This window comes from Athene noctua, chromosome 2 (genome assembly GCF_965140245.1).
Source record: "Athene noctua chromosome 2, bAthNoc1.hap1.1, whole genome shotgun sequence".
Lineage (NCBI taxonomy): Eukaryota > Metazoa > Chordata > Aves > Strigiformes > Strigidae > Athene > Athene noctua.
In genome coordinates this window covers 36,456,485-36,744,842 of record NC_134038.1, presented here as the reverse complement: position 1 = coordinate 36,744,842, position 288,358 = coordinate 36,456,485, and the positions used below count along the sequence as shown (strand labels likewise).

The window sequence follows — 288,358 nt, the reverse complement described above, 5'->3', positions numbered from 1 at the left end:
ATCTGTGTAACTGTAGAAAATTTCACAGGATCACAGAATCATCTAGGTTGGAAAAGACCTTGAAGATCATCTAGTCCAACCATTAACCTAGCACTGACAGTTCCCAACTACACCATATCCCTAAGTGAGAGCACTCCATTTCTAGCATTCTAGAAATGCTAGTATTCCAACAGAAAACATCCCTTCGCAACGCTCTTTCACTGCAGTGTCTTTACAAGGCTGATTGGGTTGTCCAAAGGTAATATCCTACATGCTGATAGGAAAGCCCAACACAAGAAAAAGGAGCTCGTAAGTAGTCTGCATTGACAGAGTGGCAATCCTCCTTGATGTCCAGGAGTATTTTACCTCTTTAAGTTGAAGTACTTAACTAGTAAATTTAAATTAGGATCCTGTTTGCCTAACCCTTGCTACATAACCATTGGTGTAAGATTTCCAGTGTCTACCCTCCATTCACTCTGTGGGCAACCTAATACTTTAGATGTTTAATTTTAGGGTACTTAAACCTATCAGTAATATCTGGTAATTCTTGAATCATTATTTTTTTCTTAAGAACAGAGAAAGCAGAAGTATGGGCAAATATTAATCTCAGGCTCTAAACACAATCATCTTGAGTATCATGAACGGTGATTCTGGAACAGAGCTGGTTTACCAAAAGAGAGTCTTACATATCTGGGTCAAAGTGGGAGCTTCTCAACTTTGTATAGTTTTTGCAGAGAGCAAAAAGTTAGCTCACCTGTCATGCCAAGTTTGCTTTTCTGGGTGCGATATCCTGTCCAGCGCACTACTGGTTAACCAATGCGCTCAGCATTGCTGGGATGTCTGACACTGACATTCCACCACTTGATTTGTAATTACACCAGCAGAATTAAAGGATGGGAGTTGCCAGGGGGCATACTTTTGATCCAGACTCAAGACTAAAACGTTTTGGCTATGCAGGCACAGTTTGTGGCTACACAGGCACAGTTATATTTGGAGGTTGCCATCCTTACTAAATTATCCAACAACCACAAGCACACATGAATCAAGTTCTTCTGTTTGCATATATATGGTTTAATGTAATTTATGGTATTGAAGTATTTGACTTGTCAAACTAACTTAATGAAAAATTAACAGGGCTTCCAGCTCTTGCTGTGGCTCTGCCTCTACAGTATGAACAACTTGGTGCAAACCACGGCAAACAACCACTAGTCACTTCTTATTATAGAGAGCAGACATTTAAATTGCAGAAATCCTAACTCTCATGGTACTGTCTGGAGAGCAGAGACCATGATTTGTGGGACAATCCTGACAAAAACTGAAGATTATGGGATCTACCACTGTGCATATTATTTGAGAGTTAGTTCAGGAGAAGAATGAAAAACTGAGAAGATTACAGTCCTCCAACCCTTAAGTCTGGCTCTTCTCTGTCATATACCTTAAAGGAAAAAAAACCCAAGAAAAGAGAGAATATGAAGAAACAACTTGCCTGGCAGCTCTGTCTTGGCTTTTGCCATGTTGTATTTTGAATTTTAGATTGGGTTCTGTGCTAAAAGACTCCATCTGTTATTTATATTCTAATGAATATTTTTGTTCCTTCCTAAGCATATGTTTTAGCATCCGCATTTCTCTCCCATTTATATGCATACTTTTTATCAGTTTTAAAGCAGAAACAATTATTAAAACTACTGAAATGAAATACGATGTATAGATAGATAATTGATTTCTGTTTGCCTTCTTTGTGATATGCAAAGGAGGTCTGAAGATTTTGTCAGAAATACTTTTTCCTCCATTATTTTATACATCAGTAGTTTAGATCCAGTCCTATTTTTCCTGAAAGCTGTCAAGATATCTGACAGGCATTTTGACATCTTTAAACAGACTTGGATAATGGGATTAACTGAAACCACAGGATATTTTTGTTAAGGTGATACAAACTAAATTCCAAGTTTTGAAGTAATGACTAGAATGAGAGAAAACAAAAAAGAAATGCTTGCAAGAAAAAACCTTTTATAAAGAAATTCCTTACTCTCTCAATTCAGTACTGAAAAGATTAGCCAGAATAGTAATAAGCACATTTCAGTGAATTAGAAATTAATTTTGAATCACAGCACTTGAATGTCTTTTTCTACTCACTTTTCATATTCACTCCTGTAACCACTTTAGTTCACACTAAAGTTCATGAAAAATTAATTTTCAGTCCATGCCATAGTTAGTGAAGTAAATTTAGTACAACAATCTCTGGAGTAGCAGAATTTGTGTCCAAATTTCTCATTAGTGTTAATATGCGTATCAGCCAATTCTGGCAATTGAAGGCATGACCAAGATACTGTAGGTCACTGTTCCTTGAATTGTCTTCAGCCCAGCAGCACTTTTTTAATAGACCTTTTTCCTGTTGCCTTTTTTTTTTGTTGTTGTTTGTTTTGGTTTTTTTTTTTTTGTTTTTTCATTGTGTGGTCTGATGTCTAGAGACTCAGCGTGCAAGATCCTACAGAGGTCTGACTCTGCTTGCCCACAAAGACGATGCACATTCATATATACTACAATAACAATTTCTCTTTCACAATGTATCCTGCTGAAGGACAAATGAAAACAAAAAGAAAAGTTAAAACCAAGATCCCATATAATAATCATGAGAATGAATCACCACAGGAATTAGAAACAGACATATTTCACAGAATCAGCCTAGATATTGGAAATTTGAAAAGGTGACTGCAAAATTCACATGAAGAGTAGAGAAGGTGAGCTCCAGTGCAGCCAGACTTTGAGAGCTGGAATGAGGTAATCCAGAGCTGTTCCTGGCAATCTTGAATATGCAACAAATCTTTGTAGCCAGTTGCACTGGTGGATCAACAGCTGGTGATGGATTAATGGAATATTTTCTCAGTGGTTATTTCAAGTCATTTCTATTCCTTCTGTGCAGACTGAAAACTAAAACATTCAGATAATTCAAATACTGAACTCCTTCACATACAGACATATTGGCTCTTCCCTCTATGGTGAAAAACACACTCTGTGTTCTATATATTAGGCAAAAACACTAGCAAAAAGCCAGATAAATGTGCTGGCAATTTCAAATAGTAACATAAGTGCATGTAGGATGAAAGTAAATCTACCTTTGAAGGAAATGTAGTTCCTCAGTAATTTCCTCACTCACTACTCGATTTACTATTTTGAAAAAATGACATATCCCTGATCTAGAAGTATAGCTTTATTTCTCTGTGTTGAGACTTGCTGTTATTTTAGGGCTACCCTGGCAGCAACCTGCTTCATGCCGGAGTAGCTTCTTTAAGCAATATTAGGAACTGTCTCAATTTTCTGCCATTAAGGCGGAAAATCTCATCCTGGAGATGATTGTTTGTCTCCTTTTTGAGCGAAGTGGCACTTCAGGGACAAGTGGAGCTGCTGGGTAGTCTTCTTCCTTTACATCTACCTAGAGAAGAACAGAAATGTCGGTTCTAGATGTACAGTGGTGGGTATGTGGGCTGGGAAAGATGATGGGGGAAGGGTTTTTTCTAACCACATCTAAGCCAGCTATGCCAAAATTAAATTGAGAAGGAAAAAAGCATCTGGAAAATTGCAGCAATTTAAAGCACAGAATTTTAGTGCAAGTCCAGGGGGATAGCAGGAATGTAGTGACATTTATCAATAGCTACAACATAGAGTTCCAACAAAAAGAAAAGGAACAATCTGCTCTCTGCCCTTGGCATGATAATTTGCCTTTTACCTTCTGCATTTTCATATATTAGTTTGAAAAGCAGAGGACAAAAACAATCAGCAACAGATGTTCCATACAATCAACGTGGTACATGAATTCAGTTAGCATGCAAATTGTCATCCCTGGGCTATTTATGTGGACTGCTGGGAAAACAGACAGCCTGCTTTGCAAAAATAGATAGAAGGGGTATGATTAAAATGCCTGGATTCAATCATATGTTTAATCACCATCCCCTTTTTTATCTCAGCTACAATGACTGGTAGCTATTATGACAAAAATTTGAAAATGTGCATGACACACAGTGGCACCCAGGAGCCTGATAGGTGGTCTGCGCTTGATCAAAGTGATCAAAGCTTTGTCCTATGTTTCCCTCTGTTCCACCTCACCGCAACAACTTTAAATGCACAAAATATGATTTATAGGGAGGGTGTGTTATACTTTTGTTCTTAGACTAGAGTGTTATAGACTACATCTCAGTTTTTTGGTGATACCAATAAATTATGTTTCTCCCTCCTTAAAAGTAGCAACAGATGACTGTGTTGTCTACTCAGAAATGGGTTCTCAGGGATGATACAGGGGATCAGACACTTCTAACCTGTCTACACACAAGTGGTGGGTGAATCCTAAGAAAAGTTTTTGTGCGTCCCAAAAAAAGCTTATTCTGAAATTTAAGGGTCAGATAACAGTCATCCTTGTGCTATTTTGGCATTTTCTTTCTAGTTGTGGATGGGTGCCAGAAGGGCAGGGAAAAGTAGTAGGAAAAATTATAATCTCATTTCTTTTTTTTAAATCTAAGAAGTGGGTTAGTTAGAATTTTTGGCCAGGATATATATTGTTTATTCAATGAACGAGATGCCAAAAAAAAAAAGAGCAGCCCCTGAGGGACAGACTGTGGAAATTTTACTCACTCTGATAAGTGCTTGCTCATGTGAAGAGTTCTGCTGGTTTCAAAGGGACTATTTTTGTGAGTTGTATAATATAGCTCAAAATTAACCCAAATTGGCTTGAAAAGGAAAATTGTCAAATGGACTGAAGACTGTTTACAGGACACTATAAATTAGGGATCACCCTAAATGGCAAAATATCAAGTAAGAGGAAATTCTCTAATGGGGTAATCTGAGGATTGAATACAGTACAGTAATGACAAAGAAATAAAAGCAAGACTCAGTTTAAGGGAAATACCGGGGCACCACCAAACTGAGATTATGTACAAGTATGAGCAAGATAATCAGAATTTCTGTAAGAGTAGAGAAATTAGCAACCTGACTCAAAAGGATAAAATAGGATCTGACTTGGGAATATTCATGCTTTGAAAGCAGAGGACAAGACTAATCTGAAAAACACAATTATCAGCAGAAACCTAGGTAGCAAAAATGCCAAGGAACAGAACTGAAGTGAAAGGAGGTGGTTCCACATCTGCTGAAGCCTGCACAAGTGAACACGAGGTCTTGACACTGGTTATGCCCAGTCCATGTTTAGAAATTTGCAAAAATGGGAAGATTAGCAAGGATTCATAGTTTTGATAAATTAATAGTGTCTGAGACTATCATCCTTCATCGGGGTTGTGTGCTGGCCTTGATTAGCTCTGACCTTTACTGAAACTCCCTTTCATAGGCAAAGAGGTAGGAGAGGTACACTGAATTTAACTTTCAGAGGATAAAACTGGGTAGATGGTTCATGAGAATTAAGCCTTCTCAAATAATAGAACATCCAATAATTCCTGTGTCCTTTCAATGTGCCACGAGCTGCAACAACCCAGCCTCTCCCTAGAGTACCAAAACAATACCCATGTGTCTTCCATTACAGAACATAAGTGACAGAAAATTTCAAATACAAGATAAAGAAGAGAGATGGAATAAATAAATGAAAAATTGTGATACTGCCCGCTAGAAGTGCTATTACACAGCTCATATGCTATAAAGACAGCATTCACTCTGGTCTTGTAACAGCTCTGTTGGCAATGAGAAGCTCATGTTGTTACTTAGAAAGGAAAGGCTGTAGCTGAGCCATTTAGATTAAGGAGAAAGACTGAGTGCCATAACTAAAAAGGTAGCATATGCCAGTGGATCAGATGCAATTTGTATATTTTAACATTGAAACATTCTGTCCTGATTAAAGCTTAATTGGCCAAAACACTGACTCCGCAGACTTCTTGGCTACAATGAACACAAATATTTAAAATGCACAGTTCTTGATTAAAACAGTGACTGTGTACCACGACTAACAGCACTAATATTTAAACAAAAAAGAAAGGAATGAAAATATAAAATCTTCCCAGGTTACTCAAATAGAACTACAGTGGTAATGAATCTGAGGTTGGTACTTTAAGGTTTGTTTTATTTTTTCAAACAGAAATGAAGAACTCATTATTTTTGGTTTTAAATTGGTTGGTCAGTCGGCCTTGCTGCTTTTGAAAACCTCCTCTAAACTTATTTTTCATTCTTTTTATTTATCAGGCAATTTCTATAATTGCCTGTGTCCTTCAATATTGGAGGACACTTTGCTGGAGAAAAAAACTGAGGAAGGAAACCTCAGTTAGCTTCTGGCAAAATGGTCTGCAGAAGAATTTTCAATAAATGGCTTTTACTTCCTCCAAACATAGCTTTTAAAAGTTTTTTATTGTTCATTTACCCACATGAGCAGCCTTTTACTAGTCCTGCCTTTGGTACAGGGCATTTTGGACAATACGGTGGAAGATGGAGTCAGAAGGCTAACAGAGAAGCCAACAGCTGTTACTCACAAAAGCTAATCCATTTTTGAGTCTTTCCATCCATTTCCATCAAGGAGTGTTAGCAGCCTTTTTTCCCCAAGTTGCACAGCAGGACTTAGCAGTTCCTTCCACAGGCCCAGAAAATGATGCAATTTACATCCTAATTTGAGGCTTATTTGCAAGAATGAGTCGTGGTATTAATTTCAGATGACGTGTGAAATTTCCCATCCTCCTTTTTCCAGAATAATTGCTCATTTTGCAGGAGAAGGTCTTGTGTTCTGGCAGGTCCCCGAAGCGCAGAGCTATATGGTTGTTGTCCAGAAGTGTAGATGCCACTGGGCTAGCTGTCTTAGAACTGGAATTAAAATATGAGCCTGCCTAGTCACATCTTTTAATACATGAAAGACAAAAGTTGTTGGCTAGCTATTTAATGAAAAAGACCTAGCAGTGGAGAAGCGTTGCACCCTACCAAGCATTGCAGCACAGCTAGTGAAAGGCAGTATGTCTTCATTACAGTTGTTAATCTTCTGATTTTTTTGCACCTGAATTGTAGGCAGAACCCAAGACATACAATAACAATCAAGCTACATGAATAGACAATAATTTTTCTCTCTGCTTGGTCAAGAAATCTTGCTGCCAGTTTCACAACATGCACTGGATGACGATACAGTATTGTAAGCAGTGTTTTCTAGTTTGGGTAGAAGAAAAGAAGGAAGCAAATATTAATTTACACAAAAGGAAGTTTAGAAAGTAGGAAAAACACCTAGGGATTTGCAAATGCATTTTAAGATACTTTTATTCTGCCATTTTCATTGTTAAGAAGAATTTAAAATAAAAAGATGTTAACACATACCCCATTGTTACATTAAAATGGCAACAATCCATTTTCAGAGCAGTAAGTTTCTAACAGGACCCCATAGCTTGTAAAGCTTTTAGAGTAACCATTTCATCTACAAAAATACAACCCCCCAGAAACCAAACCTTTGTAGACAAGAACTTTCTGTAAAAGTCATATTTGACAACTACTGTACAAAAATGCTTTGCCATGAGACACTACCATCTGTTTACTATATTAAATATATAGTTCTCTGTGTTTTTATTAGAAGATTTTTCCTTTAACAAGGCAGGCGGAGGACCTTACGTACACAGCAAACCCTTTTACTGCAAAAATGTGTACAAGATGCAGTGTGGTAATAACATGATCTTTGGAGAAGATTTCATATTCTCTCTCTGTGTGCTGCTCAGAGACAAGCAATATGGTTGTATTTGCTTCACTGTTGTGACAGTGGATGTAAAACTCCCTTGTCAGAGAGGACAAGAGATTTTCATGTCAGCTCCGATACTTTTACTCTACTAGTAGACCCTACCAATTTGAGAAATTTAAAAGAATGTCTCCCAGGAATAATTTTGGACTAACTGGTAATAGACTATATTGAATGTGGATTTAAGGCCAAATTCTCTGTTGAAGGAAATGGACGAAACTTCATTGATGCCACTAGAGCATTAATAACTTCAGTCAGCAGATGATGTGTGACATGGATTGTTAAAGGGAAGTAAAATTTTTAGAGGGCAGCCATTTTAACTCATGTCCTCCTACTGTTTAAGAACTTGTAAAAGACATCCCATGGAGAAATAGGACTGACTATTACTACGTCCTTATTTAATATTGAATGTCAAAGAGCTGTTTGAGGGAAGATATGAGCATTCATTGTGATTTATTTAGTAGAAGACATATATTTCCACTATGACTTTTGCAAAGACCCTCCTGCCAATGGATCTGTACACTGTTCAGAGGCTCTTAGGATGTTGTATTATGTTTCAGAATCATCTCACATCCCCTTCTCTTTTCTTGCCACCTAACAAATCCTAACTAGTGAGGGGTGTTTTACTGGAGAAGAATAATGATGTTAGAATTGAGGCATGGCACTGAGCCCAAGCTAATGTGCTTTGCTGTGTTTATTAGTATGGACTCTGCTCCAACACAGCTGGGTGGTTACAGTGGGAGGGATGTGGAAGCAGAGAATGGAAACAAAATGGCATTGGCTATGGTGTGGGAATGGAGCAAGAAAAGAGGTGTATGGTTCCCTGGATGCAGGGCAATCCAAACAGGTGAGTAGATCCCAGTTTCAATGACATAGTGGGGTCAACAGGACAGCCTTGAATAAGGGGACAGAGCAGGTTGGAGTGTTATTGTGCAAAGAGATATTGTTCCTATAAGAGCAATTGTGAAGCAACTCTGAAAACTAAGATGCTCTTCCCCTTACAAAGTATACAGTTATCTAGTCATTTAAAGAGTCAAGAAAGTGAAGCAATGCAATACCACTTTGAAATTCCTCCCAGTACACAAACATATCCTTTTAAAAATTAGAGCAGATTACTGTTCTTTGGCAAAAACCTGTATCATGACCACAAATCATTATGACAGGTCTGAACTGCCGTGCTTCTGGCCTTGAAGTCATGGCAGGTAAAAAACCATAGTGGAGTACCTAACATACCTGTTAAAATAATACACTATTTCCAGATACAAGATGGAAAGTCATAAAGAATGTAGAAAACTAATAAAGTAACAGACACATTGAAGAAACATATCTGAAAGAGGGGAAACCAAAGCAGAAGGCTGGCTTGTGTCACTAGAAGTGGCAAAGAGTCAGTAATGGTCATGGAAGTGATGTGGATCCTACCTGCAGGGCCTTGTGATGCCAGCAGAAGGGTCTTGTTCCTAGGGGTTGCCTGTGCTTGCCTGGAGTAAGCTGTTACACTTCTGTCATGGCAGGGACACATCTGTCCCACCATAGCAGATTGTTCAGCAGTCCAGAGCCAGCAGAATAGATGTCTACAAACTGTACTGGGCTTTTCCTCCACAGTCTTAACTCCCTTTGTGCTGTTGGTACGTGGTGGAAATTACAGCAGATCAGAATCTCTGCTGAGGGAAAGGGCTGGCACACATCTCAAATAGAAAGACTACAAAAGGTATTGCTGAAGCCCTTTTAAAGTGCAATTTTCAGCCGCAGATGCTGACTTGGGCCTTGGCTTTTATTGTTGCCTATTCTGCAGTTACTCTTGCATCCAACAGCTGGAGCAGCCATAAGCAAACACACAGCATGGGGGCAGAGCTCATGTCAGCTAACAAAAACCATTGCTGGGAATCAGCTCAACTGACAGCATCAGCCCTACTCTTCTCAGCAGTTGCTTGCTCACCACTTGCCGGTGCAAGCATGCTGTATCCTCAAAGACACAGAGTGGCTCTTTACTCTCCACCACAATGTACAAGGACTGCTATAGTCAATTCAGTACAAACCACATTATTTTATATGTTTGCTTAGTAGTAGAAAGGGAAAGGAAAATTCACATTTCCCTTTCCTTGTGCTGCCCAGCAGAATCACTAGAGATTCACTGCACTTAATAAGTCAAAGATCAGAGGCTTTTACTTTCACCTGCTGTCATAGTATCAAAGATTATATTTGCACATCTGATTTACTGCTTGCCGTATCTCTCAAGCATGTCTCATTAGTATCATGCCTGCTGCATTGCTCTTGTAATGCATCATGCATATGTCATCTTCCTCTTTTGCTTCCTCCCTGATGTGAAGAGACTTGGGCAGGCTTGTTTCAGCACCAGTTATATGTTAACAACACAGAAATGCTGTTTGGAAACAGAGTTCCCTTCAAGATACGTATCTATTATACCGAATCCAGAAAACTGCATGTAGTTAGCACTCTTCCTGGTTTTGCTCATCCTCCTGGCTTGACTCTCCCATACATTATATCTGGACCAAACCCCACCTTCTATTACCAATTTTAAATCCTAAGTGCATATGAGAGCTTTGATCAACATATATCTCAGGTAACATGAAGACCTCTGAACCCAGCACAAGTTTCTTCAAGATCCACTGAAAAATGTTACCATTACCAAACCAGACTAGCTTAGTGGCTGCTGTTTTAGACTGGCTATTTCTGTTTTAGAAGTATTTATAAGAAAGTTATCAATGCCAAAGTGTTGGAAAAGCCTGGCTTCCTTCAGAGTCAAATGGATTTCATGGCAAAAGTTCAAAATTTATGTTACAAAATCCCAAGAGATTTATAAATAAATAACTTAAGATTTTTTCATCTATTTGTTCCTGATCTTTTAGAGGTATGCTTGGAGTGCGTCTCTGAGACAGTCTTCAAAACCAGAATGCTTTAAAAGTCACTGTTTCTTTTAAATGGAGGTTGACAGTCTCAAGTAATCATCTGACCTAGAAGCAGGGCACTGTAAAGAGGGACACAGGCTGTCACGAAGCAGAAAAAAAAAAAAAAAAAAAGAAGCAAAATTTGGCAATTGCATAGAAATTTAAAACTTTAGCTTTTGAATGAGCAAGAAGTTGATTGATCTGGTTATCAGTTTTCACTCATTAGTAATTGATTATTTATGCACTTAGAGTATGCTTACATTAAGTAACAGTAGTTTAAATAATATTAAGTACTATTCATGTACTTAATTTAGTCCCAGGGAACTGTGACTAAATGTTTCTTCCAGTACACAGAGCCTGCATTTTCTAATTTTTCTAGTATGAGGGAGATCTTTCCTCCTTTGTGACTCACTGAAACATATGTTAAAAACTTGTATCATTCATTTTCAATTTTCTACAGAATAGGTACTTTCAATTACAGATCTTCAAAAACTGCAAAGAAAAAAATCATTTATTGGTGTTGACTATTTGTATTTCAATTAAATAATAAAACACTGTTCAAGGGAACAATATGATACCATTTCCTCTGGTTGCTTATTGTGTTTCTGTAGTTGGCCATTTCTTTCTTCACATTTTACCTCGTTTACTTATCTTGTTTACGGTCCAGTCAGAACTACACTGCTTCTTTTTTAATGTTTTAAATGTGCAATGATATGCTCCAAACAGGGTTTTAGGTGGAAAACATTCACTAATTGACTTGTTACAAGCTTCCTCCTCAGCTTCCCTTAGTCTGGAGACTGAAGGGCAGAGTGCATATTAGAGATGTATTTTTATGGTGTGCTAAATCAGCATTTGGCAAATGGTGCTCTTGTACCTGCAATATGGAAAGATCCCTGTACAGCTCTGCAGCTGATTTACATCATGACTCTGTGCACAGCAACAGCTTCTTAGCACAAAGCAGGAATGTGATCTCTGCTTGACATTCGTCTGTCTCATCTAGAAGTCCATGGGGTGTCAGTCAGTCTCACTTTAGCTTGTCCTTCTAAACATTTATTTGCACAGTTTGTGAATGTGGCAGAAAGAGAGTTTACAGTAAAGTTGATCTGCTAGTAAGATTAGGCCAGTGAGAAAATACAGAAAGACGGATTCACATGGATACATGCTTTTCAGAAGATCCTTTCAGTTCATCATGGCTTGCCAGGGACAGCCAGAGAGACCTATGGGGAAATGGCTAAGCACATGCACACACCTTTCCATCAAATAAACAATTTATCTGAATAATGACCAGAGGACACCAGTTGTACCAGAACACACAATGTGTTAGAAATGGAAACAGACTCATAAGGGCCTGTGCAGGACTAAAGTAGCTGTAGTTGATGGACCGTTTTTAAAGTGCAGAGACGTTTGCTTAGTGATGCTAGGCCACCCCTATGCACTTCTTCCCCAGCAGCCTGCCCTCCGCACTACTGCATATGACCATGGCTTGGACAGAAGAGATAATGGTGGCCTACAAAACCTTCAGCATCTTAGGTTTTGTCTCTGCTAGAAAGGTCTTGCTGATATCCATACTGGTATCGCATTTGAGTGCATACATGGTTATATGGAATAAATGCAAGTATACAGCTATAACTCTTTGCTACCTGAAGAATGTATCACTAGACCAGATCACACTCCTAATCAAACAGTCATCAAAAATTTGAACTGTGCAGGCAACCTTATCATTGTGCTACTTTTAAAATAATCTTCAAAAGGCTGCATGTCACTGACCTTGTTCTTTTGTGTGACCAAGTTAAACGTAGTAAGTCTGGATTAAGCCAAAATTAAAGTGTCCTGTGTAGCTTCTTACACCTGATTAATAGCATCTTTTTAAAATAATAACTTATGCTCAACTGTTATGATTATTTTTATGTATAGAAGTTCTGTTTTAGCTGTTACAGGTGCTGGGACAGAGAAGATAGCTCCTCAGAACTCCAAAGGTTGGCTTTTAATTTATTTCCTACTTCACACTGGTTACTTGGTTTGCATAGAGGCTTCTTTTGTCAACCTTTATTGGAAGCAAGTAATTTTCATTCTGATCATACTTAGGTAAACATATTCTGAGTACAAGGAAAATCTCTGCTCAGATCCAAGCTTTCTAAATTTGAGAGTGCTCAGATCTAAGGATTTGATTTTGTGCCCACTTCTAGGGCACACAATGGTATGTATCCCCTAAAGGTTTTGCCAAACTTCTGTCCAGTATTTTATCCATAAAGCCAAGGTTCTGTGATTTAAAAGCAATGTCTTCAAGTTTTTTTTTTGTTTGTTTTTTTTTTTTTTTGTTTAATCTGGAAGATGTAAAAGATTGTGACTAAACAAGAAGAAAAGCATCACATAAGGTATATAACAGAGAAAATTACTTTCTTTAGAGAAAGATCTATTGTACATAAGGCTGCTCTGAGAGTCAAAATTTATAATTTCCTGCATAAAATAAGTAGAGTTTCCCCTTTCTTTCTCTATGTTCTGTCATGGTTTCCAGTGCTACTGGAAAGATCTCACTGAGCACTGTGGCTGCTACAGAACATCCTTCTCGTCCTAAAATACATCGCAGATCACTTTGAAGTGCATCATGCAATCAAAAATAGATGTGCTTTACTCTGTGCTTGCATTTTTTCTTCCATTTAAAAGGAAAAATGTTGCTGTATGTATGCATGCTCAAAGTCAAGACACCAAAAAGCCTGGCTCATGTTTTGAGAACTCTGAAGGTAAACAGTTGTTATTTTTAAACAGACCTGGCCTTTATAGAGACTGCTGAATTAAAAAAAAAAAAACAACAAACAACTTATTAAAACCTCTGCTAAAGCTTTTCAATGACCTCTAGCTGCTTCCTGAACCACCTCAGACTCTGCTAACACACAGGGCATTATCTGCCTCTCTAACAGATTTGTAAAAAGCATCACTCGTTTGTTTATTTAGTGCTGATCACAAGATTGAGTATCAAAAATAAGAGACTACTCCAACAGTCATCAACTTTGTGTGCTGATATCTAAACACTTAAAAAGTGAGTTTGACTTTTATATAGCTGCAAACCTTCGAAATCTCTGAGTTATGCCATTTAAAAATGCTATGAGTTGGTTAGGCAGAATTCACTAGCCAAACGTAAAAAATATAACCAGTAAAATTGAAGAGCCATTCCTGTTTCTTCTCTCCACAGATACTGCCCCCTCCGTCCCACAGAATTGTTTCCAATGAGCCAACACAGAAGTCTTTGGTCAAGTTGGTAGCATGGATTTAAGAGACAACATAAAACCTATATTAATAATACTATTTGTTTCAACTTATTTCCTTTGAGGTCAGAAGTTAGTAAAAGATCCAAGGAGCTGGCTTAGACAGCCTTTAACAGTTCCCCAAATTTCTTTAATCGGGTCAACTTCAGTCTGTTTTCAGTCAGAAAGAAACCAAACAAAACCCAAACACCAGAACACGGGGATCACAGAAGACTAATGTAGAGATAATTGTCTGAGGATGACAGAGACATGATTTTCAAAACAGAGATGGTGAAAGACTTCACTTTCTTCTTTTCTTCTTTATTTTTTTATTTATTTATTTTTTTCCCCCTCCAAAGAAACTAAAAGAAGCTACTGGAATAACAAGAGTGAGGTAAATTCCTGGCCAGATTTTAGGTTCAAATTTTCTCATATAGCTAAAGCTTATTAAACCACAAATCTGTCTTTGGGTAATGGGGGACATAAAGTGTACACTGAATGCTGACAAAGCCAGGTGAGTTTTTTTCCACAAAATATTATTTGAAACAGCCCTTTCTTATATGGAAATGTCAGTGAGTACCCTTCCTGCAAGTTTTATCCTTTCTTCCTTTTCTCCTTAAAATGAAAGTATTTTAAGGGTATGACTTCCAAATTCTTTAATATTATCATATTAAAAAAACATGCCAAGAAATTTATATTGTCCAGTATTCTGAATAGAAAACCTGGCAATATTTATCACCTGAAATATTTGTTATTCTGTCCATCTGCTCTTGTACATATAAACTAACCATAAAAATCAAGTAAATTCTCTAAGGTGAATCAAAGATTTTAAAGCTCATACACATTTAAAAAGAAATATTTACTTCCAAAGTTCCAAATATAAAAATCCTACTTAAAATGCAGTCTCCAAAACCACAACTGGCAAGGTGGCAATGACAAGCAGAATGAAGTGGGAATAAAAATTACAATGAGATTAAATATTGCATAAGAAAAAGGAGGGGGGAAAAGTATTTGTTAGTGCCAAAATACCTGCCAAGTAACAGAGTATCCTTCAGCTGTGTTGAATTTGAACAATTTCCCATTGTATCACATCATTCATTTCTAGGCCACCTATAATTTTTGAGTTGGCTTGTTAAGTAAAGCACACAACAACAACCTAGTAAAACTGAGTCTCTGGAAGCATTTTCAGTTCCTTCCCTCTTCCTTTCCCCTCACTGCTATCCTTCAGAAAACAGGGAAAAGAAATAAATTTTGAGCCATACTTTCCAGTAGAATGGTTAGCAATGAATATCAGGTTTTAAAGACCTGTCACCTGTATTTTTTTTTAAGATCATAGAATTATATTTACTGCAGTAGTTGTAATAGTTGCCATTTGAAGCCCAAAAAATCACAGTAGAATCATATTGCAGAGCATTAAACCTGTAGGCTTTTAAAGGTGGCCTGCACAGAGGGCTGAATGCTGAAATATTTAGTAGATACGAAATTTTGCTGCTAATAAAGTATTAATGTTTGATTGTTTATTGTTCAACATTTATAGTGGACAAGAGGATTATTTCTATGGATTGTTCCTACTGTTCCTTTCACCCTTGTTGAGGTCTTTATGTATTATCATAGTGATGACACCAGAGGCTGAACTGCGTCTAACAGCTGTGGACTGTGGATAAGTCACTGAAAGCATTGAAAGAGATTAAATGCTGAGAATCTTGCAAGCGGAAAAAGGAAAAAAAAAAAAAATCACTTAGTTGGGAGCTTGTAATTAGCTCTCCTTTAATAGATGTTCACCCGATTTTTATTCTGTATTGATGCACTGCTTTCTGTGAGGATTGGCACCACTGTTCTAGAAGCTACAGGGAAGTGTTCTTTGGGTCATTCTGGCAAGATTTCAGGCTGGAAAGCAGTGAGTAACAGGATGGCAGGGTGAACCAGGACAGGGAAAATGTGGGAGGGAATGGGCTCTTACACAATTATCACAGTGCAGGGGTCTCCAGCTCCTGAGGGCTGGTCATGTTCTTACCTGGAAGCATAACTGTATGGCAGAGGATCAACTCAGAGCCATAAAAACCTTCACACGTGTTTCTGGTATGTGTTGAAGAGGGAACTGATGTGTGGGGCTGCTGCTGTGATCTGCCAGCTGAACAGCCCTAGTGCATGCCATTCCTAGATAGTTCTCAACCTGCTGGGCTATTATCTGCCTGTAATTTAATACACGTGTTAGTGAGAGATGAGTTTTCAGGAGGGACTTGAAGGAGGGGAAAGGTTACAGGCTGAAAGAGACTTCCCAGGCACAAGCTCTGGCACCGGCCCTCTGGTTCATAGCTCTTCGTACCTGTGGTACATATGGACACAGCCTGGAAGACAGAGATGGAGAGCTTTTTTTTTGTTAGATGAAGCAAATATGTATGTCAGTAAGTCACTGTGGCTGTCTTTTTAACAGCAGTTCCCGGCTACTGTTCCACAATGCTGTACTGAAATTGTCTCTGCACCTCGATGGCATTTCCTGAGCATGAGCATCAACTCAGTGGGCATGAGAATAAACTCAGTGGAGCTAACCTTCAAATATGCATGTGCCAGCAGAGTAGTCCATAAGGGCAAAATAAAGTGGCAACAGGTGGAAAGGGACAATTATCCACTCTAGAGAAGACTAACTTCGGGACTGCCAATCATTTCAAGGTGTTGCAAATTCAGTGGCGCATCTCAGCTTGACTATTGCAATCTCAGCTGGACCAGTGCCTTCAGGGGAGAAAACAAAAATGCAAACAACACCCTCATAACTTTTGCTAGTTGTTTGGGGAAAGAGCAATCCTTATTCATAATGAAGCAATTGGCTGGTTACTTAGTTTTCTCCTTTTATTTTTCAACTAGAAAACTGTTTGCATGGTATGTGGCATGTGTAAGAGTAGGGGGTACCAACCAAGGGGGTAAAGAAAAGGTGGACCTATGCAATTCTCCATAGCACTGAAATGGAAATATCTAAGCACAGGGTTTTTTTGTTAAAGGTGTAACTGTGTTATACATGCTTCATACATACATCATAGCTGTAACTGGTCCAAATGAAGGAACTAAATCATAACCTACTGCTGTCTCTGCCACTACAATTTTAGACGGTTTATTTTAAATAAGCCCATCTCCTTTCTTGTCCCAACATGTGGTGAAGCTTATGAACACATTCAAAGACTGAAAGAACAGAAAAACATCACTCAGAAAGCATAATTTTCCTATTAACAGAAGCAATGTAGTAAGGACACTACATGTTTGGGAGAAGGTGAGTTAAATATCCTACACTCTTATTTCCCTGCTCCAGAAATGAAACTCCCAACATTACACACAAATCATCGACATGAAAAATCACTGGATTTTTGTATGTGTATTACTGTAAAAAACAAACAAGCAAACAAACTTGAATTCCATATTTACTCCAGCTTTTTGTTGATGAGACATTTATATTCTCAAGTGAGATTTTCTGGAATGATGTGTTCAGTTTTCCTTTGTTAACTTGATTAGACCTCTTCGCCTGACCAGGAGAAACTAGAACTTGGGGTTTGTATGGGGAAATGATGATGGTGTCCTTCCATCTTAGGTTGATCCATTTTTAGAAAAAATTCTCCTGCTCTACTTGCTTAAACTGAGAAAGCTCCAAGCTGTTGAAAAGGATTTTTTTCAAATTATCAAAAGATATTTTGCTGTACTGTTTCTCATTTCACAGAAGCACGATATAGTAATTTTGTCAATTAAAGTATTTTTCTTAAACATAGTACTTTTATGAATAATATGAAATTGTTTGGGAAGAAAACTAAGAAAGAAAACTCATGTTTTACTAAAACCATGCAAAATAATCTAGTTTGTGTATTTCATTTAAGCTTACTTTGTGAATTGAAACATTTTGGAATATGTTTATTAATAATACCTTAATTCCTCCTTTCACAACACTAGGATGGAGGTGAGGAGTTTCAATATTCTCCATGTTTGAATACTGCTGTGAGGGTAGAAGGATGAGCTCTTAATACACAGAACTTTATGGAGAAAGGCAGTTTTCCAAAATATGAATATAAATTCCATTTTAACAGCTGGCGACAACAATGCAGTCTGTATTAGTAATATGCAAAACACAGTAATCTGAGAAAAAATGTATTTGACTTTAAATTACCAATTCTTGTCAAGGCACTGTAAGCTTTATACTAAAACAGAAATATCACTCTTGCATTTTAGAAAGTGAGTATCAATACACTTACTTTTACTTGGTTGTGTCTTTCAAAAGTAATATCACTTGCAGAGGTTCAGAATAAGATTAATATCCATGCAGCCATTTGATTTCAAAACTTTACTACAGCCATATAACTATTTAATACTAAATTAAAAGGGATTATTTTGGGAATACAGATTATTGCATGTGGGGTCGGGAGCAAGGGAATGTTAATCTGAACTCTGCTTCTGGAGTTAGAAGTCAGGAAAAAAACAGAATCAGGAGTTTTAATACAAAGCACTAGTGCCTCAATAGTTTTAAAAACTGAAAATGCAATCTTTAATTCTTGGATGGGTTTTGCATGTTGTGTTAAAGCAATTTACCCCCACGCATCATGCTCTATATTGTCACTTGATGCATCCTTATTACTTCTGCAGGTATTAAAGGGGTACGAGATGTTTTCATTTCATTAATCTTCTCTCAGGGGGCAGTGATGAGTTCATCCAAATCTGTACTCTCAAGACTGAAAATTCTTTTCAATTAAAAAATCATCTCCACAGATGGTACTGGCATTAGCAGCAGCCCATTCTGTCTACTACAACAAATATTGAGATATTTCAGGAATTACCCTATAAATCACTGAACATGGAATGATCTGCAGGATTAAAAAAAAAAAAAAAAAAAAAGGCTACCAGAATCTAAGATGATGAGAATCTGGCCCATATGGTTTATTGTGTCTTTGATGTATCAGTTTCATCACTGTGTCTGGACAATTTAATTGCATGTTAAGGTGAAATATAGTGAAAAATTTAACAAAGCTATTAACTGCAAATATGTTATCCAAAACATTAGGATCACAAAGGTGATAATAGAAATGGTTTAAACTCAGGGAAAACTCTCTGTTAAAGGGGATTAAAGAGACCATTTATTGAATAGGATGGATTTCTTCCAACCCCCTATGTGCAGAAAGCATGCAATGCGTGAATAATTCATCCAGAAATTCTATCGTGAAGTTGTATCAGTTTCCACAGTAAAACCTGGCTGTGGAGGAGGAAAATACATCAACATCTGTGACAGGCCCTATGAAGAGACAGTTGCAAAGCCTTTCAGGCACCAGGAGCAAACCAAAATATAATAAATTCACTAAGTGTCAAATTTGTGTCGGCTGAATAATGACACCATATGTCTGGGTTGCCGTGTCACTGCAGGCTGCCCCACAAAAGCATCCCCCACGCCTCCTGTTCTCACCAACCCTCCCCCACCAATTCCCCCCCCCCCCCCCAGCTTTATAAAGTGTGCATCGGCAGGGGAAGTGCTTCAGCTACCGTTTTCCACCCAGAAGATGGATAGAGATCCACTTGATAAATATGACTCTTGGCTGTTCTTTTAAATTGGAGCTCAACCACGTCTTTTTATCCCCATCTCAAGCTAGGTGAAACAGTTACTTCCAGTCCAAAGCGAGCTCTCTAATTTATTGTCCGATGAAACAGAAGCATCCAGCCCCAAAAGAATGGTTAGCATTCCAGAAGAGGCAGGCTTTTCTCAGCCTGAGGGGCATGAAACAAAGCTTAAAACTGCAGTCAGAGCTGGCTGACTGGGCTGGTGGCAAACCATCACTACCCTGCAGGAGAGGCTCTTTCTTGGATGTAGTGATCTTCCCTGTAGCGAATAAAGCCAATAAATTCTGATCCGGCGCTTGTGTCCCAGAAAAAGGTGCTGACTGCACTGTTCCTACTGTCTGATCCCTGCTGGCAACTGCTAGACAAATAAAACAGGGGAAAGGAAAGGCGCGGGGGGTGGAGGGAACAGCAAGTTTTATGTGTTAAATTGGGTTTGCTCTACATTGAAAAACAGGGACAAAGAGAGAGGGCTCAGTATTTCCCTGAACTGTCTGTGCTGACAGGCGAAATCACTCCAGATGACATATTTGACTCAAATCCTTGGAAAAGCACCTGAACTTCTCTCCAAGTTCTGCTTCAAACCTCCTACAAACTGCCTCACAAGTTGCCAACTTGGATTTTGGTTTAGAAACCTCTAGTTTTGTCATCGGCAGTCTCCTCACACTAATGCTGTGACTGCTGTTCCTCTTCCTGCAACCAGCTTACCCTCGCTGGCACTATAAGTTTTTGTTTTTTAAAACTCAATTTAAGAACTGGAAGAAAAGATTTGAGCATCGTGAAGATGATGCAGAGAAAACAGAGAACCCGTTATTGTGGAACAGCTACCATAATACATAGGTTGGTGACACAGACAGTTGTGATCTCTTAAGAGGATATCAACAAGCTATTATCCTCCCTTGCAAAACAGAGGAATATTAAAGAAACAAAATATGAGATCAGTTGTCATCAAACTTTTTAATTTCAGTAAAGTCAAACAAGTGTGAACCTATGCAGAAGCGAAGAAAATGGAATAGGATATTTTACTGCCCAGCAAAATTCTGTATTTTTGACATCTGGTCAGTGAAAATAATCCATAAATCCCTAAATACACTTGTTCTGGAGAAAGGGAAGCAAAGTAAGTAGAAAAAAGCAAAAAAGAAGTACCTACTAGAACAAGCGAACCCCACTGTGGGTTGTTCAGTTACAGACATCTATCTGTCATCATTGCTTTTATGAACATCTGAATCAATGACAAGTCTGTCAATAACAGGAGGGGAAAATGAAACCATGTCTTTAAAATAGAGGGGAAATATATTGTATATGTATATCTGCAATTGTATATCTGCAGGCTGTCAAGCTAACATACACATGGAAAATGAAAACCAGAATGCCCTCTAAGGAGGTTAATGAAATGGGGAGGACAAAGTCATATCAGAATTGTTTTGGCTTGTGCTTTTCACTCATTTAATGAAGAACTAGAGATGTCTGAAAATCCCTTGGTTGCCAAAACCCAAGAAGTTTGATATTTGGTTGAAAATAGACATAATCTGCAACAAATAACATTTTGTACAAAAGTAGCATCTTGATAATTATTGAAGGACTGGCAGATTGCTGTTTGCTTTTGTTGACTGATATTTTTTTTTCTTTTGGTGACTAATCAGAGACTAATAAACTATTTTACTAAGAAAATATTGGACCAATTGTTTTTAATAATTAAATAAATATAATTCCTGTCAAGATCTTCTGGAGTGTCCAGTAGAAACGATAGTAAGTTTATCAGACATGGAGAGGTATGGTCAGCTAATTCTAGCAAGTTAAATATCTTCTGCTCTGCACCCAGCAGGCCATTCCAAGGACATACCTCTTAGAAATGTAAGTAAATGTCAGGCTGAATAGTGAAAAAATAAAAGGGTGTCTTTTACAATCTCATTTTCACAGAGTAGTTGTGTGGGTATGTAAAAAAGAGGTCAGATTTTGTCACACTGATTTGAATTATTCCAGGTGAAGCATCAGGGATCTCTACACACTGGAAGAGTCAATGAATTTGATCTATGTAAACTTTATTACAGGCAGGCCTTACAGATTAGTTTCTCTAAGTCCTTGTGTCTGTAAGACTTGACTATGAAAGGGACATAGTAGCAGTTTTGAATACAAATAATGTTTCAGCTTGAACTAATTCAACGCTTAATAATTTTAGGTTTGACAGCAGAAGTAGTAATTTCTTCTCAGACTCTTCATCTGTCTTCTGCAAGCCTCACTCAGCTCTACCTGGTCCTTTCCTGCCCTCTTGATCTGCTTCTTCCTCTTTATCTCCCTCTTCAGTTTCTACAAGAACTTTCTCATTTCCTCTCCCATCACTGGTCACACTGAGATGACAGAGGTTAGCCAGCTGCTCCCAGACCACCTCACTCTCTTCTGTCTCCTCCTTGGCTTGGTCTCCACAGAAGGTAAAGCCTCAACTGCAAAGACAGATTCAAGGTTCACTCAATGTTTACAACACTGAGGTCCTGAACATGTCAAGCAGCTTTTAGAGTACACACATTTCAAACACATTTCAAATACACACAACACATTTCAATTAAGTAGCAAAAGTTGAAGAAAAAGCAATAATATCATCTATTTATAAAAAATCTGAAAAGAGCCAAATGGACTGAACTTCTCTTCTAAACTATTGCTATTTTTTTTTTTTTTTAATATAGTCATGAAAGTGGAGCTGGTATGAGGGAACCCACTGCTTTCTGGAAGAATAGAAACAGTTAGGAATACATGGGGAAAAGTATCTGTGAAAGTGACCTTTACCGCTGGAGCAGAGTGCTTTCTGATGCATAAATCTCAAGAAGACAAGCAGAAGGGGCTTTAGCTGCTGATTAAACTCTCTTTTTCAGTAATATTGGGACCAGACAGTAAAAAAAGCCTGAGAGATGGTTACTTAAGAGGTACTAAAAAGTCCTGTGCCCCCAGAAAGGCTTAAGAAACCTCAGGTTAATGACTGACAGGCTCACTGTGCTATATTTAGCTGAGAAAAATGGCTAACAGATCCACTACATCTCTGTGTGTGTATATATATATATATATATATATATTATATATTTTAACAGATGTAGTCTGAACTCCCCCCATGACAACAGCAGGCTGATCTGTATCGTTCTCATCTGTGTAGGGTTTTATACAGTTACAGAGTATTCAGGAGAAACCATGGGAATCTTAGTGCTGGGACAAAGTTGTGTGAAAGTGGCTATACATCTCCACAAATATTTCAAAACTCAGAATCTCAGGAGACTCATTTTGCACTAAAAACTGACACGTGAAATTTTGTGAGCCTGAGATTTTAAGCAAAGGCGATCCATTTTCTTCAGTGGGCTGCATAGAAAGAAAAGCCACTGCACACATCCTAGTGGCCCCGCTAGCTGATTATCTAATTTAGGAAGGCGCTTAACTACTGCATCTCCAAGCCTTGTGTAACAAATTAGATGCAGCAGCAGTTTTCTGGGAACTGTATCATTGCCTTTATTCCCTGTCAAATTCCTCACAGACTTTCAAAGCTGATGTAGTCAGTCTTACGCATTTTGTCTGCATTGAGACTTTATTTTTGTGCATGAAAACACATTTGCAAATACAGAGTTAATGGCAGGACTGGGGACCTTGGCATTAGCTTCAGTTCACTACTGTCTTGCCTGAACAGCTGTTGTGAGGTAGAGGTTCTACATAAATACTCAAGAAAACAAATTAAAACACCGGTAAGCTGAACGCCAACATTTTTCTTTGCTTGGCACTAAATAAAACAAGCATGGAAATATGATTGCAATGGAATGTATTATGCAATCATCTCAAGTGAAATACAAGAGTTCCCTGGCTATATAAATCAAGGGAATTAAAGAAGTTAGTAGCCTGAGGAAAAAAAAAAAAAAAAGGCTTAATCCAGCCAGAGAGGCTTTAGACCTTTGATGCCACAGATTACTTTCTCGGTACTATCTTCCACCCTAAAAAATTATGTAGATGGAACGTGAAAATAATGTAAAATGCAACAAAATTTCAAGCTCTGCAATAAGTACCCAGATCAAGTCATTTTAGACCATTTATATCTCCTTTCTAAGAACATGATGCAAAAGGACACATGAAATTCATAATGTAACTCAGACAACTAAGGGAAGACTAAGCACCACAGCACATGACATTAGCAGTATCAGGGACTGAAATATTTCTGGTAGAAACAGACTGAAACTTCACTGGTATTCAGATACAACATACTGAAGCCACTAGTATTTCTCTTTGACTGTAATTCCAAATTTGAAGAACATTTTCTAGAGGAGTAATATGGTTTTGTAGGAACTGTGCAGCTGGAGAAAAGAAAAAAAAGAGAAGAGAAGAGAAGAGAAGAGAAGAGAAGAGAAGAGAAGAGAAGAGAAGAGAAGAGAAGAGAAGAGAAGAGAAGAGAAGAGAAGAGAAGAGAAGAGAAGGGGAAAGATTTTCTATAAACAGAGGTTTTTCTACTATCTTTATCTGTTGCTTTGATGAATGCACTGATTTTTTGTTATGACTGCTGTCCCATATCTGAAAGTCTTTTTAGTACAAGTTCTTTCACAGCTTTATTACAAACCAGATTTCCACTCCCTGAGCAGAGGCAGAGATGTAAAACAGAAAGTTCAAATTGCTATATGGTCATCCAGTCTATTTTGCTGGAGTGCATTGGATTTGTATTATGTTTATATTTAAATAACTTCAATTTCACACTCAGTGTAACAAAAATGAAAAGACAGACCCTACAGTATATATCGCAACACTGTGGCTCACAGCAGTTCCAATGTCTTGCTAGGCTACTATGGTGACAAGTGCAATGGACCAGTCTGAACAGAACAGATTGCTCCTGACAATTTTCCGTAAATCAGATGTTGAGCCCCGAATTAATAAACCATCATAAAACCCCTTGCCTATCAGAAGTTCTCACTGATATTTCGTTAAGAGTATTTCTTGGTTTTGCTTCTTTACGTTTTTCTGAGGGTTGTGTTTCTCACTTTGCAATTCTCTTCATAGAATCAGAATGATTTAGGTTGGAAAAGATCCATAAAGCCACCTTGTTGCTCTTCATATTTATTCCCTTTTTAGTCTCGATTTTTAAATGTCATTGTCCCATCCCCAGATTATTGGACTACTCATAGGAAGTGTCAATGAACAATTACAGAATTTATAATTCGTTGTTCAGACTAAACAATACGAAGTCAGTTTTTAAAATCTGTTTTCCTGTGTAGATCTCATCAGCTCCAAGATTATGTTTACTAGAATATATAACAGTATTGTAACACAAAATAAGCAAACAGAGTATATACATATTGAACTCATGGCTGCCCTGTTAGTGAATCTAAAACATTTAAATAAATATCCAAACCACTATTAAGCTGAACAGCTTCCCCTGCCAAAGTTTTTACTTAGATAGTGTTTGCACTGTCAAGGAAATCCAAATATCTTTCAAGGATTTTCTAAAAATTAGACTTCACTTTTTAGTTTTAAATAGATGATTTAAGTCTTTGATGCAGAGTTGACCTCTGTTTTACCTGTAGCAAGAGCAGAAAACCTGTGTGGACCAGAAATCACCTCTAGGCATCAAATCTGCAGCCTCTAAAACCACTAAAAGAGTTTCTTTTTCTTTCACACATCCCTTCTACACAGCAAAATTTTTAAAGTGATGCCAGAAGCATAAAGAAGGTGAGCTACCTCGTAAACCCTTGGCTACCAATGTTTGCCCTGGAGTCACAAGCCCATTGTTTACCTTTCCTTTTGAAGCCTGGGAAAAAAATATATCAAAGTATTTCAGGCTGCCAGAACTTTGCACACACAGACACTGGCATTGTGACAGGAAACCCAGATGAGAAAAGATGTCTAGGCTTAAATATCACACTCTCCCCTGAGCTCTTCTTGGGAACTTGAAAGCAAGTTTGCTTCAAGGTAATGATTATAAAATCTTGCACAGAAATGGTAGCACTGTACAACAAACCCACTCTTCCTTCCGTGAACCTGCTGGGCCTGACATCATCTGGCATTTCTTCACCCAGACTTCAGTAGAAAAAAGCCTGAAATGGGCTGGTTTGTTTTCCTGCCCGTGTTCGGCTGTTCCATATGATTTGCCGTTGTCCAGCTGAGTAGAGAGCACCAGTTTGCAGCATATACTTTACCCTTTTCTAGAGTCATGAATTGATTTGCCAAATGGACATAGATCCATTCTATATCGAAAGGTGTGGCACAACTCATCATAAACTCCATACCTCTACTAGCCAAAATTCTAGTTATAAAAATGTAATTTTTTTTTTTTCAGGAAGACATTTCCTTTGCCTCTGACCTTCCAATTAATGCTTTTTGCTCCCTACCTATTCTTACCTGTCCCCAGGTTAATATTCCTCTTTACTGGGGGGAATCTTCTGCTTCAAGGCAGTACCTTTTGACTACACAGAGCTTGTGTCTTTCAGATATGGCATCAAATGCCTTCAGGTAGCCCTGGGTATAACAGTTCTGTTGTACTCCAGCCATCCTGCAATTTAATTTAACTAATTATGCAGTTTCTCAGTGTAAATAATAGCCAAGGAAGCCAAAATCCCTGAAACAAAGACACTATATTTCCTGTACCACTTCTATGTATCAGAAATTTTCCCCTAGGTCACAACACTGAGATGTCCAAGACTTTAAATAATAGCAGGACTTGATCCTTTATATGTTCCAAGTATATGTGGCATGTCATCAGGCTGAGTGGAGCAACAGTTCTGGGTTATTAAAAAGACTATTTTACCACAACTTAGAAATACCCTTGTACCAAAGAGGAAGGAAAAAGACATGCCACCAACACACATATTTCTCTTTTCTGAAGTACCAGTCCCTCTTCTCAGCAACATACAGAAACAGGGAAATGGCTGTAGCTTCCTCAGGTCAGCTTCCAATTAAACATTTGCCCTTTGTTTTTAAGGCTAACCCACACAACCCATTTGGTTCTTTCTTATATAGACTATGTGGTGTTTGGGCAACAGAAAGACTGCAGACACATATAAGCACAATAGTAAAAAAAGGATAAGGCATAACAAGGCAATGATAATCTTCCACATTATGCATATCCCATTCATTCACATCCATTCCTGCTATAACATTCCTTTAGGAGACCACCCTGTCACACCATATAATAAGGTGACACCTTCTCCCATCATTCCATGGGATTTCTCTTTACTTAAACAGTATAACATCTTTGAATTCCAGATGTTCCCGCTGAAAAGAATTTCAACATTGTATCAAAGATTGAACTGTTCCAAGATGTTGGCAACTACCAACCAAAATTCCAGTAACACACAATTTTAACATCAAGATCCTCTGTTTGAGCAATCTCTTTGCTCTGGGCTATATTCCAGCAACACCCTTCTCCATTGTCCTAGCAGCAGAAATAGGAATCGTGTATATGCAAAATCTTTGGGGACCAAATTGCTCTGAGAAACCAGTTCCTTGTTCTATGAGGGGACAATGTTTGCAGATGTCGTTCCTACGAGGCCACCTGGTCTGCCTGTGAAGGTGTGACCCTGCCACAAACAAGGATTTTTTTATTGTGAGGAACCCTTGTAAAAACATATGTTTCATTTTGACATGGAAGGACACAGTTAGGGAGTAAAGTCCTGTTTTCCTTTTCCATCCCAAACAATGTAATATTTTTGGTAATCTGGAAATAGACCTTCTGTGCTACTAATGTAGCCCTGAACACTTTAAGTCTGAGTAAGACTGAGGAGTTAACCAGGTCTATACTGCTGACATTTTGTCAGTGGAAATTCCCTCTATGTCGAGCATGTACCTGAGGTTAGGTGACCTCTTTCTGAAAGAGCTCACATTTCTTTGGATCTGGTTTCCAGCTGATGTGCTTAATCTTATCACAACTATCTGTGAGTTCATCAGTTCATTTTGGAAATGGTCAGTGTGCACCAAATTCTCAGCCAGACACATGTGCCAGCAGGAGACATGTCAAGAAATAAATTCTCTGGTAATGTCGTAGAGTTCCTAGGAGAATTACACAAGCTAAACCTTGAACTCTCACCCTGATAACACTTCTGTCCCTCTCTTTTTGATCCACTTCCACCTGCTGAAAGGCATCTTTAAGAACAGGTTTGAAAACCTGTGAGTTAGCTGAAGCTGCTAACTTTCAGCCTAACTCACCCAGGTGACAAAAGGTAGGATCTTTAAGATTTATTATTTAATGAATTATTTTAAAGCCAAACAGTTCTGGTCTTGGTTAGGGTTTTTTTTTTGAATAAGTGGAACTGTGAGTGAGACCCCAGGACTGGTTGAAAGCATAGCTATGCTTATTTAATACTGTAAGAATCTACTTCAAAATGGTAACCATAAAGATGACTATATGATTGTACCTGATCTTGCCTTACCCCACCAAATAAAATCTATATCTCAGTTGTGTTTGGAGAACAGTTTCCTTTTCCTCATGCTTTCAAATATTTTTATTGTGCTTCATTTAGATGTACAGCAATGCTTGAAACTGCTCCAGTGAAAACTCAGAGTCCACAATCTCTCCTTATCCTGTAATGTTTTCCTGGAGCCAGCAATTACTAGAATTACACATCTTGCCACCATGGACCCATTCGTTATCTGCTGCTGTTTTTTAAGAACTATTTAGTCCCTGAGCACAAACTAGATCCTACTACAAGCCCACAGTAGTTCTAGCTGCTAGAAATTCCCTCCACATTTTTTACTTCCAAGCCGTTATTCTGATGCGGTGATAAGGATGACTGAATTCAGCAGAGATCAGAAAGTTCCTGTCCGCAATTCAACTTCAGCAAAGGGGTTATTCCAACCAAGCTGCGTGGTTTTGGTGTTCCCATAATGTTTTTATCAACAGATGTTACAAAATTACATGTGTGATTCTTAAAAGAGTTTTGTAATGAATTTCAGCTTTAAATTACCAGTATGCTTCAACCCTGACTGAATTTTAATGTATGGTTTTGTTATAGCATTGCCAAGATCAACATTTTATTATTTGCATATTTATTTATTCCAGTTATAGTTAGGAAAAACTTTGTTCCAGTTTATCCCAACCCACTACATTTTTTTCCCCTCAGTTGTTCCCGTCTTATCTTAGTATATCTTTAATCTATCTGTTTCCATCATGGAAACAATACGGATTAAGGTTCAAACTACATTATTAGAATTATTATTAGAATTAATATCTGGGTTTTTTTCAATCCAAAAGTATTTAGCAAAACCAACAAAAGAAACTCTGAACAAAAATTGTTAAAGGACTCTTTCCTGGCGCAGGATTTTTTCTGAGATTTCTGATTTAATAGTTCTCAACAATTGAGCTATAACAAAACCACTTCATCCCCAAGACAACAGAAATTGTGAGATAAACTCTGGAAACAAATCAAGGATTTTTGTGGGGTAACTCATGTGGTCCTGTGGAGCAAGAAGACTTGTAGGAAATGTCTTTGAAATCAAAGTTTATGAATCGCTAGTGTCTATAAAAATTGCATGCAGATGTTATAAAGTGCCCTTTCTGTTTTGACTGCCAAGAAGGTAAACTGGAAACACAGTAGTTGTAAAATGAAGGCATGAAAGTCTGATCAGTGTTATATACATAGAGGAGAAGAACTGTTATTTTTATTATTTTTATTATTTGTATCATCTGTTGATATAACTTTTGCAGATTATATCAAAATGCAGATATAATAAGTTACCTCTTGTTTCAGGTTAGCCCTTCTGCATATGTGCTATGCTCTACCATTTGCTCATATATACAATTTGAAAGAGTTCCCATCAGCATCTCTGATCCCTCCCCCAACTGCAATCTGTTTTGTTAGAACAGTGTTCAAACCTCTTCTCAAATCTTTGCAGTGCTTCATGACATTCTCTGATTGTTGGGTTTTTTTTGCCTCGTTACTTTTATTTACTTCTGTATGCTTGGGAAAGGCTGTACCACATCCTTTCAGTCTTCTTTTGCTGGAAACGATAGCCAAGTGGTAAAAATTTCAAAAAGGTATTATAGAAGCCAGGGATCATGCCTGTTTTCCAGACATGCTCCTACCACTTATATAGAGATTCAAGCACACTGGAAAAGTCCTTACGTAGATGTAGTAATACTTAAAAACCCCAAGTTAGCTGGCAGCACTAACCTTGGGAGTGCTGAAGCAGTGCAAAGCATCTGTAACGCACACCAGGATTTCCCTCTGTTGCCACTTATTAGCCCAGATTGCTGTTGTTACTGAGTGCCAGGTACACTGATATTGTCCACAAATGTTATTAAATGTCTTCCTATAATAACTAATTCTGCAGAGCTAGTCTGGCATCCCTGCCTGATTACTTTTATCGAGTCTAAAGATATTTCTTCAGTTGGCTATAGTAGATCTTCACTTTTCTCATTTTTCTAGGTCATAGATGGGAATCATCCTGAGATCTTAATTTTGGTTTAGTTAAGCAAACTTCATGGGAATATATTTCATGACAACAGCATCAAGAACAAAGGTATTTTGGTTTCATAGTTATGAAACTATTTTTTATTATGGTAGAAAGAAGGCAGGGGAAGATTCATGTTTCCTTTGCTTTGTCCCTCACATGGATGGTTGGGTACCTCTGAAAATAAAAGTTGGCTAGGAAATTATTCACTGAGTTTAAGTACATGATGAAACAGCATGATGTATAGACTTAAATTGTTCAGGCATGTGTGCATAATGTTTCAGATATGCAGCAGGACATTAAGAAATCTGGACTTCTTACCAAATAAAAAATATGGTATATATTACTAAACCACTCCCCTGAGCATCTGTATCAAAGATACTGCTTTAAGACTCTCATTATCACTTATGCCACTGAATGTTGTGCTGTACAGAGGGGAAGAAGTTAAGCTCAGCATTTCCTGTCCTCAGTTATTTTTAGAAAATTGAGGTACTGTATACATCTGTGAAACTGCTGCATCTATACAAAGCACTTTGTGCCAGGCTACGTAATATTGTCTTCAGAGGGAGCTGAGGCAAAGGTCAAAGCAGGTGATGTATCAGAGAGCCCTCCATCTGCCATTAAGTGTGAGTGAAGAGGGCACAGGGTGATGGAAGAGATGGTGGTCATGCAGAGCCCAGGAGCACAGACCCTTTTTCTTATTTTTTCTTTTTTTTTTTTTTTTTTTTTTTTTTGTCTTCCATTTCCACTGACTGAAGAGGCAGAGTTGGAACAGACTGGGCTGTTTTCCAAGATTGTTTTAGTGATGTGTTTAAAACAATAACAGTTTCATATTTTCTTTGCTTGCACTGCCTACTTCAGCTTCCCAAAGTTGAAACATCATGCTCAGTTTGGACATAAGAGACAGGGTACGGGGAGAAGTACCACAGCATGAGTTAAATTGGAACAAATTGCATCAGCATTAAAAAAAGGTCACCTGCCATTTAAAGTTCATTATTATTTTAGAAGGAAATAATTTACAGACCTTCAAGTGAGACAAAGGCCTCTGTGGCTTGATGTCTAAAGAAAGAGACGCCTTTCACAGTGAGGGACAGCAGTTCCCCTACAACTGCAGAAATATAGTGTCCTAAAACATACAGGCTGAAGTACACACAGGTTTCATTCTCATCTCACTGAGTGTGCTTCTACCTGTGTTCCCCAAGATCACTATCCCAAACTCCCCATGACCCAAGAGAGCTTTTCCAGATCTGTGACTATGGCTGAGCTTGTGAATCCTCTCACCTGCACCCCACTGCCAAATTGTCATAAACTATCTTAAAGGAAGTTATCCCAATTGGCTGTCATCCATACCCCAAGGTATGATGCTTTTCCCACTCTCAGACAGAGTCAGCTTTTCAGTTTGTGGTGGAAGATGGTGACTGCTAATACAACAAACCTAAAAACGCCTGCACTAAATACCTACTTAAACAACTCATGTTTTACTCTTCAGTTTACAGTTCACCATTTCTTTCCAAAGGGGCTGTCAAAATAGTCCTGTTCTCCTATTCCTTTTGCATAACGAAGTTTTTGTTTCCTTGTTTCACTCATTATGGTTGCTTCTGTTTGTTCAAATCTTCTTGATATGCTCCAAAAACTACATGTGCACTCCTACACATGTGCCCTTTTCTTTCTGAATCCTGATTACATAAGTGGTATCTTTATATTTGCATGAGTGCATGTTGAAAATCAGACTATCTGAAGATGTATATCTTTCTGCTGATTCTTTTGATTTCTTTGTGTTGTGGCCAGAGCCCCAGAGTTAATTTCTGCTATTATCAGGTGTCACCTTCAGCTACAGTTTGAATCCAGAGAAAGGCTCTACAAAATATATCGCAAAGCGATTTTCCTTCCACAGAGGAAAAAGGTAAGTCATTCCTAAACTCCAACCAAGGCTAAATTATCTGATGTTGGCAGTGGTTCAGAGACAATCTACAAACAAAATTATAATCACTATGCCTTCAGTTTCCATAGGTCTGGCCAGAAAGGATTTTTCTCCCAGACCTTATCCCATTTAATCTTGTTTCCTTTGTCTTCATCCTTTCATTCTCTTCTTCATACTTAATTTCTCACGCTCCTCTCTGAATCGTTTTCTCAATCTCCACTTCAATTTCCCATTCCAATTATCATCCATCTGTTAATAACACTAAGTGCAAGAAAATTCCAAATAAATTAGATTTGGCTCAGATTTTAGGATTTTTTTTTTCTATTCTAAATAAAGCTTAGATAGGAATTGAAGTACGAATATTAAAACCTCAGTGACTCAATTTTGGCTCCTACATCTGTATTTTGGCATTTAAATAAAAGTGGTTATTCAATGATTTTGAGTATCTGCAGCTGAAGTGTTAGGTGTTGCATTTAAGCATTGACTTATAAAATGCTTTTAACTGAAAAATTTAAACATTTATGGTGGCTGCAATCTTCTGTAAGTGAACCACTGTTCTTGCCTAGAAATAAATGCTTCATACCAGTAAAGCTTAGTGCCACATTCCAGTCCCAGAAAGGCTTTTATTCCACTCCTTGAGTGGGTCACAGGAGCAAAGAAAAGCAACAGTCTGTTTTCAGTAATATATATTCTATCCTGATCTTTCTTTCCTTTGCAACGATGTAATAAAGAATATTTGAAATAATTCCATTGGCTTTTAGAAATTCCAGTGCTGGTATTTGAGGTTAAAATGAGGCTGTATCTACAGTTAAGAATCAGATACTGTTTGAAGAAACCCCTGTGATAGTGTGAATGAGATTACTGCCTACGTAGACATACTCCAGAGCAAGGCTACCACAGTCTCTTAGGGTGTTGGACCCATCCAAGCTTGGTAATGGTATGGGAGCAAAGGCCTAAGAAAGTCAATCCAAACCAGGGTTCAGAGGAAGGTGACCAGACTCCAAACATGTTTGGGAGTTTGTCTCTTTTCCATACAGATTTAGCTGTCTATTTTATTTAGGTTTGTTTGTTTGTTGTATTTGTGTAATAATGGAGGAAGAAGGGAAAGACCACGGCCGCTTACCAGAGGCCAGAGACACAGTACAAGATGACACCATGAGTTACTAGCAGATTAATACAGATTGCGACCTCCTGACTCGTGACACCATTCTGCTGAAGAGCGGATCTTACTCCCTCTAAATCTCCACCGAGCTTTTACCCCTACAATTCAGTTTGAGAGCATTTGGTCTACAGTGTCAGCTACTTGCCTTTTCCCTCATTCCCAGAATGAGAGGAATTTAAGCAGAAACAATGGAGTTCTAATGATTTATGAGAAAGGTTACAAGAAATACTCAATGACTTTGCATTTTTAACATTTCTTAAGGATTTCAGCATAGGTACACATGTGCAGCAGTGGCCTGAAAAATAATCTCAATAATGCCATGTTTCTCATATTATGTTTATTTAAGGTGTTTCTTAGCCAAGATAATGACATAGAGTTCAAAAGGAGCTGCAAGAGCCTAATTAATAATAATCCTTATTCCAAAGAGTATACAGAAATTTGGGAAATTAGTACGAAGGGAACCATTGGTCTTTCTAATCCCTCCTTTTTCTTTGGACTGCTATTCATTAGTCATGCCCCAAAGTGCTCTCCAATCACTGCTGTTCAAGTCCATGCTGTTTGAATCTTCATCTTTTGTTAGACTTTTCAATATCCTAATTATGTTTTTAAGTGAAAAATCTCTCACTAAACCCCAACTTAAACCTCCTTCTCATTTCTCATTTCAAGTCACAGTGGAAACAAGACAATGGCCATTACAGAGTTAGCCCTTTTTTATAGGACATTTGTTACATTTAAGTTTTCCTGTCAGCACCATTTTTCAGACTACAGACATTCAAGCTCTGCAAAACAAGTAATGGCTGTAATATAGCCAAAGGCAATCACAGCAAGGGAGCTTCAGTAAGCATCTTTTGGGAAACATCTGGAATTTTGTTTAGCTTGATGCTAATTATTTAATTATTAATTACTTTATTTTTTTAGACAAGCTAGAGGAATATGGACAACAAAAACATATCTAGTACCAATGGCTATGTGGGTTTTGTAGTGATGTTTGTAAACACAGAGTTTTGGTTCTTAGATCTAATCTAATCTCTAAACGAGGGGTCAAGATACGAGTGGGGAAAAAGAAAGCAAGTTGCTTTTGTCCCCATTAAAAGTGATGAAGAACTTCCTTATACAATCTAAATGACATGTCCATGGTGGTATGTGAAAGATTGTCTGCCCACAATGCATTTTTCTTTGTAAACATCCTGTCAGTGTGCTTCAATGAGTTCTGAATTGTCTTATCTCTGCCTCAAGGGAAAAAAGTCAGTTGTCTTTATAATCCTGTGTTTTAGGATGTTTTAAAGGGTGATCTAGTCTATGAGGAGGAAGTACTCTGTGGCACGTTCCTTAATCTGGGCCCCAGTGATGGCTGCATTCCCAGTAGAGCACATATTGGAAACTGATGGAGGTCCCTTCTGTACTCAGCACCTGTGAAAAGTAATGCATGGGAAGAAGTTTAGTATCGACTCAGGTCTTCTCTTGAAATGGATTTGCAACATGCAGCCCAAAACATTTAGACCATGGAAATGCTCCTGGGGTCCCCCAAGCAGTCACAATTAAAGCATCACATTCAAAACTTTGAACAGTTGCACGTAAGAATGTTAAACACTTACAAAAATCATGTTGCATTTGAAACAAAGAACTATCTCTTCACAGTCCTACTGGCAAATGACAAAACCTTTAGTACTTTTCTCTTGTGCACATGCCATTAGATGCAAAGTGTACACAAGGGATTAGTTGCTGACAGTCTCAAGAATTTTGAAATCAAGTAGGGAAGGACTAAATTGAATTCCCAAAAGCTGTGAGATGCCAATTTAATCAGTATCATTAGAACATTGCAACATGAAATGCTACAACCAAATCAGTTGTTTATCAGTACTATCAGTATTTTGACAGCTGTAACCCATTTGATTGTCAGGGCTTATTGGGTGCAGGGGTCTGACTGACATGGTCCCTACTCTTAATTAAGTAAATATATTACCATGTGCTGTGAAAAACCTCATCATTCTGCATATTTACATAGACCTCTTGTCCCTGTAGTCACTCTGTGTTAGATTTTGTACACTTTCATAGGTCCTTGACTAGGATTATGGTTATATTGTATTTTTGCTTTTATAAAAACATGGTTTCTGCAACAGTGGATGTAAGCTGACAGGTAAGTTCCCCAGCTGGCATGCCTAGATGAAGTTTCATCTCACAAGTTCATGTTAGGACCAGCTCTAATAACCAGCAGCATAAAAATCCTAAAATATCCTACAAAGCTAGATGACAAATCCTTGGCCTTCTTCCACAAGCTGGTAAAGGGAAAGATACAGCTTTCTAAGCAGTCTTGGATATCTTGCCAGTCTGGACATTCCAGGCTAAAAACATTTGTTCTTTGCTTTGTTCTATCCCTATGACATAAATGTATCATAAGCCTCCTACTAAATCTCAGGAGAGAAACTCTTTCCGTTTCCCAAAACCAGGATAGGAGTCATTCTTTAAAGAGCAGCCAGCAGACAAACCACATGGGACCTGAGAAGGTGACCTTTCATGTGCTTTGGCAAATACAGCCTCCCAGCATCCTTTCTTGTACAGGGCTGAAAGCTCTTAGGATCGTTAACTATCTTAAAAGATATATCTGTGACATTCTCTGTCTTAACAATACTAAGCTTATAAGATAGGAGACTGGTGTAACTAAACCAATAGAAAGTTTTAACAGTTGCCCAAGAAAATGCCATGTGGGTTCAGAAGTCTGGGACAAGTCTTGCTGCGAGACTCAATTCTGACTGACTTAAGATGACTTCCTTTGATGAATGGCATCCCTAGTAACTTGCACCTTTTCTCTTGTGGGTTGTTATTAAAAAGAGTAATAGGAAATAATAATAACAAATATTTGTTGTTTAATACTTAAGTAAGAAATAGTTTTACTGTTTTTTTTTGTCTTTGAAGAATGCAATTTTAAGTGTTCACAGGCAACAAAATCTTTTAAAAAAATGCTCAAATAGATGGGCCCAATATGTCTTCAGTGTTTGAACATATTCAGATCTTCACCGGAAGTACTTCTCTGTCTTCTTGAAAGTCAATACAGAGATCCAAAACCGCATTTTATTTTGGGACACAAAGAGCTGAACTTAACAGTCATTCTCAAAAGTGCTCTTTACACCCTCCCTGGTAGCACAAAACCAACCAAACTGTCAGTGGAGCCCCAGAAAAAAATTTTTGTTGACTCAGCTTGTCATGGGCAAAGACAATGCAACCCTGACATGACCCACAGCCCAAAGTGACCCGGGGACGTAATGGGAGAAGGCAGAAGTGGGACGGCTGCCCTGTACAGCAGACGGCTGCACTTTTCTCACATGGCACAGGTGCAGTTATCCCTGCCACGCTGGGTCACAAGAAACAGGCACACTGCCCCATGTCAGCCCAGGTGCTGGGCTGCAGCCAAAAAGATGTGCATGGTCCTGGGCTCCAGCCGAGCACTGCAGCCGGCCTCCTGCTCCTGAAGCCCACACACCAGATGCAGCTGGTGGAAATAAGGGCCAGATGTGTGAGCTGGATGTCTAAAATGTGTGAGCTGACTTGTCTGCCAAGGTCCCACCCCCATTAATCCCCACTATATAAATCCCTCAGTAAATCTACCCCAACCATGGCAGCCAAAGTCTGTTTCCATCAGGGTTGATTGCCCCTGAGCTCAGACGCCCTGGCAGCACAGGCAAGCCTTTGGGCACCAACCACACTGCACACCTGCATCATCCACTCTGCATGTAAAACAGAAGCAGCTCTCAGGGAGGGAACGGGGAAGAGTATAGCCCACCACATCCTTGGACCACTGGACCTGCTTCTGTATACAGCCCTGGTTGAATTTGTTCTGTGCCTGTGGCTGTAGCTGGCTCACTCTGGTCAAGCAGTCAGAAGACGCATCCATGGTCTTGGAAAACAGGGGTTGCCTATATTTCTTTTGAGGACAGTGTTGTGTTGCATGTCCTTAAAAAAAAACATGAGCATAAATTATGCCCATCTACATCTCTTGATAATAATCCTAAACAAAAATAATATTGTAACAGTAGTCTTGAGTGTTGGCTTAGGAACCAGCAAATCCTGTACTTTTAATGCCACTATCTTATTAATTAGTTATATGACTCTGATACACTATTCATAAAATATAGAAAATATTTTTTTTATTTTCTTAACTAATAAAATCACAAGGGCTATTTCCCAACATTTACAAATTGAATCGAGCATATTATCTACTGGTGATCAAGCACTTATATGTATGCCTCTCTTGCAAGTCAGTTTTGTTGCTAACTCAGGTGAAGGATTAGGCTGCAATGAAACTGTATTGCCTGTATTTAGATTATCACCAGACATACAATAGTGTCTGGTTTTATATGTTTTACTATTTTAAAATATTAAAATATGCAGGTTAGAAAATTATCTTTCTTTAGAAGTCTTCACTATCTCTGTTGTCATAGGTCTCTCTTGCTATTATTTATGTAGCTATAGCTATACTGTCACATAAAATTACACACATAGAATGCACAATATAGATTTTTCTTTCTGTTACTGTATATTATATTCTCTTCATTATAACAAAACATCTCTTCCTCAGTTGACTCTCAAGAGAATGTGAACTCTGTGTTGTGATCTGAAGGGCTTGCATTATACATTTGCCTGGAGCGTTCATTATTAATAGACCCTCCTTGAGCACCTCTTAGCTAACTGACGTTCATTTGAGACTACTGGATTCCTAAACTTCCCTGACCTTGCAGCATTAACTCAAGATTCATAGTCTCAGGTAGAATGGATAAATCAAGTACAATATTTTTATTATGAGGTCTCAGAAGTTGCTAAGTTGACAGCAAAATAGACACAATAAAATTATATTGAAAAATGTTTTTCTAGAACAATATGCTCTTATTCCCCAGTTTAGGATTTTTCCCTATTATTTCAATTAAAGCAAAACAACCTTTTATTCACTTCTAGCATGGTGTTTTAAAGTAAAAATAAGTATTAATTTAATTATATTGTGTTTGTAGTAAAAATTGAATAGAAAGTTTTTAAAGAATTTTTTGCATGAGTATTTGAACAGTCAGACTAATATCATGAGCTTTTTACAGTAGCATTAGTCTTTGCCAGCTATAATATGTCAGTCAGTACAACCGTAATATGAAACCCTGGTAGGGTTAGGTATTGGATTTGTTTTATGTCAAGGCTTCCTTCAGATTTTTCCATAGACTCCCTGCTGAATGTTTTTTCTTTCTGTGTCCTGAACCTATCCTGTGTTTTGAGTCACTTACTCTAAGCACTTTGCTCCTTTGTTGCACTTTGATCTTTTGTTTCCAGCACTAGCAAAAGCAGAACTCAAGAGGAGAGGACACTCGGAAAAATCTCAGCCCCATTGCAGACAACACCAAAACCCCCTTGGTTTTGGGGAGTCCAGAATGTGACCCTCAGCAACGTGCAGCAGGCAGCTGGCAGCAACTGTGGAAATTTGCCCTTTGGTGTTCCTTCCAATACTGAAGTTGCCCTTTGTACCACAAAACATGCTACTAAGGAGGCTATTCCTTGAACACTTGTAAGATATCCAGGTATCTGTAGCACACAGTATGTATCAGAGACCCCGGGGTTCATTCCTCCTAGCACAGCTGAATTTCCAAGTGTCTGAGACTCATTCCCTTGCCTTTATGAGCAGTTTGTCCCTCAGAGTTTCTGCTAATTTGGGAGAGCATAAAGCCCTATGCAGAGCCCTAGGAGCTTTTCACTAGTGAAAGTGCAGTATGTGTGTGGTAAACCAGAACAGCCAACTGTCAGCATAGGTGTCTTTGCCATGGAGTTAAGAGGAGATCTGCAGAAGTAGGTGGGGAGAATGGAGCCTTTAGGCAAACATAGTCCTCTGTCTAGGTGGACATACTGATCACAGGAGCTCTTTTTAAAAGCTGTGCTAGTAGAAGATGCATAAACTCTAGGCCATGTCCCAGCCACATGGTTAGTCCTGAAATCCTCACAGATGTGTCATACTACCCTCTCTGGGGTATGTATTTCTGTTTGAGGGATGTGATGTAGCATGTTTTCAGAAATACAAGTCCATCATTTTATTTTCAATACATTGTTTTTTAATAGATTAGGCAAAGGGTACTGTGGTTAGACATATCAAGGCACTGTAAAAAGAGAGATGATAAACTATGCACAAGGATATTTGTGTACATAAGCTCCCTGAATTTTCCTGTGAAAGCAAATCGCCACCTCAAATGCAAATAAGAAGGTTGCATCTGATGTGCCACCCTAGGAACCTAATTTAAGTGATTTGAATATATGCCTGGAAGTATCTTTTTCCACTGACTACAGAAAACGTCCAGGGTAATTGTCTGGGATAAATTATTCACTAAAGTTAGGTTCCTGAACTTAGACAGTATGACTGTCTCTATTGCCCATCTCTCTTATTTTAGTTAGACTACTAAGGGTGGGCAACCAGCAGGCAGGAATGCAAAGACATAAGCAACCAATCTGGTCAAAAAGTGAAGAAATAAAGCAAAAATATTTACAAAGGTACATGTCCCTATTTTTATTAAAAAAACTTTTGAAAATATTTTGAAGATTTTCCCTACTGGGAACAATTTCTTCACAGTCCCTAAAGAAGGTCATTGGTTCTGGAAATTGTGCCTATTTCAATTTACTCAGGACATGAAAATGGTTTGGGATTAACCCAAGACAAGATGACACCTCAGAAATTTTTGAATGTCTGGAAATGCTTCAAAGGGCAACCAACTTGCAGAGAGTTAGGGTAATATTAAGGCAACAAAGAAATACTGAGTGAAAACAATACTAGCTCCTTCCTAGAGGTGTTTGCGGCAAATTACATGTCTGTGGTGGCCCCTCTCCTACTGAGGGTGAGATGCTGTGGTCTCCAGCTGCTACAGGGGTTCAGGCTAAGGAGTGAAGGTGTAGAGCAAATGTGAGGCAGAAGCAACATTCACAGCCCAGTGCACAAGAAAAACTGGGAAATATCACAGTTCCTGCAAACTGTGGGCCCTGGGACAGACCTGAGGGTACTGACTGGGATGGGATAAAAGGTTCTGCACTGTTCTTGTTCCAGTGGAGAATAAACTACCAGACCTATTTGCCTGCCTTTGGAGAAAAGCCAAGGGTTTATCCTATGGAGAATAAATTATACGCATAAAATATGAGGCATCAGGTAATGTAATTAGCTCAATTTAGATGCACTATTGACATGACACTAGTGCTTATTACTAATGAATACACTGCTAGTGAATCATTAATAATGGCAGTATCTAGCTACCGTGCTTATGAATGCTTTATTGTGGAAAGGTGGAAAGTTCATTTAAGCTGTTGGATTTTGTGGGCCAGTTGTTTGCTTCACTTTTGACCTTTTTGATCAGCTGTTCTGAATTAGGTTTGTGAAAAAAAAGAAAGAATATGAGTTGAGTTTTGAAGGAAATTGGTGTCAAGGGTAATGGGCATATCTTCAATACCTTTACTACATTTTCTTTGCACCACACTTCCAGCTAAATGCCAGGGAAGGTGGGCAGAGGGCACAGAAATCTAGAAATAACTGTAAGAACTGAATCAGCAATGAGTAGACCTAGTAGAGGATATGCTGGAAAAAGAGCATTTAAACAGTCAGAGGAGAAAGAGGCATTTCCAGACGGGATTTGCGGAGGTACAAAGACAGTCACAGCGGTGTGGAAGTGTGAAATATAAAAGTCTCCTTTGCTGCATGGATCATATCCCAAGCCTCATTAAGTTCCTCATCCTATAAACTGGATCTTCTCAGAGAGCTGCACTTGTGGGAACTGGGACTTTGAACAGAGACGCTCCGCAGGTGGTCTGCATGACTTAGGGTGTGAGGAAGGGATCAGGCCTTGTCCAAGTTCATTAAACTTCAGCTGTGTCTTCTGGTACCAGGGGGTTTATAACAATCCCTGGTGTGGCAGACTGGTGGCTTCAGGGCAGCTCTGTTTTTTAAGGAAGATCTCAGGATGGATTGGAAGCCTTTGCAGTGGTGGCTAGTGCTGGGCAGACAAAATAGCTCCGGCTTTTCTCAGGATGGCACCAGCACTGCCAGTAAACCTGATCCACCGTAGCCTGATGTTTCACTGCTCGCAAGAGACCAGGTAGACCCACAGAACTGTATTCAGGGAGTATTTCAGACCTCTCACAGGACTTGGAGCTAGATTCAGGAATAGCTGCTACTTAGTGAAATAAATCAGGGGGCTCCAGGTGCATCAAAACTGCACGGATAGCAAGCTTTGTATTTGAAACGCTAGCTGGAGCCTCACCAAACTCAAAATATTTTACAACTTGGAATCTGAGCAGTAGGATGCAGAGATGTGGTGTCTTGTGACAAGCTGTCTCAGCCTCTGGTTGTGAAGCAATTCAACTGATGAGATTTTTTAAGTCTAGAATCACTTTTGTTATGCCCTTGCTAATTGACTGAAGCTTTTCTAATAACAACATTTTCCCAAGCAAAAAGGAACATCTTTTGAAAAACATGTTTACCATAAGGGAAATAAAGGTTTCAATTAAAAAAGAAAAGTATAATTTCTCTAAATTTTGGGGTATTCAAAGTTAATTTATCAGTCCAGAGCCTGGGCCACTGAACAAGCACTCTTGACAACCTCCACCTCCAGCAGCTATTTTGCATTTTCAAACCAGCCCCAAAATCTATCCTGGATTTCCCAGTTCTATTCTCCTAGGTACTTTCATAGTACTTAAGACAATGTTTCCTGTGAATAGAAATATTTAGACAAAGGTGTTGGGTTTTTAAACAGAGTGGACCAAAAATCCCACAGTATTTATGATTTATGATCTGAAACAGCTCCTCTTGTAGAGATCATTTGCTTTATGAGTAAAACAACTTGTAGAAAGACCATCACCTTGGTCTTCAAAGAAATGGAACTGTAAGTGAACATGTGGTGCATTGTTTTTCACAGATTACATATTAGTTTAGCACAGTTATATGAATTTGTAAAGGAAAATAAACAGACTTCAGGAAGCAAATATTACTTGTAAGATAGATGATTTCTGTGTGTGCTCTCCTGGGTTCTCTCTTACTTGAATTAAAAAATCTTGGAGGTGACTGCAAGTAATTCCTGGTTCAAAAGGCAACTATAGAGGGTGCAATAATTCTTCTGGAAGTTAGAATTTCAGTTTTTTCTGGCATGCTGTACATCAGGCAGAGCATTACAATCTGGACTGCAGCTGATAAAAATACAAGTCTTCCCCTCCTTATAAAATGTACTGCTATTTGGTAGCACTTACTGTGATTTTCCCCAGTGGACTATTCCTGTGTGAACGTGCAATAAAAGGTCCCAAATCTCCAATCAGATATGGGGGTATGGAGCCTGAAACCCAGCAAGGCTCTGCACACATTACAGGCCTATATCCACCCCATGATGGGTCAGATTTCAGGATCAATGTTCTAATTATCCCAAACTTGAAAACTATGCTAAAAAAATGGGTTTTGCCAAATAGAGGAGAAGGAAACGGAAAAGCCATTTCCAGTGTGAACAGACATGTCTATGCCATAAAGACGATTGGGGTTAGTTTCAACAGAGTTGTCAATTGTCACTGTCAACCCTGCGAGTGTTTAATCACTGAAATAGTGATATATCCTTCAGTATGGGAGGTGCTATTAAGGTGTTGTATTTCCTTCTAAAAGCTTCTAACAATCTCCTTTCTTAGAGTGATTGCCTTGGTGTTACACAGTTGGTAGTTAGGAGCAAGCAGAGTATTTACCATCCAGTATTCAGATTTTCAGTGGGTATTTTTTGCTACATGGGTGATGGAAAGGTTTGACACGAGGGCTGTGTGTTTCCAATTTTGCCCTTGCTTTTCTTCCAGACTTCTTGCCTTCCCAGTCTCAGTTCTTGTTTCTCCACATTCTGCTCCTCAAATGCCAAGTATTTCCACTCCATGCCCATAGATGAGCTTTATAACATGTGCACAGTAAATCCAATACTTCTGTGTCACATTAGACCGATTGCACATGTGCACATACTATGTGTATAGTAAATGTGCAGAGGGTCTGATGTTTATTTAAAACAGTATGCTCCTGCATGCAGCACTTTTCAGGCCATGCACATATATTTCTTCATGGCCAATTCTTGACTGCAGTATGCCTTCCTCCTCCCATCCTGCTATCCATGAGATTACAACTTTCAATAAAGGTGTTTCCGTTCTGGACCCCCATGGAGGATGGCGTGTTGTATGTTGAGTTCCTGTGACAGCCTGACTGCAAACACAGTATAGCAGGGCTGTAGGCTCTTTTGAGCTTTTATGAAAACTTGGGTGTCTATATATGAGCTTCAGAAAAAGCTGGGCCCAACAACAGGTCCTGAAGTATTTGAAAACCTGGATCGCAGTGTGTGTTCTTCTGTCTGCTCAGCAATATGCTTTGGACAGAAAATTAAATAACAATATTGGAAAGAAGATTCGTTTCAGGCCACATTTCAGCTCTTCAGCAACACCAGCTGAGCGGGTGGCTGGCACAGCCAAGGTCTCCCTCCTGGTGTGTGTGTGTGTGTGTGAGCCCCCTCTGCCCCGACCCTGCTCTGCTGCAGCTGCTTGGGGCCAGCAGAGCCCAGCGGGGGCTGCATGCCCACCAGCCGCCCCTGGGCAGGTGATGCTGCATAACTGGAGATCCTCCGGCACACCCCACCCTGCCACGGCAAGCGCCTGTCGCACGGCACTGGTGGCTTCGTAGAAAGCTCTACAGTAGCACTTGACTCATCTTTGCAGACCTGCTTATCTCTGCCAATTTAACTGTAACGCCTCAAAACCCTACGTATTTAAATAATTTGTATATATATTATTTACTCTGTTCAGTAACTGTGTAGAGGAGCTGAGAAATATCCACCAAACTGACAAGTGCAATGAACACTAAAGTTCAGTTTAATAAATTTGGAAAAGAATTGACTACAGGGTGATTTCAGAGCTGTGCTCACCATGTTACTTTTCAGTACAAGGCACATAAAGGTACGCACTTCTGCATAAAATTCTTAGGGTTTTGTAATCATGTGCTGAAAGGTGGACCAGGCTACTGACAGCATAGTTTAACTGCAGCCATAAATAGTCCTAAAAGGTTTCCTATAGGAGACTGTTTATTACCCACAACACCTGTGCAAATCACAGACGGGCATATTTTTCAATCATTCCCTGAATATCTCACATACTGCAGAAATCAGTGTCTGTACTGAGGATACTGTAAATTTTAAATTAGTACTTAATAATCTTGCAAAAAGAGAGACTTCTCCCCCTTCCAAATTTTTTTGGGGGGTCGTAGCTGGTTACTGTGGTGGTGATAATTTAAATTCTGTGTATGTATATGAATATGTTCATACATTTTGAGGGACAGCTGCAATTATTCAGTAGCTTTCTCATTTAGATTTGCATTGGTGAATATTATTAATACTAATTTGTGTGTGAAATGTGAGTATTAAGATAAGTCAAGCGTCTTGGAATTTCAATTTCATTTTTGAGAACTTTTATATATTTCTTCATAACTTCAAAAAGCTGGAAAGATTTATGAAGCTTCCATCCTCTCACTGCCCCCCAGATTTGCCAATATCTTGTGCTGTTCATTGCCATCGGAATTCACTTCCAGTGAAGAAGATAGGTTTCTAAGATGATGCCTATGCCATGGTTTTGCAATAGAATAACAGTCTTCCAGTCTTCAGAAAAGCACAGGTGAACTCACACAAAGTGGTGAGCTCTACTTCAGTAGTGGCTGTTCAATAATACAATGGCTCTCCAGCTCATTTTTCTTGTGGTGTAGTTTAGCTCCATTGGAAGCACACTTTTTTGTCAAATGAAGCTGATTTATAGCCCAATTTATTTTTATTCTATTTACTTTTATTTATTTAATATTCACTCTGTTCTTCATTGTCCCTCTCTTCTTTTAATCACTCAGCAACTGAAAAATGGGATAATATTTGTGTTTAAGCTAAACTCTCAAACCCATCATGTTCAAATTGGTTTGAATTTGGAGAAAATGAGTTTGCACATGCCATTAAACATGGCTACCCTGCAGAAGTGCCTGAAATTACCCATGTTAATTGTTTTCATATTAACTCTACTGTAACTCTACAGTGATATATTTACTGCCTGTTCTGGCAGCGATACAGCAGCGCTATGTGGGCAAGTGCATGGCAGACATTCCTATATTTGTAATTATGGTTCCTCGAACATACCAGATGAACTGAAGCATGGCACAAGTGCATGTGTGTTTCTTCAGTCTAAATCCGTACACTTGCTCTAAACTTTCCCTAGTCTGGCAGAAGAATCTCTTATATTCAGACTTTCCTCTTCAGCATATAGAAATTTTTATTAAATTACAAGAGTGATGAAATATTGAGACCGTCTTCTCCACATCTGATACAAATCAGGAGGCCAAATTTTTACTCATATGAGCAGTTCAATTAATTTTCATGAAATCATTTTTATGGGCTTAGGGGAGAAATATTAGCAAAAAATTGAGACTTTAGTTTTTTGTTACATTTGTTATGAGTGAATGTGACATAGCTGCAAAACTGGGAAGTGAACCTAGTGAAATAGCTAAGTACCTCAAAGGGTACTACCAGGGAAATCCTGGTTCCAATGAAATTAATGGGAAACCTGATGTATAGGACAAGCATCAGAAATATGGTGTATAACCACAAGAATTCTCAGGCATATGCTCTTAGTTAAACAGTTTAGAAATTTTACTTCTTACATAAAATCTAATATTAAGAATATTTGTGTTAGTTTAGAAAAATAATTTGAAGAACTCTTCATTTCAACATACCACTTTTCACGTGGTGGGTTTTCTTATTTATGGTAGAAGACTAAAATTTGTTTCCACTGAAGAACATAATTGTGTTCTGTGTGAAGTATTGTAGGTGAAATGGGAGTATGTGATATTTTTTTCTAATTAAAGCCAGGCTTTTGCCTAATTACATCTGAGTAAGGATTTCAAAACTTGGGTCTGACAGATTTTGTGTGTATGGTAATTTTATTGTGCCAAATAAATTAGTTTCAGTCTTATGAAGCTACATTTATTGCAAGATGGGAAAACAGGTCCAGGCCAAGACAACTTCATCTTTACAACAGCTGGAAACTCCTTGTGAAATTTAGTAGTCTCAGGAATATTTTGAAATAGCCTCTGAGTGGCTGTGTCCAGGCTGAGCTGGAAGCTGGAATGGTGGATCAGAGCTGCTCCCAGATTTTTCACCTATATCCCTTATCTTCACTTGGGGCTTCTGCAGAAAAGTCCTGGGGTTTGGGTTTAGGAAAAAAAAAAAGATATTCATATATGTTGGAGCCTATAGAAAAACAGAAGACTGTTATTCTTGTTATATATCAATGCATTCTGAAAAGTATTTGAGTTGTCCTTTCAGTAACCAGCCAGAAAATATTTACAATTATTTTAAATTACCTGTAGTCTAAACAAATGTACTCATTAAAAACAACTGAGTAATAAAACCAAACATACCCAACCATGTAAACCAAATGCAAAAATCTGTCAGTCATTTGTGAAAATGGTTTTGATTTGACTATAGCTAAATTGGTGGGGGTATTATTTTCCCCCAGTACAACTGATGTGGTTTTACATAAAGGACTTAATAAAATATGTGGCATTAATGAAATGCAAAAAAATGTGTCAGGGGTGTTATTTTCACCTAACGATATTGAGAAGAAAAATCAATAGGCGCTGTGGATTTTTTTGAATCAAGTATACTCTGTACAGTCTCTTGTGAGAGGAAATCCAGAGCTACGGTGATAAATGCTCAGTGATAAATACTTAGTTACATACAGAAATAAGTAACACAAATTTAATATTCTACTTTTCCTATAGTTAATACACATGCAGCTGCCTCTGAGTCTGAGCACACTATGGCCAGAATGTTTGGATTTCCAGCAATCTTGATTCTGTAAAGCACAGATTTTATCAGCATAAAATACATCTCCCAGAAGAATCTCTCCAGGAATAAATACCTGGGCTTTTTTTTCTTGCAGCTTTGTTAGTAATTTTATCTGTGTGAATTGCAATATATTTCTTTGATTCATGTCAGAGAAAGCACTTTGTTGTTACAACAGGTTCATTAAATGGTATCTCATTATTTGTTACTGGATCAAAACTAACAGTAGCTGAAGTGTATAATGATATGAAGAGTACCAGGTAAGTTAAGCTCCTGACTGTTTTGTCCACCAAGAAAGTGGACATTTTTGTCACAAGGCTGATACGCTTCCTAAATAAAAATATCAGATCCCAAACTTATATCAAAACCTCATTTTGGGTAACATCAGTTCAAAATATTGCAATTCAAGCCTTTAGTTCAAAACAAAACATATTGTCTTCAATTTGCTCAACAAAAATACCAGTTATTGAATGAGATTCAATATTTCCTAGCAAAGAGTTTTCATTTCAGCAGAACACCCTATTCTCTGGAGCAAATGTATTGGCCATAAACGTCATTTAGCACATTTCCCACAAAACAAAATGCCAGTTTGGGCTTATTCTGTGCCTAATAACTGCATTTCTAAAACTTTGTGGCTGTACTTCATTACACTTTTCCTGCAGAGTATGTTAGTCAAAGTAGAACAATATTTAATTAAATACATTAACAAATATAGAGGGACAACCCTGAATAAATCTGCAACAAGATTCACTGACCTCCAGAGAGTTCATAAGGATTTACACTATTACTAACAGAGAGCAACATTTGGTCCTGTGTCTTTGCTATATCTGCATATATAATTTATAGTTCTCAAATATGGATTATCCCAGCTTCTCCACAAATTGATTCCTCTATCTGATTGCATAACAGTGTTTAAATCTCTTCACTCAGGACAAATGGAGATTTCTGATGCCAGAAGTTCAAAACCCCCTTGGGTTGTGCTTACGCCTGCAACCCTCAGAGGTCAGGAGGAGCGTTACTGCTACTTTGCAGATGGGGTTCAACTGCAACAGGACAGAAAACCAATGTCTGCTCTACTCTGCAGGCTCTTTGCATAACCATCACTGCCTTTGGACAAAACCTTTACCTCCTCTTCACCCCCCATGCCATCCCATTGGGGTGATTGGGCAAGGAGCCAGCAGCCCGCTCAGCAGCTCTCCTCAACCTCTGAGACACACACAGGGCAACAGGGAGGCAGTTACATGTGGATCACAAGGCACTTTGTGTCCTCATTTGTCCATTTTCCAGCATTTTCAGTGCTAAATTATTAACTGCAGATAAGGGACTGCTTTTCTTCCCTGCACCTCCCCTGCACAGAACAATGCAGGGGACCACGTAAGGAACTGGTCGTGGTGACACTGAAACTTTGGCACAACTTCATAGAGATAGAGAAGAGCTGCCAGTCTATTCATGGACTTTTACCCTCCCTGGCCAAACACGTCTGCACCTTCTAGAGTAGCATCTCTCCCAGGGACAGAAGGGCAAGCACCAATGCTCAGGATTTGCTCCTATTCTGCCATCTTGATTCAAATTGAAGTCACAGATGAGGGGATAACTTCTAACTGCTCCCTTTTAGGCTAGAATGGATTTAATTGTGATTATGTTTATGGTGTTTTCAAGAACATTTACATATGATTTTCTACTACAAAAAATTATGTCAGAAAATGTGCAAAATACCTCAGCCTGTGAGAAAAGCAAATGCTTTCTCCTTCAATGGCATCCATGACTTCCAGACAAGTTAATGCCTGGTTGTATATGTCTGCAGTAAATCTTCACCTTCTTCAACACCTCTGCATGATTTGCTGTCTTTAGGTATACTGACACCTTTTCTCATGTGAGAACTTTATGGCTTGATAACCATAAAGGGACAGCTGGCTCAGTGGAGTGGTTACTACTTACTCTCACCTCCTAGTTAGTAGGAATTTAAATATATAGAAATGCATGTACAATTCTCACTTGTAACATGATATACGGGAAATGTTCTTTTATGTATAAACTGTGGGGATACGTGTCTTACATCAGCAGTGGCTTTGTAAGTCCCTTTGTAATAATATAGCTATTAGCAATGGGCTCAGTCTGAACACTCCTGAACTCTGAAAGAGGCTGGATCCAGTTCTCAATCTGAACCAATGGGTCAGACCTATTTCAAGCTTCCACTGCCTCTGTGCATGCTATACAGAAAAATCAAAGGCATTGGTAGGTATTATTTAGAAAAAATACCTAAATTGCCTGTGCTGAAATACTTTTGTGGCTGCTTTTATAAATAAAGATCTTTCACTTTATTTCTCCCTCTTCGTTTCTCAGTGTTGTGCTGATGATGTTTAATTTTGGAGGTGATGCATTAAGAGCCCCGTTTATGTGGGGCTGGGATTCTCTGTGATTTCCTGTCTGCAGGAGCAGCAGACTGTCTCATACTTTACAGACCAGGCAGACCTACAAGGACAGTGACTAATTACCTTAATTTATCATGCTTCCAGGCACCCTTTTTGGTAAACTGATTGAAATCTCCTTGTCAGTGACTTAGGAGTCACCAGTTCACAGTACTACTACAGAAAAGTACTGAGGTTTTGGCATTCATTATTGCTCTGACTGCTAAGGCACTTAATTACTGTAACACAGAGGGAATAAATTGAATGTGTGTCAATGGCTAATAAAACCTAAGACTTAAGTATTGTCTTTAGAAATCCTAAATTCAACAATAATTTTAACTTTATGGTTCCTGTTCCCTCATGCCACTGGGATGGGAAAGAATAGGCAATACAGGAGAATTGTTGTTTCCAGGTGGCCGCGAAAATAAGTGTAAAGGAGAAGCAGGAGCATCACCGTGTCTGACCTGAGCAACTCATTGCTATTGAACTGCTTTCCTTTAGCCCCCTGGCAGTATTAAGCATCCAGTGTATGGTCTTTTCCGTGGGGGAAGAGATGGGGACCAGGCACCACATCTCACCAGTGAGCTGCTGCTGGAGCTTTTTCTCCTCTCATGACACTGAAGAGAGGTCCTGGCCACAAGGAAGATGTTTAGCAGGGCCATAAAAATTGCCCTTCCTCTCCTGTGGTGAGGAAAGGCACATGCACAGGATGGAGACAGTGGCTGAAACTCATCCACCATGGCTTCTTTAGCTGTCACTACCTTTTGGCTGTCTGAACCCTGGTGAATCTTTCTGGAAAAAAAAGAGTTGGAGGTAATCAGATGAAATAGCTAGAAGCAGCAGCTATCATGTTCCTCAGAATTCAGAAAGCCCACCACCTCTCCCAGCAACTGCAAGGGCACCCCACAGTACAATAACAAAAAGCTGTCTTTTGCTTGATGGTTTCTATGATAAAAATTCCTGCAGCTGGACTGCCCTGCTGTTGTTTTGAGGTTTCTTAAAAACTACCTTTTTCTGCCAAATTAGTGGCACCTCTTCTCAAAGCTTGTCTCTTGCCAGCACATTTTCTTTTCAGTTCAACATGTGAAAAATACTCTTCTTTACTTTTACAGATAGCCTTAGTAAATTCTTCCCAATTCATGGGATGTGCCTTGAGTTCTGTAATATGAATTTTGCAATTATTTCATTAAAATTTTAAGCCTCATGCTCCTCCCTTGGTAAGATGATTTACTCAGTCTCTGGGACTCCTTATCAGTTTCTTTTCCCTAGCTGAATGAAATGTTACCTTGCAAACCCAAGCATTTAAGAAATGTGTTTATGTACTTTGTGTTCCTAATTCTTTTGTTGCCTTTTTAAAAATTCACCCAAGACAAGAGTTAATCTTCAGTTAGGGAGAGCTGTATTTTATTGTGCTAATTCTCTATACCATTAATCTGAAAATTTCCCCTTGAAATCCCATGATTTGAGCAACAAAAATCTTATTCATGGAAAGATGTCAGTTTTCAGGCATGAAAATGAAACAGTAAAAAATATTTTTTTCGAATTACAATATTCCACAAGAGAAAAAAATTCAATAAAGTTAATTATTGTTTAGATAGAGATTTTATTTTCCTATTTGCTACATTCTTGGAATGGAAAATGTTGAATTGGTCCATTGAGTTAAGATCCGAAATTTCCTTCATTTAATGTTCTAGAGGTCTGCTAAATATATTTTCAACCAGATGAGTAGCAGTGTAAGTCTATGGTTTTGCTAGTCATATGCTGTATGGTATTGTGTTACCTCAATGATATATTTTGAATCCCACACACATCCATTACTGTACAATGGGTGAGCACTTTCCTTTTGGCTATGCTCTCTCAGATATTTCCTTACACTTGACTGACATCCTCAAATACTTATTCTGTTTGTTAAATGCATATTTATAATTTAATAATGCATTCCAAGAACGATCGCTTGAAGCATCAGGTACTTGGAAATTTTGCAGAGCAAAGCCAGTGCATACTTGTACACATTTCATGACCAATTGCCAACATATACTGTATTTTCCTTGACCCATTCCCTGCTTTTACAGCTTAAAGAAGAGCTTTCCTGAAATAAATGTTTCTTTTACGATCATCTCATAATTTGGAATGTAATCACTTGGACTACAGATAGTGACTCTGTCTTATTCAAGTTCTGCACCTACAATCAGAACCTGAGTCCAGTCAGCCCAGTCCAGTCAAATTCCAGAGCTCATGACTGTCACCCAGACTCTTTGAGTCTCATGCCTTACTGATTTTCCATTCACTGAATGGGTGGGAAGTATTTGTGTCAATACTGTCCTACATTCCCTAGCAATTATTCTAATGCAATACAATTTATATTAAGACTCTATAGTTCCCGAGATTTTATATAGGACAGAAAAATTGCAACATTATTCACACTACTGATATGCCTTGGAGTGCTGACAGGAATATAACATCAACAGAAGCCAGTGAAAAAAATTCCTCTTGCTGGTCAGAGGGAGGGAAAAAGCCTGTGTCATGTAATTATTTCTACAGTTCATTTAGAAAGATATTTTACTATGGTCTGACCTGTTTTCTCTTTGATACAGATCAAACTCCTAAAAAAAACTGAAGTGAGATTACCAGTGGCAAGGAAAAAAAATAAACCAATGTACATCATGAGACTAGTAAAAGTCTTTTCCAAACCTGCATTTTACCTAACATAATGAACTTTTCTTGAATGTCACTGTAATGTCTACAGTCACTGGGCTGTGCATTCATAATAGTTTGCAGTAAGAAACAGAAGGTAGAAGGCTTTTTGTATGATTTTATGGACTAGTCAAAGTTTCACCGATTTTGGAAGACACATCCTGCTATACCCCCTCTGCCATTCCAGAAACTGTCCTGTACAACTGCGTGACATCTCATGCACAGTGTTATGCCAGATGTTCAGTGGGCAAGAGGGCTTTTTGCCATCCGCCTATGCCGGAAATTTCAGTTCTGAAAGGAAAAGGAGCGATGCCTCTTTTGGCCACTTATTCTTATAAATGAAAAAGGTTGCTTGAAATTTCTCAGAGTGGTGCCAGTTGTTAGAAGGAGTTTTAGGAAAGATGGATTGGTGGATAAAACCAAAGTAATAACTGATCCGAAGTACACTTTATCGCTGAGGCAGGTCTACAACTTATCAAAGCAAGTATATGTTTACAGGTAATAACACCTTAAAACTGAAGCCCTTCTTCTTCATGTAGACATGACTCTTAAAGTGAATACGTTTGGCCTGATTCCAGAGTCCTGACAGGCCTAAAGGGAAGTCAAACTCACACCTTTCGCATAAGAAAATGCTCGTAGTAGTGCTACTCAGGGTTTGGGTGGGTGTGAAGGGGGCAGCGTTGGGTTTTTATTTTTGTAACATAAGCCCAGGGTAATTCTCCTGAAGGATGTTAAGTGGTGATGGCTCAACATATCTACTTGCCCAGGAAGGGTAAGAGACACAGGTTGTGCTGTGGGAAGGCGGGAGGCAGCATGTGCTCAGGACTGGGAGGCAGCCTGGGAATCCTGCCCAGGGACTGCCGACTACGTGGCTCCGGCCGGCAGCAAGGTCAAAGATCCTGGAGTCACAGACTGTCACTGACGGTTTGATTTAAATTCACCCGTCTGGATGACTTCTTAGGCAATTAGCTGTGCCTCGTGGGTAATCCACAGATATATCCCTATAACCCAGGGACCTGAGATTAGAAAGTATAAAATGATTACTTCAGGCTGGAAAATAAAAGCCTGAAGCCATGTGAATATCTGCAGAGATAGTGTTTCAGGGCACAGATTATGTCAGTAACCATTAATGTTCTACCTTTAGGTACTGCAAGAAAATTTTCCACTGTAGAGAAGAATGAGTGAGGTCAACTTTTTAGTGCTGGGAAATTATCAAGAAAAAAATAAATCAGTAAATACCTGTAAATACTTATAGTCTACACGTGAGATATCCCCAAACCACCTGTTGGATAAAAAAAGCGCACAACTATGAGAGAGCTGCACTCAAATTACAGTGTGAAAAGTAAAGAATGAGTCTGTGTGTCTCCCTGTACCCTTTTAGCATTGCCAAACAGCCCCAGAAAATTAAATTGATTTGACCTGACTGTATGATTTGTGTTATTTTTCAAACTTCTTTTACTTGCTGAGAACAATTTTTCAGGAGTTTGTTCATCAAATTACAATTATTTTTAATGCTGTGAACCACGAGCCATGACTAGGCTAACCACAGATTTATTACTGTGATAGGCAAATAAAGCAAGTGCACCAGCTTCCAGAGGGTTCTGCTATTCCTGGAACCGGTTTGCAGCTGGGATGCTCCCTTTGCTGCAGTGGGGTAATGCTGGAGTACCTCCTGTTGCTCGGCCTCTATGTCTCTGCAGGTCCCCAGTGATGTAGCAGGGCTCTATGACGGTGGGTCTATCCCAGCGAGTTACTGCTGAAGGAAGGAGATCACCTAGTCCAGCAGGCACAGTCTGAGCAATTTCTTGTGAGCATTTCTTAGCATTGCTTTAGCTTCTTGTAGATTTCTGTTAAAGGTTCACAGAACAGCTGAGGTTGGAAGGGACCTTTGTGGAGATCGCCAAGTCCAACCACCCCTACAAATGGTGTAGTCAGACTCTGATGTCCCTTTTTGTAAAAAATCTGCTTTGAGGTGCTTTGGTTCACCATCTGAACAGCTCACTGACTGTAAACAAGTGACAATTCAATAAACATTTTGAGAACTTGGGATGATCTGAATGACTTGACTTTTGGCTTGTGCAGGCATGAAGAACATATTTACTCAAAAGGGGGAAGACTGGCATCTCTCATGGAAGAAGGACATTGAGGTCTGAGGGAAAGGTACATCAAAGCATGGGCAGGACATCAACTACACAAGAACTGCCACTGACTTCAGTGGGACTGCTCCTGAGCTGAGGGTGAAACCAACAGTTAAATGCTTTTCTCTGTTTGTGCTTTACCTTGTTCAGACTTTTAAGACATGATTTCAGAGATATGGTTCATTTTTTAAAGCATTAAACAATACTTCATGCTGTTGCAGGCTAATGTGACAAGATGGGTTCACTTTATACACTAAATAAAAAAATAAATCTGTCCTCAGTTTTCATCTGAAGTTGACATTTCCCTTGCTCTCTTTGTGTAGAAATTGCAAAGTGGTAGCTTAAGGGAAAGCGTTTGAAGAATTCTGTTTATAAATGGTCTATATTATATTTTATATATGTAGGCAGCAGCTATAGCCTCCACTTTTAGGCCTGAGGGAAAGGCAATAGTTTCCTGCGTCACAGAGCCACAGCTCCTGTCTGTAAGCAGGTACACAAAGCTCCCTTTAACTGGCTCGAAAGGAGCGGTGAGATGAAACATGCCCACTGATGGTTAACAGATCTGTCCCTCAAGACTGCTTTTTGCTGAACATGGCATTTGTTTACACTCAGCTAAAGCTTTTAGCATTTTCGGGCCTATAAGAGGATTTGGCTGGTAGCCCTGCTGTTGATTGTCATATTCCCTAGCTAGAAATGTCAGTTACCACTTCTCTTTCTTCTTCCGTTCATTAAACTTTTTGTATATTTTCTCTATCGTTCCCAGGAATTAGTGATGACATGTGCCATTTGCATATTACTGTAGTTCTTCCAGGGGATGTGAGTGCACACAGAGCTTGCAGCTTTTAACCCACTAGGGATTCAGGGGACCAGGAGCGACACAATAAGATCTGAATATTATTTGGAGCATCTTGTGTATAGAAAACTTAGTGAAAAAATAAGAGCTGTTCAGCTGGAACTGAATATGCATACATACTGCTTTGCTTTCATGACCTACCACTGAGCATTTTCTCTGCAGATGTCAGGAAGATATTTCTGGAAATCTATCACAGTATAACTAACTAGAAGAATCTTGTAGCTTAAATTGTTTAACCCACCCTTTTATTACCATGTGGTGTTGAGTTGTCAGTGTGGCCATATAGCCGATTTCTCAGATTTGCCATTGAAGAACCCTTGTGGGGTTGTTGCTTCATGCTGCCTGCCTGAGAAGCTACCACAGGCTTTCTCTGCTTCTCTACTGTGCTAACATACAGAGAAGAAACACTCTTCCACTTTCCTTAGTAAAGAAGACCTTTGTAATATACAGAATACTCCATGAAGGGCTGAGGTTCAAGCCCACAGAATTAAAGCTTCGGTCATGGTTGGATGATGTAGCCCAGCTGCTGCTGATACATGTTTGGTGGTTTCCACCTCATATCGCTCTGTCCAGTCTTTTTTTTCCCCTGGTTCATTCACAAACTCAGAGTAAAACTCACTAACAACTAGTTACACCAGCAGTACTGATGAGGCTTGGGGAGGAGGGTAGGAGCAAGCAGCTGGGCAAAAGTGGCAGTTGACTTAATTTGCCTATAATCACAGCTATCTTTGGCTTGTTGCAGCAATGGACTGGAGGGTTTTAACTGCATTGGAGTAATTTCATATATGGCTATCTAGCTAAAAGTTATGACCTTGTCCTAGCTCATGAGCTAAAGTCCCTTTGGTGTCTAGAAAAGAGACAAAAACCTCCAGAAGGAAGTTCATCAGTCTTAGGTGCTTTCAGAGCAACTCATGTGACTCTCTCCTGGGTGATGGTGAAAGCACAGATTAGGGTAACCAGGCTATATGGGTTGGTCTGAGACCTCCAGGGATCCAAGAAAGCTTTCAAGCCATTATCTTGTGCAGATTTTATTAACACAAGTGAATACCCTGCAAGGAACTAATATAGGATGTGTCTTCCTCCTTGATATGAGTCTTAGACCCACTTACTCATTTCAAACCTGCAGCAGGACAGAAAGAGACTTTCTGACAATCATGCTCCCTAACATGTTTGCTATTCTCATTATAGCCATTGATCTCATGTTTACAGTCAAGCTGCCCTATCCCAGATGGCTAGGTTAGACTATCTTTCTAACTTCAGATGGTTAAAATCTAGGGAAATTAATTGCATTTTTAAAGGATAAATATGGCCACGCTGGCTTTAAACTAGCTAGTTCAGAGAATGTTAGCAAGTAGCTACAGCAGCAGGGAGCTCAGCTCAGGCTGCAAAACCTACCTTCGTAAAAAAAATTGTCAAATACTCAAGCCAGCACTTCATTCAAGCAGGGCTGCATCCACAGCAGTATCCAGTAGCTAGTCAAAACCTACACCTGCATCACACAGACTACCTATGTAGTAATGAAATGTGCATCATCTTACTCCCTGTCAGTCCCAAATGACACTCCAGATAGTCTTTGGCAACGACCTGATCAAGAAAAGCTGTCGTTTATTAAAAGACCCACAGTAATCCCAGCTCAATTTGTGGCCGGCACTTGGCTTTTATGTATGAATTAGAAAGTGGGATGGTTCCTCCTCACACTACAGGTTTCATTTTACTCTTTTTTTTTTTTTTTTTTTTTTGTGAGAAATTCCTCCCTTCAACCTACAAACCTGGAAAGCATTTCAAAGCCTGTCCTGTTCATGTGATAGTTTGGTAACTTCTCAAGAACTGGTGAATTTTAAAAATGCCACCATTCCCTGCTTTCAGAGCCACTCGGGTTGTTTCCATTTTGTACCACTTCTGGAATTTCAGAGGTATCTTATTGGATCTTAGCTGGTAAAACAACGTAACAACATTTCTAATAATTCAACCCGACCAGCTGAACATCTTCTGTGTCAGCATGAATACTGCAAAGGGAAAATCCTTCTGACAAAATCTTTATTGAAAATGCCCTAAAGGAACTTGCACAAATTGTGAGTAGATGTTTACTTTTTTCAAACACACCTTGTTTATTTCGGGATTTTTTTCAGTGAAGTAGTCCCTTTAAAAAAAATAATTCTATAACTATTTTTTAATTGCAAGCCTTAATGTGCATGCCAGGCTGTACATCCTCCTGTTATCCTCTGGACAGTCCAGTGAAATCTCTGCTAGACACTATGCAACACAGCACAGCTGCTGTCGGATTTGGTTTCATTAGTCACTTCCTGCAGCTCTGTGCTGTTGCTGCGACTCTCAGCTATCCTCCTTCCCTTCTTTCACTTCACTCCCCTCTCATTTATTCTCAATAGAGTCACATACTGTAAGGTACAACAGTTCCAGCGTTTTTTCTGAACAGTTTTCAAAAGAACTGGTACTCTTAAAGCATGCATGAATGAATGAATGTATCCAGTTTCACAAAAGTATACATAAATTGACTGGAAAGAGGGAAGATGGCCTCAGGGCCAGAAGGTAGCAGGCTTCATTTCTAGCTTGCACATTATTTACATGGCCTGGAAGTGCCGTGAGAGCATTGACAGAGAAGGGACTGACATAATTTTGAAGCATGGATGCACTTTCTGTGAAAATTAAAAAATGAGAGCATATGCTGAAACTGGCCACATTCTGCTCTCTGCAATGCTCTGCAAGGATAATAAGTGGTACAGGTTTCACAAAGTGCAGTTTGGCTTGCTGTACATCCTACAGTAAGTTGTTTGAAGGTATTTGCTAACTGCGTAGAAGGATGTTGTACTTAGAGGGTCTTCAGTGCAGATAGGCTTTCTTCATGATCATACAATATTAACCCAACGGAAGTGAGTGGCTTGTCAATGCTATATAAGAACAGTAATGCTACTGATTTAACAGGAGTTTACAGCTGCCTAGGAATTTTCTCCTTTTACATTATTACTATTCTTAAAATTTCACCTTGCAAGCTGGATTAGACTCCCGAAGGAGTGTTTTGTTTTGCAGTTGTTCATTTGTCCTTTTGTTAGTTTACAAAACATGATCTATTAATTTTAAGTACACACACACACACAAAAAGATTTTATAACAACTACTAACATTTTAAAATTTTTTTATAATATCTGTAGCTTTTAAGTATTTCTTGGATAAAGATTTGCATTTGGCACACAAATAGTTCCATGGTCTGAAATCTTGCAGCATGTCAACAGTCTGGTGAAAGTCCGTTTTCTTTTGTCCAGATTATCACAGTTAAGTATATGCAGCTTTTGCAGAAAGCACAAAGTGATTGTTTTCCTAACTATCTGCTCTCAGTTTTCTCCTGCCTCTGTGCATGCTTGTGTAAGTAACCTGAGATGAATGTTCAGTCTCTGAAGCTACAACTATTCTAGTAAATTAAAAAGTGGCAAGGAATGTTCCCAGGCACTGGGATTCAATTGCCTGTACTCCTAAATTTTTAAAAAGGTCCCAGGGATGGTTTTGGCTCATGTCAAATACCGTTTTCCCAGACAATACCCAGGCCTGAAGAGCAAGAAAGGGACAGAAAGTATTCCTAGTGGGCAACCTGAATACAGGGAAGAGGGCAAAAGTGTGACAATGCTTTGGAGGGCAAGAGTGTGACAATGTGAACCCAAGTGCCAGTTGCACTTGCTGCCAGAGAGTGGTTCCAAGCACATTTAGTTTATTAGTTCAGACACGATTTGAGTAGTATTAGGGGACCTCTACCTCTTTGATATTTGAAGGACCTATAAAATACCCCTCTCATTTCAAAGGAAATGTTAATGGACCCACAGAAACTTTGATGTACCAAGACACTTAATCAAGTAAGTAGTTCTGTGACAGACAGCAGCATAACTCATACTCTTGAGGTCAGCTCCATCCTTGTCACATCTCTGGGTTGGAGCCTAAAGTATGTAAGCTTTGAGCTGTCTGGCCTCACTGAATTTGGATCTTCACAGGACAGTCTCTTGTTACATCATGAAAAGTATCTGAGAAGAAAGAAGACAAATTCAGCCCAAATTCAGAAATGAGACCTTTTTTAGTGCAACCACTCTCTTTATCTGTAGTGAAATATTCAATTAGCATCTTCAAAGTTGTACATCTTAGGGAGAAGGCCCACATAGATGAAGGCTAACATGGCTGACTCAAAATTGTCATTCACATGTGTCATTCACATCTTAAATTATAAAACAGAAAAGTTAGTACATTTGTTACTGATGAAAAGAGAGAAAGTTTGTTTCAGTTAATTTTAACCATCTGATAGCTAGATCTCTAATGTAACCTAGCTTAGGTTTCCTTGGAGAAAGAAATTACACTAAAGGTAAATTTTAGTAGTTCAAAGTGTGGTCTTAAAATGAAAGGCTTCTGAACGTCCCTTGAAGTTGTTGTACACTAAGAACCTGACTTTTACATAGCTAGAAGTGAATCCTACTTTAAATCCTTACATGAAGATTTGGATATCTTTCTGAAAAATTGATGCTGTTTCAGTTAGATATAATGAATCTGGAGTTATTCAGTGCAGTTGTGTGGTCTGTGTTCATATTAGAGGAACTTAACTGTATCTGTGGGTTTAAAAGCTACCAGTCAATGAAATTTCTCAGAGATGACGTGCCCTGAATGAAACAAGCAAGACATATGAGTAGGCATACTATACACACAGATGGCTTTGCATGTTTGTGTCTAGCAGAATCCAAAGCCACATGCTCAACATCAGTATTTGACATGGCACCATTTGGTACTGGACAGACTTTGTGCCAAACAGCTAAAATGACAATGTTGTTTTGAATGAGGGTCTTGGCTGCTTTTGTAGCTGCTTCTAAGAAGAGTTAGCAGAAGTTTTATCATAGCACAAAGGGATTGCCAGGTAGGTGACTGAGCTTTGGTGATCATTTATGTACATGAGACTCTGGATGTTGTGACAGCTCTAGCAGAGTCAGGGTAGCCATGCACTCACTGAAATAACTAAGTAATACAGCTCTGACCAAGAAATAAGCATCTTCTGATAGGATGGACTAGAAGGGCATCTGAGAAAGCTGACAGATTAGAAAAGAGAAACATTTTTCTACCACCTTTACCATCATTTATCAAGAATGACAAATCTCTGGAAAGTGAACTGTAAATCTTGAGTCCCCAGAAGCAGAGGAAAGAATTCCAGGGAAATAAAATCTGAATAACCTATGGTGAAGTCTGTTGGTCAGGGCCAAAGGCAAAAGTCTGCTATGAAGGGAGGGCAGGCAGAATACCTATGTCAAGAAAAAGCAGCTAAGAAAAGCAGAGTCTGGCTATTCAGACCAGAGGAAACTCAGAATGTTGTGGGCTAATGTGGCATCCTTGTGAAGACCAGGCTGGTGGACGGCCTCAGCACGATGCAGCTTGTCTGATAGTGTTTTTCCATGGCCTGTGCACGCAACAGCTCCCATAAGACCAGTTACCACAGGAACAGATCAGGTAGAATGCACAGAGGTTGCTGGGAGTACCTATCAGAATAACAGGATAATCAGTCCAGACTGATATAGTAACAAGTAGACAGCAAATAGTCTGGGTGTGAAAGAACAGCCCTGCCAGAGCTGTATAGCTTGATTATAAATAGCTGGGCACATGGACTTCTAGTACTTATTAAAGGCATTTTACCTCTCCTTCTGCTTTGGATTGAAAACCAGAAACTTTTTAGAAAAAAGACCAGCAACTCAGTCAGACGAGGATTTTTCTAAGTCCAGAGAATACAACAGCCTCGAAGTGGGAAACATGAAAGTTAATTGCTGCTTCTGTTCTCCTACCCCTTCCCCTTGAACAGTTTGTCATATCTGATTGAGGCTGTCTGATTTTATAGTGCAGATGACAGGTCTAGGCAGGCAGTGCTGCTTGTACAGTAGGACTAGGAGGGAAGCCCAGGCAAATCTGTGCCAGCTCATGAAGTTAAAACAATTTTGCATATAAAAAGGAAACCATAACTAATTAACACCAGGCAGGTGGTCTAGCTGGAAAACTAAAATCCAATCTAGGTCACAAGGGAATATGGGACTTGGCAGATGAAACTGTAACTGAAATCATCTCCCAAGACCAGCCAAGTGAGAGAAGAGCCAACTACCCTTATGAAAAACTATGCTTGTGCCAGTCATTTCTGGGAAAAACAAGCCAAGGACAAATGACTGCAGCTCTCAAAATGAGCATGATTGCATTTAGTCTTCAGGGCTTTGTTTCTAAAAGAGTTTTTTGTTAAATGCCAATCTTATTTGGTCAGATTCACAGAGAGATCAAAATCAGCCTTCACGGCTTTAAGAAAATCAGCAGGGAAGATGATTGGAGGGGTATGAAATATTAAAACAAAGAGGAGGGTGTGAAAATTTATGTTAAGTTTAGGTGGGTTTTGGAGGAAGCAATAGACCCTGCTGAGTTACAAAAACAAAAGCAGGTACCAGCAAACTACAGAGCTGGCTATATATCAGCTACAGTATTGGGCATTGTTACTAGAACAGGGGGAGGAGGTTTTGTTTGGAGGAAAGAAATGGAGAAAGTGAGATTTGTGAGGTGAAAGGCTCTGCTCTTATACTGAAAATAAGGACTGATCAAATACAAGTACAGCATCTTAAAACTCACTATGGGTAGCGTATGGGCTTTGGGAAACTGAACACCCAGATCAAGTTTTGAATTGGTGGCCCTTAGGGATGGAGAAATTATTGCCTCCCCTCAAATTCCTGAAATGTAATCCTATGACATACCTAAATGAGAGAGCAGACTGATGGGGACTTACCCACAAGTTAGAGAAACAGTTGATAGATTTGGACTTTTAAAAGCTTATGAGAGCTTGCAAACGTGTAATGTAACGGTATGTACAAAGCCCCAGTTATTTCTGCTGTTGGAGGTAGATTATACCACTCACCTCACTATACCCGTGGTTGGAGTCTGCATAGTTCTCCATGTGAAAAACTTCAGCTGTGCATTTAAAGCATACTAAAAATACGGCCTGTAAGGTCAATTGACTGTAGTTTAATGGAGTCCTTTGGCAAGCAATTCAGTGAAGAGCTAATTGTAATCAGTGAGCAGGAAAAGTAGCTCTTTAGCTTTAATCAGCCTCATGGTACCATTTAGACCTACTACTATAAACACTATTATGGTAATTCTATAACAATTCATGTTCATACTTTACTAAGATTTTGATTGTTCTCCTTTACACTGCAATGCTCACACGCAGTCAGTCACTCACGTATGTATAGCGTTATACATATGCCTAAAATACAAAGGGCCAAGCTATTAGCTGGTCAATACTGGTACAACCTACTGATGCCAGGTGGAGCCCATATACCTGCATGAAATCCTCACCTTGCAAATTTTTTTTGGCCCTGTTTAAATATGTACAAGGCAAGGCATAAAATTAAGGGATTTAATTATTAACTAAGGGATCAGGGTTTGCTTGTAAACAAAGTTTGGAGCATGGAATGATGTCTTCTGCCAGATCTTCATTGCCAGCTCACTGGACCTTCTCCCAGCCTTCAGCTCCACATTACACAGGCCACTCAGGGTAAATGCAGCTATGTAGACTTCAGAAATCATCAGTGTGGTTTGAGCTAGTCCATTAACGCTGTGTTGAAGCAGAAACATTTGCCGTGTTTACTGCCGAGGCTGTGTTGGTATAGCAAACATCTGTCAGGGTGAGTAACATCTTCTGGAACCACAAGGTTTGCAAGGTAAATGTGTCATGCATAAGAGAAATGTGCCAAATCATAGCAACTAGTTCTACCCTTAGGGACACAGAAAGGACAAGTATATTTGTCACAAAAGGCATAGGAAACTATTTCATTCAGAAAACAGCAGCATGGAAGGGAAAAAAATCTAAGATTGGGAGGACATGAAAAGGGTAAAGTTAATGCCAGAAGCTGGAGTGGCATCATGAGAATATATTTTATAGCACTTAATGTATGAGAAGAGCTGTCAAGCTTCTGCACCAGGCCGGGAACAGACCATGCAGGAGCTAGCATCCATTTCATCAAGACAAAAGGAGAGTTTAATCTCCCTTACATATCATGTTCTCACTAATTAACTGCTCCCAAGACATTTCCCTGCTAACTTCTTTTCTGTGTCCCTCCAAAAGTCCCAAGTTTGTAAAAAAATAATCTATTAAAAAAAAAAAAAAAAAAGAGCAATCTGACAACTGTGCAGTCAGCATATTTTTCCTTTCCGTGTTCTACTTCAAGCAAAATACTGTCCTTCCAATAGACAAAAATTCTCTCCAAATGGGAGCTAAACCAGCTCAGTACCATTGTTTTACAGCTCACTACCATCACTGACCTGCTGCAGGAAGCTATCTACTCGAATCATTTGGGAGCCTTCTATAGTTTGTGCACAAAAGAATGATGGACTAATTTATACAGTCATCATAATCTCTATAGAAACATTTCTCATTTTCTTGAGGGAAACCTATCTGAATCTGTAAGAACCTTTATTGCTTATATTAAAATTATTCTCTTGGACAATTATCATACCTGTTGACTTGGGCATTCACTTGAAACTGAGCTATTAAAAAACCACCCTGAGGTGATCTTTGTAAAACTTTTAATTATTGAGTTAAATAAAACATCAGTTGTCTTTTAATGAAATATGTCACTGCATTCAGCCTTTCCCTTGGGTTTACCAGGTGTGTTCAAATAAACACTTAGAGACAGTTCTGTTATTATCATTATTACATTTATAGTGCCAGATAAGAGCCTGTTGTATTCTAGAGAGAGACAGATAGTAGTCTAAGTATGCTTGGACTATTTAGCAATGTAAATGAAAATCACAGGAAAAGAGGCTCTAGGAGAATGAAATAGAAGGTCAGTGTTTGGCTCCCATAGAGCAAAGCCTATAGTCTGTATTGAAAACTAACATTGCATGGCTACAGAAAAAGCCAGGCATTTTAATAAGAAAGCTAATTAATGTGTTCAGCAAGGGTGACATAGCCAAATCCTATTCTCTGACCAATTTCATAGAGGCGCCAGACCTGAAATACTCCCAAAGTACAGGAAAGCAGTGCCCAGGGCTGGACTATTCCTCTGCCAGGATACAACTGCTGTTCATATGGCCCTGAGCCCAGGCACACTGAGAATCCCATTATGACTTTGTTGTGCATGAAGTCCAAGGGAAGAGGGTGTCCAAAATGCCCTGGGAATAACATTATGGAACTTCATGAGGTTTGCCCGGAGGCCTTAGATGCTCCCATCCCTGTCAGGACATATGTCGACTGCATGTGTTCACAGCCCTGACCCTTGGCACGGGCAGAGGCAGCACTGGAGACAGCCCCTGCTTTGCAAAGGAGGAGCGGTCCTTGGCAGGATGAAGTGCTTTACTGACATAAAGCATCTCCTCTGTCTTTAACCAGGGACAGGGTAATGTCTTTACTATCGGAGTGCTGCTGTTTTGTAACCACTTAAAGTTAAAACAATGGTTTTAGGGAAGCAATATATGCTTAGATGATACATATTCTATTGCTGGAACTTGACCCAAAGCACACTTTGGGTGAAATCAGAGTCAACCCATTGGTTTCCCTGGGATTTGGATGATGCCAGTTTGGCTTCCTGACCACCAGGCACAGTTTGTGCTGTTCATGCAGATTATATTGTTACCCTTTTCAACATGATTAGCTATGCCAAGAAACTGGAGGCTTAAAGGTTATTCTCTTTAAGAAGATAAATTGTTGATGGAGTCAGGTAGTTTGTATGCAGTTCCCTCTGGCTACAAGCCCTATGTTCTTGAACCCAGGTAACATGAAGCAATGGGAGACAACTTTGGTTTTAGCATCAAAATTTTTAGGGCAGCTTCCCTACAAAAACTTTTTCCTCTTGATGACTCTGCTGGATCAGGCGATTCTTCAACGTCCTTTCTGCTTTTCAGCTTCACGCTACGGCATCTGCACAGCCTTTTCTACAAGGAGCAAAAGCACATGCACACAAATGCATATACACACATCCAACTATAACCCACTTAATGTAGGGCCAAAACCCTTCTGCCAAAATTGTTTACATTTTTTGAGCAGGATCTTATAGCCCTCTGAGTGGAGACACAAACTTGTCTTCTGGTTTGGGAGGCTGCTATCATTTCAGCTACATATTTCCACAGAGGCACTTAATAGTTTTTTCCAGCCTTTTTAAATAAAGGGTGGCAGCTTAGTCCACCTCCTTCTGTGAATTCATGCTCAGTCTCTTTCAAACTGCCTGTTTCACTGTAGCCATTCCTCAGACTGCCTGATTCTGTCTATACATTGCTCTTTCATTCAGTATAGCATTTTCTGCATGTTTTGTGTATTTTATGCACTATGAAAATCAATAAAACAGATTAAACAATGAAATGTTAATGAATAACAACTGAGAGACTGCAGCTGTTTCATCTTAAAATGCTTTTAATCTCCATTAACATAGCCAACAGCATTCTCTTGAACAATAGTCACCAATACAGACTTACTGCCCTCATCACTAACAATAAATTGCTGAAAAACCTGCTCAGCTGCAGCATCCTTCAGTGAAGCTCCTCCACCAAAATCAACGAGTCTCTGTGAAGGATCAGTTTCAAACACCCAGATCCATGGAATTGTTCCATGAAGTGACTAAACCAGCACAGCCCAGGCTCTTTCCATGTCTGCTTATCTGCCTCAGGACACACGGGAAAGTTAAGGCAAACCAGCTCAAGGTGGGAAGTCACTGCACATAAATTACAGCATGCTAATCCCTTCCACAGATGCTCACATTTAGGTGTAAAATGGTTTAAGGTTATTGAAGTTCCATGCCACCTTTGGCAGGATTTATTTACATTTCCTTTAGGAGGCTGTGGTTTGATGTTACAAAATGGTCGCCAGTGATACCAGCTTAAGGGAAATATCCCTAGTTAAAAAAACCCAAAACAAAACATGTTATATATTTTTTTTTTTTTAAAACTGATTTTGCATCCAGATCAGTTCACCAATCTTATTCACAATGAAGTCACAGAAAGAGCATGCTAGAAGATCTCCTTTTTTAGATAGAGTTTGTTCTGGATACATTGAGCTTTTGTCCATGTCTTAAATTAAGCAGTTAAAAGTAGTCCCATTGTAATCAATCTACTTACTAGCAGAGTAATTGCAAAAATAATTTCCAATGAATGTCCTAATTGGCTAGATGTGTACATGCATAGCGAAGGCAGAAACAAAAGAATGTCCATTCACAAGTTTTCCCCATCAGCCTGTACTTCTGCAGACCCATTAAGTACTTGCACAATTGCAGGGAAGCCTAATGCAGAATCAGGGAATAACGTGAAGGCAGTGAAGTCTCCCTGGTTAGTGAGGTTCAGTTCAAGAAGTACAAAGCTCACCTTACTGAGATTGGTGTGTTGGGTCAGTAGGTACCTTGGACTTGTAGTACCTCAGAAAACACCTGGGATCACAAGTGTCTGTAATCAGTCTTCCAGTTCAGAGACCTATGTGCAGATAGGAAAGTTAGGGACAGGAAGAGAAGAGTTGGAACCAGAGTGTGAGTGAGTATGTACGAAGTGGAAGGAAAGTGTGTGAGAGACCAGTTTGGAGTGGTGGTGCTTGAAATCTCTCTAGGAGCTCCAGGAAATGGGCCAAGGTTTGGTAATCTCAGGAATTAGACCTGGAGCTGATCCCTTGACATAAGGATAGACTGGAGCTTCTTCCTGTAGTAGAGAAAACCTCATTAACTCTACAACACAGCAAGAACTACTGAGCTGATGCTGCCTGACCAAACGAGAGGCAATGGCCTTTATTCTGCACTTTCCTGTGGTTGGACACACTGGATAAATACTGAGAAATCTGCTGTTAAGGTACATGGGACAATTCAGGAGTATTAATTTCCACTGCTAAAGAATGAGTTGACACAATTCCAGTGCATTTGAAAATATTTGAAAGTATTAAAAAATTTCCTTTCACTAAACCTATTATCTGTTTAGGATTATTTCAACATTAGTCAGTAACATTCTTTGAATAATAGACTAGTGTCCAGCTGCCTGGCAAAACTCACCTTGATCTGTATTATCATTTAGACTCCACCTGAAAACATCATTAATTTAAATAAGCAATAGAGACTGAAATAAAATTCCATGCATGCTTAACTCTCCAATGTGGTTTTGAAAAACCTTTCTTCTTTAGCCAGTCTTATGTTACATGCTGGATGGTCTTTGCTTTGACCACCTCATAAAAAAAGACTCATAAATACTTTTCATGTGTTACTTAAACTAGCAGTACTCCCTGAGGCACCGTGTTTTTATTTTTAAAAATCCTTTGTGTATTCCTAAAGCATTTCTAAACCAGTAGCAGAGGTAAAAGGGTATTTTAACCCAGGAAAGCCATGTTCTATCAATATCAGACCACAAATTTTCTTACTCCATGCTGATAAGAATAAAACATTTCTAGCAACTTTCACCTGACTTATGTGCTTTCCTTCTAAAAATCATCAATTTCTGAGTATGAGTGAAAATAGCTGACATGATTTTGCTTGATTAGATGCTTTCCAAAACTGAAAACACATTCCTAGTGTGCTACCATAGGCACAAGCCACAGACCAAGAGCTTCTCCCTTTGTTCCTGCTTGGGAATGCTCTGAATGAAGGAGGGATGCATGAAAGCAGCACCTGGGATGGGTAAGAGCTTGCCTGGAGAAGAGTGGGACTAATGCAGGTGTGGTGGGCATTGACTGTAGGCATTTAAAGCAGGTAGAGGGGAATGGAAAATTTCACCTGCTATAAGAGAAGTTTTGTTTTCCCCAGTTGATAAGTATAGACACCGGTACTGCAAGCAGAAGAACCCGGACTCACAAAGTGTAAGAAAAGAATAATATACAGCAATCTTGATGGAATATTACATTTATCCCAATCAAATGTAAAGTAGGATTTAAATCAAAAAGATTAGAAACTACATAGGCAGAATAGGCATTAGACAATTGGATAAACTCAGATGTTCCAGAAAATCTGGAGTTGTTCTTCCACGTTCTAGTTCTGCTCCCCTTTAAAAGGGAAAGAAAACCCCACAAAACTCTTTTAGGCTCACAGCCTGAGCATATTCTTCTTGGCAATTTATAACATGTGAGCTTCATTGTATGGTCATGAATTAGGGCTGGAATTATATTATCCTGGGTGAGATGTGTGTCCTCATCCCAGCCTCCTTGAAAGACCCCAGACCATGGTGCCCATGTGAATCCTTCAGAAGAACCTGCAAAGCACTAGCTCTTGCTGAGATACATCAATAAGACTCACAGCTCTAGAAGTAGTTGACTTCCTAGATACTACGTTTTAGAACAAATGCTACAAAAACCTGTTTATATATTATTTTTAACATTTGTTTAATCAAATGCTCACATTGTCAAGACTTTCTTTCCATTTATCCTCACAGCTGTTAAAAAACTAATACTGAGGGAAACAAAATAATCAACTCCCGCATTCCTTGTCCAACCATTCCAATTACCGGGTAGCCGATCAGACATGAAAAATATGAGGAAGAAAAAGAGATTTATGAAGAGTTGATTATATTTAGTAAGAAAGAGAAAAAAAGTGGTGTCAGAACTGGTCTAATAACACTGGAATTAAAGAAATATTTTCTTTATTTATTTCTTCCTCCCACTCAGATTATTCCCTTCAGACAAAAGCAAACCTTTCACAACACCCTTACAATTTATCTGGCACAGTAGCTCTGGGATTCGATTCCAGTTCAAATTTCATGAAATGTGAAAGGCTACTGAGCTGTAATTATCTGGCACACACCTTGATAGTAGCCAATGTGGGAGCTTTGGCCAGGGGCAAAGGTGAAGTTATGAACTTTTCTTGGAGGATTTCTCATCTGAATATCTTACCAAATTCAACAAGAGATGAGTTTCCTCCCCCCTGTACAGCCACCAGCCTTGAATTTAGAGGGGTGGGAGAGCAGGAAGTGTCATCTTCGTATACCTTTGCTGTGTGGTCACCAAGGATGACCATTTTCTCTATCTTTTTGGACCCAACACAGCACATGGAAAGCCAGAACCAGGCCACAATGGCATCCTCTCAAGAGACACAGAAATTCAGCAAGAGGAGGAGGAGGAAGAGGAGGAGAAGAAGGAGGAGGTGGACTGTCTCACAAACATGAGGACATCTGGTTGATCCCTTGGGATCTGGGGTAAATAATAAAAACAATTGGAATAGAAATAATACTACAATTAAAATGGAAATGTACATACAATAAAGTACTGACATCACTGAAAACATTTGACCTTTTTGTATGTCAGAGAAGCACACAATGCTTCACAACTGTAATCATGCCAGTGTCCCAACAGCTATTTTTTTATGATATTTTCCTTACTAAGAGGTCAGAGACATTTATCAAATTGAGTTGATAAGTCACTTAACATGACATTGGGAATCAGAGGATACAACCCAGCCATCCTGGATACTGGAGCTGCATCAGTCTTTGTTCTCCTTCCAGTACACTATTGCTGACTCACCACAGATACCAGCTTGAACTGGAAAATGTATTTCCATGATGTGCATTTCAGTTGATAAGGATAGGGGCTTTTTGCTGGTGGGCATATTCATGCTTTATTTTCCTATGGGACCTAGAGCAGCGTCCAGGGGATGCACGTGCTATACAACCCTGCACAGTGTTCAGTATTTTAGCTCTAGAGTCAGTTGTCCCTGCAAGAGCAGATCCCTAATTCAAGAGAGGGTCATACATGGCCACACTGCAGTCGGATAAGCCTGGCTGCTCCTGCTGTGAAGCGCTGCCTGCTCTCCTTCCCACTCTGGAGAGAGGTGGGTTAAGCCTCGGCCAATCTATTACAAGATATTTCAGCTAACATGGATTCTAAAATTAACCACAGGTGCTGGCATGGCATGCAACATGCTTTCTAAGCCAAATAATTTCTCCTAGCCTGGCTGATCCTTTCTCCCAGACTGCTGCCTGTCTTAGTTTATGGGAGATAAGTAATGATTGCTGTCTTTCCATCAGTTAAGTTATTCAACCAAAACCATTTATTTATTTTGCTGGTTTTAAACCTATCCTATTCTATGCTATCCTTTTATTTTTAAAGATCCAGAATCATTGTTACCCTCCAAGAATCCTCAACAAGTCTTAAATGAAGGAATAGTAGAATATTTGCAGACTGATGCAGTCAGCATCTGGCAAGCTGAAATGTTGTGGCAAAGTTGCAGAGACCACAAGCTAGGTTTGTGGGCAGAGGCTTTTACCATTATCCTATTTGGTTTTTTGGGTCTTTGGTCTTTTTCAGCAGCTGTGCCAATTAGTGTTACTAAAACGTGGTTCTTTAGGATTTACTGTCTGTGCTACAGAGCTGAGGATTTGGAGAGTTCTGGCAGAACAAAACATCAGTGCTAATGAATAAATAAAATGACACAGTTGCATGGGTTCAACTTTTGGCTGAGTAATTTCAAATCATAGTAGTGCCTTTCAATTTATATTTGTTTGCCTTCCTCTTTGCAGCAAAGAAAACTACAAACCACTGTAGGTTTACAAGAATATATAAGGATGTCAGAGTTGGTTATTCACTGGGGCTCCATAGTTGGTTGGTTGGGTTTTTTGTTTTGTTTTGTTTTGTTTTTTAATGGGCTCTATCACTAACAGCATGCTTTATCTGTGTTTTGGAGAACGAATGATTAATTTTATTTATACACTTAATGCAATTGTTTCTTTCCTGGCATTGTTTAGACAAGCTTAAATTTTGCACACTGTTGTTAAGGAGTATTGTAATGGGTTTGAAACAAAAGTCTTTCTTCTAGCCATGAATACATGGTATTTTGTTTGTTTTACCCAGGCCACCTTTGGAAAACAATGAACATGAAGATGCAACAGAAAATTCTCTTTCAAGTGAAGATATAAAATGAATGAGACATGAGGACCTGACATGTGACTCAGTGACTTGAATTTAATAAACAGGAATCCAACTTGTGCATAGAAGAGCCAATATCCCATGACAACAGGCTCTGCCATTTCACGGTTTGCTTTCTTGCAGAATTACTATACTGACTGTGAACATAGGGAATTAATATTATGTAATACAAAAAGGCCAAGACCAATGGAACTGAGAAATTTACTCTGCAGATGTATGAAATAGGGCTGTGTATGGAATAGCTTGAACCCAGTCATGGTGGAGTATTCCCCGTACATACAGTGTTGACGGTGTTAATGAGTAAGATGGACACAGTTGCCTCTGCTTCCTGACTCATCATGACACACAAATGATATAACAGAAGAAGATGATGATTGGTGGCTAAAATACTGATATCTGCATAAATTCAGATTCACAGCAGAGTCTATCTGAAGATGGGTGGAAAGGACACACAGTAGCCCTGGGTACATTTGTGAACTCCTCCTAACCACATTGATACTGTGCAACCGATGCTGGGAGTGAAACCCGAGTAATTAAGAATGGAAATACATGGATTAGAGGTGTACTGCATATATGTTACGTATGTTTAAGCACCTTCACGTAGCAGTTCAGCTGCAAACATACTGCATCTTAGCTTTTCTCACTTAGTTGCCCTCTTGTAGATTAAAAACTATAGCATTTGGTTATTTAGGCGGATTAGTAAATAAAAGGGCCAAAATCCAAATCACAGTCTCTCTACTGAATTGTGGTAATAATTGGGTTTAACCTTAGATTGCAGCTGTATCTCATTTTTGATTGAAAGTATGATTGAAGGGGGTATACTTTCCATTTCTAATTAGAAAGGAGTGGATTAAATTATTTTTTCCATCTATGAGCACCAACATCTTCCTATGCTTTATGCCTTGAAATGAACAGAATGAATGAATAGAAACCTCTGAATCTCACCTACAGGTCTAATAAAGTGTAATTAACAAACTGATTTGAAAGCAGCATTCATAGCTCATCTTCAGACTTATGTTACACAATGAAGCATTTACAATAGTCTATTCTTTCACATAACAATTAGGTCATTATTTCAAATAAGATTCTTGTTTCTACAAAATTATTGGCAATTAGTTAGTCATCTGGATAGTAAAACCATCTGTCCAGAACTATTCCCACCAGGAAACTGAGGGTTTAGAAATCCCATGTACTTCCACACTTTAGAACGATACCACAAATATTCAGCAGAAAGCCACTGTCTAAGAATTGAACCGGTGTCTTGTGGAACAGACTCCTTTTGCCAGCATGTTTTCAAAATTACTAGAATGGTTTTAGAAACCTGACCAGAGACAACATAACCATTCAAAGTCTTGCCAGAGACCTACACAAGGTTTGAACATCAGTCTATATTTGGTACAGATGAAAGAGTAATTAGATGCCTGTGGAAAATATTAGTATCTGAACTGTAACTTTTTCTCCACATTTCAGGTACGTATTCTCCATCTCAGAACAGAAGGAAATGTATCATATACTATTATGGAAGTATTAAATAGCTTCTGTCTCAGATGTCAATGTTTAAAACATTGAGGTATCATTGAATATGGAGGACATTACACCCAGTAGGAAGAAGTTGAAATGGCAAGAACAGAATCATAGAAGACCGGCTCTTGACAAACAAATGTGGGACAAAAGGTGGTCAAAAAAAAAAAAAAAAGAAGCATGAGGTCAGTATCTTCTCTCATCACCCAGCCGCCCAGCTCAAGACTTGGACTGCTCAGCAGGAAGGAGGAAATAACATCAAACCACATTCCCAAGCAAAACAAAGCTCAAGAACCAAATGAAAGTCTTCAGAAAAAGCTCTGGCTCAGGGTTGCCATAGCAATCATCAGGTTTGTCTCATTTCTATTCCTAGTGGAAAAAAAGAACAAATATTAAGCAAAAATGCCAATAAGCTTTCAGGATCTGCTACAGTTACAGCTCTGCACAGATGCCCATAACTTTTATAGAAACCAATCATTGTCCCAAAGTCTGGGATTTGTAATTTTCAGTTAATGTTCAGATTTTGATGGAAATTTAGTCTTTGACTTCAATGGAAGTAAATTTATATAGCCACCATAAATTACTTCCAATTCTGCTTATCTGTAAGAAAGAAAATTACAAAAAATAGTTCAGAAACCAAATTCCTATCTGTTATTTAACATGCAAATATATTAGCCTGTTTCCTATGTTAAGCAAGAACAGCCAAAGGTAATAAGAGCACCTTCGCTCCCAAGAAGATAATAACATTGGCTCTGTTACCTGCTCTGTGCACCCATCTCCTGGTTTGGGTCTTCTGCAGGGAAATGCCCAAAGACCCTCAGCAAAAGCCTGAGACCTGCTGGTTCACACATCAGCTAGAGCAGAAACAGGCAGCATAGGAGCAAGTATTTGAGAAACGCTGGGCCAAACAGTTATAGAAGGATGGATTTCAGCTGGATTGTAAGAGCTCAAAAAAGGATTGCTGACATTCAGAAGAACTTATTTTTTTGCATGCGACTGTTATTTAAAAGGGATATTGCAACCTTGATTACTTCTGGGTTTGTTTTATTTTGCTGAGCTTTCCCTGTCTTCTAGAGAACTAAGTATATAGTTATTTCAATTCCTGTTCAAATACTTCTGTCTTCAAACAAAAAAAGTTCCATGATGGCTATTACTGGGGATAAATCTGGGCCTTTTAAATTTAATTTAAAACTCTCTTTTTATAAGAAGATAGCAGGAGAAGCCCTAGAGGATATACCTGCCATGTAGTGGAGATACCACTGGAGTAATCTCCTGTGACCTCTAATTAATGACAAGTACTAAATGGCATGTCACTGGACCTCTGATATCTATGACAAAGATGCTCTACTGAATGTTTAGTGAGTCAAATATAAATAATGACTGCATAAATAGATTTAGGAGCTGGAACATCAATTTAATGCAGGGTTAATAATCCCTTCTGGAATTATAGCATTTATTGAGGTAAAAGAGCATGTCATGATTTTGTTTCTATTCAGTCGTTCTTTGTATGACTTTTGTGATAAAAAACCCACACACTTTGTTTACTCTGGAGAGGAGGGAAGATAGGTATTGCTACTCCCTCCTGCTGAATCTGTTTCAGTCCACCCAATGGATTTTGCTGAGGACAGCAAAGGGCATGACTAATTCAGCAGTGTGAGTGCATGCCTCAGAGACAGGAGCCCTATAGTTAAGTGCCACCTCCCAGGACCTTCTGGTTTTTTCATTAAGCAGCTGTACAGAGGCAAAGCATTCTTGCTCTGCAAACATCATCCTTGCGTGCTTCTCTGAGAGCCTGCATGCTTGCTTGATCCCTCTCTCCTGTCTTCTTCTGCTCCCACAGAAATCCTAATCACTAATCATTAAGCTTCTGCAGAGAGGGTGAACAGCAGGACTCACATAGGCCATGGGCAGTCTCCACTCCTGCAGGGGGAAAGGGCTTCCAGCTGTCAGTCAAGGGGTGAGATGTGGTGCCCAGGCTCCTGGGGAAGGCAGGATTTTGTGCACAGCTCCAGTGCCTGTAGCTGCCTTCAGCAGCTCCTCACTAAGGCTCCCAGCTCTCTTAATGGAGGGCACGCATGCATGACCAGCTGAAATTCTGGATGCACTGTTGGTCGCCAAGCCACAGCAACACTTGGCTTTGCTAAGCCTTTTTTGGGCCAGAGCCCTAAAAACATGCTTGGGTCATTCTGTGGTAGAGCCAAGAAATGAAATTTACTTTCCTAAATGTAAAGCTAATTCACTCCATGCTGGACAACACATCATTCTTCCCCACTCCTTGCTTTGGATTATTTTCCTCCAGATTTATTATTCCACGGTTTTCAAATCAAATTACATTTTGTCTTTCTCTTTCTAACCACTCGCCACCTCCTCTGCATTAGATGTCCTGTCTCTGCAGTCCCAGCTATTCTGTTTAATGAAATCTCTAGATCTCACCTCACTTCCATGTCAAATCTGACATGAGTTGGCAATGAAGAAAATGAAGCAGACTGGCGTTTCCTTTGCAAATGCTTCAACTCCCACCTTGGAAAATTCTGCATCTATACATAAGAAAATAGCATAGTGTCAAAGACCAGCCCTTCAGGGAACAGTAGACAGCAGTGCACACAAAGTATTTCAAAGAGCAGGTGAGAAACAAAACCCAAGCCACAAATACCTCTTCCCAGCAAATGGTGAAGCAATGGAAAGGGCAGATTGCTAATAACATACTTGTGCCTTGGGCTGACTTCTACAAGGTGTTAGCTGGCAACATCATGTTGCTTCCATGAGAGCTGGCAGAGCTGTATTTTCCTTTGGATAAATCCAGATCTTTTGTTTTCCTTACACTGTTATTCTAACACCATTAGCAGGAACTAATAGCCACTTGAAAACCAGAAATGGCAATGTAGAATACTAGTACAAAATGAAAAATATATTTTTCCTCAGCATATCAGAATGTGAGAGTTTATTTGCACTCAGGCAAAATGAAATTCCAAGAGTTACAAAGATGGATGATTTGAGTAGTCAAGTCTAAGAGTTTTACTTATTTCTCCTAGCTCTGTTGGAAAATGAGAGGATGGAGCATTTTCTGTTGTAAACCCTTTGCTTTAAAGTCAGTTAGGCAACAGGCTCAATGACAGATCATTTTAATTCTGCTGTCATAACCAAGAGTGGAAAAAAAATTAAATATGTGTATATGTGTGCGTATTACAGAGAGGTTTACACATTTAATAGGCTGTGGAGCGACTCCAGGACATGTATCACACAGATTTCCATCTTCTGCTGTGGCCTTCCTGGCACATGGAGAGAGGCTGAGCCCCAGATGTGCAGGGGTAATGGGGACAGGGCGAAAGGTTCAGGAGGAGCCAGAAGAAGGACTGCAACCAGCCTCCTCTTGATTTACCCCATCCGCACTTGAGACCCATATTGAGTTGCAGCAGGCTGTTGTCCTCCTTGTTGTGGCCAAGCTGGCCACCCACATGATGAAGCTAATGGGATAGGGTAGCCAAGAGACTGTGGGGCCTCTCACTAGTCCCTTGTCCCATCACATCCCTGGAGAGAGCACTGGGCAGCTGCTGGGAGGCTGCCCGAAGTGCTGGGTGCTCCGCTCAGTGACACCCCCTAGGTATCTACAGACGTTTGCTGGGGCCTTGCAACCCTCACACCTCTCTCTTTTATTTTCAGCATGGGAGCTGACTGCTTTCCCCTGATTCTTCCCTCTTTCTTCTAGCCCTTTGCCAGCACAAGAGAGCTGGACAGTTTTGATAGAGCCAGTCCCTGGCTGAAAGAAGAATGACAAAAGTGGCAGCAGTGCAGCCCTGCCATTGACAAAGAACAGAGGAAGATTGGTGCAGGACTGTACCTCCACATTAGCATATGACACAAAGCAACATACCTCTTGACACCCATCCTCTACTCATGTTGCAGGGCAGAATTCAAGAATCACAACACTGAGAGAAGCAGAAATTTGAAGTAAAAGGCAAAAGAAGATTTCTAACAATATTTTATTGGCTTCCATTGCAAGCATTTCTGAGGCAAAGACAACACTCAGCAAGCATGCTTTCCAGTCATGAAAGACATTAATAATAATAATCATAATAATAATAATAATATTATTTTCACTTTCCTGGCACTACCTCAAAGGTACATAGCTCTAATGATTTTGATGCTTTTTATTCTTAGAACTAAAGCTATTATAGCTGAACATTGTTATCAGTGAGCATTTAAAAAATGGAAACTTCAGGCATTACTGACATGTTCCAAAAAGCAGACTTCAAGCTTATGAGCTACCTACATTATAACATGATGCCCTTCACTCTCAAAAAGATTTGATTTAAGTAGGGTCTACATACGAAGTTCCTTAAAAAAAAATAAAATTAAAAAATTCTGAGCATTGAGAGGCTAAGAAAAGGAAGCCACTGACTTCAGAGGGGATTTGGGTACCTACTGCAGTGGATTAGTGGCATTGATGTTGTGCTGAAAACATATAGATATAACTGCGAGCATCCAGCTTCCATGGCAGTGCCAAATGCATAGAATCAGTTCCTTGGTTGGTCTCGGTTTTGCTTTCATTTGTTAGGTTGTCAGCTTTAAAAGAAAGGGATGGAAATATAAACAAAAAGCTCAATTTCATCTTCACATTATAAGTAAAAGCTTGTAAAGCTGTAATTGTGATTTGCCACTGTAAACTCAGTGCTCTAATGGGTTACAGGAGAATAATATATTGCATCTGGCTTCTTTTGCCTCAAAAACATCAACAGTACTGTACAAATAATCATTTTAAGATGCAAAAGTTTAAAATAAATGAGGGACCTGAGGCAAAATTTTTTAATATGAGTATGTGTATTCATGTATCAAAGGAGCTGATTTGCAGTGTAGAATATGTAGGCTACATAGCCTTCATTGGTAATGTCAGTGTTTAGCTACAGGCCTTCATGGGTTCTGGAAGCAAATGTTTGGAGCTAAGCAACACTTGAAATTTCATGTTCTTGGTTTAAGACTAATCTGAGATCAGAAGCAATGATGAAAGAGGATGTCTTTAAAACATTGTGATCATCCACCAGCCTAAATGAGTTCAATAGAAATAGTTCAAATAGAACTGCATTTTCACGGGCAGTTCAGGAGCACACCTGAGCACTGCACTCAGTGTATCAAGGGGAGAAGACAGCTTTAGAAATGACTTTTTAAAGCGTGTCCAGTCGGCAAAGGGATTTCAGTCTCCAAAAGATTTCTATCCCAGTAATCACAAGAAACAGCAAACCTCACAGGCTTTGTATATCGTTTGCAGAAAGAAAATTGCAAAACCTCATGGAATTACAACCGTTATACTTGTTCCAGAGTTCTACTGTTTGGAAGAATTTGTTCAACTTTCCTCTAACAGAGAAAACTCCACTTTGAGCTGTCTGAGGGTCTAGCCACCACTCAAGTCTCTCACTCATGGGCAAAGGAGCAAAGAGGGCTCTTCACCAGCCACTGAAAAAAAACCACACATGGTTGATGGACACAGTTTATCCTCCTGGCTGATCCTGCTTTTCCTGTCAGTGCAGCCATACTCACTCTTTTGTTCACTGACTTCTTTTCTGCAGTCTCTGGCTCAACTAATCTCTTTGTGCAAGGTGGCACATCAGTCCCAGGATAAGTGGAGGATGTTTCTTGGGCAGATTAGTCTAAAAGTCATTAATTAGGATAAGCTTGTGGAAGGCGAAATGTGGGTTTGGCATGCCCCTCCCCCTCCTTAGAAGAGAGAATCAAACCCACACCCTGGACCAATACTTCATGGGTCTACAATAAAGTATCTGCTATCAAATGGTGGCCACTGCCACTCTTCCCCTGATTTAAAGGGCAGACATGCTCTGTGCTTGCAAAAGATAAATACCAATCCTGAATTCCCAGAGATGTTCAGGTCTGTAGATCTTCAGAGGACAGGAGACTTGCTGTAGCCCTGAGTGAGATGTCTGAATGATGGACTCATCCATTCACCACATGTACTACTTTGCATGACATTCAGAGACACTGCGGCACCTAACGTTCAGGCATTTACTTCTATGAGTCACTTACGCCTGTCACATTTCCAGGACACTATATACCAAGTCCCTATTCTGCACTGACCTTGTCTAGCTCCTACTGACAAGTAAAACAACTGCTGCCCATCTAACTTAGCCTTTTGTAAACTAGATGCAAATATTTTTTATCCTATTTAACATCTGAGCTGGGCACAAGCAGGTGAACAACTTCTGCCTCGGAACAGCAAAGAGATGAGAGATATCTCCTCATTCCTGACCTAGAGGGCAGAAATATCATAGACTTGCATACAAGACAATTGTTTAATACGTTCACAAATCAATTTTATTAATTTAAAACAAAATTAATGAAGAAAAATTCTGTACACAATTGTGGACACAACACACTTTTTGTACAATAAGGCCCAGATAAACTGTTTGGTTTTTTTCAGTCCAAGAGTGACTAAAAATTGAAAAGAGCCAAAAAAAAAAAAAAAATAAAAAAAAAAAAGACAACCAACCCCCCCATCACTGTCTACTTTGCTTGAGGAAAATAAAGGCTAATTACAGTCTCAATTCTAAAAACTACCACAATGTGCTTTATGTACGTATGTAAGCACTCTGTGAATTCCAGCACTCATACTGGGTGAAGTAAAGCACATGTGCAAGTCTTGGTAGGATAAAAACCTCTCTGTTGGTAATAAAGCAATCCACAAACATTGAATTCTAGCAGCAATATGATTCCTCCAATAGAGAAGGGTGTTGTTTTGTAGCTACATTGGAGCTTTGTAGCTTTGCAGGTAGCTGTTTCAAGGCTGGTGTTTTTAGCAAAAGAAAACAAGAAGAAAAGCTGGAGAATGAACCAACAAAGCTGAGGCTTCTTTCTAATGAAGAGATTTAAACTGGGCAAAGGGAATTGGTACAATTCAAGCCAAAAGTCAGACTAACAGTTTATCTGACAGAGTAGCTCATGGCCTTCAAGATTGGAAAAGTCACAAGTCACAGACAGAGACAGTCTAGGTTTGTCCTGTAAATGAGTATAGACAAAAGCAAATTTTAACTCCTTGGCAATAACTATTTCAGTATTTCCATTGCCGGCAATGGATGTTATAACTTAGGAAAATCTGACTCCTGGTGGAAGAGGATTAAAAAACTTAGATGTATATGAGTATTCTTGTTCAATTTCTTCAAAATATTCTCATTTCTAATTTCTAAAAATAATGATGAAGGTAGTTTCCTTCAGTATTGGACGAGACAAAAACTACTCAGTACCAAGATTCCAGTTTAAGTCACATCTTAAAATATATTTGTGTTCTTTCTCTATTTCTTTATGGAATGAATCTCCTAATTATGTTTTCAATACTCTAAAAAAGGGTTAGTATGTTAACTTGAAAAGAGGAAACAGAAGACAGAAAAGGACTCCTCTTCAGTTGCATTTTATCTGTATTTCCTTTGGGGGGGAGGAAGAAATCAATCTTTTCATAATCAGATTAGATGAGAGAAGAAAAAGGTAGAGAAACAGCTGAGAAGAACAAAACCCCATTCCTATTGACACTTGACATCCATGCTTTTGGTCTTGACAAATTTATCTAAAAAAAATCCATTATCTACATATTTATATCCAACGCATTGATAAGGCACTGCACAACAGTTTGTGCACACGTGGCCTCATTCTTCACCAACAAGGCATTACTATCTTTCAATAGCATTTACCTTAACAATATGTAAAAGAATCATTCATTATTACAAATTTACACAAAAAATTCTTCCTGTACATGATTGTCTCAGTGATGTACCTATTAGTTTAAATTAGACATATTTTAAACTACTCTGTAATGTGCTAAAATCAAAAGTAGTTGCTGTACCATAAGGCAAAGGCTTATAATAGCCTTTAATCCTATTATACATATCCTCAGTTATATGATGTCAAAATATAGTCTGTTCATAAATAAGTAAAGATGTACAGAGTACCCTGGGTATGAGAAACCAAAAAGTAAACCTTCTTTACAAGAAAATTACTCCACTGGTATTTTGAAAAATCTCAAGTCTTCATTGTGCAATCAAGTTTGCTGTGTTGAAGAAACGGTGTGTATCACATTGAAGAGTCTAAAAACTACAAAGCATCTGCAGGTCCTTTTTTTTTCTTCACAGGTATGAACCTTTTCTTTTCTTTTTTTTTTTTTTTTTTCTCTATTTCTTTTTGGTAGCAAATACGGTAAAGATGAGTTGTTCAAACATTCGCATGGCTTATTATCACTGGACTCGCAGTACCAGAGTCAACAGCTGTTCTGACGAAAAAGACATGCTCCTCCATTTACTGAAAGGGCAGGGGTTAAGACCAATTGCAGCTGTACGTCAACATGTTGAAATCACAAAGTTCTGTAGTCCAATGCTGACACAAGACACAGGCATCCCGTCCATGGGCAGAAGGAGGCTCTGAGGTTTCAAAGTGCTGCTGAGCTGCTACAAGTACTCCAGTTCCAAGGCATGGTGAAGGGCCATAAGGTCAGAGTGGCTCGAGATCCTCCAAAATGGCATAGCATGCTGTGAACAGCACAGACAACATGTAAAAATAACCCCAAGCATTCTGGTATTTAGACCCACCCATTGTCTTTTGCAAGGATCAGGGAACACTGTGAAGAGAGAAGAGCTCTTAAAACCTTGAGCCCTTCACATTTATCTCTGGTTTCTCTGACCCACCCCCTTCAGCATAAATTCTCAATAACAGCAAATCTATTTACCAACAGGAACAGCAGTAAATGTGTCAGGAGATCATAAGGCAGGGAGGTGTTTCTAATCTCTTTATAAGAAAAACAGATTTCATCAAGTTGCAAAAGAAAATGTTATTTCTAGAACAAAATTGTGAAAAATAACCTGTACATCAAGTATGTGTGTAGTTCGAGGAAGGGAACAGAACTTGATTAAAAAACAAAAAATAAAAGAAGTGCAAGTTTATTTACTGTCAAAACGTGTTTGTTCCTTGTGGAACTATCCCTGGCAGGTGAGTTAAGAACATAGGATGATTCAGAATCGCTCACTCTGAAAGGAATTTTATCCCAGTGGTTTGTATAACATTGGTCATTATTTGCACCAGTCTTAAAACATCTTTTCCATACGGGACAATTTTAAAATAAATACATATTTTTTTCCTATTAGCTGCAATAAAATCCATCTGGAGCACAAATACATTTGCAAAGAACCTGAATAAACTAAAACCACAAATATTAGGAAAAAGCACACATTACCTCATCCATGAAGGGTAAAAATCTGATTAAGAACTATATACTCTAAACCAAGGATTATAGTGTCAGCAAGAACTTTTGTATAAAAAGAAAAAAAGATAACCATCAGCTTTCATCAGGAAAATATTCTATAAATCCCACGGGAAAATAGTTTCAGTTCAACAATTATCATCTTCACCTTTTCACTGGTCAGCTTGTGTCCTGTTACCTTTAGGAGGCAAACCACAAGTCATTTATTATCACAACAGCGTCTGAGTTCCCCAGCATTTTATCTACCTCTATCTCAGAAAGGCTTTCTTCATCTTCCTTCAGCACATCCTGAGTAAATTCCTAAATCTACTGAAATCAGTGGCAAAACTCCATCTCTTCTGATTATCTCTTCTATGCTGATGTCTTTTTTTCATTCAGGTCTTCCCCTCAAATTTTAAGTTAGAGAACAATTTTGAAAACAATGTGAAACTCTTTCCAGCTGCTTGTTTACTGTAAGCCCTGTAATTTTGCCTTATACATACCCTGGAAGACAAACACCTTAGCACAGACCCTATCATATATTTTTCTTTAGATGCTCAGGTGTCTGTCTGTCAGTGTATAAATAATTATTATTTTTAGAAGAATGCTGTTTCAACCCAGACAATGATGTGATGATGAATTTTGTTGAATTTATAGAATAAAGCAAAGATTTTTAAAAGAAACATAACCATGTGAGTAGCAGCAAGTCTCTCTGAAGACAAACGGCAACTGTTAAGGAATAATGAACTCTTGCTCTTGTGAGAGTCTGAGAAGACAATACTGAATTAATTAATATTAATAAGCAAGACTGAAGAGTCATACATGATCAGCAAGGAAGCACTGTAAGGAATCTGGAAAATGCACACCCAGTGAAGGACAAGTATTATCAAGCAGAGTTGCACAATTAGAGAGACACTAGAGTGGAGGAGGCAGCACTGAGCACCCAGTGCCAGTGTTTCAGGATTTTTATTTCAGATAGCTCTAGTCTGCCATCCTGTAAAAAGTGCCCATTAGCAGCTGGAGAGCATTTGGTGGGCACCTGGGCAATGTATTGTTCTTTAGTTCTATCCAAAAGAAATCTTGTTGGGTTTGTTTGTTTGTTTGTTTGTTTGTTTTTGTGTTTTGTTTTGTTTGTTGGTTTTGTTTTTTTTTTTTTCCCTAAAACCAGTCCAGGATGTTAATCAAAGCATAGTGAGGGGGATTGATTGTAAGGTCTGCTTCAATATGACACTCCCGATCTGAATTAAAATGTAATATAGATACATCAGTGGATGCCCACATTCTGAGTATGCCTAGCTTTTAGAGCAAAAAAATTTCTTCAGGAAGAAAATAAAATGGCCCACAAGGAACCACTATTGGAAGTTTCTGTTCTGCTTCACTTGACTCTAGATTGTTACAAAGCCTTGAGAAACAGCTGACTAAATCTCAGCTTGACGATAAAGGCGTGAGCAATAGCTGCTTATGAAGAGAACAAAACACACAAACAAAATAATTCAGGGACAGCTGAGATGTTGGGAAAAATGCTTATGGTATTTTCAAAACACTTTTAAAGATTAATCCTTTCCTTAAGAAGGAAGTGTTAAAACACTGACAATGACACCTACTATTTCTACAACTTCAATCTCAACTTTCATTGTATTGCCTCTATGCTCCACCAGTAACAGAAACTAGATGCAATTAGCTCACTCAGATACGAGTCCACATCCCAGGGTCTTCCCTGTTACATTACACAGATAGTCTATCTTCTGTGTTCTGTCAGGCCTGACACTGCTGCTTTCCACCTCAAATCTTTCCTAAAGATTAAATTCTTGCACTATGTTGAGGAAATGAGCCAGCAAAAGCAAAACAAACAAACAAACAAATAAAAACTAATCATGCTGTTCTCTGGACTCCCCAAAAGCTTCTATACACCTATCTCATATTTAGGCTGTGAGATCTTCTTGGCAGAATTTATAACATCTGATAGGGAGGGGTAATACACCAAGGACAAATGGGCACAGGTTTGAGCTTGCAGCAGGTCTGTGAAGTGTTTGTCAGCTGACTGCTCTTGCCTGGCGGTGCTCAGCAGTGCTGCCTCCCTTTCACACGCAGCTGTAGTTTTTCTCTTCTCTCAGAAGCCCCCTGCCAGGTAGGACCTACCCACCTCCCTGCCAGCCGGCCACAGCTCCCTGCTTCTCCTGGTCAGCTTGGCACCAGCTCTGCCTCAACCACCAGGTCAGGGAGGTGTAAATAGCATACCTAAGATGTGGCGTGGTGAAGAGTTTGGTGGACACCTGCCTTTGTGTAGTGTCTCTGCAGAAGCCAAGAGTCAATGACATGGATGCCCTCCAAGGTCATACAGCAAACTAATGAATAGGGAGAATTGTAGTAATACATTCTTGGCTTTCAACTCCCACTTCATGCAGCTCCAGTATTATACTGCTTCCCTAGTAACAACCTCAGCATCACAGAGCGTACAAATACCAGGCAGCTAGGGCAGTTAAAGACCCTGATTGATTTAACAGAAGGTTTAACTTCTGCTAAATCAAATCACAGCGGTTCTTGCTAGATGCCCATATGCAATATCGAGTTTTGGATTACCCTCAGCTGTTTATGGTCAGATTTTAACCAAAACTTTAAGTGGTCATTATTCTGGGTATATCCTTCTATTAAAATTCACTTAAGTATCCTCTGCTTTATCTATGTCTGTCCGTGAAAGGAGTATAACTCCATTTACCCCATGTAGTCACAGGAGTGAGGTGTGGAATGATTCTGGAGAGTCCCATGAAAACAAAGAGGTTATAAACCTGAGGATTATAATTATTTTCAGTTCTCCTGTCTACAGGTCAAAAGACATGCAGTACACTCCCAAGAAATAAAGCACACCGGGAATGTGGTGGCTGCACAGGTCTGGAATCGGCACTGGTGCTCTCTGCACGGCCGAATGCAGCTGATTCAGATCTCTATCACGGCACAGCCTTCATAGCTAAGAGGAGGGGAAACAAACCTGATACAGATCTATATATATCTATCTATATGTATATGTTTGTGTGTCCATATACACGCATGTGTGTTCACAGGGCATATACGGTAATTTTCACCTTATCTAAGATAACAGATGATTGTACAAAACTAGAACATTTAAAGTAACAAAATTATCGTACAAAACCTCATACATTATTCCCGTATTAACATGCCCCGTTTATCCACAACTATTCAGCCCTGTCAAAAGTGGCAACACACCCATGAGACAGAGTACATTTTTTCTTATTGAACAACTGGGCAAGAGTTTCTTTGTACATATATTTACTAAATATTGCCTTTAGAAAGCCATCCCTGCCAACACTTAGCACACATGTCATGTACAACACGTGTCTTCTATTCTGAGCACACTGAAAAATGCTAATATCTTACTTGCTGCTGTGGGAGAAGGGATGAAAAATGCTAACCGCTAATAAACAGGTGGTGTAACTGGATGCATTAGTACATAATGAAACTATAATAAAGCTTTTCTTGTTGCATATTGGAGGAATATGCATCTAGACTGGTAGTAAAACACTGATTTTGTGTACTATTTCGATTTCTTCCAAGTAAATATGAAGCTTTTGTCTTTTTTAAAAAAATGAACTGTTTTTAGATGATATTGATAATAAATACATTTATAAACTTTTTAATTTTTATGACATTTTGAAATGAAATACAGTGGAAAAAGTTTTAATTTGTTTTTGGTGTAAAAAGCATGAAAAATGAAATTATTAATTTAGTAAGTCTAATCATTATAATATTTTAAAATAACCTAAAATATTAATGTGTTTTATTTCTGAAATAGAAGCAGTATTATTTTTCAGCATGTATTTACTAAAAGAACAAAACTTCAACTATTTTATTCAACAAAATAAAGTGTTTCTATGAATACACATGCAAAACAAAGCCATTTTTTGACGGCAACACCGAAAAGTGCAGACTATCCTCCTTCCCTTAAATGGATACATATTTATAAAAAAACCTTACTCCTGAGATTTGTGATGGATTTGAATAGAAAACTCATCAGTTTCTGTCATCTTTCATGGTATTTTTGTTGTGTGCCTGCCAGATTTGCTAAGCGGTCGTCTTTACTTCCTACCCCAAACCTGACCAGCACAGTGTGACTGTGAGCTTAAAAGCAGTGGCATATTGGATACCCATTTATATTCTATTTATTGCTCCACAAAGATTTATGATTTTTCCTCCTAATTTTCCTCCGAGGCAGCATGACCATTTTGGAGACAAAGGGAGAAGCCGATTTGCCCAGGCTCTCCTGAATCACCTGATGTAAAATCCAGCTCCTCAGTGCAGAGAGCCTCCTCCTTTGTCTCCTCTCACAAATTAGAAATCCTTTGGAGGATTCTCCTAAGTAGAAAAACTCAGGAGTTGTTTTTTTAGTGCCTTACAAGTATTTCCCGACGGTGTCTCCAAAGGCAAAGGCAAAAGACGAGCTCAAACAAAACAAAGCAAAATGAAACAAAACACAAACCAAAACCACAAAACAAAACAAAATGCCAAGACAATGGAGTCTCTAGCAGAAAACCCCAGAAACTTATTCTGCGATTAGCTGTGGCACCCAGGCGCGGCAGCTCTGACCCGCGTGGCACCCGCACCAGCGCCAGCAGCTGTCCCGAGCACCCCTCCGTGCTCACACCCGTTCCTCTCCTCCCCTCCTCTCCCTCTTTTCCCAGGGAAGCTGATCCGACGGTAGCAACCTCTGCATGAACCCTGATATTACAGCAAGTTGGCTGGTTGCTGAACTGATCCAGGAGGGTACAATTATTCCTCAGTCCGCAGCGCAAATGTCCCAAGAATTTTAATTGTCTTATAAAATATTTTGCTGGAAGTGACAGCTAAACAAAGGTGTTGATACCATGCCTTGTCCTGTGCTACAAGGAATGTAAGAGCGTGCAATTTCCTTGTATTTATTTTCATCAATCAAAAGAGGCATTTTATGAAAAATGTCTATGCTAAAATGTTTCTCAAAAGAGTAATGAACTTTTAAACAGTATTAAAAAATTTCTATTATTGAATTTTTATAATAATGACAATAATAAAAAGATCTTAAATGTGTTCTTTATTTTTCCTATTTTGTATGGACTCAGGATTTTCCATGAATGAAGGACATAAGTTAAAATCTTGTTTTATGATGAAGCAGTTGACAAATTATTGGTAAATTATTGTTAGTAACAAACCTTAACTTTCTTAGCTCCTGAGCTGGAAGTTCAGCTCTTTTCACTAAACAAACACAGAATAAAAATTCTCTCAAATTAAACAAGTTTGAATTTATATGCTTACTTAAATATACTCATTATAGTTTACATGTAATCAGTGAAGTATTTTTTAAAGCAGGGTGTACTGTTTACACTCTAAGTAGTGTAAAGAAATGTACATATACTAAGGGCTTCAGCACAGGCCAAACCTCTTCAGCAAAGTGCTGTGCAAAGGGGTAACACAAAAGCTGTCCCTGCCCTGAGAATGCCACAAAACCTGATGTGCTGATGGCAAAGAAGGTAGGAAGGAACCAGCTAACAAGTTTTAGGGGATAAACAAAGCGATGGGGTACTTCATGGGATAGTTATGCCACTTTGGATGGATGGGTGGTTTTGTGGGGGTAAATCTTCTCCTGTTTTGTTTGCACACTCTCCAGAGAAGGTCTAGGCTTTTACTGTTTTCTAATACAGCAATACTATTTATTCCCTACACAGGTCATAAATGGTTAAACTGAAGCACAGTATAGACTAGGGTGTGTTCCCCTGCTCGCTCCTCTGAATAACCCTAAAAATCATCTGAGGACTAGACAACCGAAAAGTCATCATCTGAGCTGGGAGAAGCTCCTTGTACTGCAAGGCACTGTGTGGTTCTTGATCTTGCAGGATAGGAGGGACAAAATTTAGGCAAATCCTGCTTTCACAGTGTGAAATGGTGACTTATTTTTCAGTGGAGTAAGAAGCAGGACAAGAATCACAGAAGCATTTTCCTTAATCAAATTAATAGTTTCTGCAGAAAGACAGGGCTGCTGGTGTACTTATTGACTCCTCTGGCATTGCTGCAGCAGATAATTTAATCCAGAGCATCTAACATGCTTTGAATCTGAAAATTCCTTCCACCAAGAAAGAATACACAGAAGTAATGGCACAGAGGAACTTTCTATACTTCTACTGCTCTTAGTGACTGGAAAGGCTTTTTCTTATGCTTTTCTGAATCATGTTTCCTGTTGAAAAAAGCATCGAACTAGATAATGTTACCGAAAGGACTACTCCTGCCATTATCATATGCAACACTATTTCACCGAGCAACAGAAAAGGAACAAAGAGAAGAATTTTTTTCCCCCTGATCTTAAATGCAGCTTTTAAAATGTAATCATTTACAGCGGGAAAACATTTCTCCACAAAGATGAAAGGCATTTCCGAAGGAGAAAGGAGCAAACTGTTCCCGTCAGTCCACCAAAGGGATATATGAAACTAACTCTGCAAAGTGTCGAGACGAGCCGGGAACCAACTCGCAATGCTTCAGGGGCACACACCCCTGATTTCATGAAGCAAAACCAGTCAATGGTTGTTAAAACACCGTGCGGACTATTTAGTTTAACTTCTCCAGTTTAGAAAGTTACGGTGGAAACAGAAATAGATGTGCCACGGGGAGCTTTGTGGTACAACAGCAGCTGTGTAAAAGCAATTTACCTGTAAAAGGAAGCAAGAACAGAAATGCCCATTTTCCTACTCTTTCTCCCATTGTTCAAATAGCCAGTATTATGCTTTATTTCTCCAAGTGAAGACTGTATCTGCTGTGAAGACTCTGTATCTGCCGTACTTGGGTAGAATAGCAAGCCTAGGAATACTATTATATGTCAGTGGGAAGTATTGCTTTTTATGGAGCTTGCTCCACACTGGGAAAAAATAAAGTGAATTTTTCCCTTCCCAGAGGAAAGCAAAAAATAATAAAGACATAGTGAAACAGCATCCTCTGCTCAGTTAACTGTGGTTATGAATGCAGAACAAGCCACAAGTAGTTACCTGAATGCAGAATCCAAACTATGGACACATAAGAAAACGGAAATTTATGTATGCCTACTCCAGTTCTACATACCTTTTCAAGGCGTGACATATATGTATTTTATATAGTCAAATAGCACACTGCCTTTCATCAGCAAGAATTGATATTTTTTGCTTATATTCATAACATCCTATGTGGTATTTTGGGATGCCAATGAAAACAGAACTATTAGTTCTTGGCACAAAAGCTGGGGTCCATTTTCTGGCTCCTTTTTGAAACACATCAAACACACATAGCTAGCCTAATGTGTCTTTTGGAGAACAGCAGGGCACGTTATTATCTACAGTTTTATGCAGCTTTCTACTAGATATGGTCAAAACATATTTCATAAAGCAAAGATACAAACCCCAAATGTCAATGCATGCTGTCCCATATAGAAGAAAAGACAATTTTGCTTTCAGACTCCTGAAATCAACGCGTACTGAAGGAGGGCCGTTACCTTTTTTGCGCCTTGTTCTTCCTCGACACCATCCCCTATAACAACATACACTACTTTTCTTCCAAATCTTTGAATTATTCGCTCAAAACAACTTTCCTTTCCTGAAAGAAAAAGATAAGACTATTCAGGATAGGTGGTGATGGGATGATGTCAAACAAATCACTTTTTAGCCAGATCTCCCCAACACTTTGAATACACAATTAGAGCTATTAGGAGAGAAGAGCCTCTCCTGTGGGAAGGCGTATCAAGGCCGACTGCAGCTCTGCTCTCACCACAGCAGCCGACAGGCAACCTTAAAATCTGCTCTGTGAGGTCCTTTAGTGCACACACTATGGTAGACATAGTGGACTAGAGGTCTGCAGTATCACCTTTCTTGTCTTTTTCCCTAATCTGAGACAGGCTGGGGGGGGAATTTCCCTACCAGAATTCTTTACCAGCTGTTTACGACCAGTATCCTGAACTGAGCAAATTGATTGAATATGAGTTGAAATTCTAGCTTTTTCTCTACAACCTGTGACAAGATTAATCACAGGTCCTCAAACAGTAGTATCCTGACTTAGAAGGTCACCCAAAAGATTTAGATTTAAATGCCTGTAATCCAGTACATGGGCAAGGTCCTTGATCCTGCATTGGCATCCATTAATGTGACTCATTGCTTTACTGCATAGACCCAGGGACAAGATCCCAGTGCTCCAATCCTACACATAGGTACCGATACTGGGAAGCTTGAGGTGCTGGTACTGGGAAGCCAGAAAGAATGCTTGCAGATGAATTTTTTCAAATGTCCCCATTCTGAAAGATCACTTCAGTCTGGTCATGGTACATACTGTGTCTACAGCAATCGATGGGAAAAATCACATTTTTCAAAATAGTTATTTCAGCTACAGAATAACACCAGTGTAAGAACAAATTGGCTGGAAATTAAAAAGAGGCTTCTAGTCAGCAGAGAATCCAAACTACTCAGTGACACCCTTTAACAGTAGCACCAGGGATAAGAAAACTCCAACACTAATTAGGTTGAAATGGTGCTTGAAAATTATGAATCGTGTCATGTTACAAAAATCTCATGATTTCCTGTGACAGCTTGTGACTGAATGCATTTTCCAAAACTACCCTTCTGTCTTGCGCATGTGAAATCACAAGTGAATATTTATTAAAATATGTTTTAAAATGTGTATTTATAGTATCATCATTCAAAATTTTAATTTACTTTAAAGTTTTGACACAGTACCATAACACTTCTACCCAGAAACAGTTTAAAATTTTCTACAGTAATGCTTTCAAATTTCTACCTAAAATCTCAACCAATTTTTTTTTTATAAAAACAAAACCAAACAAAAATAACCCACTATTTTTTCTCAGCCATTTGAGCTTCACGCATCATAGATACTTAAGAACACATGAAAAATGTTTTCATGTAGCCCACAATTTTGAGGGAATCTGAGACAGAACAGATAGGTCATAATCACATTAAAAACTACAAGCACCATTGCCATCTGGTCCCATGTATTTCTACATACTCAGAATAACATCTTTTATATTGAACCAGAAAACAGAAATAAACATTTGCCCGGCTGAAGCTTATTACACTTAGTTTGAATGAACTTGAATAATTACATTCTGGAGCAAAACTTTCTTGCTTCTGGTAAATTGTTTACCAAAATGTGCTCCAGAGCCCATGAAAACAAGCCTGCTTTACAGAAAAACAAGTCCATGAAAACAAAGTTTACCTCTACAGAATTTCTTCTGCTAATCTGGGGACACTTCAATGTTCTATAGTTACAGACTACTAAAAAGCCTTCTCAACCGTTACATAGCCTCACAGTTTTGAGAAATGATGACAAAAAAGCGATTATAGTTCCTAACAGAGGCTGCATCAGTGTTAATAGAGCTATATGAAGCTTTCTGTGCTGGATCATGACAAACATTTGAAAAGCACTTTTAGGATGTTTAGCATGAGAAGTGTTTCATGAGATCAGGTATTACTGATCTCTATATTTGCTATAGTGAGTGCATGTAAGCAATAAATATAGACTATAATATCTTTTCATTTATAATTACAACTTCAAATGTATCACAACGTTATAAAAATAGCTCACCTATTTTAGTTGCACTGTAAATATTCTCTATGGGAAATACAACCCCTAGTCCATACAACAAGACTTTTGCCAGAGCTGGAATTAACTGAGTAGTTGTTACGAGAATGTTCACACAGTTTGTCCTATGGAAGAGAAAACAAAAACATCCAATTTTAACAAAGAAAGCAGAACAAAACAAAACAAAAGAAGGAAAATCTTACCCCTCCCATCCCAACCCCTCACTATTATTATTGCCACTTACAAAGAAAGTTATGTTTTTCCACCTTACAGGAGAGCAAGGTAGAGTGGCATGGTCAGACCAGAACAAGGAATGAGAAGAAGGTACTCCAGGTTCAGCATTTTGCCCCCCAGACGAGGCAGTCTCATCAGACATCCTAGAGTTTCCTAACTGTCCCGTACTCTTCGTACTCACCTTGAATGAATAAGGGTGAGTGCTTTCAGTGCAAGTGTTAACCAAGAATCCGTCAAAGCTTCAATTTCTGCTCTTAGCTGTAACCAAGCCTCTCTTTTTGCTGGACCAAGAAGACCTGTGGAGTAGATAAGGGCATGTCTGCACCGAAATTAAGTAACATTCTGTCATTTTCCTTTGCTTTCATTAGCTCAGAGACAATTTTCCACACACTGCAAACTAAACAGCTCACTAAACACTACCATGTTAAAAAAGGAACAGAAACCAAAAGTTCTTCCCTTATACTACTTCTAATCTGTATTTGTTAGATACTCCAGAGTCACTTGCCTCCGACATTATTTTTGTAGGTATTATATATTTCTTTTACTCGTCTGTAGCGGAAAGCCAATTTTCGCATCCAGTCCACTCCTCCGCGCACCCCCGTCGCGAGGCACAAATTCGCACTGGTGGCAGCCGCAGGAAAGCCATCTGTTCCGAAGTTATAGGTGCTAGTCAGAGATAAGAAAAGCCCCAGGTTAACAAAAGGCAACAGGCTACATTCAACCACCAGCTACTCACTTTGCTGGGTTGCAAAGGCTAAGACAGCTAAAAAGAGAGCGGGCTACTGTAGACGTTACAGCAGTTCATCGCATTCCCATGAAGGAACTTGCAAAGCAATGTTTTATCTTGTTCAGTTCTCTTGTACCTTAAATCTTGACCGTTGTCATCTGAAGACACGTCATCAATGTGAACCTGGTCGCATTCCTAAGGCAACAGAAAGACTTTATAATTTTCTTGATCTTGCAAATCTTGAAAATAAAGCTATGAAAAACTATGAAAAATCTACTTGTCAGGAATATTTTTAATTGTGGAAATCAGTAGATGGCAGTCTTGTTAAAACAACTATTTTACCTATTCCTTGTGTTCATTTCTTAGAATAAATGCACACCATCATTAGCTACTACTGTTAAACGGCTTTCCAAAAACACATTTTTGTGTTTAGAAAGGAAAGTGGTTAAAAACAATTAGCATATGTGTTCTATAAACGTCTTTGTAGCCTTTCAGGTACCTTAAAACATCATGCTGCTCAAAGCTGATGCAGTCAGTGCATAAGTGTAACTGAAACCAGACATTTTGGTAAATGTAACATATTAGAAAAATTAAACCTGATGCTAACCGCCAATGAAATTATGACCTCTGATTGCTGTTGAGCCACACACTAACACAGCCTGAGGCCAGAGTTTCAGAGGAGTGCAGACGAAAAATCTGTTCCTAGTTTGCCATTCATCTGAGAGTTGTGAGTTTCCTTCTCTCTCTTTGGTCTTAGTGCATGAAAGCAGCATGCAAAGATGAAGAAAATCTGAACAGAAATAGCCAAATCAAACCATCTTTCTTCAGTGACTTGTATGCAAACTAACATGACACATTCATAATTAGCTTTGTCCATCACTAATTTAAAAATCATAATGCATATTGTTTATCCACCAAAAACCCATTAGAACATTACTATAAACAATTTAACTTTTGGCAGGAAAACAAATAAACCTCTGGCACTCTAGATCAATCTCAATTCAATGCTTGAAACAATAATGGATTTCAATTATTTTAATAATTTCCTCTTCTCTCTCTTAATGTAAAGTCCTATAACAAACATGATCTATTTTAAACATGAAAATATTGCAATCCTTTATTTTTGTGTTACTGCTTTCCTCTGAACAAATTTTTCTCTCTCCACGGATTTGTGAGGAAGGGAGGGAAGATAGAAGTGGAAAGAAACTCAAACCAGCTGTTCCCTAACAGAATTAAAATCATGACCCTCAACCCTTTTTCTAAAACATCTATTTTCCAGCCAACCCTCTCCCAGCAAGCAGCAAGCTCCAAGGAGGAAAAGACTTTGACCCTGTAACCTTCTCCTCCTCTCCTGAGGTCAACAACCTCAGATAAGAAAAAAGCTGAAGAAGTCTATTTGGCCTCACATGATGGCTGTGGATTCTAGATTTTTAAAAACATAGGTCTACAAAAAATACCTCAGAAACTTTTCAAACACTTTGAAAAACAAGGTGTGGTCTTCTGCACTTGTACATGTACTGATTCTTACTGTAATCATACTCTTTTGTACTTTACGAATAGGTAGCTTGTGCTAGAGAGAGAGGTAAGAACAACAACCAGCACAGAAAAGACAATACTACATTTGCTCATATTTAACCACCATACAGTGAATTTCCTCCTCAGGCAGACAAAATGTATTAGATGTGCAGACACAGCTGAAACTACAAGTGTGAACATATGTTGCCAGCCTTTGAAAATCAACTTGGCTAAAGAAAAAGCCAGAAGCTTCTTCAGCAAATTATCAAATTCACAGAAATTAAAGGGGTTTTGTTCCAAACTGAAAGGAACGGTCCATACAAATGCCTACAAAGTTAATGATTAAAATATGAACTGAGTGTAAGCTAATGAAGGGACATCCTCCTGAATCTGAGTTTGAAGTTGTAACTCTACCACTGCTCAGTGACTTCTCAAAGTCTCATAGGATAAAAAAAATTAGGCTTGAGTTGTCAATGTAGCAGTGAAAATTATCAAGTCAATAGCCTCCTCCCCCAGCTTGGAAACTATGAATGACAACAAGTTGCTGGAGAAGAGGATTCAAAATAGAAATATGAGGCAAAGAAAAAAATTTTTTTTTTGTAACCACAAAAGTGAAGGAAGAAGTAGAAGATCAGATTCTCACAGGAGCAGCTGAAAGAAGGGATAACTCAGCAGACTTCCAAATACACCGTTCTCAGGCAAAAGACAGAGGCAAGAAAGATGACAGCACTACATCTTAGATCCCACAGTTCAAGAAGACCTGAGACCTTGGAATTTTAATTTATGCTTCAAGGCCTGGGACCATCACAAGACCTGGGACCATCACAGACATTCTCCCCTCTCGTCTAACTATCTGCTTGGTAGGTAGAAAGTGAGAATTGAAATGATACATTAGAAGTAGAAATCATGATATTGAAAGAAATAGGGCTTTTGGAGAGAAAAGCCCAGAAAAGAAATCAGAGACTAAAAAAATGGGGGGTAAAGGTATAGAAACTGTCAAGAAAGTAAAAAAGTGAAGAAAAAGTCACAAACCACAAATTTTAGGTGAAATACTGAATACAATGGAGAGCTATAGTGTCCTCTTTTGTCAGGAATATAAGAAGAAAAAAGTAAAGTCAGGAAGGGAATGAAGCAAAATTAAAGTGCAAGAGATACATGTTATAATTTGGAAAGGATTAAAGACCAATGTGATTGACACTACATTACAAGTAAAGGAAGGTCACAAACAGTGCATGACTACTTAGTTCCTATTGAGTGGCAGGACACAGCTTTGAGGCTAAATGTGAGCTTTGAGTGCCAGGTATTTTTTCACGCTGTCTAGCTGACTCAGACTTTGGGTTAATGAGTGATGGGTGCATTTTTCAATCCCTGAACATGGGAAGGAAATACACTCATTTATCAATTGTTCTTTTTGTAGTAAATTTATTTAGGCAAACCTCTTCAAAGAAGCCTGCCCACCATTAATTGATCTGGTCCAACCTTCCTTCAGAATGTCTTGTATTTGTTTTCACCTGATTGCTTTGTGTGGAACTTTTTGTTTGTGAGCAAAGACTACCTGGGTCACTGTTCAGTCCTCTGATTAGTTATAAGCAAGCATCCACACATTCAACATTTTGAAATAGCAGTTCACTCTATATACACCATAATCAGGGACATGCTAAAATGAAGTTTGACACTGACCAACAAATAAAGTATGCACCTCCAACCAGTACATTTTTGCAAATATATAGTTTAATAAAAATACAAAGATTCATAAAATCCTCAAGTTCTTCCCCAAAAAACAACTGTATGGGAACCAACTTGGAGCTAAACAGCCATAGCAAAAAAAAAAAAAAAAAAAGTTTGCTTGCAGGCTTACCATTTCAAACTTTTACAGATATATCCAACACTTTTGCAGAATTTTCATAGGAAATACAGCACTAGTATTGTCCCTCTAATTTCTCTGGCAAAGTAATATCTGAAATTAATATTGAAAGTCCCTGTAGAAACACTATAAATACATGTTATTTATGCAGATGTATTTTATTACCGTAGAATCAGTTTAGTAGTCAGCTCCAAAGCAGAACATTAAAATTGTTAGATTCTCTTTTAAAATAGGCTGAACTGGCAAGTAAGGAGCAAAGTATCCTGTGGCTTATGTATAAAGATTAAGCAGCAAGCTGTGTTTTGCTCCTAAAGGTGTTGACCTTGAAACTTCAGTGTATCCAGTTTGAAATCTTCATGAGGGAATACAAGTGATGACATGTTTGCACTGAAGGTTTGGATTTCAGACAGGCTGAGATGCAGCTCTGCACTTTGGGGATCAATCCCTGGAAAGCAAAATGCACTTGGTATAGTTCAGGGATAATACTTTCAGAAGGGCAAAGCATCTTAGGCATCTAAACCCTGTTCTCACTTAGGTCTTCTAAACTGCATTGATTTTAATGGAACTCCTGCCAAAGTACTTAAGTTCACATTTGAAAATAAGATTTGGACTAGCTAAACATACAGAAAATTTAGAAGATTTTATTCATGGTGCTGCATGCATGTTCTGTATATGAGGGGCCCACACAGGATAGGACAGGTATTCACAAAGGGTAATCTAGTCTAGTGAAGTGACACTGCTGTGATTCAGATCTCTACTGCAGTTCCCTTGCAGCCATGGCCAGCAATCACAGGGCAAGTTGGTTAGGAATCCGGAGTGGCTGTTTTTCCCGTGGTTGGTTTTCTGTGCGATCAGCACGATAGCTTGACAGCCACCGTAGGAAATGGCTGGAGAGTGGGGCTGGGTGGTGGGAGCGGGACTGGCCCTCCGGCAGCAGCCTGGCAGCTGCCCAAGGCAGCACCCCCAGAGCTACATCAACTGAGTGCCGCCTGGGAGCTGGGAAGGTTTGTTCAAGAGGCTTCATGGAGAATTACAATTTAAGAAAGAAATCGAGGCAGAAATAAAATTCATCTTCTGCAAAGGGAGAGAGAAAGTCTTTTCAGTCCAGGAACAGCAGGACAGACAGGAAGCTGTGAAATGCAGGAGGATTTAAAATCCTGCAGGAGGGAGACCCCAGCAAAAGCTATTGTTAAGGGAGAGAAAGGTGTAATTTCCTATAAACCTTTAAAGTGCAAGTTTGGATCAGGGAGGACACTAGATAGGTGATACAAAACATTAGCAACATGCTCAAAGCATGCTCAGAGCTTCGACCTTAGTGGTGATATTGGGGATTGTCTGTGGATTTACCAATTAGCCTAAGGGAAAATGAGAGTGTCAGCATGTGTAATTTAGCAAATCTGCCTATAGTAGTATAAGAAGTTACTGTCCGTGCTGTCTTCTGATGTTCTCTTGCACAGCTGGCTTTCATGGATCCATGTGTTTGCATCTCTCAGACCTTTCAGTGCCACGATTCATAGTTTAGCTTGAAACAAATCTTGTGCAGCAGCTCAATTAAACCAGCAGATGTTGCACAGAGTAACTAAGACTTGTTTCTATGTTCCCTTCTGTTAGCTCTGCTTTGGGGCTTGAAGAAACAGTAGGTATGTGCTTGCAGAAGCTCCTTAAAACTGCTGCAGTCATTTGCTAAGTGAAAACATGTCTCCAGTGAAATGCAGTAAGCCAAAGAAAAACAACAATTGAAAATAAATGACTAGATGAGTCTAGCCTAAGACTTGTACATGGAAAGGTTGTGTCTTCTCCTCCTCCATTCCCAAAGCATTTGCTAACTCCTTCCTGCTAACTTTTCCTCCCTCTCTTTTCTGTTGGTTTTTTTTTTTTTTTTTTTTTTTTTTTTTTTATGATGAGCCAAAAACTCCCAAAGATGCTCCACAGTCATCATTCACAGCTCTTAAAATGCCTGGACCTACGTAGTCTTCTGGAATCATTCCTTTAAGCTAACTTAAGATCTTTATAAAGATTCATATGCAAAGCATTAAGTTATGGCAGAAATGTTCTGCAAATATTTATATTACTTTGCTTCTTCATTACCACCCGTCAAGTTGTGCACTTCTGCCATAATTATGTAAAATATGCCTCACTACTCAATTTACCATAGGAAAATTATTATTATTATTAATAATAATAATAATAATAAATTAAGGCTGTTACAAGAGCTCCTCTTATCTGTGCCAATACTAGTGGAGTGACGTAACGGCTAGCATGCTGATCCTCTACATTTCTGTGTTACAAAACTAACAAAAATAAATCTAATAATTCTGCTATCTTTGAATAAATACTGACTTTAAGATAACTCCGGAGAAGTTTGCACATTATGAGAAGGAATAACGTGAATAATATTCTGACCATAACCCCAGAGGATGCTGAAGCATTACAGTCACAAATCTGCTGATTGTAGCTAAAATACATTTCCACATTTGGTTAATCTTCTTAATTTACCGTGAGAAAACTAACACCAGGCTGTCAACTAATTGTTTCAATACCTTAGTCTGCAAAGCCAAATGAGAGAGGGAACCCCCCCCCTCCCAACAAGCACCCTTCAGAACAAGCTATTTTCATTTTGCCTTTACATCAGCGTGCCCATTGAGACAGCCTGGAAGCTGTCCAACTCGCAGGAAATGATTGCTGGGATTCTCTGTTCCTCTCATATCTGTCATTACACAATTATATCCACTGCTTCATTTTCCCTACTGAACAGTAGAGAAATTTGGTCATATACATGTGAGAACAGATCTGGCAAAACAAGTTAAAGCTGCAATCCTTTATAAATGTGATGTATCTGAAAAAACCTTAATTAAAAAAAAAAAAAGTCCTCTGGTGTACACTGCTGTGGTTTTTATGCAGCTTTTTACGACAGCAGTATCTCTGCTTATGTCTTTTCCAGAAATAAGATATATACCCTTTAAGATATATACTCTTTCAGATTATTATCTGCTCCACAAATACTCATCACTTCTATAATCCATCGTAATGTGCTTCTTTGGGAAACATAGGCTTACGGATTGTCAGGGAAAGTTTTCCAAGCAACCATTGCATATTCTAAAGCTAGTTTGTGAGCGACCATTTTTATTAAAAATCTGTTTCTACATCTTTTTACTTATAGCTGTGATTATCTTCCTTCAAAATAAAAAGTAGACTGTTCCAACTAGTCTCTATTCTAATTTTAGAAAAATAACATGCAAGGTTCCCAACATTGTTTAAGAGTAGTCATTAAACCTGACAAGTAAATCTCTGTTTTTAACTTGACTAGAAGGCTAGCAAAATCTTCAGTATGTTTACAGGTTAAAAAATCGGCATTACATAGAACAACATACCTGTGTCCCATATATATATATATATCTGTGTACAGCCTGTGTCAAATGCTCCTCTACTGTACTAGCTAAATATACAACAAAACCTCTGCACTTCCTTTCAAGCCGAGGCCATAAAGGCTGAAGTGCTGAACTTCCTAACCCATCATCACGGAGTGCCTGTTAACATACAGCGCAAATCCATGTGAAAAAGCAGAAACTACGGTTCGCAGGTTCTCAACACTGGCACTCAATTGGCAGGACCTGTCATCTCTGTCTAGCCTGCACTTTGTGACCCTAACATTTTCTCTTCTTTCCCACCACAATTATTCAGTGCTGAAGAAAAAAGGTGCAGATTACCTGTGGGTCAGGCACAGGATATGAAGAACAAAGAGAGTTCTTGAAATCCACTTCACTCTGTCTGACAATTTGTGGATGAACAGTCAAGGAATTAAATCAGGCTGTGAAGGCTTTCAAAACACTCCCATTTTAAACTTAAGACTATAAAGAGAAGCTTATAGTGTAAAGAAAAAAACGCCCAAAACACAACAAAAACCCAACCCCCACCTTTTACTGTAAAAATAGCACATCAAAACAAAACAAGTAAGTCTATTAGATATATAAACTATTAGGTATTATAAACACTGAAGACTAAGAACTAAAATGATTTAATCAACTCATTTTCATAGCCAATGACTTAAGAGTGCTCCCCCACACTGAACATGTAACCCTTATAAAATGCAGAATGGATGCCATTCTTTTCCAACAGAAAAAGTGATTAAAATCCTATTTCACTTGCTCACACGAACAAGTTCATTTGGATTAAATATGATACTCCTAAAGTAAACAGTCATTGTTCCAAAATAAATACAAGATCCTATTCTGCAACTTGTGTTTACTGAAGTAGCTACACTAAAATCAAGGTTTATATTTTCATTTCAGCTGCACCTTGTAACTGGAAGAATCCAATCTAAAATAAAACATGACCTAGAGAAGCATCTATATAGCAACTGTAACATGACAGTTACATTCCCACAGCAAAAGAAAACTCTATTTTGCTAGTTGTCTTCACCTCATAAGTTTCATGAAGTACATATTTCAAGAACTGATGGTGTCTTGGTATACATTACTTGATACACTGTAATCTTTCTATTGAAAAGGAAGAACAAAATGTAAAATCCTATCTTTAGGACAGGGTCAGCAGAGCTCAAGACAATCACAGTTAAGTGCAGTCCTCCAAACCTTGGAGCTTTTTTGCTTGCTTTAGGGTGTAGATTTGTTGCTCAGGTTTCAGTTCAGAGATACTCCCTTTCATTCCGAATATGCTCATTACATTCCAGTTGTTCAGACAAGATAAAACATAAAACAATTCTATTTCTGTAATGTATGACCTTACTCAGGGAAGTGTTTTGGAGTGCCTCTCTAACGATCATTTCTTGCTACAACTGACAAAATAATTTATTGTTCTATTTCTGTATATTTTGCAGGAGAAGAGAAGGGAAGAGGAGGGTGTCAGAGAAAGAATTTTACCCATAGATAGAAAAGGCTAAAAAGAACTCGAGTTTTTCTGTTTAAAGAGTCTGTGTCACTCCTGGAGAGTACAGTGTTAAGTTGAAAACGTCACATTCACTTAATTTTAAAAGTTCAGCACTTCACATTGTAAATACCTTCTTTACGACATGATTCGTGTTATCTACAAATATATACTTTTGTAAAAAGAAAAAAATTCTATGCCTAAAGAAAGCCAGTGAAAATAAAACATGAACGTGTTTAAAGAAGTATCAAAAGCCATGAACTTGGTCAGTATGTCATGAATTATTCCCAAACTTGAAAGTATACTATTAAGAACACAAACTTTTAATTGAAACTACATACTGAAGTTTGTTCAAATGTATTTAAATTTTGAAAAATTTCAAAATTAACCTTACGAAGAGAATGATTTTTCCATAAAATCCTGAAAACAAGTTCACATGGAAATTTTCACAAGAAGATGTAAACTCTCTCAGTCCCACCCAACGGCTGTGCCTCTGTGCGGCTGAGTATCTCCTAAATGCATTTGTTTAAATGAAAGCTACAATGCTTTAGGCTAGCAAGTCTCCCATCCTTGTAATTACCTGCTAATGGGACAAAGACTGGGATTAAAATTCTCTCAGCTAATTTTGCCAGTACAGACAGCTAAAACTTTTGCTCCTGTGGGCAGCCTGAAGACTTGTGCACAACACTTTTCATTTTTCTCTTTCCTTTTCTTTCCTGCCTTGATGTTGTGGGGCAGATGTTGGTCCCTATGCTGCTGCTCAGTGGTAAAAGTAGGGAGTGAGCTGAGGCAGAGGTACCTCGCCCAGCTGGAGCAGACGACTATCTGCTTCACCAGAGCTCTGGGAATGCCAGATGGATAGGCAAGAGTTTTTGTGCCACCTTACAGCCATACATTTAGAGAAAGAGAGAAGCAACAGGAAGGTAAATAAAGCAATAAAGTGATGTTATGAACTTGGTAGGCTCCTGTGTATTTCAGCTGAGCTGCATGTGTGCAAAGACCACTCCATCTGATTTTCTTGAAAAAGGAAATCATATAGGGTCTATTTTCAGTGGCACCGAGTATAAAGGTGCTCATCACTGGCCACATGAAAGGATAGTTATGTAGTTAATAAGTTGCATAAGCCTATAGGAATGATCTTCTCAAGTAAGCTAAGGAGGTAATTGTTATTCTTCGCAACTCTAACACTCATAGACCCCAGCAGCACATTCCGCAACAGCCAGGCATCATGCATTTCGGATGCGTTGAAGCTTTTAGCTAGGTTTTGCACGCACCAGCAAAGTCACAGTTCTGCCTCTGAATAAAGACTTTGTTTTGCATTTCTGTTCTGTTACCACATGTGTGGTGCAATTTAGTCCCATGTTCATAAAGTGGAAATTCAGGAGCTTTCTGCAAGTCAACTATGGTTGTAGTATCATGTAGATGAAAAACTATTCCCTCATATACACATTAGGAAAAACTCCTTACCATGATTTGTATTTCCTTTCTTTCCTTCTTTCCTGCAACGAAACTGAGATGTTCTTGGATTGCTACTGTGGAAAACTAAATGCTAATAGATGGGCTCTATGATTCAGCCTGAACGTGCTAAGATAACTGCTGTGATGCCTGCTGGAAGGGAGTCCACAATCGACATGTTTGTTAGAAAGTGAACTCTCTTTATAGGAGTACCTTTAAAATTAGGTTTGCAACAAATAAATGTAGTGCTGTAAAAAAAAAAAAAAAAAAAAAAAAAAAAAAAAAAAAGAGCTCTACTGAAGCTTTTGGAATAATCACATTTGGCTTTCCCAGAACTGTCTGCTGCTGAAGGTGAACTATCAGAAGTTGAATCTTGGGCTCCTCATGAAGCATACCTTGCCAGTCTGGTTGGGAGATTCCCATTGCACACATACAAACATCAGGAGGAGGTATACTCTTATTTCAGACAAATGAGAAAAATAATTTCTAAATAAATATTCCCTTGCAGGGATATCCCTTGGATAACTCCGGATGACCAGGGATTAGTTCAGCTGCCATCCTTACAGTATTTGAGAGTGGGAGGGAGATAATTCAGCCAGCTCTACCTGAAGTTTTCCTCTCCCTGCAACCGTCCCTTGTACCTCACTAAGGCTTATTCAACAGCCTTTCCTGTAAATTTTTTTGAGTTTGATGGCCTAGAAATCTATTTTCAGTATGCTCTACAGTCCTTTCTACATGTTTTTGTAACAAGTGACTACAAGTTGTTTCTTATTCAAGATCCAACCAGTTAGGAAGTAAAGGGCCAAAGGTCCACTAAGACTTCCCAGGATCCATTTTCCAATCACAGCCAAATTAGACTAACTCTGCCAAAATCAGATAGGTGCCTCAAGGAGAACAGCTATTTCCCCTGTAGAACCAGACCTAGTGGTCTGAACATGAACTTCTGTCCACTGTTCGTAGCTAAATGAAGGTCATCTGGCAAAACCCATCACTTTATGACTTATATTCTCAATTTTTATATTTCCAGCAATAATGTTCATATGACCAACATGAATGATTACCTCCAACACTCACCAAGAGCTGATTCTGCTTTCAGCTGCATCTTTATCTATCATGCTCTTTTGAAAAATATTTTCAAACAAAAAAAAATATTTTTCATAGAAAGTTTTAAAAATATTTTAATGAAGACAATTGGAATATTCAAGAATGCACATGCTATTTTTCTTGCTTGAGAGAATGTGAAATGTAATGTTCTCAAGAAATGTATTTTCTTTGGCATCCTATTAGTCTATATTTACTTTTGGGTCAGTAAACCCGCCTGTTTACCTCAAGAGAGGTTAACTGCCACCATCAACAACAGTGTTGCTTCCTACTGGATACTTTTTTTCCCTGACACTGACACAACTAGGTTGATTTTCTTCCTTGCTGGTACATCATTGCTGATCTCAGCACAACAATGGAAATTTATGCCATAATGTTACAACAAGATCTTGCAATGCTCTGAGACAAGTTCACAAATGAAATGTTTTAAATACTACTGGGGTAATTGCACTTGAGAGAAACAAATAGCAGGAAGCACTCAAAGCTGCTCTGTTTACCTCTTAAACAGCTGCTACCTATTGCTTAAAAAAAAATCCCAACCAAAATAGTAGCACACACCCCCACCCCCACACCTCCTGACATCCTCTAAAATCTTTATGAACAACTGGACAATTAAAAACCATAAAGTTGCTGTATGTTTTGTGAAGAATCATTAAATTCTATGCTACTTTCCACCTCATCTCAAATGGAAGATAACACCAGCTCTAATGGTGGTGCGCAGATTTAATCAATGGCTTAACCTTTAAGCATTCTGAAAGCTTATTACAAACCAAACCTAAATGCAGTAACTGTTAATACTAACTTCATTAATATACTAATGCATTCTTCATCACACTTTCCTTCTAATAATATTATTTTTAAAAACCAAAAAGAAGTTAAAAAATAGACAAGTGATACAAAGAAATAATAAAATTTATAAATATAATTTAACCAAGAATTATAAAATAATATTAAAATCTAATCAAAGGAGAAAATATTTCCTCTTTCTCTTGAATTTTTTAATTAATACATACCAATATTTTACGTTCTCTCAAGGACAATGGTATAACTTACTGATTTCTTAAGAATTATTTCACACCCCTGCAACTCAAAGCCTAGAAGTCTCACTTGCTTTATGGACAAGATACACACAATCACAAGTAACTTGTTTTGGAACAGTAGTACTTAGAGAAGCAAGACGGATTTACTGTTGTTCTGATTTCTTCTTTTTCAATGGGTTACCCCATCATTTTGTAAACATAATTTGTCACCAACACCAGCCAGAGTTCTCTGTAACTACTTTTTGCCTTTCTTTCAGATCTGTTATCCCTGCTGAGAGAATCTACTAAAGAAGAATTTTTCATACTGACACCAACTGTAGTCTTGCTGTGAATAACCACATTCCCATAAAAATCATTCCATTTATTGCAAAGTTGTTGGCAGACCATAGGAATAATAGTCAACTCAGGAAACCTTTTATCCTGAAATCACACAGCTTAACCCTTTACATGACTATATGAAGTTTATACAAAGCTGCTGATCTAATGCTTTATAAAAGCATTTTTGTTGTTGGCAAGTTTTTTCAATTATTTTTTCATAGTACTTTTTTTTTAACTAAAAAGAAAAGAAAAAAAAGACTGAATTGGAATTGATCAAGCAGTATTCAGGGTTTTTTTTTAATAAAATGCTGTATATAATGCTGTATATAAAATTATAGATTCTCCCAATGCATGAAATAATACATTAGCATAGATGCTTGAGTGTGGTTTTAATTATAAACTAAAAATTTACAGTCATATGAAACTTTTTTCCTCTCTGTTTTTCCTACTTTCTTATGGTAAGGAAAGATGTATGAATTTACAGTATAATGGAACAATTAGGAAAAAAGTGTTTGTTTTATGATTTTTTTTTTGTGGAAGATACTTCTGTTAGTCATTATATTTGCCTTGTTAAACACCAGACTAGTGGAGATTAGATTCAGGAAAGAGACATTAGTTTTGTTAGTCAGTCCTCCTGACAGTTTGGGAGTCAGAGGTTGCTTGTATTCAAATTTCTGTCCAAATTTATTAAAGTGATGGAACAAAAAAAGTTGGTGTATATTTTCACTGTCTTTTTTGTTCTGATCATCAACCATTATTTTTATGTAATTATGGCTTGATTTATGCTTTATTCATTTGACCAAGGCCATAATGGGAGTTTTGGACTTGTAAATGCACCTTTAAGAAAGACATACACATTTTGTTCCAATAAATGAATTGAAATATTTGACTCCTATTTTAAAACTTTTCAGTCACAGAAAACTCTTAAAAAACTCTTACTTGAGTTATAACTGCTGCTACAATTGGCTCTCCCCCTTGCCTACCAACGTTAGGGAAGGAGTTATTCCCCCTGTGTATCCATACTTCACATTTGCAATTCAAGTTACACAAATACGCAGAAAAAAAAAGGAGGAGATCCTTCAACTGATTGAAATGATTTTCCACAGTTCAGAAAGGATCATTTGCTTAGATATAGCTGATCTTTACTGTGGCAATAATATTTCAGCTGAGCTCAGGACTCATGTGAGCCGTCTGTATCCCGCTGTCAATGAACATGTAAGAACTACCGTCTCCCAACTGCATAGTACTGCAGGTAATGTTCAGAAAGTGCCTGGACTGCCCTGTTCCAACTGGACAAGGATCTTGGAAAAAAACAAAAAACCCTAATACTCCATTCCTTCAATACCTCATTGTTTCTTTTGTTAAGCTTTTAATTTTTTAAAATCCTCATGCTTTAACAGTGCACATTAAGATTGCTTTAGTCCACTACAGAATTACCCAGCTTCTTGACCATATCTAAAGACAAATTTCAAAAATACAATTAACAGCGGTAAAGTTTTACTTTAAAACACTGAAAAATAAAAGTGATACTGCAATGAGTAAAGGGAATAATCCCCTCCCCCTTTCTTTAAAGTTTCATTAGACCATTGAACTGGATGAAATTCAGATAGAGGCCTTATTGTAACCACACTGAAACAGTAGAAATCTCCTGAGACCATGAAACTCAAACATTTTGGGAACCAACTTCAAGCACTCCTTTCGTGCTTTTAAAACAAAATGAATGAAAGACACTTCTTAATTTTTCTTCCTGTAGCAACATTTTAATATGATTCCTACAAAAACCCAAGCACAAACAGATGTTTAAAATACATGTGCATGCATATTTTCTTAGAATTTAAACTACAATCGTAGCAGTCACACGTAACCACGCCAGCACAAAATGAAGCCTAGGCTGAAGAGGTTGATAGAAACTACCTACCATGCATACTGCTAAGATGCTTACACTGCTATTTCAAATCTTTGTATTAAATGAGGATTGGCTAATGTCAGGTCTCTTATCCTGCAAAATGGTATGTAAGGATGACATTTAGTTTTCCCTAGATTTCCTAAAATAAAAGGTACGTAATTGTGAGAGACTAATCCACTTAAAACACCAAACTGGATAATGGAGATCTGAGGCTTACAGTTTAAGAGGTTTATAGTTTAAGATGGTACCCAAATCAACAAGAAGAGAATTTTATTAAAGGTGACGATTATATTTTCTTCGATTTATTTTTTGGGTTTTGCATTATAAGAGTCCAGTGAGGAAAAAAAAAGGTTTGCCTCAAAGTGGTGGAATCAGCACAAAATAACTGCATTACATGAACAGAAAGGGTGGGCTGGGAAAGATATTTGAGTGTAAATTAATGTTGATCTTAGCTGGAATAACTTGCACTCTTCAGCACTTGCAGCTGCACCAGGGACTTGACTGGCTGTATGAGATTTTACACATCTGTCAGCTTAATCAGAGACCAAAACAAAAAAATCTACTACTCAGGAATGTTATTTCAATTTGTGAAACTTTTTGGATTTTTAGGTTATAAACTGATAATGGATTACTTAGGAAACTTATGAATCTCTTATGAATGAGTCATAACTACAGTATTGACATCTGTAGTAGTAGATAGGCTTTTGTTCAGTGATATTCATAATATTTAATGAAAATGTAAAAAACATGTTGGTCATATCAGTTCCATGAAATACTAAAAGCCAAAGAGAAGCCTCTCTATGCAAGGATAAATGGAAAGTAATACATTAATTAATAGCAACATTAACTGCTTTTACCATTAGTATCAACTATTTATTCATTCATTTGGCATCCCTGTTCTATTATTTCAGACTTTTGGGATAATTTAAATAACAAAAAGACCCTATTCAAATCTGAAATTACAATTCTGGCACTAAAAGGCCTTCAGAATGAATCACATCATCACCTAGGTTTGGATCTAACATGCTGAACCATCAAGCAGTGCATCACATCTGTGCTTAGGTCCCGATCTGTATTGTCAGAACAGCTCTGTAGCATGTATCAGAGACTTTGCAGCTCCTCAAAAGAAAAAATTCATGAAGAGCAGGTGTTTATATGTGTTAGCAATATAACGTAAACCAGTGTTTTGAAGTCTGCTAATGGACAGCAAATTTTGCTAATGGATAGCAAAAGTATGAAAATAGACTTCAGACTTCTCAGTCTGTTAAATTTCTTGATTTCAATCAAGCCCTAGGTTTTTAGAACTATATTGTTTCACTATTGGTTCTAAGAGAATTTTCAAAGCACTGTCTCAATGTCATTCATTATATAGCAATTTTTATGTTACCCTTCAGTGCCTGCCACTGCAGCACAACTAAATTAAAGTTTCTGTTGCAATCAAAGCTGCCATACCTGGGGTAGATCTGTGATTTCAGTAATAGACCCTGTCTATACACTGCTTTGATGCAGATATTACAATGTTTCAGGTACCTTACTGCTGCCCTTCAATACACTATATCCTCTAATGGCCGATCCTTAAATCTGATATTTCAGGCTCTGCAGAAGCTAGCTGTAATGGGCAGGTACAACTGTTACCATGAAAAGCATGTCAGCATTTGGTATTTTATTTCCTAGGAATGGGACAAGATCTTCTGTCACTGGAAGGAACACCTCTGAATGTGCAATTTGGGAGTATGTAGACAAAATGTGTTGTTATCTGATAGAAATTACTTAAAGGTACCATCTTGGACATGGGTTTAATACAACTAAAAGTTAGCTTGCTGTCTATCACAGATCTTTTTTCACTAGCATGTATGCCACTGACAAATGGGATGTCATCCAGAGAGACCCTGAAAGGCTTGAGGAGTAGGCCAATGTGAACCTCATGAAGTTCACTAAAGCCAAGTGCACGGTCCTGCACTTAGATTGGGACAATCACCTATATTAGTACAGGCTGGGTAAATTGATTGAGAGAGCCCTGCAGAGAAGGACTTGGGGATACTAATGGATAAAAAATTAGACATGATCCAGCAATGTGTGCTCACAGCCCAGAAAAACAATCATATCCTAGGCTGAATAAAAAGCACGGCCAGCAGGTTGAAGGAGGTGGCTCTTCTTCTGTACTCTGCTTCCACGAGACCCTACCTGGAGCACTGTATCCAGCTCTGGGGTCCCCAGCAAAAGAAAGACATGGACCTGTTGGAGCAGGTCCAGAGGAGGGTCACAGAAATGATCAGAGGGATGGAACACCTCTCCTATAAGCACAGGATGAGAGAGTTGGGGTTGCTCAGCCTGAAGAAGAGAAGGGTCTGGGGAAACTTTTTTGTGGCTTTTCATTATATAAAGGGGGCTTATAAGATGAGGACAGACTTTTTACCAAGGCCTGTAGCAATAGGACAATGGGTAAGGAATAATGGTTTTAAACTGAAAGAGGGTAGATTTAGATTAGATACAAGGAAGAAATTCTTTACCATGAGGTGGTGAGACACTGGAATAGGTTGCCTAAAGAAGCTGTGCATGCCTCATTATTGGAAGTGTTCAGAGTCAGGTTGGATGGGATTTTGATTTAGTGAAAGATGTCCCTGCCCATGGCAGGGGGGAGTGTGGACTGAATGATCTTTAAAGGTCCCTTCCAACCCAAGCCATTCTATGATTCTATGAAATACTATATTGGGTGATTTGTGTGTCAGTGTACTTCACAAAGCATGCCCGGCTACTCTTCAGTTCATTTGTACTACAGCAAAATCAAGGCATCTCAAACAGAAGCCCCGGTACCAAACAGTAGGCTACATGGCTCACAAGTACAGACAGCTGAAACACTGCAATGATTCATGATGACTGATGCCCTTCTGCTCTAAATGTTGGGATGCTTTTTTAAACTGTGTTTTAAAAAAAATAACTTTACTTTAAATGCATGAATAACTCAAACTGGAACAGTTACAACTTACCAAAATCATCCAAAATAAAAAACAATAGAAAACAAATTAACAAATATACTGGAAAACTGGAAAGTTTTCTTGGAAGACTATTTGCAATGTTTTTTTGTCAGCAGAGACAGCATTTATGCGAGGATGCTCCTGAGGAGTGAGACATTAAAGAGACAAAGCTGAAGCATTGTTAGAAAGCCAACTACAACTGCACACAATAACAAAAACTACAATTACCTGGCTCGGCTATCTCTTTTCACTCTTGAATACTTTATGACAGAATTGTCATCCTTGTATCTGTAGATACCACCCTTATCACCATCAGCAGCCCTATCTGTAGATGAGGACACTAAGGCACAGTGATCAGGAATCACAAAGTAGTGGCAGCCACAAAAAGCGACCTCGTGTCATTTCACTCTATACAAATATGTATGTAAAAATCATGCACCAGACAACTGATTAATACATAATACCAGCAAAGGCTTATCCTGTAAATGTTCAGAGCTTGGAGCATGGCTTCAGACACAAAATGATCTTTATCTGATATTTCCATTGAAGAGAAGTTGAGCAAGCTTTGTTCTTTAGCGATCCTGCTTTCACAATCCTTCTCCACTTCCTCAGCCCACCTGGCTATGTCTCTGCAGCTCCCCCAACTCCCATCACTGACTGTGGACCTCTGCACAACTTAACTTTAAGTTTAAATCTAGACAACATCATGCCTATCATGCCTGCTCAAAGCCGGCTCTCCAGCATTTCCACACGGCGTGAGAGAATAAATGATGGACTTCCACACTGCTAACGGTGGCCAGTCTGCTCTCCCAGCTTGCTCTGGAGCTTGCTCAAAGCCTGTACTTAAGGGCTGGCTTGCATCCAAGCAGTTCACTTGTTAGATTACTTGACTCTAGGGCCAGATGTGCTAAAATGCTCTCAGAAAGAGAAGCATTTTATCCTACAGCGGTCATGGTTCTTTGAGATGTGCAGTAACCTGCACACAAAAAGTCTGCTGAATGTTATTATTCAATAATGTGTATTATCATAATGCCCACAATCCCAAATCATGCTTCAGAGTGCTACTGTGCTAAAAGTTACCAGCCTGAGTCTGTGGCATATTAAAGTATCAAGGTCTGAGGGGAAATAGTTTCCCTTTCTCCTTCAGATTAAAGAAACAGAACATATGGCCGTATTGCTTCAAAGGCATTCCTACAGGGCACTGCGTGGCACGCTGGGGACATCACTGTGTGCACGGTCACTGAAGGACTAGGGAGGAAAGTCACTTAGCCTCCTGTGGTGTTACTGAGACCTACAAAGGAGAAAATTCTCAGGTTGATGAAAAGAAGAATATATGTCCCTGTCATGAAGAAAAGGTCTCGTTGAGGCCTAGAAGTGATTTATATGGTGCATTTGCTTCCAGCAGCAGGGAGGCAGCATAGTTTCACCTGTAAGAATTGAAGGCAAAGGCCAAAGAGGGACTAACATTGGAGAAGTTTTGCTCTGTGATCAGGCTTCTCGGTTGCTATGCTGGGGTTTTGTTGTTCCCTTTCTTAGGCCTGACCTCTCACTACCATCTCCCTGGAGCACCTCTCCTTGGAGCAATTCTTTTAGTGCCTGGCGTTAGTACAGAAGGTATCACCATCTGCTTTAGTGCCACTGGAGTGTGTGTTGCAATAAGGGCCTTAGAGGTCGTTTGCATTTTTTTAGGGAATGGAAGGGTTCTGAATACTGCTGGGTGTCAGACAATCCAGTCACATTTCAAGTAGTAAAAGCTGCCCTCCACACAGCCTTGAGCTTGAAAAGGAGTATGAGGAAGAAGTGGTTTTGATAAATACTGATAGTCCGATGACTGGGAGCTACAAACAAGGAAAGCAGGCACATCCACATAGTAAATTGTTCAGGAAGCAATCCACAAAGGGCAGTTTTCATAAAAAATACCTAGCGGTTAATTTCTCCCTTTCAACTTCTAGATCTGAGTAAATCCAAGCTAGCAGTTACAGACTTGTAGGAGTCCTGGAAGGATTTATTGCCATATGGGTGGAGGGAAGAGGTTTACAGGGCAAACACAGAGCATGAGAGTGCAGGGATGTAACTGTTGTTTATTCTTTGCTTTAAACTGTGAAAAGATGCATCTATGTAAGGCAATATCTCAAGGCTTCATAAGGGCTTAGTTCCCGTATGTGTAAAGCGTAAGATTTGTAAAATGTTTCTGTATTAATTTATTGAATGAAGTGAAGAGGCAGGAATGTTACAGCAACACGGATGGCTGCGCTTTGCCACTCCTCGGTGTGGGAGGACTGTCTGACCTCGTTGGCGGCAGGCGGGCGGGACAGAAGAGCAAAGGTGCTACCCAGTAGCCGGGGGTGGGAAGCAACGCACTGCGGCCCCCGCTCCAGCCAGCCGTGGTTGCAGAGCTGCAGCTTACGGAAATCACATGCAACTCTAACACAGCCAGCTTTCCAGAGGGCTCTGTGTATAGTAATATGCTAATGCGATGCCTTAAAGGTTCATTAATCTGAAGTAATAACATACTTGTAATCATAAAGCACTTATGGAGCTCTTTTTGACACACAGAAGAGACTATGTTCTAAATTTCCATCAGGAACACATTAATATACATCCAGGTGGATTTTAAGTAAGAATCTGAGGAGAAATTAATCAAGGTCAGTACTCCTAATCATTAGAACATAATTAACTATTTTTCTTTTAATTTTTCCCCCAAAGAACCAAAGTTACTGCTTTATAATAACATCTGACAGCATTCCCTCTTCTTTTATCATTAAGAGAAATACATGAACTAACATAGCTGAAAAACTCATACCATACTGCCATTCATTATAAATTACTCCCATACACATATCATCACTTTGCATATAGAGACTCTACAAACAAAACTGAATTGTGAAGCCAGACATGTGCATTATATATCCTCCACTGATGGCAGAAAAATGAATGCTAATTATCATTACTGTGCCCTTATGCATTATTGCATTTTTAGGAGGTGTCAAAATTAAGTTTTTTGTAGTATCATAATATGATTTACAATTTGATCCCACATCAAAAACCTGAAATGAACAAACTTAAATACAAATAAAATAAAAAAAAAAACCCTCTTCAAATTAATTTAATTTAAATTACTTCAGTAGAATTCAATACATACCAAAAAACCCTAGAAAGTGTCTTATTTACAAAAAAGTGTTAAGTAAGATTTAAAAAGAAAAAAAGGTTTCATAAGTCACATTTTCAGCTTCAGTAAGTATTTCTAAAGAACAGATCTAATGAGATGGTACCATTTCAGAATAGTGTTTACAAAGCACTGAATTAACCTTTTAAAATAAGATGTTCATAATCATTCACTATCAGCAATTATTCCTTTAACATATCTAGCTATAATGTGCACGTGATATGCCAAAGAAATGAACAAACTAATCTTAAGAGGTCAGTATAAATATATAAATAGATACAGTCTTTAAAGATGTGGAAAGGTAGATGTCATGTTTCAGTCCTATCATCAAGTTGCTAATTTCTCTAAAACACTGGAGCATACATCCTAAAATACCTAATATGTGTAATTGCTCCATACATACCATTAAAATATTATACCTTATTATCCCTATCACAACATAATCAGCATGTAAAATCACACATTCTTTCCTGATGAGGTAACTCTAGTTCTCTTGAGAGCAGTGCATCAATGTATTTGTTCCCTCCTACTCTGCTCTATTCTACTGCAGAGCAGAGCATAAGATATATAAATGAAAATTTTCAATACTGAAAACCTAAACTTCCTATTTTGAAGCCCAAATACAGATTTTGGAATCTAAATTTTGAGAACACTTCACTATTTTCTAATTTTTGACCTGACATACTTCTATAATTTCATTATGAATTTACTATTAATGCAAGAAATCATTGCTTATAATGGTACTTAGATCAAATTATACATTAGTACACATCAATATCTTCCTTTCAGTATGTTAAAAAACTTGTCATACCACTTTAACATGCTGTTTAAGAAACGTTCCTTCAAGATCTGAAATTATTTGCTATTATATTGATTTGGAATTAATGACTCCAAATAAATCTGTGCAAAGTGAAGGAAATAAACCACCTCTTCTTCTCAGAGCAATAAACTAAGAACTAGTACAAACTGAAGGTGCAGTAAGTAATTGTGAATCTAAGTGCAGCTCGCTCATTCACAAACAGAATACTGACTTCAGAGCTAGATGGTGAGTTCTGACTGAATTTTGTCATTGAGCTGAAAAATGCCAATTACAAACACTATTACTATTATTATTATTATTGTTATTATTGTTATTGTTGCGATTATTACATAAAGAGCAACATATAGGAAATGAGATGATTCATTTACCTGGCTGCATCCCCTAATAAATTAGGATGGGTAAACTAGTTTGCAGCTGATATACATTGGCATTGACTCACTGTATACAGATTAAAAAATGACTGCTGAAGTTTAGAATTTAACCTAATAACATTAAATAAATCTCTAGGTTGAGCTTTGACAAGCCAGTTATGTCATACACAAATCAAGCAGTGCTTCAGGGATCACTGCTGCAACTCTGCCCTTTGCATTCAAAATGTTAATTCAGTTTTCAGCAGTTTATAAGAAGACAAAATACTTTCCCACTAACTTGGATGACAAGAGAGCTGTTCTGATTATAGCTTTCTGGAATCTGTCAGATGAAAAGAAGATTTTTATTAAAAAACACTAACTTGTGGTATCTGGAAAAATGTGCACCATAGGCCAAAGTTATGACAGATTATTGCCTGCCTGTAAACCCAGACTCTCTATATGCCAGGAAGGGTTCCCTCTCAGCCTGGATGAGCTGGAGAGCATCATCTTTCAGGTTCCTGCTTTGAATTACACCTAGACATAAAGATATGTCTACGTTGTGGGTTAGACATGTTCCAAATCCAGCTTTGCCTGTTTTCATACTATCTCTGGGCAAGGATACCCAAGCTCTGTGGCTTGCTGGCATGTTGTCTACAAACTTCTCGATTCCTAAGAGCCCAGATGCTTATGCACATGAATTGGAAAGCTTAGGCCTGAGCAGGGTCACCACTAGATCTTCCAGACTCCGTCCTTCATCGGCAAGAACAGATGCCTTAACGCTGAGACACAGCCAAGCCAAACTGCCCACAGTTTTCATGGAAGCCTGTCAAGTTGTAGGGCAGCCTGAACTTTCAAGACACCAAGCAACGACTTTCAGTTTCTGAGATGGATGCAAGAAATCTGCCCTGAGGTCGCAGGCCTTGGGAACCAGGCAAGCCCTGCTAATAACGGTGATGCTCACACTGTGCCTCCAGGAGGACACATTCCTTCAAAAACATCACATGTCTGCAACATGTTTCAAAAAAACTGACATTTGTGGTGAACTGAAAGCCTCAGTCTGTGGCCAGGTCTAGTCCTTACATGCTGCTGCCCACAAAGTACAGGCTCTCTTATGCCCCTTCCCTGTGTACTCTGAAGACTTTTCTATGACAATCCACAAGCACAAACAAACCCACTCCTCTGCACACTGAACATGCTCTTCACTCCCTTGGACAGGGCATGATCTTCCAGATCAGAGTTCATGTTCCTCAGAAAGAAGGACTTAAAGCTCATGTACAAGGACATGAACACAACTGCTCACTTCTAAGTGCCTCTGTGTATAAAGAAGAGAGACTAGGGTATAGACAATTACACTTGAGTTCAGAGATGCAAGATGAACTGGTTTGTTATGGGGGAAATGTGAAGAACCAAGCTCATCCAGTGAGCTCCTCTGCTTCTGTGAACCACCTGGATCAGTATTTTTTTCATACATAGCTTTGAAGTTCTTCAGTGAAAAAACTGCTGTGCTGTACCATTAAGGCTGTAATGTGCCAATTAGCAGAAAATAATCTACTATCACTAAGATGCAATTGATTAACTTCCATTAAAGTCAGTGATTCGAACAATCATGCATGAAGAAGTAGCTACAAGTGCACTAAGTATCTGGCTACGCACAGCAAATGAAAACACTGAATTTTATTGAATATGCTGGTAAGATACAGTAGTACTTTCTCTTTCTGCTCTGGATAAAATGAAAGAGATTTGAAAAATAACTAGTATTGTTATACTTTTCTACAAATCTGAAAAGTTGATCCTATACATGCAACTCACTAATGGTGTTTCTTATATCCAAACAATCATATCTTTACATACAGCTACCTTAATGAAACAAAACACTACTTCAAAATTTAAAGAAATCATCTATTTTATTGTAAGTATAAAAAATGAAAACTCCACTAAGGAATGGAAGAAAAATAAAGCACATTTAAATAATTTCATTGCATTCTAGGATGCCAAATCATCTGTGAGTGGTTTCTTTCAGATGAAAAGAAATCAAAATATAGGACAGATGTTGGACAAACCACATTTGAGGTCTATCACACACACTGGCATTTTTCAAATTATTTTGGCTCATCTATTAAATAAGGTGTATTTTGCTTGATTTTGAAAAGGGAAACATCAGGAAATATTTAAAGGCAAATTGCTGCCAATTAACTTTGATCAGCAAAAGTTGCATTTGAATCTTTTAGATTCTTTTGCCTGTCTGGAATAACACTATTCTAAAATCTAGCAAAACAACAACTTGATGATTAATGTGTGTTGGCAGCCCCACCACAAGCTTGCTTAACAGTTGGATTTTAAATAAACAGCTGTCTTCATTATGATGGGAAAGAAATCTGACTGTTTTCATGTTTTTGTGTTATTAAAATATGATCAGAAATTGCTTTTTTCCCTTTCAAGATGAAACAGCCAGGCATTATGGTGACAGCCTCTTTCAGCAGTTTGGATAGTTTTAGAATGATCTCACAAGTGTCGCCAAACCATAGCCTACGTAGGCTGAAAAAGCCCTTGGCACGATGACACCAGCTCCTTGCCTCATGCCACAGGGGAGACTCATGTTCAGCAGAGAAACTCCAGCATGTAAAAAACCTGTACCTGCCCCTGGGGAAGGCAGAGGACCCCCAGTAATAGGCCACTGAGATGGACAGTGTATACAAAATTAATTATTGCCCTTGGTGTTAAGGTAATACTTGCTCACAGTGGGAGGTGAGAAATCTGTACCCAGCCATTAACTGTTTATAGAAGCTGAAGTTCAGTATTTAATGGCCTGTGCAGACTATTGAATTCTAATGTTTATAGATGCTTTTGGTGTATCCACTTCTAAAACTTGTCTACTGTGGTCATACATACTAAGACCTTTGAGGACAAAACTCTAACATTTAAACAGTTGTAACCTTTGAATGCCAGTGCAGACATTTAGTGTAGATATTACTATATATCCTAATGACTAAATTATTCATCTATTTTCTAAACATTTCCATACTAAACTGTGAAACCAAAAATAATTGTCGAGCCATCTAACAATAAATGAAAAGAGACAAATATTAAATCACCTCTCTGTGTTTTAAAAGAACGAACACTTACTTCCAAATCATTAAAGAATAGATGCGTGTCTGCCAAATTGAAGATCATCTCCTCCATTCGGAGTCCAAGGGACACTGAAGTAGGTGGATCCTTAAAGAAGAAATTAAGCAAATACACCATCAATACCGTGTCTAACATACATGCCAGAATACAAATGGGAGGAACTTATTTTCAAGAGAGATTATTTGATGTATTAAATGCAACATCTGCTTCTTCAGTTTAACTTCAGTAATCCTGTACTATAAGACTTACCAGTAACACTCAAATATATGACTTTAACTCAACTGATAACCTAATTCTGCAGCGGGACCTCTGTGGTCATCCTTGCCTGCCATGGGCTCTCGGCCCTCCATGCAGAAAAGGAAAATGCATTTCACCTAAAACTTCTCCAGATTTTATAGCTGTTTACAAGTTTTATGATCAACCAAGGGCATGATAATCCTATTGTCTCTCAAAACAAACTCTCACTGGTCACAAGAATTCAGTCCTGGGAATACCTAGTGACTTTAAAGCAAATCACTGTTAATGTTTTATTTGCAAATAGCAATTATATTTAAAACCGCCCCTTGATTCTCCACAAAACCATGCTTTAATTACGCTTTCAGTTTGGCCCACCCATGCAGGGTGAACAAATCTATTGTTTGTTATTAATACGTAACACACTTTAACTTTTCTACAGAAATTACCATAACAACTTATTCCTTACTGAGCTAATAAACTCAAAAAGCATGTTCAGCATTGTGGTTACCAAATGCATTACAGATGTTTGTCTTGTTTTCATTTTTTTCATGTTTTATATATTTTCAATCTGAAAAATCGAAAAGAAAGCCTAATATATACATTTGATATAGAGTTTCTAATTTATAATGCCAAGTATATCCAAGCATACAGAAGCATGAGTTTGAAAGAACGTTATATTATCTCACGACACCCTCTATTAACAATGTTAGTTTGTTAGGAATTATATTTTAAATAGAACTGCAGAAGTGACAACCCATATTTTACTTAAAATAAGTTAATATTCTAAACCTGATGACAACTCAAAGTTAAAAACCAAGAGATGCAGTCCCTAGTTTCTTTTTCCACCTCTCAATCAAATTAATAGGTGTTTCAACGTGATCTCTGAACTTTCAAACATTTTTCTGTAACTACTGGTTAAAAGGCAAAATGTGTCAGTAGCAAAGAGCTGGAAAAGAATGGTGATTTGGCAGCCTGTTTACCTTCTGGAGATGCCAAAACCCAAGTAAAACTAACCAGAAAAATATTTTGGAAAGAAGCATTTAGAAACAAAGCTACATAGAACAAACAGAACATCTATTCATGAACTCAGATACATTGAGAATAAGTAAGTTTTCTAGTATCAAAAAAAAAAACTCTTATAAATGGGAAATACTGCATCATGCTATTTTGATGAACTTTGCCCTTAAAAATAAGCCTCCTATTTAAACTGGCACAGCCAATAAAAGAATATTTGGCGTCTTAATTCAAATGGAAATACTTTAAAATATGAACAAAAGTATTCTGTCTCTCTGTTTCAATATTGCTCTCTTTGTAGATCTTCATCTACCTTTATTTTACTTTTGTAGGCATGAGAGGTGGAAAGCAGGTGATATTTTGTCTCCAGCTAGGCCTGAGGCTACTCCTCCCTCTGTCATTCCTGCTTATCTTTGTGCCCAGTTACTACCCCACCATCCTTCATAGCTCATCAGCGTGGTTTTTTTTTTAAACCAGACAAGGATTTCTGTTGTGCCTGAGCACTAACAGAAGTCACTCCACAGAAGTCTCTGCTCTACTGATTAAAAGGAGTTAGATGGACTAAGGGTCACCAGCTACATTTTGATTATCAACTGTTAACATAACAGTGTAGAACTAATCCCATTCTGAGCTTCCATCCATAAATAGGAATATAATTTCGAAAAGCAGAATAAATGGGCACACAGAGCTTGATATCAGTTATGAATGCATATGGTTCATTTTAAACAAATGACTGTGAATATATACATTTCAATCTACACATGACTTAAACATTTTTATTAAACTTTTTATCACACTTCTGAGTCTGAAAAAAATGACTTTTTGTAAATCTTTCTGTGAACTATTTCACTCCAAGGTATTTTTTAAATGGCAGAAAAAACAGAATGGGGATTTTTCTAAAGTAATACTAAAATAATGCCATTTATTAGGTTAATTTAATTAGGAGAAAAACAAATAAGAAAATCATTGTCACCTACTGAAAATGTCAGATTAAATACCATAAAAGCTAAGAGAAGAAACAAAACAGGTTGCTTTTCAAAGAAACCTTAATTCATTGATTAAGCACAATCTTTTTCTACAGAAAGTTCCACTTAGTAGAAAAACTGTGTTAGGCTAAAGCTCTGGATACCCACATTATTTTAACAGAAGCAAAAGCCTCGTGCATTAGGGTTCTAAATATCTGTGTAGTCACAATCTTCCAACTGCTCTAGTAAAAAGCACAAGAGCCTTGATTTAAGGCACTGCAGTAGATTAAACTCTGATGTCAGACATTACAGTGGGGGCTGAAAACTTGAAAAAAGGCTAGAATAAGGGTTTAAAAAAAAAATCCCATACCAAATGTTCTTTTGCAATTTTAAGCCACTAATTGCTAACTAATTATTGTGAGGTGTCACACAATGAGGAGGAAGGCTAACAATCTCTTCTTGTTGATTGGGATTTGCAGGTTCAGTTGGAGTGTCTTTTCAGGTATGGTCAAAATCAGGTACAAATCTCTGAGGGAGGTACAGTTTAGCTAAAGAAAAGAAATACCAATGTCAAACTGCTTAAGTAGGCCTCTTGTTTTGAATACTGGTATTGGAGCCAAAACATTGTCTGTATGTCATTTCTAAATTCTACCCACTTGATTTCTTTGTTTTGTCGAGAAACAAGAAGCTGAAAAACAGGAAAGTTCACTTTGGGTACAAGGCTTATTTTCCACTTAAGCCTACAGGTCACAAATGAAGGGTTAAGTGAAACCAGGCTTTGTTTTTCTCAATCTCTAAAATATATTAAACCACATTAAAATAGCTTATAATTTAAAGGAAAATTCCTTTAAAGCCTCTGAATATAAATGTTTTCACAGGGAATGGAAATGTATGCAAAGACCACAGCATTCTAGTGCCAATAGTGAGACGTATTTCCACCTGCTCCGAGATTCTAAAAAGGGCTCTAACTTTTTCCAAATTCCAAAACTTAATCAGTTGACATCTGGCTCAAATCATAAGTTTTGAGGTGTTAGAAGCCTTAATGTCAATTAAAGTAACCGATAACTTTATATTTGATCAATAGATATCTCACTGTACATACTAAAAAAAAAAAAAATCCAAAAGAAATGGAAAGGTTTTGGTTTGTTTCTTTTTCTTCTCTTCTGGAAGGACAAATCATATTCCTATATTATTTTCGTACATTCCCATGAAATTCACAAAATTCAAGTCATCCTTAAAAATGTAGCAGTTTATACGATGATTACGCAAACAGAAAAGCAAAGGTTTTACTTTGTTCCAACAAAGCTGAAGGACAAAAACAGGGAGAAAACAAAGCACAATAGCAGCAAAAGCAGAGCAGGTAATAAAAACAGATGAAAAAGTAAGAATATACAGAAAAGAGTGGCACAAGCATGAAGTTATAAGGAACAAGGCAGGGAATAAGGAAAAGAAAATCAATCCCTTCAGCAGCAGGGCTGCTCATCATTCATAGTCATTCACCATGAAACTCACTCAGGCATTATGAAAAGACCTGAATGCCAAGTTGCCAAATCCCCTATTATTTGATTAGGATATTTTTGTTTGTTTGAAGATTCAGCTTTTGTATTTTAATGATTATGTGAGCAGCTTAGATTTAATTTTTAAAAGGGCAATTCTAGCCTTCACCAGAATGCAGGAACATATGAGAGCATGATGTTAGATCACTCAAAAAGCATAATACAGATGAAAATAACAAAAATTCCCCTCAACAATTTTTTCTTTTTTTCAGACTGACTTATAATCTGAATTTCTGATTTTAAAGGCCAGAAATCATTAGGAAACACTCTTTTAAAAAACGTGCACCTTCCCCCATAGCTGCGAATAAACCCTCCAGTTCTCATATTAGCATGTTTGCTTTGAACACTTGACACTATCTTCCTCTAATGTCTATGGAAATTGCTAACTGCTATCTGAAGCTGTCAATAAAGCAAGAGAAACTGTGATATGAATGAAACTTTAAGAAAATAAACCAGGAATGGCACACTTTCATGACTGCATCTGAGAGCCAAGGACATGCATGTTGCTACCCCTCACCAAAAAAATCTAGTATTTATCCTCAGCATAAGCACTAATGCCATCATCCCTCTTACCATCAATAGTCGGTTGTTGTTTAGCAATGCAGAAATATGCTGCCCCAAGCCATGCAACCAGAGCCAGCCAGGCAAAAGCCGCATCTCAAGTAAACAGTGCCAACAGTGATGGAGCTGCCACCAGGAGTCTCCTACCTCCTTGCGGCATACTTACTTATATCTCTTCACAGCTGAATACTAGCCACCTTCCTCAGCCTCAAGCATTCAGCAAGAAAGGTGTTTATGTTCAGGGCCCAATTAATGAAACCACTATAGGGAACTAGTAACAAATGGAAAAAATATGCTTGCACAAGTACTTCTACAGCAATGACTAATTAGGCTTTTCCAGCACTGCTCTGCTGCCCAAAAGCAAATGGTGAGATTCTGTTGGTACTGAGGCTTTTTTGTGAACACTGGGATTTCTCCTCATTCGGAACTGAACTGCCATAGATTTGGTGATTTTGGGGTGCCATGCAAAATATGGTTTTGGCCTGAGAAATGGAAAATAACTTTTCGTAAATGTTTAATACTTTATAAAGCTGTTGTCTATATGTATCCATACAGTAACTGTTGAAACATTTAAACTTCTAGTGTCTTTTTACAACCTAAATATAAACTAGTAACACCTAGGAGACCAAGACTGCTGAATTTACTTGCTTTCCTGACACATAATGAAAAAAAAAAATTATATTCCTCTATCATATTCCTGCTATTACAGAAAACACTTCTGAAAATACACTGCACCTGAACAATCAAGAAAGGTTGCAAAGCAGTACTGCTTTAGATTTTTGTAATGTAAAAAGCTATTAGGACAAATTCAGAACCTGATCCAGGCACAGACTGAATCAATGATAGCTTTGCTCTTCACTCAAGCGGCTGTAGCGTAAAACCTTTTAGTGATAAACACAAGCTTTACAAGAAGACAGAGTGATTACGTGAGGCGAGATCTAGTATCTATTTGTTCTAGTCGTTCTTTATATGTAGAATTTTATAAGGTTACCAAAAATCATGTTCTAGTTGTAACTCGCATAAGGTGAACATAAAATGGCATAACAGATTTTAACACAAGCTGAGACATTAGCTTTAAAACACAATCCTGGAAAAACGAAGTTTGATCTCACAAGGGCATTCCATTCATAAACTGTTCTTATTCACCTAAGACCACATTTCTTTTCTGAAAATTATCGAGGAAACTCAGAGTCTGCAGACATATTCATCAGTTCAGTTATGATTTATAGTCTGGGCATAACAGAAAGATTTGATTCCTGAGCAGACTTTCAAAAACATCAGTCAATATGTAGATTAAAAAAAGTTAAGGTAAAACATTTTAGACTGATCTGTCTGTGTCCAAAAGTATTCTTTCTCTTGCCTCCTCAGTACAGAGCACAGTCCACTGCCGATCTCTCAGAACTCAAACGTTATTTTAGCAGTCACTCCTGGAAGTTCCTCACTCTCTGAGGGGAGGTAAACCTTTGCAGATTTTGACGATATCAACAGGTTTCAGACACTCTGCATCTACAAACCAAACCTCAGGTGGTCAAAGTATTACTCCTAACGCTATTTAATTATTTACTGAAAATAAGAGCTGAGTAAGTGCAAAGAATGGGGATGTGAAGCAGCTTTACTCCTTGTTTTTTTTTATGTCTTGAAACATCAGTACTGGTTTGCCTCCAGAAAATCAACTAATGTTCTGGTCTTCCTTGTGTACTAACCATAAACCAGCAAATATTAATGAAAATTTCCATCAGTTTCTTGACACTTACCCTTCCATATCTGTTAGCATACGACCCTGTAAGCAAGGAATGGAAAATGATGATTGTCTCATCCAAATCCCAAATGAATACTCTCTGTAAAAAGAGAATCAAATCAACGTGTTCCTCTGTGAAGCTGATACTTGAAATGGAAAGTTAAAATTTGAATCAGAAAGCACATAAATTAGAAAATTGTATTGAAATGGTTACATATTAAAACCATAGTTTCCTTGCCATTTATTTTCAGAACTAACAAGTTTTTTCCAGAATATGGTAATACAATCTGTTAGCTTTTTACTACAATTGCTATTATATCAAATTATTATATTAGAATAGAATTATAGTTATTGTCAAATACACACAGAAAACGAGATTGTACAATGTAATATTTTAAAGCCAGATGTGAGATAGAAACTGAAATAAATGAAAAGAAACCTCTGAAAATTAAATCTTCAGGGTTTGAATTCTGTATTTCTGCAGCCCTTACAAAACAAAGTTCATATAACTGCTCTTGAAAATTACCTCTAAATAGAAAATAAAGCAAATTCCTGCTTAGCACTTAAATCCCCTTAATCTATGTTCATTTTTAATGGATTTTATGCACCTGAAGAACGAAAATTATGAACTCAGATGCTGCATGTGTAAGAATTTATGGCATCAGTAAATAATTCTTTCGCTTACAGCCAATGGAAAATATGTGTTTTAAATTTGTCCTCTGACCACACACAAAATGATATTTTAATGAAAAATAAAGTGTTCAAATACAAGTATTTTAAATCCTGGTGAGATTGTATTTCCCATGATGACAAATGGGCTAAGCTTTTGGAAAGGAAAAGTAATGCAGTGTGGACACTCATAGCTGTGGTGTGTCATTGGAGATCTGTTCTCAACATAAAGCATGGGCCACTGGGAGGAATGTGAACACAGCATGAGAGAACAAAAACCACTATTGTGCTAGAAGTGTCTCCTGTCCAAACGCAAACCTTTCTTTGATTTGGGAAAAGTTAGCTTTTTTTTTTTTTTTTTTTTTTTTTAAATATCAAAAAGAGAAAGAAACGCCCAGTGTTTTTCAGAGAAAGTCAGTGCTCTTCAAGAAGAAGGTTCTTTAGAAAAATTCTATCTTCTACAGAAATACTGTTAGCAAAACAAAGAAAGGGAGCTCCAATGCCACTTTATTTTTGATGTGTAAATAATACTTCTCTGTGCAAAATAATAATAAAAACAGTCTGACAGTCAGAGACATCAAATATAATGTACCTCTAGATCAGAGTCAGGTGGTGGTGAAGGATTATTGTTTCTTCTGCCACGTCCACGTGATTTCCCGTCTGAACTACGACGCAATCTATCTGAATCTGAATCTTTAATGGGCGTTGAGGGACTGTGGATTGTACTGTATTCTGTTGTAGTAAAGAAATGACATTTTTACCTTTCAATTTAAACTTTAAAATGTTCATTTACATGTGCCACTAAAACCAGGATGTTCACTGAAGGTCCTAACTAAAATAATTAAATCTGCAATGATAAATGGCAATACTGAAACATAAATTAATTCAATCAAGTTTGAGTTATATGTAAAAACAGAGATATATTATTTCAGTAAACAAATAAAAAATAAGTAAAAATCATCTTAATTACTTCAAATCATAGAGAAGATCATATCACTTCATAGGCAAGATTAAACTCTAAATAAACAATTTAAAGGGCTACCATCTTTTTTTTAAAGAACACTGATTTAATTCTAAATTTTCAAGCGTGCTTTAAGATAACCATTATGGTGATCAGTAAGAAAAAAACCATCCAGGTGTAAAAAAAAGTAACATATAAATTGAAAACTCTTCCAAATTGCCTGGTTGTAGACACTTTATTTTTAGATTGCTACATTTGAGTCAGATTAATAGAATTCCTTCTAAATATGGCATAAAATAGAGTCCTTATTTTCCCAGGGTAAGTTCAATTAATATGTTTAAAATATGCATCAACTATGAAGATTAAAGTTATAGTATTCTTCAAATGCCTACTCAACACTAAACACTTCCAACTAGTATCTTCAAGACAGGATACAATTCTTTATAAACTGTATTGTATGCTAACTATTAGGCTTTAGGAAAAAATTATTTACAAAAGTATTTGCTGTCGTTGAACAGGCAAAAAAGAATGATGATATAAGAACAACAAAGTTTTCCTGAAAACATGCTATTTGGAAGATGTTTTGCTATTCTTAACTGTTACTGAGTTTATGGATGTTAAGTGCTTGAATATTAACAAAGCAAACACCCAGCATAAATTATCCTTCCTAACTCATTTAGCTAGAAGTACCATAATCCTCAGAATTTCACCAACACATTTTTAAATCTCTTAAGACTTCCTTTCTTAAGTTCACAGAGAGAAGACTTTTATTTTGATGGCTATTCTTTAAATTTTTTTCCTAAAACCACTTATTTTTGTGAAGGCAGCTGGAATTTTCAGCATATGATGTATTTATCAATTTCACTTCTCACTTAGCATTAATGACTGTGTAGAATTCAGTAGATGTGGATATTTGTATCAATATTAATTTTCTTTTTAATCAGCCTAGACCATGGCATTCTCATTTGAACAGACAGGTATACTTCTCACACAAGTGATTCTTTCTCCTAAAAAAAACATCCTGTTGAGGTCAAAGGTTAGATTAAGGAGGAGGCTCTGAACATCTGTGTAACACCACATATTCAAAATTACTCAAAATAATAATGGTTGCTTATGCTGAAAAGGTCTTGAAATTCTCATGTTCAGCCTTCAAATCTATACTTAGTGGAAATTAGTATATATTATATATTTTACATTATACTTTTACCTCAGTATCTCAGGCTACATTAAACAAAGCAGAATAACAAGTTAAGATGTAACTTCAGGTAAAAGAAAGAATCTTCAAAATAGACTTGTCTTATACCTAAAAGAGTGATTCTGTGTATGTGCCAAACAATAAAAATCATCCAGCCACATCAGCCTGCATAACTAAAGCTAGAGGTTTAAATATTGAAGATCATGTACATTCCAATAATATGTATTTTTTCCTATGACAATATACACTTCAGAATATTTAAACTATTTAAACTTTGAATGTTGATTGCTCTTTCACCTACTGTACTTAAATAAGAAATCATAAATCAACTAGTACAAATTTTCCCAACCTTTTAAACTTAAATGAGTTTATCTGCTATACATTGTTTTTATTATTAAAATACTTAATGAAAAATAAAATAAAGAAAACAATGCAAAAAAGTCTCAAAATAAATTATAACCTAGTAAAATAAACAGACCAGAATTTCTTCAACAGGTATATTGGCCAATGATGTTCTAAATAAGTGCTCTAAAATTCAGATGTAATGAAAAATTGCATTTCCTACTGACTAATTTAAATTAGCATTGCTCTTGGTCTCTGACAATATATTAAGGAGTTTAGCTTTGGATCCCAGTTTTTTAAATTCTTCTCACAGACATGATTTGCCTAAAAATGTAAAGTATTAAACTTGAGGTAGTAACAATAATATTAAATAAAATAGGGGACAGAGAGCGTGGAAAAAGCATAAACAAAACTTCATGACAAATACAACCAAGTAAACCTAAAAGAGTGAGCACACAGAACAGAGCATGGTGAGGGCAGGGAATAAAGTCTGTTTGTAAGAGCATCCAGCTTTACATTTTTGCAAACACTGCACTCAAAATTTCAAACACAGGGCTGCAAGTTTGGGTGAAGGCTCACTTCCCTCTCCCCTTCACAGGTGCAAGTCATCTGTCTGGATGGGCCAGACCCTCACCTGACAGAAAGACTCCCAACTCTGCCTTGGATCCCCAAGGATGGCTGGGCACACCTTAGACCACCCTTCTTGGGACCACTGTACCCGCATCATTCCCAAGAGAGCTATGTCTGTCTTGCTCTTACAGATCTCTCCAGGAAATCTGCTCCTCTGCTTTAGCACTTGTGCCATTAGAAACAGAACACACCACTTCATTACAGCAATATCAGTTCAATGTGTGGAAGTGGGGGAAAAAATTATTCCCTTCATTGTATCTGCATGCATTTGAAGACTGCTCTCAGATCCCCTTTGTTGTTAGGTTAACTCTTCATTGACAATCCTCTTTTCTAGGTTCTGATTAGCATTCTCTGTAGTGTCTCCAAACTGGACACAATAATCCAAAACAAAAGTTGAGCAAAGCTTTACTTCCCATGTCCCGCAGGCTACCCTCCCTTGGACACCACTTGGCAGAAGACAATTTGCATTTTCTGCAATTTTTTCAATAAATGCTAGTTTCAGGATCCCTCGATCATCTTCTGAGGAGGAAGCAACACCTAACTGGTCACTTCCCAAAGACCTGGCCAAATATTGCACATGAATTGAACACACAATATTGCTAATACCTGGAACTTCTAAGCCTGCCCAGGAGATAGCCACAGCAACCAGTCTGTTATGAATGGTGTGACAGATGGCAGTAATGAATGGGGGGGGAAATGTGACATCGTGTGCAAGAAACTTATTCCATGTATGTAAAGGGAAACCATAGCATGTACTCTTTGGATTAAGGCTGCTCGACAGGGCAGCCTCCGTGTGCATGGCTGAGTTACCAGCTCACTGTCCAATGGTCGCTCTCAGGTCCTCATAAGGAAACCCAATTAAAGAATCCAGTATCCAGCTGAGCCCTGAGCCTTGACAAGCCCAGGCCCTGACAAATTCTGGAGCAAGAAAAACAACAGCGGCTGAGGGTACTCGGTGTGCCACTAATATCTGGAGTACTGAGAGCGGTCTGCAGGGAAAGGTAGAGCCTGGAAGGAGCTGCCAACATTCCCCATCCCACATTTGTGCAGTTCATCATTCCTGCCTAAATGTATACCTCACACCTGCTGCTATTCAGATCACATCTCCATTTTTTGAGTTCTCATCCTGTCTCCAAAGAACTCGCAGCCCCTCTCAGCGTGGTGTCATCTACATATTTAATAGGCAAACACATTCTGTTCCGTCATCTAAATGATTAATGAAAATGCGGTCTGGTGCTAGGCCCAAGGCAGACACTGAGGAATGCTGCTGTGGCCATCCTTCTATTTTAACAGCAAGCTCTCACTGACTTCTCTCTGGACATGATTTCCTAAACAGCTTTATATCATTCTGCTGTAGTTTCTGGTAGACTGCTTTAGCCTAGTTTGCTTATAAGATTGTTAAGTGAAAAGATTTAACTGCCAGGGCAGTAAAAGCCTTTCTGAAGTCAAGATACATAGCCACAAAACACGTTATCATTGTACCCATTATCCTACATTCACTGATAGGAGGAGGTTAATTTGTTCAACCTCAGCTGACTTCATAGTACCAGACATATTGTAATATTAGCCAAGGGAAATTATTATGTTTCTAAAGCACTGAATTTAATTTTATCCTGTTGAGCATCACAAACACAGGAAAGTGCAGGAGAAAACCCAGCTCTCCACAAAATCATGAGCAGAAAAGGGGGTGAGTATCAGGTCTCCACTGCCTGTCTGAATACTAAAGCAAGACCACCAAAGTAAGCTGGCAGCAGCCAGATTAAACACAAGGAGAGATTCAGATAAAAGCTGGGAGATTTGTGGCACAAAAAATGCCAGGCTCCCAAAATTACAAGGTTTCAAGAGGAGCCTGAAGACAGCCCTGGAAGAGAAACATTCAGGGGTGCTACAGCCATGCTGCATTAGCAGGTTGGGTCTGTGGGACCAAGCAAGTGGTGGCAATTACCCACGGCTTCACTGCCTGTTTCTGGGAGGTCATTTCATGTAGCTCCAGCCTGATCTAGTCTCCTGTGCATCCTCAGTAGGAGCTGAAGGAATTAGGAGCTGTCCTGGAGGACACCTTCCAGGTTAGCTTTGCCCAGAAGGACTCCAGCCGCATGCCCTAGGACTGCTCTGTTGAGCCAAAGCTCCCCATCAGAACAGACTGCTGCTTCAAATTAAAATGCTAATGTAGGCACACCCCCTAAACATACAAACAACAGCAGCTTTGGAAATCCCCTGAGATCAAAATATCTGGAAGCTGGAAAAGTGTTTAGGGCAAGTCTTATACAAGCTTAGCCTGTCCTCGCTGCTCCTGGGGTGTCTGTTGATGACAAGCAGGGTACAGGGCCAGTTGATCCGTCTGTCTGGACCACTACAGCCATTTCTGTGTGTTGCATATGCCTTCACAAAATTAGATTAGTCAAACAGCAACAATTACTCTTCTGCATCCATTAACAGACACATACTTTTAGATCTCTCTGCACTCTGCCCCAGGGACAACACTAAACGTTACAGCTTGTTTCTGCTTCACACACTCAAGAGTTTCCTCTTCCAAACCTTGACCAAGCGTAATAGACCCAATCTTGACTTCTCTAGCCAGTCAGAAAAACACTTTAAACTCAGATTCTATAAATGTACGCCTCCTTTTACAGGTGTGACTGGTACCCCCTGCTCCTGACCACAGGCCATAACCCCTGTAGTGTATGATGACATCAAGCCAGACAAAAGGTACAGATAACTGTGAGGAATAAAATATGTTTACATTCTGATTTACCAAAAATTCATGAACCATACTGTAGCAGACCTTCCCCTATGATTTAAGGTACCATATTATTGCAACTTGATATAATATTTTATAAACATATACTACCCTGTTATATATCACTGTGGGCAGTTTTGATGGTTTTGTCACACAGGACAATATTTTATCATCTCATAAATAAGAATACTTTGATTACTTATGAATAGACAATACAGAGATACCATTTGCAACACCATATTCTGTAATTCCTTTCTGCTTGCTATGGAAATCCCCCCTAAGTAACTGCTCTATTTTCTTACTATTGATTTCAATCATAGTATCAAATGACAAATCTGGGGAAAACTAGCTATTCCAGAAATCCCCAAATCAAGTCTATCTCTAGGTAAATCCAACTGGCAAATGTGTGGGTAGAGCTCTTGCTGTTGACAAGGCATTGCAAATTTCACCAGACTTCTTCCCTACTACACTGAAAAAGTATGCAAAAAAGAGTAAACCGACTTTATCAAAATAATCACATCTCATGTCACAGTGTAAATCACATGGATGAGATGGGACTAGGATAGCTAGTATAGTCAAATGTCTCTGCAAGTAGGTATGTACAAGTATTTTCCATTTAACTTGTGCCCAGATGAATGATTTTCCCTCAGATCTTATACTTAATTTTGAACAAAGCCCTTACATCCTCAGGTCAGTGTTATTTCAACTCCTGTATACCAAAATAAAAATATAAGATACAAGTAGTTTGAATATGTCAGTCTCCTTCTATGATTTTCTTACTTTTGCATAAATAAAGTTTACTTTTGCATAAAGCTAAACAAAAATTTAATGAGTACTGTACAAACTTCTTTTAATGTTTATATAAAACTGGACCAGGATTAAACAGTGCAGCAGAACCACATCGATATTTGAGGATTTAATTTTTTTTACATCTCTAAAAAATATGACTGCTGCATTAGCAGCAAGTAAGTAAAAGTACTAAGTACTGCAAGAAGTACATTAATACCTGATGACAGGATCATAGAGGATGTCTTTAGTGCTTTTTTGACCAAATGTCAAAATCTTCACCTGAAAAAATGAATCTAATGTTTTTCCATTGAGGAGTATGACCATACTATTATAAACTTGACAGAAACCCTCAATAATCTGTTAAAAATATTGGCAAAAATGCCTATTTATTTCAAGGCTTGGGTGACATTTTGATTTAGGATTGTATATTCAAAATAAAGGCAAAATATCATATTAACAGTATATATTATATGTAACAGTATACATTAACTATGTATGATAACAACTATATTAACTAGTCCTGTAGTGGTCCAGATTTTTTCCTCCAACTTTCAACGCTGAAGCAAAAAAAAGATGAAGCAATCCCATAGGGGGCAGGTAGTACCTCTCTCCATTGTAGGCATTTCTTCTTTACTAATTGTCTATGCTTTCAAACAATTTGAAATTTTTGTTACTTTTAATCCTACTAAAACCAATGACGAACATCCTATTTATCTATTTTAAAAAGTCTAGTAAAAAGTGCATCAAGTTCTTAGCCCCAGCAAATCTTGTGACAGTGAGTCAGGCTATATATTGTTGAATGCAATACAAAAGAGATAAAAGCTGTCCATTGTTAGCATAAAAACAGGAGAACAACGATTATCAGAAAAGCAAAACCAGTGCTGTACTTTGCCATTTATTATTGCATCCAATCTCATTTCTGTTTTTACAGAATTTTCATTGAGTTTCCTTCCTATATAAATATATGCTCTAGATTCACTCTTCATTTATATTTATGAAAAAAACCAAACAGAACACCAGCAATGTACTGCAAATACAGCAGTATTTGCTTCCATACAGTACAGGTGTTAGTGAAAAGTTGTCTGTATAGCCTATTTGCTCGGTTTCGCTTTCCTGTCTCTAATTTATTGTTATGAAATATGGTAAGGAGAAACTGCAAAGTGCAATACTAAATGTGATATAGCGTTCAAGGAAAAAGAAGTTTAGTCTTTAATAGCAAAATGGTGACCCATGGCTGAGAACAATTTTTGTTGGCTAGCACAATCCTTGTGGGGTTTTTAATCTGCATTGTGAAGTATGCAAGTAATATGAAAAAAACCCTTCCAGTAATATTTTAAACATACTTATTGCAGAAACCAAGAAAACTGAAAGAGACCAGATCTCAAGAACAATGCAAGTCTCTTGCGAGAAACACGGTTTAATGAAGTATAAATACAACATTATATGAAAGAGAGAGATAAATTCCACTTTGTTGACTGAATTTCTAAACAAAAATTTGCATAAATCAAGATTTTTTTGTTACCAGCTGTGCTGATGGAGTTGAAATATTGCAAGAGAAAATTATTAAAGCTTTAGAAAAAGTAGTCATTTTCTACATTAACTCTTAGAAATACATGTTATGAATATTCCCCTAACTATTTTAGAACATCAGGGCAAACATAGTGAATTGGGGAAACACTCCATCCATCCAGGATAAATTTCAACACTGGTCAAGAGCAGGTGACTAGGTAAGGAGCATAAAAAGGACAGACATACACACACTGCTAATTCATTCACCGTCTTGAGTGATTTTTTGTGATAAAGGTTTCAGTAGTTGACATTGGTGTCTGTGTAAATAAAGTCTTTGAGTTTGTCTGAGCAATGCTTGAACTGGCATAAATTTTTGCATCCACAACATCCTGCACCAAAGAGCTGCAGAGCTTACCTATATGCAACAGAAAGAAATCCTTTCTTTTGTTTTGCTCACTAGTTTACTTTTGTTATTTTTTATCATTTTAGTTATTATTACATACTACTCTTACATACTACAGCTCACACAAAAAATCACCAACTTGCTGTTCATACCTGGGATAAGTTACTCATGTATGGACTGAAAGCTCATCCTAGAAGGAAACTAATATGCTAGTGTTATTCTGATGAAAAATATTTTATCTGTAAAGCAAAAGTTAGAATTCTACATGTGGAAAAAAATTTTGAAGATTCTTACTTTTGAACTGAAATGAAATTTCCAAGGAAATCTGAAGCAAAGACACATTAAAAGTTTGAAATGACCCATTAAGATTAATTATTTTGCTTAATAATTTTCTGATTATGTCACTAGGAAAAATACAGCCTTCTGATCACAAGAAAATAATGTGTGTGTCTGATTTATGGAGACAGGGTCTATCAATCTCTGTGCAATCAAAAGGTTTTGTCACGACTGAGGTACAAAAAATTTTTCAGATCGACAAAGGGAAGAGAAAGAAGAAACACTGAGCAGGGAAAATGTCAAGTTCTACTGGACGTCCTGGATTGTATGGCAAAAAGTTGCATATTTAACTAGGAACTGTGGGAAATCATAAAAGGATTATTTTATATTTGGACAAGGAATTAAACATATTTTAAGTGAAATTGTATGAGCTTTCTGACTCTGCAAAATACTACTAAAAATGTCACAAGAGTATATAACTACTTTCTCTCTTCTCACATGTTTCTTACCAGACTCTTCTGTTTCATTACTGGCCCAAATTCATAGGAACCACCTATGTCTGTCAAATTATTCTGGTGCCTCTGTAAAGTCTGAAAGCTGTTCTGTGCTTGTCCTGGCATAGTTCATAACCGCACAGATTACATGGGGTTTTTAAATATAGAAGTTGTCTAGGGATATCAACATCTAGTAAGAACAGCTGCAATTCAGCAGCTGGAGCCCATCCTACTAAAGGGGTACAGCAGCCTAATGTGATGGTTCTGCACTCCCCACCACCCCTCATGTGCAGTGTTCCAGTTGTGGTAGAGAATCAACAGCCTAACTTGACCAGATGTGGCAAAACATCCTACAGAAATTTGACTAATTGCAATTAAAATTTGATTTGTTTATTCCTTTGTTCTGTGGTTTTGACCCAACTATGAATTTCCTTCTCTCTAATATGCCTTTCACTTATCCCCACTTCTCCAGAATTCCCTTCCTTCATGCTGATCCCTCTTTCTTTGACCCCAACCTTCCTTTGTCTTCTAAGCATACTGTGTGTGAGCTCAGCTGAGGCTTTGCAGTAAGCCTCAGCAAGAAGAAAGTAAAAAAAAGTAAAAAAATATTATACTGTCCAAGGGGAAATGGCAGGCACAGCACTGGATTCACTGACTGGTCCTTGCTTCCCTTCTACCAGGGTTGAAGGTTTGTGAGGCAGCGAAAGGTTCTAACCTAATTTTAACCTAGGAACCCAACAGTGGTATGTCAGCAATCTTAAACTGCTCTCATACCAGTGGAGAGACTTTGGCACCTGAGGATTAAAGCTATAGTTTAAACTGAACTCTAGAGGTACTCATCTCTCTCCACTCAATACAGAAGGGCCTAAATGGGCTTGATCCTAACTTAAATACATAAAGACAAATCTGTAAAAATAAATGTAGAAACCTGGATCTAGCCCTATACCTTCAGCTGACTGACCATGTAGGTGAAGGAGAACGGAATGGCTTCCATTGGCTCCTCCTAATAGGGAGTGGCCCACAGACAGTACTTTCCTAAACATGTCCCTCCCTATGGCACAGGCAGCCAGCCCAAGATAATGCCATAGCTACATTAAGAGATGTTATTTGCAAACTGCTTGAAGGAACTTTTCCAGAATTGTTAAATCAGTAACATAAATATCTCAGGGAAAGAGGTGGCAGTGCCAGCAATGCCAGAGGTGTGCACATGTCCAAGGAATGGCAATGGCTAAGCAAGCAGTGGTAGGGCATCCATGGATGTAGAGCTTTCAAGACATGAAAGCATAAACTAGAAGAGGGCTTAGGTGCAGGACCCATCCATGAGACAGCCCACCAAATTCTTTCAAATTTTTAGACAAAACTTTCTTAACAAGATTGTGGAAGATTTGAGGGAGAAAAGAAAGACTTCTTAAAAAGGAACTGATATAAAAGTTCTGTCCAGGCTTACAGCGCACAGAAAACTATTTTTTAAGACAGCTTTTAAGCCACTAAGTTTGAACTTGGGAAAAATATACCTCCTCTCTCTGTGTAAGTGTTTACTGTTGCTTTTAGGAAGTATCAACTACTTTTCAAAAAAATGTGCAAATATTTTGCAAAAAAATCAAGACCCAGATGATACAATAATTCAGTTTTAGTATCCTGATAAAAGCTAAAACTTGATCACATTTGTTTTTGGGGGTAAGAAGAACTTACTGCCTCCAACTTAAGAAGAAAGGCAAACCCACAAGAAAACAAAACCAAAAAATTAAAACTGAAGTAAACAGAATAATTATGTAGACTCCAACATATATCCATATATTCTAAACGCCGCAGACTCCCATATGCATTCATATATTTAGAAAAATTCCTTTCTCAAATACACTCCACACGCATGTCATCTCGTGTATATAAACACGCACACCAGCTGTATTTTCTTTGCTAGTTACTTTCAGCAAATTTATCAAGAGACAACACTGCATACATTTTCTTCAGGTACACAGTCATGCAGAAAAGCAAGAGTCCTAGCAAATTATATTAAAGCTCACACTGTACACGTAAGATCAGTTCTATCCAGTACTTCAAGAAAACTAAAACCAACCTTCCCCAACGAAACTCCAAAACAAACCCTCCTGATAACATCGCCAAATCATAGGTGTTACTACGTTACTGAGAATCACATCCACAACCTTGGTCTTTGTCGCGGACAGACTGCAAACTTCTGCCATCTACTAACCACTGACATGCTTGAACTGTTAAAAAATGCATTTTTTTTTTTTTTTAAATAATGGGAAAAGTATTTTTCACCCCTCATTTCCAAAAACAGCTGGAGCAGTTTGGCATAAATGTTCAAAAAATATCTCAACTAGTACAGGACTGCCAAATTCCAGCAACAAAGGTAAAATGACTGGGAAGGAGGACAAGCCACTGAAAATCTTTTCTTAAAATGGAAACACTTGTGCAATTTCATCTCCCTATTACAAGTATTATTATGTCTTCTGAAAGTGAAAAACACAAAAGCTCTCTTTCAAGTGGACAGTTGGGCTATGGTCTGAAGGCCTCTCAATTTCAGTCTTAGGAAAAATCAAAGGAGTTTATCTTAATGAAGATAGAGGTTAAAAGCACCAGGTTCTGGTTTAGTGTAAAAGACTTTCCCGTATCCTGCAATTTTTAATACAAGTATTTTATAAATAAATACAAACAACTTGTATTCGGCACAAGCTTTAAAACTTTTACTGATCCTGTTTTTTTCTTTAGCCTATTTTCTGTTAGAATCTGTGCAAGACGTGCCACAGGCTCAGGATTAAGAAATAATAAAATAAAAAAAATCAACGACTACAGCAAACAAAAAAAAATCCAATTCAACCTCCTTTCAACTTACAAAAACGTGCCTCATAGGGACCATAAAATCCATGTAATTACCTGCTGCAGGATCTGTAACTGCTTGACTGGTGATGCCAGATGGTGGTTCTTGAAGCTGGTATGTTGCATTTGTGGAGGGTGTCGTTGGGCTGGTGTTGCTGTTTGTCATGTAATGGGAAGGATATGGTGAGCTATTATAATACTGTGCATATTGACCCTGGCCAAAACTGGGATAAGAGGGATATTCCTGCAAGACAAAAAAGCAACTGAATAGTTCATCAAAGTTTTGCTACTTTTTAGTATAAATTCCAAAATATAACTACAAACACATGTCAGACTTTCAGCACGTATGCTTCCTGGACTGGATGCTGTAGGACCTAAAACTGCGAGGCAGTAAAATGAAATCTAAATTACACATCATTTAGTATGTATTCTCACACAAATAGTTTAAAAGACACACTGCTGAAGATGTGTGCATAAGAACATCAACCCCAGACAATTATTTCTACTATTGGAAGATGACAAACTGAAGAAAAACATTTATAAACATTAGTTTAACTTGAAAGGATGCTAATTTCTTTCAAAAAGCTATTTTAGGGCTACATTTTTTCAGTGGATGAGAATTCTAAGTTTGCCAAAATTTCCTCAACTCGTATTTACAAATTTACCTGCTGTGAACTATTAAATCCAGTAGAATTTGTGAGTGAATTATTTCCTGCATATATTCCCGACGATGTTGTAAAACTGCTGCCTGAAATGAAATGAAAAATTATGTGAATTACTTAAACACAGTATCGGAAAATAACTTCCATCATGCGATTATATCATAAGGATATAGCATATTTGTAATATTTCCCATATGTTGACCAATTTGGTTGTCATCAACTCTATAACATGTTAATATATGGAAAGTGATAATTCATTGTTCCTACACCCCGTGTTTCGTTATTTCAATAAAAAGAAAAACTCAAAATTTAGATAGGAATTTGAAGCTACCTCAGGTCTGATTAAATATTAGGCTATCTCATCCTTCCGAATAATACCCAACGTGGAAGTAATGAGGGTTTCTTTATTTTCAGTTTTTGTTGAACAATAACTGCAAGCCTTGTCTTGAGAGACGCCATCCCCCCTCACTGAAGCACGCTGGCTCCATTTCTCCTGCCTCACCCCTCCCTGAGCCTCAGTTCCTTGCAGGAACAGCAAAAGCCGTAACTCCCTGCTCCAAACAGCTCAGCCCAACTGCGTAGCCATTAGGATTCGCTAATCGATCATAGACAGCCTTGGGCCACAAACCTTTTTCTTTTTTCATAGAGTCTACTAGGCATGACACAAGGGAAAAAAGTACCTCTCTGGGAAGGGAGACCCAAGATTGAATTTTGCCCAGAGACTGAATTACTGCCTTCACCTCCCTCCTCCCCCTTTCATGAGCCACCAAAAATAGACAGATGGGTCTCTTGTTTAATACCTAACCTGAGAAGCTGTTCCACTAAAAGGGCAGCAACCCCCTTTCAGCTGTTTTGCCCTCACTGGTTATAACCCGGGAGTGACACAGGCACCAGCTGAGACATATGGATGCACAGGGTGAAGCTACATAAGCCACCAGAAAGTCTGTAATGAGACAATCTATTGAACTCATCCAGTGGGAGAGCACCAGCCAGTGAGGAGCTTGCATTAAAGCGCGCAGGTTGTTTACAGCCTCCCTCACCACCAAAGCCTGCTTTAGTGCAAAGAAATACAGAGACCTTGGGAGCAAAAGCTTGCAGGTGAGCAGAGGAGGCCAGCAGGGACAGAAATCAAGAGGGAGCCAGGCATACAGATGCACCGATCCCCTGATGTACCCAACACAACTCAATTAACAACCAAATCCATTGCAGCAGTTACTCATTGAGAAAAGCGACATTTCTTGCAACTCCAAACAGTGAGGAATGCAGGCAGGGCTGCATGCTTAGTACAACGAGCTATTTACTTTTTTAAATTAAAAAAAAAAAAACAAACCAAACCCGAACAACAATAGGTATCCTACCTATAAGAAGCCATGAGGAAAAATACTTAAATGCTTTGATTGCAAAAGTCACTAAAAACGCACACAAGTTAAGCCTCAAAGTAGATGCGAAATATTAATATGTCCAACAGCAGTTGGAGTAAAAGATGAAGCTTAAACTTAACGTGTGATAATGACTGTAAACACTTCTCCTGTATTTGCTATTAGTGCAAAAGCTCTGTGGTTGTTGATAGATGCTACTAATCCTGTGAACTAAAATCAGATTACTTCAGCAGAACAGTTGACATCCAAGTTTAGCAGATAGTACAGATAAACAGTACTAATGAGAAAAACATGTTGTTTTAAATTTAATTTAAAATTGGAAAACAGATGTTATTTTTTATTATAACAAACCCCAGAGCCAAAATACAGCTGAAAAATATTTTAAATTGCAAAACTTTGAAATGCTATTTTATTTCTAAGAGTGCTTGGCTGGAAGAATGTAAGCCACTGTGTCTCTTTTTATTTCTGTAGTTATTTCTGAGTGATGCAGTAATACATTCAAACACAGGTTTTATAGGTGCATAGTTTGAGCCTTTCTAAAAAGATATAAAAGGCCTCTCATAAGAAGAAGAAGAAAAAAAAACCCAGAGAACTTTTTTTGAGGAATACATTATCTTTCCACAGAAAGTTTGGCAAATAATTTGCAAGAGCAAATGAGAAAAATAATTACATGCCAGCCAGCATCTCTCCCTCTCAGACAAAGACACACACATACAAACATGCAGATCTCTCTCTTTCATCTCATGGTCAGCGCTGGCTCCTATGGAGGAGGGGTAGGGGTCTCCTAGACCGTAACAAACATGAAGCAGGTTTCTCAGAAACAGCTCTGTGGGCCACCCAGAACTACTGGCCTAAAGTTGTTTTTAAAATACTCCAATTTTGCCATTTGTTTTTTAAATAATCAGCCGTGGCACAGAATAGAGCTGCTGTTCCTGCCTTAGCTGAACAAACACAAAAATAAGAATCCCTATGAAACGCATGAGATTTACTGCCCCAAGTTGGCCAGCTACCTAGCTTTAAAATGTGATAAAAGCTGTAAATTGCAGGTCAAAGGTCTATTTTGCAAAAAGCGTGGACCCACATTAAAGCTGGGAATCCCAGTCAGCGTCAGAAGATGGCTGGACCCTGCTGGGACCAGGGCACAGGCTCCAGGCGCGGGGCTCGCCCCCGTGCCGCCACGATGCACAGGATGCAGTCCTCCCCTGGGTATTTGCCGGAGAAGTCCATTTGCTTTCCTAGCTCAGTCTCCTTGCCATGGGCTATGTCTATTGTCAGGGTACAGTGTATGTGGCAGAAGTTTAGTGCAGTTCTCTCAGGAAAGCCTAAGACGGCCAGATGGGCTATTTAAACTCAAGGTTTCTTCCGTTTGCTTACAGTGTTTAAAAATCCTTGGCAAACTCCCCCTTGTTGTCCTAGTAACTGCTTAGCTATCCAGCACAATATTTTTATACTGTATAATAATAATGGAATACCTTAACGTTTACTTTTTTATGGATGAATTCCCAAACCAATTGGTTAGTATATTCTCAAACATCACAGTCTTGGTAACTAAAACAATGCTGGGCTCATCCCAGGTCTAGCACCCTTCCAGAGGTAGGATACTCAGGTGCAGGGTAAAAGCCACACTTTTATCACAAAGGATATTCAAGATGACAGTTGCAAATGGAGCTCTTTCCTTGGCATGTCCCCCAGCCGTTCTCCACTCCATTTATCCTCACTGAGCAATCCTTATAACTCTGCCAATATAGGAACAACGGCCCATTCCCACAGACATTAGTCATGTAAGTGGTCTTTCAACATCTATGAAGCAACTTATATGAAAAACAGCTTAAGGAACATACTCATTAAAGTAAGAGCCGGGAAGAAGTAGGGAGATGGGTGGCAGAACCACCTGGGTCCTTTTCCCACCCTCTGCCCTCTGCACTCATCGTTACAGGGGTGACAAATTTGTAACAAACAAAACTCCAATTAGCAGAATAACCTTAGCAAGGAGTCGCAGGCAGTGCTTTTCCTCATCATTTTCAAAAGTTGGCAGTCTCCCCCTCTGCTATTGTTCAGTGACTAATCATGCTGTAATTTTAGCAGGGTCAGGAAAAGCACTGGGTTTAATTGGCTGCACACGCACTGCAAGGCAGTGCCTTTACCTTGCAGGGAGACATTTGCCTCAGGGAGAGGAACCAGAATAACTCCAAAGCCTTCGAGCGCAAGGTAACCCCAACCAGGGAGCACAAGCACAGCAACTGCAAGGCTGCTAGGAAATCCCCTTTACTGCAGGCAAGAATGTCAGCAGGGCCCTGAGTATGCTGTCATGTAACGCTTGGTTGTGAAGTAGGTTGTAGGATCCATTATCTCCATTTAGCAGCTCAGCAGCCGCACACAGGAGATGAAAAACGGCTACTGCAGACTATGACAAGGCTGAAGCTGCAGCCTGCCCATATACTGCTAGAGGGAAAAGGGAGAATAAACTTATTTCCCTCTCCGGAGGTTTCTGCACAAACAACTGAACAGCAGCAACACTACCCTCGTCTTCTGTCAAGAGAATCAATTTTGTCCTTAAATAAAAGTGGAAACTATGAATAGGTTCTCCTTCCAAAATTAAATGAGGAAAGGGAAACAAATGTTCCTGTTTATTTTTAACATCTGTTCAATCAAAAGGAAGAATTAAGTCAATTTAAAGTTGCTTCAAATTCAAAAGTTAGCCTAATAAAAATATTAAAAAGACATATATTCTCATGTATACTACCGATATATACTGTCAACATTTAACTGCAAGAAAGACCCGTTTAATAATATGACTGGTTTCTACTTAGCTTCTAACAACTCTACCAGTATTTTAATTTGAAATGTTCTGCTTATCTCCATTCTTACGTTCTGTAAGGTTTCTGTAGGAGACCAGTCTTTCCACCATTCACAAACTATGCTATTCACAAGCACAACAGAAATTACATACATATCATGTGGACCCCTAGACTTTCCCACTCTGACCTATGGTTCTTCCACCCAAGCCAGACTCTCAACAATCCACTGCCTTCCATGGGCACACAGCTTTTAGCCCAAGCAGAGCATGGCTGGAGCAGAACCCAGGCTCAGACCCCCTCCTCCCTCAGCCCTTCGGACAATTCTGTCATGAAATCAAGACCTCTGACCATTCTCTCATTAGAGCTTCACAACTGGGTCATCTTTAACACATTTCTTTTGCAGAGTATTTTTAGATCCTTGCCTTTCAATGTGTACAACTGAAATGCTTTCCAAGATCTTACTGTTCCATCTCTTGACAACCTCCACCCTTTTATGACCTTGACAATTCTGATCTTATCTGTATTTTGCATATCTCTGCAACAAAGCAATGCCCTTTATGACAGACCTCTATGCAGTCCATTGACTGAATCCTAGCTTTGCTCTCCTAATGCCAGAATTCACTGCTTACTCTTAAAATTTTCCAACAAGCACTCTCTGATGTTATCCCATGCTGCTCCCCCCTTCCTCTCTCCATCAAATGAGTTTCCCATAGATATCTGCAAAACTACTTCATTGTCCTCCCTAAAATCCCTTTTTATTGACATCCCTCTGCTCTGCATCTTACAAAAAAACCCCACCTTTAAAGCTGTTAGATAACCAATATGGAGTGACAAACTGTTTATTATGCCTAAACAGTGTCAGCTTTATTGTTATATTAGGCCTTCCTAGCCTGTGTTTTGTTTTAGACTCCAACTTCTATGGGGACTATATTTCATTTGGCTGTATAAGTTAGCACAACAGGATACCTATACATGACTGTGGCATGAAGGTACTACTGCAATAGAAAGTATAGGCAAACACAGATTCTTCAATAATTCTATTCTTTTTCCTAGACACCATGAATTATCAGTTCTTTAAAAGCTGGAATGTCATCCAGGAATTCCTCATAGCTGCTTCTGGCAAGCATTTTGAGCTCTCTCCTGCAGAGAAGCGGGTTTTTTTTCTGGGGAAGGTGGTGAGGATGTATGTATATTTGGGTTTTTTAGTGTGGCTATCTGCAAAAAGCAAAACCAATAACCTACTTATGACTGTATTTACTCTGATGAGTAAATTTATGTGATGATCATGACTATTCAGTATGCAGATGAAAGTTTGTATACTACTCATACTATTTTTCTCTTGTCAGAGAACAATACAAGTAAGCAATACTTTAGATGTCAGATGGTCATTTCTGCCCTACAGAGCTACTCAACACACAGTTCAAAAGGGTATTTAAAAAAAGCAAAAAAACATCTCTCTTGTGTCTGAGTGAAGGACTGGATCAATATACCCTTAAAGTGGAACAAAAGCAAAACCTCATTCACTTGGTCTCTGAAAGCACTTCTGGTTCAAGAAATTTAATGGAGCATTTACATGAAGGCACACAGTTTAAATGGAACATGATAATAATAGAGGTGCTAAAATTTTTAAAAACGTGGTCCAATTCTGTGAATGATCACCTTTTTCAACACTTCTAAAATCTGCAACACACCTGATTTCAGCTGTCAAATTCAGGGGTGAAAGGTCCTGCAGCAGACATCTAAAATTATCTATTTGTAGTAAACAAAGATTTTTTAAAAATATCCCTTAAAATGGTAAAAAAACAGAACCAGACACACCCAGCAACTTCCTGATACAGAGGGGAAAAAGGAACTGGGAGAACAAGGTGGAAAGAGATATTAAGTAAACTAAGCAGGCAAGTAAGGCTACAAAATATAATTGATAATAATAGCCCACACATACAAAGACTTACAGCTTTTAAATAGACTTCAAAGAAACAGACTTCAATCATTACTTAGCTACCTCCACAGCTGCAGTAGGTATTTTTATCTTCTTCTCCCTCCGCAAACACACTCAGGTGTCAAATTATATTTGGCATTTCCTAAATTCATAATCCTGACACGTTTTCCAGGACTAGCTTTGTCACACTCACTATTTGTTAAACTATATCTATTGGGATATACATTTTTATTGTAATAACACTGCAACGCTTCACTATTTAAAAATTAATGAAGTCACTAAGCAAGGGATTGTCCAAACTGCTGAGAGGTGACCCATTGCTGCTCTCAGTAAAGGCAATCATCATTTCAGCTCCAACTGCAATAACATCAGATGTAAGTGCTCGAGCAAACATTCATTTTTATCCTAGGAATGTAAAGAAAGAAGGGGGAAAAAAACCGCATAGCATTAACTATATGTAATTAATGGTGATATCTGTTTATACAGACCTTGCATCTGGTAGCTATAGGGAGCCTGTCCAGGTTGAGGTGTGCTAAAGCTGGCACCGTAGCTTAGAAATCCTGTCTGTCCAGGTGACTGTGACTGTGCCAATCCACCTTCTGTCTTGATGCCTGCCCACAATGCACCTAAATCAGTTAGTGACAGCAAATCTATTTGTTCATATTCAAATAGGGATGGAAAATAAAATCACATCATTAACAGCATTTTTAACATATACCTACTATTGCATGCATGAAAGAATGAATACCGAGAGCAGGCACAAATGAACGGGGTAAGGGCAGTCTAAAAGCACACATAAAACTGAAGTTCACCAGGGAGAGGTTAAATTCAAAACTGTGTTTCCAATAACTGCAAAAGAAATTTATACATGAACAGGAAGTTGCATTATTCCTTTTTTCCTTTCCTGCCAGAGGCTAACTTTTCCATATATTCATGACATTTCACAGAGGTAGATTAACAACTTTATATGATTTTAATGAAGCATAGCATAGCCAAGCTCTCCTGCCATCCACCCATTAATGACATAACTGAGATTTGCATTGTATAACATTCCTACATGAAAATTTACATGGCTCTGAGTGCAATGGCTTTCTAAGGAATCAGAAGTGGATGAAGAGAACTAGCAGCATTAAGTGTAATGATGATTTTCAAAGCTAATTAAACACTATAGGAGGCAGTCTTTTAACAAATAAACACCTAACAGACAGGAACTATTCCTGAAGCAATCTCCCGAACTGGGAACAACATAGCAGAGAGTCATTAATCTGCACTGACAGGGAAATCCATTACACATCACATTACCCTCTCATTTCCAAATTCAGTAATAAAAGAATCCAAGGTCCAATTAAATGAATGACCTGCCTCCCGACTTCAGTGATTCTTCCCCCAATTTGTAAGACAACAAGTAAATATCAGCAAATGAAACACTGAGGAAATGCACACAATTCAGCCTCTGTCTCTTAGTTTTAATTATAAGATTGTCCCAACATGAACTACTATTTAAGAATAATTATAGCCAAAGCAATGGAAAAGTAATACAATACTCTTAGGTTTCACTGTGGCATCCAGTTCAGAAACCACCATTATTTGAACTGAATTAACTAAGTGTGAATTAGTAACATTCCTTTGAAAATTACTGTTAATCTAAATCCATTTCCTGGTTGTTTTTGTTTTTTTTTTAAACAATATTCAACAACATTCAAAGGTAGGAGAGGGCTGAGAAGTTAGTGTGTCTGCAAAACTTCAATATCTCCCTATATACAAATGGCAACATATTTTATTCTGTCATTTAAATAATTAATTTTCAACTGCTGTCATTAATTACCCTTAATTCCTTCTGCCAGACCTGCTAACTGCCAGACTAACCCTGTTTGCTTGTTTTTCCCTGATGCTTACTTGCTTCTTCTATTTCATGTTACAATTAAACAATCCCAAAGACAAATCTGACACCTTGTTTCCATGGGTAAACTCCTGCTATAGATGTTTTGGTATCAAAAGTCTTTATTTGTCATCTTCTTAAGGTCTTCTGAAATGCTGATTAAATATTGCTAAAAGAAAGCTTAACTAAATCAAGCATTACATTTCTAGTCCAGCTTTAGCAGCATGATTCAACTCTCCATCTCAGATGAAGCAGAAGACAACCAAATGCAGCAGCAGGAGGATGCCTCTTGAGTAAAGACAACTTGGCACTGACATGCCCTGTTGCAAATCTCCATGCTATGAAGAGCCTTTCATCTCCTGGGACTTATTCTTCCTGGGACAAATTCCTTCTGGATGAGACACCTGGGACATGAGCAGGTGTCTCATCCAGAAGGCTCATCAAACTTTGATGCTCCCCTTCCCTTTTCCCAAGTCTAATGTATGCAAGGAAGTGGGAAGGGACAGTGAGAAAACGTAAGGGGACTGCCAGGATCTGGAAAGAAAAGAAGTTGGTAAGCAAAGCCTTTGCTAGATGGTACCAGAGCAAGCAGGAGGAGGGAGCTTCAGGAAATTCTCCAGCCTCCTCAGGGGCTTTGCAGATGAACCAGAGCCAGGAGCCCCTGGGAGGCAGCTGTCAGTGGCATTCCCCTCCACCCCCCTTCCTGCCTTCACAGCTGCACCGCAGTGGAGGTGGGGGAGTAGAAAAATGAAGAGGCTAGAGGTGCACTCAAGAGAGCACCTTCCCAAACCCTGCCCTAGAGAGAAAACTTGAGGGAGGCTGATGTGGGAATTCATGAATACTTTTTCTTCCAGTAAGTCCCAAAGTAAAGAAACAAAAAGAAAGAAGCCCCGCACTCCAACTCAGAGTTTTTCCTTTCACATACATCATAAGTCTCCTCTCTTGATACCTGCTGGAAGCTTTCTGCCTGGATGAAAGACAAGGCAGACGGTACATGTGTCTAAGACACAGACCCAAGAGGAGAATTTTGGCTCTAAACAAGGCTTTAGTTCTTGCCTGTTGCAAATGAGTGTTCTAGTGTTCACCATGTAATTTATTTTGGGAACATGGATCACATGAAGTGCCTTAAATATGCAGAAATATATATGGTGTTAGGTCCCAAAACTTTTTCATAGTTATTTGTTTTTACATATTGCTCCTATAAAGTACAAAACCGAGGAGTACCTTAGCCCCAGCCACGAGGCAATGTCTGAAAAGAACAAAATGCATTAAAATCCACTTGGCTCAGGAGCTGGGGGTTTCAGTGGTCAAAAGCAGCTCTGCAATGTGAAATGCTAGGCAAAATTATCTGAAATCCTAGGCATGGGGGATGGACTCGGCAAAAAAACAAAACAAAAGAGCAGGCAGACATGTTAACCCCCAGCGAACAGTTGCCAAGTAAAGCAACTCTCAATTATAGCTCCAACGACAGCGAGACAGCTAAACTCAAGTAGTGAAATCAAGGCCTTGCTGAAGTCAGTGGGACTTTTATAGCCGACTTCAGTGAGGTCAGGATTTCATCCAGAGGAACCAAGCAAAAAACAAAAAAGTCACTGTTTGGGTTGCCCAAGCCACCGCAGCCAGCCAAGTATGAACGTGAGGTGTCCACAGGAGAAATGGGTCAAGAAAAGCATTGTGGGGAAAGGGATTGTCTGTTATCACACCACCTGATCCAGCTAGAAATAACTCTCATAAGTAACATGAGCTTGGGGGCGGGGGGGGGGAAACCCCCATCTCTGTAGTCTTGAAAATGTAGCTTAAATATCCTTAAAGTATTTTGTTTGTGTACATTTAAAATATATGGAATGGAACTGAAACTGAAACATCCAATTCATGTTTATAACCATATTTTTGGCAGTAAGTAATCAAGGCTGGGGCCAGAGGAAGAATGCTTCCTTGGATCATAATTATTGATGATATATTAATTAAACACATTTTTTAAAGTAAGGGGAAATAATAGTCTATTTCTTGTATTTACTGTTCGCAATAATCTGCCGTAGGTTATACTTGAGACCCAGTGGATTTCAGCTTGCAGATTTCAGGATGAAAGATTCACCAGTTTTGCACTTGAAAGTTTTAACAATTCTACGGGGCACAGTTGTACTGTGAGTTCTGTCTTTTTGGTATAAAACTTACATTACCTGAATGTATCCTTACAAAATATACTGCTAAAAGCATGTGGATTGTATATTTTTAATATATTCCCCCAGAGGAATATAAGACTTATTTTCTAATAATGCATCCTCGCTGCTGAACTGCTATGTGGTCTGCCAGCAGACAGTCTGGCAGCAAAATGGTCTCACCCACAGCAGCTTGTTTTTAAATTAAATTTTTTTGGAAATATTTGCTACTTAGTACTATCTCCTTCATCAGGCAGACAGAGCTTTAGTGGCAATTTGCCTCAATTTTCACCTCCAGGGAGTTTTAAAACATTGAAAGTGAGATTTTTTTGGTGGGGGTCTTTTTGAATCAGTTTTTCACCTGCTGAAAATCAGCACAGCTTCACTGATTCATATAGGTTCCAGTAATCTGGACAAGCAGAAATTCAGACCTTTATGTACTGACGTACCCTACTGCATTGTTGGAGAGCAGACCTCCTCGGCACGTCACCAGGAGCTGTGCCTGTGTAATGGAAGTCCCTAGATCTCTTTTCCCATTTCAGTGCTATTTTTTTTAATATCACCAATGAAAAGCTAATGAATCTCTCTCCTTCCCAAAACAGAATCATCCTCTTGAGTAGCTTCTTAGCTTTTTAATACATAAATTAAGCATCACTCACTCACACACAATGGGGAAATTACGAGTCTTCCACAAGAAATGCTCAAGAGCACAGCTGTCCCACTAAGTACTAACACAAGGGTCATGTAATTTTGATCTAAAAAACATCTACCTCAGGAACAAAATAGCACGGATGTGATTTCTTACCATATGAAGGGATTCCATAGGGTTGGCCGGGCTGGGGGTAAGCAGCATAAGCTGTAGCTTGTTGCATCCCCGTTGTAAATTGTGTCTGTCCATACGCAGCCATCGTTTGTGAAGAGGGTGTAGGAAGAATATGTGGGTATGGTCTGCTATTGATTACAAATGACAGAAAATAGGACAGTCACTGCATTAGACAGACATGCGTGTACTTATTTTTAGCCTTATTATAATCCTGCTACTTCATTAACACATAATTATAGGCTGTGCTAGACAACAGAAACTGAAGACAAAGACAAAGAAATCAATAATAAAAGAATAAGTAAAATAAGGACTTTCCAAATATTTTTCAAATACATTCTTAGCATTTAAAAAAAATAATATTTTTTTTCCCTAGAAGCTGCTGCGGTTTAAATTATGACTTAACAGATGGACCCAATTATTATTTTAAATGAGGTTAAAATCTGCCTATTTCAGTTATTATTATTACTACTACTACTATTATTATTTTTAAAAGATATCATACTTGGAAGGGTAAATCTGTGGTGGGGAGAACTGGTGTGTTTGTCTTGGGCTGAAACCACTGCTTCCAATTGCTGCACCAAGGAGAAAAGAAAGCACACAGAAGTGTAAATACACACACCAAAGATAAATATTATTTTTCCTAATAGAATTTCAGAGTATTAACAAGATTTTAATTAAATTCAAATATCACTGATACCTTAGATAGAAAATAATATTTTAGCAGGAACTATACAAGAATGCTTAACATTAAAAACTTGATTACAAATCTCAAATACTAAATTGCGCCTTTGTACGACTCCTGAGCAATAGTTTATTCTTTGCTCCCACACAGACAACATTTTCAATGCAAACAACCTATTTCCTAATGGAAACATTTCCCTTCATATTTTCAAAGGATTATTGATATCTCAAGTGCAACATTTTATTAACTTTTAGAATTTTTAAGACCTACATTTTATGAAGGAGCTTTATGCGTGCCTCGATTGAAAACATATGGCCAGCTTCAGAGCACGTGCCTCTTTTTTTAAAGAAAATTATTCCATAATACAGACGATGTATTACCTTATTACATTTCCTTCTCTTTCCCCCCATCTTCTTTCTAAAATGCTTTCAGACCTTCAAAACAGCCAGTATCACATAAAGATGTCCAATGTGCAAATGTTCTCAGTGGAACACTTAAGCCTAGGAGGCTAAATAGTGAGCTTCTGCCCCAGCAGCCCAGCCACTGCTGACACAGAGCTTTACACCAACCCACCCCAATTTTTTTTGGTATTTTTGGGTGCTGCCGAGAGCGTGGCAGATGTGCTGGCATGTTCTGATCTGGGTGTTACTTTGGGGAGCCCTTCCCTCTCTGTTTACTGTTTGGGTGCCATTTCTTCTCTAGGTCCCAAGGTGGGTTTTGAAGCCTTTGCCAGGAATGGGTCAGCAGCAGGTTATGAGACTACTGTAAAATCAGACAGCCAGAGAAACAACAGGCCCTATTGCTAAGTACTTGGAAATAAACAAGGCACGGATAATTACCCTTCACCAGCTACCCCTTTCCTGGCCAACTACAGGGAAAATCCATCATCTTTACCCTTCAGGAGCACTCACAAAGCATAGAGGAAAGCAGGGAATCTCCTTCCATGCCTTCCACACCTGACAGTTTTTCTTTTCTGTGGCCTGTAAGGCTGCAGATACACCAAATGTTACGGTCCGATCTTTAGTCCGATCACCACAGATGTACGTAGCTACTATTAAACACACCACCTTTTCTTCTTTCAGAGATTTAAAATACTCTAGAAACCTTTTTTTGGCTTTCAAGTTTGATATGTTCATACTCAACAGCATACACAGAAAATAGAGGCTGCGACAAGACTGGAAAAGGGTTGGCTACTTGCAGCCTGGCTGGTTGCAAAATGTCCAATTATGCTAATCTGGAAATGTAATCCCATGACATACTAATAGACTTTTTAAAATTTAATTTGCACCACAAAAATGATGTGCTAGAAATATCACAGTTAATCCATAGGTATGCAAAACTGTGCAAACATCTTAGGCTTTTCTCACAGTGTTTGTCTCCTGTATGTTATTACAGAAGATAAGATGTATGTGGCTTCCAGGAAGAAAAAAGCCTGACAAAAGAACGAATACCTTGATAATAATAAATTACAATAAATGAGGAAGACCTACCCCTCAAGTACAACACTAATCACAGAGGCAGGTATGTTTACTCACAGAAAACAAAAGAGTAATTACTCTGGGCCAGAATACTCCCTAGTGCGACTCCCACAGAAGACACCAATGGACATTAATAAGCCTGATGCTGTAATGCTCCTTACTCAGGGAAAACTCCTATTGACTTACACTGTCTGAGTAAAATGAACAGAAATAGGCATAAACTGCAAAGTGCACAAGGTATTTTAACAGTTGTGCACAAGTTTAGACCACATGGGATAAGAAAATAGTAAATGAAAAAATGCTGAGCTTAAAACCTTTGTTTATTCCTTACCTGATCCTGAGAAATTGTCTAAAGACCCGTCTGCGGTAGTAGTAGTAGCAATCTCACTGCTGCTCATTGGTTCTGTTTTAACTATAGAAATATAAATAAAATATATTCTATATGCACCTAATATTCTTGCACACGCATGCACACACACTCACTACAGCCACAAATTCAATAAAACAAAGATCTGCCATGAATGTTTTAAATCATGGCTATCAATAGTTTGCATTTTATGTATTTGTGTATACAAACAATGCAAAGTACTGGCAGCTATGATTTACACATACATATAAAATGATCAAGAGGGTTATTTCTGTCCCCAAGGAATAAGAGACACTGCAACAAACCAGAAGTCCCCATGCAACTCTCTGCACCTGTCCTGATTCCTCTTAATCCTGCAGACCCAACAATACGGGTCCACGTTTAGATCATGTCACACAAGACATTTACAGGCTTGAGAGACAGCAATTTCAATAAGACAAAAAAGGAAATAATTTCTAAATGAGTTTTCCTGAGGGCTGTTCAATTTTTTTTCCATCCAAATAACTTTTCAGAGGAAAAATGAGAATTTGTGATGAAATAAAACACTTTCCTCATGGTGGATTTCTTCTCTCAAAATGAAAACCAACTTTAAACTTGGCAACCCTGCATAACAAAGGCGACACGGTCCTCACCAGATAGTTCAGAGAATGCTTTTACATTTTATTCCCTCTGCGCCTGCAACCCAACATGGCTTTCGGAGAGTAAAAAAGATTGAGAGTAAGAGATATTGTATCCTGTCTTATGCTGCTTTGTAATTAATGAATAATTAATGCTTTTAATAAAGCCTCAGGTAAATAAACAAACTTCCCTTTCTGTTACTCCAGCTCAATCCCAGTAACAACAGTATTCTGATCCATGGAGCAAGGATGGGGATAACCTGGCAATGGACACTAACAGGCACAATACCTGCTGCCAGGGAGTTATCAGATCAGCACGACAATCTCTCAAATCCATTTTTACATACCTAGCTTTTGGAGTTACAGCACACCAAAAGCAACTGAGGATGATGTTTTAGAAAACGATGGCGCTGATCTTATTATCAACATCCCACCACTTTTGCTCTTGTTGACACACAGAGTCACCGCTTGCCACACACCAGCACTGGTGCGTACCTGACCAGCAAGGCAGTTCATTAACACTGCAGAACGTGAATCTGAGAAAACCAAGGTAAACTGCACCCCATTTGACATGTAACACCGTAGTGGCATCTTGACATCGGTGTGCATGTTTGCATGCATGTTTGCTATACATATGTGTTCAGTAATTGCAACTGTTGCTAGCAGAAACCCTTTTGGTGCCAGATTTGGAAAGAGGGAGGAAGAGGTGCTTTCCCCCTTTGACAAAGGACCTCTCCTTTCCTTGCCAATCCAAATTCTTACTTCCACATGCCTAAATATTTCCTTCACTCCACCTCATCCATGGGATTTATACGCAATCTCTCAAGATTTTACTAATCACCCACTACTTTCTTTTGATTCGCACACAGGATGTTTTGTCTGCACATGCTAACCTGGGAGATCAATACTAGTCCCATACAAAACTCTGCTATGTCTGCATTAACAAGCAGTGCAGCTCAGTAAGAAAAGTTCCATGGAGCGAAATGGTTGGTGCAGAGGGTCCAGTATCCAGTTTAGGCATTTTTGATGGGTTATTCATGCTAGATTTAGTCTTGTCCCATGGAGTGAGCACTCAGCATCAGCTGCAGAACATTAGCTGCACTTCTGCAGAGCACCTTTTCTGAAAGAAGTGAAGTCCAAGAGACCCCACAAGGTGAACTAACATGTGGTAAAAAAGGGTGGCCAAGAGGTTCAATTCAAGACTGCACTCATGATCTGAACTACAACTCTAATACAAATGTATTTCTTAAAAACACAGCATATAACATATCCAATATCCATTTCATAACTAAATGCTGAAAATCTAACACAGAGATGCAGCGAAGTATTTGTTGCAAAGTGTCTATCCCAAGTAATTTTCCAGAAACCACCTGATTTTTACAGCAAGTTCTACACAGTTTGTTAATCTAGATACCAAGAACTATCGTTACATTTTACAGTCGGACTAATACTTCACTCATAGAATACTCCACCTTTCCCAAAAATTTGCAAGTGTTCTGAACCTGATTTCTATAATGCAGTTATACTTTTTGAAATAACAATGAAATGCTTTTCTCTACAGCTGACAGCTGTGAGGGAGGAAAAAAGAGGAATATAAGACAGATCAACCTAACTTGGGATAAAGGGTGGAAGATTTTAGTATATGCTTTCCCCAAAATCCTCTCCTCTACTCGAGAAACAATTCTTCTGTATTCCGTATGAAATAAAATACCATTGTTTGGATCACTGCAAACTAGCAGTCCAAGGAATACGCTGAGCTACCTCACACTATATAGAGAGCTATAGCATCATTTGTTCTAGATAAAGATTTTTAAGGAAAATTTCTTTCTAAGTGGATGTAAATGCCTCTCTTGCCAACGGTTTAAATGCCTGCTTCTCATGCCTTTGCACCTCTCTTGATCTCAGATCCTTGCTCAAGATGCTGTTTGGGAAAAACCTCATCAAAATGGAATTTCTGTTTCTATGACTCATGACCAATACCTCCAACAATGTTTATAACTGAATGCTGATTACTAGACATACTACTTTTGAAGATACAGGATAACATATATGAAATACAAAGCAGTGCCTTCTTCATGGAAATGAATTCTAGTTGCTGACTGAGGTGCTCACAAATTTTTCATAACAACTGTTCCTTATGTCTCCTTTCTCAGCTGTTTTACTTCCTAAATATAAAAAAGCAGGATAAGAAAGGCTGTTCACATTATTCCTGATCCATATACCCATTAGTAGGGTGATAATAAATAAGCCCTATCATGCCATCTTTAGGAACAACCATGACCTTAGTGGACCTTTGCGCCACAAATAGTTGGGAATTTAATACAGATGAATAGGAACTGAAAATCCCTCTGTTCCACAAGCATTTTAATCAAAATACCAGAAAATGACTGCATATTTCCTTCTATCTAAGCCTAAACATATTTCAAGAGGATTAAAGCTTGCTATACAAAGAAATACAGAGAAGAACAGCCATGATTTTACCCGTTGGAAATATTTACCATGTGTATTCTCACTGCAAAGGAAGGTCTCTTATTTGCCCAAGGGAAAAACTGACCTGCAATGAAGCACATTTTACCCCAGAATCATGAGGAAAGATAGCTGTGATTTCCTAAGGTTACAAGTCCGCCAGTGTGTCACTGTAGCACATCAGTACTTGATGTCTATCATGAGAGACTTACGGAGCTGTCCAAGGAAGCAAGGCTTTGGACAGGCACAGATCTGGCCCTTCCCTGTGCTCCTTAAGAACAGTCTGGATTTCAGCTCCCCACATTTTCCATGACAATTAACATTTCTGCAGCATGTCCTAAGCTTTCACAGGATGACACAGGGCAACGAGTGGGAATATTGCCACATCTACACAGAACACGTTGCAAGCTTGCCAGTAACTGCCAACAGCATGCTCAGTTGGACAGAGACTGCAGAAAGTGAAACAGGAGAGTTCCCATTTCTGCTGCTCCTTTATCAAAACAGACCTTTACAGGGGTGCAGAATTATCAGACTTGCATTATAGAGAGAGACTCTGATTGAGCAATGTGCAATGAAGTTTTAGTGCTGTCAAAATCACTCCTGTAATAAAAGAGATTACCAATAAAAAGTACAAGAAGAAATCTAACATATTCCTAATATGCTGCAAAAATTCAACACTTATTTAGAATTACTGATAGAGATTTGGTTTATATACCATGGAGCTTAAGAAGCTATGTCAACAGAGAGACATTTTTCCTTCTTATTTTCCTTTTCTAGTCATTTATGAGATTCTAAAGACAAGATTTAAAAAGAAACTGTGTAAGAAAACAACACAGCAGAATAATAGAAAAATATGAGTAGCAGATAATAACACACGTGCTAGCTCTGAGAAAAAAAGTACAAAAATTCCAAGATAGCATAATTGCTGATCTAATGTTATATTGACTGTCAAGATATTTTTTCTCGAGACACTCAGAGATTGCAAGCGCAATGTGCCCTGTTTTGTCAGCCATGTTGCAAAAATTACTTACATGGCAGTTTCTAAACTCCACCAAGAGAGAGAACTTCAGAACTGAACCCGAAGTTTCATGTGGTTCATTGACCAAGTAACAACCTTCTGAGTTCACAGCTTGCCATGCAGTCACTGGTGTATATAGCAATAAAGAGGGCTATGAGAAATGAGATGCTGGCTGTTTTAAATATGGATATAGAGACCTAATATTTGGCCATTGCTAACACAGAAGTCATATGAATACATCATGAAGATTGCACCTTCAAGCATGCAAAAAGTAAGGTTTTTTAAATATCTTTTTAAAATTAACTTTTATTATCTAAAATACATATAAGGCTTGCTCTACTGAACCGGTCTTTGTTAACAGCTATGCCACATACATTAAATCAGAACAGAAATGTTGTAAACATGGCTGACTTACTAAATCACTTTTAATTTTGCAGTTTTCAGGCTGAATTAATACTGTGTTACATTCTTTGTAGTATAGGAATAAGTGGACAAAGTGAAATCATTCCTGACAGCTCTCAGTGTTCATGGGGCACAAACAGTCTCAACATAAGTAAGTAAGGCTCTTAGTTTCTTTATAGACAGACATATAAATACAATCTCTAGCCCTATTTTTGTCTCAAGGGGACATCTTCAAACAATGTTAGCAGCTAAACACCAGGTAGATATATTGATAAAACATTTTATGCATCCATTACTATTCATACACTGATTTGCTCGATACCACTGTCTTTCTCTCCCCATTAGAAGCCCAAAGCTTACCTGAAAGCTCAGAGATAATTGTCACTAAGAACAGAACAGAAATTGTACCTTGAATCACTAGGCTGATGATATTTTCCATTATTTTATTCAAACTCTCCTCCGTACTAAATAATATTGCAATTATAAACAGGTTACAGGTTACTTTTAAACAAGTTACTCAATTATACTAATTGCTATCCAGGACATTATTCTCTCTTTTTATCACAGATTATCAAATCATCAGCTCCTGACCATGAAGACCAATAAACTTGCTCCTGCTTCTCAAAGCAGAGGACTCTCCCAGAATCTCATTGTTTGGAAATTACCAGAAGGTATTTACTACAAGGTAATTTCCAGCCTAAATTTATGTTCATTTTTCAAAGAAAGTCCCTGCTTAAAGCAGCACATTCTAGTTCAAGCCCAGACTGTTCCCTGCTCTCCCTTCCTCTGATGTGAGGAGGCTTCAAAACTCCTGCAGTATTTGGGCTGCAGCTTTCACTGCATGCATGGTTCCCCCACGACCCTTATCTTCCTCTTACATTATGCATTACAACTGAAAGAGCTTTAACGTCATTGTACCTGCTCATCTAGCAGTAAAAATCTTAAATTTACAAAGAACTGGTGTCACTGCTACAGTGCAAAATCAGAAAGAAAATTTGAAACCATCTGGGTAGAGACAAGTTTTGTCAGCATTTGTAGCTGCTAATCAATAATTAACCTGGATATTAATCTGACAAGTCAGTCATGGGTTAAAATAGTCTCATTCATTGCAGTAAGGAAATGAGAATATCTGAGTCAGACTAATGTTCTTACCCCTTCACATTCACCTGCCAATTTATACCAAATGATTGTATCTCCTATCCAAACGGAGGCAGCATATACACAGAAACAATGAGGTGTTTTAGAGGTGTTATGGCCTGCATCCCTTTTTTATTTTTAATCACTTCTTAAATACTCAATTGGGAATCCGACCAGGCAGCTCCCCTACATGTGTAACATTTTGCACAGCATCCATGTAAAATATCCATACTCTTTAACCAAAGCCAGACAGAAAGACCCCACAACGTCACAGCCCCAGCCATTAATGGCAAAGGAGGCTGCCTTCAGCTACCTTCTGGGAATGCAGAGGGCTTCAAGTGCACAGAGAGCATCATGGAAGAATCAAGCCCACTCTGCCATTTAGGTGTACAAGACACCAGACATGAAGACAGAAGCAGAATGACAAAGTGAGTGGGACCTTTCATAAGTGGGAAATAATATCTTCTAGTTTTGGCCAGGGTCTGAACTCCAGGAGTTAAACCCAAATTCACCTGGACAAAGAGGAATAGCACCAGCTTGCATTCCCCTCCACCAGCAGCAGCAAACTCCCCAGCTTGTCTCACCAGGCGGCACAGGTACTTCACTCACTGACCAGGGTGAGATGACACAGCTAATTCTGAAGTGTAACCAAGTTACACTTTTTTATCTATCTGTGATAACCAAAACCCCTCAGAAGATTACAAGGTGAAAATGCTAGTGCTAACTCATCAAGTCACAAGTCTGTGAAGCTGCTAAGGCTTTTCAAATATCACCCTATTGTCTATTAAGGTGTGATCTTAGACTAAGATGTTCTACTCCTGTTCCCTGGAGCTTCTGCTGGTGCACAGTGACATCTGGGGCTGGATTTCCTTCTCATTTGTATTACTGGCCAGGCATATGATATTTCTATCTTACACTGTGCAATCATGCTATTGCACATGTGCAGACTGTGCATAACAGGCTGGTCCCACTGAAGAAATGTCACACCTAGCAGTTGTGCTACAGTTACAGTTTTTGGTGAAGTCGTGAATATCTTCACAGGTTCTTGACATCCCTGCAGCCTGTGCAAAGCCATTGTGACAGTGAGGCTCTGGGAACCTCAGACACGCTCAGAGGGTGCTCCCACACCACCACACTCCATCCACAGTCTGAAATGGTATGTGCTGCAAACACGTTTATGAGAAACTTTCAAAAATAAATTGTATTAAAATAATAGTGCTTTCAAGATATTCCATTCTTTTTTCTTTTTTTAAAAGTCATTTGTCATTTGGAGTATTTTCTTTCCCTCAAATGTCTGTGGGAACCAGTATTGTTATTAACTTTTCACTTAAAGTCCCTTCTTTCAGGAAAATGTTATGGGGGAAAATAAAATGGTGACGCTTTTACAAACAGATGCACATACATACAGAAAAGACAATAAATACATAAATATTTATTAGCCAGTCTCCTCCTCAAGACCTTGCAACAGGAGTTGCTGGACTGAGCCAACAGAGGAGTAGACAAGTTACTTCACTGGCCAAAAACTACGAAAGAGGAATAATAGCGCATTATGCTACATGTGCTCAGAACAGACGGAAGGACTCTTGGGGAAGCAGGAGAATAAAAGCACAGGTAAGACAAAGAGTCTGGAAGGAAGCCAATGTAATACAGCAAGAATAAAAATGTAAAGAGGGGGGAAGAAAACAGTCCAAGTCAGCCCCTTGCCTTCACATAAACAGGCAGTGATGTGTATTGGACTTTTATCCTCCGGAGTGGCAGCAGGTTGAAGATTATTACTAGCCCCTACAGACCCCCAGGTTGCTTTTGCCAGCCTGGGGCCTGGGACCACTGCTGTCTTTGCCTTGGCCACACTCTTGTGCTTTTCTGGGACTGAGTAAAGTAGTATCAGTAGTTCTTTATATTAACACCCTACTGAAATGTAAATATTAGATTTACCTTTAATGTGCTATTATTTCAGGATGTCTACATATGGAAGTATCTCTGCATCAGTTACAAGTTTCATACCATCAAGTTCTTCATCACAAACACAAGTCTAGAAATTTCAGCATACATAATTGGCAGAAACTCCAGAAATGAGTAATTAAAAGGTACCAGAACCCAAGTATCTCCCGAAGGAGGATCATTTTGTCAGACTGCCATCACCTACCACTACATCGCACCCCAAAATACACAAAATTCTGAATAATTTATACAAAATTAAAAATCATTCACTGCCAGAGTACAGGCTCGACTGCAATACTGAAAGACTATTTTGAGTGCTACAAAGTATTGTTAGAATTACAATGAATGCTCAGCATATCATTTACTTACATAAATCTACATCTTGTGCCGTAACAATGGCCAGCTCACAGCCTCTCTATGGATTTCAACATCTTACTCCATTACTTCAGAAAATACTAAAACCAACTTTTTCTCCACTCTTATAATATTGAAATTCAACAGAAACATACTACACAGCGCTGTCTTTTGAAACCCTGAAGATGGATTTATTTTCACCAGACTTAAAACAACCTTCCTAATGGCCACCCATCAGATAGTCATGTAGTGGGGAGCTCTGACTGCCTTTGTGTGGGATCTGATTCTCATGTTGCAGCAGGTACTTAAAGAGCAAAAACCTGTTTTTTTTTCCCAAAAGAATTTTGATGTCCAACTCCCTTTGAAGCCTCCCTTCCTATGTATCTTTGAAAATCTGATCTTCAATTTGTTACCCATTTTCTCTTCCCACTTGATATGAAAATGGCTTCTCCTCTTCCTTCTAAACACTCAAAAACAAGGGCAGAAGCAGCTCCATACTCCTCAGGTGAATGAAGTGTAGTTGCTTGGGAAACCACAGCTCCTTCTCCCAATCTTCATCTATTCTTTTCCATTTCTGTTGCATAAAACATCACTATGATGGGCCACAGGCTTCTGTTTCTCACTCCTCCATGTCATCTGTCAGAACTGATTTACATTCTTTAGATAAAAGTAAAGATCACTGTAGGCAAAAACTGGATGCAGTTGTCCACTATGGAAAACAGCTTTGCTACTCCTTTCAAATTTATTGATTACTCACAGCCTTTCCCCTCTAAAATATATCTACCAAAGTGGGCACTGTTGTTGAAATAGCCACTAGCTGTCTGATAAAACTTAACGAATGGCAATTTTATTAGCTTCTGTTGTTACTGTTTCTTTAACTCCTTCAGTATCAACCCACAGCAATTTGCTGACAAAGGAAGATTAGAGATAAGGCACAACTATGAACATTTTGAACACTACTTCAATTCTATTTATTTTTTTTTTAAACAGATTTTATTAGGCAAGTCATACAGGGCCAAATTTCTACTGGTGTCCATTGTCTGCTGTTCCCTACAACAGAGTATATTCTGTGGAAAAACACTTAAAGAGATCATGGAAAACTCAAATAGTGCAGTATTTATATCAACAACATCTTGGCATGCCAGGACTGATTTTTCTGAGTGTCTTTAGCCAGACATTTTAGTGTTACTCCTCTGTATTTGATCCTGGGAAATTTCTGACTGATCAGGGTCTATAATTTCCTTGTTACTTCCCCATCACTGGTTTGAAGACCATGCTTCCTGGCCCAGAGAAGAGGAAGGAAAAAACCCGAACACCAGCAAAGTAATTACTTCTTATTAGCTGTGGGTTGTTGTTTTTTTTTGGTTTTTTTTTTTTTTTATCAAGATGTTAAGGAAATGCTACTTTTCCTCTCACCACACATACATCCAGAGCTATGAAGACTGTCTCATGATCTGCTACCAACTTAAAAGGACAATGTTTGTTCTACAGAAATCACTATGGTCTAAATGTATCCCATAGAAGAATCGCTATCTGAGACAAGTAGTAGTAAATCTGACTTGTTTAAAAATGTTTAGGTAGAAGGAAATAAATAACCGTCACCCCAAACCTCCTGAATTTCTTCAGCTGCAGTCCTTGGCCGGCACTACCTGGTCAATTTTGCACTACAATAATTTTGCTCTACCGAAGTGAAATGAAGCACACAAAGAGTTATTATATCAAAGCTGCACGCAGAGATTAAACTCAGACTCAATCAGACAACTAAATCCCCCTTCAGTGCTTTGAAAACTTACCACTAAGTGTGAAGCTAAAAATATTAGCTAATAACAGTGAGCTATCTTCCAACCACATCCTCTTGTAGAACAACATCAATAAGAGACAAGTCTGAAAATGTGCCTTAGAGGAATTAAGGAACATATCTGTTTGAAACAGGGCCATTTCACTTTGGGACGGGGTATTTTTATTTTTTTTTTCCCCTCCTCCTCATCTAGTGAACATATCCTGCACTTCAGGGTATGGAAACTTGCCTAAATCACACCCATAGTAAAATCAAATTTAACATATCTTTACAAGATATTTATGACATGCAAATACCTGGAGGCCCTGTTTCTTATTCACATGAAGGTCCCTTACACCAGAAAAGGAGGGCTCTTTCATGTTAGTGAGAATAAGTGCACAGTAGATTAGACACTGTTTTCACATATTATATTTAACATGTGAAGGTTCGGCAACCCACATCTCCATTCTACGTGCAACAAGCGAGCAAACCACACTGCAACATTTTAAGAAAGGTGTTTGGCAAGCCCTTACGACTGCATCATTACAATCTGCCACTTGTGTCTCAGCAGGATTCTGCTTCAAGAATCTCAGAAAAAATGATTTTACTTCACCCTTCATTAAAAAAAACTGAAACCCTTGCTACATTCACTCAATTTTTTTCTTAAGCCTGTTTAGCAGCTCAAGAAACCCCAACCGAACATTTCCTCAAGATAAAACAGTTTAACAGCAAAAATTCCACCCTCAGGTTCTTAAGCATCTGCTTCGCTCACAAATTTTGTCTCTTGGCACACATCTAATTTAGAAATAAATGGTTTGATTACATTTCTTTCAAAAACCTTTCCTTATTTGTCACTTAAGAGCAATCAGAGACAGGAATTTTCAATTTAGAAAGTTTAGACCAGAATCGCCAAGCTATTTCTCGGGACGCTTTCTGGACAACATCTGAAAACACATGCTGAGCACCCATGCCTGCTGCGCCCACCGCAGCCACCCAAACCTGTGGGGGTCTGTGTGCTAGGGCTTAGCAACCAGTCTGCAGTGCTGAGGAGGGTCATGTCACCTGAGGGAAAATTGCAAACAAAAGAAAACCATTTGGCTTTGTCTCAGAAGGTAAACATATATTGCAAGTTATAGCTTTCTGTGTAGAATTCACCCCAAATTAATAAGCCTGAGCTTTAAACTTACGGTGTCAGATAAATAAGTTATGTACTTTCTTCAATAAACTATGATACCTACCTAGAAGTTGGGATTTTATTTCAAAAATTATTTGCTAGCTGAGGTCAGTGCATAAATAGGTACAATATATAGCTCATTTTCAGACAAAGTAATATTAAGCACTCCATTTTTCAGTGTATGCCTGCACACAACAACTACTTAGAACAAAAAGTCAAGCCAGAGGGTGAGTGTCTTTCAGTGTTTCAAGGAACACTCCCTATTTTTGTGCTACTAAAGAACCTTCAAGTTACATGGAAGGTACAAGAGCTGGTGAAGTTTACAGCAAAGGCTTTTGTGAGCTAGCAGGATTTTAATTTGAAAGGGTTGAGCACTTTTATCCTGTACCACAACTGGTATATATCTGACAATATGATATAAAAATATAATAATACACTTGGGTATTTAAAAGGAAGAAGACTCATCTGTGGACATGAAACATTTTTCTGCTTAAACTACATTAATAGATTCAGGACTTTATCCCTTTAAAAATGACCTTTATTTTTTTTTTTTTGTCAAACGGCTTAAAAATTGATTGCAGCAATACATTTTCAGCAATAGCAAAAAGTAAATTATACACAACTCTGGCACAAATGCCTGTTAATCTGATAACCCAAAAACCCTCCCCACTACAGAGGACTCCAATTAGAATGAATAACTGAGATGTTTGGGGAATTGAGGGGGGACGACATCTGTTTGATTGACATGTGCCTTTCCTGAAAGAATGCAATGTATGCCCATAATCCTAAACAGCCTGACAGCACTAATATGACCCAGTTCTTAGGAAAAAAAAAAGGCATATCTTTGCTACAAGAGTTGTTTAACTATACATTTATATTGAATAGTAATACTGAAGCTGCGTGACTCTCTTTTCTAGTAATGCGTTAAAATCTCTGTTCGCATAGCTAGCCAAATGTCATGGACTATCTTTCCTACTATTGCCACAGAACTGTTACAGGAAAGGGCAATTTTTGTTGCTTATTACATAAACCCTTCTGTGTTTCATTATATGTATTATTATATGTATTATATATGTATTATATTACCGGCAAAGCTGTTAGGTTGTTCTGCTGTTAGTATTCTACTGAGAACAAACATAACTTATCAACTGTCCGACTGCTTCTTGAAAAATAGGTATCAGTTTACCCCATTGAATTACTACACCTGTTTGAATTTTGGCCACTCCATCAGAGCAGCAAGCTAGCCTGAGGAAATTTCAACACTCTGTTTTATTAGCCTACTTGACAAAACATTCATAGCCTTAGGTAACTGCAAAAAGTGAGAACATAAAGAAATACCAAAATAGTGAAAAAGACTGAAAGATTGCATTTTGTAGTACAACAATTGTAAACCTCCTTTTTTTTCTCATCGCTAAACTGCCCTTTCAGGTTTGGTTGTTTGGTTTTTTTTTTTAAAGTTCTGCACATACTCCCTGCTCAGTCCATTCAAACTCCATGAAAGGAACATAAACCTGGAATGAAAGCTATTGCTGAAACTTGATAATAGTAACTACTGATAAACATTGAACATCGGCTCTACACACCATATTACATAAACATGGAACACCTAAAACAGTAAAACATTTTCTCTATACTGACTGCACAACACCAATGTAGCAAGGAGAAAAAACAAACTATGAAACACAAAAAAAATGGTGGCTCACCTTCTGTGCCATTGGGTGTCATGGAATTATTATTTATATGGGAGTTATCGAGTTTTGGACCACTGGGGGATTCACTACTACCACTTAGTCGGCTATGTGGACTGGCTAGATCCTGCATTTCCATAGACCTGAAAACAAGATGCAACTAATTTTAGTGACATATTCAACATGGATTACAGAGGAATTACCTCTGAGACGCAGCCTGCTATTAATCAACATCCTGAAAACACAGTAAAAAATAAATAGCTTCTCCCAACTTGATCTTATCCAGAGTTAAACTCACTTTGTAGTCCCACACACGACTGACCAGCTACCGTAATTATTTTTGCAGCTTCTAAGAGAATAGAAGTTAGATACGAAGTACTATGCTTTAAACATTCATGTCGCCTTGTATTTTTAAGATACATACAGACTCACCAATATAGGAAGACATATATTCTCTTAACATCAAATTAACACTCTGCTTTTTCAAGATTTACCACTCAGTGGCAATATAATGGCCTCCAAACCAAATAAAACACTTGAAGCAATTGTGGAACCCTATCATCTACTGACAGGGAATGAGATATTCCTGATGTATGTGTTTACTCTGGCAAACTACTTAATTGTTCCTCTGTTTCCGTTGAAACAAATGCAGCATTAAAACATTATTTTGTCTGCTCACTTGTTTGCTTTGTGGATTACATAAAGCGTGCCCAATTGAAAAGGGATATGACCAACATACAGTGAATCCATATAGGCGTTAGTATGCCTTAGCACTCTGCTGTACCTCAGCAGCTGTCGCTTAATCAAAATAAGAAGAGAGCAATTCCGATTCAAAGCAAAAATTAAACGTTTATACAGCACACAGGCAGCTGAGTATTTCTGATTTGGGTTTTTAATAGTCTTATCTAAAAAGGCCAACAGTCATCACCACTATAACATATCCCTTGGTTGATGCTGGGGAAGCTTATGATTGAAATGCCCCATCCTTCCGTTTCTTTATACCTAAAACTTTTGATAATGTTATTTGATGTACTCAGTCTAAGTAATTGCTCCCAGTAGAAATTTCATAGATTACTGTGCCTCTGAGGCATTTGAACCAGTAATTTTCAGTTTAAAAGAAATGCTTAGGCTCTTTTAAAGACTATTAAAATTATATAAAAAATTCCTCCCACAGTAATGGTATAAATACCTTTAAGCCTAAGTGTCATTTCAGCTGTTAAGTTTTCACATTTTAACAGAGAATTAATCACAAGTTCTAAACACAAATCCTTCATTTTACATTTCATTACCTAAACCAATCTACACATAAAGAAGGATGATAGCGCAAGGAGTTTGAAAAGTCAGTATCTAATATAGTCAAACAATTTGGTGAAAAAATGTACGTGCCCATGGTTTATAGACTTGGTTGCATGCATGTAAAAGCGACGCTCCAGCACTTATCTGCTTTAATGCAGAAAACAAGAATAAATATTTATTTATCACCTGAAGTTAAAAAACAACAGAATAAAAGACTTGCAGAAAAATAGCGATTTTCAATCAAACCCTTACCTGCAGCTTGAGGAAACAGCAACATCTGAACTGGTTTGGGACTTCTGCACCTGTAAACCAGGGAAACAAACAGAAGCCTCTATTACTCCGCTTTACTACAAGGCCTTAATTTAAAGAAAGGGTATCACCACGGATGACAATTCTGTCCTTTAAACCCAAAAGGAGAGGAGGAGGGTGCAGTGCCCGTGAAAGGCATATTGTCTTTAAATTGAAGGCTCAACTGTTGTTTCCCCGGCAGGTCTCTCTCCCTCCTCCCCGCGCCGGGGGACGGCGGCCAAGTGACGGGATAGTGATTCATCAGGGGCCCGTGACAGCTGCAGAGGGGCTCACTCCTCCCACGGCACGGCACGGCACAGCACGGCTGCCGTGCACCCCCACGAAGGTAACCCCGCTGCACCGCCCCACCAAGGGCAGCGGGAGCTGCTCCAGCCCCAAGCCCCCAGCATCCTCCACCCCTCTCGCCTCTTGTTGTCGCCGGCTGAGCTATCTCCTCCTCCCATCCCCTTCATTCTTGACAGCTTCTTGCCCTCATCACGCTGGCTTTCCTCTTCCTCCACTCTTCACCATCCTTCCTCCAAGCCTGGCAATGGGGAACCCGCAAGTAAGCTCACCCCAAAGGCAAGGGGCGAAGCACGGTTGAGAGGCTGACACTATTTTGGGGGGGAGGGGGGCCAACATGGGGCATGTCTACCTATGGTAAAGATCTTCAATATATGACCAACAGTATTACACAGCCATCTCCAAAACAAGCCCATCTCCAACCGGGGCAAATTAAAATAAAACCCCCATACATTGTTGCACAAAGTCTTACTCGTAAAAATTCCGGTCACTAATGAGAATTCTGATAAAATGACTTAAAAGAACACTTCTGGCTAAATACATAGGAGGAAACTGTAGCATTTAGCTCTGAGGTCACTCATTAAGGAAAGGAATCGGGTTGCGCTAGGAAGCCAAGCAATAATTTTCCAGTTTGATAAAACAACTCTTTTTATAACTCAGGTGAGTAATAGATTTTCATACCCTATTAGAAAAAACACCGTTGCTTTGCTAACAGACTCTCCTCTGTAGCCAGTAATGATTGTCAGCAGGTGACAAAATTCAGGTGAAGATACACTGCTAGACACTGTTAGCTTTAAAAGCACACAAAAGCTTCTCCGGGCAAGGTATATGTCCTCTTAATGCCTGCACTGAGAATCCTTCATGTGCGTTTCCATTCAACCTGAACTGACATCTCTTAAATGATCACAGAGCAAAGACAAGAGAGATGAGGCATTTTAAGTGCCATAAAAATCATCCAAGCAAATCCTACTCATGTGTCTGTAGGTTTTTTTTTTGTTATTTTTAATCACAGACAGAATTACTACTAGCAAGAGTAAACAACTGCTAAGGGCAGCCAGGCAATGCAGAACATTACAAATGATGTCAAGAAGCATGCAATAATGCATGCTGAAAAACATCAATCTTTTTATAACCGTGTACTTAAAGTACCTCATAACGTGCTTTTCAATACACTGTCACATGCCAAATCAAACTAGATGGGCAGATACATTCAAAACTGCGCATTTTGTTTTAAAGATTTTTTTTGTATCGGTTCTTTACTCCAGAAACTGCAGCAGAGTGCCTTAGGATATGTTTCTGCTGTTACTTCTAAACACCTGGAAAAAATTATAGGTGAGAACTAAGTTTGCTTGCAGAGCTATCTTCACTCCCTCTTGCACAGGATTCTTTAAAACATGTATTTTATTATAGAAAAAAACTTCCATTTTCAAATAGATGCTTTAATTAACTGATAATTTCCAAAGTGCCCTACAGTATTATTCATACTTCACTAAACTCTAAAATACATTTAATCCTCACTATTTATTTTACCCAAATTTAAAAAAAAAGAAACCACAAGAACTCTTCTGTACACTTACAAATATATCTATATACACACACACACATGCACGTGTGTGTACAGTGAAAGAGTTTTCATTTATGGATTCATGGGAGAGGGTAAAAAAAAATAATACAGCTCATTCAAAGTGAATTAAATATATACCTTATATGTCCTCCAACACTCTATGATTTGTGAAAGTTCATATCCACAATCTTCATTTTCATTAGACATACTTTAGATATATTCCTTTGTGTCTCAAGGATTATTTAAACCATGTGTTGCACGTTACCATATTTAAAAATGACTCTTTAATCAAAATAACTTTAAAACAACTAATCCTCACTTAGGCTGGTCAGCTGAATCCACAGAGTGGTCCAGGAAAAATAAATCTACTCTCAAGAATGCGAATGCAGACAACAATTAGACACAGATGTGAGTGAAATTAGTTACAGTTTACAAAATGCTACACTTCACATGCTTTCAGTTTTTTATGTGTAGTACAAAATTACAACGTAGTAAGGAACCGCACTTATGACGACCAGTTCATAGAATAAAAACATTTCTGGGTGGCGTGTGCTTGCTCTCATACATTCTCCCATTTTGCCAACAGATTTCTGGATAATTGAAGTTCTGCAACATAACTCACATATCAAACAAAAAGTGAAAAAACAAAAAAAATTGCAACAGCCTTACCCAGCCAGCCAAAGGGGCACATTAAAAAAAAAAAAAAAAAAAATCAGAGGGAGAAAAAAGGAGCTGTCACTCACTCTTCATACTCTGCGCTCTGCTTAAACTAAAAATGCCTTATATGCTAAATGACATACACACTCTCCATAATACCTCAAAAATATTACTGTGTATAATTTGATTGTTGTAAGTAAGGTTTACATCTTTCTCCTTAATATGGACTGCCGATCTGGGCACTACATAGTACATGGTGAGAAAAGAAGGACAACAATAGCAAAGCTACCTAAAATTCATCCATTTAAGAATCTTAAATCAGTAACATCAAATTCTGATTAGTTAATGAGGTCTTTTAAGTTTGCCTTTTTTCTAATTAAATTTATAATTCTTCACAGATGTAGGTTTTGTTGATGTTCAATTTGTCTCTCTCATTTTGTTAAACCTCACATAGTACTCCACCAATCCATTGAATAGCCACATTAAATCTGTTAATACCATGCTCTTCAACCCCAGAAATTATTTCCAGAAGGCAAACTTGCTTTGAGAGATCATCAAACAAGACTTAAGGTACACATTTTATCACATTTTCCCTACCACAGAGCTCAGGATGCGGAGGAAAATTCATGACTTTTGCACTGTTTATTATACTTTGCTAAATTACAAATCAAAAGCATCTGACAGAAGATCATGTATGAAGCCAAAAAGTTAATAATGTTCTGTGAAAAGTAAACTGTAAATGGGAAGGGATTCTAAATTTCAGCAGCACAGAGCAAATAAAATGTAGGTACTTGTCTAAATTACAGGTTTTCCACAGTATTTTTGCTTGCTAGGAGCATTTTTTTTTTTAATGGCTATAATTTAAAACATTGTTCCAGCTGAAAATAAATTTTCTAAGGGAAAATAAGAAGTTAACCCAGAAAACTATAGCCAGCACATGCACTTTTTCTTAAAACACAGTTCTACTTTAAAGAAGCAAATTTCAAAGACAACAGCAGTTTTCAAATCAGAGTGTCCCTCCTTAGGAAAAAAAAAAAAAATCTGTCACTTTTAACAAGGGGTGGAGGCAGGGAGAGATGAGGACTTTTCCCCCAACAGCACTCTTAGCCTCCTTAAAAGCGCTACGCTATCAGTAACTACAGACCTAATGGCTTCAACAGTCAAAACGTTACAAAACTAAAATGTAAATTGGCTACAAAAAGGCACCTTGCTGGCAACACATGAAACTTGGTAATACTTTCACTCTTCCAATAATCATATTGCACTGCTGGGCTCTAAGTGAAGAGGTAGGGCTTCTTCACTAGATACATCAAAGACAAATTGCACTTATTAAATCAGAAGCAGGTAATTACAGCTATTTCATTTTTAATTACTAGTTTAAATTCTTCTAAGAGTGCTATCCTGCGTGCTCACTTCATAAGCTTATGAATGAAACGTTTTGAAACCCTGACACTTTCTTCCCTTTAAGAAAAAAGTACTACAATGTGACAATGCTCCTATTATGACCAGCCATTTAAGAATGTCTTTCTGCTTTTCCAAGATTTTTTTGGCTCCCAAGAAATATTTCATACTTATTGCAATTCAAACAGAATGATTACTCATTCTTTTTTTCTCTTCTCTCCAAAGGCAAAGCGTGACTCAAGCCGTCTGTCACTGCGCAGAACTGCTGAGAGGGGATGGCTGCTCATTTCCAGACCCTACCAGGCCTAGGGAAAACTCCGACAGCAGTGAGGTGCTGGGATAAATACTGCACGTCACGCCTTTGTGAGCAACACGTAAAACGCTGTGTGCATACGTGTTTATATACCTAAAAGTATATAATGTGTATACACACGTATATATATTTACGGATACATATCCATGTTATTAATTTATTTTACACCCCAAACCAGCAGCCTGTTCTGGCAGATGCTTTGCGAACCGTCGCAGTATGGGATGGCAAAGAAAAGATTCTTTATACATGGTATCTGACATTAAAAACTTCCAATGATACACTACACAACATTTCCACTTCTTATCCCAAATTCCCCTCTGTGATCATTTTTGAATTTAAACAAACTACATGAAATAAACTACTCTCCTTTTCTTTCCTGAAAGCTTTTATCTCTTCTGCTTGCCTCGTTTTTTAATGTTTATTTACCAAAGAAACCCCACCAAAACCCAACCACCTTCTAAAAACCACCTTTAAATGCACTGTCACCTTTATTTCTCCAGAATAAACCTTTCACTGCAAAGGGCAGTCGCTCCTGTTGTCGGTGTTTGTCAGAAACACCGAGAGAAATCCCTCTTCGGGAATGTTTTGTGAGTCTCGGTTGCTCAAAAGCAAGATGTAAATTTAATGAGTCTTCAGAAGGTCTTTAACTTCCTCGTTCTAAGATCATCGTTCTAAATAAGCCACCTAAAATGTCAATAAACGTCAAATATTTCAGTTGTGTAGATGTTTATTCTGTCATCTTGAAAAGTTCTCCTGTGGGGACCTGTGTGTTTTCCTTGGTGTTTGGAAAATTTAAACACATTAAGCAAAAGGATTTCCTGCTTCAGAAAGCGCTGTCAAAATCTCTGTCAGGCATTCTTCCTCCCAATTTTTTTATCGTTTTTCTCACGCTCTCATGTCTCTTTCAGAAAGGTCTACGGGTGTCCCACACTGCGTGCTTATATCCCCCCCCCCCCCCCCCCCCCCCCCATCTCCCATCACGTTATTCCTATCTGCCGAAGCGGCAGCGCTCCAGGAAATCAAACAGGAGAATCCCCAAACCGGGCTGATCACAATAAACAGAACCGCCTAACATTTGCTTTGTGGGAAGCCTGCAAACCCCAGCCTGAAACACGGCCAAAATTAACTGCTGCACCTAGCGATTTATAATCGAGCGGTGCTCTTCTCCGGGACGGCGGAAAGTGCCCCCGCGGCTCCGCGCCCGCTTAATCCCCGCCGCTGCCGAGCTGCCGCGCAGCCAGGCTGCTGCCCTCGCCCTCTGGTTTTCTGGTCTTTTCCTTCCCCCTCCGGCTGCTCCCGCTGCCCCGCGCTGCCCGCCGCCGCTGTCAGCGCCCGCGCCGCCCGCCTGGTACTCACGGTGCCGGGGCGCGCCGTCTCCGCGGCGCGCAACCTCCGCGCTGGCGGGCTCAGAGCGCGGCGGCGGCGCCTCCCATGGCGCGGCGGGGCCGGGGCCGGAGCGGGGCGGCGGCGGGCAGACAAAGCCGCGGCGGAGGGAGGCTGCCTCCAGCCCCGCCGCCTCTTTGCTCAGCCGTGTGGGTCTGCCCAGGCAGTGCCTGGGGGCACGCTGCCGCTCCCGCGCCCTCTCTCCTCCTCACTCCCCTTTTTCTTTTTTTTTTTTTTTTTTTTGTCCCCCCCCCCTTTTTTTTTTTTTTTTTCTCTCTTTGGGTTTTGTTTTTGTTTTTGTAATGCAAACCGCAGCTACTCTCTTGTCCCAACCTTATTGGTTTAAAAGCAACAACTGCAATGAAGCTTGCGCGGTCTGAAGTCAACCTTCCTGCTTGGGCGAAACACAGCCGGGGCTGCCGCGCTCCGCCGGCGCGGAACCGGCGCGGGAGCTGCGCGCCCCTGGCTGCCGGCCGCCCGGCCGCCCCCAGCCGGCACGCCAGAGCCCCCTTTTTGCACCTTCTTCAGCCTCACCCCAGAACAGTTAATGAATCCCTCGGGTCCCTCCCCATTTAAAAAGTTTAATTGTGTGTAGATGCATCCCCTCTAGTAAACTGTGTTTAAACAAAAGCCGTACTAATAGAATACTGGAATTAAACCAACATTATATCAATGAGAGAAGCTAAATAAAGATACTCACAGAGGCTTTTAAGCATACAACCAGCATGCACGTCCGGACATGCCGTTTTGATTGGATATGTAACAGATTTGTTCTCAAATATCTGAGATTCTTGCAACCTTGTAAAGAAAGGGTCTGCTAAAACTATTTCAGCCAGCTTTCTCCAATTTAGAGGTATTTACTAAATAAAGTATCTGAAACTTTTAAAATGGTTTAACCCATGCAGATATGTGAAATATCTGTACCCCTAAAACCAACTGCAAATATAGTCAAAATTGTATTTAAAACTACCAAAGTTCTAAAAATTCAAAACTGTGTAAAGGCCCTTTTCATAGACCTTACAAATATTTCCAAAGAAGAGAGAGACGGTTGCATAGAGTTAAATTTGTGCATTAAGTAATAGTAACTCTTTAAAGCTTAGCTTTTACCAATCAATAAGTAATTAAGTTATTTAATTAGTAAGCCATTAAACTGAAATGGGTTTATGATATGTTTCTATTACAGCACTTTTAGTTGCTCATAATTCAAAAAAACTCTCTTAAAAATATATACATTATGTTAAAAAACATTATAATGTACACAACAACTAAATTTGACCAGGGAGCATTTTCACTTTGTAGACAGTATCTTTCAATTTATGTAACAGTTATTTTTCTACACTTTTTCAGTACACGTATCCAAATATGATGAGGAAAACAACGTAATGATTTGCAGTACCAAAAAAAGAAGTCTTAATACTATGCCAGGTCTACGGTACTAAATAAAAAAATATTTTTATACTGTATAAATAGATTGAAACATAACTTTTTTTTCTTTACAAAAATCTGTGGTTATTCACTGCTAATATATCCTTACCTTCAATTCACTAATCTGTGAATGAAAGCAATACTTCTACAGGAGAAATGTCTTCTGGCTACTACATCCCAGTAAACGAGACATTATTTTGTAGCAAGTACATTGGGAATACTTCAGGAAAGCAGATCGGTTTGCAAAGCTACAAGTCAACTTCAAGCTGAAAAGGCACCTAGGATTTCATTTTGTTTAGCGGAGAAAAGGGATCTCGGGACAGTCACACACCATATATGGGAACCCAGGTCAAAATAAGCAGCTTTCGATTGGGCCCGTCTGCAGAGCCAGCACAAACACAATCCCTTCACTTTATAGTCACAAACCAGATCTTGCGCCAAGAAAACTATTTGTGATGTTCTATATTAAACTGTGAAAGAAATACAAATTACTTATTACGAAGTCATTTGTCAGGTAAAATTCACTGAAATCCTGAAATACGAGGCTATGCAATCATTCTGAACTATGTGCTTTTTGGAACAGCCATGATCCTCTGGAAAATTCTTATCACTGAAGTCTTTACCGGTGTTAATAAGATCATTTTTAAAAAACCCTACACAATCCTATATAAAGACACACGTCCTGCTTCACTAGGAGCTCCATCTATTTTATCAAAAAGATCAGGCACACACTTTCAGGAAGCAGAAACTCTTTTTTTTTTTTCTTTTCGGGGAAAAAAACTCAGAAAATGTCGTATTGTTGTTGTGAGGTACCATCTGACACTGTAAAACGTAACTCAAAACCCTCTCTCAAAAATAGCGATACTTAAATGATGCTATGGAAATCAAAAAATGATTTTTTTAAAAAAATGAGTGTGACTTTCAGTGATACATGTGAATTTTTGCATAATCTATTTCATTCCATGTTAAAAAAACCCAGCACAAATATATGAATAAATTTTACTGTTTTAAATGTAAACCTTACTGAAACAGGTTTACTGTTGGTTAGATTTTGTAGTCCCTATGGGAGTTTTGTCTAAGTAATAACTTTAGGAGTGTGCCCAGCCTCTGCATTTAATTAAAGTGTGAGACAGATCCCCACACACACATACAGAGCCTGGTGATGTGATGATAAACATGGGATAAATTACACAGAGGCTAAGATGATGAGAAAAAGTGTGTTGATGATGCACTGCAAGAAAAGAACTGGCTTTGAATATTTAATCTCTTCTGTAGCATGGCATGTAGGCAGTATGGGAACTGAAGCCATATAAATGATCTAGATGGGGGATATAAGATAAAGCAGGGTCCTCTGTGTTTATACAGCCATTAAACAGTGACTTAAAGTTCTTTATCTGATGTCTGAAGATTGGACTTCAGATTAGTGTGTATCATTACCCCATGGTATGGTCTAACCTATGAACTTACCCTACAGCTGATACCATGGACCAGATCCTCATTTGTTTTAAGTGAGTGCAGTTTTTTTATTTCAATAACTAATCTAATTATGCCAGCTGAGCACCACACCTATTTGAAACCTATTTGAAACGGCTCTGTTTACTTGGCTTTTTGGTTTTGTTCTTCCAACTGCATACCAAATCAGTGCAGGCTGCGTTGTTGATCACTGGCACCCAACATCAATTTTAAACCACAATTGCACTAACACTGGGTTTGGAACAGAGATTTCAGTGGGATTTGTGTATGTTTACATCATGCCTGAATTTGCCCTGATTCTGCATTCCTGCTGATGCAGCTGGCACCTCAAGATTTGTAAGAAGCAAAGGACCAGGCCTATGACATAATATCAAATGCACAACAAACTATTGGGTATATTTTTACAACTGTTGCTCATGCAATATGGTTTTAACTCCATGTGCAGTGTCACACACTTGTTCTAGCACAAGTAAAGCCAGTCCATCCTGAACACAGTATTTACTGGGGCTTAGGTTCCACAGTGACAGATGCACTGATAACTAAGAAAAATTAGATATAAGATGGATATGGAACAGTGGGACTTTTGCATGTTTGTCTCTAAGTAGGAAGAGGTACTGAAATATTTAACATTAGAATTAGGCCCAGGAAGACCACACTTCACTAAAGCAAAAGATGCATCCCACCACTCCCGAAAGCTGCCGCCTGTCTCTTCCCTTAACAACTGCAATGCAACGTCAGAACCCTCTGAAGCAGGCAATATTCCTCCTATGTCTCCATACAAGTTTTATCTTACACATAGCAGCTGTTGCCTAGAGACGTCCCTGGCTGGAGCAGAAGTTTGCAGCATTTGACAGGAGCCCTTATTGTCTTGTGCTACTCACGTGAGCAAAAGTAGAAAGGCCTTGGTAAATACAAACAAAAAAAAGTGACAGAAGTCAACCATTTTAACTGTTCTGTCCACAAACTATCAGTGTGATTGATAAAGAAAATTTCATTATATTCTTTCAAGATAAACTGGATAAAATTAATAATGAATTAAGGTCTATGCGCAACATGGTATAAGAAAAGGTGTGTGCTGCTAACCATAGTCCTTCCCCAAAACCTGTATGAACTACTGGCCCCAGTGACATCTTTGCTAGTTTGCATGCAATTGTACTTGCTTTTAATTAGCAACTTCAGTATGAAGTACATGATCGTTTTGTGTAATTTAAAACAGGAAATAGTCTTTATTAAGTAGATATTGTTTTAGCTTTTTGAATTAATGTGTGACTTTATATGGTTCTGAAATAGTTCTTGACAACTATGATATAAATGAAGAGATTTTCCACAGGAGAAGCAGTCAAAGGGTAATTTCATTGCAAATACCTTAGTGTTTCTCAGTTTATCACTTTCCAAAATCAAGATATACATGCTTTCTCAATAGATTCATTGCATCTTAAAAGCATTTTGTAACAGGGGAAATAATATACAGCGTATATCAGTATTTATAGACACAAACAGTGTAAAAAATAAATCTGCTTAGTACTCTAACTGAAAAACAAGTAAGTAATTTGGCAGGATGAAGGGAATTTCCTACATGAAGGTAAGTTTTAAATATATCTAATACTGTCATCTCTCTTTCGGTATTTTGTAACACCCAACTGAAAACTTCCTACATCACTTTTCTCTTCTAGATATCTCATGAAGATAATTATACTTATGATCATCACACAAAAATATTGATACTGATTAGTGTCCAGATAATCTGAAGTAGATGCTCTACCCAAAAGTGATGGCATCACTTTTCCCGAAAGACTGAGACACCAGGTCTGTGACATGCTGAGGGCAGGGCTCTGATATCTACTCCTGATTTAATAGTAATGTTGTAGCTTTTCTAACTACAGCAGCCTTCATTTAAGCATTGTCTTATCTATTAAATTGAACTACTGAAAATTACTTTCCATTTTCTAGTGAAGTTCAATAGTTCTACAGGGGGATTTTTAATACTATCTATGGTACCTAAGAAGCAGTGAGAATGTCACCTTTTTTTTTGGCACAAAATCCTCAGCTCAAAAAATACATAAACATGTTAGTAACTGTTTATAAAGGTAGTCCTTCTGAAGGCAACATAATGCGCAAAGTGATTTCGAGAATTAGCTCTTTGCAAGATAGGGAGCAAAATGAAAGGAGTGAATTGCAACCTGTGAGCATCCTTGAGAAAGCTAATTTTTCTAATTTACATTCAAGCTTTTACTCCAGCTCAGCATGGAAATGTAACTGCCTAAAAATCAAAAATAATCATTCTTTGTGATGTGTGAATAATAATTTGCTTACAAAAATGAACAAGTCAAATCAAATGCATCAGTGATGATGAGGAGCTGCTTGCTAGCACTCTAACAGGCAATAAAAGCTATACTCGGTAGTTCCTCAAAAGACTAAGCTGCACGAAAAACGCAGTACAAATGAGAGATTACCAGTGAGCTGACAAAATAATCAAGTCCCATTGTTCCGTAAGGACTATAAAACACATTTCACACACATGCCATTTTTCCATAGTTCATCCTCCCACAACTATTTAAGCCTTCCTCATCTTTCAGTTAGTGCTACTAGAAAAAAAGTTAGAATTTACAAACCATTGCAAATTTTTTTCACAGCAATAACTTACGTTTTTGCCAGGGATATAAATACAGTGCACTGTATAACATGAGTCAGCTCAGTAATGCTAGACTGTCTTTTTTTCAACTATTTTCCATTATCATGAACAAAACCAGTTTTGTCAGCACCTCTTATAAGGTGAAAAGGGAGATGGAAAGTTCCTGTTTGTTTTTGAGCTCTGAATTAAAGTTGTACTCAGAATTCTTAATTCTGCAAGAAAAATATGTTTGTTCACTAACCACAGAAACAATAGGTTTATTTGTTGCAAATTCCACTTTGTTATTATTTCCTAAATGCGTTCCGTATTTTTTTCCTGAAGCATTATTCATGTCACTGTTCAACGGTAGATGGAGCAGTGGATCATCACTGTATTTTAGTTATTTGTGTCAATTATTGCATAATTTTTCAGCTGCTGACATATAAGACTGGACAAGCAAATAAAAAAAATGATATAGAGAAAATGATTGTTAATTAAAGCATTTAGAATTATGAAGAAAATTGAAAGAACAGCAATCCAAGATCACTTTGACAAGTTAGTAAGACAATCCTGCGTTTATGACTAATAATGATTCATAAACACACATTCAAATCACAAACCTTGCAGCAGTTGAATACAGTAAATATGTACGTCCTTAACCTTGAAACATTCAGTCACACATATTTTTCTTACGACGGCCAGGAAAGGTGAAGTATCTTCTAAAAGTGAAGTTCAAAAATATTCCACATTTTGGGCCTTGTAATGAAAAGGAAAAAGTGGAAGTCTAAGTTAAAATAATCATTACAAGGGTAATTTATTTTACACTTGCATCAATTGCTTTCCCTGTAAATTGTTTTTAAGAAATTTACCGCAGTAAATTCTTTTGAACCTTACAGTAATTATACCATGACCCTCATTTGTTCAGCAGGGGTTAGATTCTCACCTAACTGTAACCATCTAAAATGAAGCATTTAGTTTAAGATGATCATGCCAACCCTCATCTTCAGCAGAGAGAGACAGACACTTCCAGTCAATGCATCTAGGCGAGGACTCAGTTTTGAGGATTCCCCTCCCCACAGACACAGATGATGGGCTTAAGCTAGCTCTTAGGTTCTGATGACTACAACTCCCCCAAGAATCCAGACTTTGTTGAACCCAACAGTGTAATTTCCCTTAAAATCAGTTGGGTCTCAATAGTAATTGTATTCACAGAAATTTCAATTGCCGCATGCTCTATTTTGAAACTTTGTATAATTACTCAGAGTCAGGCTGCCAATATTTGTTGTTACAAATCAAGGCCAGAGGAAAACTTCTCAGATGGCTTCAAAGTCCCAATTCTCATCTCCAAGCCCAGCTCCCTCCCCCGCTTCCTTCCAGCAGCATTAACTTTTTCTCTGCAATCTCACAAATCGGAAAAAGAGTAACCTCTAAAGCTGTTTTAGACTGAAGGTCAGAATTCAAAGGATTGGTAACTTTATCCACAGAGCCTTGCAATCACATTGCTATTGGAAACACACCCAGAAGCACCAGCACTTGAGATGTTTTTATTAAGCAATGTCAATAGGTACAAAATTTGAAGGTTGGCGCTTTTTTTCCCCCCCCCCCCCCCATACTGTAAGGTTTATCAAAGACTTATATTTGCAAGAGATCAAATTGCTTTCTGTCACCGAATTTTAGTTTAATGTTCTCCGAGGTAAGGAAACTGGGCTCTGTGTTACATGGTAATGAAAACAGCAGCTTTGGTTTGTTTATCTAAATACTTAAAGAGAGGCACCTCTTACAGCCAAAATGTAAACAAAGCTTAAACTTTTTTTACTGCCTTGCATACTTCCAGGCTACCAATATGGATTTTTTTTTAAATTAAGTGCATTATACAGATTTTCTACATATATTTCCTTCTTGACAATCTACCTTTCCAAAGAAATATTTAATTCCTAAACCAATTACTCACAATTACATCTATATTTTCAGCCCATGAACACAGGATGACAGATTCCTTTCAAACCTAGGCTCAAGGGAAAAAAAATCATAGAGGGCATTCATACTTTTGTCCTTGCAAACCTGTCATTTAGAGGGAAATAGGTTAAAATAAGGATTTCAATAGGGTTTCACAAGAATTAAGAACAAGCAAAAGTTTGATTTCAATATCTAAAATCTAAATCATGTACCTTTCCCCTCTGTCTTGTACATTTTCATGCACAAAAGACTGAGGCATTCACATCCACCCGAGTGATTCACCCAATGAAGTTCTGAAAGCATGTCTTTAAGAATGCTTTGCCTTTTCTAATACAAGAATCTCTATACACAACAAGATCCATTAAATAATGTTGCTAAACTAGACACAGACAAATTAAAACACCTTGCACTGGATGTCAATTTATGTGCCGAAAGACATAGCCTGGCTACTGCGTACCAAGCAGAGGCACCATGCTGCTCGTGCAGTGATACCAGAAGAATGCAATAACATAAGGAGAAGAGGACACAAAGATACACACAACAGAACACAATTGTATGAAGAACTCAGAACAAAGGTGGATGAGCCAAGATAAATAATTATAATTTAACTCATAATTTGATTTTTAAAAAATTGTATTTTGGCAGCTATCAGTGTAAGGAATGTGTTGAATGCAACTCAAAAAGCCTTACTTCTATTCAGTGCATGTGATGTCACTTTCCTTGTATTCATACAGGGTACGTTTGTGTATCTAGGCTGATTTTTAATAGCTCTTCTGGAAAGCAGCAAATCATAAATTAGAGATACCTGGGAAAATTTAGTAGATTTAGTAGCCTAAAAATGCACTAATTTGAAATATACCCCACCAATGTACTCCACTGCATATGACTGCTTATTGAAACAAAGTCAAAATTATACTGCTGGAAACTGAATGCTTCAAGTTGTGTCTTATTGTGCCTGGGACACAAACAAGTGCTCCATTGCCCTGGCTGAAGATACCAGAGGTGCTTCTGCCTGCTCCACCAAGCCCCAAAGGGCTGTGGCTATGCAAGAAAGCATCCTCGGCCCCTGCAGCCACAGATGAATTGCTTCTCCACCCCTTACTGCAAATGAAAAGAAGCATCCAGAATGAAGGCTCCCTCTCCCAAACCTTAATCCATGTCTAGAAAGGGGTTTGAATTCAGAAAGAGTCTCAGGAACTGTGTGGTGCCTACAGTAGGGAAGGGGGAAATCCAAGGGATGGAAAGTGGCTGCCCCTCAACTGGGTACAGCTTGGGCATCAAAAGGCTTTTGTTCCTCTGTGAGACCCAAAAAAGCCTCCACAAACCAGAAATGATGCCCCTACAATGCATTTCTCTTCCCTCCTGTCTCTCCCCTCTCATAAAGTCCTTACTATTTTTAGTTCTAATCCTTTTTTGTAAAATAAGAAAACACTATTAATATTTTCACCTCCAAAATACCATAAAATATTGTGTATGCATCTGAAGCTTGACTTGAAATAGGATCAAATTTATGTTGAGTTTCTTTTTATGGAATTGGTCTCAGACATATGTGGTATACCAAGCACAGCAGGAGCTTTATATAAATCTTTATTAGTTGATGAATACCAGGATTTGGCTCTTGTTTTTCTGGTCAGTAAGTAAATAATAGTAAATAGTTATGCAGTACATCATAAAGTAACAACTGGTAGGTCAACTATTTTTTATGGCAATCTAATATGGGGTTGCCTAAAATTGTTTTTACCATCTGTATGTGCAGGATGAAACACATTTCATCAGGTCCTACGCTACGAGGTTCCTGTCAGGCAGTGCTGGGGTCTGCCTCAGCCCACGCCACCATTCTGCAGTCTGATCCAAAGGTGGACTGTGGTACCCATTAATAGTCCCTCTGACCTCAAATGGGCTGTGTACTGGTGCTGGAGTCTACCCTCACAGCCCAGGTTGCAGAATCCAGGACTAGTTATTTCTTCATGTTTGGATGCACTGAAGTCTGCCAAGACACCAGTTTCTCAAAATATGAATGGGTACCATAAAACGATTTCAAGTGAATGGCAATGAAAAAATAGCTGAAAGTTAATGCGCAGTAAAAATGTTTCCTATTAATTTAGTAAGAGAAGTGGACTTTAGAGACCCTGAATAAGAGGTTTGAAGACTGCTGTTTACATTTGGCTTAGAAATTCATGACTATGAATAAAAAAATAATAAATCACAGTGATTTAAGAGATTGGTTGGAGACACTGATTTGCTAAATCTTTACACTCACCTAAGCTTGCTTGTAACTTTGCAAGACATAAGTTTCTTTGTTTTAATAAAACTGCACTGCACAGCTTAAAGATACTTGCCAAATTTCCAACTTTAGCTTGCATAAGCATATATACATGGCTTTTTTGTTGCTAGAAAGATCCATATATAATACCAACAAATCTTCCCGCAAATAGCGGAGAACTAATAGTAATGCAAACTATTAGCAATCAGAAAGGAGTGATGTCATTTAACAAACACGAAAGTACATGTGCCTGCACATGTGGAAATGTGATAATCTAATAAATAATAAAAATAGTGATATCCAGACTTTATAAAATTTCCACATATCAACATGCCATAAGCACATAGGTGTCATTTGCTCAAGGGAATGACTAATTCATTTAATATCTCCTTTAGCATATGAAAATGTGTTTCTTTCCTCCCATCCTAGAAGAATTAATAAGCCACAGCATCCTTCCCTGCCTAACATCAATGCAATGATGTCTAAATTAACATCTCTGTAGGGTGGATTCTACTGAAAGAAGAAGTAAATTAAGTAGATTTTGTTCACTCAAATGGATCTTGGATTAGCTCCATGATTTGAAATTCCCAAAGAATTTAGTCTTTACTCTGCTTGCCTTCTGAAATGTGAAAATGGATTCACAAAGTAGAATCAAAAACCAATGAATTCTGAAACATCCTTTATGAAAGCTTAACAGAAACAAGTATGCTTTGAAATCTTCAAACTGATGTTCAACCTTTAAAACTGATTTATAATACTGGAACTCTGATATTCCAGTCACAGATGGAATACCAAGTAAAGGTCTGCATTTTATTAATGACTGTTGGTTAATGGTTACAATGAAAAATAAAATTTATGACAAGGTATTAATATTATGAGTAATTATACTGAATTGTTATGAATTGGATCAACAAAGTGAAGGGAATATATTTTCTTGTTTATCAGAAAAAACCCAAATATTCTCAAACTGCTCCCACCTCTATGAATTGGCCTTAGCTTTCAACCTAACTTACAATGTAACCCAAATAACTGTATTGGACATCATCTAAGAAAAATGAAGTAATTAACAACATCAGATAGGAAGTGGTGCTTAAATTGTGTTACTGAGCATACTAAGTGCCATTTCTCCCCTTGCAGAGCTGAGCACTGTGCTTAGGCTACTGTTCTCTGCTGCCTAAAGCCTGCTGGGATTCAGAAAATATCACAACACCCACATCCTCATGCAAATGCAATTTGTTAGGGCCAGACTGCATCTCTTGCAGCACAGTAGAGTAGCTTGGCCTGACGGTGAAAACAAAACTTTTTAGGGAACTCTTTGACCCCCGAAAGAGCTATTCCTAAAAAGAGTGTTTTCAAAATTTCCTTTTTTTTTTTTTTTTTTCCAAACATTTGGGCTAAAACAAATGAAACCCTGAGTTCTTCCAAGTCTAGAAAACATAAATACTGATTTACCATTTAAAATTTGTTCAGTTTCCTCACTTGCCTGAAATCACAACTTTGACCTCGCTAGCTGAAATCTGCTAAATGCATCCCAATCATCTTTCCATAACTGCACCCTGAAAGAGTGTTTAATTTCTTCAGTCTTGATCACCTTACCTGATTATTTCTCTATTCACATAATTCCTTGTTAGCTCTGCAAAATACTTTTCAGAAAATGTTTATAAGAGAACTCAACACATCGTCCAACATGCGCTTTCCAAGGAGTCTGTTCTCCCACACAGGGGTGACTGCCTTATTGCGTGCCAGAAGCTTATCTGCCTTCTCTTGACTTCGAAGATGAGAGAAGGGAGTGGATGTATTTATTAGATATCTTTTGTGTTCACTCTATCAGCTCTCTTGATCTGAACCACTGAAGTAGGAATCACAGATATTCTGAATTATAGTCAGCAGGGACAGTCCTACGGCAATAGAAGCTGGCTGGTGGTTTTTCATAGCAAGTTCTGCTACCCAGCTGTTCATTGAGATGTTGTCAACAGCTGAGGGTGCCCACATTCACCTAGCACGATTTTCCAGCCCTCTCTCAATTTACCCTTTGGTTAACTGATTTACACAAGCCAGTTAAACTCTCCTTCTCTTGGGGAAGGACCACACGTATTTCCCAGGGAAAATCTATCCTCTTAGATTTTCCATAGGATAGAGAGGGTGCTTTTATTTTTGCTTGTGACATGTAAGGGGTGACTCTCTGATAGTGATCAATTTGTTATATATTTCTCCTCACCCTTTAACCATTCCTACACCAAGTCTCACTAGGAAGGGTGTGAGTGGCTTGGTCGTACTGGAGATGTGACTGTTTCCTTTTTCAGTATGGGGTCCTGTGGAGGAATGTCACTGCTTCACAGCTTCAGAGGAGGAGGATGTTTGGGTTCAAGGCAGTGTTATACAGGGAGAAAGCATAACATTTCTTTTCTCTTGATCTTTGTTTGTTATCCAGTACTCAGTCCATAGGGCAGAGAAGTTAAGATAAACTGACAAAGCCTATGACAGACTAATTGGTGATGGAATTATTTGGTGGAAGATTGCTGCTCAGCTTGACAAGACTTCAAAATGTAGAAACGACTTGGCAGACAGGGAAGCACAGAGAAAGCTGCAGAACATCTACTTTTCCTGGCAGGTTTTTTAAAGGTTATATTGATTCAGAATTGTTCTTGTTTGCAGTCATTGCCATTCTTTGACCTGCCGCATCCATCTTAAGAAAGCAAAGGTGGTATAATAATACTAATAGCTGAAATTAGTTCTGGGGGTCTTGAGTCTTGGATGGGGTGCAGACACTGTATGATAAATATTTTTTTCAGACATAACTGATTCATCTTTTATTCTTTCCCTGAACTATGATCGGGAACCATGAACCTTGCTAGCTACCTTGCCTTGGATTTATGCCGTTGAATAAAAGATGAGTGGATAATAAAATTAACACCATTCATGACTTAATTAAAGATAAGCTCCCTATGTCTTTTAGTAAGCCAGTAGTAACTGGTCAGAGGACACTGTAAATAGGTGAGTTCTTAAGCAAATGTGTACCTCTTTCCTTTTACCTCCTACACCTTTCTAATTACAACCTTCACAGAAGACTGTTCGATATCTGGTGATCTCACTGACATAAACCCCTCCTCTTGAGTGATGAAATCATCTGTCTTTTTTTTTTAAAAAAAAAAAACAAACACAAAAATCCAACATACTGGACTATAGATTTTAAATATCTTTGTTAAAAGTGCAAGCAGGTTTACTGACTTCTTTAGAGACTCAATCAGAAAAGTATTTCCTCTTAAGTAATTGCTGAAACCGTTTTCTTTTGTGCTTAACTACTTTCTTCATTCATAGGCATTTTTTATTACTGGACAAAAGTGGAGTTTATGTCAATAATTAAAAACATGTAAATTATGTGATCACTTTGTATTTACACTGGCTTTTGCTTCATTGTCTGCATTTTATTTCTGATTGCATAAATATTCATAGAGAAACACCCAGGGAAATTTTCAAAGTGGTGCATAGAGACTACACTATGCATTTCCTATTAATTTTAATAAGAGTCACATGGTTATGTTCTCACACTCTAAGTTGAAAATTTCCCTCCTGCTTTCCACCATCTAAAACAAGTGTCTAATTCCAAGCATGTACTGTCTGCATCTCCCACTCTACAATCTATAAATACACAAGGGACATGCAGTCTTTTCATATAGATACTTCAGGATGCTCCAGTGGCATTTTATACCCAAAGGAAAAAGTGCCCAGACTAATCAGAGTTACTAAACTCCTCATGCTGCTCCTAATCCTCATCTCTAAAGACGTTTCCATTAATTCCTTTGCTGAAATGCCTATTTAGATGCACAGAAAATTAATATCCTGGGAACCTTTGACATAATTAAAAGTACAATTACCAAAAAAGTAGCATCAAAAGAACCACTAAAACCAGAATAAGACATAAATCAACCTGGTCCATCAAACAGTCCCAGAAACTGTGCTTTGACATTCCTCCCCCAGAAGCTAATGACAGCAAGATTTTTGTCATTTGACTATATCTGAACTTTCCCCACAGTGTGCCAGGAAGGTCAGCCAGGGTATTTTAGAGCAAGGCTGCGAGTAGAGAGAATTGCAGGCTTAGAGTTACTTGCAGTGTCTTGCCAGAGATTCCCTCTGTTTTATAGCTCACAGGCTTCACTTTTCACAGTTGCTCCTTCTAACCAGCTTTTTTACATCTCCTGGAAACCAAGAGTGGGGGAAGGGAGGACTTTTCTCCTCCACCCAGACAACTGCAAGAGATTCAGTGGCCACGGAGACAGGGGCAGGAACATGGACAGCCACAGCCGGCTGCACCTTAACACAGGCTGAAATCTGGTGGTGAAGCAGCTGCAATGGGTTTGAAGGCTCCGTGTTGGGGAACTGGAAGAGAAGATTGTGGGGTGGCTTAAGTGGAGGGAATCACAAGACAGGGAAGAAGGGGAAGTTCGTTGATGAGAATGGTGCAGCTCCTAAGAGGAAAGAGTCCAGCTTCTGGGATGCAAGCTGCTTAGAAATGCAATCTCCGGGCTTGGGAGCACTGAGGGCCTATGGCTTAGGGGTGACACAGACCAACTCTACTACACACCTCTTACAAATCCCCAGTCTGGGGAGAGGGACACACAATGAGATGCACTTACCAGCATCACCCCCTGGGTCAAAAGGCAGCTAGCCTGTACTAAGACCCGCATGCCTCCAACCTTGCCATTGCCAGTCCAGGACAGCCCTGTCTCACTGATTCACATTTGTCTACTGAAAGGTCTTTAGCCTTTTATCAGCCAAAGATGTCTACACGCGTTCTCCACAACCCATCTGCCTGTTCTCATAAAACTTGAAGGAGTGTGATATTTTTGAGTCTGCTAGCTCTCCGTCAGACTGGAATGAGATTTCCCAACAAATTGGAAAGTTATTGTTAGGAGACATATAGCTAGACAGACATGTACAAAGAATGTGGTTGCAAAAGACTTTTTTCTTTAGGAAACTGGGTGACAACAAGAGACTGCCTGATCTCCATTTACAGTTCTGTTCAGTTATTTTAATGAACTTTTTCATTTTGCTGATATTCATTCTGCTGACAGAGCAACTTCATTTTATGTAGAAAGACAGTTCCCCAGAGGGTAGGATCTGTCAGTTGTCACAGGAAATCCTTTCAGTTCCTACCTATACGAGCAAAGCTGTACCTCAAAAAATCAGGTTCATCCTATAAGAGCTGCTAAAGGTGGGAAAACAGTACTACACAAAAACCTTCCTCAGTTTGGTTGTGCATTCCCTGCTACCAGGGCTCAGCTATAGCTGTAATCAAGAAGTCACTTCTTCCATATTACAGATCATTTGACTTTTTTTTTTTTTTTCACCAGCATCTCAGACCTGATGCTGTACGCAGCTGGACCGTCCTGTATCATATGTGGGCCAGATTGACTTTCTCTTCCTCACCACATAGCAGCAGGTCATGAGTAAGAGTGATATAAGTGAAGAGGATCTTACTTTTCACCCATTCTTTCATTCTACTTTGAAGAATACCTGAAAAAAAAATCAAAGGCAGCATAGGAATGTAATGAGGGATGAGACCCCTAGAAAAGAAGTAAAAGCCACAAGAACAGACACCATGTATGAGCTCATGATGAACCTGATTTTACATCAAGTAAGTCTTGATAGAGCTTTGTAAAACAGCCTGCTGGAAAGCCTTAGGATACCAGCTTGTTTCAGAGAAAATGGGAAGAGTGTTGGCAACCTGAGGGCCTAAATAGATGGGAAAACACTTTGCATCAGGGATTGGGGAAGCAAGAGTCTTTCTCCCTGGCTTAATGACCTGGTGCCTTGATGAATTCCAGCTATGGTTATCTGTATTGGGAAAATTATCGATGTTCTGTTGAAAAGGAATCTTTTCCTGAACAAGCAGATCTCAAATCAGAAGTCTTTTCAACCAAGCTAAACAAAGTCTCGGTTGTCTAAAAATACTTTAAAAGGTGTAAGAATAAAAAAGAGCTGAAAGGTCTTTGCATTTAGTGTCCTAAAAATTTTACTGCATCCTGCAATTTTCTGAAAACCCACATTTCCCTCTGTTTTTAACAAGTTTTTCCTTTTTAACATAATTTCCCTGATATAACATTATTTTTACTCCTACCTTAACTCCTTTGCAGAAACCTGTTTCTAGTTAAACAGTTATGGAAAAGGAAAGCAATAAACAAGCAACAAAGGTGGCAACTCCTCTAAGTAATATTATTACTAAACTTGATATCTTTCTTTTAAAACATTTTAAAATTATATTAATTCAGAACCATACTAATAAAGACGTGAGACCAAAGATTATAACAAGCTAGATTGGGCCACATCCTGTGGCTTCACCATCAGTGTTAAAAATAAAGCTCAAAAAGGTATGCAGCTGAATTTAGTAGCTTTTTAACATACTGATACCTATGCAGTATCCTATTAATTGTTGTATTTATTAAATACAAAAGCAAAAGGATATTAATGAAAGTTAACAAGCTGTTATCAAGCTGTAAATGAAAAGCCTACCTACAAGTTTTTGACAGCAATGATTAAATCATTGCTGCCGTTCTATTTTTCCTCATAGAGAATGGCTCTGCTCAGGTGAAACTATAAAAACTTGTATCCAAACTATTGAAAAACTATATCCAAAAAACCTGCTCCACAATATAAGCTGGATATACATATTCCTTAATGGTTTGGCATGTGAAGCTCTTAGAAGGCTCACCTTTCCTGTACCACTTTAAAAAAAAAAATCACATATAAAAGGAAGAGAGGAGTATATGGAGAATTGCAACTTCGGCCAATTTGCAAACATTGAAATCTACATGCAATAGAGGTGTAAAAATTGAGTACACCTACCAATGCATCTACCCTGACTGGATAGCTATAATTTAAGTAGGTGGCTGACAGATGTCATGTCTCAAGCATGCTTTTTCATGTTCATTTTCATTTTAATCTTTTTCCTGTCTCAAGTATGCATTTAAAATTATTTTTTAATATATTGTAGTGTGTAACCTACATGATCCTTAAAGGAGATTTCAAAGTAGAGTTCAAAGCTGCCAACTGATTATACAATGAGAAAAATGAGAATAACCGCTGACAATTTACCAGCCCCCAACACAGACTAAGATGGGTTGTTCCACAGCCAACTGCAGCACCAAGGTTTCAAAATGCAAAACACAGCAATCGTCACATCTTTGCCAAAGTTAAAATGAAGTTTTTGCTGTAACTTACTGAAAAATATATTAAAATGCTGCTTTTAGGCTGAGAAGATGTCAAATGTAACTCACCCTTTCCCCATTCAAGAATGTGCAGATGGTAATCTCATTGCGGTGTAATGTTGCGAAGGTTTTGGTTTAGATACTGTATTTTAGCTTCACTCAAAGGTTTGATTCTGCAAAGGAAGTGTCAGAGACTAAAATTACTAGTTATGGTACCACCACTTGCTTCATATATGATCTTGGTACTTCAACAGATGAACATACTTGTGTGTGACAATGTACCGATCTCACATATGAGTGTATCTATCCAAGTGGAAGATGGTTGGCTAGTCTGGAAAATGAGAGCTAGATCCTTGGCTGGCAAAAGCAGCATACCAAAAAGTAAACTTCAGTTCTGAATATTGTCTGGAGAGCTGTCCTAATGAATGTAATCTCCCTCACAGGAATAAAACCATCTTATCAAGCCCACTAGGGTACACTGAGATTTAATTAACAGTCCTGACTTTCAGGAAGAAAGTACCAAATAATAACAACCAGTGACATTGATAAAGTCATAAGTACAAGATATGACTGTTTTGCCAAATACAGGCAGTACTCCTTTGTTTTCATTAACAGCATCATGTCTCATTCCTTCAAGATGAGGTTTGAAATGCTCTATAGTAATTTAAGTGAACTTTACTTAAATCCTCTAAAATATGCAGTCTATTTGGCCAGTGAATTTAAAAGTTAATGAAGCAAACATCCTCTTACATGCATAAGTGAGGAAAAAAAGGACATAAATCTTTCTGTCTGATCCCCATTCACATCTGAACATGAAATATGAGCACTTTTCAAGCAAGGCAGAATTTTGTAACGTATTAAAAGCATCTGCTAAAGCCTACTGCTACTAAAAAGCCTACTGCTCCTCACTTTATCACTGCGCTACGTATGCCACCTCGCAGGTGTCAATAAGCTTTTATACACATGCTATTTCTAAATGTGAAAAAGAGGAAAGGAAAAAAGTAAAAGTAATCTTATGATGACTTTGCAATTTAGAAAAGAAAGCTCTTTGAAATGCTGCCCTGAGCCACACAGAACTCCAGCTGAATAATTAATTACATATTGACAAGGTCTTATAAAAGAGAAGCTCAGAGCTGTATTGACATTTATATCTTCTTCTTAACATTCATCAGAAAATGTCATTCTGCTTGAAACAATTATTGGGAGCTTATATGTTTTTGCCTTCATATCCAAATTCTTATCAAGAAGATATGTGACTGATGATTTTTTATACATTGACAATTTGACTAAAATTTAATTTTTGTGATCATCTAATTTATATTAAGAGAATATTAGTATCTTCTATAAATTAATAAGAAATACTTGTATGTACATTGCTACAAGCCACAGTGGACTAGAATTATTTCTTTGAACTACTCTAATTAGGCATTACATCTGAATTTTTGTGCAACTAGAAACCACTGACACACAAAATACAACCAAAAATCATGAATTAAAATGACTGTCCATGAACTTTACTAGGTAGGATGTAAAAAGGAGATGCACCAAATAATTGCAAAATGTACAATACTGTCAGTGTGCTGTATTTCAAAAGGACAGAGGATAAATTTTCATATTTCTGTTTTCCTATTACATTTGCAATTAATTGAACTAGGATGGCATGCGCATTTCTGCTAGAGTTCTTCTGTTACAGTACTTCAATTGCACTTAATAAATTGCACCTTCCATGAAAAGAAAAGGTGATGGATTGAAAAATGTTTAGCACAACCATGCATAATTGATAGGTTCCCTAGTGCAAATAAGTGTCTAATAAATAATTAAATTTAATCTCATTATAAGAGTTTTCATAATGGGATAATTTAATTAAATGAAAGCCAAAGGGTTTCTAGGGGTTGAAAGATGCTGCTGTTGCTATATTTGGCTAATGGTCTGGGGATAGTATAGTGAAGAAGGGTAATTCACATGGGTGCATGCATTATTTAATGAATCCCTCTGAGATGGAGGAAAGGACAGATCAATGATAACTTGTCATTTTATCATTGCTTACAATGCACATTTAAACAACCTGGGAAATGTTAAAAACAGAGAGAGAATCTTGCAACCCTTTGCCATGCATTGGGCCTCTCTCTGCCAGACACACAGTAAGCATTGTCTTTTGCAATACACAGTTTCACTCTCATCTAACATTGCTAATTTTTTCCTTCTTTCAGACCAAAAACCTTACAAGCTCCTGTACAGTTAGGGCAAGCCTGCCCCTAAGTGAAAGTTATAATGGATACAGCATGTATATCTGATACTAAAAAATTGATAGCTGTGTCATGTGGGACCCATTAACAAGCTTTTTGAGTGGGCTGAGTTTTGAGCTTTAAGTCTCCAGAAGCACTTAGCTAGGCTAGGATACTAAAACCATACAAGTCTAAGTAGTTAGCTCATTTGCAGGTGATCAGTTATGAATTAATATGAATAGCAAAGGTTATATCTTTTCAGATAAGACACAAGTGTCATCTTGCACACAGTAAATGTGCAAGACCCAAAAGCTAAATGGAGTGGGTTTGCAATCTGAACTTCCACCTTCTAACGACCTGTACACGCACAAGCATTTTGTTGTTTAGAAACTTTTATCTTTACTGGTGAAGTCTGAACACAATGACTGCTCTACTGCTGCAGCCTTGTGTTTGTCCCTTCCAGAGGGTCTCACCCATCTGATGGTACCAGACATTTTTATCAGAGAGACGTCGATCACTCTTCCAGAACAGCAGAGGGATACAATTGCCCATGCTTTTCCCTTCTGAAGCATAAGGGTTACATAACATTAAAAAAAAAAATAAATCTTTTTATGATTGCCTGTTATCTGTATTATCCTTGTTAACATCCTTTTAAATGTTTCTGAACTTTGAAAGGCATTTTTCTTCCACAGGTTACACAGGCTTATGACTTGCACAAAAAACATTTCCTAGTATCAATGAAACCATTTTAATTTTTGGTCGATGCCATGCTGTGAGCAGAAGTGGCAATGAGCTACACAAAAGGATGCTCGAATCTCTCTAGGAACTCTGGCTACAGCAGCTCACACAGTCCTTCCAAATAGTTTGCATCACATTTGCCAGTTATATCAGATCCCACAGGAGTTCTTCAGACCCTCTTAATCTTCTGCATCTAAGTTATCTTGTTTGCCATCTCTCCACTTATCCTAGTTTTAGTTGCTTAATAAGTGTCTTTATCAAAGGACTTGCAGTATAGATGCTGAAGGTTTTGCACGATGAATATCAGTCTCCTATTTCTATTTGGTCTTTATTCTGCCAGCCACTTTTCAATCCACACAGAAGCTTAGCAGTAACATGTTTCTTGAATTACTTATTGTGAGAATCTAAAGCTTTTTTTCAAAATCCAAATATACCATATCTGTCTGTTTTTTGTTCACCTTCTCAGTGACCCACATGAAGAACGCAGAAGCCTCCTTGTGTCTCACCTCCACACTCAGTGGTTACCTCATACAAAAATATGTCTCAGTGCTTTTCAGTATTTTTACTCATTTTTTTTAACCATCCCCTTCTTATGCTGAACAAATGCAATGCCAGGCTTTCTTGCTGCTGTTCCATTATTTTGTTTAGCACCACCTTCAGCATTGTAAACACAAATCATTCATCAACACTGTGTAAAAAGTAGGTGTTTAATTTTAGACTAACATAAATGAATCACTCATAAGTCATTATAGAGATGTAATGCCTCTTTCCTTCTCAATTATTATATTTAGTTTCTTACAGTTTAATAGCCTGGCTGATTAATGCTTTGGCTTTTACAAAATGAATAACTGGATGTCTAGTGGGGATTAGCAAAAAGATCCTAAGAAAAATTATCACAAAATATTTTTCTGTTATTTATCAAATAACCTCTTCCATCTATTTCTCCACAAACAAACAAAAATAGGCATGTCTTGGGAAAATATAAGGGCCTATATTTTCTTGGCATCTTGGATGCCCAGAATTCAGTAGCCTGATTTCTATGAGTTAAATATTCTCAGTGCTTATGGAATGAATTTCAGAGACAGTGGATTGAAATTAAGATGTTATTTTCTATAATTCAACTTCCTCAGGCACAGTTATCTACTTAAATCTCTGTGAGGATTTGTGTACATTTTATTACAGCTTATTTAATTCAAACAGCTAGGAGGTAAGATCTCTGCTGATTATTCATTAATCTGTTCTGTCCTTCAAGAACTAATGAAGTTCTCCATCCACTTCTCTGCTTCTCTAAGGAGACGTCCAGTAAACCAAGCTAAAATATACATGAGGCATAATAAAAGGAAGACTTTCCCTGCTCTATATAAAATACAGGACAAACATAAAAGACAATTCTTCTTTTTTCAGGTTGCATTTCCACAATGGCTTGGTGGAGTATAGCTTTAATTCTGAATTACTTTGAATGGTGTCCAAATTTTAAGGGGTTAGGGGCAGGGGGATTTTGTTTGTTTAAGAGTAGGACTTCCATTTATTTTTCCTATTAAGTTACAAACTCCATTTCCCCCCCCAGGAACTAGTGTTCTTACACCAAAACCTCAGCAGACCGCTACATCCAAGGTTGCAATAGCGATCATACCATAGATTTAAATTATAATCTGTGATTTTTACTCCCTGTTACAATGCTTTCCCAGACTGTAAGACAAAATTCCAATAAGTCATAAAAGTGAAAAAAAAAAAGACTCAAATGAGAAAATAACATGGAGATATTTTGGTGGGAATCGAAAGTTTATCTAAGTAGTATAATCCCCTTTTCCATTATTATTTTTTTTCTTCTGTATGAAAATTCCTGTCAGCCACCTTAAACTCCAAACATTGGCAGTCGAAGTTTTCATGCATTACTCCAGTATATGCAAAGTTTAACACTGCCGTTGTGGCAGAATGGTGACTCCATGTATTCTAAAACAGTAAAATCACCCCAGTACAGTATGGAAAAATGGTAAATTTTTTTCTAACTAGTGATTCTACACGTCAACATCTCTAGTAAAGAGTTGGTATGTGACACTAATGAGTACACCAGTTAATGCCTTCGTAAAGCTCTGCTTATTGCATGCATGCATTACTGAATCTCAATGTGCAGAAACTAGGAGGAAACAGAAGAAATACGTGTAATATTTGCCCTGTTAAATGTATCCCAAAACTAATTTTTAAAACTGCATTTGCACCTAAGTTATTGTGCATTTGGGGTTTATTTGGTTTATCTAATATTTCTTTTGAAATCTACTTCTGTAAATATAACTGTTGAACTACTGTCACTTAAAGTAGGAGTGAATCTATTTTATGATGACACTGGGATAAATTTTGCAAGACCGATTCAAAATATATAAATTAAACCCGAGAATGACTTCCCAAATAAGTATATATTTTACTATTTCCACAAATCATATGTATCAGTATTCCAGCCTGACTTTTGCAACAACAAGCAATAGGACATGAAATTATAGTTTTAATTGCTAAAGTTTGAAATACAGAAATGATACCAAATATTTTTTTTCTCAGTGTACCAATTCATATCTCATAAGTTTGCTCACTTAAACCTAAATTTAATAGGCCTCAATAACCAAATGAAAAAACCACAGTTTTACTGCCATTTCTGGACTCCTTCCTGCTGCTGTGAAGTCCTTCCCCAGCCGATTTCCATGACCTCAGTTCTCCATGAGACATACTAGTTGGCATAATGAACAACAAAACTTCAGTTACACTGGAGAAAAAGTCTACTTAAAATAGAAAGAAACCAAAACACTAATATTTTTCCTGCTTGCAGCATGGGAGGGATGCTGTGATAGAACTGGTCAAAATCCATAGAACTTGGACTGGGTAGATGTCACTAACTGAAGCCTTCCAAAAGGAACTGCAGGGATGCTATCAAACAAAAGTCAGCAAACCTGCTCAAAGACCAAACTGTCCATCTCTCCATACATAGAGACTGTTCATCAGTAGCTATCACCAAATCTAAATGATCACAATTTCTGATATTCAGAAGGACCTGGCGATCTGCTCCCCTCCCTTCTCATGCTTTTCTATCTATCCGTCTAGTACATCTCTCTACAGTCTCATACAGCACTAAACCTCCTACAAGTCTTCCAAGGATGAGAACAAAATCTAAACTACCACTCATTTCCATCAATGCATATATAAAAAAGAAAAGCTTTCCACCTTTACATCTAGCCAAAGTAAACTGAGTCTTTACAGTAGAAATACTACATATTGTGGAAAAAACATCTCCAAACACCAAGTATAAAACTATCAGAGAATCTCAAGGAATTCCTCACGTTTCCTGCCAACAGTTTGAGCTCAAAATGATCTGTTGGATATACTTCACTAAGGCTTTATGAAAACTTCAGCTTCACACAACCCAGCTACAAGTCCGCAGCTCCCCTATAAGCACAGAAACACTGGAGCCAAACATGAAGTTGTGACAGATGAGCAAGGCTCTCAAAATATCTATGAATCTGGTCTTTCCAACATCTTACAGGCAGTCATTCCTGGTGTTCTGTAACTGCTGTATGTGAACTCATTAATACAGCTGCACAAGTCAGTTCTGTATTCTTAAACTACTGGCAAGTAAGTAACAGATTTTCACTTTTATCCCTAGGCATACACAGAATCTCTTCTTTCAAATGGAAAATGTGAAAAAGAGGATTGATATAAACAATGCTTATTTTTTGTCAATTTTGACATTTTACTTTGAAACAACTACAAAATACACCCTTGAATTCCCTTTGAGAATGTATTGGAATGTCCCCACCTACTCCCTCCAGCTCAGTCTCAATCCAGCCACAGGAACAACACGATTTTGAATTCAAAGTGATGAAGATAGCTAATGGCAACTTTGAAACACATTCTCAGGAAGCTGAGATTCAGTCATTTGTAAAAGAGAAAATGTTCATAAAAACAGATGAACCACTTTTCATAGTATGAACATTTTCAGACATCTTGTGTTGACAATGAAATGTGATAAAGAAATGCAGAGCAAACCAGATAACAGTCAAAGAAAAGGAGTGAATGTCCTAAGAGTTTTATGAAATGCTAAGTAGCAGTATAAATGGTATAATCTGGTGAAGATGAAGTAAACAGTTCTCTGAAGATGAACTGGTGTTCCTAGCAGTTTTGTGGATCTGATTTTGATTTTAGAGTTTAAAATCCCCACAGAAGGGCAGAAAGCAAGAAGGATGAAAACAAGGTATGTCCTCATGAACGGATTAAGTGGAAACATCACAAGAAAGGAGAGATCCACTGACCTTTGGAGGAGCCTTGCACAACAAATGTAAATAACAGATTACTCCTCTTATATGAAGAGGCACTTGAAACCAAAATCCTTCTGCAGCTGACATAGAACACTGAGAGTCCACAACCCAAATATCCCCCCAACATTTTAGCTCTACCCCTTCTGAACCTCTGAGCACAACACTCATAACCATTCACTGATGTCAGATCAACACCCATACAGAGCAGAGAGGCATGGTACTAACAAAGAAAAGGGCAAAAAGTCTGAAGGACCTAAACATGGGAGATGTTGGGAATTGTTTAAAGGTTAACACCTGGCCTTTATTCCTCAAAATAACATGCAGCTTGGCCAGTGAATTAAATCAGGCAAACTCTATCAAGTTTAGCAGGCTTAAGGGAAGCCTAATAGCAGCCTTCCAGTACCTGCAAGGAGGTCATTGAGACAAGAGCTGGACTCTTTAAGTGATGCATGGTGGGGAGATGAAGAACAACAGGCATAAGATGAAATACAAAAGTTTCAGAGATTATGATAGGAAAACCTTTTTCACCCTGAGGTGAAAAACTTGGAAGTTTTTCAGGACTGCACTAGATAAAGGTCTGACCTTATAGGTGATCCTGCTTAGAGCACAAGGTTGGACTAGGGACCTCCTGGGTTGCCTTCCAAACTGAATTTTCCTATAATCCTAACATCCTAAGTTATTAACTATCTACCAGATAAATGGCTAAATAATTAAATATTAATTACAGAAGAATCAATGCACAAAGAATAATTTGTAGCTGTAGTATATTGCTTAGCATTAGACACTGCATGCTAGCCTTGCAGATCTTCTACATCAGTTGTCCTAGAACAAGTGCCTTGATAAACCTTTATGAAGCATATATTAAAAGTTCAGAAGAAAATTATCACAAATTTTAGTCAATAAGCCATAAATTAAATTGTCTCCAAGTAGATCTTGGCATGATAAATTACATTTCCATTCAGCAGGCCTTGACATGGCAGATTATAATGATTCATGTTACATGAGTAATTAATTAAATAATACAATATACATAATCCTAAAACTATGCTCATACACAGCAGAAAGGGACAGCCACAAGAATCTGGTTATTTCTCCCGATTCCTCACCTCCAGCTAAAACAACCAGGATCCCACCTGTACTTCCACTAACACTGTCAACAAGTGATGAAGCACAGAGCAGTTAGTTCTGCCATGACCTGTCTCTGCCTCCAGTTCCACTTCTAATGTGAAAGGGGACAGATGGTACATGAAAATTATTTGTATCCTTTCTGGGGCAGAGAGGATTCTCACTATCTACCAAGGATTCAGCTGTCCGCGTACCATGTGCTGCAGAACAACCTGATGACCTGGAGAAATCCGTGCTAAACCTATAAAATGTTATATGTTTCCAGAATTAGTTCTGAACATATCTGATTAAACCCTTTCCTTAAAGTCTAAAGAGACAATTTTCTGTTGTCCATGAAGTTGTACTTGCAGTAGGACTGTAGGTCTACAGGGGTAACTGGAGCACCTAATACCTGGCTTAACTGCTGTAGGTGTTCTACAAGCCCGTATGTTTTTAAGGTGTAGAGTTTCTGTATGATGCTATATATCCCTGAATGTCTAGGTATATATTGATATAGATACACACATGCACATAAATACTGCAACTAATTCTCCCAGGAATTTTTAGTTTCCTGTCAGCGCTTGATTTGCCAGACCTAGGCAGTCCCACTAGAACTTGGAGAACGGATAGCTTAAAAATGGTATTTACGATCTATTAAATCAAAACTATGCTGAAAATCAAACTTTTATTTACAGCATCACTTTATTTGCAGTATTCCTTCTGGTGCAGTGAAATGGTAAGGAAATAGTTATTTTTTGTAGTTTTTTGGTAGTTATTTTGCAGAAATATTTTCCATTTGCTAAGCAAATTGCGTTACAGGGCTTTCTTCAATAAAGAACTGTACTGTTCAAATCATAAAATTACGGCGCCACGGGTTGTTATTTATATCAGTGATGTTAAATACACCATAAATGTTCAGAAAGGTACAGAAACATACCTCTGCAGTATTATCTATTAAATATATAAAAAATATGCGTTGTTGTTGGAAAGAGCTCTCCTTGTTCTCTGTCCTTGATGAAGGTACAGTTTCCTCAATCGGAACAGAAGGCTTACTGCTGAAGTTAACAGAGAACATCTGGTTTTAATTTGAGGTGCATTCAAGTGTTCATTAAAGTGTCCTTGCTGGTCATTTTCAGCCTTTTTTTTCTCTGCTTCACAATGGTTTGTGTCCTAACACTGTGGCAATTACAGCATGTTGCTAAAAACGGTTGCTGTCATTGTACCATTTCCTTTCAAAAATCACAAGAGAAACATGAAAGAGAACCAAGTGTGGATCTCATCTGATTTCAGTGCAAGAGCAGCTTCTATAGTTCACCTTGTTCATACTTCCTAGGGGTGTTTATTTTCTGCAATTATTCATCTAGGCTTCACTGAACTTGAATACTAATAAATTTTAAGAAGTGAAACAAGAAGCCTTCATACTGTCTTCAGGGAGGCCTCAGAAAACTGCATTAGATTGTGAATTATTAGTATTAGCACCCTTGGTGCTAATACTTTGTTGCTTGCTACAGAAATTCAGATCAGGTAAAAAACACCCGAAAAAAGAAAATAAAAATTTTGTACATTTCCTCTGAATATGTGATAATCCTTACATGACCAATTTAAGATGAAGGGGTTCATTATAATCTGTAAATATTTTCTTTAGATTTGCGTTGGGGTGCTCTATGAAATTATTAGAGGCATTTTATAGAAATCTGAACTTTAAAAGAATGTAAATATTAATTTTAATAGTTTATAACTGCATTTGGGGAAAAATATTAATTATTTAATTACACAAAAGTGTATGTATTATTATAGTCACATTTTGAATTTAAGGAAACTAATTCTGAACTTTAAGTTTCTGTCTCAGTGCTTGAGGTCAAGAAAATTCAGCAGTGTGCTGTAACTGCATCCTAAGTAAATTAACATTGGTACGGATAACAAAACTATAAGCCTTCATGACACTTGACAGGCAAGTATAAAGACAAGACTGCCTTTAAGCACTCAGAACTCATCTGGACAAACCTCTCTGAAATGTGCAGTAAAAATTCAGAGGATATAAATGTGGACTTTAAACACACATAGGATGCACATTCCTACTGTTTTCTCTGAAACTGAAAGTATTTTAATATTGCATAGGTTAAACAGAGGTGGTTCTGATAGTAGATGTAATGTAAGCATTCTCTGAGTGACTGGGACTATAAAAACACTTACAAGCCTTGCAGCCTGGCAGCGAAAGGGTAGCAAGGCAGTTGCAGAAGAAACGGCTTTTCAACATACTTTCCAGCTTGCCTGGCAGAGGCCTAGAAAACTTAAATGTAAATGGGCTTTAAATACTAGAGGAATAAGTTCCACGGTGAATTTACAGCTTCCCCAAGATCAAGCTGACTGATATGAAATGTTGATCAAAATCATTCAACCATTTCTGACCATGATAAAAATGAAAACAATTCCACCCACATTCAAATTAATGAATTATTTTCTTTAAAGATGGACTATACATCAGAAACATGAAACTTATTTTAGGGCAATAATTATTAACTTCCTTATGAATTTGGTAAAAAATGATTAGTCTTGGAAAACTGCAGCTCATGGCAGAGACTTCACAACAAATTACATTTTAGCAAGTCAATCCTATGAAGTAGTCTGTCCATACTTGGCAGACTTTGGGGAATTCTGAGTGCTCTGTCTTATAAAATTAGGGTAGGAAATGGGGTTTTATCTTTTTTTTAAATTATCTTTTCCTTCCCTTCATTCTCTGCTTTGTGTCCAGAAAGGACAGAGAAAGAAGTTGATGCAAATGCAGAGAAAGAAGAGCAGATGAGAGAGAAAATGAGCTCTGGGGCTGAGAAAAGCATGAAGAATAGGCAGAGAGGTGAGCAGAGGGAGGAAGAAGAAAGCTAGGACTGGTGAGAAAGGAGATGGGGATGCAGGGATGTAAGGGGCAGTGCAGGACCTGGGGTTGGAGGATGGAAAGAACAAGAGGTGGAAATTTCACAGGAATGAACACTAGAACTGATCATGAGAAAGAAAAGTGACAAGGAGGAACTACAAGGGAAGAAGCACCAGTATCAGTGGAAGGACAGCGCTGAGACTGCTTGTTAGAGTATGAGACATAGGGGGTGCCCAGGGGAAGAGATTGAGGGTGAACCACAGCCTTCCCAAATGAAGATGCCAGAAGATGGCCTATATGCAGTCACAGTCAAGTGTTTCCCTGGCCAGCCTAATGATACATTTATATATGATAAGGCCAGGCAGGGAGCAACTCTGGTAAGGTTTTACTAAAGCAGATACAGATAGCCCAACAGTCAAGGAAGAAAAGCAAACAAATGCATAAGGAAGGTACAGGAAATTATATGGGTATGCATGTGATCACTAAAGTCAGGATAACATGTATTTATTTAAGGTGGAACCACCTTCAAGAAAAAAATGGCTTTTGCATGAACACAAGCCAATTTTATCAATAATTTTGCTGAGAGCAAAAGGTGGTTCATTCCAAGCAAAATTTTCGCAAATAGTTCACATTCATGCCACCTCCAGTCATCTTTTTGCCTTCTTACGGTCCACTTGAATTAACATCACCCTTAATATCCAAAAAATACTACCCATCTGGGACAATGCAGCAATCTCCATTCTTCTCAAGTCTTTGACAGCCCTTACCTACAACAATATCCCTGTTTGTTAAATGTACCACTTACTTAGGGTCTCTTTATGCAGCAGATATTAGCATATAATAATTTAGTATTGTTCACTGCAATTACTTTAAGTCAAGTATCCAAGAAAATGTCATTATTAAAGGAGACCCCAAACAAGCTGAGTTTTCTATTCCCCTAACAATGAAAGCCACGATAGCTGTGGACATTAAACACACCAAACGACCAAGCTTGTGATTAAACAAACATCTCTAAATACCATCGTTCATATTTCTATGTGATTTTTTATTTTAATAAATGAAATTTACATATACTTTTAAATTAGCTTTTAGTTCTTACAAATTCTACGTAATCCAAATATTTCATTCTTATCTTATATGTGAGTCATGTTACATGCCACAGTACTGTCTGCCTAAACACTCCCATTTACTACAAACAGAAGAATAATTTGTTTAGCTATATAATCAGCAGAGAGGCAGCACACAATAAAAGAAAGCATTCTGGCTTTAAAATGAATAAAAATTGATTGTGTCCCTATAAAAACTAAATTGGCAGAGTGTTAATTGCATTTCACATAAACATCTGTAGCAGTCGGTGACTCGTTACTGTGCTGTAATGCAATACAGGACACTTAGGAATAAATGCATCCTCTAGATGAGTTCATAGAGATTTTCTAAAAGCGCCTGATGAGATTGTAAAAATCTGATTAGTCAGACCTGCTAATGACACTTAAAACAAAGGGAAATCTTTAAATAAAATTATTTTCCTTTTCTTTTCTCTTGATAAATTATATGCAAATTACTGTTGATTGAAAAACGCCTGCCTTGAAGGGAAATTCATACTAATGAAGAAAAGGTCATGAGACAAAAAAAAGTATTTGCTAAAGAAATCTGCAGGCACTTGAAAATTTAGAAGAACCTAGATTTCTTTGTGTATAGAGTATGCTGGAATAAGAAAATATACCCATTCTTCATATTATTTGTTGTTATTATAATGCATGAGACATCCTCCAGGGAGGAAAGTGAGTTGTTTCCCTGAAGACCTCGAAGTAAAGACTCAGTACTCAAAAGATGTAAACACATGTTTAAATGTATGCCCTGCAAGCAGTCCCCTCAACTTTCACCATATTAGTTACATGCAAATTCATGTCTGCAAGAACATGGTCTAGGAAAGAAGTGCTACGGGTCATAATCAAAACCAACAGTTTACGCCTGAGCATCTAAAAAAAAAAAATTAATTTACAGAAGTTACCAATAAAAATAGACGTCCTTCCAAGTCTTCCACTAAATATTCAGGAAAGAGGGACTGATAAAATTATAGTTACAGGACCCTGACAATAAAAAATATACATTAGTTTTAACCATTTAAAATGCAGATTTCACTCTCATTGTGGTATAGCTCTACTTTAATGTGTACTGAACATTTATTTCAAGAACAGTGAGGATAAAATATAACGCTCAGTGAAATAAAAACATAAGTTGGAATTAAAGATGCTCACTGACAGGTCAGAAAAATGAGCCTGGATTTTTAATTTCTTTTAATTATTACAAGCTAAAATTATACTTAATATGTAAAACAATTACAACATCTAAACAGGCAGCTGCACAGATACGAGAAAGCAACTACTGGACAAGTAGCAGGTCTGGAGAAATTGTTCTGGAGCAGATAACAAATCGAATCTAAAGAAATCTAAGTGAAAAAAAAGTGTTCATCCTGTTGCAACAGATAAACTGCAATGTCAAATGCAGGATGTGCAAAGTAACCTTCTCACACGTCTCTATGCCGATACAGTTGTGGCTTCTTTTAGGTAACACACCCCAGTAAAAATGTGAAGCAGCAGATGAACCTTGCAAGGAACAACAGAGATAATCATGAGGAAACATGAGTCATCAGGAATCACTTAAAGAACTAAGCCTGGTGGACCTAGAGTTGGTGGATCTAGAAAGGAGATAATTGAGAATAGGTATGATAAATCACTACTGATTCCTTAAAGTCTTTAACAAAGAGGGCAGTGAATTACACTCTGTGAACTGGGAGTGGAGCAAACTCCACCATCGTTAGATAAGTGTCCGCTGGTACAATGGTAATTAAGGTGTTTGATCCTGATTCACACATGGTGATAGATGAAACAATCTGTTAAAGTTCTCTCTCATTTATACTTCTATTACTATTGCTCAATATACAGAATATTTAAAGTATTATGGTAATGTGTAACACAGTAAAGATGTCATTAAGAAAAAGTCCATTAAAAGTTTAAAAAGGCTGATCTTACTCTTAACCATAGATTAATAAAAATTAATCTGAAATGGGCCTCAAATACATTTATGTATAAGAAATGTCCTTTATAGATAAATGTTAAATCTACAATTGACAACGAGAGTAGGAGTTGTCTTCTATAATTTCTAGTATTACCACTTAGACTTCTGTATCATACAGCCAAGAATGGACTTTATCCTCCTTGGATTTCTGCAAAACAGAGTAGTCCCATTCCTGATAAATGTCTCTGAAAAACACTCTTCTATAACTCTGGAAATAGTGATTCCCAGCTTCAGGCATTGGTTTTAATAGAATAAACTCAGAAATTTAGCAAAAGAAATAAGCTGTGATCCTGGAATTGACCATACAGGAGTTTCAAATGAAATAAACATGTTTTCACTTCACCACTATATGGACTGTATCTTTTCAAATAAACAAGGCTTGTGTCTAACCTCACTACTTACTGTATATTCCTATCTCAAATAAATTATAATAATGTGCTGTAAAGCACCTTGGTCTGAACTGTGGCTGGTGCAGTACCTTTCAATAAATGAAAAATGAGTGGACATATGGAACCACTAGAATCCACGCTATTCATCTATTAATGGAGGGTCCTAAATCATGAACCATAAGTTCAGCCTGTTGGTAGCTGCACTGATTATAATGAGACCATTTACTCCTGAGGTTAATGCTTAAATTTATCCTGATTCTTTAAGCAATCAGATAAGGCTGGCCAAAATGTGGTGCTAGACAGAAGTGGATATTCAAAGGGATTTCCCTACAGTGAAGCTAAATACAAAGGCCAGCAGTAAGGTTTTAGTTGGGCTGCCAGGTAATCTGTATTGCCAGTACTTGCTGAAGACAAAATCCCTCAGCTGCTTCGGGACTCAGAAAAAAAGACATATCAGCCCTATCGAGTAAAGGGACTCTTCTGTCACTTCTTATTGGGAAATCACACTCCTTCTATTCTTAATTCTCCTAAGTATGTAACAGACTCCATGCAGCAATTTATCCATAGGGATTTTAGGATGGGGATCTTATAGTGAAGAGGTCTGTCCACCTCCGGTTTAAGATTTGAAGCCCTGTTGAATGAAATTAACTTCAGTATTCACTGTTCACCCACTTCCAAGTCCTCACCAGCCTAAGTACAGGAATGCAACTCAGTTGCTTCCTCAAAGACATCAGGGAGTACAGGAAACACTGAATTTATGCTGTCTTCCCTCACTGAAATTGCTCCAGCTGCTGTGGCATACAGCCGAGAAAAGACAGAGCAACCACTAAAGCATTCTCACATAGTAAAGTTCTTCCCTGAAATCTCAGCACAGTATCTCTGATTTTATTTAAATCACTGATTAGAAAGCATGCCAGGAAATACAATGGAGTCCTTCCAAATAATATTGTTGTTTTCTGTGTATTTCTCCTAAATAAGTAAATTTAGTTAAAATAATTTCTGTAACAAAAGTTTTATGTTATAAAATTACCAATTGTGTGTATCTTGATGAGGGAATTCACTCTTTTTCCAGGATGTGTGAGCAGACAGTGCCTTGAACATGTAAGTTCTAGGTGCAACAACAAAATATTAATGTTTTTAGGGTATTAATATAGGGGATTGCCTATATGTTTATGCTTCTTTCACTGATGAAGTAAAAGCTGATACTTTCATAGCAGCTACAAAAGGAAGATCACAACAAAAAAGCTCTGGCAAGTAACTTTTTGTAAAAGGAACAAAAAAAAAAAAAGGACAGAGCTGGTTCACCAAGCACTAACTACACTAATTTGGTCTTATACATGGCAAAGTATTTTTCAAACACTGTTCTTTAAAACCCTGTAAATGTACACTTCTGACAGATCAGAAATGTTTCTATATTTACTGATAACAGATAATTTTTGTTCTTTAAAATCTATTATACAGACAACCTGTAAAATACCCTTCTGAAAGTGTGTGTTGTAGCAGTCTGGTATGGCTACTTACTGAAAGACTTTCAGTACATCATAAAATTGAATTATGTGTTCCAGCTCGTTGGCTCCTAATTTAGATAAAACAGTAAGATCTGAATTCATGAGGCTGGTTGATCTGTAAGGGGCCCCCTGTAAGGGTCTGTATATTAGGCTATTAAGACTTCAATTTTAGCTGGGCTGTAGTTATGTCATGCACTTGAACTGAAAATATAATTGAACATTTTGAGAAAAAATGGTCAATGGGGTGCTTATATGAGCATTTATGGGAAAAGCATTTAGACCTGGTGTTTATGCAGTCTGTAAACAATTTCTAATTACATCCACAATGTATTTTCTATGAATAGATCATGCTTTCTTCCATTTATAGATGAGCATTTAGATAAGAGGGACAGAATTGTTTGGGGGTTAAACATAATTTCAAATAAGCATCAGATTTAAACTGAAAGATACAGTTAATTGCTTCTCCCTTGTATGTAACTGAATCATCATCTTCTCCTCTGGAAGGAATAAATCTGAACATATCTCTTCCATGGCAGCAATTTTCCATTTTGTACAACCATTCACTCCTCTCTGTTACATTTTAAATAAGTTCAGTGAGTGAAGAGTCTACCACAGAGAGTTCATTTTTACAGAGTGTTAGTTCAGCTGCAACTTCTCCTGAATGATTTAATACATATAGCTATTATGTAACTCAGATTGTCTTCCCATGTTTTAATTTATTCAGTCATTTCCTTTTTAAAACATGTGCTATAGGGTACAGCATACCTCCTGGTTGTGATTTTGAAAGCTTTCAATTTATTAGTTACATTTCTGACACTAAAATATTTAGTTATAAAAATGTAAAGATTTAGAACAGTTGGAAACCATTGTTTTCATATTTTACTTCTGTCTTTTATTAAGGGCTTTTGTCCCAAGGTGAACATGGTAACGAAGTAGATGTGATTTGGATAAGCCCTAGATAAGGTACTTTTTCCCAGAAACACACAGTAAGAAGTTTGTTGGGAGAAAAAGTTACAAGAATAAGAGCGACCCACCAAGGATTAAAGGAAGGAAATTTGGAGCTACCTCTCTTATGGTGTTCAAGTATGAAGTTGTCCAACACATTAGTTATCTTATTCAACCTTGACATTCATTTATATGGAGGACAAGGCTACAAATGACTTTAGCAGGCATGCAGAGTCTCTTCCTGAAAGGAATATAGTTAGGAGGAAAACACAGTAGTCATTTTACAGTAACTTGCAAGAGGAATGTGTGGTCTATGTTAGGAGCTTATCTCAAGACATGAACTATTTGTTTCCCCTAATAAACATCCTATTACCCTGGCTAGTATGTTTAGGCTCAGGACTGACAAGGAGGTCTTGCATAGCAAAGATTTAGCTACTGTCTCATGGTGCTGCAGACCAGATGCTGAAAAAACTTGTCTCACACAGAGTTGTTTTAATATTTGTGTAGCAGCCAGGCAGGCGAGTTTCCTGTATAAAAAGAACATTTGAACTTTAGGCGTCAACACTAGAAGAATTCATGTTATTTAATTAGGTCACTGATCCCTCTAAATTTCTATTTCTTGACTAGACATAGAAACTTTTTCTGGTCCTCAAGACAGTCAGCCTGTCCACTCTGGTTCATTTGAAATAGGATGGTTAAAACTATCTTCCAGGCCCATTCATCTCAGTCCCCTGGACCTTGCATTGCCATTTACATACATACAGAGTGTTTATACAGAAATATCAAATCCTAACAAAGAAAATCAATCACGTTGTATACTTCTTTTCAGGGATGTATGTGATGAAACATGGCAGCTAGCAAGTGAGAACATGGCCCACAAATACCTGGATAAGGTGTGATCAGTTTTAATTATCTGAGAGTTATAGATAGTTGCAGATGACTTTTAATTCTGTCGGTTCATTAGCACTGTTCAGGATAACAAAAATGGAAATAAATATTAAAAGATATATCAAAAGTTTTACAGTTCTGTACCATTTTTGTCAGGAATTGTTTGGGTTGTGTTTTTTTAAAAATTATGAATGATCCTGCTTTTAGTCACTTTTCAGCCAGTAAATGTAGACATTTCATCTACTATTAAAGATATTAAAGGGACCAGTATTGTTCAGTATCTTCATCAGTGACATAGACAGTGCACCCTCAGCAAGTTTGCAGGTGACACCAAGTTGAATGGTGCAGCTGACTCTCCTGAGGGACGGGATGCCATCCAGCAGGACCTGGACAAGCTCCAGAAGTGGGCCCATGTGAACATCATGAGGTTCAACAAGGCCAAGCGCAAGGTCCTGCACTTGGGTCAGAGTAACCCCTAGTATCAATACAGGGAGGGGGATGAAGGGATTGAGATAAGCCCTGTGGAGAAAGACTTGGGGGTATTGGTGGATGAAAAGCTGGACATGAGCTGGCAATATGCACTCACAGCCCAGAAGGCCAGCTGTACCCTGGGCTGCATCAAAAGAAATGTGGCCAGCAGGTCAAGGGACATGATTCTCTCCCTCTACTCTGCTCTGGGAGACCCCACTTGGAGTACTGTGTCCAGCTCTGGAGTCATCCAAGAAAGACATGGACCTGTTGGACTGGGTCCAGAGAAGGGCCACAAAAATGTTCAGAGGGATGGAACACCTCTCCTATGAAGAAAGACTGAGAGAGTTGGGGTTGTTCAGCCTGGAGAAGAGAAGGCTCTGGGGAGACCTTACTGGGGTCTTCCAGTACTTAAAGGGTCTTATAAGAAAGATGTCAACAGACTTTTTAGTAGGGCCTATAGTGATAGGACAATGGGTAATGGTTTTGAACTAAAAGAGAGTAGATTCAGACTAGGTATAAGGAAGAAATTTTTTACAATGAGGGTGGTGAGATACTGGAACAGGTTGCCCAGAGAGTTGGTAGATGTCCCCTCCCTGGAAACATTCAAGGTCAGGTTGGATGGGGCTTTGAGCAACCTCATCTAGTTGAAGATGTCCATGTTCATTGCAGTGAGGGGGGGTGTGTGGCATGTAGGGGGGTGGGTGGAGTGGATGACGTTTAAAGGCACCTTCCAACCCAAACTATTCTATGATTACATAGGTAATTCACTTCCCAGGAATGGTGTGGTACCTGTAAGAGAACTACATGAGTTGCTATTAAAACATGTAGGACACAGAAGTCAAAGAGTAGAGGTTACACATTCCTTTTAAGCTTCCCCACACTTCCCATCTCACTTCTTCCAGGATCTTAAATAACTACCAATTGCTTCCCTGAGATGTGTTACCCAGGCTATCAATTTTATCATCAAATTGTGTAAAAGATGTGAAATCTTATATTAACATGTGTTCTGACTTTTTAAAAGATCCTGTAGAGTGCTACTTGGCATCTAATGTCATTTACTATAAAGCATATTTTCAACACAGGATGAAGCTTAGGGATTTACCTTGCACAATGACATACCTGTTACTTGTATTCAGTATTTACATGGGAGAGAGGTGAAAATATGTTTAAAACTTTTTATTTTTTTCATTTTGCATATTTTTTTTTAATTACACAGCAACCAAAAAGTCAATTTCATGTCAAAATTAAAAACGCCAAGTATTTTACTGTCAGTATTTTACTGCAGGTCGTGTGTCTCTCATTCTTTGCTCAGTAACATTTGAACCTGGCAGAGAGGGAACAGCTTCTATAGTGCTAAGGGACAGAGGAGCCTAACTAGAAGAGAGATCCTGACTAGCTCTTCTCCATAAAGGGAAAGGCTGCCTCATAACCTCAGTCAGATCTTAGATAACAGACAATCCACAGAGGAGACAGCTACTGAAAACTGAGCTTCATAAATTTCACCAAAGGTCTACTTTTAATCTGATATAATTTAAAATAATAGTCTTTGAAATGCATGATAGACTAATAGACTAATCCACTACAGACTAATTATCAACTGGTAGAAACTGGCATTATAAAAAGGGAGGAATTTGGGCCATGGAATTATCTCAAGTAAGAAAAAATGACATTTGCAAAAAAATTGGGAGGCTAGTCCCTCTGAAATCACTGATAATCCTCTTGCTGACTTCAACATGGTAGCAGTTTCTCTCTTGATCTTTGCATTACAACCAATCATTAAAAATAATCATGTATTTCATCATTCACCTAGAAACACATAGTCTGTGATTAGGCCCCTAGACACTACAGTGAGCTATTTATATGTTGTTTGTATTATGACAAACTAATAATAGTTCATAAAAATAGAAACAGAAGGTCTGCAAAAGCACTGTTTGTCGGTAGGCCTAAGTATAGTAATGCTGAAATGTTCCACATAGATGTGGTTTATACTCAAGATCTTCCCTGTAAACTTGAAAGCTCACAATCAAAAAGCAACCTAGAATGGAAAATCAAACAGCATAACAAATGACCTGATTAACCATCACCTTGGCCACTGTTCAGAAATGTCAGTCACCTTAAAAATGAGTCTTGGCACTATCAGAGTTTCTCGATAATTTTCTTTCAATCAGATACCTAGAAAACTTAAGTATAAAATTCTGTTTTACAAGTCCCCTTCTGGGAGATGTGATCTACTAAATCAAGAGTTCAAAATTTTTAGTGATTGTAATACTCTGCTTCTGCAAAGATGGAAAGATAAATACAGAGGGAATGAAAGCAAGGTATTCAGTATAAACATTTTGAAAATTCAATTAGCATTTAGAACAAAATTTACTTTTATAGATCAGTTTTCATGGATGTAAACGAGATCCATTTACAACAGTTATACTTGCAGTACCTCTGAGAAGCTTTCTACACATCTTCCCAGTTCACTTGACACATATATGACATACATATATATGTATTTATATAATATGATTATATATGTATTTGAACAATATGTATGTTTTACTCAGGTGTGTTCTACAGAAAAAGACATGCCACTGGCATGAAAAGTTTAAAATTAACCACATCATCACAGATACTACTGGACCACCAGCTGAAAACAACTGCACTAATATTCAACTATGTGCCCCATTTTCCCGTTTGTGAATACTTGTATAATAAGGGATGCAAAAAAGGTTTCGGCATAAAAAATATTTAGCTAAAAAATTCTCAGTAAAACCCTTTTGTGTCTTAAGTAGTCTTTTAAGCTCTGCTCATTATTTAAGGTCTTTTGAGGTGCCTGATGGAGTTTCAACCATGATTATTCCAGAAACCACTGAGGAAGTCTAACTTCTACCACTAAAGGATCAAGAAAGATGAAACTTCAGACCATTATTATTATTATTATTAATAATAATAATAATAATAATAATAATTTTTGTGTACATTTTAGAAAAAAGAAAAAATTGTCTTGATACTTAACATCTAGGTTCAACAAATATGGGACTCCCAGTTTAGTCCCTAGATAGCGCAAGCTACATTATAAAACTAAGATTTCATAATTCAGTACAAATAGCATTTTGTGTTGAGGATATCCCCAGGCTTAAGGTCAGCAGGGCAGCACTTTACTTGCCGGAAACCTGACTGCAAGTCGGAAGAGACTACAGAATTTAAACTAGTTTTTCATAATTGTTCTTGAAGTCTCCTTAGTGGTTTCAAAATTAACTCTGTTGCCTTTAGCATTCTGTAACATAAACTGGCTAAAGGTGGAAAAGGCAGAGGAACCGCTAACATTTTAGCATCTATATGTATATAACTCAATCTCTTCAACATTCAGCCTCTTCATGTCTCAATCATGAACTCAACATCATACCCCATCTCACAATACATGCTTACAAAGTCCACTGACAGTGACTGAAGAGTTACTGCTTTTTGTCAACTTATCAGTAAATTTACTCATTTAGTGATTATTGCCCTTCTCTTCAGGCAGGGCCAACAAATGGAGTACAGAAAAAATCTTCAAAAAAAAAGCCAGAGAACTGTAAGCATCCCAGGAAGTAGAGAAAAGTATCATTTTAATGTTGTGGGTATTGAATTTGTTACATTACATAATGGGAAAATATTTGTGCCCTGGCATTTAGCTGCATTAAATAGTTTTTGTGGTTATCAAATTTTGTAGCCTAGCTTTGGCTTTTAAAAGTTGCCACAAAAGCGGTTTTCTGTTTTGTACACTGTACGGGCATAAACATTATCAATTAGATAAACTGACATAAAATTGCTAGTCATTCAAAAGCGAGAACTTCCCCCAGGAATTGATAAAATTCTATCAGGCTCTCAGAAGTCAAGGTCTGCATTTATGCCATAAGCATTACACAGAAACAATAGTCATTCAAAACATAATAATTACTTCACATTCTTCTGTAAGGGAAAAAAAAAAAAAAAAAAAAAAAAAAGCACACTTAAATCAATTTCCTCTTTCAGCCTAACCAGCCATGGTTTACATCCACAATCTGTGCTCATATTCTACTATTTGATTTTTTTTTTAATTTAAATGGGCATTCATCCAGCTTTAAATATTGCTAATTTCTAGGCAAATGCCCACTTATTTAAAGCTATTTCATTTGAAGTTTACAGATAAAAATGGTCTTAAAAAATTGTTCTCATTTTGAGAGAAAAGGGTATGTCTCAAGTCTATTAGTGGGGCAGGAATAAGGCTGTGGTAGGGAGCATTCTTCTGGTTCAAATGCAGTGCAGCCTTGGCAGAGTTAGCAATGGGAAATGCACAGTTATGGAATCAATAAAAAATATAGCAAAGATGCATAGCTGCATAGATGATCTATGCCTCACTGCTTTGATTCCAACTTCTCAGGGAACACCAGACCCCTCCAAATTGTAGTGCCACCGATCTGCTCCCTCTCAGTCATACCTCCCTGGCCAGTGAGTGCAGGCTGCTCTCTGGAGTGGCTCCCATCTGTTTTGTCACCTCAAACATCATCCTAATTACTTTATTTTCTAATAAAATCTTTTGGGTTCCAATAAATCCGCATTTATCCTAACACTGAGAAGGTCTGATTGCTTATTACAGATATTCCTTGCAGATTGCCTTTTTCTTCCTCAGCTAGTGATGCAAGGACTTCAGGCTACTGAATGAAGAGCTGCTTAGATAGCTGCACATTCAGAAGTACTAATGAATAAAGCCTTATACATGTGGTCAACCAGCAAATTAGGGAGTGTGCAAAAACTGAACAAGGAGATTTTTCTCAATGCTTAATATTATAGTCAAAACATAAATAGTATATGTAATTATTTTTTCTTTTTTCTTTCTGATTTAATAATTCAGCAGAAACTAAAACACAGACTCCACTGTTTCCTCTTGTCATCTAGTCTCTTGTGCAATGCTTTTCTAGCGAGTTTGCACTCAAATAAACTGATTTTTATGAAATACTGAGAAACAAATCTATTACTTTCTAAGGCTTAGAATGTCTCCTGACTCGAGCAGTAAATTAAAACTAATGTTAGGTCCCGTTTCTTTGCAAGACCAAGAGCTTTCCATTCTACCTTGACTTTATGGAAAACGAGCACATGCATTTGGATTCAGCATCATGTGTAAAGTGAGAAAAAATCATACATGTATTGTTCAACAAAAAACGATAGAACAAGCATAATAGCATCTACACACTCTTCTGTTGGTTTTGTTGGGGTTTTTTTAAGGGTCATTGTAAAGTCAATGAAGGATTGGTGCATTAGAAATACTAATTGATATTGGGGTCTAGTATGACATCATTGTGTAAGGAAATTAACAGTGATAACTTAGGCTATTGTTATATAATATGTAATTACCTCTTACTTATATAGAGTTTAATAACAACCCTATACATTCATGTATTGGTAGTGTATTACAAAGTGTTATTCTGAAGAAGACAGACAAGGGGGGGGGGGGGAAACATTTTTGTTGATCTTTATTATCTTTTTTAGATTTGATCTACAAACCTGTAGATTTCAGTGCTAAAGGACTTTTCCAAAACACTACAAATCCCGTGTGCCCTTTATAGCAACCATCTTCTCCATGTTTGCATTGTCTAAACCACAGCTTTAAAATTCATCTTGCTAACACTGTTAGCTACTATCAGCAGCAGCTCTGTTCTGCCTGGACAGAATAATCCCATGCCACAGTGCACGCTGTGGGCCGAGTGGGTAGAAAGCAGATTTACAGAAAACGATGGGGGTACCTGGTGGAGCATTTTGAACATGAGCTTACAGAAGTGAAGAAGGCCAAGGCATACGGGGCCGTATTAGGAAAAGTGCAAGCAGCAAATCAGAGGAAGTTATTTTTCCCCTCTATTTGGCATTTGAGAGACTGCATCTGGAGTATTGTGTCTACTTTTAGACTTTTCAATATAACGGAGACATGGCTGTACTGGAATGAACCCAACAGAAGGCTATCAAGAAGATTAGGGACCACATGCCATATGAGAAGAGGCTGATGGAACTGGGTCTGATGAGCCTGAAGAAGAGATGGCTAATAGGAAATCTTATTGCTCTTTGCATCTTCCCAGTGGGAAGACAGGGAGAAGATGAAGCTTGATTCTTCTTGGAGATGTGCAGTGACAGGGTAAGAGACAACAAACACCAGGTTCAACATGCGAAATTACACACAAGGGGAAAAAATTTTCACCAAGAGAATAGTGCTGCACCACTTTTCAGTATGCTAATCATAACATAGAATGAAGAAACCAACCCCATAAAACCTGAGGTTTAAGATGTTAATGCAAGTAGTAATCTATGGTCAGAGGAAAGCACTGGAAAGCTGGAAACCCTATTAGGACAAGGTGGAATTTATCCGAATCTCAGAGCGTGTGTAAGATACTTCTGCTGACTGTCACACTGTTCTTTTGACAAACTGAACACAATTTATCAGGGATACAAATGAATTTGTCAATTCCAACTTTTTTCTTTGTGGCAAATTTGAAATTCTTTATTGCTTCACACTGGAATTCGCTGTGACTGAATGGTAACTGCTCTCAGGAGCACCTGATATATACAGCAAGACTGGCATAGCAAACATTGGTCTCATCCTATAAATGTTTTTGCATGCATGAAGATCACTGTTCCAACAAAATGTCTCTTTCCTCATAGCTTAATTACTGAACATAAATTATACAGTAAAAGAAATAACTTTCAATAGGAACATCAAAACATGACAACTGGCTACACAACCAGACATGTTTCTATTCAACACATCTGATGTAAGGAAGCTATTAATTTTCTAAATGCATGGCCAAACTTCTTCGTAACACCTGACACAGCATTTTGCTAGGGTAATAAAAGAAATCCTGACAGCTGCAATTTTCTAGAAATATGGATTAAGTCTTTCACTATGCTCTTGGGAAAGTTTTCTCTTCTATAAGCTTCTGTAATTTGTTTTAAAATGGCTTACTTCTGATCATTCAGACCCAGAGTTCCCCTGTATCTGCTCCAGCTACAGCTTATTTTAAGGCATGCACATATCAAAGCATTGAAAAATAAACATATATTCTTCTACGTAGTCTCTCTGACACTGCTTTTAAATTATTTTGTTTAAAACATGTCTTTCAGGTACTCCTAACACTGAAGATTACAGTAAAAATCACGCTGATAGACTTGACTAACGCTTCTTCTAAAAAACCCATGAATTATATTCACTGAAGGGGAACACTACAGTGAAAGTAGCTGGCTTCCCCCTCTGAGAACGAGACGCACTGGTGCCTTGTGCTGTCTGGTGACAGGAACTAAATATATTATCTGCATTCTCTATGACATTCCACTTTGAACTTAACATGCCAGTAGTCATGCTACAAGTGAATGGACAGCTGCCATGAGGAAGGCATTTAATGTTTGAAACAAAGATTAATAAAGGAACCATAGCTATATATAAATTAAATATAAGAAATACATGTGGCAACTACCTTAATATTTATAATATAAAAATATTTGTTCTAAAATTTGCATTGTTTAAAAACCCATCAAGTTACAAGATAATGATTCTTGCTACTATTAAAATTGCATCACGTAGCACTCTGCTCATGTATCATTTGTGCACAGCAGCAACAGCAGATGTCTAAAAGTAAGTCTACTAACTTTGTCCTATTTTAAAAAGAGGTAAAGAACAAGTTTAAAATTTGCTTTATTTATCCTGGCATTTCCTTCATTTGCCTCTCAGTACCACTTTGCATGAATTAATTAAACTACACAATGGACTAAAATACTACTAAACATTTTCTACAGACTGGATTATTACAAAATATTCCCACACTATATTCTGACCAGATGAGAACAAAAAAATGTGAAAGCATTGAACGGTGTCATTTAAATATGTGCTCAGTATTTTAAAATGTCAGTCTGCTATAGAAAATCATTGCTCTAGAATTTAAATAGGTCAAAAGCATACAGTTTTTCATAGACTGTATAACAGCTTTACGATAAAATGTTTGTGCATTCACAAAGAGGAAGAAACCATACACAACAATATGTTTTAAGACAAATCACTGCATTTACAGAGTATAGGAGAAAATTCCAGATAAAATTCACAGCTTTAGCTGTACGCACATAACTCCCACTCCCTCCACAGGGACAGATTATACAGTGTTCAAATCTAGACTTCAGATCTTTATCACTGCAAAAGCATAGGGGTCAGTCCCCGTGTGTTTTGGATTTGCCCACTGGAATATAGTTGCTATGAGCACTTACACGGGGATGTTCATAAGAATTTTTGAGTGTCATCATTTTCATTACTGAAAACAAAATCTTAGCGTAGTTCATCTTTCACGTCTGGCACTCTCTCACTCAACTTTCAAAATGAAACACAAATTCAGTACTCAGGACTTCAAGACACAGTGCTTAGTGCAACTTCTACACATAACACAGTTTTATTACAACTAGCTCAAATTAATTAATATGAAAGCATTACTATCCCATTTTGCAGACAAAGAACAGGCAGAGACAGACCACACGGCATCACTACAGTCATGCAAGAAGTTTGCAGGACAACCATGGAGAGGATTCATATATTCCAGTGTCAGGTCAGTGTCTTAATGACAAAACCCTCCTTGTCACCTAAATTTTACATCCAATTAGAAAAGGACATCTCAAAGTAGAGAAATTTAATTTCTTCATCATTGAAGTCTTAGGTATTTTAAAAGTGTCAGCAGAGCAATCATGAAACCTTTAGTGACAGTTTGGTCACACTGGGCTAACAAAAACCTTTTCAGATTAAACACGTTGGCTGTTACAGCTGGTTAACCTAGTCCTTCAGTTTTGACAGATTCAGGACTGTTAAAAATAACAAACTCCATTATGAACATTAAAATGAAAAGCTGTGCTGCATGAAGGTAATCTCTGGTTCAAAGCCCAACAGCTTCACTACCCATGGCCAGCCTGTTTGTGATACCAATGGTACTTGTTAGGCATTCCTCCATGAGCTGCCACAACTCTGCTACCACCACCATCACACACTTCATCACAGCCATGTTAGCAGACTTACACAGGTCCTCTGTAACACTTCTTAGCACTTAATTCACTTGTATGTTACTTTTATAAATACAGATGACTCACAGAAAACAAATGTTAAGGTACAAAATACATTGGGTTTGTTACCACCACTCATTTCCAACAATTCTTTTTGATTTATAATTCACAATTTCTCCGCAGGGTGCAAGACTTACAGGCAATAACACCTTTTAAACTATTATCTCGCAAGGATTTGAGAGTAAAGATACTTAAGCGTGAAACATTTGCCAAGTAAACACGTAAAAAGAAAAAATGCTAAGACAAGAACTCTGTGACAGTAAATACAGTAAAATCTGTAATGAAAAGCATGGCAAAAGTTTGTAATCCTCTCCAGGTAACAGCTACAACAACTACATAAAGTCTCCCTCCAAGTTCATTTGACATGAACTATCCACAACTGCTCACCAAAATCAAGAAGGACGCAACTTCTATTTCTAGCAGCTGCCTCTAATGCTGAACACTCTGTGCACACTTTGGAGGGAATAGTATTTTCCTACTTAGCCATTGACAATGAGAAGCTAGAATGGCACAAAACATCAGTGGTTGAATAAGATGAGTGCAGAAAAAAAAACAACCCAAAAGAGCACTGGTCTTTTGATAAAAATTGCTGAGATCCACAGATTATTATTAGCACAAGCTGACAGTGAATGGGAAGAAAGCCAAAGGTGTACCAGTGCTTAAGGAAAGGATGACTCAAAAAGCATCAGTGTAAATCTGGCGTTAGTGTGAAGTAAGCAAATAGGCACAATGTTAATCATCAGAAGATAAGTATGTAATTGATACCTCTCAAAGTCATTCTGGGAAAATGTTTAACATGCATTTTTAATTTTATGGCAGGTCATATAAGACTTGAGAGCTCAGAGGCACAAGTAACTTTTCAGGCATGAGCTGCTATGATCCTTGGTCACGTGTTAACCTCAACTGAAAAAAAAATTACTCTTCTGTGCCAGTAAATGTGAAATAAAGATGAGAAGTCAAAATCTAGGAAAGGCAGGTAAGTGGAGTAGCACTTTCACCTGGAGGTAAAAAGAGGGAGCAAATCACTTGTCCTTCTTTCTTCAAACATACTTACCTCTCTTACAGTTCAGAGTCACCTTCCACAGCATTTTACTACCCACTCATGCATCACATCACACAGTGCAGTTCCCACCTTCCTCCTCACCTTTCACAACAGCCTCCTCCTGCACAACACATTGAATGCCATAACATGCAGGTAACAGCTGTGAAACATAGGAGAATGGACATGATCTAAAAGGCCCAGGGAGTGAAAGGTGTTAGCACGACCCTTCTCAATACACAGTGACAAGCAGTCAAAACATCTTGGCACTGCAAGTACAGAGAAGCCATTGCACCCCCCCCATGACAATGATCCCCACACACATTGTCTAAACATTTAATAAAGAAGAACAGTTAATGCTTTCAAAATATTAAGGTATTATATATTGCTTTCCTTTTGCTAACACTTCTTACTCTCTTCCCACTTATATGTCGAAACATTTCATGGAGAGGTCAAGGGAGGGAAAAAATTTTTTTGTGCTGCCATTATGATCCAACTGCTATTGGATTAACTTTTCGCTGGAAGAAGTCTAGGAGGGGGCAGAAAAAGGATTTGTAGGTGCCATATTGCTGGTGTCCAGTCCTCCATTCTTGAACATAAAACAAAGAAAATACTCACAAAAGGAGAGAGAAGCACAATTAAAATAAAAACAAATTCTGTGTCTCCTGCACACTTTTAATTTTAGTTTGTTGACCAAGTTGAGCTCATGATCTTATCAGACATTCTCAGACCTATCAATCCACGCTAGCACCTGAGCATAGTGTACGGCTTAGTTCTTAGCAGCTTCGCTGGTTGAGGGTTCACAACTGAGTTGCTAAAGGAATCATGCTGGTTGCTTAGGACACGCTTTTCTTGAACAGAAAGCCACGGAGATGGGAAAGATGAAGAATAAAGTGGAGGAAGGAAAGTAGTGCATGAGGTAAGAGTAGAAACCCATATCTTGCACTCCAAGTGACTTGCTTGGGATTTAGCCACAGGAGTGGTGATTTAGCCATAGGAGTGATGATGCAGACTCTCTTGTCTCAGGATCTAGGATTTACCCAGCAGCACTGGAGCAGGCACTGGCTCCAAGTGCACACTGAAGCCAGGGTGGCTGAACTACCAGAGGCCTGAGGGTCAATATATCTCACTGGCTACTGATTTTTAATAACAGGAATAAAGCCCTGTATTAGAGCCAGTCCTGAATTAGTGCATCTGTTCAACTAGAAGAAAAGAAAAAATAGTCACTGGCTTACTTATTAAGGGTATTGATTATATTTATTTTTCATTAAAAAAATTAATATAATCTTTTTTCAAAAAATTAAATTAATTCAGCCCACAGAAGCTGCTTTTAGAGCAGATGGACTTACAGCTCTAACGTTTACTCTTCCATCATATCTTGCTACAAACTAAATTTGCAATTTCTTTAAGTGACAGCTTGCTTTTCTCTTTCTTCTCTCTGTGCCATCTACCAGAATGGGTCTTTGATCTTCCACTAGATATAAAGGTTAATAATATATATATTTTTAAAAATCACAGAGCTACTAATTTACCTTCAAACAATATTACATAAATAATAAAATATTTTCAAACATTGTCTTTTCTTGGTCAGTGAGATACAGGTTCCAAAAAGAATGGGAAATATACAGCCATTAATTCGGAGTTTTGCTGGAAGGCTATGTCGCTGCTAGCAAGGGGACAAGAAAGGTTTGGAGAAAGAGCTTTTAACAAAAAAATTAGGTGACAAAAGAAAGGGGGGGGGGGGGGGCAGGTGGCTGGAGCAGGTGTTTCTTACCACCCTGACTATCCTGCAACGCAAAGAATGAAAAATAGAGCTTTAAACCCCACTTCTGCCTGATTAGAGCTGGAATTCAAAATGCTTGCCTGGAAAACATCTTCTCTCTTGCTGTTCTGGAACAACTTTCTCTCAAACTCTCCCTTGGAATATCTGTGGTCAAGTGAGTAGGACACTTGCTTGCAAGGACAAGGTGTTCATTCACTTCTCTACTCCGACCCAAGCTATCGCTCATGACTACATCTCCCAAAGCATCGTCACCAGAGAACGGTGTGAAGAGGGGGTGAAATCACATCTTTCCAACTTGCAACTGATGCCAGCATGCCTATTTTCTGTTTGTTTTGGTCAAAACTATCAAACCCAATTTAACACAAATTCATAGATTCCGTTTCAAAGCTATTCTTATTCTAAACTGAATACTTTCAGTGAGAAAGGTTCTGAATGTTTGTCCACCTAAAATGGCTTTTATTTTTCCCACGTCTTATTCCATCATTTTGATCTTATAAAAAGACACATTTTTTTCTTGCAAATCTCATTTGCTTCTTTAGTTCGTCACAGCTACATCAACATTCTACTGCTCACTGTAATGAGCTCTGCTATTCAGCTCATGCATCAAATGTGTTGCATACCATATGAAAAGTAAAATTTTGTCACCTCAGTTCTCAGCTGGAGAAGGGACCTCTTTTTTGTGACAGTCTGTTCAGCTTAAACAGCTCTTTCTAACAACAACAAAAAGCTTTACTCAGACCTCACCCTAGTGTTGTACTGTCACATCTGCACAGTTTATTAAACCTCCCACTACAAAAGCTACCACAGGATAGTAAGTCCTGTTCTCAGACACTGGCACATCATACAAAAGTTTTACACATCATCACAGGGAGTTCTGGTCTCATGCGGAATGCTTTTGAGAAACAGCCCCAAACTGAAAAATGTCACACAGATAAAGGAGATTCATAAAGAGAACCCGTTGCTTCAAATAATAACAGAAAGTATACTCTGTGTGTTTTGAAGCTTCGTTTCTGCAGTTATTTATGCTGTAAGAAAATGCCTTAAAAATGCTGTCTGCATACCAGAGTTCTGTGACCTAATTCTCCCTGATGTAATTTGGAGAGTTCACCTTCAACAAAACAAGCAGAAGGATAAAATTCAATTGTTTAAAAACGCTTCAGGGATGCTGAAACATCCAGTTGATGTTGTTGTTTTTTAGTTTTAACAGAAAGAAAAGTCCCATTGCTTGTGTGGCTCATTCTGAAGAGACAGCTCTATTCAGCACTGAGAAGGCAGTAGCAGGGCATCTGTCTGGGCAGGAGACACCACTACCCTCTCTGCCCTAGAAGTGAACAAGACTAAAGCTGCCCACCTACAGGAACCAAGTCTCCAAAATCTTTCAAGAGCATGTTAGACAAACTAAAGAGGTTTCTAGGCTTCTATCCAAATTTTTTGCAAGACTGTGTGGGAGATGACTTTCTGAAACATACAATTAAACAATAAAAAATAATTAGACCAATACTCACTTTAGGAGGGTTTTGAATACCAGGACTCCTGTAGCATATAAACCAGGAAAAGTTACCAACCAACTATTATATTCTAACATCAGGAATATTTTTTCATTCCCTAAAAAACAGAAGACGTTCCAAAGGTGAAAGCATACATTCAGTCATGCTACTGGACATGCACACAATACTAACAAGTTGGCATGGTAGGTATGCTTCAAATACATAATTTCTTGGAAGTTATGAAGCTTGTACTTTATAACGGTATTACCTGGAAGTCAACATGCAATTCATCCCCCTGATGCAATTCACCCCCCTGATGCAATTCATCTCCCTGATCAGCACTTTCTGATTTTATATTTTTATACATAATACATGTTGTCCATAGATCCCACTAAACCCAGGATTTATATACACAAAATAGCGAACAACACTTGTAAGAGGGGAATGATCAGCAGCAGTACATTCACTCTGTACTCTTCAGGGATAACAAGTACAAAAAAATTACTAAACGGGAGGATACAAGACTAATAAAATAAAAAGACACTTCAATCAATTCTGATGCTCAAACAAGGCCTCTAGTGCTATTTTAGGTGTCCTAGACACCGGCACAGGACCTGTGCAGAGCTGCAGAAGACTCAGGCTTCACTGGGGCAGATGCTGCGGGTCCAAAGACATTACACAGGCTGAGTGCCATACATTACAGCTAAATACCTGAACCTGGAAAAGGGCTTATGTTCTGCAGATTCAAATGCAAACCCAGGGGAATGCAGAACAAAAAAATCCCCAAAGAACCATTTGCAATTGGCTCAGATTCATGTAAAAACTTCATGGAAATTGTGCAAAAAGCCAACATTTTCCTGTGGTAATAAAGGAATGATCAGTCAGGAGAGGACCATTGCAGAGAAGCTAAATTAATTATTTGCACAATACTCAGTATATGCAAGAAGATAAGACCTTGATGGCTGTAAACCAAAGTACTGGCAAAGGAAGCTTTGGGATTACAAAATTAACAAAATGAATTACAAGATTAACAAAATGAAGAGGCACAAAACACCCAGACATAAGAGTTCACACAAGAGCTCTAAAACAATGGAAGCATGATCAAATCCGCTGCTATAATAAACAAGAGAATTGGTGGGCACATGGGAATATGATGTAATGTGGAGGAGAAAGCATGGCTTTGTAAAGAGAAGTCATAACTTCAAGATTACTAGTGTTTCTGTAAGGAGTTAATGATTATTTGGATAAGGAAGATTTGGTTAATGTAGTATATTTAGATTTCTGAAAAGCTCTCACAAGCCAAAATCTCTTAGACAATTTGTCACAAGGTAAAATAAAAGGTCTGTCATTAATTACTATTTAAAGGGTAGAACAGAGTAAGTGGGCAGTTTTCACAGTGTTACCAGTGGAATTCCAAACCAACCTCCTCTATTAAACATATATGCCCTGGAAAAGATGCCAAGCAGCAAGGTTATAAATTTGCTAAACTACTCAGGCCGGCTCAAAGTAAAGCTGCCTACAGAAAACTGCCATCATGGTGACTACATACAACAAGCGCTGGTGAAATTCTGCACTGATAAATCCAAAGTAAAAAACAACATCCTCAAACTAAGGATGTGTAAGGATAAGTGCTAAATTAACTACTGTTCCCAAATAAGAGATCTTGGAGTTGTTGCCAATCATTTTCTGAAAACAACAGTTCAGTGGTCAATGGCAGTTAAAAGGGTGAATATAGTGTTAAAAATTTTTAGGAAGGAAACACCAAGTAAAACAGAAAACATCATAAAGCCAGAGTGGTCGCATCTTGAATCTCTCACACAAAGCTCATGAGAAGCATCAGGAAAAAAAGAGGCTCTTCAGCTTGGAAGAGACACCTCAGTATCATGAAGTCTACAGAATCAGGAATGCATGAAGTGAACAGAGATTGGCAATTCATTATTTCTCATGTCAGGAAAACTTAACACCCCCATGGTTTTGCTGCAGTTATTAGGCAGCAAGCATAAAACAACAAAAAGTGTTTCTTAGAAAATGCAAATTAACTCGTGGAACTCACCGCTACAGAGGCTCAAAGCATAAACATGTCCAGATAAAAGCAAGTTCATGAAGGACAGCATTAAACACAATAGTTTGGGTGTATCTTCCACACTATCAAAAGCAGGATTTGCTCTATTTCTCCTACTGTCTTTAAACATCTGCTACCAGTCTCTATTAGACACAGAACACCAAGTTATGTTGTAACCCAGTTTAGTGGCACTTACATACCTCTTGCTCTTCTTTGCCAGTCCAAATCTGAGTGTTCTTCAAGCTGTCATACACAGCTGCTGTTTTTCCACCCAGACCAAAAAGTGTTTGCTTCTGAGTAGCTATTGTCTTTAATACTCCTTAGTCAAACCAAAATACTGTCAAATTAATTAATTATACTCATCAGAGACAATTAATTTATTTAAAATTGCAGATGGAGAAGAAATTGAGAAGATGGAGAGTCCAGCTACTAAGAAGTGCAAGATACTCTTTGCTCCTGATGATCAAAAGCGGATGCGATACTGGCAGATAAGACACTCTGAACAACAATAAACAAGACAAGCTAAGAACAGAAAGAGCTGGTGTCCAGTGCTGCAAAGAATTGGCAGTATGTTTGTCTTCTGTTTATAGAAAGCATAATGGCAGCATACAGCCTGTCCAGGGACTGAGCAGAGGATTTATGCAGTGTCTGCACTATATAAACCTGCTTGATGTGCCAATTAGCTTTTACAATAATTTACTAAAACCAGAGAAAAATAAAACATAGATCTTACACCTTCTCCCTTTCCAAAATATTGTTGCAAATGACACAAATCTGATGTACCTATCAGCCCATCACTAAATATACCTTGTTCCCAAAAACCCCAATGCTTCAAACTAGAGTAGAAAAACAGAAGTCAGACAGGCCATCCCTAAATTTAGATTCCTTTTTCATGTACAAATAACTGAAGGTGAAAGCAAGGCATATAAGCATTTAACTAGTTGATTCTGAACACAGAGATACTTTTAGATCTTTTAAATTATTTATGGGCCTAAAAGGGTGGTCAAACATGAAAAATATGTCCAATTATTAAGAATAAAAATAAAATAAAAAATAGATCATACTTACTTTCCTAAAAATATCTACAGTACTAAACACACATTCAGCAAGAGCAAATGCCTGAATCTACAAGCACCCGAAGCAGTGCTTACTCTAAAAGCTAGTTCTTTTTTAATCCCCATTCTTTTTGCCCAAATGTAACACTTAGATTATATTTTAAAATCACTTCACTGCATGAAGACAGTGTGAAAGTGTGCCTGAAACGACTTAGTCTCCTACTTGCTTCTTTTAAAACAGATTGAGAAAAAATCAAGCCATTTTTTTATCTTCAAGCAATTTAATTCATTGACTCATGATCATTAACAACATTTTTAGCTCTGTAATCTATAATCAGGATAATCAAATCCTGTCTTTCAGGGTGTGAGCTGATCACCATAGGAGCTGAGAAGAAATTTTCTCCCATCTGCTGCACTGCACAGTTGTATAGGTGCATTGTTGGTACAATGGAAAGTTCACCCTATGTGAATGCTGGTGGCAGAATATAGGGCTTTGAATGCCAAAAATGTCAGAATGACAAATTCTATGTGATTGATGAGAAATCCCTGCGAAGCCTCCCCACTCACTGCCAGGCTCTGCTGCTATGCTATGCACATGGACCACCAGACTTCCAGGACAGTCTAGACAACACAGCTAAAGCAAGGCAGACAGAAATAGAGAAGCATCTCTTTCCGACAAACTCTGAATTTTAATTTCTCCTGTTGTAAACAGGTCTTTGACTGACTAATCTTACCCCCAGCAAATATAATTTGATTTTACTGTGGCCATATATGTAAACATAATATGAGAAAATCATGGCATTAACATTATTAACTACTAACAAAATTATATTCCTCAAGTAAAAGCTGGAACATAACTTAATTTAATCTAATACATTCCATGCACACAGACACACATATATACACTCACACCAAAATAACATTAATTTAAACATCATGTTACTGAAATCCACTAATCTGAGGTCAGTATATATAAGATTGAAAACTGCACTTAAACAGGATTTCTCTGTCATTCTATCATATTTTTCTGTTAGCATATGCCAGCACTAAGCACAAATATTTCAGGGAAATCTGAAATCAGGATGAACTTATACTTCAATATTGCATGTAAAATACCAGACTAGGAGTTTGCCGTGTATATAGGAGCAATACCAGCAATAGCTATAGCCCAACCAGGTACCATAGAGCTTTAAGTGCTAACTTTAAATTACCAGTTTAAAATTGCTATCCATAAAGTTATCAGGACACGTGTGAGCCCCACAGCAATGCTCTGCAGCCCTCTCAGCCTGTAACCTCTGTGAGTGCACAGGAGATAGTATTTACCCTCTCCCTTAACTGTGAGCATTGTGTCTGTACAGGTCCCAAGAACAACTGAAGATATCTGAAGAAAAAGGGTGAGTTGGTGTCCAAAATCCTTGCCAAAATACTGGTTTAATGAAACATACTTCTGTTAAGCATGGGTAGAGAAGCTTCACTACTGGCTTTGTGATTCCTCCCTACAGACAACACCCTTACTGCTAGGAAGCTCCAGCTTATCTGTGAGTCAATGTCATGAGGATGAAGCTGAGAGCTGGTCAGTCTGTGTCATTAGTGTTGCTAAGTACAGGGTTGGACCTACCACATAAATCTGCATGGTAAATTTGAGACAAAATTTACAAAAGCATGTCTCTAAAAAGTTGATGAAATCCATGAGATTGCTCCATACTGTTGTTAAGATACACATTCAAGCAGCTGAACATGAAGTATCTGATCTGTAATGGTTTAGTTTTGTTCCTAAATACTCACATTCTCTCCCTAGAAGTGTTCACAGAAAATTGTGGACTTATGTATGCATCAAAATACTTCCCCTTTGTGATCGCAAGAATACTTTAGACTAGAAAACTCATTAAAAAAATATATTAATCTGAACATTTATTCAAATGGCATCAGGACAGGGGGTGTAAGAAAACAGATACCGCATGGAAGTCTTGGCATCTGAGTGTGTACCCCAGCTTCTGAAGCAGCAACAGAAACACGTCCTTATAATTAAAAATGATTGTATGTACTTAAGAACAGTGTTTCAGGTAGTTCACTTAATATTGCATATATATACTTTGTACTAAAGTTTTGTTATAAAAGTGAAAAAAAAAACCAAAACCAAAAACCACGTTTAGGTATGTGCATGTATAAGTAAAGCAGTTCATGTATGTGTAGGTGTGTAAACACTATATACCCAGATGCAAACCCTCAATGCATTGAGTAAACTTCAGCTCTGTACCTTAGTACTCAATTCTGAGTCTAGTTACCTTCCGGATTGCTAAGTCTTTCTAAATTAGAACAAGCAATTTCTCTTTGTTTTACCTAATATTTGAAAATGGCAAAAAAGTCCCATGGGTCACTGAAAATTATCCCTTCATTCCTGCCGCCTGTTTCAAGTCAGTCAAAACATTCCAGACTTCAAAAGGGGGCTTTGCCTGCTTAGGCCATTTTGGTGTCCTTCTATGGTTGGCCTATGAGGGATTGGTTATTTGGATAAATTAGTTTGTGGAGCCTGCTGGCCTTCTAGAAGACCTCAGTGTCTGACTGCAAATTAGTTCTACTGAACATGTAGAAATCCCTGAGCAGACGAGAAGAAATAAATGGTGATAAAATCTAATACTACGATGTTTGTAATGCGATTTTATTCTGCTCTGTAGCTTGTAAGCAAAGCTAATGTTGAATTAAAAATTTTAAAATATAAAAATGTCCATGAAAGCAGAAAATCAGATCAGTATCCGAGTCACAGCAGAGAAGGCTGGATGCCAACTTTAAAGTTAAGCTTCCAGCAGGAATCTTTTACAAGAACAAACAGAAAACCTCCTGGTTTTCCACAAAATCAAGTAGGTATTTACATTACGGATGCACCCCCGCTTAAGCCAGGAAGTCACACAGTTGAATTCTGCTGGAGCTTGGGCTGTGAATAAACTGCTATGCAGTCTTTTAGTGCATAGTTGTACAACTGCCTAAGGAGAGTTTATCCTTAAGGAAGAAAAGTCAGAGAGCCAAAACTAACAAACATGGCTCCTCGAGCGGAACAATGGTCCAGAAAACCTAGTAAAAAAGAAAATAAACTTCGCTGTCAGTTTGCTTTTTACTGTTAAGGGCTAAGCTACAACTTCATCAAGACTTTCAAGAAGAGACTTCATGCAGAACACTATGCATACAGTGCACATATACAGTGGTTGGAAAGAGTCAGATGAACTGTGTGTTTTTTATATACCCATTATATACTTATTTTTATAAGGTGATCTAAAAATGCCTCACACCATAATAAAGACAAAGATCCACCTCTCTGAGAAGAAGAGGGTTTGTAGCTAATATCAGTGGTTGTATCTGTAGACAGACACCAACAAAATCCCTGCAAGGTCTCTGTCCTGCTCTTAAAGCTGGGACCATAAGGTCAGCACTGATATGTGTGTGTGCAGAAAATGTACTGAGTTATGCTGGCTGTGGGATTAGTTTCTAGTATCATTGGCAGAAAATTACAAACACACATTAAAAATAAGAGCTACGATGAATGCTGTGTTTAGGTTCTGGTTCTGCAAAGATTAATATGCCCAACACTACGAGTTGTGGGTAGAAGTACTTCTGTCAATGCTGCAAGCATCGTTGCCTACAGTACTGCAGGGTGGAAAAGCACATTTTAAGTGACAGGAATTCGTCTATGGTGTTATTGAAAACTCAGCTGAATATAGTGAATAGTTTATAGTGAATAAGGTATGCTCTTCAAACTATCCACAAACAGCTTACAATTTTCAGGAGCATTTTCACTAAAATGTTTTTAAGAAAAAATTCTACTAATAGTTACTGATTGAGCAGTTACCATAGACCGCCTAGCAGCAGCTCCTTTCAATTTAGGAGCTTAAATACATCAGCTAGTTCCGGCTGTTCATTATTTTTGACACTTACCGCGTGTTATAAGTGGGCTTTGTGGCTTATGTTTCCAATATCCTACCCATTGCAGATATAGAGGGGAAGGGGAGTGGGAAGCGTGAGGGCGATTACATTTTATAAGCTCAGTTACAGATTGCAACTGCATGGTGCTTGTTGGTTATTGCCTTGCAGAGCTTTCCAAAAAGGAAGTGCGTTACACATTTCTTCAGAATAGCAAGGGAATGTAGAGGGGATACAGTGCTGTGCCAGTCTTTGAGAGAAACTCAGATAGCACCAATATATATGATTTTCAGAGGTGACAATTCTATGAGTTTTCACTGGGAGGTAAAATACTTGTATTTTCACCCATTTTCCTCATAGACCTTGTTCTCAAATGTGACAAACAGGTAATGGACAGCACGACAAACATGCTATCAATGACGCTGTTCAAACCCAGAGGTCATGTCTGGCTGTCACCAGCCGTGCCCACAAGCACAGCCTTCCCACCACTGTGGCAGTGGCCTCTGAAACTGCTGCTGGGCTGGAGAGCTGCGACACCGAATCCCAGCTCACCTCGAAACAAAATGAACTTTCTAGCCCTTGGGTAGCAAAGATAACCTTGAAAACGTGAAGAGAGTGTAATCTGATGCTTCAGTGAGACTGCAAGGAGCTTGAAACAAAGACGGAGGGATGTGAACTGCCCCAGCCATCTCTCTCTCTGGGCCCCATGGACTCAGCATTTCTGTGGTCGTGGAGTCTGGCGTTTTTCCAAGATTCCACAGAATCTCGCATGTTTGCTGCAAAATTCATTATTTTGCTGCAGCCAGGTGCTGGATGTTTTTTGGTTTGGGTTTCTCCCCCCTCTTTCTTGCTGAAACCAGCTACTCGCTCTGCATCTTTCCATCAGAGGAGGTATGAGGTGAATATTCGGTGCAAGCGCTGCTCTCCAGTACATGGCATGGAGTAAGCAGGAGAGGAGTGTCCAGCAAGCAGCAGGGAAGAGCAAGAAGTTGGAAGTATGCAGCCAGGCTGCCCAGAGCGCCGACCAAAAGCTGAGGTTTGGGGGCTGCATGGGGAATCAGAGAAGATTAACTGCTGAAGCAGACTAGAAGCACCTCCTTTCTTGGCTCATTGGGTACACACTGTTTGGATCTAACTTGACTGCCGAGGGCCTCAGAGTCTTCACTCTGTTTTCCAGATGGGCAAAGTCCACCATCAAAAATACTCAATGCTGAAAATACTTCTTGGTGTACAATTTTGCAACGAGAATTTTCAACTATGAGCCTGGACAGGGTAGGAATGAAAAGCATTTTATGCTATATAATAACCTAACATCACTACCAAAGAGACACTGATGGGGAAGAAATACCCTCCAAAATACTCCCAGAGGGTATTGCTGAAATCATGCTAATATATACTTGTGCGGAATCTTGAAAATAAATAAAAAACCATGCATTTTTCAAAAATCAATAGGCAAATCAAATAAAATACCTGCTTACCTCTACAATGCCCTTTTGGAGGTTTTTAAAAAGTTGACATCAGGGTACCTGTAACCCAGGTGTATATTTGCATCAAGCATATCACACCAAAATCTTCCTATTATCAGTGTTTGTCATGTTTCCAGGGCTTCTAGAGAGGGCACATTCTAGGCAATGCATTCATGCCAATGCCAAGTTTGGGACTGGTAGAAATTTAGACTATCAGAAATGTTAAGTCACATAATTTTACACCAATTTTTTGAAATCAATTTGATATAAGATGTACTGTTACCCATTCTCAGTTTCTGTACAATCAGAATTTCTTTAACATCCAAACTGACATTTTAATCTCAAACTTATTTAAAACAAGTGGGTTTTTTTCTTCCCAGGTATGTATGAGCAGTGTGACTCATTGAGAATGACTGGCAGGCAGAAAACTGCCCTCGGGATGGTGAAGAACAGGGCTTATAAACTCAAACAGAGATTGGAGCACCAGTATATCAAATCTGGCATGAGATGCAACTCTGTGTATGGCACTTCATAGTCTAAATATATTGGCTATGTATCAGACTTGAAGATTTCACTAGCAAGCCAAATAATACTACTTTGCTGGTGTTTGCTCCAAAGTCAATCCAGTGAAGAAGTATATCCACAGACAGATCAGTGAGGTGAGCAGCACGGCTTTTTCCAGCCTTTGAGAAGAAACAGCCCAGTCATTGAGGCAGCCCAGTTGTAGGAATTTATAACATCTTGGTTATCACTGAGATCTCTGCCTCACTGACAAATTGGGTTGATATCAACAACCAATTTATTAATAGAGAAATACAAATTAAAAAAAACCAAAACCAAACCAAAACAAACAAAAAAACCCCAAACAAACAAAAAAACCCACAAACCAAAACCAAAACAAAAACCACCACTTGTTTTGGCTTGATAAAACACAAGTGGACCATCTTTAATAGGTGCATAAACCATTAGCAAATAAGCTTCAAAGCCTTTTTTGGACTTGGAAAGATAGAAAGAAACTGAACATCAGTGCCTTTTTCAGGCAGGATAATACACTGATATTCCCTGTCTAACCACCTCAGATCTGTGTTGTGCTTCTTTCTCAGGCACCTAGTAAAAGAAAGGCAGGGGCAGATGTAGTGTTCAAGTTTGCAAGCTCAAGTTTGCAAGTCAGTTCCTACAGAATGTGAACCAAACACATGACAGCACCTTTAGGACCGTTCCTCTAGGTGCTGGAAATGTTGCTTAGAGGCTAAAATCCCCGCTCAGCTGTATGAATCTAACAGAGAGCAGAAGTTAACCTACTGAGCTTATTATGGCATCCTCTTGTACACGTTAACACCAATGGCCTGCATTCCCATGTGAAACATCATCCTCTTTCTCAACAGAGAAATCTTGGCCAAAGACACTGGTTAAGTACTTACTCATCTACTTTCTCATAGTGTTGGCTGATAAACTTCTTTTCACTTTCCTTTCCTATATTCTCCTGGTACTTGCCCTGCTGCCCATCTAGCTCTATTTTCCTAAAACATTACACACCTTCAATTCTCAGTTGTTGAGTAAAGTTCCTCCCTTACCCACATGTACCTGAAATTGCTTCCACAACACAGTTTGCATTGGCCAGTTCCAAAATTAAAGTACCTTTCAACTGGCACTTGTAGAAGTTTTCCTTTTTTTCCTATGGACTACCACAGGTTTTAGGAGTAGCTACAAGTGTTTGAGAACTTAAATTCTAAACAGCTTTTAGTTTCTGTGTTGTAATTGCAGAGTGTTAATGTATTCCTCACCCTCTCTTTATTTCTTGTACGCACACACGCAGAGCAGAATAAACAAAAACAATGTTCTCACCACCTTCTTTATTTTCACTGAAACTATTTTGCCTTCCAAGTACTGCTTTTAAGAAATTTCCATGTTGGTCAACTGACTTGCAAACGTAGCCTGTCCAATTATGAATTAATAAAAGTAAGGCGTAATTGCAGGACTTGATTCACAAGTTTGATACCCCAATTTTAAACCTATCCAATGACACAGCAATCAGAAAAGTCACACCTCACAGTGGTACTTCTGCCCTCTATCGTATACCATTGGGCTGTCCAGTCCTCACTGTTACAGAAGCCCAAGTGCTTGTCAATGCAGCGAGTCTATTCAGCAGTTACTGGTTTAGATTTTGATAATCCTGATAGCATCCATGACTACCACCCACTTGGGTAATATGAAGGGAAATTCTGAGCAGATGAAGTGTTTTACAGGCTCTCTGGACTAAGTGGTGAAAAGAAGGAATGGAATGAATAACCCCAACAGGAGTACTGATGGTGCCAAACCATGAACAAATATTTCCATTAATACTCATGTTAAGTGACAGTTATATTTGTCATTACATACAGCTCCAGCATATGATTACCCGACCCAAGCCCACCACAACACACAAAGCCCAGGCTATGCTGGGCATACAGAGAGACGGTATTGCAGTGGAAGCCACAGAATATCCCAACAGCTTCAGGAAAAGGCTTTCCGTGCATAGAGGAAAGCCTGAACCCGAACAGAACAAGGGCTTAGCTTGGGTGGTGCTGAAAGCTCTGGGACTGCAACTGCAAAGAGGACCATCCTTGTTTAGCAGCAGTCAGTAACCATGGCCACCACTTTCTCTAGGACTGAATTGGTCCTTTTCACACATCGCTGGAGCCCGATGGATAAATACCCAAACGTACGCATAGAGACAGACTGTGGAACAGATGAACATTGGAAAATAATCAAAGCCGTATTGCTTCAGACAGTAAAAATGACACTAGACAAGAAATGTAACAAAAACATGCAACACAACAGGTTTATTATTAGGTGGCTTAGGTCTTTCTACTTTGTTGCTATGTGAAAAACTAACAAAACATCTGGGTGTGCATGAAGAAGAATGAGAGATGATGCAAAGTACTGTCAAATGTAGAAAATAAACCAGAAAAAATACAGGAAATTAATCTAATTAAATTTACTAAATAGCAGGTTTTGCAGTTATTTTATAACTGGTAAAAATGAGGCAATTTCAGTGTGCACCGTTTCTGTTAAAACAATCCAGAATACAAATTTATACGTAGCATTTTGATGTTCACTGAGTGCCAAGAATGGTATCACAAACTAAACTGACAAATCCATAGCATGCACTGATTATTTGACTGTGCATGAAATATAATTTTAAAACATTATTAACTGTGTCTGATAGTTTGCAACATTTCTTACTTCTGTGACTTTTTAAACAGGCATTTACAAGAAACAACAATGCTGCTTTTTTTTTTTTTTTTAAGAAATGCAAATTTTGCCACTGTTCATAAAACTTTGCAGCTAGGAGCTGCAACCACTTCTCCCAGAAGCAATGTTTGCATACATTCAAATAATTTCAAATAATGGGATTAAAACTCTCTACCAGATCAAAATGTTAACAATATAAATGCAGCAAGCCAAATATTTCTTAGAGAAACAACCACAATTTTGTAATATGAATTATTGAAGACAAATATTTTTAAATCTATACTTATTTTCTGCAGCTTTAGCATAAGCCTCCACCTCTCAATGAATTTCATCATTCACGGCTTCCAATCCTTAAAAGTGCACATAGTTTTCTAAAACTTTCGAGACACCGCGTTGCAACAAAAATAATTGCCACTTTAAAAGCCGTAAGTTTTTTTCTCAGGACTGCCAAGTTGTTTACTTACAGACTTCCCGTTTATTCCCTGGGGGTCTTCCATTGAAGATTTCTTCCAAATTATATACGGGCTATTAGTTACAGTGAGGTTCAGACAGTCCTAGTACACACACACACACACACCTGTGGAAAAGACAGTACCACATTGCTGTATTAATTTGTTAGCATAACATTAAGAGCTGATCTTCACATCTGTAATTTTCCATTAACTAACAAGTATTCACAAATTGGAAGCAGTTATCTTCGATAAATTGAATTAATCTTTAAAATATAGTAGAGCTGTTTATCGCAAATCCAAAAACAGGCAGCAAGAGCTCCGTTGTGCTGGCTGTCAGCAGACGAGTAAAAGGCAGCCAGGAACTCTTCTACCGCTGCTATTTCTGTGCCAACAACACATCTTTTCTTTTTTTTTTTTCTTTTTTTTTATTGTGTGTGTGTGAAGCTCAGCCTATTCCTGATATCTATCAATGTCAATTGTACTTTAATGCTAAGAGGAAATAATAACAAAGAAATATGATTGTAGATTGAGCCAGGATTTAAAAAAAAAAAAAAATCCACAAAGTTTTCAAAACGTTGCCCTCAAGCTAAGGATATTTTTATACAAAATCTCTTCAGTTTACATTAGGTCACAGTCCTAGCCCTTATAAATTATAAATATGGGATGCTTTGTGTTCTCTCACCTTTGGAAACAGTGTTCTTTGATGTTAAAAATAACAGTGAAGCACTGAGATGAATTAAAAAAGGCTTACCCCCTAGACAGACACCAGTTCAAAATATGGTTTCCTTACAGAGCCAATTTTCTTTGGAATAAAATACTGTGACCTTCTTAAAATTTAGACTTAATCATTCAAATAATTCAAACACACAAATAAAAACCTTGTCAGAAAAAAAGTGGGTCTTTTTTTTAAAAAAAAAGACGTGGGGCAAATTAAGTCTGCTAAAGAATAATAAAAATCTAAATCTGTTTTTTTGTATGTGTGTATATATATATATATTCACAGAAATGTGAATAGCAATTTGCTTATTTATGACAGGAGAAGATCTGATGGTCTAATATTCAATTTGTCCTAAAACCACTCTGTATATGAAACATATATTTTAGGATCAGGATCAAAAAATCTATTATATATCCTTCTACCTGAATGGCATTCTTACAAGAAACAAGAAGTCCCCTCAAGCTCAGTTGTTCTGTGCACAATAAATCTATACTGGAAAATACTCATTGCACACATTTGACTACTTCTGTAAAATCTAAACATTAAGAAAGTGTTAACAGGTCCACTCCACACCCTAAGGAAGATGCTAATATGAACCATGCTTCTGTAATGCATCCACTCCCTACTTTCTGGTTTACAATTGAGAGATCAAATCCAGTCCCACTCCTGCTGAGAACAATGGCCAATCTGAAATATTTCTGTGAAATCAGGGTTTGGTGCTCATATTTGTTCTGACACCAGATTATAGGTTAGAAAACGATTCAAGGCTTTAAAAATGTCAATTAAAGTTAGGGAGGGGAAGGAGAAGAATTTCTCCTAACTTGAAAAAAAATAAATAGCAAAGACCAGAAGAAAACAGTTCTCTAACAATGCCCCACTCCTAAGCAATGACTGACATCTGTTTCAAAAACTCTTTCATTGCAAAATTCAATAAATGGAAAAACCGCACAAGCTGAACGTCTGCCACTTCAGCGAGGGAATAAAATGAAGCCTTTTCTAATGGAAAAATATTCAAAAGTCAATTGATGTAATGCTGGTACGTGGACGACCTGACAGCTTTTCAGATCAGCAGTGCTCTCTTTACTAATGGAAAGAAAACTTTACCAAGACTGGTAATCATCTACACTTAAAAAGCATTTTCTGCTAAAGCCCATAAGGAAAAAGCATATATGTTTTAGCATATATCGTAGTTCAACCGTCATTAGGCAACCTAACTTGCAGAAGCTGCTGTAGCGAACATTTTCTCTCTCTGGGAGAGGTTCCTATAACACACCAGCGTCAAAAGAGCCCACTATTGCATGTTCTGCTTTGACATATTCTGCCCTCCCAGTCACTGCAAAAGAGATTTAAGAAAAGCTCCTATATATACCCACACACTGTTAGGGGCAAAAACTTGTCTTTCTCAGCAGACACCAGAGACCTCTGGCAGCAGAATCTAGTTAGCAGTAACATGAGGGCTTAGATGTTAATACAGAACAGCTGATTTACAATGTAATTAAGTCATTTTAATTTTGAAAAATTCAACTTTTAAACAAGAGCAACTTAGTTATCCTTATTATAATTGTCATCTTAAGTTATTTTTAACTTTTAGTAAAGCTTTATGAAAACTAATTAAATTCCCTTGAGTTGTTAATGTATCAAAAATTACATCTAAATTACATAGAGTATCTGTTACAGAGAAGTTGTTATATGCAAAACATGCCATTGAATATGAGGGAAAATACCTCAAATTATTGAAAAAGACAAGATCTAAATTGAAGGGAAGTCATGAAAGTACATATCCCCTTTTATTTTTCTCTACTATTTTGGAAGTAATTTGCTTGGTTAAATATTATTATTATTATTATTAAATACATGATGGTAGCAGTTAGAGTCCCACCAGCTAAAGAAGTACTATTGTACCAAGCATGATAACTGGCAGCCCCCTTTTCCAAACAGCTATTACCATTGTAAAGGGAATAAAAAACCCACAAAGAGCAGAGAAGTCGAGAAAGTGGTTTACGGGGGATTTTATTCCCTTCTTTCTGAAACATTAGCCAACACCGTGCAGTTTTCCCCGCACACATGGATCTGAACGTGTGCCTTTGCAGCCAGGCGCAGGGCAGTTGCCAGCCGCTCCCTGGCCAAGCTGCAGAGGTGGCCAGGAGCCTCAGTAAGCTCCTTGTCATGCAAGGGCACCCACCTGAAAAGCCTGACAAAAGCCAGTGGCCGATTACACAGGAAGCAGATGCTAAACGCCATCAAGGACACTGTGAAATAACCTCTTAGGGCTGGAAGGTACTGGCGAAGGGTGATCTCTTGCACAGACGGCACCGAACACAAGGGTGACTAAAAATTAACTGGCCATGGCTGACTCCCAGCACTTACAGGCACTGACATTTAAGGACAAGGAACCTTATTTCTTATGCTTACCGAGCTGTTCTCTATAAAAGCTTTGCATCTCCCATGCAAGCCCTACTTTGCCACTAAAACCCGCATCTCAGAGCCGGCCCAGGGCTGCTGTAACACACATTCAACTGTAGTGAGTCCCTGCCAAAGCTCACTGCTATCACAAACAGCACGAGCACAATTCCTGGGACTACCTTACCCTTTCCATCACCAAGGAGAAGGGATTAAATTTTTTTTCCTGTTCCTGTGCCACCAGCAAAACCACTTCTGTTTTAGAACCTCTGAGCTGATTACACCACTGCCATTACAAAGTTCCAAGGAGAGGTCACTTTTAGTGTCATCAGTGGATAATGCTTTGCTCTTTTTTTTTTTTAAAAAAAAAGAAGTTTGCCAAGACCGATCATGCTTTCTCAGGAACTGGTAGGATTTTCTTATAACACTTAGACAAAACTGTATCTCCCCAAACCATGCTAATTCATTAGAAGAAAAAAAAACAAATAGAAAAGCCAAACATGCTTTGTCATTTGGTAGAGGAAGAAAGAAAGAGGCCATGACGCTGGGCAAAATGGTCTCTTTTGACCATGTAGATGATAGCATGTGGTATTTTGCAGCTAATGTTAGGGAACTTGAATGGTTTTGATTTTAGGTGCTGTATTTGGGAAGTTTCCTTTTTAGCACTTGCTAAAACTTGCTCACTACACTCACTCCATTCCCAGGTAGGTCTCTTGTCCCCCACCCCCACTTCCTTTTAAGGTGTTAAATTTGGCAGATAACCCGGGTAGCATTTAGAAAACAATTATTTCCAAATGCTAGGAAAGAAACTTGCCAAGTGTAACAGCTAAAAACCAAAAAGAAAAAAAAAAAAAAAAAAAAAGAGGAAGGAAATAAAACGGAAGAGGGAAAGATATTTCTAAAAAATTGAATTTAGTAGGAACCTTTCAGCAGCTTTATAAACAATTAACTCCAGTGCTACGACTGAAGACCACCTCTGATTCAGCCTGGAATGCCTGCAGATGCAATACAGCATCCCGCCTTCCAGAGGGCCTCAGGGACTCCAGTAAAACAGATAGGTGCCCAGATGTGCAGGACCTAACATGCACATCTGCTGGAAGACATCCCACACCAACTGCAGTGCTAACACTGACGTAAACACAGACTCTGAGGCAGCCCCAGACCTCTCTGTGGGTACCCAGCCTGCAGGTGACACACTGCCCACAACAGCACGGGAGGTAGGTCACCGCTTTTGATCCCTATAAACCTTCATGTCCATCTCAATGGACCTTTTTTTCCAATACCACTGAGCAGAAATGTATGGAGTGTCAGAACTTGTGGCTGGAGTAAACTTGCAGCGGAGAGGGCTGGAAAACTTCAGTTTTATTAGTTTATTGGTAAGCTTTCCTTTATATATAAATATAGAACAAGCACTCCGATGTCCTGGACAAATGTGTAAAACTAATGGCGCTTACACTCCCTATGATGTCTAGGTCAGCACCGAAGTAATCTCAATCTTTTAAAGTTAGCAATATAAATTAAATATCTAGATTTTTTTTGCTATCTAGGTGATCAGTTTTAACTTTAAAATATAGATTAAAAAAACAATTACAACCTAAAATGATGGTGTTTCCTTAATGTTTATAGTTTCTCTGGTAAGGAAACACGAGGTCTCATCTACCTACATATAAATCTCACTGGGTGCTGGACCACAGAGCAAAAGAGCCCAAGGAAGAAAGAGAAGGACAGAAGCACTACAAACACAAAGAATATACCAAATATACCACAGCCAAATGACATTAGTGACAGTCTGGGAAATATATCTGTACTACTTTTTGAATCCTGATTATATTTATAAAATTGCTACAACACTGTAAGCCTAAGTATGTCTTGAAACCATCTGACAATAGAGTCGGTGTCACACTTCTCCCATATACAATTAAATCTAACAAGAAGAAGGGGGTGTTGAGAACACAAGAACCACGATACTGGTTCAGACCAACAAACCTTCTGGTGCTGTCTCCAACAACAGCCATAACTGGATACAGAAGAGCAAGAACAGAGCAAGCATATGTGATTTCCCCAGTCTTTTCCCCGTTTCCTGCTATTTCAGTTCAGAGGATTTCCTGAGTCTGATGGAGCTCATCTGTCTAGCAACCTTCAATACAGCTCTCTGAAGTACTTGTCCATCCTCCTCCTGAATGCATGTAAACTTTCTGGATTCCTAACAATCTTGAACATTCATTTTTTGTGGGCATTACTGAGCACTGAACAAATTGTCTTGCAATTATATTTGATGATGAGGTCTCATTTCTGAATGATGAGAGTCAGCTCAGTGTCCATCACTTTCCACATACAGCTACAACTACTTTGCCCAGGGCCTTGCAGTTTACATTTATCTCTGCAGAATCCCATTTGTCATTTTATTGTCTGGTGACTTGTCTCATAAGGTCCTGGTGCAGTTCTTCATAGTCTTCTCTCATTGCTATTCACCTCATTCTCCAAGTCATCTATGAACAATTTGCTAATTTAAATTGCTAAGATGGAATATCTTCCTTTTCAAGTGGAAGCAACCTAGAAAAGCCATAGTGCTTGATTAGCACAATTATTCAGACTGAGCTATTTGAAGAAAGTGGAGTGAGAATAACAGAAAACTACCACCTGAAGAAATAAACAAAAGCAAAAAATGTTGGCATGTTTATCAAGGAATGGGAATCTGGTAGGTGCTAATTTCAGCAAGCTCAGAAGAACTCTCCAGTCCTCTGATGTTGGAAAAGACTTGGTCAAATACAAAGAAACCTCTTCTGAGGTGGAGAAAGAAACCTGACAACATAGTGACCAAAACTCCCACAGCACCTGGGAAGGGCAAAGGTTTAAGACTGGAGACCTGCAAAAATTAGGTTAATAATTTGCCATGGCTTTTACAAGTTCTAAAACTGAAATACAACTGGTTCAGAAACTGTCTTGATAAAGTCTTGGTGTTTCTTCCTTCACCTACCATGGTCAGGAAGGGTTTAAAATGTAAACAGGAATGAGGCCGTGGTGACTATGTTAATCAGGTACCAAATCTGGTGCCAGTGATGGCCGGATTGACAAGTGCATCTCCCTGGCAGAGGTGCCCACAGGACACCTCTGTGAGGAAGCTCTGCAAAAGGCCAAAGTAGGAGACACACATACATATATATTTTTAAACCAATAATATTATTCAAAAAGCAGAGCTCTCCAAACATAGCAAAATATCATCTTTCTTCTTTGAATACTAAATACACATGACAGTCAAACTGTAAAACAAAGTTAAAACTATAGTGGCAACTTGCTTGCCAGATTTTTGTTTTAAATTACTTACAAAATTAATATGATGTTTAAACTACCCAGTGGGATCAACTTTATTTGTATCTGAAATGTAAGTTGAATCTGTTCAGCAAAGAAATATGCTAACAGTTTAGGACAGAAAATAATGAATATTTTTAAGAGAAACTTATGTTTTTTAAAAATTAATAAAATTACCATTTACAATACGAATTCTGTGCCTCAAACAGGATTAAACAGCTTTGCTCTTAGCATTCCATGGGATCTTTATTACCAAAGAGTGACAGAAATCCCTACTTTCTCTGGGTTTATTTATGTATCACTAACAAAGAGAATAAAAAAGGGAACGCAACAGCTAATTCCTTCCTTGTGAGTTTTTTGAGCAATACTTCCGTTTTCTGCTTTTTATGTGTCAAACACAGTGCAAAAGGCGAGGGGGTCCAGAGATTAACACTAGCTATTAGACTAAGTGTCATGGCTAATAAAGAACATGAAATACATACATACAAGAAAAATGTTGAGCTTAGAATCATAACGTCCAACTGGAATACTTAGCTAGCTCCGGAAAGAACTGTAAGATGCTTTACAAACAAAGCTTACTTTCAACCCATGAAGTTCTGTACAACATTTCTAATGAGTAATAATTATATACATGGCTAGGAAGCCTTTCTACACCTATTATAAGTTTATATTAAAGGTAAGGCATTGCTTATTCTTTTACATGGGCTTTTAAAGTAGTTTGTAAAATATATGCAGTCTATAAAAGTCTGTGGTCTAACAACAAACAACTGTACTGCTTCTGCACAATTCAGTGCAAACAAGTAAAGGTTTGCTAATCATAATTAATACAAAGCTTCAAGATTTAGAGAGAGAAATTAAAAGTAATTTTCGTCTGGATTAAATCATGTTTTCTTTTAATCAGCTTTTAAACTTGTATTAATTTTCTTTAATAAATCAGATACATTTGAGTCCGAAATTGTAACAACCTTCATTAAAGCCCAGGCTTCCCCCAAGCTAGTAAAAGCATTCAAGTAAGAAGCACTGTCGGCAGTATTTTCAGCAGTGGAAGCCACAGTATCCCAGAGAGCAAAAAAAACCATACTCAGATAGGATGGGTTAGAGAGAGCATGGTTGTAAGAGAGTCATCCTGGCTATGGAAAGCTAATGCTCAGCTGGGAAACTCACAGGCTGAAAAGTCTTGGCATCTCCCAGTGCAGGGGGACCTGAGAGTGAGGTTACAGTCTGCTGAGGTCCCACGCTCTGTGACAACCACCACACTGCCTCTGGGCTCACCCTGCCCCTGGGAGCAGCGTAGCTGCGCTCCTGTGGCACAGGGCCACAGCTCTGGTGCCTCTGCGACAGCAGCACTCCAAGTATTCACAATGGATCAACCACCAACTGAATGAGCGTTCCAGTGACCTTCCTCACATCTCCATCAGTAAGGCTAAGGATGCTGCTTTCCTGTTTGCCTACCATAAAATGACAAAACTTCCCTGTCCCTTGAGGTCAACCGGAGTTTTCTTTGGTAAGTCACAACATTCACATATTGCAAGAAGCAACTTATTTTCAATCTTTACAACAGATCAAATGCTGTAATTCATATTTTCTATCTACAAATACTCCTGCTTCTCATCATGCAGTAAAGGTACCTGCTTGCAGCGGGTGCAAGTTTCACTAGTAGGTGCAAGTAGTCTTATTTTCTTCATCCAAACTCATCTATGAGAATGGAAAAAGGAATATAGTTTTTTTCTTTTTTTCTCTTTCAATCTCTGTTAAAGTCCAAGTGAAAAGGAATGAATGGTCCTAAACCTGAGAAAACCAGGAGACTGTATCACTGAGCTGTCAAAGCCGTCAATGTGAGATTGAATGGGATATTTAAAGGCACCTCATCAGGTTAAGCCATTTACATTTATTTGCTTGTTTGTTTATACTGCAAGCACCCTTATAAGTGACAGTAAGCACCCAGCTGCACCTTTAGTCACCTAAATACCTCTGGAAGCCTGATCTGTGGTGACCAGAAATACCAACAATTCACTATCTGAAAGCTGATTTTAAAACATAAGTGATACTGTATTTACCTAACAAGTTTTATTTCACGTTTCTGTGCTACAGCTTGAGCTCTTGCCTGTCGGGGTAATCCCAGGGACAGTACTGCCCGGCTCCCTGTGGGGCTGTCCCGGCTCCAAGTGGGACAAGGGCGGAGGCACTGGCTAGGACCTCTCTTCTGCAGCCAGCAGCCACTTCTTCTGAAGTTAAAACCCCACCAACAACTCCTTGCCAGATTTGGACAATTGGTGTAAATATTACAGGGGGGGAGAAGGAAATGATCATAAGAGCATTCGTAGGGCTCTCAGTTCCTTGGAAAACAATGCTACAAAGCATTTTTAAATGCTGCTTTGTTCAATTTTGTCATATCTCTTGCTTGACAGATGACATTCTTCTGATTTCTGTCAGACTGTTTTAAGGAAAATGAACTCAGTAACTCATAATTTTTAACATAATAAAAGCAAAACTTAAGGATTGGGTGCCTTGATAAATAGGTTCTCCTTACACAACTACACAAAGATGCATTATGTATTCTTTGTCAGCAAAAAATGCACCAAGTTTAGTCAAACAGCAGTATTTGGTTTCAGTACTCCTTGTCTCTGACCCATATCCACCAATGAGAATGAATTTTGTATACATTTATGAAAAACCAAAACACACAAGGGCAAAACACAATGGAAATCGCTAAATCAAGCTGTTCTCTAGCAAAGTCTACACTTCTTCCAAGTTTGCGTATCCTAATACTCTCACAATCTTTTTCACCATCAAGATAAAACTATAATTACTGTTATCTATTACTGGCTACAGTAATATATTAAGTGTGAGAAACATAACAGACAATAGCTGTCATCCATGTAACATTATTTTTACAATTTGTTATGAAAGATTAGTTATTGTTTCATTTATCATATTATAACTCAGTTTTAATAAATAATATTTCCTAATAAAGGAGAAAATAAAGAATGGACTACACATATTCTGATTCACTTTCCTTTGAGAACCGTATAACATAAAAACTAAAAAAGAAAACTTTATTCACACAAAACCATGCAATCCCCTTCAGTATTCAGATGATAAAGACCTCAAGATACTGAGCTGAGAAATTAAAATTCAGAAATTTCAGGATTTAGGCCAATTGCCTAAAGTGGCAATAGGTGTGACTTGCTGTGGAAACAGCATAGGAAGGACAGAAAACAACTTCGAGTTGGAAAGGCTTTTAAAAGCATATGAAGTACCCAGCTGTGGCCTCCTTGATTTTAAGGACTTTACCCACAGTTTCCGTTCTTATAAATAAAAAGGGCTTTCTCCTAGCTCACTTCATTATAAAGGGAGTTGCAAAAATGCAGACCCACCTCACAGGGTGGGAGTTCACCTCCGTGATCTTTCTGGGCAGCCCAGCACAGCGGGGGCCCTGGGCAGGCTGGGGCAGGGGCTTTTGCTGCCTGCGTTGCCCACGCACCCACCTGCTGCCTGGGGCCTGCCCTGGGTAGGGACGGCAGCTGCCCCCCAGGCTCCCCCAAGAACTGCCCCTGTGGGTGCCTGTCCCAGGCATCCACAGCTCAGGGTCACACCATCAAATCTGGGCAAATCTTTCTTGGTCCAGCCACTAAAGCCTTTTCGTGGTAGCTTGACCTGTATCATAGAGTTCAATGATAAATTCACAATTTGCTTTCTATGGCCATGCAGGGGATCAGCACTCTTAAAAAGAGTGACAAGAGATGCTGTGCTACAAAGAAGTTAAAAAAAAAAAAAAGGTAAAAGATCATTAGAAGTGTCCAGACATTTGAGAAATCATTATCTTATGACGTCTGATATATTAGATTAAACAGTTAAGGATAAAAAGAGTAAAAATGAAAGGAAGGAAAAAACTCAAGCCTCTTAATTTAATTGAATCTCTTAATTTTGTATCATTCTCCCTCTCTCTAAATCTAGAAGGAAAGGTTATTCTGAGCAATAATATTTATGGATTCTATAATTAAGTAATTGAGTGAAAGAAACGAAGAAAATAACCTAAAATTCTCTAAGTGCACAGGATGCGAAAGGCCCCAGTGTCCAGCTGACTTGGGGAAACTGTTTAAATGACCTTTGCAGATTTAAAAATTCCCCTGCCAGAGTCCATCCCTCACCTTGCCCACAACAACAGGATTTGCAGCTCAAGGAGGACAGAGTCATGAACAAGAAAAGGAGTGACTTGCTTCTTTCTTTTTCCTCCTACCGTTTTATGATTCAGTTAACATGGGGAAATGCAGTTAATGAAGAAAATTAGGAATGAAACATCAAGCCTGAAATAAATAACACAGCTGTCAGGAACCAGTGACTGAATTTCTATTTATATGGGTTGTAAACATTTTTATCAGTGCTATTACAAATTCTACAATTCTGAAGGTTGCTGAACCATTCATAAAGACTAATTCATAAACTTTAAAGGTTTGTTCAAGGATGCAGATACTTGCAGTTTACCTTACACTGAAATCTACAGTAGAATAAGATCTTTGCAAGCTAGGACAGAAGTCTGGGGGGAGCAAATCCAGACTAGCCTTCAGAAGATAAGCCAGCTCCCTCCATGAGCTGCAGTTCTCAATTAGGGACATTTCCATACATATTGCCCTTCTGTCTGTTATTTTCTGGTGCAGCCAGACTACCTGCTCCATGACTACTCTGTGATCCTACAACTACCCTCATTGTGGTTCATGCTTACACAGCTTTTGGCAGAGAACAAACAGCTCTAATCTGGAAATTGTTTCATAGGGACTTTCCACACACCACATTCTCTTTTTAAAGAACCTCTCACAGCACTGAATGGCTGACTTCTCTTCTTATAACCATATTTTTATTTTAAAGGACTATGGAAAGTGTGAGTCTTCAAACATAGCGACTGTCCGGTGCTGCTCCTCATACTGCTTTTTGCTAGAGCATATATAACCATGAAAGTGTTTTTCAACGAAAAGTCAATGTGAACTACTCTTTGCAATTTAAACGCAACACTATGTTCCTTAGCGCCTAAAAAAAAAAAAAAAAAAAAAAAAAAAGCCTAATGTTACATTTTAATAATTGAAGAAAACTCTGATCTTTGGCTTTGTGATAGAAAAACTGCCTATTTAATTACAGATTTGAAGAACGGAGTATTTCCAGCAAAAAATACGCCTTGCTTGCAAGACCAGTTCCACAGACAAAAATGATCTCGTAACTAGCCATATCCAGCAATCCTTTCGAAGAGCTTAGGTGCCGGCGGGCAAAATGAAAACCCCAGGCGGCGAGCTGAGGTGAGGGACACCTGCGGGTACCCCTTCCCTGCGCCGATGCTCGGCACTCTCCTCCTCCCGAACAAGGCGCTTGGATGTGAGGAGAGGAGCGGGGAGGGGAGAGGAGGAGAAGAGAGCACCCCTTCTCCCCTCCTGCCTTCCCCCGACCCCCCGGGGGCAGGCAGCCGGCGGGCTCCCGGCGAGGCCGTGCCCGGGGCACCGGGCAGCGCGGCGTGGGGCGCGGTGACACCGCCGCGGGTGCCCCGGCATCGGCCGCCTTCGCCCGTCGGCCGGAGGAGGAGCTGCCCGCGCCTTGCGGGGGGCCCGGACACCTCCCCCAGCGCTCGCCGTGCTCACAGCCCGCAGGCCCGGGGAGGGCGGGAAGGCCGGCACGCTCCTCACAGCGGAGCGCCCGCACATTTTTACCCTTTGCCGCAAAAACACTCGTTCGGCGGAGTCGACGCGCCGAGGCCCCCGCGGAAGCGCCGCAGCGCCCGGCGGCTCCCGACCGGCACCGGGGGCTTCCGCGACGCCGGGCGAGCCGAGCTCCGCCGCCCCTTCTGCTCCCACCCCCCGGGGCTCCCGCAGACTCGCCCCTCCCTCCCCGCCACCAGCCCCGCGGCGCTGCGCGCCCGCGGAACCACCCTCGGCGGCGCAACGCCCGGGGCTGAGCCGGCGCGTCCCGCCCGTCCCCCGCCGCACCCACGTGTCCGGCACCCCACGCCGCGCCCGCTCCGGGGGGCGGGCAGCGACGGCCCCGCCGCCCCGGCCCCGGCTCCGCACGGCTCCGCACGGCGCGCACTTACTCCGCGGGGCCTCCGGGGCGGCGGCGCGGGCCCGGCGGCTCCCAGGAGCGGCGCCCGGCGGTAAGTTGCGAGGAGCCGCGCTGGGCGGGGAGGGGTTTCGGGGAGGCGGCGGCGGTGGCGGCGGCGGCGGCGAGGAAACTTCCCCGGAGCGGCTCGACCGCCCGCCCGCCCGCCTCCTCCTTCGCCTCCTCCTCCTCCTCCTCCTCCTGCCGCCGCCGCCTCGCCCGGCAGCAGCACCGCGCCTGCCCGGCCGCGCCGCCCGCTGCCGCTTTCGGCTCGTCGGGGCACACCGAGAGCCCTGCTGGCCTTCCACCCCGCTACCCCCACCCCTCCCCCGCCTTTTTTTTTTTTTTTTTTAATTATTTTTAAGAAGGAAGGTATCTGTTAGGGAGGGGAAGGATGGGCCCTGAGGGCTGCCTGCTTCCTGCAGCGCTGCGGGGTCGCAGGGGATGGCTGCAGTTAGCACCCCCAAACCTCGATGGCAGCTCCGCCGCTTTCTTGGCAGAGCGGGGGCTGCAGGGCGGGCAGTCGGGAGGTGCCTGCAGCATCCCCGGGTCGCAGGGGACTAGCTGGCACCACTCCCTACCGCCCTGGGAAATCCATCGCTGCCCTTGACGGAGAAGGCAAAGAACGAGTCAAGGCATCAAGGAGAGCATGGGAACGCTGCTCTGGGAGAAGCTGTGCTGCATAGGGGGCACCTGACCCCACGGACCGAGCTCGGACTATCCCTAAAATCAGAGCCCGTGTACATCATCCCCTCCTATTACCTATGAAGAGAGAAAGCATGGGTCTGGTTCATTGTGTCTTGCACTTCAGGTACGCAATCAGTGCAGAACAGTGGTAGAACATTCTTTGCTTGCCCATCCTGGAGGTATGAACTTAGACCCTGCATGAAGCATGAAGCACGGGCACCTAACATATTTACACTATGCTCGGTGCCCTCCTCAATTTGGCAAGCTGCTCTACACATAGAAGCAGCACGGCCACTGATGTTTTTCTTTTACCTGTACTGTAAAGACGAACAATGCAGTCCAGGCCTCCTCCTCCCTTTCTTCTTTCCTAAAGCAGAACGCAAAACAAACAAACAAACAAAGCCATTGCTTCCAGCTCTTCTATTTATTTCAGACACATCTGTGTCTTCAGTACATACTTTTCTGCGGTTTTCCCCTTCCAGCTCCTCACGGTCTGCTTGTATGCCAATTTCAGAAAGTACAAAGCATATCTCTACCTTTAAAGAAATAGAAATGATGTTCCCAGAAGCATTTATGGTCTTCCTGAACCGTAGATACACCAACAATGACATTTAAATCACTAGAATATCTAAATCTTTGGCCTAAAGAATCTCGATCACTTGGAATCCATTCTTTTTAACAATTTAAAGGGTTTTTTTCTCACACTTGTTTGTCATCTGGTATAACAGTCCTGTAAATTAAAGGGTGAGAGTTAATTAAAATGTCAAGCATGGGACCATGTACAAACATACTGACAAACTGAGATGGAGTTCACATTCTTCTGAAGTTAAGTTAATCCATTAAGCCATATTTTGACTTACAAAATATGGGATATCTATATGTTTGGGTTTGTTTTGGTTTGTTGGTTTGTTTTTCGTGCCTTTTTTTTTTTTTTTTTTAATTTTCATTAAACTCTTTCAAGTTCAACACAATTTTAAGATCTTAAACAGAGCTTACTCTAATTCCTATTAAATTCAGTAGTCAAACTCACCTTGACCCACGGCAATGGAAAATAATAGATGATACTACCTCAGCTGAGCATTTTTATCCTGCAGGGAAGCAGAATAAATTGCCCTGACATACATGAGGGGAGAATGAGACCTATGGGGTGTAAAAGTTGTGGTCCACAGATTATAAGAAAGACTCAAGAGAGGTAAAGCCACAGGTCCACTTGCTCCCTTCTACTGGAATATGAAATGGAGAAGAGCACATGTGGATTCAGAAAAATCTCTGGAAGCAAGGAGGAAAACAGGATCTCTGCAACATACTTTCTCCTGGACTCATGGAATAGACATGTGCAGCCTAAATTCTACATTGCACAGAGCAGTTTCTTCAGAAGAAAGCAGTTTCTTCAGAGTCTTTGACTGAACAGGTGGTTGACTGTCCACTCTATGACGAAGCCTTTCTTCGGAGTCAGGTGTAGGACTAAGCATATGTCCAAATTCTGTCCTTTTTTCACCTAGATATCTTGCCTGGTAAAAATTCTAGGATTCTTATTTACTAATTTTGAGCAAGTAGTAGGGTATTCAAAAACCATACAGATATCCAACGTATTTAAGGTCTCTGCCAGAGCACATCTAGGACCCCAGGCATGCCCTTAATTTTGTGGAGGATACTTCAGAATAAAATATGAACGTCAGCTGCAGCATGAGGGTAAATGTTGAATAGACGTGTGAGAATGCTGGCAACGCAGCCCCAAGGAGGAGCGAGCCCTGAGCCTACCTATGGAAGTAAAAGGCTGGACCTCTTTCCTATAGGAAGCCCTGGACATCGTGCTAATGAGTGTTTTACATTGGTTTGGGTTTGACTTTGCAGTGTTTCTGTTGGCTTTCCCCTTCTGCAGGGTTTTGAGCTGTTCAAGTTGTAAGAATCAAGTGAAGCCTATGTAATATTTAGGCACCGAGTAAAAAAAATCAATATTATTATCGTTTACAATAGGTGATTGATAGACACGGTTTACAGATTAAAATGTTTAAAATAGCATTCAGTTTGCCATCCTACTTCCTAGAGGCCAGTCTCATGAGTCGTCAAGCATCTGTTGTTGCCACTGGAGTAAAAGTCAGTTGTGAAAGCTCCCTCCCACCCTCAGGGCTGTCAGGTCATCTGCTGCCATTATCCCCTTATCTGCAGTAGGAACCTTAGAAATGTTAAGTGACTTATACAACCTATAGTGTTATCTAAAAACAATTTGGGTCTTCCTCATCTAGCTAATGAATTTCAGTAGGAGTAGTAAGAAAACCTATTAGGACTGACAACTAAGAGCCCTGAAATTTGGAAGAACCAGTGCCTTTGAGAACTGACAGTAGCTCCAAGTTAAACGGTTTCTTTTCTGTTATTCTTTCACTTCCTCAAAACAAGCACCTCTCCAGATCTGAGAACTCCTGGCAGGTATGATGAATGGCAAATCCTAATGAAGGCTATGGCTTGGCCAGAAGTGTTAGGACTTAGCACACCGTACAATTCTCATCTGAAATAGGAGTATCAGGAGCCAATTTCTTGAACATAATTTATTCCAGACACTAGCTGGAATAAACAGCATTCTGTAACCTCCTCAGATATTTTGCCAGTAGGGAGCTGTCTTTACACTTCTTTCAACTAAGTTAGTGATCCAAATACAAAATTCATCACTCAACAATACAATGTGGTTTTACAGACTCGAGGATTCGAGTTCATTACCAGAGACATTGTTGTGCCCTATCTGTATGTTTTTTCCTTCTCTGTCAGATCTACTGTAGCATGCTGCTCGCCTTGCCCTGTCGAGTAAAAAACCAAAACCAACCCAGCACTCAGTCTACGCTGTGGTTTAACTTTCTAGAAGCAACTCAAGCATACATTTAGTTTCTAAAATATTCATTGTTTTACTTAAGTGAAGCTTCATGCTAGAAAGGGAGTATAAAATGGGACCTCCTTAGTCAGTAATCGTCCTCTTGACTGTCTCGGTCTTTTTGCAGCAGACACTTTTAATGCTGTTGCCCCTAGTCCCCTGCACGATGTGTGCAGCTGTGACGCGTGAGCTAGATGTTGCTCTGGCACAGGCATTATGAACAAAAGCACTGCCATGGTTATAAACCTGACTTACCCATGCAAAGAAGGACTAGTAAAACAGAGCTTCACGGTTCCAGAGTTAGATGCAGCCCTCAGCTACACCTCGATGCAATTAAAAGAGAAATTTTGATTACTAGAAAAAAAACCCACAAGATTCAAAAGGACCGTTTCCAGTAACGGTTTCTAATAGAACATGGAAACATTTCTGAGGCAGATGCTACTGGGATCCAGTACGAACTGGCACCTATAATGCCACGCTGGCGAGCCACATGTGACAACAGAGCTTCACTTACTCCTTTGGTAGATCTCACGAAAAGAAAAATAACACATAGTCCACTCAAAAGTAAATCTGTTTAATCTTCTAACTCTTGGTTATGTTTTCTTTGACTCCTCAGGAGAAACCATTTTCATCTGTAGCGCTTGTGTTTTTAATACCTCCAATGTTTGTTGTTATCCTCCACATGAGATGCTGATTTAGAAAATAAAACTTCCAGTATTTCTCCCTCTGCTACACTGCTCATTTCCCCCCCAATACTCAGTTAGCTTGTCAGTATTTTTTTTTTTTTTTTTTTTGACAGGGAGTTGTCTAAAACTGCTGAAGATGGAGGGAGGTGGGAAAAACAGCAATTTAACATTGTGTGGAGCTGATAAAAAGATCGTCTTCCAGTTTCATAATCTGGTAATTGTGTCGCTGCAGATAGAAGCTTCTCACAGCTCCCCAGGTCAGTGGTCAAAGTCCCTCTGACTTTCAGTGAGTTTTGAACACTTTTTCCAGTATCTATAAATTAATCTCTAATGCTTTCTAAGATCTAACACCCTATACACTCATGTTTGTAATTTTAATTAAACTACTCACAGAGCTATTTATGAATACATGGATTTACAGAAATTTCCTGCGTGAAATAACTTGCTAAAACCAGATTATAAAGTAGATTATCAATTAAATCATATTTTATATTTTAAACTCTCTGGTAGTTTTTGTTGTTCGTTATGACCTTCAAACTCAATATGCCATGTGAAACGGGATAATATCCTTAGCTCTGGTCTTTCTACAGTTGTAGATGAGGTTCTTCAGCAGTAAAGGCCTGAAATCAGAACCCTGTGTACATAATACAGGTATTAATGGGAGGCTAAACCCTTCAGAGTGTCAATACACTTCTTTAAGGTGATATTCTGCAAATATGGAATTGTGCATCAGTTTTACATTAGACCATTTGTGGAAGCAGTTAAGTGCAGAGTCGCTATTGCAAATTTGGAACTAAAGTTTACCAGATATAAGAGTTTAATCCAAAGTGTCTTATTTTAGGACCTTGGAAAACTTGTAGATATTTAACGTTCCTCATTTTCCTTAGAACACTCTGGCTCGACTTAACTTGTAGCAGTCCGAGAGGCTGACCCGTGTAATTTAATCATTTTGTTGACAATGCAAGACTTGCTTATCTGTCATTACTATATCCTCATGAAGATCAGTAAAGAAAATTACTTGGTATGTTCGGGAAAACTGTGTTCGTAGCAGGATGTTAGAAGAAAATATTAACTCACAAGGCAAGTATTTATTATAATGATGAGGAAATAAAAGGATACTATTCCTTTAATGAACAGAAAGATATGAAGGCATTGCAACACATTTCTGACAAGTTAATAGGATAAAACCTCATCCTTAGATATATGGGGGAAAAAGCCTGACTTTAAGTTTACTTTCTCCGAGTTTGTTCAGGCCTCTTCTGAGCACACACCTGGAAATATTCCAGAAAGCGAAGTTGTTGTCAAGAAACCTAACGAAACGTCGAATCTAAAATAAATATTATACCACGATCAAATCTGACCGTGCAAACCAGGGGAGAGAGAAGAGCGGTGCCCGCCGGCCGCAGCTGCCCCGGCCCAGCCTCGCTCGCCGCCCGCGCCGCTCCGCAGCCGCGCAGCCGCTTCCGCGGGCCCGAGGCTGCGCGGAGCCGCGATGGGGATGCTGAGCCCTGTGTTTTGAACGCTTCCCTCCTTGGCTGCTTTGACGATACTTCCCAGGCTTGAGGGGGACACGGGCCCGGAGTGATGCTCCGAGGGATGTGGCAGGGACCTACCCCGAGGCTGCGCCGCCAGGTCCCCTCGCAGCGAGTATTTGGGGAAGCAGAGACCGGGGTGCAAAACTAGGTATATGCGTGAAATCATCCCCTTCCACCCACTCTGGGCCGGCCCCGTTGCCTCGCAGAGGGGACCTCCTGTAGCACCTTGGGGGTGCCCCTTCAACACTACATTCAGTCACTCGGGGGGGGCGGGGGGGGGACACCAACCCCAAAACCTATTCGGCTGAAGTTTGAGTCATTACTTCTGTGTAATGAGGTCCTCAACACGGGTAGCTAAGGTCTCTCTGATCCTTTTGGCTGTTTGCACGGCCATTGCTAATAGTCGCGTAAGGGCTTTGAAGTTATGGAAATTGTCTTCGCAGGCATTAGTGGGTGTTTTAAGAGGTCTCATTCTGGCTCGCTTGCTGAAAGATGCAAGCAAGCCAAAAATTCAACACTCTTCTGGGGCATCTAAAACGTTAGGTCCCTCCTCTGAGAGGGATTTCGATGTGAGGCCAAGCGCGAAGATACGAATGAGTGCATATATTCAAAACTACATTTTCGTCAGAAATTCAGATCTACCGGGCCGCGTTTAAATGCCAAGTGAGACAGCAGTGGGGGCGGGGGGCACTCAGTGTTCAGGAAACATCACTGGGAAACCTGGAATGTAACAGCAAGGATCAAAAGTTAATGGCCTATTTGATGTGAAAAGTGAGCTGGGGATGCCGGAGAGCGGGAGCGAAACGAGCCGGCGGGACGCACGCAGGGCGGCCGCACCGCGCCGCGCAGCCGGACCGCCCCAGCCCCGCGCAAGTAGCTAAGACAAAAATACAGCGCAGGTAGGAGCGCTTCGCTGTCGGTTTAGCCCGTAATCCGCTGGATTTAACTTCCTGAGCGGGGCGGCAGGGTGGCTGAGCCGGCTCTGCGGGAGATGCTCTCCGCGGCTTTCCGCGCCTGGCATCGGCTGGCCCCTGCGAACCCGCGAAAAACCCTGGGGAGTCGCTGCGGCGTCCCGCCCTCTCTTTGGCCGCAACACCGGGGACGACGAGGGAGCGCAGGGCGCCGCAGGTCCCCCGGGTGCTGCAAGCGGAGTGCTGCGCGGGGCGGCGCGGGGGTTACTCCTGTCCGCAGAACCCCCGCGCTAGCACCGCCTGCACCGGCCGGTGCTGGGGAAAACGGGGGGGAGTGGTGGTGGTGGTGGTGTTACAGCTGCGCCTGAGGCACACAGGGAAGGGTTCGGGGGGGGGGAACCGTGTGCTCCTCCGCGTTGGCAGGCCACGGTCGGAGCTCGCTAAAGTTACAGACCGTCCTCATACACCGTACCGAGCCATCACGTTGCCGGCAAAGCTGAGAAAAAAAAAATCTGACCCTTTGGTGCAATCAAAATATTTCAGCCATGCCGACTTATTTAGCAATATTTTTCTAAAAATAACTCTCTTCCTTGTACCCCTTAATTTCTCCGGTTTTAGCATACGCTTTGAATTAAAACTGTTGACAAGATTGTAACGAAAATACTGATTGATGTAAACATGGCCTGAAACATATCCACACCTGATTCTGGTTCTCTGACAATGCTGATTAAAGCCAACCCCCGCCTTCCCTCAAGCCCGGCCGGGGTCTCCAGCCTCCAGAGAAACTGTCCGGCGGGGCGTAACGGTGACAGAGAACGAGCGCCCAGGGAGACGCACAGAAATACGGGGTTCGAAGCCCTTAGGGCTCCCCAAGTAGGTTTGAAGAGGCACCGAGACAAGTACCCTGTATGCAGTCTATTTTTTTCTACCTCCTTGGTCTTATCCCAACCCTCAGATATATTCAACTGTTGAGAGAAGTCTGAAGTCAGCCCATTGCCAGCGCTAGAATGAAAAGGCTAAGAGAAGCCAAAAATGCCTGTGGTCTCCGTAAACTACATTGAATCGCGGGGTGGTTATATTTAGGTGGATAATGAAGCGCGTAAAACGGTAGATAAAAATCAGTTGCTATGGACTGTCTAGGATTTCGTGTGTTTTTATTAATTTTCATAGGAGATTTGAAGATTTACGTGATCTCCCCGTTAGAAGCGGAACCCACCCTCCGGACGGAGCGCCCGCACCCGGCAGCGGCGCGGCCCGGCCCAGCGGGAAGCGCCGGAGAGGGCGGCTGCGGCCCCCCCGCCCGCTGCGGCCCCCCCGCCCGCTGCGGCCCCCCCGCCCGCTGCGGCCCCCCTGCAGCTGCTCCGCGCCCGACCTGGGCCGGACCAACCCTGCCCCGGCCCCGCCGCTCCGAGTAAGCGGTTTGAGCTGTGAACGGAGCCCAGGGCAGCCTGAGCCGCGGGGAAGGGGGCGGGGGGGCGGGCTGGGGGTCGCACCAGAGCCCTTGCTCGGGCCCGGGTGTCTTGGCTCTGCAGCGGCTCCAGGCGGGTTTCGGGCTGGAGAGGCGCACTGCAGAGGGGAGGAGTGGAGGATGCTGCCGCCTCCGCGCAGCAGCGCTCTTCTCCGCCTGAGCCGGACAAGTACAGCCCGGGTCCTAACTATAAAGCAGCAGCTCTTGCAGCCTCCCCGTCTCCTAATTCACCGCCGCCACCATCTCCCCCTGTCCTGTCCGTCCGTCCCCGTCCCTCCTTCCCCCTCCCAAGGGCGCCGGCACCAGCGGTAGCACCAGCAGGGCCGCCGGGGCCGGGTAGAGGGGGGAGTCCTGCTGGATCCCAGGCGGATCTCCCCGACCCAGCGGGGAGGAGCGGCCGAGGCGGGAGCGCGGCGCGGAGCGGGAGGGGGCCGCTCTCCCCCGCCCTGCCCTGCGCGGGGCGCGGAAGCGGCGGGGACCTCCGCGGCCGGGGCCGTCCCCCTCCTGCGAGGGGAGCGGGAGATCCCGCAGCATGCGGGCTTCCCACCGGGATTTGTGTTCCATCTTTCTAGTACGGACAGTTGGCGCGTTTTGAAGATTTTCAGCGAAGTTCCTGCCCCTGGCAGTACGCGGCGGCAGAGCGGGGCAAGGGGCTGAAGAGCCGTGCTCTCGCGGGCGGCGCATCCCCACGACGGCGTTAGCCTCCGCCACCAACCAAAGCTTAAAATCCCCCAGCGACCGCATCGCTGACACCTGCCAGCCGCGCCCCCCATCCCTCTCTCCCCCGAGCCACCGCAGGGCTCCCCCGCGGCTCGTCAGCGCCGCAGGGGCACAGGCAACCTGTGTGCACGCAGGGGCTCCGCTGCAAGCCGCGCCCGGCGGGGCTGCGCGGGGCTGCGCGGAGGCGGCTGCGCAAGGGGGGGTCCAGCGGGGCGAGCAGGTGCTGCCGGCTCGCAGGCGCTGCCGTGCCGACATGACTCCTCAGGCTTCACCGACCGTGTTTATTCTCTCTCTCTCTTTTTTTTTTTTTTTTTTTTTTCCCTTCCCCGTTTTTGGCTTGGTTTAACAGATTTCCGTGCGGCGCAGACAGCGGTGCTGCGCCTCACGCTTTGCCTCACGTCCAGACTTCAGCTACGTGCCTGTCGCAGCCTGAGCTACTTTCTGTGACGATTTCTTCCTTATATTCCTCCCCCAGGGAATATAGACAAATAGATGTACAGGGTTATTTCCAGGTGGCCAATGACTAGCACTTCAAACCGGTTAGCCTCCTTTGTTTGGCGAAGCGGCATCATTAGCTGCCCATTAGCTGGGTTAGCGTCACGGCGTACGTCATCATCCCAAATCACAGCATTCTCACTGTCCTCGGTGCCCTGCGCTTCTCATCGCCGTGCTCTCGGCCGTCAGCCGCCAGGGAGGTATCCCGCCAGCGAGGGAAGTGACAGCACACCCAAGTGTTTCATACCGTGTAGAGATATTCAGTGTCACGTCGCTGGCTGGTGGCGGAGATAGATACCTGCCAGATTAACAAATCGAGGTTGGGATCCAAACCTGCCCTGTTAAAATGACGCGGTACAAGCAGCCCAGGTGGCTTCTGGGCTGCCACTCACCTCTACGGCTTTATAGCAACTAATAGTAGTACGAATTTTAATAGCAGCCCCGCGTTCTTCCCTCCGTACGTTAGTTTCTGTTGTACGCTGCTGCGGACAAAGGAGGGGTAGAAAAGACGCTTTCTGTACCAGAGTGTAAGAGCGGTATCAAGTTATCATTTGGGGCAGGGACAAGGTCTAAGTTCAAGAATGGGAGTTTTGCTTGCCAGGCACTCGGAAGTGTGCAACCCACCCCCCTCCCCCCCAAACAACAGCAACAGTAAACCCTAGATGCTAATAAACCTTAAAAAAAAAAAAAAAAAAAAAAAAAGCGCGCAATACTGTTTAAGATCTATCTGGAACACAGAAGCACAGTTGCTGCACAATGAAAGCAGAACTATCCTTGTCTCCGAGCCACAGACAAACGTTTCTCATCGTACAATAGCGGGGAGAGAGAATCGTGCCCAAAATGCGCTCGTCTGGTACCCTCGGTCACTTCTATGGCTGTCGCACTCCTCAGGTCCCGGCTGCTCCGGGGAACAAATATCCACCTCGAAGGGGCCAGGCGACACTCTCTAGTATCCCCGCGATGCAGGTGAAAGTGTAGAGCATGTAATGGCCGTAGCTGATTCCCAGGTTAGTACCACGGCAGAGGGGATATTCTCTCACAACCCGAAGCCGCAAAGCGGCAGATTTCTCCCTTCCCCACTCCGGTCTGACAGCCACGAGTGACCTGAGTGTGTGCGTGCGTGTGCACTCTGCAATATGACAGCGTGGAAAACGCATTATTTCCTGAAATAACAAACAATCAGCTTTTTCAAATAATCCGTCTTTTGCTGTGTTTTGTGTGTGGAGGAGTGCTTACCTCAAGTCTACTCAGGTTTCCAAAGCAGAAAAATTCTGTAAACATTGCAAATCATCTAGAAGTGTTGGGTTGAATTCTGCGAACCTAGAAACAGACACGTACTGCTTTTTCAAAGGAAAAAAAATATATTAGCAGGATACGCTATTAAAGAAAAAAAATATATATATATATAGTGAAGGGGGAAATAAAGAAAGAGAAACCGAAATGGTATTGGAAAAGTCTTGGCTCTGGTAAGCGAGGAAACACTCTATCTTCTTCCAGTGCCACTTGATGAGACCATAAAGAGACACATATCGTGCATTTTCTCGGTTTCTCAATATCCCCCACACATGGAGCACTCGCAAGTTTCGACAGCTATTGCCAGGGCTCGAGCTGGTTTCCCTCAAGTGAAGAAATGCATCTTTAAGTGGGAGATCTGCCACTGGCTAACCACAGTCAGAGATGTCTTCTGGGATAAACAACATTGTTAATTCCTTCAAGCTCCATCTGTGGAAATGATAAAGTGCAGCCATTATGAAAGACTGCAAGGTTAAATTAATTAGGTTTCTCCATTATGCTGCAGCCTTCTGAAGATGATTGCTATTTCCCTCTTAAATGCCATTATTCCTAGATCTATCTAGCAGCTGATGCAATTAAAGTGAACATAATGTAAATTTAACAACACAAATAACACTTTCCTCCACGTATGTTTGGATGGGGCATGCAAGGGCTATATTGCAGGCTTCCACTTCCCCCGTAAACATCTGATGTAACCTTAAAAAAAAATTCAAACAAACCAGGGTGTATTTGGATACTTTTCTTCTGCGAATTCTTGGATCAATACTTTTGTTTCATGTTTTCATGTTCTCAGTAATGTTAAGGGATCTAGTTACAAACTCTTGCCAGTAAGAAAGAAAATATGCCCCGCTGTGCACCCTCCTAAACACTTCTAAGAAATAGTGTTTTCTTTTCATTTGGAATGACAATTTTGTTTGTCTGCTCTGCCCCGGCGAGCGAGACTATAGATTATTAGTAGACACATTTAATTCCGGACCATAACGCGGGCGGCTGAGCCCGGGGCCGACACACGCCCTCCCGGCGTGGCAGCGCCGGCCGGGGGGCCAGGGCACCCGGGGGGCACCCGGGGGGCACCGGGGGACGGAGCCCACCGGGGCCGGGGCGCTGCCTCCTCCGGGAGCCCCCGCCGCGCCTCTCGCCCCGACTCCCACCCCGCTGCGATTTTATTTTATTTTATTTTATTTTATTTTATTTTATTTTATTTTATTTTATTTTTTTTAAAAAAGTTTTATTTAAGGAAGAAGCGGTTTTTTTCTCTAAGTCTCTGCAGTCCTTCATGGGTCATTATGGCTTAATGCAATTAACGTAACCTTTTGTAACCCAATATCAAGTACTTCCAGGACAAATCTTTAAACACATCACTAATCGTAAAACAAGTTATGGTGTCTGGGAGTAAAAACTAAGCTATTTGCTATTTGCGCTGATACTTTCAAGCTTCTCCTCCCTTCCCCCTTCCCTTTCTCGCTAGCTCTCGCGTCTTCGGTTTATGGGGTTTGCTGAAACGCTGCTTCATGTTACTATTACATCCCCCCCCCCCCCTTTTTTTTTTTTTTTTTTTTTTTTTTTTTTTTTACTGCTCTGTATTTAGCCACTAGAAATCCAGCGTTGAGGTTTTACAGCTTTCGTGACGAAGACCGAGGGGAATACGCTGAAGAAGGAAAAAGCCGCCGCCGAGGAGGCGGGAGGTTGTGAGTGAAGGTGAGTCCCCCCGGGCCGGGCGCACCCCCCCCCCCCGCCGCTCCGGGGGCCCGAGGTGTGGCTGGGGCCGGGGCCGGGACCGCGGAGGCCTCCGGGGGCGGCGGGACATCCATCAGCAGAGGCCTATCCAGAGGGGTGCCCCCCCCCTTCCCCCGTGCTAATTGCTTTTGCTTTTCTTGCAATTAGGGCCGGGGCGCTCCCCCGCGCTCCCCCTCGCCCCGGGTAGAAAGCGGACAGGGGGAGATAAAAGAGAAACTGTAAAACTTGTCGCTATGTTCACAAACATATTTTTTCCTCCCCTTGTAAAGCTTTCTGCAGCATGCACAATGAAACAGGTTTGGCTGAGAAGTTTATGTTTTATTTAACGACGAAAGGCACTTTCTGGTCTGCTCTTCGCTTCCCGCTGTGCACTTTGGGAGCAAATCCAGGTGGGATATTTAAATTTGGTTCAAATGTCGCACGGATCATTTATAGATGGTTCAAGGTAGAAGCAGATCCTTAATCCAAATGTAGGCGTATTGTTGCCTGTTCATGCATATATTTCTGTAGGCGGGTGTTAGGTAGATCATGTCTACACAGTCGACACCAAAAGAGGCCCAGCTCACTGCTGTGGTACCCGATGCAAAAAATGGGATGAAAAAAGCTGGAAATAAATCATACAGGAATTCTGGTTCAGGAGAATTGCATCCTAGTACTTAAAGTATTAGATTCTGTTTGGATAGATTATTTAATCTACCACACACCATCTCTATACTTTAATTTTCCTCATTATGTGTGCAAAATTGGTCTTGTCCTGGTTTCACTTTTACAGATGAGTTTTCGTTTGTGTTCCTAGTTACCCCCAAGGAAAGAGAATCCCTCCAGGAACCTGACAACGCAGAGAAATCATTTGCAATGTCACGGGGTACTTATGCATTATGCTATGTTTTATGAAGTCCTCAAAATGTGTCATCTTTTACTGTTCTGCATTGGACTTTTGTATGTCAGAAACGGGAATTAACTCTACGTATTTATTATCATGATATATTTTCCAAAAAGGATGTAAGAAAAGCAACATTTAAAAGGTCCCAACCGTATGTTTTTGAAGGGAAAAAAAACAGAATCACTGTAGGCTGTCTGTCTTTGGAGAGACTGACAGGTTTTCAGAGAAATCCTGCAGAATGCACAATGCATTCACCTTGTCTAGTTTAATAGAGGCAGAAAATGATTAGAGTGTGTTTTAATACTTGCTGTACATGTGACGTAGGAAGCCAAGGCTCAGAACAGTTCAAATGTTGATATACCCAGCTTGAAAAAGCTTGTCAAATAAATCAAACTGTTCTGGGGGCAAACCCATGTTGTTTTTAAACCACAGAGTGGGGCAGTGGGCGTGGTTACTCCCATGGTTGAATGGTGAATGTATAGATTTAAAATACATTTTGCCACACTGGTTTCCAGAGGATTGTTTTGGCCTCGTATTCCAATACCATGAGCCAAAACTCTGGTCAATGTTTTGACAACAGAGCCAGGAAAAACAAAAAAGGCTTAGCCTGTGAAAAAGAAATGAAGATGTAGTGAAGGAAAACAGTAGTCTCTCTGCCACTGCCTTACTCAATCCATATGTGGACTTAAACACAGGAAATACCCACCATTCACCGCAATCAAGCCAGGGACTTGTGCATCAGAAAGTGCCTTGTGGAACTAATTGGGCTCTATTAAGATTGTCATTGACATAGGAAAGCATTTTGAAATTTGAAATCAGAACATTTAAAGAATACAGAAAAAAAGATAATCTGCTTCAACAGTGATATTAAAAAAAAAAAAAAAACAAAACCAAAAAAACCACACCTATTCACCACAACACTAAAATCTTATAATGTGCTTTTACTGTCTTTTTTTACATACATTCATTATAATTTTGTGATGTTTGTGTTATTAAGCTCTTTATGCTTACTTTTCAACCAAAGTATTCCTGACGCAGAGTGTGCTCTGGGATCACTTCAGAATGGAAGAAAATCTAAACTTCACCTACTTAAAATGATAATAAACAACATGCATGTGTTTTTATGGAGAAAACACAGATACAAATAATAGGTGCTAGACTGATTTTCTTTTTTTTTTTTTCATTTTATAGACATGAATAAAAACAACATTTGTCCTTACCAACAAGTATTTGGCAAAGTGTTTATTTTAGCACTTCCATGCCAGATATCTCCTTGTGACTTTCTGGTTATGCTTTTTCTGACTGCTTTTTTTTTTTTTTTTTTTTTTTTTTTTTTTACACTGTACTGTTGCATTTAGATTTTTAGCATGGTGAATCTCTATTAGACCTGACAAAATGATATTGTGATTGCCAATTACATTCAACCTCTGGGTAGTTTTCACTGAATTCACACTCCTGTGAACCCCTGTGATCTTTGTCTGTTTTATTTTTTTTTTCCTAGTGCTTTACATCAAATCAGAGGGACCATTTGTGCTTCAAATGGTGCAGGTTCTTTAGTACACTGCTGCACTCTGAGTCAAGTCACTTAGCCTTACAGATAGACTGGAAAGTGTTTGAGGGGGTGATGTGTTTTCCACAGGTTTCAAGTCATCAAACAGGCCTGCTGTAGAGCTGTCTGATAAAAATATCAATTCTTTCACATCAGCCACACAAGTACTGTGGCAGGACTAGAGACAGACAATTTAAGGGCTTTGGATGTTGCCTGTACCTGAATACATTTTGTTTTCATTGTTTGGTTTTTTTGATCCCTTTTTTCATCCAAATGGTATTTCATCCAAATTTCATGAAAAATTCCTGCTGAAAAATTTCTATCTTTGAAAGACTTGCAAGAGCAAACCTGTTCACACAGATCAAGAGATGCCATCATAATTTCCATGTATTGAAATCCAGATGATTGACATTTGGAATACAGGTAGCAGAGCTTCAGCTCCTGAAGCTGCACATTTGTCTGCAGTGATTTTAACCCTCTATGAAAAAGATGATGGCAGTGGAAACTTGCTCATTTGCTGTTTCTTAAAAGTCCATTTTTCCTTGCCTGGTCCACAGCCTTGGAAGAGACATGGGATGTCTGAGGGTCACCGTTCAATTTTTTTTTCCTGTTTCTGGTGCTAAAATACACTCTTCCTCTCACCTCTTCCTCCAGAGTCGGTCAACAGATGACCACCTCCTACTCCCAACTACCAGTTATTCTAGTTTATGCAGCAGCCTTATCCAGATATTTTGCAACTTTTGCAGATTTGACTTTGGAATTAATGAACCATTCCTTGCATTTTCTGTCGGAGGTGGGGGTGGGGGGAGTAGGGATAAAGTCTGTGTGTAAATATGTAAACTGGGATGACTTTACAGGCATGAGTGAGGTCTGACTGTAATGTAAACACAACTGATTGTTGTGTTGGTAGATGTCTGCAAAGTGTATTGGAGTACAATAGCCCCATATGATATATTCAGAAAGTAGCTGGATGTGCAATAAATTAAGAAGAGACAAAGCAGTTATCTCCTTATAAATAAAGTTGTTCATTCTCCCAACATATGATTCTTAATTTTTTTTTTTTCGGTGTGAAGTAGTATATATGTAAAAAGCTGATCTGAACAAAACTCTCAGCCCTATCTATGCATCCATCAGCATTCCTGTGGAAACAAAAAAGTAAAAAGAAAAGTTTGTCATCTTGGGACCTGGACTATGGGTGGATGCACTGTCATTAATTTTCAAAAATAAGAACAAGGGACTATGGGCACCAAGATAGTATTCTAAGAGTTTGTATTGATGGCTTTGGAGTGACAACAAATAAAAGTCACCCCTGAATTTAAGTGTAATTAGATTTCTAATTTATCCATGTTTTTCCTGATGAAATGAACATTAGACTGATGTGCATTGGAGGCAGTAAAATTTAAAAGTTTTGACTTCTTTGCTGATTTTGCAGCAGAATTCCCTTGGCCATATGCCCATTTCAGTTTTCTATAAAGCCAATGTTTACACTGATCCATTTTCTTTTGCTTTTTTCACTGTAGACATCTAAACATATAAAATGGTGCCATTCTATAAGGAAACAAGAACAACAGCACAGTAGAGATATACAGAAAAAGGAAGTAAAGTAATAAAAGGAGGGTAAGAGGAAAGGTAGAGAAATGTGTATATGTGTAAAATTATTTCCTTTGAGTGACACTTGATGAAAACTATAAATTACAACATACATAACAGCAAAGCCTTCGCTTGATGCATCTGCATCTCATCTGCCACATGCTGACTTGGTGTCTTACATCTCTGTAGCATTTAATTGGATGCCATGGAGATAGGCATGGAAAAGAGAGGACAGATTTGTAATTAAGATACAGTAAGTCAAATTGAAACTAGTGTGAAAATATGAACTCAAGGGAGGATAATATTCTCAAAAATATTATTTTCTGCTTAGCCATGGTATCAGAGTGCCAAAAGCAGTGGAGATTGTCCTGAACCTATTATATTTTGGTCTAGGCATTAGCATGTAGGACTTGAATTTCATTCCAAACCCTGGCAGTCAGTTATGCTTGTGGACCAGTCTTTAAGCTCAGTTACTTGAAAGAAAGATTTTTAATTCCCCCAAAATATAAATAACTTTACCGATGAGTAGTGTGAACACAATGGTACAGTCCCTTTAGTTTGTTAATACATAGTATCAGTAATAGATGTGGGGCCTTTAGTATAAATTAGACAAGTCTACTGAAGACAGTAAGATTTCTCTTATGGGCATTGTAGAGTTCTTAAAATGACCATGTAATCAAGTATTAAGTCCAAATCAGTTAATCTGTTTCGGGAAATATACTACAGATAAGTGATAGATCCTCGATGTAAACATATGTGGTTCTATTGATGAGCTCCTCACACACCTGTGGGCTTATCTCCATCACAACCCACACACTGGAAAGTGGTCCCCCCAAATGGCCAGGTGACTCCCTAGTGTGTTGTCCATACTGTTAGGAGATGAAAAATGCAGAGCTCAAAGTGGATGTACTCTGTATTGAAGAAAATACAGCTGTCAGTGGGTATGAAAGTGTGTTACTGGATCAAAATAAAAATAGTCAGTTTATGTCTGCTACTCTGTATCTTTAGTGGAAGAAAAAAGGTATTATTTTGCACATAGCATTTTATAGTATTGCAGGATAAATGGCCTGGAAAAATCCAAGTATTGCTATTTTTAGCCCTGTTTTCTCTCTCACTTTCTCTTTCTTCCCCCCCCTACCCTCTCTTGTCCCCACAAAAATTCAGGCCAATTTCAACCACATTTGAGAGAACTGGAGAACTCTCAAACATCGCTAGGTTCCAATAACTGCTATGAAAATTTGTGGCCAGATCGAACAGAAAAAACATTATTTGTTTTTCCAGGTAACTTGGCCCCCGTTCAGCAAAGCCAGCATTGCTTCTGCCTGGCAAAGGCCAGGTGCATGACGAGTGCTCATGGCCATGCATCAGTCAGCTCACTAGTAAACCCACAGCTCTGGACTGGCTTCAGGCTGTGCTGTCTCTTGCCAAAAGGGATTATCAAGTAGGGATGTGAGAGATGAATAGAGTTAATACAGTAGTAATGTATAGAGGATATAAGACACAAACATACAAGGAATCAGGCTCTGCTAGCTACTCACAGAGCAGCTTGGTTTTTAAATATACCTAAGGTATTTTTTACATTTTTTTCCTAGACATTGAATCTGATGTTTATGAACTATAATCCTTAGCTAATTTATCACTTTCAATAAATAGTAGCATTCGATCTTCATGCTATGGCTCTGTCAGTGAAGTCATTTAATTGAAACAGGATCCATGGTATTTCCACATCAACGCGTACAACATTAACTTCTTTTAAAAGACAACACATTAAACTTCTGTTCGTATTCTTCACTGCCGAATGCATGTGTAAGCTTTACAAGTCTTCCTATTATTTTGCATATGTATTTTATGCATTTTCAAATTTACAGAATGTTGATGCGCATACCATTTTTAATTTGAATGAAAAGTGCTTAGGAAATGATCTAATCAAAAAGTAAAAAAAGAATCCTGGTAGACACAAAAAGTTAAGCTTTTAACTTCTCTTTACCTATAGCTTTTGATTTCAGTGTAAGAAATCTGGAGCTGTCTTGGGAGACTTGGTGGTGAAGCACTGCCCCCCCTGGGGGCTGGACCCCTTAGGTCTTCTTACAGGACAGAGAGAGAAAAAGTGGCTTTGGAGAGCCAAGAGTCAAGAAAATAAGCTTGTTCTGGGAACCTGGAATTGCTGCCTAAAGCAACCTCTCTTGTTCTGCTGACTGTGTGGGAGCCGGAGAGACTTGACCCCCATCTTAGGCACTACCTTCAAATGCTTTCAGATGAATGGTGTAAGAAGCCTAAGTGGAGGAGGAACTTGTTCAGACTCTGCTTTCAGCATGAGATCAACAGCCAGAACAATATAAGAAAGTTTCTTTTCCCCTCAGAATGGGCCTAAAGAGATGTATTTCTCTGTGAAGGAACATGATTCAGACCCCCAGCTACATTAACAGCTGTGCAGTCTGCCATTGCTTCTCTGCCCAACACATGCTAGAGGGGCAGAGTTGGGGATGACCACATGCAGACTGGACAGAGAGGTTCCCTCAGGGCCTTGCTTGTCTTCCACCTCCTCTTCACTCCCTGACTCAGGGCCTGCCCTTTCACACATCCTCCCATGCACAAGCTTTACTGCAGTGCTTTCACGGAGGTGATTGCCACCTTCCAAATGCCGGGGGCTGCCCTTGGGCCACAACAACCCCCAGCAGCGCTACAGGCTTGGGGAGGAGTGGCTGGAGAGCTGCCAGTCAGAGAGGGACCTGGGGGTGCTGATTGACAGCCGGCTGAACAGGAGCCAGCAGTGTGCCCAGGGGGCCAAGAAGGCCAATGGCATCCTGGCTTGTGTCAGCAATAGTGTGGCCAGCAGGGACAGGGAAAGGATCTCACCCCTGTACTCGGCACTGGTGAGGCCGCCCCTCGATTCCTGTGTTCAGTTTTGGGCCCCTCACTACAAAAAGGACATTGAGTGACTCGAGCGTGTCCAGAGAAGGGCAACGAAGCTGGTGCAGGGTCTGGAGCACAGGTCGTACGGGGAGCGGCTGAGGGAACTGGGGGTGTTTAGTCTGGAGAAGAGGAGGCTGAGGGGAGACCTCATCGCCCTCTACAGCTCCCTGAAAGGAGGGTGCAGAGAGCTGGGGATGAGTCTCTTTAACCAAGTAACAAGTGACAGGACAAGAGGTAATGGCCTCAAGTTGCGCCAGGGAAAGTTCAGACTGGATATTAGGAAGCATTTCTTTACAGAAGGGGTTGTTAGGCGTTGGAATGGGCTGCCCAGGGAGGTGGTGGAGTCCCCATCCCTGGAGGTGTTCAAGAGTAGGGTCAATTTAGAGCTTAAGGATATGCTGTAGGTGGGAACTGTACTAGGTGAACAGTTGGACTAGATGATCTCCAGGGTCCTTTCCAACCTAGATGATTCTATGATTCTCCAAGTGGATTTCTCTTGCTACTTTGCTATCACTGTTCTTCTGTGGCCACTTGCTTATTTGGACAACTGAATTGCTTCCACCTCTGATTTCCTAATGCTTCTAAAGTCACTTGGTACTTCCCTTCCTCTGCTCCTTTCACTGCCTGTCCTTTTCTTCTGCTTCTCAATGTCTTCTTAAGACTTTATCCTTTCATTGCTCCCTTTCTCCCTTTCCAACTTATCCCTTGGCAACCTAATTCATTTTCATGGCTTTTTTTACCATCTCTAGGAGGGTGGCTACCAAGTCTAAGTTTCTGTTCCCGACAACATCCTTCTTTTTTGTCTCTGGGATTCTCAGATTTCATCTCTCAAGTCTATCCAACGTGCAATTGCCAATATTTTCTGGCTAGCTTGTGTCGTAATTTTCTCACTATTTAAATGAAAGGGAGAAAAAGGAGAAAGGCAAACCCTGGGTCTCCTTTCTCAGGAATCCGAAGGGGATGGTTCTATACTTGGTGGCATACCAGGTAATAAAGACAAACCTTACTTTATTCTTAAGTCAGACTAGACTGTATATATTTATATGTAGTTGCTATGGTGACATTTACAACAAATAATTATTATTCACGTGGAATAATCTGTCAAATATGCATGGATTTTAATATTTTACCACTAAGAATTGCCTGTGCTTTTCTTAGTTTTATGCTGAAAATTCCACATAGTTCTTAGAACAACACTTTGTCCTCCAATATATATTTTCCAAAGCTGTATTATTGTAAATTGCTATAAATGATCATCATCTGTGTGGGAGAGAAGGATGGCAATGGGAATACTCATTCCTCCTGAACAGTCTTTGTTTGAACTGGCAGCAGACAACTGAGATCCTTCTGCCATGCGCATTGTTCAGAAGGATAGCGAAGAGGTGGAGGAATCTCTTTGCCCAGTGGTGATTTGGCTTTGGGTGAAGAGTCTCCCAAGGCTGAAACTAAGAAGGTGATTCCTCTCCAGAGAATAACTGAGAATAGTTCCATCCAGTTTCATGGGTAATGATGAGCCATGAGCAGGATGGATAGGTCAGGGACAGGAAAGAGGAGAGACACATAGAGGTGACAAACAGATAACATGAGTCAAACAGTTGTCATCTTGCTGCTGTTGCTGGGAACTGTACTGTCTCCAAAATGAAACAGCTGTGTTTACTTCTATGGTATGCTGGACACCAAACTAGATAATGGGAGTTGTCTCTCTAATGAGAAAGAGTATGAGTTTCTACACAAAGATCATACTAATTTATAGGTCTGATGGCCGTTTGCTAAAGTAACAATTCCTGGATGCATACAGCCAAATGAGAGTGTGAAGGGACATCACACACCATGTTCTCTTGCTTTGCAGGGAAGATGACCAAAGAAGCAGAAGATGACAAATCTACCCACAAAGATGAAGAGGACAGAATTATAGCATATGCTTCATTTGCATTAAGGTACAGACAGAAGTATATTACTTTTTATGTTGTATTTAATCCTTTGGATGAGTGCCAGAAACAACAATTCTTTTGTCTGAATTGAAAACTCTTATTTTCAGCTGCCAGAAATCCAATATTTTATTTTAAAAAATCTTAGAAACTTGAAAACTATAAATGTTCTGTTGTCTCAGAGCCAGTGGTGAAGAGCTGACATGCCTAAGTCATCCTTCTGTTCAGTAAAGATGCAATATTTGTCTTCTCATTTGGGATGTCAGTAGACCTGAATACATATTATAACATATACTTGACACATTTGTTTCAAAGATGATTTTAAGGTATATATAAAATCTTCTGGAAAACTTTGAAAATATGATGGGCTAAATTCTGGCCATGCATACAAAGTCCATACTTAATCTAACAATGTAGAAATCAGTTTTGTAGCTGTTTTATACAGTCAAAAGGCTACCTTTCCTGCATATCTTCTATAGAGCAGGACCAAGAACAACTGGAACAGAGGATGGACAGAGGACTGTGGTTTTGCAATATGTATACATAGCCACTACATTTAGCCAGGGTCACTGAACACAATGATTTCATCCATCCTGGCATGCCTGAAGCGTGACCTCAGCTCACTTTGGCTTCAGTTTGTGTTGAAGGTTCTTAGCAGGTGCTGGCAGCTCCATGGATGTGACACAACATATATAGCTCTCTCTTCATCCAAGAGCCAGGATCGGTTTCATGCTGACCCTGCAAATTACATTTGCACTATGCAGAGTTTGTCCTGTTGTTATTGTAGCATGGATGATCTAAGTTTACAGCCGAGTCAAGGCTTGTAAGGAGAGCTGGTATCTTTTACGAGACCTAACTGGAGCAACAAAGCAAAAAAGCAACCCATGAGCTTCCAGAAACAAAGGTCTGTCTTGTCCCTCTCTAATGGTGAACCAGAGATGCTGGAGGGCCTGTATCATTATCCAGAGATGTGCCATCACCTCCTATTTTGCTGTTATATATGTAATTTTTCCCCATATTCTTCCCATGCATTTTTAAGAGGTAGTTTTCGGTGATGGACATTCACAACAACACAAGACACTGGTTTCAAATACTCCTTTCTTTTGTTCAGTCAAGCTCACAAATATCAGTTGCAATAATAAGTGACAGATCTGATAGGAAGTAGAAGCATGCAGTAAGCAATCCTGTGTGCAAGCGTCAGTGCTTCCTCCGTACAACTACCAAGACGCTTTGCTTCTGCTGAAGCTTTGCCTCTCAGCAAACCACCCATTCAGTATGTAACGCTTCTCTTTGCGCCAGAAGATCTTAATCTGCTCTGAAATCCACCACTGTGTTTTTATTCACATTAACTTCCTTCCATATGGCAAAATTAGTGCTGGTCACAGAAGCTATGCATACAGTAGCAGGTAGTACAGGCTGGTATGAGCAGATCAGTGGAGCAGATCTGTTGGTGCCAGGTATGTGTCAGAGGGGGTTTGCTTTGGGCTAGTTTGTGCCTGTGTCTGGGACCTGTTAGCTACCTGTTAGCTGTTGGAGTGCATTAGGTACAGTCCTGGAGCACATCTGGCTCAGTTTCATCAAAAAAATGTTTATTGAATGTGTTCTTAGACCGCTCTGTGCTGTGAACAAAAGCATAGTGAATGGGAACGAGCAGGAGATTTGTTCAGAAAAGTGCTTCTGGTCTTATCTAAAACATTGCTGTTAGATTCCTCTAGAGCACACTGTGCTATAGCATGGCTCATCAGAAAGGCCATATTCTTCATGGTGCATCAGCACTTCTTCAGTTTGGCATTGTATTTCTTTTTCTCAAGGAGGCAAACATTCCTCCAGGAGACTTGGGATGTGGATAAACACTTTTGCTTCTGACATTAAAATAACAATAATAAAAACAAAAGTTATTTGTAGAAGTCAGCTTCTAATGGAAGTATTCTAACATCATCAGGCAAATTTTATGCCCGAAGCTGGGTTACAATGCCATCGGTCATCTATGAGTGTGCATGCAGAAACTTGACTAATGCAGAAGGTACTTTTTAGGGAGAAGTCTTAGTCAGACAAAATATTTTAGTATCTATACAAAAGGACATATCCTATTTTTAGTGTCTGGTGATGTAATCAGAAGCTTTTAATAATAAACAAAAGGGTGTGATTCATTTGCTACCCTGCCCTGCCCCAAACCAGCAAACAAACCAATTGTAAAAAATCCAATACCCCCTACCCCCCAAAAAAAATCAAGGAGCCATTTAGAAGCCTATAGTAATACATTCAAGATAAGGGAGTGAGGAACAGTGGTATGAAACATAAGGCTGACCCTACTTACCCTAATGAGAGATGTTTTCATTTTTGTAGTGGAAGCAAGGTGCCTTAAAAGGCTAAAATGTTTAATCATCTCATCTTTGCTAGAATGTTTTAAACACCAGACTAAATTAAAAATATAGAAATCGCTGGAAATGCAATTGTTTCAATAAATGTGAAAAAAGAAGTGCCAAGAAATACATTAAGAAATACATTAAGAAATTACTTTTTGTCACTACTGCTACAGTTAATAGAGTCTAGCTGTCACTCTTGCTTTGCTAAGGGCTTTCCTCTGAAAAAGGAAAGTCCCACTCTCTGTGGACAGAAGATGCTGTTATAATCCAGCAAGTGACTTTATACAGACACTTTTGTGAAACTAGTATAAAATTTAACAAGGTTTGGTTTTTTGAGGGGGGAGGGGGGGGTGTGACATATTTGATTCTGTTTGCTGATTCCACGTTAGAGTTTTATGGACATTGCATGGACACTGCAAACCAGAAGATGAAATTTTGCAAAGATTGTGATGATTTTTCACTAATTCCAAGCAAATTCTGAAGGCCTTCCCTGCAGTCCTCAGTTTCAGCTGTGTACTCACTATGCTGGATTGCAAGACTTGGCTTTAAGTACAGTTTAAACTATAAGAAGTTTTGGAGCAGACAGAAAAAAGTACAATGTGTGCCTGAACACATTGTAAAATAAGTAATGTAAACTATGGATATGGAAGAAGAAAACAGAAAGTAGATTTCCAATGTCTTCATAAACCATAAAATATGTCCTACAAGTAAAATAAAATCCTTTGTCTATGCCAAGCATTACTCCATGGTAATTTTTCATTACACTGTATCCATTTGCATGAGCCACTAACTCCTGTTTGTAGCCGTCCACTGGTCTAGACAGACAAATCTTTGGAGATCTATTCTTTTTGATGGATTTATCAGATTTCCAGTCCCATTCCCCCCGCTTTCTACTTTCTGTTCCTTCCTCGCTGCTGTGCTGGCTGCGGCGGATTGCTGAGGTAGGTCCACATAACTAACCCTGTGGCATCAGGGCGAGTAGCTTGCTTACTTGCCTTCCCTTTCTTTCAGTCTTGTTTGAAGTGACCCCCCACCTCGTATTTATTATGATCTTGAAACTGGCTGCCTCTGCAGAAAATTTAAAACCTATATGGTACACACAGTATGCTACCACCGAGGAGCACAGAAAAATAACTCCGTCAAACTCTTGTGCTCCAGCTCCTTTAATACAATGCGTGTTCTTGCTGTGCACGCTTTTGTACAGCGTGTACATTGTGTATCCAGCAAGCTTAATATTGCACTCTATGAAAAAATTTGTTGATATAAGATTGCTAAAAAGGGCTTTAATAAAGCTGTTTTCTAACACGGTAGTTTTTGTTTATTTTCAGAGTTCAAGAACACAGTGCTTTGGTAGTTTTGCAGTCCCGGATGTGTAAGGTATTTAAAAATCAATTCCAGAAACCAAAGCAGTTCTATCCAAGGTACATCAAGGGCTAGATTCCAGCCACACATTCAGTATAAATAATGTAAAGCCATCAGTCACATTTTATAGTAAGCAAAGTAAAATTGAAGAAGTAAAGACAAGCTAATAAAATAATTAATATTAGTGGAAAATAACTGGTATACAGTAACAAATACGTTTCTGTAGACATACCACTTAACTCTAAAAAAATATATACATACATATATGATGGCTACAAATGAGCTTGTGATTTTCTTCCAAAAGTATTTGAGCAGGAAGTAAAACATTTTCCCAGTGGATGAAATAACATTCATTTTTGCCAATCTAAGCAAGGCAGATTTAAATTTTATGTGTGTCCAACTGCTTGTTCCCCCTCAGCTAATAACGTGCCTGCTGGAAACATTTCAAATGAAAAGGAGTTCACAGTTCCTAAGCTCAGCTCTGAATATATCTGCCATGCATGTAAACAAGTAAACCATTATGTTTCTTGTTGAGATAAAGAATACCATGATAAGTGGGGACTTTTACAAAACAAAGGGCTTCCTATTGGGAGTGTGGATAATCTTCCAGAAAACCCTGTGTTTTGGCAAATCACACCAGATTAATCTATTAGGCATCTCCTTTCATCATCAAATTTCCGCTGCCTATCACAGTGGCTGCCTTATCAAGCACCCTTTTCTCAATAGCGGGCCCATTCCTAGGATTTCAGGTGCTGGCCTTCCGTGCTCGGAAAACAGGTGTCCCCACTGTTTTCAGGCAGGAAAGGTCCCTGCACAGAAGCCTGGGAAAGGGCAGGGGTATCAGCCGCTGTTCTACCTGAAGGAACAGGTAACAGGAAACTGTTGATTCAATGGGCTGAACTTAATTGGCATGCATTAGTCAGCACTGAGCGGTTTTTGTGAATTAAAAATCCTCATAAGAATTCTTCCTGACAAAAGTTTCAGAAGAGGGCAAGATACATGCCCAGAGACGCCCTCCCAGGAGCAGCCAGTTCTTGTAACTCTATTTTGAGCGCTGCATTCGCTCGGTGTATTCCAGAAAATACAAGCTAGGAGTCAAGGGCAGAGTGTCAAGCTTTACGTGGTTATGTATAGTGCCTGAGCTGTTAGGCAAATTGCCTATATTCAGGAGGAAATGGATTTCAAATCTCAACTAAAGGCTAATATTCCAAACCAATTAGTATGATGGATCAGGTTTTCGAGCTCTCAGTGCCTCCCCTGGCCAGGCTTTTTTTTCTTCGACTTAATGAAACTGGGCATATTGTTTCTGACCAGACTATTCATCTGTGAAACAGGACTATCCACTTGGTCAAATAGAAACGCCACAACATGGAGCACAGACAGAAATGGGGGTATGGAGAATGACATTTTAAAGCTGACAGAAAAATTTGTTTTACAGGAGCCAGTAAATCCTTGCTCCTCTTACTCAGTTTTCAGTGTTTATCTCTTTCTCGTCAAGACGACATCAAGCAGCTCTTGTCCTGGCGGGTGTCTCAGTGCCCGCCTACCTTCACTGGCAGAAAGACCTTCATTCTCTGCTCTGAGCCCCGCTCCTGAAGCATTGGCTTGCGCGGACTTTACTGTAATAAAATCAAGGCAGGCAGGAAGGCCGGCGTAGTGACAGCAGGAAGAGCCAGTCTGCTCTCAGCTCCTTGCTTTGACAGCAGGGCTGCTCAGAGGCACTGGGATGAGCTCCCAGCTCTGCTCAGTGGGTAGGAAGCGTTTGATAAGCGCATGCCTGCCCTTCCGGGACTCCACAGCACAGGCTTTGTTTCATCTACAGATGATTAAATGGTCTACGGGGCAATTATGAACCAAAGGAAGGAATAGCCGTCTCTCTCCAGGTTTCCTCAATCAGCACGATTGAATTTCTCAAAGGAAGGCAGCAGTAGCAACAGCAGGCTCAATGACTTTTCCTGAAAAATGTTCTCCAGTTTGGGATTGAGCTTTCATTTAACTACTTGCTGTTTCATTTTATTAAGTGCAAATTGTGGCTTAATAGATTTACAGTTGCCATAAACTTCGGCATCATGAAAGCTGTCAGAGTGGCCAGTTGCACAGCATATTACTCGTATGATGCTAGAAAGGGTGAACTGGACAAGCCAGGCACCAACAAAGTCTGCAGAGCATTTTAATGGGTCTGTGCATCGTTTTTTGAGAGACAGAGCCAAAACACAAGCAGTCACTCAGTAGTTTCCTTTTGTTCCTCTCTTTTCTAGGTATTAGAGTGGAGGTGGAAGATTTCAGAAGTTTATCTGCAAATGAAAAATGGCATATTTTGCCTTTTCAAGCACAAAATTTGTAAATTAACTTTGCTAGACCATAGCTGCCTGAGTCCAAAGACAGTTTTTTTTCCTTGTGTGCTCATTACACTGTAGCTCTGTTTTGCTCTCATTACACTGTGTTTAGTTCCAGGTACACACCAGCAAAAAATGTAGACATACTGGAGGGAGTTCAGAGAGAAACATCAAGGCTAATTAAAGGGTAGGAGGGACAGACTCCTGTGAGAAGATTAAAAAAAATCAATATGAATGATTTGGTTAAGCGATGATGGGACAGTGGGCACGAGAGCCACCTATGGACATTTTCCCTAAGACAAAGACCACAGGCTGTGCAATTTTTACTTATGCAATTCAAGGTAACCTCTGTCCTGGTCAGGTGACTCATTTGCTATGGGTGAAAGGGAAAGCTGCTTACCTTCCTCAAACAAACCAAGCAAGAAGGGCTAAAGAGAGGAAGAGAAGCTTTATTTTCATTTTGTGTGTGTGGGATTTTTCTCCCTTCTTAATAAACTTTCCTTTGGGAGGCTATTAATTTTGGATGTTGGCAGCTTTTCCCACAAACCATAGTTTTTTTGGCAAATATCTGGAGCCCCTCTGTGCATTGCTAAAGAGTTGGCTCTTTTACTCCAGACAGCATTTGTAGGGATCTGGGTTACCACCCCACTCAGATATGTACAATAAGATCTCTGAGGTCTTCAGGGAAGTTTGATGCTGGAATAAAGTAAGACTGCTACAGCGGTACTCTGTTGCATCCCCTGAGCAAAGAACTCTCCCATGTAAGAGTATCATCATGAGGAAAAAAAAGAGCTGGTGTCCTACGCAGGACAAACATTTTCCCTCTGCGTACACACAGGGGTATTTCACATCCTTGGCTTACATCAGCATATGTCTCCATATGCAGAGATGCACCCCAGACATGAAGCAGTAGGAAGGAAAGCTGTAAATCAAGGGGAGAACTTATTTTTTCTGCTACTGCATTTCTTTCATGACCAAATATTCTCAGAAGCACTGGAATGTATGTATAAACTTTGCTAAGTGACAACTGTACCAGAGAACAATATATCAGAGTACCTAATAATTATGTAAATAGATTATTGATATAATGATCCTGTGAGAAACAAGACAATTTATGTCAAAACAAATTTAATGGACATATAATTGTGCAATGACTACACTGGGAGAGTTAAGTCGCCCACAGAGTGTGTATTCATACTGTTTTATGATGACTTGTAAACAGTCATGGACCTGCCAACAGGGCTTGGGGAGACTTTTGCCCTTCCGTTCCGCCAGCACAGCTAACGAGCCAGCAGCTTACAAGGCCACTGTACCCTTACAGTCTATTCCCACTCCTTTCCTGTCAACAGCCCTGCCCCATCCCATAATGTGGTGCATAGATCACGTCAGAGGGACTGGAACAGAATTATAATGTGTTGGGGTATGTTCAGAGGTGCACAAATCATTACCAATAAAACCCGAACCACCTCCTAAAAACAAATGAAGTTTATTTTCTAGACCTTCTTGTGGTCTAGCTGTTAAATTGTACTTTAAAGGAATGAAATAATGCTTCTAAGGCAATTTGTAAACTTGTGGTAATGTCAGTCTGTGAAATGCAACCTATTCCTTCTAAACAAGGCTAAACTGTGTGCTTTGCTTGTCTTTGAACTACAAAACACAGCTTAATAGACACAAGCAACAAGACTTATTTTTTCCCCCATAGTTACTTCATGTGTAAATTCAATTCATTTATTTGTAAACTGGATCTTACTGTAACGGTTTTAAGGCTCTCAGTCCTCCCAGCTAATTGCAGTGTAAAATACTCTGCATGTTTGTTGCAAAAGAACATTTTGAAATGGCTCAAATATCTCAGAAAATTGACTAAATCTTCTACAGTTCATTAGCAAATGTCATATGCACAGATCGTCAGAGGACTTAATGGTGACCACGTTAATAGACAGCTGCCAGCATGCTGCGGTAAAAGAGGCCATTTGTAATTCTCATTAACAGTTCTACCATTTTCAGTTGTATGAAAAGTGATAACACACTGATCTAACAGTCATTAAGAACTTTTTCTTACTCCTTTAGGATTAATTTGCACTGACCCAGAATTCTCTATTTGCTTAACACAAGCAGTGGGCCACTTTGATGTTATCTGCTTCTATAAACAATAGCATACAGTTCTCTCCTGGGCTAAAACAGCTCTTATTCTACTGAGAATTAGCTGTATTAATCATTCTGAAGTCCAAGAGTGCATGCTCATAAATTGTGTGCAGGGACCTCACTTAGCAACTCCCAAGACTCTCATTTATCAACATTTTTTTTTCCTTCCTGGATATTTAGTATGTAGGGAGTAATTTATTTCTGAGCCGGTGCTTTGTGATGTCTTTCATGTTGAAGTAAAGTTGGAAAACTTTCTGCAACAAATATAATTTTTCTTACTTCCTTAGTGTAAAAACAAAAATTATGGACCACAGCTACAGACTGATTCCCTCAAGTGGCCAGAACAGAAAACACAGGCCAAGCTTCCAGGCACTGAACTCTGTATTGGATGAACCAGACAGCCATGACTGAAAATGAGGCAAGCTGCACACTAAATATGCCTTTTTTTAGTTATTCAATTAGAGTTTTTAAAATGTGGGGCATCTTTAAAGCTGATGCCTGCCTAACTTTTCTTAACCTTTCTCAAACTAGGTTGCTAATACATAATTAAGGTATAATTAAAGAAAGATGAAATCTTCAGATAACACTAGCTTAGTTAATATTTTTCCAGAAAAGATCTAGCTACCAATGAATGGTGGTTTTGTTTTTACCAATCTTTGGTCATTTTCCCACCACCAAAACACAATACAAATCTGCCAAAAATGTAAGGAGGGAAAATGCTGTTCCATAACAGCTCAGAGTTGATGTGATACCATGTATTTCATAGCTTTAATACAGTCAGTAAGAAACCTCTGTTTAAAGTCTCCTCTCACTTACAAAACCTCTTGCAAAAGAATACAAAGTCAGAGCACACAGAAATCAAGGATAGAGTCAACAAAAACTTTTTGAGTGAATGGATGAAAATCTTAGATGGTTGCCTTTTATCCACATGGTTCAATTTCTTTAGCTTTTGGGATTTTCCATTGCCTAAATCGAAAGTGGGAACAGAGGCCCCGATTCTGCTTTTCCTGAGAGGAGCATACATGAAGTATCATCACTGACTTATTGGGAAAGTCCAGGTTTAAGTCATTTTTGATGAGAAAAGACTTTTGGCCCAGCTTGAGCAGAATCAAACTCATGAGCACAGAAACCTTTCAAACTTTTCCTTGGTTTCATCCTGAGCTTAATTTCTATGTCAAAGCTCTCACTGTTTTATTGTAAACATGTGGTTTTTAAAGTTCTGCACTGCTCCAAAGTTATCTGCATATGAGTTTATTTTATATTAAGTACTTCAAAAAATGTCTGAACATAAAATGCCAACAGAAACAACAAAAATATAAATAAATCACCACATTCAGCAGAAATGCTTTAATTCAGAATGTAATAAAGACAGTCAAGGTTTAAAAAGTTTATGCCAGAGTGTAAACTGAAGGAATTAGTAACTTTTTTTTTTTTTCCCTGTAGACAGTTTTGTTGCTACAGCCAAAAGATTCTCAAAAGTTGTTAAAAAATATAAAGGAAAAAAAAAAAAGACAGTGGAAAAAGTTTATTTCCCCTCAAGAAATTCTGGCTTTTGCAATTTGGCATCCTTCTTAGCCATTGAGAACATTTGTTCTAGTGGAGGCCAAGCACTGCTCTTATATTCACATATTCTCCCTCTCTTCCCATAAATAAGTATTCAGGAGCTGTGATCTATCCTCACCTAGAGCTGTGTAGTCTCACTGATGTCCGTAAAAACACAAGGGCAGCTGCTGTGAAAGTTGCTCATACTTGAGAGGCTGTCCTAATTCTTCCTGGATTTCTAATTACAGAAGAGTTTGCTTCCAGATTCAGGGGGCAAAATTTTGCCAGCAGTGATGTGAGGCACCCTGGCTGATTCTAACCTAGCAAAACTGTCAGTAAGTACCTGTGGAAGAATTTTTCTTCAGGACTATGGACACATGTTCCAGGTGTTCAGCAGCTAATGCCTACATGATGTGATGTAGATGTGCCAGAGTCAGACCTACCTCACCATTACAAAATTCTGGGCATCCTGGTTCACTAGATTGGGTGACGTGTCATTTTGTGGAAGATTTTTTTTTTTCTTGCCTCAGGAAACACTGTACCTCACTCCACAGAGCACTGCAGACATGTTTATGATGCAGTTAATCTCTTAGCACGTCAGATCATCTTTATTTCAAATGCTGTTGATGGCTGCTTTACACAATCCTCAAGTTATTTGTGCATCATGCACTGAGAACTGTACCCTTGGCTGAAACAGGGGTAAATAGGGACTTTCAAGCACCTTCTCTTCAATGCATGGTCAGCATGCTTTTGACTGCTTAATCTCTGCCCCTCTCTATACTGCTGCTGCAGTGAGATTTGATCTGGGCTTATGCCTTGAGCGTTATCTACTAGATCCTGTGTCTGTAGCCTGAGAGCATGAAACTATCTGCTTAATTTAAGATCCATTTTAAGAAGTTACAGCACTTCCACTGCCCTTGCCACTCACACTTGCATTGACATAACTCTGAAGAATTGCACAATTTGAGTACAGCTATTAATTTATTGGAGTCTTGTTATTGTTATTATTAACTCTCCTGAGACTTAATTCCTGATATTAATTTTGCACTTTCCATTAGCTGTTACAGTATATTAATTTGTATTTATAGGAAATCTATCTCTTGTTCTAAAAGTGTGTTTCCAAAATTTGAAATGCTCAAATATGTATTTGCTAATGAAAGCCCAAGGTCCATATTACAGTCCTATCTAAATGTGACATTCTAAAAATAAAATTGTGTTTAGTGGTGACATTACAAATAACAAGCACAAGACTTAAAGTTAATTTTAGTCCTTTCCTTTTATGGCTGTATTTGATGGGTCACCTGCATTAACAGTTTAATGATAGCATGGAAGAGGCTGTGTAGATCCATGGGTCTATCATTGAGAACTCCCATACTTCTGCTCCCTGGACATGTCCATGAGGGCAGCCATGTTGACAGGTAATAGATAAGGTGTCTGTAGATGGCTATAGAAGTCTTTTTCATCTGCATTATTTCACTGGCAAAAGAATTTCACATCTCCATCCAAGAGACCAGAAGGCTATCTATCTCACTTGTGGAAGACCTTATTTTAAAGAAATGCCAGCTATCTGTTTAGATTCTGAAATATAGATAATTGAAATTATACTTTCCTGTGACATCACATCCACATTCTCTGCAGTGATTTAAGAATGGGGCCGCACAATACCTGTCTTCTGCAAAGGTAGTCTTTCCAGCTGGTGTTCCCTCATGTTCTGGATCCTTGCCGAAGGCATTGGCATCCCTCTAAGTAGGATTTCCTTCAAAAGCTTAAGAGAGGGCAGAAAGGAGAACAGCTGCATTCAATTACCAAAAGCATGTATCGGCTACTCAGGAAGAAAGGGTGGCTGCTCTTGCCTGGACAGAACAGCTCCCTGTTCTTTAGAAGCAAACTCTAGCAGATCAAAAATACACAGTATTTTATTTTGGTGAGAACACTGGTTTGAATAAGCAAGTCAGAAACTTGCCTTGAAGAGGGGCCTCTGAAGAACTTATATGTTCTGGTGAGCCCTCTAAAATAAACAAGCAGAATCGTCAGAAAGTCAGTTTCTCTTATAAATTGCTTTTGTTGTAGTTGGGGGGTTGGGTGAAGGAAGGAAACACTCTTTGATCAAGGTTTGTCTTGAACCTATAAAAACGAATGGACAAAACTTGATGGTCTGTGTGTATCATTTGCTCCCCAAACATCCTCTCCTAATGGTTCCCTTCTGGTACTTTACTCACTGGAAGTTTGGTTTCTTTCAAAGTGGAATATGAAAGTGATAAATGAGGACTTGAGGGAGGGATCACTTGATGGGAGGATGCAGCCAGATTTTAGTAACAGAGGCAATGTCAAGAGCTTCATTTATGATCCGGTTGTATGTTGAGCAGCAGGAAATGAGGAATCTGCTCCCTGTCAGCAGGTACTCTACAGACCCAAAGTGAAAACTCAGATGAAACCATTTGGATAGATATTCTATTCCTCAAACACTGGCTCTGCTTTTGACATGGTGTATCAGATTCTTCAAGGAGGTGGAAAGGAAAGGATGAATGTGGGAGGGCTTCAACATCAGACCACAAATGCACTGCTCATGACAATAAGATGAATATGCATCTTTTTAATTCATGTTGTTTTTTCAAAAATGCCTAATGACTACTTAAAATATTGAATCGTGGAAGACCACCAGACTACACTGAATTTAACAGAGCTCTGAAAATGAACTGGAAAAAAATATACAGATTATGGGCTGTTGAGTTGGAAAGCAGCCAACATTGTACTCAGGGTTTAGGTGATCTTGGATATTAGAGCATTTAATATTTGATTTGTGAATAGTCTCCAGTTCATTTACTATGGGATTTGGTAAAAAAAAAAAAAAAAAAAAAAAAAAAAAAAGAAATCCAGAACACAGAGTTCAAGGATTTTAAAAGTAAGTAGGGGAAGGAGAAGATTATATCATGCTTAATCCTACAATTTCCTTACTGCTAATGAGTTATGGGAGGATATACAGTTGTTCTAGCTTCTGAACCATGAAGGGCAAGCAGGAATAAGGAATACAGGTTCTGTTGCCCTAAAGCAAAATTCGGTAATTCTATCCTCAGAAAGGTCCTTGTGAAGCACCATCTGACTAGGAGTTCAATAAACACCTCCTTTCTTGAAGGTGTGAGGGTCTTGAAATTACTCAGTACAAAAAAGTGACACAAAAATTTCTGCTGAATCTGCAGTCATTTAAGCTTTGGAAGTCTTGTACCATTATTTATAGATAATACACCCATTGCTATTACAATATCAGGCAGAACAAACAGGAATTTGTGGAGCTGGTCAGGGCTCTGGCACTGTTGAGAAGCCACATGCTGAGGTTTTACAACTCTTTCCAGTGGGCTGAATGGGACTGGTTGGAGGCAGAGGTAGGTGGTGATGCAGGAGGGGGTTAGGGTAACAAGTTGGGATCACGATGGCCAGCAGCAGCAATGATAGCTGGATCTCTGCAGCTATGTAGGCAGATGGCTTATTTAACACAGAGGAGGAGACTTAGATCGAGTTCTGCAAGAGTCCGAAGTCTGAGACAACATGAAGAAATGGCTTTTGACATCAAAGGAGAAACAATTCTTATAACCAGAGTCTTGTAATGAAGAAAATGGTCCTTTGCTGTTCCCTTGCTGTAAGGCAGGAGAAAATTGTTGACAGTGCTTTGGTGGAGAAGGAAGGGACAGACAAGACAGAAGGTGGAAGATGTTACCCCTTTAGCCAGAAAAAGCACATGAATGTGTTGATTATGACAGAAGATGAATAAACATCTTGTTACTTTTGCATCTTCTGCCTGAACTCAGCTTTTCTTGGATGACAGATTTGGCTTCCCCAGCAGCTCCTGTGGCACTGTTGGTCATGCTCTTTTATCACATGAAGAGATTGCAGCCATGCCATTGTGCAGTCATTTAGGCAGGGTCTGAGTCTACCTCTTGAAAGTGTATATCACCAATTACTGTAATTTTTTAAGGATAAGCAATCAATTATCATTATTTCAATGCAACTTGTCTTTTTTTTTTTTTTTTTTTTTTTTTTTTTAAATCAGCTGCTTGGAACATGCCCCTTCTGCTTCACATCTGTTTCAAGATATGCCGTTAGCTTCTGTTTCCTTGTTATTTCATCTGCAGTTTCACAGCTGCATGTATCCTACATGCTGCTGTTTTGTTCAGTGACAGCATTTGGATTAAGTTATTATTTCTTCCTATAGTCACTATTCTGATAGATGTACATGACTTTTCAAACCCACCTAGGGATCAGGACTGAAATTCTATCTCTCTCAGTATAATCTGCTACCATAAAGGAGAGGCAAACCATGTTTTTTCCTTTGAATTTGTTACTAATTAAAAATGAAGTGTTATTTATTTTTAAGTTAATTATCATCCTAGCCTACTAAAAAAACTTTCAGTCTTTCACTATCCAGCGTTGGTTTCAGTGACTGTGTGGCTGAAGGAATAGAGTGCTGAAGTTTTTCTCCAAGTACAGATGTTTTGACCATTTTAACAGACACGGCAATATCTCAGCCATTATTGTTATGTCATATCACAGCACATACCCAAAGTATTCAGTAGGATCCCAGAATTTAAAAAAAACAACACAAGCTATCACATATGGTCTGTGAGAGACATTCACACACTTAAATAAAATAAAGGAAAATGAAGAGATTTTATTATTATCAAACCTCAGGATGTTGTTGCCATTTGAAGTGCCGATTTAACTTTAAGCCCCTCTTTGATATTTTTACTTGATGAGAGTACATGATGGCCATAAATCCAACTTGGCAATGATTCTGAAAGGTCACCTGTGGATATTGTTTTTCATGGTGTTAAATAGACTGTAATGGTCTCATTATTTCTCCAGAAAGACAAGTGAAAGTCCCATTGGTCTTCTTGCTGTCTCATAAATAATTAACAGCCTGTTTTAACTGGGTATAACCTTTGTACAGAGTGGCTGAACTTCACCGCATAGCAGAGGTAAAAGAGATTCAGAAAAATATCATCCGTCATTGATGGTACTAAAACATTCAGGTAATCTAGGAATAAAAATAGAAGGCTAGTAATTACATAGCAATCAAGCAGTTTTAGAGGCAACAAGAACAATTGTCTTTCTGTACACATCTGAATATTTTAGCATCCTCCATCATGCAGGTCATTCTTTTTTTTTTTTTTTTTTCCACATCTTCCCACATGACCACTCAGATGACTTCCAATATGGGAAGTTTAAGTAATTGTGGAATAGGTGAGAAAAAGCTCAGAATGTTTATTTTTCTCTTCTGTCATAGGTAAAATCTTAAAGAGAAAGGATAAAAAAAAGGATTCTTTTACTGCTAACATAGAGCTCAAAGCTTTCTAGTGGGGATGATTAAAATAAAATCCTGCATTTGAATATTGCAATTATTTATTGTTTAGATAAATGGTCCTCTTCAACTTTCTATTTTGAACATCTTCAACAAAATATAGTCATTACAATATACAAGTCTAAAACTTATACTAGATCCAAAACTATCTAAAAAACAATTCTGAAATCTGCCACGTCTCACCTGGAAACTCCCCAGTTTTCTCGGTAACAGCTGGTGTTAGGAATAAAAAGCCAGGTCTGAGCTCGCAGAAGATGTTTCATCACAACAAAGTTAGAGGGGGGGAGAAATTGTGCTTGCTATTGGATAGAGGAAAAATTGTCTGGAAATGATAAATTCCATCCATGAAATTGCAAAAAATAAAATAAAGAGACTTAGACAAATAGAATCAAAGAGAGAGAAGGGAAAAGGGAAACAGAGAACATCAGTCTCTCAAATGTTTCAATTTTACAGAAAGTCAGACACAAATAGTCACAGTTCTGTTTGCTTCCTAATGAACACAAAATCTTCAAGTCTGAACATCCCTACTCTCTGTTTGGAAACAAACAAACCAAATGCTGTGCCAGATTTCAGAACAAGGCAATACTCTTTGGTTATGATAAGAAGATTGATGAATTACTGTATCTGAGGTAACTATTTCCTTTCTGGTCTGTTTTTAAACTGAAATGTAAGAAAATGGACTGCATGTTTCCACTGCAACCATTCCTCTTGCCTCCTTTGTTCTTCATTTTGAGAAATGAAAATATCTTCCATACAAGTCATGACAAGTTCATAAAGAAAAAAAATAGTTTAACAAGTTTGCTTTTGAAGTTCCCTTCTGTGTAATTTTATTCTCTCTTTGGGCCTTATACTCTTGGACTGATGAATACATGATAGTTGGAGGAAAAGGAAAGCTCTGAATGCCCATCACGGGAGGAGAGTGGGAAAGATTGATCTTGAACATGCGCCCTCTTCCAAGATGCTTGCAGAAGCTCCACAAAGCAAAGAGCCTGATGTAGGGAGAGGAGGGAATATTTCAGAGCAGGACTAGTGGGAAATTCCAATGGCATCCCTCAGACAATTGACAGGAATACCAGCTCCAATTCCAAGCCATTAGCTGCTGGTGGCAGCATGTCTCCAAGGAAAACTATGATACCAACAGTCAGGGGAGTCTGGAGTCAGGCAGCTTTTCATGTGAAGGCCAGGGGAGGTTTTGAGCTGCTTTGCCCTACTGATCCCTGAACTTCATGGGTGTTAGAGGACTTGCTCTCCTGCCCTTCCTAACAAGAAAACAAACCTTTCCCTTCTAAGGAGACACTCATAAAACCCCCAGTTTAAATAAAATTTAAAAAAAAAATCCCAAGGGGGGAAGCTTCTTATGTATTTTTCTGGAAACTCCAGTACCTGGTAAGCATCTCACAGTCAGCATTTTATAGTCAGCATTTTTACAACACCTTGTCTTTCTATTTTTAGCTGTTTTTTACATTTTTCAACCAATTTATAGGAAAATTGTAAAAGCAGAAAGACAGCCTTCAGGTTATTTTATTAAGCAACTGTAATGGCTGGTAGTTGCTAGCTGCATGCCACAGAACCTCGGTGGTACTGCTCAAGGTGTCTATGAAGTGAAGTGGGACTACTGGGAGAGATTTATTAGGTTCTTAATGTCAAGTTAAAAAGGGAAGATAAATAGAGGGAAGTCTCCTCCCAATAGACCTCAATTACTTACAAATAGTTAGAAGATGCATTGAAAACCTTATGATTTTTATCCCAAGCTTCATTACTTTTCATGTAACTTTTCTCAAAGCTGAACATTCAGACCGAAGAGCAGAGCTCTGTCTCCTTGAGGAAAAAACAAAATGAAAATAAAAGCCAAGAACATTTCTGCATGTTCTGCCTGCAGCCCCTGCATGTACACACACACACACACACATATGGTTGTGGAGATGTCCACACATGTGACACCTTTGTGCTCCGCCCTCCTGTTTAGAAGCCTTTGTGCACTCGATGGGCAGATTGGAAGCTTCACAAAACCGTCCTTTTACTGACTTCAGGAGGTTAGGCCTCATATATAAGCCATTTAAGAAAAGAGAAACAAAAAACCTATTAGTACTTGCTGACATTTTTTGTGCCCTGAAACAAATTCTGAATTTTCCATTAATTCTGTGTTAGAGTATGCAAACCCTGTATTAAAGTAGGCGTATGCAAACCCAAAGGTGACAACTTGACTTTCAGGGCAGTAGTCCAGTGGAGAACATCAGCACTTACTGATCATTAGGCACTAACTAATGTAATTTCTGTACAACCTCAGGGCGTAACTATGGGCTGTTTGCAATATCCCAAATTTCCCTCATGGTCTCTAATGTTTACTTAAACTCTAGAAGCTGAGATGTGGATTTTTATTCATTTTAGCTTAGAAAATATTGTGCTTTTACTGACTGTTACTATTGTCTACTGAATGTAGTCATGGGATGGAAAGCAAACAAATCCTGAAGATGCAGGTGTGTGATGTGTTGAAATCTGACACCTCTTGCTGCCTGTAAGTAAAATAGACAGAATTGACTTAAATTAACTTAAGTGTTGACTGTAACCTCAAAGTCATTTTTTCCTTTTATCTCTTAAATATATATATTTTGGTGACATTTTAAAACCCTAGGTCTTAATTAATTTTCAGGGGGAGTTCCTCCTAAACACACAGGACAGATTCTGATCCTCTTTGGCATTTGGTGGGGTGTAATGACAGAGGAACATCGTTCTGTTTCATCACTGGCTTCAAGGGGTTTTACAAAATTTCCCCATTATAACAATTGTATAAAATGAGACCCAAATCTGTATTATACTGCCAGATTGCAATCATCACAGAAACTTTAAAACAAACAAAGAGCCAGAGGCTACCTGTTCTTTTGCACAGTGACTGTAAGCTGCCAAGGCTGGACCAAAGCCAACCTTTGGGTCAGGTTTACATTATTGCCGGCAAAGAAGAAAAATCAGGTCCTGAAAAAAAGTACCATAGTTAATAAGAAATTGAAAAAATCTGATTAGCACATCTGCGATTAATCAAAGCGGTCAAAAATAATTCAGTGAAATGTAACTCTTTGCTGAAACCTATTCTGACTCAGTTTACAACAGCCTGAACAATTGTGCTCCCCTTCAGAAAAACAAACAAACAATTTCCCCGGCAAACAAAGCAGCATTGTTTTAACCCTACACGGGAGGAAAGCTTTTCTGTGTACATATTACTAAGAGACACAGTACCTAGCACATCGGACATGTTTCCATAGCACTTACAGGGTAGATTTATATATTTCTTAAGGGCTTGTACGCTTAACATGATGGACTGAGAGCCTGTGAGACTGAATGAAATAAAGGTGTGTTTGGTTTGGTAAGCACCTGGATGAGAGGCTGCCAAGGGAAGTTTGGGGCCTGTTGGGAATGTTGTACATAAAACAGTACACTTTCTCAAGGCTCTGTGTTTGATCAAAGCTCCCATGTGGTTTCAGGAGAAGTTGTGTCCATAGGGAAATCCCTTTTTCATTTCATTTTTGTTTTATTTTATTTGAACATAAACCTGAAGCTCTGAAAGCTTATTTTAAACCTTAAAGATCCCTTGCAGTCATTCATAAGAAACTATAACATCAATAATGATGCCCTGGCTTCCTGAATTTCCCTTGCAGTTTTCTTGGATTCATTACTTTTTCCCTCTCCAGGAGATGAAAGCTGGCTCTGTGGTACAGAATGGATGCCCCTGGGTTTTTGGTGGGGAGCAAGCCACCCCTGGGGACCCATGAGAGGCCACAATCCTATGGAGCATTGAGCAGCTCTTGGAGGAAGGGGAAACTGGTAGATCCAGAGATTTAATAACAGCACTCTAATCCTCATCTGTCTAGCCACAGCAGGAGCTAGAGCAGCAGGAAGTCTCCTCTAGCTCCTGCTACATAAGGAGAGTCTTAACAAAAATGGTTACATGCAACCCAGCTTCATTCCCATGTTACTTTACTCCTACCCCAGCCTACATTTGAGATCTGCCAATACACCCTTCTACTTCCACTCCAGGTCTGCAACATGACTGTGTCTCCACCTGGAAAGTTCTAGTTGTAGAGGCCCAAGGAATGGAGACTACAGAAAAGAAAGCACCATCTAGGTGATGGAGGGACCATGTTTGCACACATATAAAGTGGTGCAAAACCAATGGGTTCCAAACAAAGCCCAGCTCTATTGCCTCTTCCTTTTAATAATGATCTCATGATAGAAATGGTATCTTCAATGCATGCATGTTGATGTGTGCCAGCACCTGCTCTTGAACTCTAAAGATGCAAATACAACTCCTTTAGATAGCTTACACTGCTCTGTCTTGGCTCTGCACATGCTTTTTCTTCTTTTGTTTTTCTATTTTGCTATGTCACATCATAATTTAATGTTCAGTCCTGCCAGCTGCTGAAAACCAGTGTATAAAGGGCACAGTTTGTGGAATAGAGTCCCAAAAGTGCAAGTTCTCATGGGAAAGGACTATGCTTGTCACATCTAGAAAGCATCTTAACCACGAATGTCATTGTGCAAAGATAAAAAGGCCAATAATAAATAAGGCTGTGAAGATGAAGTGGATGTATTTTATAGTATTAATTTCACAGAACACAATCGAATACCCTTAGGATGATTTTATGTATCATAATAACAGGTTTATCTCATCTTAACCAAAGTGTAAACAAACAAGACAAAATATAAGAGAATTCTTACTATGTTGTTAACTTGATATGACGGGGTGCAATAAAATTGGATATAGTGTTGTTACACTTCTCTACAACCACAACTTTGGACATTGTACAAGTCTTGGAAATAGCACTGCTTCGTGGATAATAAAATAATGTGAACAATGAATATCTGATCCAAACTTTAGCGGATAATTATTATTAGAGATGTGATTATTCCCAGGAAGGCAGCTTTTATTATTGCTCATGGATACATTCTGTAACTCCTTTTTTTTTTTTTTTTATATAAATTGCTGGCAAAATGTCTAGGGTGGAAAATCATAGGCAATTCATATCAAGTAAAATGTGCAGGCCAGGAGTTTTGCATTAATGTGTCCACTAGGCTGCAGTGAATTTATAACCTCTTAAAGCAGTACAAAGGGTTTTAGTATTGGATATAAATTATGTATAAAACACTCAGCATGAACTGTTGTCCCTGTATTAAGGTAGGTACACCAGGCATAAAAAATAAATGACAAAATCTACATTAATGTTAAGAGGTCAACTTTAAACTGACAAAATCAAGGAAATGCAGAATTACTGCTGAATCCTACTGTCACTCATTTTACCCCCTACTCAGTTCACACTGGGTCATCCTGCTTTTTTTCTGAGCCAGAGCAAAACCTCTGCTAACACAGAAGGAGCAAGCAGGAGTCACTGGCTTGAGTACACATGGGGCAGGTGATGACCGGGGACCACTGCTACTGATATGCTCATCCTTCTCAAGAAAGAAACCATCCATTCATGTAACAGACACAACTTTATTCTTTTCCATCTAGGAACGTTCTCCTTCTAGGTGTTCCTCTCTCCCTTTTAACCTACCAGCGTGTGTTACACTCACTCAATATTTAGACTATCACTCTTTAAATAAAAGTTTATTCTGGTAAAATGGAACCCCAACATGTTTTGGTCCTCAGGACATTACTAAGCTGTAAGTAATAGTATTTCAAATCATTCAGAGATGTTTGGGTTCTGAGAAAAGTCCTTCTTTCTTCAGAACAAAGGCAAATCTGGACAAAGGAAATAAGCAGATTTTGCCAAAACAAGAAATATATCATAAATGCTATCAAACCAAAGCATCATTTCAAGGTGTATCACATTAATTTCCTAAGAACTAAATAATAACAGCATCGTTAGCAGCAAGATGTGAAAGGTCAGTGTGAAGCAAGGTTAGAGAGGAGAATTAATTACAGATTGCACCCCAGTAATACACTTGAATCATCACGGTTATACTACCACTAATCACTAATATATCAACATTCTTATTTTGGAACAGAGATAAAACCATCAGAACTGAAGAGTGACTTGCTCTAGTGCAGCACTTTACTCTTCTCTCAACATGAGGATGTAAACACACCCATACAAACACACATACACAGTGAACATATGATGTATTTTAAAAGCTTCAGGTGGTAAACTTGGCTTCAGACAAGTCAATGAAATATGGGTTGCATCCATAAATTTCATCTTCAGGAGGGACTAATGTGTTTACCCAGCCTAATTGGCAGCTCCCTCCAGATCACAGGATTTCATTATTTTCTGTTAAAAAATTGCTCTCCTTTGCATCACCCTTATTGACAGTGATTAAATCAGCACCCAGATTAGTGAACATTATCAAACTCAGTAACTTGTGAAAGATATTCAGCTGAAAGACTTCAAGTGACAAAGACCATAAGGAATTATTTTGCTTCAGGGAGCAATTATACACTTAAAAAGTAATTTTAATCCCACCTGTAGCCATTGGATTGCATTATGTTCTAGTTTTGGAGACCAAAGAGGTCCCTGATGCCACGTGTAAGTAATTACAGATTGTGATCTAGTTGTTTTTGCGAGCCTAATAATCCATAACAACCTAACTGCCAGTTACACATGGAAGGTTTCATTCATCTCCTCCTGTACCTAAGTCAATAATTGTCAAACCCAAACCTTGACTTGTTACTGGGACACAGTGCGGAGTCACTGGGGTTTTCTAAAAGGTTTTCCACACTTTTGTCTGCTACAAAAGAATTTGTAAAGGCAAAGAAACTTCAGGTCTTTTTTTCAGAGACTAATATCTTCACAGGTGAAAGAAAATACTGATACTTGCAGGGTTAGTTGCTGCTGGAGTTGCTGTGAGAACCTAGGCACATTATTTTAGATGTGGCTGTCCAAAGATGCTGTGTCCAGATGCTGGTTTTGGAAGGCTCTTTCAAGTTAGTTAAATCCAAATGTTTCTTTCTGCTATATTTCTACAGGGACAAATATATACCTGGCGTGTATACTGCTTTTCAGAAAGGTCAATATTCATAACATGAAGCTCACAGAAATGTTGTTGAATGTAATTTAAACCACTTTGAGCAAAGCCAGTCAAGTTCAATTTTCAACACATTTGTGGCACTGAAGCGACAAAGTTTGTGTGGGTGTAATCAGTCTGCTTCCACTTATGTTTCAGGTTTGAGCGTGGTTTTTCCAGTGTGGGATATTCATACTCTGGTTTCTCAGCTCTTCTGCCCTTCTTACATTGCGAATTGAAAGGTGGATCCTCTTCGCACCCCGGAAGACAGGATCTAGATGGCCTGTAGATAGCAGCATGGAGGCTGAGCACAGCTGTCCCAGCATATCCTTTCTACAGCCGTTACAAGTTAGGTCCCTCTCACAGTACCGTGTATAAGTGAAGGAAGTGTTTCCTGCATTTGGAGTAGTCAGGTCATGAGTGATGCTGAACCGAGGACTAATTGTAATCTCATGCAATCAGCACAATTTCACCTGATTTATTGGTGAAACTCCCGGACAGCAAAATCTGCCCTCCTCTGTCTGGAGACAACATTATTTGAGATAAAGTGCCGAAACTGGAAAGGTACAGGACCTGGTAACAGAGCTTACGATATCAACTATCTTTTTTTTTTTTAAGACAAAAGAAAAAACTTATTTTCAGACTCTTTGTCATGAAAAGCAATTTGGGCAGAAATTTTAATGTTTGTTGAGAACATTTGGGCCTTTCTAGGTTTCCCAAGAGGAAGAGTAGCTTGAACTGAAGAGGCTCTTGAAAAATAATTTATCAATAACCCAATGATTTTAGTTTGTGTAGGCCAGTGAATTCTTAGGGTTTATTAGGTTAAGGTACTCTATGAAAATTTAGGAGGATTTCTCTTTGAAGGAACAGGAAAGGCACAATATAATGTCAAAAATCCTTTGAAAAAGTAGCTAATTAACACTTCCCCCAAGCATAGAGGTCATGAATGAATTGCAGAAAGGTGATGATCCCTGAACAATAGTTATATGGCAATCATGCAAAAGCACTGTGCTAGGAGAGGAATGATATATGTAGTGAACATGCTGACAGTAAGTGATAGAAGTAGCCAATATGGAAACATTCACAAAATCATTACTGTAGGAGCAACCTTTATGTTCTGAATGAGATCAAAAATTCAACCGTTTCAGCCATTCAGACTTTTTTTTATTTGAAGTGTTTCAAATGCTAAAATTTAAAATCTGTTCTACAAATGTCTATTTTGTTACAGTCTTTCATGAGGGCATTATGACTTTCAGGTGCAATAAACTACCCCTCTTTGTAACAACACCCCTTTATAAACACAAAGCAAATCATTATGTGGAAAGGGGAGAAGTTAAAAGCCCTAAATCTTCCATTCCCAAGGATACTGTTACCTTCAGATAGAATGTATTTTTTATGTATGTATTTACTGCTTAAATGTAGTATATTTCCATTGGGCTTAACTGACAAGATTTTAGGGAGTTCTTTATTACTGATTTATATATCTACATATAGACACATATATGTTCAACTACCCATACACTTTTTTGCTCCTGTTTCCTAGCATAAAATTATTACCTTCCCTGGAACAATGAAAATGCAACTGCTTTCTAGACCAATGACTATTCTTTCTTTGAAGAGGCTCATAATAGGATGCATGAAACATCTGGAAGAATTAAATCAAAGGGTGATGGAATTCCCAGTGGAGAACACATGTCAAACAAGAAAAAGAGTCTTGTGGAACAAATGAGATTTTGCTCTGAGAATTAGCAAGTACAACAGCTAGGCTTAACATTGGATTGAGACAAAAACTCCTAAGAGGCCTATTGATACAGTTTTTAAACATCAACTGTGTTTTAAAAAGAGAAGAATTTGTGTAACAGTCTGCAAGTAAAATGTCTGTTTTCCCCATCTACAGCCACTCTTCAGAGCAATTCCTGAGATCCACAATAATCTACACATAGGGAAGACAGCCTGGGAGAAGCACTGAATCTAATGAGCACACTGTTCAGTTAGGAAAATACTTGACTATAGCCCTAAACCTGCAATATGGAAGGGATCACCAAATTCAGTAGATATGTAGTGACCCGCAAAAA

General features: G+C 39.0%; 1 protein-coding gene and 1 long non-coding RNA gene across 6 annotated transcripts; one reads left to right on the top strand and one right to left on the bottom strand.

Annotated features, from left to right (window-relative positions):
* Positions 1 to 77,366: 77,366 nt before the first annotated feature.
* EYA1 (EYA transcriptional coactivator and phosphatase 1) lies at positions 77,367 to 230,550 on the bottom strand. Of its 5 annotated transcripts, XM_074898845.1 has the most exons (20): positions 230,439 to 230,550; positions 163,744 to 163,793; positions 162,211 to 162,338; positions 160,351 to 160,395; positions 150,739 to 150,774; positions 149,586 to 149,666; positions 147,597 to 147,666; positions 147,077 to 147,219; positions 142,722 to 142,883; positions 136,121 to 136,203; positions 135,513 to 135,699; positions 123,868 to 124,007; positions 122,623 to 122,706; positions 116,533 to 116,622; positions 92,155 to 92,213; positions 91,797 to 91,957; positions 91,473 to 91,587; positions 91,061 to 91,182; positions 88,962 to 89,062; positions 77,367 to 80,756 (listed from the first exon to the last, which is right to left on the bottom strand). In XM_074898845.1, the coding sequence occupies exons 1-20, from the start codon at positions 230,469 to 230,471 to the stop codon at positions 80,676 to 80,678; spliced, it is 1,971 nt and encodes a 656-aa protein (XP_074754946.1). In that variant the 5' UTR covers positions 230,472 to 230,550; the 3' UTR covers positions 77,367 to 80,675. The 5 variants fall into 5 exon arrangements, with proteins under 5 accessions (XP_074754946.1, XP_074754947.1, XP_074754948.1 ...); XM_074898846.1 differs by lacking the exons at positions 150,739 to 150,774; positions 160,351 to 160,395 and having other exon boundaries at positions 142,722 to 142,859; positions 147,077 to 147,222; XM_074898847.1 differs by lacking the exons at positions 150,739 to 150,774; positions 160,351 to 160,395 and having other exon boundaries at positions 142,722 to 142,844; positions 147,077 to 147,222.
* Positions 230,551 to 255,176: 24,626 nt separating this feature from the next.
* LOC141956841 (uncharacterized) lies at positions 255,177 to 256,362 on the top strand. Its single transcript, XR_012633023.1, has 3 exons — positions 255,177 to 255,287; positions 255,596 to 255,715; positions 256,123 to 256,362. It is a non-coding gene; the product is annotated as an uncharacterized LOC141956841 (long non-coding RNA).
* Positions 256,363 to 288,358: the final 31,996 nt, after the last annotated feature.

Coding starts and splice junctions, on each gene's coding strand:
- EYA1 (XM_074898845.1), bottom strand. CDS start 230,471: ATGGAAGACCCCCAGGGAATAAACGGGAAGTCT. Junction 160,396..162,210: donor GACACCCAATGGCACAGAAG/GTGAGCCACCAT, acceptor ATTTTCCCTCAG/GTGACATGACCCTCCTCAGC. Junction 135,700..136,120: donor GATTTAATAGTTCACAGCAG/GTAAATTTGTAA, acceptor TTTGTCTTGCAG/GAATATCCCTCTTATCCCAG.